Below are 245471 nucleotides of genomic sequence, written 5' to 3'. Positions count from 1 at the left end.
CTTCACCCTCCTCCAACGCTGCACCCCTATATTGAGAGGCAGAGGCCAAAGTAGACAGTAACACCCCAGTCTGGATAAGGTGTATAACAGTGGTTAGCTTTGCTATAAAAGACTAAAATGTTGCCACAAGCTTCTAATAGCAGATGGAAGGTTTTTTACAAGCCATTGGGTATTTACATTTGACCTTTGGATTTGTTCATGGCCTTTGTCAGAAATAAAATACACATGCCCAAAAGGCATCTAGGAGAACAAAGCCACACACCTGCATACAGAAACTCAGAACAGCCTCAAAGTGCAACAGGCAGAATAGTCACAACCCATTCACAAGATATATCCCCAATATTAGAAGGACCAAGGTAAGCACCTACCTTGCTTAAGTATCACAGTTGTTCAGAATGCCAGCCACCACCATTGCTGTTGAATTCCCTTTTGTGATTCAGAGTGTTCAGTGGGAGTATGACAACATACAGTTGCAAGAAAAAGTATGTGAATCCCTTGGGATTACGTGGAGTTTTGCATGAATTGGGCATAAAATGTGCTCTGAACGTCATCTAAGTCGCAACAATAGAAGAACACAGTCTGCTGAACATAATACTACACAAACATTAGATGTTGCCATGGTTTAATTGCACATAACATGTAAACATTCACAGTGCAGGGAGGAAAAAGTATGTGAACCTTTGGACTTAATAACTGGTTGACCCTCCTTTGGCAGCAATAACCTCAACCAAACGTTTCCTGTAGTTGCAGATCAGACCAGCACAACGATCTGGAGTCATTTTGGACCACTCCTCTTCACAAAACTGTTTCAGTGTAGCAATATTCTTGGGATGTCTGGTGTGAATCGCTCTCTTAAGGTCATGCCACAGCATTTCAATCGGGTTGCGGTCAGGACTCTGACTGGGCCACTCCAGAAGGTGTATTCTGTGCTGTTGCAGCCATTGTTTTGTTGAATTACTTGTATGCTTTGGGTCATTGTCCTGTTGCATCACCCATCCTCTGCAGAGCTTCAGTTGGCGGACAGATGGTCGTACGTTTTCCTGCAAAATGTCTTGATAAACTCCGGAATTCATTTTCCCATCAATGACAACAATCCGTCCAGGCCCTGAAGCAGCAAAGCAGCCCCAAACCATGATGCTCCCTCCGCCATGTTTTACAGTGGGGATGAGATTTTGAAGTTGGTGTGCTGTGCCTTTTTTTCTCCACACATAGTGTTGTGTGTTCTTCCCAAACAACTCAATCTTGGTTTCATCTGTCCACAGTATATTTTGCCAGTAGTGCTGTGGAACATCCAGGTGCTCTTTTGCAAACTTCAAACGTGCTGCAATATTCTTTTTGGACAGCAATGGCTTCCTCCGTGGTGGCTCCCATGTACTCCATTCTTGTTTAATGTTTTCCTTATTGTAGATGTGTCAACAAAAATGTTAGCATGTGCCAGAGATTTCTGTAGGTCTTTAGCTGACACTCTGGGATTCTTCTTTACCTCATGCAGCATTCTGCGCTGTGCTCTTGCAGTCATTTTTACAGGACGACCGTGCCTAGGGAGAGTAGCAACAGTGCTAAACTTTCTCCATTTGTAGACAGTCTGTCTTACTGTGGACACATCAACATCAAGGCTTTTGGAGATACTTTTGTAACCCTTTCCAGCTTCATGCAAGTCAACAATTCTTGATCGTAGGTCTTCTGAGAGCTCTTTTCTGCGAGGCATGGTTCACATCAGACAGTGCTTCTTGAAACTAGTAAACCCAAAACAGGTGTGTGTTTTTTAAGGGCAGGACAGCTGTCAGCAACACATCCAATATCATCACACTGATTGGAGTCAAGGTTGGCTCACTCCTGGCTCCAATTAGCTCTGGGAGAAGTCATTAAGCTAGGGCCTCACATACCTTTTCCTCCCTGCACTGTGAATGTTTACATGTTATGTGCAATTAAACCATGGCAACATCTAATGTTTGTGTGGTATTATTTTCAGCAGACTGTGTTCTTCTATTGTTGTGACTTAGATGACGTTCAGAGCACATTTTATGCCCAATTCATGCAAAACTCCACATAATCCCAAGGGGTTCACATACTTTTTCTTGCAACTGCATTAGGTTCTAGCCTTAAAACCCTTCTGGGTTATGTAACATTTAGAAGCATCAATGTGGCAACATCTCTTTCCACCAGCCAAAAATGCTCACCCTGAAGAAAGTGCTGCACCCCTAAAAGGTTCTAATTTTAGGGGACAAATGCTTCTCTTCTCCAACAGAATTGGAGACGCCCTTTTCACTTACCAAATGTAAAAGTCAATGTGATCCTCCAGTGCTGGGTCCTTTCTTTGGTTTACTTCCTGCTAGGGACCATCTTATGGGTGTCCATGTCATTGCCTGCATAATGTGGACAATTCCTATCGGCTGTTCAGTGGCAGGGTTTTCTCAGGTTCCGGACGAGGAGCAGTATTAAAATGAGGGCAGTGAAGGAGATTAGCCATTTCGGGGCACCTATAGCACTGGAGTTGTGGTTCTTGGCAAGGTGGAAATGGTGTCAGCAAGGGACCTGGATGGCGGGATTCAGGGGAGCATAAATTGCTTTATCAAGTAAAAAAAAGAAATACATGTAAGGACGAGATAATGGGGTGCAATAGATAGTTTTTTTCCTCACAGTTGAGGTTTAAGGGGGCTGAAAATATAAGCAGTACAGGTTCTCCACAAGTACAAAAGATGGAGAGGGCTCCAGTACCACCCCTGCATGAGAGAGGATGTCTGAGGGATCTTAAGCCACAAGACAAGTAAAAAACAAAGAGGGTGAAGGCTCCACAGGACACATGAGCAAGTGAAACTCCAACCCACAGTTCACAAAAATCAGCACTCCTATCTTGTTGCAGAGACAGATTAACTGAGGTAGTTGGGAGAGGATCAACCTTTTAATGATCTCTCATGTAGCATTTTCAGTATTTTGTGGCTGGATCTGCACTCTCTCATTTTCTGTCCTGAAAGTTGATTTGGAAAAAATAAACTCCATATTCTTATAGTCATGGTGTAAGTGGGAACAAAAATTAGCCCCTATCATGGTGTCAGTGGGAATAAGAATTAGCCCCCATCATTGGTGTCAGTGGGAGCAAAATAAGCCCCATATCATTAGTGTCAATGGGAAGAAAGAAGCACCAGTACTAGTGTCAGTGTGATTAAAATAAATCCTATTATTGGTGCCAGTGGAAAAATTAACCCCTTTCCGCAACACCTACAAACTAACCCCTACCTCACAAGACTCAGCAGTTATGTAGGGGTCAAAGGATGAACCTGCAGCATATAGCAGGGGATACAGGCTTCCGACATTTCCAGAATTATTAAAAGCTAAAAAGAGTCTGACAGAGCATGACATGCTAAAAGGAGGACATTTAAAGTACATGTACACTATTTAAAAAAAAATTACCCAAGTTCCCCTGTATTGCCTAATCTACACTTACCTGAGCTGACAGCTGCAGCCTCCTGTGCTTTCTGCAGCTTCTCTTTTAAGCTGGAAGAGATATATTGATGATTGACTATTTGAATGGGAAGAGATAGAAGGCTCATTGAATGTTTTAATAATCTACATTGTTAGGAATGAGTTTCGATCAGAGGACCCTGGGAGGTCAGCAATTAAGCTTTTTGCCACATTCAAATTTTCTGAGAATATTTGTATAAAAAGTTCCTAAGAATCAACGTATACATTTTTGTTCAAAATACTACTAGTATATACCCAGCATAACACTTTTTAAGCAGTTACAGCAACAGTTTTTTTCCCTTTTAAGGTAAAGGTTCTGCATAAATGAATAAAAGCTGGCCATTGTAAGCACCCCTGTCAGTGTTAAATGGTTTGTTACCATCATACACCATAACTGCACCCTGATCACCGCCATACCCCATACCAGCACCCTGATCACAGCCATATCCCAAACCAACATCCTGCTCACCCCCTATACATCATACCAGTGTCCTGACCACTGCCATACACTATACAAATATCCTGATCACTACCGTATACCATATCAGTGTCCTGATCACTGCCATACCTCATACTAGTGTCCTGATCACCACAATACACCATACAAATGTCTTGATCACCACCATACTCCATACCAGCATCCTGATCATTGCCATGCATCATACCAATGTCCTGATCACCACCATACACAATACCAGTGTCTTGATCACCACCATACCCCATACCAGTGTCCTGTTCACTGCCATGCATCATACCAATGTCCTGATCACCGCCAAACACAATACCACTGTCCTGATCACCGCCATACACAATACCTGTGTCCTGATCAACACCATACCCCATATCAGCGTCTAGATCACCACGATACCTCATACCAGCATCCTTATCACTGCCATACCCCATACCAGCATCTTGATCACTGCCATACACCATACCAGCATCCTGATCACAGCCATACTAGTGTCCTAATCACAGTCATACCCCATACCAGCACCCTGATCACCGCCATACACCATACCAGCACCCTAATGACCACCATACCAGCTTCCTGATCACCACTGTACCCCATACCAGCATCCTGATCACTGCCATACACCATACCAGCATCCTGACCACCGCCATACCAGCACCTTAATCACTGCCATACCCCATACCAGTGTCCTGATGACTACCATACATCATGCCAACATACTGATCACTGCCATACACCATACCAGTGTCCTGGTCACCACCATACACCATACCAGTGCCCTGGTCACCACCATACACCATACCAGTGCCCTGGTCACCACCATACCCCATACCAGTGCCCTGGTCACCACCATACCCCATACCAGTGTTCTGATCACCGCCATACACCATACCAACACCCTGATCACCACCAAACCAGATTCCAGATAACCACCATACACCCTACCAGTGTCCTGATCACAGCCATACACCATACCAATGTCCTGTTTACTGCCATACCCCATACAAAAGTGCTAAATCGCCAATATACACCATACCAGAACCCTAATCACTGCCATACCACATACCAGTGTCCTGATGACCACCATACATCATACCAGCATCTTGATCCCCACCATACCAGGTTCCTGACCACTCCTATACACTATACCAACATCCTAATCACCACCATACACCGTACCAGCACCCTGATCACCACCATAGCCCATAGCAGCATCCTGATCACCACCATACCAACACCCTGATCATTACCAAACCAGCTTACAGGTAACCACCATACACCATACTAGTGTTTTGATCACCACCATACACCATACCAATGTCCTGATCACTGTCATACACCATACCAATGTCCTGATCATCGCCATATCTCATACCAGTGTCCTGATCATCGCCATACACCATACCAGTGTCCTGATCAGCACCATAGCCCATACCAACATCCTGATCACTGCCATACCTCATATCAGCGTCCTGATCACTGCCATACACTAAACCAGCATCCTGATTATTGCCATACTAGCGTCCTGATCACCGCCATACCCCATATCAGCGTCCTGATCACTGCCATACACCATACCAGTGTCCTGATCAGCACCATACCAATGTCCCGATCACCGCCATACCCCATATCAGCATCCTGATCACCGCCATACACCATACCAGCATCCTGATCACCGCCATACACCATACCAGCATCCTGATCAGCACCATACCCCCATACCAATGTCCTGATCACTGCCATATATCTCATACCAGCATCCTGATCACGGCCATACACTATACCAGCGTTCTGACCACTGCCATAAACTATACCAACATCCTGATCCCCACCGTACACCATACCACTGTCCTTCTCACTGCCATACCCCATACAAGAGTCCTGATCATCACCATACTAGCACCCTAATCACTGCCATACCCCATACAAGAGTCCTGATCACCACCATACTAGCACCCTAATCACTGCCATACCCCATAACAGCGTCCTAATGACCACCATACAACATACCGGCGTCCTGATGACCGCCATATACCATACCAGTGCCCTGATCACCAGCATAACCCTTACCAGTGTCCTGATCACCACCATATCCCATACCAGCTCCCTGATCACTGCCATACACCATGCCAACACCCTGCTTACCACCAAACCTGCTTCCAGATATCCACCATACCCGTGTCCCGATCACTGCCATACCCCATACCAGCATCCTGATCACCGCCATACATCATGCCAACACCCTGACCACTGACATACACCATACCAGCGCCCTGATCACTGCTATACACCATACCAGCACCCTGATCACTGCTATACACCATACTAGCACCCTGATCACCACAGTACCAGCTTCCTGATCACCACCAAACATCATACCAGTATCCTGATCAGCACCATACACCATACCAATGTCCTGATCACCGCTACACCCCATATCAGCACCATACCCCAATATCAGTGTCCTGCTATACACCATACCAGCACCCTGATCACCACCGTACCAGCTTCCTGATCACCACCAAACATCATACCAGTATCCTGATCACCACCATACACCATACCAGCACTCTGATCACCACCATACCAGCTTCCTGATCACCACCAAACATCATGCCAGTGTCCTGATCACAGCCATACCAGCATCCTCATCACCTCCATACACCATACCAGCATCCTGATCACCGCCATACCCCTTTCAGCATCCTGATCACAGTCCTACTAGTGCCCTGATCATTGCCATACCAGTGTCCTGATCACTGCCATGCCAGTACCAGTGTCAGCAGAGCCAGTGTCCCCAATTGTTTCCATTGTCCTGGTGCTCCAGTGCCTCCAAAAATGGGATAAGTAGTCAGGAAATTAGATGTGTAATTTATGCCTTTAGAATACCTTAAAGTGCTTCTTGGATGTTGGGCTCTTATGTGTGGCAAGACTGTTAAAAAACTCTCATACATGTGGTATCCCCATACTCGAGAGGAGCATCAGAACGTGTTTTGTGGTGTTATTCTGAAAAAAATATTTTATTTCTTAATTTTCCAAAAAAATTGTGACACAAAATTACAACTTAAAAAAACTCCTCTCTCCTTATTAAAACCGTTCTCCTTATTGAATACCTTGGACTGTCAACTTTCCAAAGAGAGGTAATTTGGGAGGTATTTGTACTCTCCTGGCATTTTAGGGCCTCAAGAAAAGAGATAGGCAGTCAGTACATCAGGACTGATCAATTTTCAATTATACGTGTATACTGTACACTATGGTTTGAAGGTTCTATCACTTTTAGACAGACTAAATAATATACACTGATTTTGGTTATTGTTACCAAAGAATTGTAGAAGAACACATTTTGGCCTAAATTTATGAAGAAATATAATTTATTTGTGAAAATATTGTAACAGAAACTAAGAAAAATCGTTTTTTCCAAAAGTTTTTTTTGTTTATGTAGCAAAATATTTTTTTAAAAAACAGCTGTGACTAAATACCACCAAAAGAAAGCTGTCTATAAACAAAACAAAAAAAAAAAAGGATAAAAATGTAATTTGGGTACACTGTTGCATGTCTGAATAATTGTCATTTTAAAGTGTGCCAGTGGACTCGACTGGAAAGAGGGTACAAGTGTCTGGACTTGAGGTGGTTAATGTAAGTTTGTTCAAACAGCGATGAACTTGATATCTTGCTGACTAGTTGGTGAGTACACTGGGAAAATTCTGTATTGTGCTGATAGCAGTACATACTATTTCAAACATTTTTAAGGAGGCACAAGGGAATTTGTCAGGAACAGGTGAAATAAAATATTTAAGTTGTTAAAACACCTGAATAGTTCTTGCTGTGCAGCTCCTCTAATAGAGCAAGTGGAATCAGAGATCTTTTCAAAATTGAGGTTTTTTTTTTTTTTGATACACCAAATAAATTGGAATGATATTCTCAGCTAAATTCTGGGTTGCAAAAAAAAAGGCAGTGGAATAGAGCTGTTGATAGTCAATTCAAATACTGGTTTGCATTTGTTCCACAGTGCTAAAGAGATTTTGGTTATCTTACTTACCTCTTGCAATAGGGGTTTAGATTGAGAGCTCTAGAGCAAGAACTGTGGAATGATAGCACAGATTGAAGTTCAAAGAGAACCCCAGGTATGCTATATTGAATCACATGCCAAGTTTGCTTATTTTAGCAATATTGGCATATGTTCAGGTAATTCAGATCACCATTAGGGCGGTATCTGTGCGGTATCACTTGTTTTAATATAGGGCCCTTGTTATACTAATTTGATTTTGCGAGTTCTCTCTGGAGGCTCATTAGATTAGGCTTTGTTTTTCAGGCTGGCAGGGATTATAAAGAAATACAGTTTGGGAACAATCACTATTTATACTGCTGTTAGCTTACCGAACACCAAAATGTAGTTGTGGGAAGATTATTCTAAGAGTTTACAGATAGATGTAGATAATTTAGGGTCTCCTAACATTACTTTCATAAAATGCATCCTGTTTGTTTAGGGAGCCTTTTGTTTTATTAGGCTATTCTTTTTAAATAAAATTGTGTCTTTACATGTTATACTAGGTGTTGCGTACCTCATAGCCCTTGTGCGCTGATGGCCATTTCATGTAAGGGCACCCGAAGCTTTCATGCAAGGGCACATCCGGGATTTAGTACAGATGACTACCCAGCATGCACCTCCAGTTCTCGCATTTGTACAGTACTAAAACTGCGCAGCATACACAGTTGTTGACAAGTTGCCATAGCATGGGGGGGGGAAAATCACAAAGTGAGACTGCCGACAGCTCCTGGGATTGCAAACACCGATATTCCAGGAGTCTATGGGAACAGCAGATGATGTCAATTGCCTAGGTGATCTCAGCCGGAAACAGAGAACAGATTGAAAAAAGTCACTTACAAAGGAAAATAAAACAAGATTTAATATCTAAAGTTTACATTGGTGTGTCTGACAATGTAAATGGGCTTATGTTTACAAACAAGGTGAAGATCTGCTTTATTTCTATTTTCAGCTATAATTTTTTTTAACAGGTTTATATTTAAAACAAATTATTTACATAAAATGCAAAAAAAAGAAAAAATTGCAAGTAACTTTAGAATAAAATGTATTCTATTAACAGTAAAACTAATTTTTTTTTTACATGACCTACAAGATTTAAGATACAAGTTTAAAGATTTGCACTTCATTTTAGACTTCTTCACTTAAAGCTGAACTTCAGTTAGATATGTGAACACCTAATTAAATCCAGGTTTATAGTAAATATATCACTGTACAGTACAAAAAAAAAAAAAAGTCTGTCTTTCCTATAAAAGTACTCAGCAATCTGCAAAACAAACAGTCCAGATTGTCTCAGAGTGTGGTTGGTTTACCACTGTGATCATGCTTGGAGAAGAGAACAGTACAGAAATGACCTTTTTTTGCTATCCCTTCATATTCCAGTCACAAACTGGACTGGAGCCCGGATCAGGCTATTATCTATTCGTTTTTCATGTAATTTACTGTCAAGAACGTGCTTGGAAAATTAATCTAGATCACAAACCTGGATGCACCAGGAAAAATAGTTCACCTATATGTGTGTTTCAGATTAGCGGTTTACTTGAAATTTTAAATATTTAAAAGTCATACAGTATGAAAGTATCAAGTTAAACATATTTGGAAACTCTGAAAATTCACATTTTAATAGTCAATATACAAGTTATAGATAATCAAAAGGGAAGCTTGGCATCGGATTACTGTAGGTATATACAAGAATAGGTAACCATCTGTTTTAAAATTTTCATACAGAATGAGCAGGAACACCACAGTGCTTATGCCACAGATCTATAGCTTTATTTACAATTGGATCAGTGTTGTCTTCAGGAATCTAAAAGAAAAAAAAAAACAGAATGTTAAAAAGGAGAAGCATGTTTGTTTTTTTTTTTTTCGTTTCATTTTACCTAGGTGGATGCAGCACCAATCCCATGCTCCCAGCCCTGAGGGTGAGAACTGAGCAATCAGACACCACTGATCGCTCAGTTCTCAATGCCCCTCTGAGCAGAGAACAGTCTGCTCTGCCCCCCCTCCAAGCACTCACTGGAGCGCAGGGCTGAGGAGGGGGCGAGAGTAGCTGGCACCCTCTAGCAGAGAGGCTCAGCCAGCTGCCTCTCCAGACTCCTGGGTGGATCCTGACCATATGGTCACGATCTTTCCCCAGCCTGGAGCGGCTGAGTGACGTCAACTGACAGCAGGCTTTAACCCGCTGTCGGCTGAAAAGAGCTCACAGGACTGCAGAATGTACTGCACTCCTGTGATCCACAGACAAACGAATGTTTAAAGATGGCAAAGAACACTGAAAAGATATAGAGGCCTCCATTGTTCGGCTCCTCTTGAAAATGTGGATTTGCTGAAATACTTTTTCGGCCAGAGCACTGAAATATGATTGTTGCGTAATTTTTATAGGCTGCAGAATTTTACATTAAAGAGTATGTCAAGCCAAAAAAAAAAAAAAAAAAATTGTACTTTGCTGCAATGCAATACAAGCACATTCCACAATGTATTAAACATTTAAATCGAGCTTTGCAATAAAAAGGAGTAAAGTCTTCTTATGGTAAAAGGTATTCACATGTCAATTCATCACATATCCTAAAAATAGGAGGATTTTCCCTCATTTCAGGACAGTGGGCAGAGCCATGCAAATCATTGCTTTTTGCCTCTGTGGCCAGATGAACATCCTGAACTGCTGGTGTATAGTGCAAATATAGCCTAATATCATAGAACCGTTTATTACAAACTGTTTCGCCATCTTCAGTGCAGGGTTTTAAAATCCATGGCTTCTATAGTGTAAGGCCTTGGACCCAACGAGACAGTACAACCATTCAGGTTATGAAGAAGGGATAAAAATTCAAAAAGTCCTCACTCTAAAAACAGTGTGTAGCACAATAAAGCCTTCTTAAAAAAAAGTATTCTCATCTCTTTCCATTACATATCCCAAAAAGAAGTTTATTCTTCATTTCAGGACAGTGGGCGGAGCGATGTAAATCCTTATACAGTACTTAAATGCGAAGTTCAAACTTTTTCTTTCTAAATTTCAGCTTCCCTATGTACCAATATACAAATGTACCTACAGTGGGGATCGAAAGTTTGGGCACCCCAGCTAAAAATCTGTATTAATGTGCATAAAGAAGCCAAGGAAAGATGGAAAAATCTCCAAAAGGCATCAAATTACAGATTAGACATTCTTATAATATGTCAACAAAAGGTAGATTTTATTTCCATCATTTACACTTTCAAAATAACAGAAAACAAAAAAATTGCATCTGCAAAAGTTTGGGCACCCTGCAGAGTTAATATCTTGTACTGCCCCCTTTGGCAAGTATCACAGCTTGTAAACGCTTTTTGTAGCCAGCCAAGAGTCTTTCAATTCTTGTTTGAGGTATCTTTGCCCATTCTTCCTTACAAAAGTCTTCCAGTTCTTTGAGATTTCTGGGCTGTCTGTCACGCACTGCTCTTTTAAGGTCTATCCATAGATAGTCTGATGTGACAAACGCACTGCAGGTGCACCAAAAAGTGTGGTATCAAATGTGCCAAGCAAAAAAAAGAGCTTATTTCATTCAAGTGAATAGGCTGCCCAATGTGCAATGAGCAAAAAGGCTCCAAAAATAAAAATAAATAAAAAAAAAAAACACCACACACAGCATGCGTGAAAGGGAGTTCCCACTATGCAGAGATATGAATGGGGCCTGACAGCTGAGTGTCTGTCCACTCCTTTCTATGTACATGTAAAAAGATGACCATACACGATGCAATGATTGTACAATCTCTAGAATCTCTTTAGGATTTACCAAAACTATGGAATGGGAGGACCAACTGAACAATCCATTCAATTTGTATTCAATCAGACAGGCCCCTGCACTACATAGCTGATGGTAGCACTAAAATGAGATTGTACAATCAGATTGTAAGGCGTATGGTCACCTTAAGGGAAGGAGTAGGAACAGGGGTGGAAACAAAACAAGAGGTGGTGTAGTAATGAGGGAGGTGTGGTCCAGAGGGGTGATGCACACCCTATTCTGTGATGCACAAGACAGTGTATGATGAGATATGATCTACAAGATATGATGGAAGCAAAAAGCATTTTTTTTTAAATTTTATTTCAAATTAAGAGGTGAAAATTCAAGGTTTCTGTGGACGAGGTAAGTGTGAGGGCTGGGGCAGAAAAGTTATTGGAAAAGGATGAAAAGTAAGTCTGCCAGAAAGGTGAACTTAATCTTTAAAAGGAAAACACGTCAATCTGTTAACTCTAACCCCCTATCTGGCCAAGAGGTGAGGAATGGAAGCATAGCACAGCATGCCCAAGATTCTTGGAGAGACCAGTAATTATCCTGCTAACCTCCTCAAAGTTGATAATAGAAAGCAAGAAGTATTAAAAAGCATTTAATTACCAATGCTTTCCAGGCACCTTTGAACAAAAATAACAAATGCACATTTTTATACCTGCAGGTAAAAAAAAATGTGCATTTATTATTTTTGTCCAAAAGGTGAACGTATCCTTTAAGTGTCAAGTTTGAACTTTACATAAGTAGGCAATGCCTGCTCGCCTTAGTATGTGACCTAAAGTGATCGTTTATATGAGCTTTAGTGGATAAATCTGGCGGATCCACCTCCAACCGTTAACAGCCACTGCATGTTCGAGGTCATCTAGGTGAGCACAGAAGCCAAACACCACATGTGAAAGGAATCAGGTGTAGGAGAAGCACTGCAAAAAGAAGAGCTTTACTTGGAGTAAAGACACCGAGAATTGGTCTCTTAACCACTTGCCGTCTGCCTACTGTTTTTAAACGGCAGGACGGTGGCACTCCAGGGGGCGGGTTGCCGTTTATAAATGGCACCTGCTATTTCTAGTTGTGTGCGCTCCCTGGGAGCGTGCAGCACCGCGATCCGGTGCCCGCTGTGTCCTCCGGACACAGTGAAACACCGATCATCGGACAGGACCTCTGTGCGAGGTCCTGATCATGTGATAACTGATAGGCCAATCAGTGATCACATGCAAAGTAGTAAGCAAGATGTCACTTGTGACATCATTGCTTACTACGTGTGAAATCTGTGAATGATCACAGAGGTCACATGGTACAAAGCTATTCACAACAGCCTTGTACCATGTGACAAGCTCTGACCAATCACAGCTCACACAGTATTTCTCAATGGCTGCAAGAATGCAGACAGAGAGAAAGAGAAATGATTGCTTTTACATCCTATATGGGTGTAAAAGCAATCACTGTAAAAAAAAAAAAATCTTCATCACCCCTCACAAGTAGTACAGTGTCACCATGGTGACACTGTACTGCTAGGGTGACAGTATGTATAAAAAAAAAAAAAAAATAAAATAAAATAAAAATTAAAAAAAAAGTTTAAAAATTATAATTTTTGGTTATAAACTAATTTGGCATATTTTTTTTTTTTTACTAAAAAGGATAACGGAATAAATTTTGGCCAAGATTTATGATTAAATATTATTTATTTGCAAAATTTTATAAGAAAAACACTTTTTTCAAAATTTTTGGACTTTTTCATTTACATAGCAAAAAAAATAAAAATCCCAGCGGTGAATAAATAACACCAAAATAAAGCTTTATCTGTCTCAAAAAAATGGTAAAAAATTAATATGGGTACAGTGTTGCATGACCGCGCAATTGTCATTCAAAGTGTGATAGCGCTGAAAGCTGAAAATTGCCCTGGACAGGAAGGGGGTAAAAGTGTCCAGACAGGAAGTGGTTAAAAAGGGACCTCACACATGAAGTGGCTGCTAACCATTGGATGTGGATCTGCAGGATTTATCTACTAAAGCGAACTTTCCCTGACATTGACTACCAATGCGTGTTAATGTTAATAGTACCAAACTAGTGTTGGGTGTTATTATTGCAGCCACGGATACAAAATATTGGGGGTTATTATTGCAGCCACTGACATCAATGTGGGGGGTTATTTTTGCAGCCACTGGTACAAATATTGGGGGTTATTATTGCAGCCACTGACATCAATGTGGGGGAGTATTATTGCAACCACTGGTACAAATATTGGGGGTTATTGCAGCCATTGACATCAATGTGGAGGGTTATTATTGCAACCACTGGTACAAATATCGGGGGTTATTATTGCAGCCACTGACATCAATGTGGGGGGTTATTATTGCAGCCACTGGTACAAATATCGGGGGTTATTATTGCAGCCAATGACACCATTGTTAGGGATTATTATTGCGGTCACTTACACTAATGTTGGAGGTTATTATTGCGGTCACTGACACCAATGTTGGGGGTTCTTATTAAGGCCAATGACATCAATGTTGGGGGTTCTTATTGGGGCCAATGACCTCAATGTTGGGGGTTATGATTGCAACCATTGAAAGCATTGTTGGGGATTATGATTGTGGCAATTGACACCAATGCTGATTCTTACTGTACACCAGCTTCTTCAGTGTGCATTGCAATTCAGTGCCAAAAAAATGCAACAGGACTGAAATTTTTGAGAGCGGGAGGTGTGAAAATGTGCTCTTGTGTGGCCCTCTGGAAGTGTCGGGGGCTGCATCTAAGGCTCTCTATAAATTTCCAGTTCACCTCCACAGCTCTAAAGTCTATAGCAGCCATTAACCAGTTCAGCTTTCACACCTGTATACACCTTATGGACCACAGCAATTTTTTTTTATATTTACATTAGGCCTGCTAATTTGGTGATAACTTTGTCTTCACTTAAGGCAACAGATTATATATACACATACATATACACACACACACACACACACATTGCTCAGCATAAATGAGTACACCCCAACAGATTTGTCACATAAGATTTACTTTCCTTTCAGAATCAATATTTTCTATGGGACACTATACTACAAAATACTCCCACAAATGTGGGCCATCGATTACAAACAAAATTTGTTAATTTGCACACACAAATAAGTATTTTTCCTAAATTAATTCAAGATCATGTTGCAAAAATGAATACACCCCAATGAAAGTCTTAGGAGCAAAGCTAAATTTTAGCCAACAAAATCCTAATTAACAGGAATTCAACTACAGGTGAGTCAAATTATTCATTAAACAGGTGTCCAGCAGACAGTTGATTATAAAAGGGCGTTACTTAGCAAAGAAAACCCTTCCCATTTCATGCCGTTAGCAATGGTAACACATGGATGAGAAAGGTCACAAGGCCTGGGAAAGAAAATATTTTTTTTTTTTACACCAAAAAGATGAAGGCTACAAGAAGATCAGCAAAGCTTTACTTATCAGTCAGAATACTGTAGCAAAATTTGTAGTAAGAATAATGATACAAAAATTTAGCAAAGATGGAACTGCAACCATCTCACAGAGACGTCCAGGTCATCCACGTACGTTAACACCTCAACAGGAGCGTCTTCTGATGAGAAGGGTTGAAGAAAATTGCCATGGAAGTTTACTACAGTTAGCTAAAGAAGTAGAAAGCCATACTGGGGTGATTGTTTCACTGGAAACAATATGGCGCACACTGTACCGGATGGCATGCATAGGTGTCGCCTACAAAGGAAGCCTCTCCTAAAGCCCATGCATAAAAAAAACCCACCTAGGATTTGCCAGGGCCCATGCAGAAAAAGAAGAAGACTACTGGGACTCTGTACTCTGGAGTGATGATAACAAGACAAAATGTTTTTGGAACTGATGGCTTCCAAACTGTATGGCGTCGCAAAGGTGAGGAGTACAAACAAAATGCAAGGTGCCTACAGTGAAACATGGTGGTGGCAATGTCCTTCTATGAGGCTGTATGAGTGCTGCTGGTGTCTGGGAGCTGCACTTCATTGATGGTATCATGGTAATCACAGATGTACTGATCTATAATGAAATAGGAGATGCTACCATCACTCTGTGCCCTTCATCGTCGTTCACTTTTCCAGCATGGCAATGATCCAAAACACACATCTAAGGCCATTGTTGCATTTCTGAAGAAGAACAGAGTGAAAATTATTCAGTGGACAAGTATGTCTCCTGACCTGATCCCAATCGAACACCTATGAGGAATTCTGAAGAGAAACTAAGCATCTCTTCATCCAGCCTCTAAAAGAAGTAATTCTTGAAGCATGGAAAAAGATAGAATGTTGCAATGTGTTGCCAACTTTTTCATTCCATGCCTAGAAGACTTGGTGCTGTCCTTACAAATCATGGAGGTCATATAAAATACTAGATGTTGTAGTTTTTGTTGTGGGGTGTATTCATTTTTGCCTCAGCTAATTTGACGAAAACTGAAGACTTTGTAATACAAGTTAAATTATTATCTTACTTTCATAATGAGCTAAACAAACGTTCTATAAAAAACTCAGTTTTGTCAAAATTTTGAGAATTGTTCTTGTGTCCATTGAGATATTGATTAAAATCTTACTTTTCAAAAGGGGTGTACTCATTTATACTGAGCACTGTATGTGTGTGTGTGTGTGTGTGTGTGTGTGTGTGTGTATATATATATATATTTTTTTTTTTTGTTCCCAGTACAAACAAGGCTAGTATACTGTGAGTGCCCTTGAAGTATGACGTATGTTCTTTTGGAGTATATTGAAGACAAGGAAAAAATGAGCACCAAGACGCATGCTGAGATCTGCAGAGTGACAACACAGTGGCATCTCCTGGGGCAACCTCTGTTAGCACTAGTCGGTGTCTCCCTCCAAAGAAACAAAAACAGGAGTGCTGCAGTTCGATCACAATTACCGTATATAAAGCGAACTACACATTTTTTATTGAAACAAATAACAAGACCAGGGCAGACTGAGTATTCCACACTACTAAATTAATAGAGAGCAGCAAGACTAGCCCAATTTTCTTTACTTAATGTCATTAAATATACACCAGACTGTATTCTTTTTGGGACCCTAACAGGCGGATCATTCCCTATAGACCTAAAGTGGCTCACAGACCAGCGATATGGTCTCCAACGTTATCGTACTCACTGAATATCTGGGACTCCAAATGTAAACAATTTTTATTACATTCTATACATAGCCCCTCCTTTTAACCACTTGCCCTCCAGAGGATTTACCCCTCTTCCTGACCAGGCCATTTGTTGGGATACGGCACTGCATCACTTTAACTGACAATTGCACAGTCATGCACCGCTGTACATAAATTAAGTTTATGTCATTTTTTTCCCCACAAATGGAGCTTTATTTTGGTGGTATTTGATCACCTGTGCGGTTTTTATTTTTGCGCTATAAAAAAAAAAAAAAGGACCAATAATTTTGAAAAACTATATTTTTTACTTTTTGCTATAAAACATCCCAAAAAAAAAAAATAAAAAAATAATTTTGTAAAATTTAAGCCAAAATGTATTCTGCTACATGTCTTAGCTAAAAAAAAAAAAAAAATCCCAATACGTGTATGTTAATTGGTTTACGTGAATGTTCTAGCATCTACAAATGGTGGTAGATATACTGGAATTTTTATTTTGTTATATTAGTAGTGGCGGCGATCAGCGATTTATAGCGGGATAACATATAATGTGAATGAGTTGAACTGTCCTGGGAAAAGATTTAAGTTGTTTAAAGAGTTACATCATAGGGCAGCGTCAGTGGTATTTTTACAGGAAACACATTTTGAGATAGAGTCAAATGTGAAATTAAAATCCAAGTACTATCCAACATGGTATTACGCTGACTCTCCAATTAAAAGAGCAAAAGGGGTGGCAATAGGGTTGGCTAAGAATATGAGATTTGAGCTGGAGGATAGAAAGACCGATCCGGAGGGGAGATTCCTGTTCTTGAAAGGTAAATTACAGGGTATCGAGTGTACGTTAGCCAACATATATTGCCCCAACAAAAAGCCGGAGATCTATTTGAAGGGTCTGTTGAAAAAATTGATAGACTTCAAAAAAGGGCGTTTGATAGTAGCAGGAGATTTAAATCTCTGTATGGACCCACAAAAGGATGCAACCTCACTTGTGCAGAGAGAGGGGGGTAGGTCTCTGAGAGCTTTGAAGAAGGTGATCCACGAGTACCAACTGGTGGACACCTGGAGAATAATGCATATGAAAGACAGAGAAAACACCTTCTTCTCTAATGCACATGAGATATACTCGAGACTGGATTACATTTTAATAGATCATCAACTCATTGAGCTGCTGGTTAAAATAGAAATAGAGACAAGAACTTTCTCGGATCATGCCCCTGTCATAATGAAAATAGGATGGGGAGGAAGGTGGACGGGAGGTTTAGGATGGAGGTTAAATGAGGCTCTTCTCTTAGATGAGGATATTGCGCAGAAGATCAGGGAAGAGATTAAGGTATATTTCAAGGAGAATGAGACAGAGGAAGTATCGACAGCTACAGTATGGGAAAGCCATAAGGTATATATAAGAGGAATCTTGATTGCGATGGGAGCAAGGAAAAAGAAGAAAGAAGAGAGAGGGTTAGTGGACTCCTAAAGGAAATCCTGGACTTGGAGCAGATACATAAGAAGAAAACAATAGAAACAAGACAGAAGTTAACGGATAAAAAAGACGAGTTAGAGAGATTGATGGAAGAGGAGAGGAGAAGAGTATATAACAAAGTATTAAGTGAAAGATATAGATGGGGAGATAGACCAGGAAAATACTTAATGAGAGCCCTGAATAAAAAGAAAAACAGGAATTATATAGAAAAGATAAAAAAGTCCTAAGGGGGAGTTGGTCCACTCAACTAAAGAAATTATTAAAGTATTCAAGGAGTATTATAGAAAGTTGTACAACATTAGTCCCCAAGGTTCACCAAAAGAAATTAGAGAAGGTATTAATGAAAAAAGGATGATATATTTAAAAAATGCGGGATTACCAAAGCTTAGTGAAACACAATTGAACTCCTTGGACGCGGAAATCTCCCAGGAAGGAATAGAAGCAGCATTAAGAAGTACAGGGGGTGGGAAAAGCCCAGGCCCGGATGGTTATACTGTTAAGTACTATAAAAAATTTAGTGAATTACTGTTACCGAAGTTGAAGAAGTATATGAATGATTTGGGAGGGGGGATGGAGGGGAGGAGGGAATCCCTTCAGGCCCATGTCGTTATTCATAAGGAGGGAAAAGATCCTTCTCAGTGCTCTAGCTACAGACCAATTTCATTATTGAACACTGATACCAAGTTGTACGCAAAGGTTTTAGCAAACAGGCTGAAAGTTCTAATGCCTGATTGGATCCATGGAGATCAGGTGGGCTTTGTCCCAGGGAGAGAGGGTAGAGACAATGGGTTGAGAACTTTAATGCTTATTCAGAAAAGTAGAAAAGGAAAAGCCCCAGTGGTGCTCTTGTCAATTGATGCCGAAAAGGCGTTTGATAGAGTGGACTGGGGCTTTATAATGGACAACTTGGAAGTGCTGGGGATTGGAGAGAGAATGCGTGAGTGGATAGGTAAATTATATAGGGAGCCCACCGCAATCATCACGGTAAATGGGGAGAGGTCAGAATCCATTGGGATGTCCAATGGAACAAGACAGGGCTGCCCATTGTCCCCCTTGTTGTACGTTTTGACATTGGAACCCCTGTTGTCAATAATAAGGAATAGTGGAGCGGTAAAGGGAATCCAGATAGAAAATATAGAGCATAAAGTAGCGGCCTTTGCAGACGACCTATTGTTTTATGTAGGCAACCCCCGAATAACACTACCAAATATAATGAAGACCCTGAAGGAATATGGTGAATTATCAAATCTAAAAATTAACCCAATAAAAACAGATTCTGAACATCAATATACCAAAGAGCGAAAAAGAAAAGCTACAAAAAGAATTCCCCTTTATATGGAGAGAAAAAGATATTAAATACCTAGGAATAAAACTAGCCACCTCATATAAACAACTGTATAGATTAAACTATATTTCTCTGATAAATGAGACTAAGGAAGAATTAAAAAGATTAGAAGGAGGAAACCCATCATGGATAGGACGTATAAACCTAGTTAAAATGGTAATTATACCTAAAATACTCTATAGATTTCAAATGGTCCCAATCAAACTCCCAGAGGCGTTTTTTAAGATAATGAGAAGAATGTTAACAAGATATATATGGAGGAATAAAAAATCAAGAATATCATATGAAACACTAAGTAGGACTAAAGAGAAAGGGGGAATGGGACTACCTGATGTCAAGAGATATTATAAAGCAGTAATTTTAGCAAGAATCTATGATTGGACATTTAACCATAAGGGAAAAAGTTGGGTAAAAATAGAAAACGAACTGAGTGGAATTAGTTTGAGTAAGATGATATGGGCCCCAGCACATTATAGAAGAATTAAAGAAAACACAAGCACTTACACTTTAAATGTTTTAAGGACATGGGATAATTTACATAAACACATGAAATGGGAATTTAACTCTATATTAATGCCTCTTGCAAACACGGAGTATTTCCCTCCAGGAAAGGATGAGATATCAGGGAGATGGTTTAAAAAGGAAGATATCCAATTAAGAGATGTATTGGTAGAGGGGGAATTGAGAACATTTAAAGAATTAAAAGAGAGGGGGGGAGATATGTTTACTAGAATAGATGAGTGGAAATATCATCAATTAAAATGTTTCATTGGAAATCTCCCAAAACCCTTAAGATTAAAAAAGGAGTGGAATATGTTTGAAAGGCTATTAGAAACACGTAGAGATGGGAAACACGGTGTTACAAAAATTTATAGAATACTCACAGAATTAGACACAGACACAAAGTTAATTTTTATAACAAATTGGGAAAGAGATATGGAGGTGGTGATAGATGAGGATCAACAGAACAAGATATTCAGACTGGTACACGAGAGTGTTAGTATGAGAGACGTTGAGATTAACTATAAAATGTCTGACACAATGGCATATCACACCGAGCACTGAGCACAAGATGAGTGGGGAGAATTCAAAAATGTGTTGGAGAGGATGTGGGGAGGAGGGTACGGTGTTACACATATGGTGGCAATGTCCAAAAATTCAGGTTTTCTGGAAGACAATAGTTAAATTAATAGAAATAATAACTGGAAAGGATATAGGGTTAGACCCAAACATGTGTCTCTTACATAATGTTGAGACAACAGTAAATAAATATAAAGAATCAGGCGTATGGTACTACTTAAGTGCTGCAAAAGGGTTGATACCCAAGTTTTGGCGGAAGACAGAGGTGCCGATGGAGGAGGATTGGATCAATAGGGTAATCCAGATTAGTAGAATGGAAAAATCTTACTATATGCAGGAAGATAAGTTGGAAATATACTATTCGCGATGGGAAAAATGGGAAAAAAAACAGGATTGAAAGAAAAATATAGAAAATTTTAAACTAGGAAGTTATTTAAACTTATTGGGCCAGGAGAGATTGGAGATCTTGCAGAGGGGAGTGAGGGGGAAGGGGGGTAGAAATGGGTAGGGAGGGGAGGGACAGAAAAGAGGTAATTAGAAGGGGCAAAGAAGAAAATGTATTGATTATGTATATGTATTGTGTCTCTTCTTATGGAATTTTTGTAATATGAAAAACTAATAAATATTTAAATTAAAAAAAATATATATATATATATAGCGGGACTGCGGCAGGTATTTTGACACTGGGCGGGAACTGATTGCCACTGACATCCCCAGTGACACGAATACAGTGATCAGTGCTAATAAAAAGCAATGACACTGTACTAATGACACTGGGCAGGAAGGGGTTAACATCTGGGGCGATCAAAGGGTTAACTGTGTGCGTTTTACATTGTGTGCTGTTTTACTTGGTAGACATGCTGCTTTGCAGAGAAATTAAAAGCAACGTGTCCATGTTGACAGGTGAGAGACCTGTGTTGTTTACACACAGGTCTCTCCCCTGTCAGCTTTGCCGACAATCACCGAATCCTGGCCGGGACGCGGTGACTGGCATCCCCAGCAGCACGGATAGGGTGGCGCGTGCACCCCCTACCCAGAAATGCAAATCACGTATATGTACACACGGGATTTTTCGCAGCCATGCTGCCTTGTAGCAGTACATATGCTATAGGGCGGTGGGCAAATGGTTAATAATACAAAAATCCCACCTGAAATGGATAGGAGTGCATTTAAATAGTGGATAAAGGCTGGTTTAGAGTAGGCCATTTTTTTCAATCATAAAAGGGATTCTCACAAAGGACAACTGGAATAATACTTTTAAGATTTCTTCATGCGAGTTGATCTACTAAAGGTCACAGGCTTTCCACTGTAAGTCTGGGTTCACACTTATGCGGTGCAGAATTTGCACAGGTTTCTGTGGGAATTTCGCACCACATCATAATCACACCCTGTTCATGCGAATCACTGCCAGTGTGTATGTTAACAACATCCCTAATTTGGTTTGCAAAATGTGGTGCGATGTGCAGAATCGGATCGCATGGGTGTGAAGATTCTAGTGTGGACAAAAAAAAAAAAAAAAAGGAGGGGTCTTGAGCCTTTCTGGTGTGGATGAAGTGCGATTTGAGCCATACAAAATGTATGGCTCAAATTGCACCACACAGATATCGCATGTGATTTGCACAGGAATGCGTTGGGGTTCCTGTGCGAATCGCATGCGATATCCCGCTCTGCAAAAGTGTGAAACCAGGCTAAGGGAATTTTCCCTTAGCTTGGTGAATATGGTGAAAATTCACTTTGAAAAAAAAATACCAAATCAGATTGGAATAAAAACAGTATTTTTGCTTGCATGTGACAGGATGATGATAGTCAGCAGAGTTCCAGCTCACTCATTATGCATAGGGAAAATTCTCTTGCAATCAATCCCAAGATCTTTCTCAAGGAATACTACAATTTTGGTTTCCCACAACTTGGATCCCCCTTTCCCTTTTTTTTTCCCCCTTGATCTTTTCCCTTAACCAAATATTACTCTTATACTAGTTCTTATTGTTACTCTGTAATATTACAACATAGACATTGTAAAAGTAAACCTATTCTTTATTTAAAAATATCAATAAACATATTGAAAGAGATTATGTTATAGGTTGCTTGTGGACAGAATTAAAAAAAACAAAACAGTTTTTAACAGGTCTCAGTAGATACATAGCGGATTTGACTTGCTTACCTTTTCCAAAAACTCATTAATACTATCGGATTTATTCAAGGCCGTAACTTTCATTTTAAAAGTTAACATAACCTCCACAGCAACAAATACAAGAATCTTGCAAGATCCACTAACGAGTTTGTCCCACACCCTAAAGACAGTTGAGAAAAACAGCAGGTGTTAGAAAAAGTGTCCTGTATAAAAGCACAGTGTGCATACACACAGAGCTAACACAGAAGACTCCTGTTAAACATTCAGGGACAAATTTACTTTACGGCCTTGTTCACATGGGCTTCAGTTTGTATAAGAGAAGTGTGTAAAGCAAACATCTGCAAAACTTAGGAAGTTTTGATCAGCTTTTGTGAAGCCCTAAAAGGATAAGTGCATTTTAAACACAGAGCACCTACCTTGTTTGACCCAACTAACAGATCCCATCTCTCCTGAGATGCATACTTAAAAATCCCATTTCAGTCTTTGCAGATGACACCAAGCTGTGCAGTGGAATAACGTTCTTACAGGATGTCTCCAACTTACAAGCTGACCTCAATGCTGTGTTTCATTGGGCAACTATGTGGCAAATGAGGTTTAATATTGATAAATGTAAGGTTATGCCCTTGGGGGCTAAGAATATGTATGCATCATACATACTGGGGGGGGGGTACAACTGGGGGAATCAATGTGAAGGATCTGGGGGTTCTGGTAGATCACAAGCTTAATAATGGCATGCAATGCCAAGCTGCGGTTTCTAAAGCGCGCAAAATCCTCTCTTGTATTAAAAGAGGTATAGACTCCAGAGAGAGAGATATCATATTACTCCTGTACAAATCATTAGTAAGACCTCATCCGGAATATGCAGTTCAGTTTTGGGCACAAATTCACAAAAAGAACATTGGGGAACTGGAGAAAGTACAGAGAAGGGCAACCAAACTGATAAGAGGCATGGAGGAGGTCACCTATGAGGAAAGATTAGAGGAACTGAATTTATTCTCTCTTGAGAAGAGAAGGTTAAGGGGGGATATGATCAACATGTATAAATACATCAGTGGTTCATATAGTGAACTCGGTGTACAGCCATCCACCCTGAGGTCATCAGAGAGGACAAGGGGGCACTCTTTACGTCTGGATGGAAAAGAAATGTAATCTCCAAACACGGAAAGTTTTCTTCACAGTGAGAGCTGTGAAAATGTGGAATAGACTCCCTCAAGAGTTGGTTCTGGCCAGCTCAGTGGATTGCTTCAAAAAAGGCCTGGATTCTTTCTTGGATACACAGAATATAACTGGATACTAACATTTGTAGGTAAAGTTGATCCAGGGAATGTCCGATTGCCTTTCGGGGGATCAGGAAGGAATTTTTGTCCCAGCAGTAGCAAACTGGATCGTGCTTTGCTGGGGGGTATTTTTTTTGCCTTCCCCTGGATCAACTGTGGATATAGGATTATAACTTTTTTTTTCCTATGGTTGAACTGGATGGACTTTTGTCTTTTTTCAGCCAGACTAACTATGTAACTACGTAACCTTGATCAGATGACCTCAGGCTGCTTCCTGGCTGTGCTTGTGCAGTTAAATCCCATAAAAGTCTATGACCCTGTTTCCATGTGCTGTATATCACTGGCTGTGGATGGAGATAAGACTCTACTGCATAGACACGGACAGGAGGCTTCAGCGCCAGTCTGGGAATGCTAAACAGATCTTAAAAGGGAGTGCCAACTGTCACTTTAAAGAAGCTGCTAACAGGCTTTCGAGGGGTGTTGAAGCTTAAAGTGTTGTAAAGACTAAACGTTTTTTAACCTAATGCATTCTCTGCATTAACATAAAACCTGAGCCCTATCTTGTTCCAACGTTGTGCATGAGAACAGAACTGCTTTCACTCCTCACAGGACTCAGAGGCAGCAGCAGGGCCAGGGGCGGGACTGAACTGGCCAGTTTTCTATGGTGGCACTTGGGAGGGAGGAGGAGTCAGGAGCGGCGGCAGGGCACGCCAGAAAAGGAAGTTTGGGCAACTCTGTGCAAAACCATTGCACAGAGAAGGCAAGTATAAACATGTTTTTTTTTTTTGTTTTTTTTTAAATAAAAAAGAAGAATTTACAAATCACCTTAAGTCTTCTAGCAGCTATTTTAATGTGATATTGACAGAACCTGAAGAAAGCTCTGCCAATGCTCAAAGCTTGCTCTACACACTGCTGAAGCCAGTGCAATCAAGGTCAATTTGAGTAGCAAATAGAGGCTGCTACTAAGGGGGGGAAAAAAAAAAAGGATGTATGTAAAAGTATGTATGTAAATACGTATGTAAAAGTAATTTCACCAAAGATTATAAACACAGGTAATATCAGGACATTTCACCTGAAAGAAAATTTTGAGGTTCTAGAAAAAGGTGTCTAAAAGTAGAACACTCGAAATGGACATAAAATACTGATCCTCGATTAATAGTGGTACTTAAGTTAAACATCAACTTCACATTAAAAAAAACAACTCTTAAATCTTAAATAAATATAGTGGAGAATCTACTCCCCCATTAACTGGGACTTTAATGCAAAGTATTTTCTTTAAAAAGTTCACTTTATTGTAATCACATAAAAAGTTTTTGTTTGTACAAATTTTGTTGCATTAAAAACATCAAATTGGCATAATAAATCAAGGTACAATACATATACAGTGCAGAATCACACTCACATTAAAAATGCTCTATAGTGCACCAAACATTGGCAGCATTAGTATAAAATGTAATCACAATACATATATCGGCGTGCTTCAATGTATATTACTGATCTTCCACACACTTCCTGTATGTAATTTATGATATACTGTTTAAAGTGATGATGTGAAAGCGCTGCACTATATTTAAAGTGGTTGTAAAGGCTCAAGGTGTTTTTACCTTCACGCATTCTATGAATGAAGGTAAAAACCTGTGTGCAACATCCCCCCAGCCCCCCTAATATTCACCTAAGCCCCCTCCCATACTGCAATGTGCACTGGAGTCTTGGCAATCTCGGGACTCCCGCTCCTCATTGGCTGAGACAGAAACGGGAACCATTGGCTCCTGCTGCTGTTAACCAGAGCCATTGAGCCAATGAGAAGAGAGAGGGGGCAGGGCCAAGCCATAGCTCAATGTGTGAATGGACACATGGAACAGCGGGTGTCCCATAGCAAGCAAGACAGGAGGGAGGGGCCAGGAGCGCCGGCGGGAGACCTGAGAAGAGAAGGATCCGGGCTGCTCTGTGCAAACCCATTACAGAGAGCAGGTTAGTATGGGTTTGTTAATTTTTTTTTTTTTAAATGTAAGCCTTTAATATAACTTTAAAATTTAAGTTGTAATACACACGGGTATATGAGTGTGGGAGGTGACAGCTGCTTCAATATAGTAGAATTTCGGCTCACATTGGATTTGGATACACTATCATAGCAGCTCACAAGGTTGTGTTTTGTTTTTTTTTAAAATGATAACTATTGTGTGTGTATATATTTATTTATTTTTTAACGGGATGACAGCTTTATTTTTTGGATGGAATGGTGAAGAATTAGAACCTATGCCATATTTTTATTGATGTCAGTGTCCACCGTTGGGGTGATTTCACCTCACTTCCTGCTTCAGATACATACTCAGAAGGTTTCCTTTAAACCTCAACCTTAAAGTAACTTCATACAAATAAAGTGAATATATTTGTACCTTTGCAAGCTGGATGCAGGTAAACAACCGGCAAAGCAATTCCTGAACCATAAGTCATACGGGAGCTTTTCCAAAGCATTGCACGTCTTCAGATGAGCCACCAGTCTGCTGTCCTCTAAGTTTAAGTAATGCTCAAATCCTTTTTGCTGCAAAATAGATTGTACAGTGTTAGTAAGAAGACCTCAATGGTATTACCAGGAGGTGTTTAATATAACAATGTGTAAAGTGAATTATGTTAAACTGATAAAAGAAAAAGTGATGTGCTATGCGTTACTGTACTCTGAACATCATTGCTGCCTGAGTTTCATGTCATAAATGTGGCTGGACACTACTTAATAAAAAAACCCAGCTGATACCACTTACAGCCCTTCATTTACTTCAGCTTCTCCACTTTAGGGCCACACATTTCTTGGAAATAAATAATGAGTTTTTCTTTGTAAAAGTGCAATCCATAAAAAAGACATGTAGATTTTCCATCTTGCTGGAAGACCCTGAACTTTCTCTTCTCAATGGAGAAACAGCAGCACGTATTTCACCTTAAGTCTGCAGCATCCATCTGACTGCCAAATTGTGGACAAAAACTAGTTACCACTGACACTACATACTGGAGAAAAAAAGCAAATATCTCAAGACCAAATATGTTTTTATAAGGAAGGAAGGAAGGAAGGAAGGAAGGAAGGAAGGAAGGAAGGAAGGAAGGAAGGAAAGAAGCTAAATACACATTTGTATTTGCTTACCGTTTTACACTCCATTTGATCTAAAATTTTGTTCATCCACTTTTGTAATTAACAAGCTTCTACTACAATGCACTGATTATACTATACTTATTCCTGGTTTTACTGATTTCTAAATCATCTCTCCACTAACTGAACAGAGGTGAGGAGGCTCAATCACTGTTCACTGAACCAGGTATAGGCAGAAAAGTTAAGACAGGTGAAACAGAGCCACTACCTCTTTAATCATCCACAGCTTGCAGGCACAGGCTTCCAGCTAGAAAGGTCTTTGGTAACCTTCAATCTACAAGCTATGCATAAAGAAAGCTGGTGCTCCAGTGCAACCAATTTGATCAAATGATCTTCATTAAAGTTTCTGTGATACAGTCATGTAAAAAGCCAAGGTGTTTTGGCTGAAATGCATTGGCTTTTTACATGACTATCACATGAAAAGAGCATTTGATTATAGCCATTGCACTGGAGTGCCAGCTTTTCTTATGCATAGGCAGAGAGGTGACACAGCAAGTGATCTGCTGAATCAGGACAGGTAAAACAGTAAATATATTGTGTACTTAGCTGTTTGCTAATCAGGTCACAGCACACCATTGCTTCTATTAAATCGTAATTGCATATTCAAAGGGAGGCCAGAGTACTCTAACACATACGGCTACTCCCATATACTCAAGGCATAAAAACCCCCCCATCAAACTCTAGCTTTGCAAACTCCAGAATTGCTCATATTTATTAGAGTGTAGACTGGAAGTTTTTGTCTGGTTTGATGCCAGATTTAAACTTTCACTAGAAAACAACAATTGAAGAATACAAATTTGAACCGGTTTGGTTGCTAAGGAGTAATACAGATGATCTGGAACAGTTCAAAACACCTTAATAAATAAGGCATATTGTAGTGCATCATCTCCTATGTTTTCTAACAGCTGCAAGACTAAAGAATATATCACACATTCCATCATCTATGCTACAGCAATACAGTGATGGAAAACAAGATGGATCTTTGCCACAAAAATAGGAAACCATAAATGTGTTCCCTGAGGAATTATGATTGTAATTTATAGTTAGAATTGTCCCCTTTCATAGAAAATAGGCAGTCTCTGTCCTTGTTCACACTCAAGCATTGAAAAAAAAAAAAAATACTAAATATCTGAAAATCTTTTTGGATGAGCTTCTACAAAGGGGTGCAGCCACTTGTCATAGGATGCTGGGGTGTGCTACCTTTCCTTCTTGCTGTAGTGCAGGGTTTCTCAACCTTTTTCCAGTTGAAACACCCTTCTAAATTCTACACAATGTTTAAGCACCCCATTCTAAAATGTAAAAAGCTAATCTAATACTTTTACATAATGCAGAAACATCCATCCATATAGAACATTCAATGTTAGAGGCGATTTATTCATCCAAAGCAAATACATCTTTGCACATTGGTACAGATTAGCATTTCAATGTTTCTCTTCCACACCCCAGTGCTGATGGAGAAGGGGAGAGGCAAGGATGCTGTACAGGTGCCAGACGTCCTCCATATCAGCCAATTACATAATTCGTTGTTGGGAGGCTGTCGGCTGGAAGTTTGTAACAGTGCACAATGAAAACCTATGGCTTTGTGTGGTTAAAAGGCATGCTCCATCTACTCGCTGGCTTGTATACAATATTTAAGCATTGTGCCAAGGAACCCCTAAAGAAATCTGAAGGCAACCACGTTGAAAAAAGGATGCTCTAGTGTATGTGGAAGAGAAGAGATGAGATAGGGATTTAGCTAGCAGGACAGCCAGGTGGAGAAGATTACATCTATTCATCCGGTAGAATAGCAACGCAATCTGTGAAAATGCTTAATAATTGAGCGGTACCATATTCACAGTCATTTCAGGATACAGGAACACTGTATACATACCATCGCAGCTTGGGAATCTCTAAACTTAGTGTCCAAATGATGCACAAAATGTTTGGTGAGCCAGTAGCAATCTACCTCATCATCAACCATCTCCTCCATCATGTTAGCTATAGCCAGGAACAACTCATCCTCTGATTCCTGGAAAATAAAAAGTTTTTGTTACAATGACTTAAGGAAAGTATGTGTATAGTGCCTTGAAAAAAGTATTCATACCCCTTGAAATTTTCCACATTTTGTCACGTTACAACCAAAAACGTAAATGTATTTTTATTTGGATTTTGTGTCATAGACCATCACAAAGTGGCACATAATTGTGAAGTGGAAGGAAAATGAGAAATGGTTTTCAAATGTTTTTACAAATATATATCTGAAAAGTTTGGCATGCATTTGTATTCAGCCCCATTTACTCTGATACCCCTAACTAGTGGAAACAATTGCAACAATAGAGTCCAAATACAGCTGTTCTGTCAAGCCCTCGGAGGTTTGTTAGAGAACATTAATGAACAAACAGCATCATGAAGGCCAAGGAACACACCAGACAGGTCGGGGATAAAGTTGTGGAGAAGTTTAAAGCAGGGTAAACAGCAAAACTACCAAGACATGGCCATCCACCTAAAACAGATGAGCCAGGCAAGGAGAGCTTTAATCAGAGAAGCAGCCTAGAGGTCCATGGTAACTCTGGAGGAGCTGCAGAGATCTGCAGCTCAGGTGGGAGAATCTGGACAACTAGTTACAACTCCACTAATCTGGCCTGTATGGAAGAGTGGTAAGAAGAAAGCCATTGTTGAAAGAAAGCCATAAGTCGTCCCATTTGCTGTTGGAGAGAAGCCATATAGGGTACACAGCAAACATGTGGAAGAAGTTGCTCTGGTTAGATGAGACCAAAATTGAACTTTTTGTCCTAAAAGCAAAATGCTACATGTGGCGGAAAACGAATACTGCACATCACCCTGAACACACCGTCCCCACCGTGAAACATGGTGGTGGCAACATCATGCTGTGTAGATGCCTTTCTTCAGCAGGGACAGGGAAGCTGGTTAGAGTTGATGGGAAGATGGATGGAGCCAAATACAGGGCAACCTTAAAGAAAACCTGTAAGATTCTGCAAAAGACTTGAGAATGGGGCGGAGGTTCACCTTCCAGCAGGACAACAACCCTAAACATACAGCCAGAGCTACAATGGAGTGGTTTAGATCAAAGCATATTCATGTGTTAGAATGGCCCAGTCAAAGTCCAGACCTAAATCCAATTGAGAATCTGTGGCAAGACTTAAAAATTGCTGTTCATAGATGCCCTCCACCCAATCTGACAGCTTGAGCTAATTTTGCAAAGAAGAATGGGCACACATTTTACTCTCTAGATGTGCAAAGCTGGTAGAGACATCCCCAAACAGACTTGCAGCTGTAAATGCAGTGAAAGGAGGTTCTGAAAAGTATTGACTCAGGGGGTGCTGAACACAAATACACACCACACGTTTCAGATATTAATTTGTAAAACAATTCTGAAAACCATTTATCATTTTCCTTCCACTCCACAATTATGTGCCATTTTGTGTTGGTCTGTCACATAAATCCCCAATAAAATACATTTATGTTTTTAGTTGTAACATGACAAAATGCGGAAAATTTCAAGGGGTATGAATACTTTTTCTTTTTTTTATATTAACAATTTTTATTGATTTTCAAGAATATACAAACAGTATGTTTAAAAAAAAAAAAAAAAAAAAGGATAAGAAAAGAAAACAAGCAAAACAGAAAAGGTATATCGATGGCAAAACTGCGTAGGACAGGACCAACAAAAACATAAAATAACAGTGTGAAGGTTATCAGGACCCTACATTTTGGGCAGGCATAGAGGAAATGAAGGTATCCCATGGGAGCCAAATCATCTCAAACACAGCAAACGAACAATTATGTAGTGCAGTCAAGTATTCCATCTGTCTAACATCAGCAATAAGTTTGTACAGAATCGACATTGAAGGAGGGGTAGAAGACAACCAACACATAGGAATGCTTCTCCTAGCCGCGGTCAGAACATGTACAGCAAGTTTTCCGGATGGTTTAGGTAGACCCGGAAGTGGTAGACCTAGTAAAAAATGTAGTGGATCAAGTGGGAGAGAGGTACGCATTAGTGATTGTAACAGGGAGAGAACATCTTTCCAGAAAGGAGTAATGGAGCCGCATGTCCAAAAGATATGATAGAGAGAACCCTGGTCTCCACCACAGCGCCAGCAGGCAGGAGAAGCATTTGGATTATAGGCATGAAGAACTTCAGGTGTTTTGTACCATAACATCATGAGCTTGTATATATTTTCCTTAAAAACCACACAAACAGAAGATCTAGATGCATTTTCCCAAATTTTCTTCCACGTTAATAGATCAATATCACAATACTTTTTCAAAGCACTGTATATCCTATACATAGATCACCTGAAAATTCACTTGGTATATGGCACTGTTAAAACACATACAAGAAATTTCAAGATATTGTAGAATACATGCCTGCACACTACTGGGTTGCTGGTTCCCTTTTTCTGTAGGTTACTAATACATCTAGTTCTATGGGTCTTGTCACATGAGTGATTTGTTACTGCTAAACATTTAGCATTTTTGTCTCTAGGAATGTACTGCAGCCAATGAAAGGTCTGTAATGCAGCAATTCTAGTTATTTGTTGCTGAGCAATTAACATTTTACATGGACCTAACAGTTATAAATCGACAGAGAAAAATTAGCGTTTACTCACACAACCACAGATAAATGCAATAATACAGCACACATATTTTGTTATAATAAATGCACTGCAAACCATTAGCTGTACCAGAAGGTAAGTATGGCTTCGAGACAGTTTCCCTGTCTCCAGCTGATGCATACGGAGGAACACATCTGTCTGAGGAGTAGTGTCATTGATGATGCGCATAACCTGCAGAGCATGGTGAACATCATAAAACTGCTCCTTCCTGTGTACCATCACCATGAGATGAGTCTCCTGGTGAGGGGGCAGAATTCCTTAAATAAAAAAAAAAAAATGATTAAAGTAATACATAGACTGCTCATTATATGCAATATTAAACACGTGTTACTATTATGAATGCTCAAGACACAGTAATGTGAACAAGATGAAGACACAAGCACCAATCTCTTACATTGTCAACTATAAACAACTGTAGCATGAATCATTTATACATACATTTTGCTAAGTTTTGTTAACATTTATAAAGGGATTCGATATTAATGTCATTCTCCACCCATTCCTAAAATCTAGGGCTTACAAAGCTAGTAGTAATATAAAATTTATAGTGCTTGATGATATTCTAAAATTAACATTAATTTCAAAAGCCAAAGTGGTCTGTGTTTCAAATATCTAGCCAAAGAAACGACTGTGCTGGCAGCAAGAAGGTCACCATTTCCTATTCCAAAATAAGCATTATATGCCTCATGTCCTCAAAGCTCAACTCCGTGGCTATTGGGGAATACATTTAAAGTTTCTGTACCTAAAGTATTTAAATCCACTTTGTGTGCACAAAATGTTCCTTTGTAATTCCAGTTATTACCTTGTAAAAGTAACAGTGCTGTCATCACTCTGCTGCACATAGCCTGTGCAGAGAGAGTGAGCAGGGGTGACCGGATCTTATTACAGGAACACACTTGCCTCTTATATTTAGACAATATTTTCCTTACCCTAGAATTTAGCGTTAAGAACATCTCTATGTATCAATATACTGTCCATAAAGGTCTACAAAATGAATGGCATTACCTACATACCTACCTGGTCTACTCAACTCAGCAAAGTTCTGCCTGTAGACCATCATCCTCAGGATGAAAAGTGGGATGTATACTTAGAATGCCCATGGGAGGTGCATATACAGTAGCCTTAACAGTTATCAAAAATGATATACCCCTATGATGGAGTTATCTCTGAAGAAAGAAAATATCAAAATACACAAAATAAAACACGATAGCCAAATATCCATAAATAATAAACTTTTATATATCTATTTGTATGTATTTTTATTGTATCAAAAGTTATTTTTTTCTTTCATGTCTCCAAAGAACCTCCCTACAAAACATTTAAAAACACTTAGGGCCGGTTCACACCATGAATCGTAGAGGAACATGCAGTGTGCTCCTGTGTGATTCACATTCACGCGTGAAATTACACCCACACCAAAAAAGTAGTGCATGCACAATTTTATAAAATGCATAGAAACCAGATTGCATGGTACTACTGTACTACAGTGCAGGAAACCGCACTACATCTGTGACCTGCATTTGGGGTGTCGTTAGGTTAATACCAACACCTGTAGCAGATCACACTATGAGCAGGTTATTAAAATACTGTTTTGCCAAGCTCATATCTATTTTTTTTATTCTTTATTTATATACAGGTATATTATCACTTATCAAATTCAGCATCTATGACATAGCATCCAGACACTCATACAAATAGTGCACTGGGAGCTCCTACAATAAAAATGGACAGTCACAAAATCAATAATTATCAGTTATAGGCATACACATATTACAAAATATCCTGAAGGTACAAGGAAGGAAAAAAAAGGCAAGTTCAAATAACTGTATTGATATTCCAATCCCCGTACGTAAAAAAAAGCTGGTTGGCAATCCATCAAGCACAGCTCACATCCATTTAATTTGCACATATTAAATTATCAGACGTCGCCCAACATATAATAACTCTCAGTTCTCTGTTAGTACCCGTTTCACAAAAGCTTACTTATATGATACAAGGTAATAAATGTCAAACCCTAATAACAAATAGTGTTAGCAATAATGTCCCCAATTAGGACTCTATGTGGTGTGGATATGCTCTGCCGGTTACCAGGGACAACTGCCACTGAACATAAAAGAGGCAGCCAGTAACCAATAGCATTGCATAAAGTCTCTGATGTACCGCCACAGCCAGCATATAAAGAGGGTATGTGTATGAACTGTCATCATTTACTAGCTGCATTTTTTTAAATCTTTTTTTTCTTGTTCAGAGATATCTCCATTATAGGGGTTTCTAACAGGAAGACTGCTTTCTAAGAAAGAATTTTGATGACTCATAATTGTAAACTAATAATATTGGATTCCATGCCTTCTCCCCGTACTATCAGATTTGAAAACAGCGTGGCCATGCGGGGCTCCGTCTACACGGCTGTGTCACTCATCCACAGAGTTCTGTGAAGGAGTGCCTACAAGTCCTGGCAGCCTTAGTGGCTCTCAGCTTGTAGTTTTCAATTAACTACCACGGTGCTGTGGAGAGCCGTGTTAGTTCTTTGAAGCTTCCTGTCAGAATATCTACTGGTCCATACATCCCCTACAGTAAGCAGATATTCTGACAGGTCTGCAGGAGACCTGCATTGCATCAGCAATCTACTGATCGCTGGTGCAATGCTTTACAGGCTCCTTTGGATAAAAATAATAAATGTACTTTTTTTACCTGCAAAAAAATGTGCGTTTATTATTTTTATGCAAATGGTGAACTTATCTTTTAATTAAAATATTATCTGGTGATCCTGCAATAAAAGGATACAGGGAGACAATGCTCTGTGCCTGTCTCCCAACTACTCTCCTGAGTTTTTTGTCACACTCTTTACCAATGGAGACTAGAAGTGGTCATACTGGCACACATTTTACAGACTTTTTCCATGGGACATGCCATCAACAAGCTCACCCCAAGCAGCAGTTGCTGGAGAACATGCATTGAAACAGGGAGTGGCTGTAAAGGACAAATGTCCTGCAGGACACCTATCAGTTAGGGTTTACATCTACTTTAAATTCTAATACTGTATGTAACAAACTTATATATCCAAGTATATTCAACATAATAGCAGTTTGATCAATACATTATCCACTTGAAGACCAAGCCTTTTCTGACATTTTTTGTTTACATGAAAAAATCAGTATCTTTTGTTAGAAAACTACTTAGAACCCCCTTAAAATAACGGCTTTAATTTTTTACACTGTTGCCTTAAAATTTCTTTTTTTTTTTTAATCACTTTTATGGTTATTACAGGGAATAGAACTATCCCCTGTGATAGCAATAGGCAGTGACAGGTACTCTTTACTGAGAGATTTGTGGTCTATTAGGGTGTAAACGTCTCCTCCCACTGCTAGTAAAAGCAATCCAGTGGCTAATTTGCCACTAGGATTGCCTTTACAAGAAAGCCGACCGATGGCTCTAAAAAACAATACTGGGATTATGCCTGCAGGTGCAGGCATCTTCCCGGTATAACCACTTGAAGTCCAGGAACGTACAAGTGTTTGATTGTTAACCAGGGCCATGTGCATCAAAAGTGTCTGAAGGAAAATGTTTCTGTATTGCCCTTAACAATTCAGCTGTCAATGATGGTTCCAAAATAAAAGAACATGGCTGTTTACTTTATTTTTAAACCATTATTATACTCTTATCATAGTTATTGTTCACATGACCGATGTGTAATGCTGTGAAAGAAACTGAGAAGGTTATCCATACCAAGAAGTACTTTCCATACAAGAATTCGGTACATGGATGGAAGAGGAAATCTCTGACTGAAGGTACACAGCTTCTCAATATCTGTGGACAGAAAGGGTAATATCAATTATCCAACTAGTATTCATTCACATGACAGCAATTATTACCCCTCAAGAAGACCCACAAAGCCTCATTTACATCCTGGAAATATAAAATGTCTGTCCTGTACCATTTCAACAGATGAGCTCCTAGCAGATTCTTATAGGCCAAAAAAACGTTATTACACTGAACTATGCTATGACGATTAACAAGCCTTTAAAGTGTTACTAAACCCAGGACCCTGCATTCCCTATATCTGGTCTCCCACAGTACACACAACATAGAAATGCAATTATTTTAGTATACAAACTGCTAAATACAATTTCTCATTAGCAGTTAGAGCAGTCTTGTGACTTCTATCAGTGTCCAGCCGAACACTGCTTAAAGTATGTAGGAGGAGTTTTCATTTTAGTCCAGGAGGATGCAGAATGCCTGACTTCTGTCTGGACAGTGCTGATAGGCCCTGTGCTCATCACATGCACTCTCCCAAGAAAAAAAAAAAAACACACCTCTCTAGCAATACACATTAAACTGAGCATGTGCCGAGTGACTCCACACCATATGTCTTATCAGGAGATAAGAGGGGGACACTGGAAGAAGGGGAGAATCAGAGAAGTCATGATCAAACAGAGTTTTTACACAATGCAGAGGATTAACCCCTTTGGTTCCACAGGGAGATTAACAAGCATGCTTTACTATACAGACTAATTTTGCGGTTAGGTTTAGTAACACTTTAAAGGGTGTATCTGGTCCAAACTTATATTTACATCCCTGGTGGAAACTTGTGGACGGAGATACCTGCTGACATCTTAAAACTCTTCGGGAATTGGCCACAGTCTGATTCTGTTTCATACCACACTACAGTCGTCCCGCTGTCCCGAATTGTTTTATTTATTAAATTTATTTTCCATCATCACATTTCAATCATTTTGAATATTTCAAAATATCAAATATTTTATGTCCAATTTACAATTTTTTAAAGACTAAATATATATTTGAATTTAGAGCTGGGTACTGTAATTGATTGTGATGTGCATTTCCTAAAAAGTTATCACTTATATGTTTGTTCTACTCATTTTGCTTACAATTTTTAAAACTGGTATTTGATTATCACAGAGTAATGTCCAAGACACGATTGTGCTGCTGTAGCCGCTTGTGAAAGTATATTATCATTTTTATCAATTTTTGTTTCATCGTACCCACCTAACCGATCATCTTTCAACAATATCTCCAGGGATTTCTTCTCCTCCACACCACGAAATCCAACTTTCTCATAATACACAGATCGGAAATTTCTCTGGGAATCTTCTGACATATTTTATGCTGAAAACAAACATTTTTTTTCAATATGTAGTAATTTAGAGGTAATAGAGGTATGGAAAAGGTAGCATATTACAACTAGGCCTAGGAAAAAGTAGGATTTGGCATTTGAAGAGCATACTTGCACATCATGAAAAAAAAGAGCTTGGGGGGGGGGGGGCAACAAGTAAAGTTCTACTTTAAATACAGAAACATTCCTGGGAGGTAAAAGTACGTAATCAAGTACACCACTGGACGAGCGATTTCTGTAATCTTTTTTTTTTTTTTTTTTTTTTTTTTTTAATTATTCAATCCACCTTCAATTAACCAAATCGAAAAATTGACTGCTACTGCTTTCTTTATTGATGAATTACAAGCAACCAGAGAGTTGGTTTACAAGTGGTTTCTTCAGTATATTAATGGTACATATTTTGATGTGATATTTTATTAGAACATTGGATCATTTTCACAAGAGCTGAATCTTACCCTGAAGGGTAGTAACATTCCTCTTACAAGTGAGTTTTTTGCCATCAGGATAATGATGCAATAATTAAACAGATATTTTTGTCTTCTATGAATAAACCCTTCTGGGTGAAACATGTTAGAGAGGAGCTGCTTTAGGCAGGGCTATGCTGCATGTCAACTGCCTTCAATAAACAGACATACCAGTGAGGCTGCTGGAGTGCGACCCTCCTTTATCTGTTTGTGGGGTTTGTCTTGTGTTATAGCGGACCTCCAGCCAGAAAAAATTCCTTATTATGAAGATGCTGCCTTCCCTTGTTTAAAAATTCTTCCCAGTTGTTTTAACAGTGCATTTTCTACTCTCTTATCTTGCAAACATGCCCCTAATGCCTCATGTATCTTATCCCTTCCAGTTTGTGTGACCTGACACCATAGTTGTGAATGTGTCCCAAGGGCTCATGTACACGGGGAGTATGGAAAACTCTTCTGAACAATGGAAACTGACTGCTGGAGAACGTAGGTTAAAAAAAAGTCTGTTTAGACGCATCTGCATACCGTTTATGTGCGTTTGCATTTAGAAGCGTTTTTAAAAGATAACCTCAAGAGACCTTCCCAAATGCCCAGAATGCACTGAAAAATTGTAAAAAAATTAACTATTTCAGACATTTTGAGAGGAATAGAGAGAGCAGAAGCAGAGAGAGCAGTATGTGTTGAGATGACCTGTCTTTTCTGGTTGTATTCACTATGGATCCCATCATGAGCATAATGCAGAATGTTCTACCATTTGTTCCTTCACGCAAAACCTGGAACTGACTGCGCTGGTGTACTAGGTCCATTTGAACACATGTAAAATGCTTTGCATGCATTTCTGATGATGAAAAAATGCTCTGTATAGCATCTGGACATGGAACAGTCAAAAAATGTTTCTAAATGCAAAAGCTTATAAACGTGGTTAACCGCACTTACTAGCGTTTGAAACGCCGGTAAAATCTACTCCTGAACACAAGTTTGGTGCGTTCAAAAAATGACCGTAAACTCAACTGCCTGTAAACGACGATGTGTACATGGACACATAGGAAAACATTAAGTTCATGGGCTGCTGAAAAAACCGCTGAACAGATCCTGAACATCAGTTTAGCAGCTGCAGTGTACATGAGCCTTAAGGAGAAATGGCTCCTGGTTCTGTATCCTCACCTGTGTATGGTACAGAAGAATAGTGGTGTATCACTATGGGTGGGTATGACTGCACGCAGTCAGGACACGCCTACATCGATGTGACTGGCTGTATGGGTGTTCACCAGTCAGCAGGGAACAGCCCATGCTGACCCACCACATGAGAGCACATGTATGATGCAGCACATACTTAGATCCCCCCTTCCCCCAGCTCCTGGGAAATGTAGATATTTAGCAAGAAGCCACCAATATCACAAGGGCTAAAAATATAAAATTATACAAAATAAAATAATTGTAAATTTGTACATTTTACAGCAGTTTTAGTTTTTGTGCATGGGGAAAAGGAGCTAGGACTCCAAAGTGGACAGGATCCTGGAGTTCAGCTTTAGAGAATGTGTTAACCCAACATTTCATATTCCTGAATATTTACCAAAGTCTGTTGTACCATGTAGTTGTGTTGAAAAGTATACTGGGGTCAATTCACTAAAGGTTATCGCATGCGATATGAAGGTCACGTGACTAATCTTTCCAAAAATATCACGAGATAATAAAAGAGTCAATTCATCAAAATAAAACATTGAATGTGAGGTACATATTGCACATTTGTTAAAATAGTGAGATAAAAAAAAAAGAATGAAATCAATCAGGAAAGTCAATTCATTAACCACTTTCCTGTCGCCCTAAAGCAGAAATACTGCTACAGGACAACAGGGGTTGTGCAAAATCATGTATATAAATGTGATTTCGCATTTCCAGGTAGGGAGTGCGCATGAGTGCCCTACCCGCCCTGCCATTGGCGGCCTCACTTTTCAATCATCGGGTCCCGGCCGGCGTTTACCCGCCGGCACCCAGCGATCGCCGTGTGTCACCGACGAGGGAATAGACCTGTATGTAAACAATACAAATCTCTTCCATCAGCTCTGCACACTGCTTTGTATGGCTCTGCATAGCAGAGCCTTACAAAGCAGTGTGCTTACAGTGCAAAGCACACACACAGCACACAGTTAATCCTTTGATTGCCTAAGATGTTAACACCTTCCTGCCCAGTGTCATTAACCACTTGCCGCCCGGCCTACGGTCAAATGACAGCCGAGTGACCACTTCGTCCCTCCGGGAGGGCGTCATATGACGTCCTTCCCAAATCGCGTTTTGCACGGCTGATGACATATCTGTGCACTGGCCCCGTTGCCAGTACCATGTGGCCTGTTGTGACCAATCACAGCAGATTACATGACAGTTGTATACAGTGGATGGCTTCCTTTCATGCCATCCATTGTATACAACTGTGTCTAGCTGTGAATGGTCACAGCGATCACATGCACAGGCTGGGCCAATCACAGCCCATCTGTGTCATGTGATTAACCGTGGTCAATCACAGCTAATCACAACAAAAAAAACCTGATTTCATTCAGTTAAATGCTTGCTTATAGCAAAAAATTATTTGCTACAAGCAATCAAATTGTGTAAAAAAAAAAAAAAAAAAATACTGATCACTTCCGCAAAGTAGTACAATATTACTATGGTATCATTATACTACTCTGGTCATAGTGCAATATGAAAAAAAAATAAATCTTAAAAACAAGAGAACAAAATTGTAATAAAAAAAAAATCTTTTTTTTTTTTTTTTTCGTTCTGTCACCAGTCAGTGTCCCTGATCACCGCCACACCAGTTATATGCTGAAACTGTACTGCACTGAAGACAGAATGTAAAAAGAAAAAAAAAAATAAAGTGAAAATAATTTTTTTAATTTATGTAAAAAAAAAAAAAGATTTTCGCGCCGCTACTAGAAATGGGACTAATGGGACAGCAGCGCACACCTGGCTGTACCACTAGCAAAAAAAAAAAAAACCAAGCAGAAAATTTATGTTGTCCTAATTACAATAATGCCACAGACATTCCAAAACAAATAAGATGAGAAGACAATAGATAACACACCATAACATAATCAGTGAATGGAAGGAATATGGGAGTGAAGGGAAAGGTGAAATAATAAAAGGTCCAAAATGAGGACCAAAAGGTGTAACAGACAATAAATCGTGACCGTGGGCAAAATCAGGGAAAAATAAAATAATAACTAAATCACAGTAATAGTGGGACATATGCGTCCGTCTTAACATAAATGAAATAACGTGAATACAACTGATGAGAAAGTAGAGCAAAATGTGAAAAATACAAAATGAAGTGCTTAAATATTAAAAGTGGACAAACCACTTATCACAGAAGAATGACAATAACAAAGCACAGTGAGGCCAAAAAACGTGACCTGGCCTTTTGATGCACATTGTGTTATGACCCTTTTGTCGCATGGTCACTTTTTTTGGCCTCACTGTGCGTTGTTGTCATTCTTCTGTGATAAGTGGTTTGTCCACTTTTAATATTTAAGCACTTCATTTTGTATTTTTCACATTTTGCTCCACTTTCTCATTAGTTGCATTCATGTTATTTCATTTATGTTATGACGGACTCATATGTCCCACTATTACTGTGATTTAGTTATCTTATTTTTCCCTGATCATTTCCGTGCGTTTAGCCCACGGTTTATTGTCGGTTACACCTTTTGGTGCTCATTTTGGACCTTTATTATTTTACCTTTCCCTTCACTCCCATATTACTTCCATTCACTGGATTATGTTATGGTGTATTATCTATATTCTTCTCATCTTATTATTTGTTTTGGAATGTCTGTGGCATTACTGTGATTAGCGTAACATCAATTTTTTTAACTTCATTTTCTGAAAAAAAAAAAAAATTTAAAAAAAACTTGCCATGGCTCTTATAAAATACGTCGGACTGTCTACTTTGCAAAAAGGGGTCATTTGGGGGATATCTGTACTGTTCTGACATTTTTGGGCCTCAAGAAATTAGATTGGCTGTCAGTACTTCAGGATTGATCAATTTTCAGATATATCCCATAGTTTGTGAACTCTAAAACTTTCCTAGAGACTAAATAATAAATACCGATTTGGGTTATTTCACCAAAGAAATGTAGCAGAATCAGGGGTGGACTGACAACTCATGGGGCCCCCGGGCAATAGGGGATCATGGGGCCCCTGTGTCCTCGCCCACACCCAAAAAAGCTTATGAAATAGCCAATGAAAAGTACCAGGGGCATCTCATGGGGCCCCCTACTGACCCAGGGCCCTCGGGCAGTGCCCGAGTGCTCGAATGGTCAGTCCGCCCCTGAGCAGAATACATCTTGGCCTAACTTTATGAAGAACAATTATTTATTTACAAACTTTTATAACAGAAACAAAGAAAAATTTTTTTTTTTTTCTAAATTTTCTTTTTTTTTTTTAAATTTAGCAAAAAATAAAAACCCCAGTGGTGATTAAATACCACCAAAAGAAAGCTCTAGTTGTGTGAACAAAATTATAAAATATTAGTTTGGGTACAGTGTTGCATGACCATGCAATTGTCATTCAAAGTGTGAGAGCGCTGAAACCTGAAAATTGGCCTGGGCAGGAAGGGGGTAAAAGTGCCCAGTATTGAAGTGGTTAATAGTGTCACTGCTTTTTATTAGCACTGATCACTGCATTGGTGTCACTGGGGATGTCAGTGGCAGTTAGTCAGTTCCCCCGCTGTAGTCCACTATAAGTCGCTGAACACTGCCATTAGTATATATAAAAAAAAAAATTTCCAGTATCTATACCGCCATTTGTAGACACTATAAGGCTACGTTCACACTAGCCTTGTGTGCAGGCGGCAGAGAAGCGTTTGAGAAGCGTTTTTACCGCTTCCCAAACGCCTCTGCCAATTCTGCACATTACAGCACATGGTGCTGTTCTAACAGGAGCGTTTGCGTTGCGTCGCGGCAAAACGGACGCCTCTGGTCGAGTCAGGAGACTTTGAAGCCTCCTATTCTCGTCTATGGTGCCGCTCCGCAAACGCCCGGCCGGCGTTTGCGGTGCGGTTCCGACGCGGTTGCGGGGTGTTTGCGGAGCGGTAACACCACTCAAATGCATTATAGGCATTTGTGGGGCATTATTAACGCTCGGCAAACGCCTAGCAACCGCCGCTAAACCGTGCATGCGGCGTTTGCCGAGCGTTTGCCGAGCGTTAAAAACGCTCCGCAAACACCGGACCAACGCTTGCCAAACGCTATAGGGGCGTTTGGCAAGCGTTGGCAAAACAGCCTAGTGTGAATGAGCCCTAACTTTCACGTAAACCAATTAATTTATACATATTAGGATTTTTTTTTTTTTTTTAGCAAAGATATGTAGCAGAATACATTTTGGCCTAAATTTATGACGAAATTTGATTTCTATTTTTTTTACTGGACATGTTTACTAGCAAAAAGTCAAAAATATTGTTTTTTTTCTCAAAATTGGTGTCTTTTTTTTTTTTATAGAGCAAAAAATAAAAAAAGCAGGGGCAATCAAATACCATCGAAAGAAATCTCTATTTGTGTGGAAAAAAGGGACATACATTTTATTTGGGTGCAGCGTTGTATGACCGCGCAATTGTTAGTTAAAGCAACGCAGCGCCATATAGAAAAAAAAATGGCCTAGTCAGGAAGGGGGGCAAGTCCTCTGGAGGGCAAGTGGTTAAAAAACACACACATTCGTTATTTATCACCTGTTGTTTGCTGGCGATATTTAGAATTGTACAAAATAACAATTAGAGGAACACTGCACTGGCCAGAAACTGAAAAGTATACAATGTATCAATGTGAAAATGTTCTCCTCTGAGCTCAGGTATGAAAATAAATTGTAACATTTTATCAGAGGGAGTGAAAAACAAACACCAAAAATAGCGCAAAATGTAAGTGTTAAATATCGCAAAACAACGCATTTAGTAAATAAGGCATGTTTTTAAGTGAATTGACTACTTTTTAAATAAATACTGCATGAGTTAATTTAGCTATAAAATGTATGCAGTATTTATCTTTTAGTGAATTGAGCCACTATTCTCTTTGTATTTGTTCCCTTGCATGAAAAACCTGGTGATCTTGCCAGTCCCTCTGCTTTCCTGTTTCAAACTGACCACACGGCATAGAAGCACATCCATCACAGTGAGGTTGCTCAGCTTTCTGGCTGTACCGGGAGAACAGCCTGCTTGACCTCCAATGGCCAGGATTGACATGCCCCCCTGCACAACCCTTCACTGGGAAGATCGCTATACTCCAACTCTCTAAGCCCTTCATACAGCTGAGAACATACTGTAGATTATGTAATCACAAAAGATTTTCAAAAGAAAAAAGGATTTATATACACTCACCGGCCACTTTATTATTAGGTACACTTTACGATTACCAGGTTGGACCCCCTTTTGCCTTCAGAACTGCCTTAATTCTTCATGGCATAGATTCAACAAGGTGTTGGAAACATTCTTCTGAGATCTTAGTCCATATTGACATGAGTTACTGTTGCCTTTCTACCATCTCAGTCTGCTCATTCTCCTTTGACCTCTGACATCAACAAGGCATTTTTGCCCACACAACTGCCACTCACTGGATATTTTCTCTTTTTCGGACCAGTCTCTGTAAACCCGAGATGGTTGTGTGTGAAAATCCTTGTAGATCAGCAGTTTTTTTAAATACTCAGACCAGTCCATCTGGCATCAACAACCATTCCATGTTCAACGTCACCTAAAGCGGAATTCCAGCTGAAAAAAAAAAAAAAAAAAGTCAGCAGCTACAAAAACTGTAGCTGCTGACTTTTAAAATACAGCCAATTACCTGTCCCTTGGTCCAGCGGTGTCCTCACCACTGCTGGTTTCACCATCCATCTTCTCTCCCTGGAGCTGGTATCTTCAGTGAGGGCACCTGGCTGTAAAAGCTTGCAGCTTCACAGCCGGGTGCCCACTGTGCATGCGGGAGAAGCGCTGTGCTTTGTGAATAGCCCCGTAGTCTTCTGGTACCTGTCATGTATCCCAGATGACTACGGGGAGGGAGGACAACTTCTGCTTCTGATTGCCTAGACAATCGCAGCGGGAGTGGGTACCTGTCAAACTCGGGTACCCACTCCCCAAAGGCGCCAATCCCTAATGGGGAGCCGGGGACAAAAGTATTAAAGCTGAAGTTCCCCTTTTGGGTGGAACTCCACTTTAAATCCCTTTTCTTCCCCATTCTGATGCTCAGTTTGAACATCAGCATGTCATCTTCACCACATCTAGATGCCTAAATGCACTGAGCTGCTGCCATGTGATTGGCTGATAAGCAATATGTGTTACCAAGCAATTGAACAGGTGTACAAAATAAAGTGGCCGGTGAGCGTATATATGTATATTTTTTATATGTATACACAAATGTTTTGCCTATCATTTCTTAATGATTTGTTTTACAAGTTGAGGGTTCACATACACTTTTGCTGATTTTTTTTTTCTTACTTACGCATAATAAACTTGACATTTGTTTTTCTAAAGTCTGAGCTGGCTGAATCTATGCCAATTTTCTAATAAAAGCAAACCTTCACCAATTACATGAACCTATTCTCTTTTGTACCTCCTTACTCCCTATTACAAAACTGCAAATTGCTGTTTTTTTTTTGTTTTTTCTTACAGTTCCTGAGCTGCAAGGCACAGCTTCCTGCTTTCTCACAAAAATTACATACGCACCCCTACTGCATCCTGGTATTGCCACATCACACATTCCCATTGGGCAATCTTATGCCCTGTACACACAATAAGAAAATCGTATGAAAAATTTTGCGGAACCACTGATCAAAAGATTTTCTCTTGGTTGATGAGCAGGATGTTTTAACCGATAACGATATTGTGAACGAAAATATCCGGTTGAACAACAGTGAAAAATGTTGTTTCGCATACGAACGACCGATTTTCTATGCGGTGGCATGACGGTCGTAAGAAAAAAATACTATCAAGCGCTATCACTCATGAGCGGAAACAGAAGATGACCCGGATGTTTATGTCCACGGAATCTTCGTAAACACGAACGGAAAATCCAAAATGTTAAAAGTAGATTGGCCTAATGAGATAATGAAACCAGAATTATGCATATTTTATGTATCACTGTTTATGTATATAAACTATATTATACTCATTACTGTTAATTGTTGTGTATATCGCTCGTTCTGGCCGGAAGGGCGTGGCTACAAGGTCACATGCACACTGCATCACTTCCACTTGTACGGAAGATGTCAACACTACGTATTGCCCAACAAACAATTTTTTTAGATTGGTTATTGTGGGCCACGATTTCAACCAACGAACGAACGCCTCTCGATCGTCGGATGACCAATCGGTCCCACCTTTACTGAGGGCACATGCACACCACAAGATTCTATGCATGCGCAGACATGGCTCTGCCAGGTATTCACGGCTTGGCAGGGACCCACCACATTGCTGCACACGCACCGAATTTACAGAATTTGCACGCATGCTGCAGTTGTCTGCCTTGTCCCTGATACCAGAACCTAGCTATATGTGTACCCCCTGCATGCACAGGCATGTCGCAGGTCTCAGCGAGGTCCCAAATACCTAGAAGAGATCTTTGCACACATTGGATTTGAAAAAAAAACAGCAGCAAGGGGGAGAGTAAATAACAAGGATGCAGTTCCACTTTAACAAAGGCAGCCCTATGCATTGAAATGTAGTGACAATAAAACATGCATCTCAGCACAAACATAGTGCAAAGGCTGACCTGTACTGCCTACAATGTGAACAGATCCCTGTAGGACCTTGTAAATGTGAATTTTGTTACAGGCTGGGAAAGCAGAAGCCTCATGTAAACAACATCTCTAGATATAATGGCTGCACAGCACAATGTAAGGCAGACAATGGAGACAGACATACAATCATTACAGCAAACCTGTTCTGGGTATCAAACTGGAGAAGACAAAGAATGAGAACAGCTTGTAATCACTGACAGCTGCTATTAACCACCCTGGTTTACTTCCGGTGGAAGATTACTTCCTGCTCGTGACATCATAAACATGTGCCGAACAACGGCCTGGAAGGGTCAAAATTAGTGCAACACACGTGCTTTTACATATTCTACTGTGTTTAGTGAGCTGTGTGCAGTGAGTGCTGTGCATAGCGCTGGGGGACATACTAAATATTGTAAAAAATGAATATGAAATGCAGCAAATTACCTTTTTTAATCACTTGCCCTCCAAAGGATTTACCCCCCTTCCTGACCAGGCTTTTTGTGATACGGTGCTGCGTTAATTTAGCTGACAATTGCACAGCCATGCAACGCTGTACATAAATTTATGTCCTATTTTCCCCACAAATAGAGCTTTCTTTTGGTGGTATTTGATCACCTGTGTGGTTGTAATTTTTTGCACCATAAACAAAAAAAGACTGACAATTTTGAAAAAAAAATATTTTTTACTTTTTGCTATAAAACATCCAGTAAAAAAAAAAACAAACATCTGGGGCGATCAAAGGGTTAACTATGCGCTGTGTGTGTTTACTAGGGAAACATGCTGCTGTGTATTTCTGTGTTGTACACAGCATCATGTTACTGCTGGCAGGAGAGAGACCTGTGTTGTTTACACAGGTCCAGGGGCGGACTGACCATTTGGAAACTCGGGCACTGCCCGAGGGCCTGGGGTCAGTAGGGGGCCCCATGAGATGCCCCTGGTACCGTTTTCATAGGCTTTTTTGAGTTTGGGCAAGGACACAGGGGCCCCATGATCCCCTATTGCCCGGGGGCCCCATGAGTTGTCAGTCCGCCCCTGCACAGGTCTCTCCCCTGTCACTGGGACCCAGTGATCGACATCTGTAGCAGCCAATGATGCGCGGGTAGGGTGTCGTGCGTCCCCTACCTGGGAGTGCAAAATCACACACACATATATATGTATGTATATATATGTGTGTGTGATTTTGTGCAACCTTGCCATCCTGTAGCAGTATTTCTGCTATAGGGTGGCGGGGAAGAGGTTATATTTTGGATAGAGTAATGGAGAGTTATAAACCTTGTCAGATTGTTTGCCATCTGTGGGGGAGATTTACTTACCCTTGGTTCACATATCTGCAGCCGTGCGGGCCGCGCTTTGCGTGGGCACTAGAGCCCGTTCATTATAATGGACTCCCGTGCCCTGGGACACACAGGAAAGAAGTCCTTGCACTTCTTCGGAAAATGCAGCCCGCACGGGAACCGAGGTTCTCAGTATGATTGCAATTTCCAGTGCAGGTGGTATGCCATTAGAATTAATGGCACCCGCCCGTGGGTCCCGCATTGCTCTGTGCGGGTGGTGCGGCTGCAGGTATTTTTGTGCAGGTTCCGCAGCCGCGCCACATACACATATGTGAACCTAGCCTAAAGCTGGTTCTTGCACCTGTACATGGTAACCAATAAGCTTCTAGCCTCAGTTGTTCAATTAAGCTTTAGCAATAAAATCTGGAAGCTGATTGGTTTCTATGCAAAAGTGCACAAGATTCTGAGTGAACCAGCTTTAGTAAATAAACCCCTGTGTCTCGTAGGGGAGATTTCCCTTCACTTCCTGTCCCATAGCCTAAACAGGAAGTGAGAGAAAATCCCCGCAAAATGAGGGTTGTCACCTGGGTCACCAGAACCCCCACTGAAATATTTTCCTTCTATTGCTAATCTGAGGACAACAAAAAAAAATTGGGATTTTCTTCACTTTTGGTGAAAACGGTAAACATGACAAATAGGCAAGATGAATCCTCATAATAGGGATACAGACAGCAATAAAAATATGCCAAGTGTTCTATCCCTCAACAAAAAAAAATCGTTTTGCCTTTAGGTATTCTTTAAACTCTCCTATTTCTTTAAGGCAAGGAAGATGTTATCTCAGCCTCTGTTTGATCTGCAACTGCCATGGTGCTGCACATGTGATCAGTTATGACATCAACCATTTGATGGTTTGACAGTTTGGTTGAGAACACCAGCAAATGTGACAGCGGAATGTAGCTGTTTTTTTTAAACTGTTAAACTGATGGCTTTGGTCCTTCTTTAACCACTTGCTGACCGCCCCATAGCAGATGTACTTCTACAGGGCAACCACACTGTTCCAAATCACGTATATATATGTGATTTACATTTCCCTGATAGGGGGAGCACGTACGCGCGTGCCATCCTACCCGCACTGTCGTTGGCTCCTGGAGATGTCAATCACTGCCTCCCAGCCAGCGAGTCATGACCAGGACTCATGATCAGCAGAGCAGCTGACAGGGGAAAGATCTGTGGGTAAACAACACAGATCTCTTTCCTGTCAGTGGGAAACATGCTGCTTTCTATCTCTCTGCAAAGTGAAGAGATAGAAAGAAGCACATTCCCTAGTAAAACACTACACAGTAAGCACAAAACAGCACACAATTAACCCTTTGATCGCCCCAGATGTTAACCCCTTCCTGCCCAGTGTCATTAGTACAGTGATCAGTGCTTGCTTTTTATTAGCACTGATCACTGTATTAGTGTCACTGGAGATGTCAGTGGCAGTTAGTGTCAGAATGCCCGCCGCAGTTCCGCTATAAGTCATAAATTACTGGTATAAAAGTAAATAACTAAAAATTCCAGTATATATACTGATATTTGCAGACGCTATAACTTTCATGTAAGTCAATTAATATACACTTATTAGGACTTTTTTTTTACCTGTAGCAGAATACATTTTGGCCTAAATTTACTAAGAAATATTATTTTTTTATTGGATATGTTATATAGCAATAGCAAAGTCAAAAATTATTATTATTATTACACAGGAAAAATATTGTTTTTTTTTCAAAATTGTTGGTCTTTTTTTGTTCAAAAATAAAAAACACATAGGTGATCAAATGCCACCAAAAAATGTTCTATTTGTGGGGACAAATTACATTTATTTTATTTATGTACAGTGTTGCACAACCACACAATTTCACAACTTTCAGTTAAAGCGACGCAGTGTTGCATCGCAAAAAATGGCCTGGTCATGAAGGGGGGTAAATATTCTGGAGGGCAAGTGGTTAACATCAGTTTAAGGCAGAATATTTTATTTCCAGGGTTATTTTTGTTTTTCAACTGGAGATTACTGTATTTAAAGCATATACTGTATAAACCCAAGACTAAAGTGTAATATATTGCAGTTTACCAATCCTCCAGTTGTGGTGGCTGCATTAGTTTTCTTTGGCTTTGGATATGCTCATTGCCAACCTATGGAGATGGTAGTATCATCATACACTGCCTCCACAATTTCTCTCTCTGAGCTGCTGCAGAGCCAGATTGGCAGTTGTGGAGAGAGAGACAGAACACTAACCATTTTTAGAGTTGTGCGCAGCCTGAGGAAACCCCACCCACTCCCCAGGGGACACAGAGGAAGGGGAATGTGGACAGCTGGGCATCCTGGGAGTGACAACACCTACTGGGAGGAGCTGGGGCTCATGGGAGATGTAGTCTCTACACCGTGACATAAAGCTGTGGAAAGGAGGAGCAGGAAATGGGGAACTACAATTCCCAGGATGCCAAGGGAGAGCAGGCAGAGAAGGAAATAAGGACATAAGGAGAAACAGACAGTGGGGAGCCAGTAGCTAGAGGCACATTGCTGCTGTTTGCTGCAGCTGAGAGATAGATGATCCCTTTCCAGTTCCTGTAAGGGAGAGTGTTGCCTATGCACTTGGTTCCAGGCTCTGTGGTTGCCAAACAGTACTTGGGCAATCTGACCAGAACTGTTCTGTGCTATCTAAAGGAAGAGAGCTACCTGGAGACCGCTACCTGTGAGGACTGACCTGCTGGGGCCGTGGTCACTGCTTCAGTGATCTAGTGAGAGACTGACCCTGGTCTGCTGCGTATGGACTCTGCCAGTGCTGTGGCCATTGCTGTGGATTCTGGTGGGAGATAGTTCCTTGCATTCCTGTCTGTGTGGGATACTTGCTGAAGCTGCTGTGATATGAACTGTGCTACTTTTGGACTACCAAGCTCAGCATGACCACTTAAAGTGTTACTAAACCCACAACAGTAAAATCAAAATCAGTCTGTATATGCAGTAAAGCATGCTTGTTATGCTCACTGTGGAATGTAAGGGGTTAATCATCTACATTGTGTAAAAAGTGTGTTTGATCCTGTCTTCTCTGATCCTCCACTTCTTCCATAGTCCCCAATCTATCAGCTGACAGAACAGAGCCTTGGGGGCAAGCTGCACATATTTAGTTTGGTGTGTATTCCTAGAGATTTTTTTTCCTAGGAGAGTGCATGTGATCAGCAAAGGGTCAATCAGCGCTGTCCAGACAAAAGGTCAGGGGTCCTGCAGCCTCATAGGACAATCAGGGGAGAATGAAAACTCCTCCTACAAGCTTTAACCAGTGCTCTGTTGGACACTGATAGACGTCACAAGACTGCTCTAACTGCTCATGAGAAAAGGTATTTATCAGTTTATAAAATACTGGCATTTCCATGTTATATGTACTGTGGGAGACCAGACATGGTAAATGCAGGGTCCTGGGTTCAGTAACACTTTAAACGTGGACAGTGCAGACTGTAGTTCTAGATCTGTGGTTCCAGGTTTGCTGATCCCAGGTAGAAGCTTCAGTTCACAGTGCTGCTGAAAAGACCACCTGTACAGGTGTGAGGTGTCTGTGCATTAGTACCCTGTGAGACACATAGACCTGCTGCTCTCCTGAGAAGCATCTGCCATTTGTTGTTGAAGTAACTGACTTTATGTCATTCCAAGTACCCCTATCCAACAAGAAGGGGTGAGAGCTCCAAGTCAGGACTTCACCTCCAATGCCGGTCAATGAAAATTATGAGACCACTGGCCAGTGGGCTAGGGAAAGACATCACCCGTGTCAGACTTTGAAGCGTGTTTCCTATCATTTAGGGCCCTTCTTAGTCCAGAGATACTGGGGTGTGAGGTCTGTCCCACAATTTAAGATGTTGTAACTTTTTGTTATGCTGTTTGCTAATTGTACTGTAATGTTTTGTACTGTTTCACATTCAGAGTTGCTCATTATTACTGCTTTTAATTCTTGCCTTTCTTGGGATTGTCACCCAAATAAAATATCCACTCTTCAGCCCGGGTATGTCAGAGAGTATGGTGCTGCTTGCAGAGTTGTGGGCACTGGGAGCAGGGGATCAGAGAAAACAGCAGCTCCTTCATAGGTGTTCTCGTCAGGGATTTCCCTCTTCTATGTAACGGAGACAACGAGCCAGAGTGTCAGCATGGATGCAGTGGTCACCACCAGTGGTGTAAGAAGCAAAAGAGCCAGTTGTAGTTGTGTGTAGTGGCCGCCATTCTCAGAGACGACTGATTGGAGGAGCAGAACCGCCAAGCAGTGATGACATTATCTCTCGACCAGCAAGTGTTTATATTAGACATGTAGATGGATTGAGCCACCTTTCACAACTACGAGCTAATAGAGTGGAGGAAACAAATTCCGGCCTACTTTGAGGATGAGAGTGTGCACCTTACAGGTGATGTTGAGGCATGGCTAATACACCTGAACCCTTCAACAAGCAAATAGGAGAGTTCCAGAAAGACAGCATCAGAGCCTGAGGTAGTTGTCACAGCCTCTATGTCGGCCTCAGGATTCCCTCCTGCTTCTTTCTTCACAAGCTGATGGAAAGCTTTATGAAGAACCTTTCCATTCCTGTTAACAAATGGTATTGGAAACTGTGTTTTTTTCCAGGAAGAGTATCTGTTACATCATCCTTCATAGCTCTGAGTGTATGTAACCTTAACAACAACTTCTCTCATCTGTTCCCTTTTGGGAGCAAGACATAAAAAACTCACTACCTTTTTTACAGGGGACTCACCTCCATTGGGGCGTGAACAAGAAAAAAAGGAAAAGAACCAGAAGAGGGGAGAGGGCAGAAGAGAGAATTCAAAAATGGAAGAATTTAGTTAATGGCCACTCTACTATCAAGATTTTTAACCTGTCCAGTTCAGTGTTCATGGAGGTAGAATTAAGCCTTTCACACAATGGCCTAAATTATGCTCCCTCTTGTCCTCCACATCAGTATGGAGTATTTGTATATTTAAATAAATTAACAAGGAATCTTACTGTACAGAGATATCATACCATGAAACATGATAGCGACATCATAGAAAGTTGTAGGGGAAGGACACAGAGATGGATGATATGTTCGTTCTGGATATTTTGGAAAATCTTTGGGAAGAAGATTATCAAGAAGGAATGGAACTGCCTGAGGAACTCCATGGAGGTGGATTTAGGGGTGCAGTTAGTTACACCACGTTTAGTCCAAGTCCCAGCATCCATGTAGAACAGTCTGTACTCACAAGGATCTTGCTGCAGATCACCGTGATACCAGACAGGATCTGTAGACATCCCCCCTCAGTCAGCTCTCAGAAGGACCCTTGGTTTCAGCATACTGGCCCTCAGGTCGCCCACCTGAGGTCACCTGGCAGCACATGCCAGGAAGGCAGCTGCTTCCTTGGCTGGATTTCCCTTCTCAGAGGAGGAGGAGGAAGAAAAACCCAAATTACATGTGCTCACTGAATATAAATACTAGTACCCAGCATGCTCAGGGGCACCACTCCCTATAATTGGCTGGAACAGCATCCATATTCATGCTGCTGATTTGCATGGGTCACTCCTCGTCACCCAGAACCTTTCAAGGTGTCCTGGATATAGAGGAGCCAATCTCAGCAGCAGCACTGTGAACCACACAGACTATTCTCAGTAAACAATTGTAGCTTTTTGTTAAGCAGAAAGTTGATATGTTTTACATATCAGTCTCCTGTAAAGCAGGAGACCACACTATACTAAACTAGACTATATACATCCTAGCATCCTACCTAGGAAGGTGCTATACACACCTGTAAGATTTATTTTTTCCATCTTTGTCCCTATTGGGAAATTATCTTCCTGACCCATAGCCAATCAGTAAGTGAGAGGAAATCCCTGCAAGTTAAGGGAATTCCTTGGGGCCACCCAAGTTACCAGAACCAGTGTCCCCATTGGATGATTTCCCCTCTGTTACTTTTCTAGGGACAACCCAACATTTGGGATTTTCTTTTACTTTCACTTTCAATGATAATGGTAAATAGGACAAATAAGGAAGGTGAATCTCCCTAACGGAGATACAGACATCAATAAAAACTAACAGGTGTTCTAGCCCTTCTCCACTCTATCCAAAACGATAGAAAAAAGTTTTGCCTTTAGTTATACTTTAAGTCCCTCTTATGCAGGCCATAGACGGGTCGTTTATTGGCCGAATTTTCATCCGCACGAAAAATCGGCCGATATTTACTCCGTTAGTGGGGCCATCCCATCGGCCGTTTTTCACGGATCTTCTCATTTATTTTTATCGGTCATGCTGGAAAATCCATGAAAAACGGGCATTTTTCATGGACATTGGTGGCAGCATCGGCAATGAGGCTGACCGATTTTTCGTTTATCGGCCGAAGATTCGGATGATCTATGGCCTGCATTAGATCTAGCACATCAAACTTAGCTGATAAATAAACAAAAGTTTAAGACCCTTTCCCAGACTCCTTATGTTTAGCACATTCCTAAACTGTGAGAATCCCTCAGGAAGGCCCATAACAGTAGGTATAGACAGTCCAACAAACAATGTAGGGTATAAAAGCTTATGCTTCAAGATCTTGTCCAACTGCACATAGAAGCTGGAATACAAATGAGTGACTCATTCCTATATACAGTACTTCTCTGGCTACTCCCGTTGTCACAGGAAGGGGGTGATCAGGGGAAGAGGAGGCAGTAGCTGATACTGTACATGTTACATGTTCCACCCCAAATACAGATGGAACATGTGACATGTTCCAAAGGTGAACATATTCTTTAAGCATGAATTTGGATTACAGGCTGTTCAGTATTTCCTGGCTAGAAATTTCAATATCCATTATACACAGGCAATGTTAGTTTTGAACAGTATTGAGTTCATCCTGACACATAACTATTTTTCCTTTTTGAGTGAATACTGTAAGCAGATAAGAACAATTTTACATCTGGAACAGTCCCTTTGGACTCACCTGGTTGTTTAAAATGTAATAATTTTAAAACTTTAGCTTTTTAACAACACTTAGTGATACTGAAATGAAGATCCTTCCTGTCATAAAGTGACATAGGCCTCCCAATTGCACGCCTTTATTGTTACCCTGTTATACAGGTTTCTGAAGGAGACTACAGGTTGATGTTTCAGCATAAATGTTCTCAGGGTGCCCATGCTGACCCGTGTCCACAGCCAAAAGCACCTGCAATGGACACGTGATGATCAGAACTGGGGCACGAAGCAATGGAAGAAGATGGACTGCTCTGATGAATTCAAGAGTGGTTTGAGGAATACAATGATGAGTTTGAGGTGCTGACTTTGCCTCCAAATTCTTCAGATCTCAATCCAATCAAGCATCTGTGGAATGTTTTGGAAAACCAATTTTGACCCACGGAGGCCCCTCCTCACAGCTTACAGTACTTAAAGGAGATGGTACTGATGGCTTGGTGCCATATACCACAACATACCTTTAGAGATCTACTGGAGTCCGTGCTTCAATAACCAAACCAGAAAGTTAAACAAAATCACTCCAAAATAAGGGAATCCCTGGTTGTAACCATAAATAGTGTTCCCATTGGAAGATACCAGTTATACTTGTTCTGGTGAAAACCCGAAATTTGAAGTTTGTTTTCACTTTTGCTGAAAATGACCACCATTGCCAATAGAGAGAGTGTATCACCCCAATGGGGACACAGACAACAATGATAATCCAACAGGTGTTCTAATTCCTCTACATTTTATCCAAAACTAAAAATAAAGTTTTGCTTTTAGTTATACTCTAACACTATCTTACCACACTGTATGCTACCTTGGTCTTTTATGTTATTTTGCATTGGCATTTTTTAGTATTCTGTTGGTAAAGCCAACCTGTTTGCTAAGGACTATATGATCAGTAAGAGCAGAATTAAATATGGTAATATAAACATCTTGCAAATGACATCATTAAATGCCACACATCTTGGGTGACCAAAAGAAACTGAAAATCTAGTCTTCTTACACTAGAGGGAGCTTATTGTACATACTTATATACTGTTATATACTGTAAGAGCTAGATGAAAACATAAATTAGAGATGCGGCAGATTCAAGGTTCTTTCTGCTCCAGGGACAATCTCAAACTGTGTAAACTTCATCCTGGAAGACTTTATTAATTAAATAATTTAGCTAAATATAAAATAAACCTATTCACTAAAGTCCCATATACACTTCAAAGGTTTGGACCATGTTTTGCAAAAAAGTTGTAAATTAAGCAACATTTATCTCATGGTAAATGTGTATTTAGCTTTTTTACACAACTCTGCATTCACAATCAGTGCATTGTGGGTGCAATGCACAGGCTCCTGCAATGTTACCCTTCATCCATACAAAATATGCGATGATGCAGACCTAGTAATTAGGAGGCTGGAGGGAGTATGGCTTAACAACACCTTGAAGAGGGAGGAGGGATTCCTGGTACATTCTGTAATAGTCCCTCTTCCACAGTGGCATATGGGGCTGTAGCAGGGGCAGACTGACAACTCATGAGGCCCCGGGCAATAGGGGATCATGGGGCCCCTGTGTCCTTGCCCAAACTCAAAAAAGCCTATGAAAAAGGTACCAGGGGCATCTCAGGGGGCCCCCTACTGACCCTGGGCCCTTGGGCAGTGCCCGAGTTTCCAAATGGTCAGTCCGCCCCTGGACTGTAGTATTTTCCATTGACCATTCCCAGACCTTAATGATGTGACTGTGCAGGTGGATCTATGAATAGCCATGCTAAATTCAGGAGCGTACCAGCCCCATGCTTCAGGGGGCCCATATGGCCCACTGTACACCTGGGTAGGAGGCGGCATGGAGAGGAACTGTTCCTTTCCATTTCCTCCTGCAGCCTTTCAGTGACTGCAGGAGGAAAATGGAGGGGATTGGTTCCTCTACATATGACAACCCCCCATCTCTCCTTTCCACTTCCTGCTATGATTGGGCTCATGTGTACTCCCCCAGCCCACCTCATCCCCTGCAGCACTGCCAGGTCCCCCCCCCCCACTCTGTCAGGATGGAGAGCATAGAAGGGGCCAGTAAATCTGTAATATACCGGCCCCTTCCTTTTCTTGAAGAATAGAGTCAGTGATCCCTACCAATCAGTGACTTTCTAAATTCGTAACAGAGGCATAGTAAACTGTGTTTACTATGCTTCAGTTTGTGAATAAACGGGAAGCTCTGTACAGAGCTATTCCTGTCCATTCATTCTGTGCTGCTGAGGCTGCAGAAGGCTATGTCCTTAATCTCCTTTGTCTGTCTCAAAGATGAAACATTAGAGGTCTGTTTAGACCCCCAATGCTGCTCCTAAAAAATTGTAAAAAATCAAACTCTAAAAAAATAAATAAATAAAAATGTAAACAAAAAAAAAATAATAATAAAAAACTACTGACTCCAGTGATGCAGCTACCAGGGTCACAAATGTCGCACCTGCGTTGGGGCCCTGGCGTTCCACCACCGTGTGTGGGCCCTGGCCGAGGGTCAGGGAGGCCCTTTATGTTTTCTTGTACCGGTGCATTGAAGGTTAGTTATGGGCTAGTTACAGTGCTAGTTAGTCATAGCTAGCCAATGGCTATGACTAAGGCTTATTGCCGAAACCCGTAAGCCATTTATATGCATATTTTACTCGTTCAATAAAGTTTACTATTCAGGAAGATGAGTGCCGGCTATACCAATCCTCATTATTCTAGGATAAGGGAGTCAAAAAGAAAACTGATATAAAATATATGGTGTGCGTGTAGCACTACTGGTGTGCGTAATGACATCTCCAAATGCCCCAGTACTTACTCTCCTGGGGGATTCCATTCTCAAAGCAAGTCCTTGGGATAAGGCAAGGGACTGAACCTGAGGGCTGAAACCATGAAAATTTTTTTATGACGCAACAGAGCAGTAGGGGCTCCAGGTAATAGAACTAACTTCCTTAATAGGGAGAAATATTAACCAGGGATCTATTTGCAGTGACTGCACCCTGGCTGTCTCAAAGGCAGAGAGAAAAAATCAGAGGAGGAGCAGATGAATAGCACCTGCAGAAACCATAAAATTCTATAACATGGTGAAGAAAGGTGTTACCAATGTACCATGACACCTGAGTAAGAGTGGATAGCGGGAAAAAAATCAGAAGGGGATAGACTCTGCTGTAGGGGGCGTATGAAGAACAGTAGCTGTCAAGCCACAGATGCAGAAGGCCAATGGACAAGGTTTCTGAGGTTTTTTCCTCATTTTCAGGGGTTTAGATAAAAAATAAAAAACAAAAAACTGAAATTTCATCACTTCAATTGACAAGGTGAAAGGAAAATTATGATTTTACGATTGACATGGATATGAGAACAGGGGAGAAGTATACCCCACTACACCTACTTCATAGGAAACACAAGAGAAAGAATCGTAGGCCTGGAAGGCAAGGACTGATTATAGAGATATCAAGGGTTAGGTCAAAGGTGGCCTCCTGTGAGACAAAATTCTGAGGTACAACATGATTACCTAGGTTTGGTATGTGCATCTTTCAAGAGAAAGGTTTTTTATGTAGGAGGCAAAACCCTTGAACTCTTTTCAAGAAGAAAGGAGACAAATACCCCTTGTGCCTATGAGGTCAAGTGGGGTTAGGGAAATATTTTTCTTATCTAGAAGCGAGTAGTAAAAGTATAAGAGAGATAAGGCAAAGAAAGAGCAGAGGGGACAGCAATGTAATTTTATTGTGCATCTCCTTTAGTTAAAGAAAAAGGTTAAGACTAATGGAAGTAAGGCTTTTTGGTTGCTCTGAGTTTAAAGCCGGCTATACAAAGATTGAAATTTTGGCCAGTTTAGCAGGGACTGGACAAATTTTAATTCATTTATGAGCACCCTGCAGGCTGCCCTTCCGGCAGAACACAATAGCAGCATGGTAGAAGAAAAGAAAATTGCATAATCTATGGCCTGCCAAAACGTAGTAAGGGACTAAGGGTTGCTACAACCAGGAGGACCTACAGTAGCCAATGGTGCCTAAGGAGGGGTGGCTAACAAATCTTTCTGTCCATTTTTCTCGAACCAGATCAGTTTCCAAGGCTTTGGGCTATACAATTGTTTGCATATGCACAGAAAGTAAAGATAATCTGCATATCTGACAGATACTATTTTCCATGGCATCTATACAGTATAGTAGAGCTGAGGGCAAGATGTGTATGTTTGAAGAAAGATGAGAATCATCTATAAAAAAGAAGTTCAGTATAGATTTTTTCAGCCCATTTAGCCATAGTTTTGCTAAAAGCTAAGGTGGCTATGGTTGGTTGTAGGGTAGGGCCTGCTAGTGCAAAGGAAGTTTTCAAAAGTGTTTCCAAGCCCCTTTCTACTGAATCTTTAAAAGATAGCCCATCTTTTGATTCATTTTGGTTACGTAGGATACAAGGCTTTAAAGTTGTCAGGAGGGGAAAAAAACTTCTCTTAGTATCGCCAACTATCATATAAGGCCCAATTCGCCTGATCCAGGATAGGAAGGGATTTTCTACAAAAGGTCCACTTTTTCATACATATTTGAGTACGAGGGTGCTGAGGCATATCTGGCCATCCTCAGAATATTACATACTGCCTCAATGATTGCGTCCACAGTAACTAATTCTGTGTAAGGTAGTTCCAAAAATGACAGTGGTGAACAATTTTGACTTGCCTCTGCCAGAATGTTCTCTTCCCCTTTAGTTCCTGCCCCAGCCAATCAATGTGCCCAGGAATTATGGTTTTACCCTATGAATGTAGTTTGGGAGGAAGAAGCAGAACAGAATTTGCGTCTGGTAGCCCCCTCAGATTCCAGAAGTGGTGAAAGCTTCTGAAAAAGGAAACATGTAGTGGCATTAAATTCAGCCATAGTCAGACAGGTTTTGTGAAACAAGGAGCTTATTTCAGGGTGCTAGAGCAGTGTTGGTGGAAGAATTTGTTCCAGAACAAGGGAACAATACGAGAGGAACTGTGAGTTTCCTCATGGGCTGCAATGGACTGCCATTGTCTGTGCCCTGTATTCCCAATCCCAAGTCCTGCAATCTTCCATTGCAAGAGGCAAGTTTTCCCTGAGGGGTACTCACAGAATGGATGTGGATCAGGGGGGTTCAGCATGTTCTGCATAATGGAATCTTGGCAACCCAGGCATTGTCTGAGTTCTTATGACTTTGTTTTTGATGAATCCAGCCACAGATAGTATGGCAAACAATGAGCTTACGTTGTCATAAAAAGTGTTCAGCTATGAGTATTTCAAGCACTACATCAGTACCTGAAAAAGGAGGTAGAAAAACACCATCAAATTGAATAGGTAAACGCTATAACATTTTCTATATGGCCAAAACTGAAACAATAAAATTAGGTAAAACATAAAGAGTGTCTTATTACTGCTTCCTTGTCTGATTGAGGTATATCTGCTGACTTACTGTTTATTCTATGTCATCAGAAAATGTTAACAAAGATTGATTATAAAAAATAAAAAAACAAAAAGAGTGTCAACCTGTACCTTGTAAACCACTTGTGTCTATGGCACTGCAGTATGTCTTGAAAGATAAGGAAGTAGTGTACACTAACGTGCCCTCAAGACTTGTTTAGCCAGGAACCGTTACGCATAAAGGTACAGGGACATCCTGGGTTACCTTGTCCACATTGCTTGTCCCACATATTGTCCAGGCTTAGCCTGCCAGAGCCTAAGAGGGGTCTTCAGGGTCTTGCTGCCATAGAAGTGGACCAGGCCCCTAAACTTGTAAAGCACCCTATGGCTAACACACTCATTGCACTATGTGCCAAAGTGAATGTCAAATGCAAGATCCAGTGCACAAAGCAAACATAAGCCAGTTGCTGCAGGTTTCTGGTACAAAGGTGTATGTGAGGATTACTGATCAGGAAACTGCTAATGAACCTGAAAGGCAATAAGCTTTCAGATATTGATAGTAGTATCAGGTAAAGAGTTTTCTTGAAACAAGTAAGAAAATCTTCTCTTCCATCCCCATCATTCCATCCAAGGACACAAGAAAAAAACTAAAGGCTAAATTTTTTTTGCAGACCTGTGTTAGCTGGGCTAGATAAATATTCATATTCAAATATTGTTTCTTCCCATTCTGTCTGATGAAACCTTCTTAACATTGGCAGGCAGAAGCAATCAAAACATAGAGCTAGGAAAAACCTGCAGAGGACAGAAAAATAAATGCTACAGGAGAGGGCAAAAGGAGAGTTCAGCAATGGCAGCCTCCATGATGCTCTCAAGACAAAGTCCCTTTAATTTTCACTATCTGCAGAGAAAGCTGTGATCTCTGTGATAGGCAATACATACCTGCCAATATTACACTTGCACATTACTTAGGCAGAATGTATAAGATGAGAAAATATATGTGATGCTAATTCTGTTTTACATTCTGTATCTAGGGCCCAAATGGCAAAATTATCCAGGGTCCTATAAATCTATAATCCCAGGTCCCAACTAAGCTTTAGAGGGTCAGTCTATTGATACATTGTCACACAGCAATTTTGGATTACTAAATCCCCACAATGTTATTACGGTAATTTATATATAAACACTTTGGATGTGTCCCTTTTCAGACTACTAAAATAACTTGCATCTGTGTGGAAACTGAAAGCTGAGCCTCTGCAAGGTGGGAGAATAGGACCCTAGTAAGTCTCTCTGGCAGTACCTCCACCTCACTGGGCCTCATGTAGTGCAAGTGGGACACACAATTGAGAATACTTTGTTCCAAGGCATACTTATATTTCCTGCAGGAATGGCAGTCCAAAGTCCTTGAATATCACTTTAAAGGTTTATTGTAGACACAAAGGGGGTAGGGTTAGAAAACAGCAATAGTACATTCTTCTCACAGCTAGCAGTCTGTTCATGGAGCCCAAGCTTCATCTGCATTACAACAGAGTTTGTTGTGTTTCCATTGTACTAGGTATGACTGCAGCCAGAGACTGGTGGAAGTTCACTTGTCATTCCATTTACCCCAGTGATATCTATTTAAACTACTGTGATAAGGAAGCAGGACAGTGGAGGTTCATGTGGTGATCCAGTGTCCCCAGTGAACTCCTTTTAGTAGCCAGATCAATATGGGTGAGGTCCATTCTTCAACAGTGCCTACATAACCAGTAACACATGGTAGGCCCAGGGGGCTGAGGCCTTTAAGTCTTGTCCCAGCACTTCAAACCCAGGTAACAACCTGCAGGCAGTATTTATCTGAGATTGTTGAAGAGTCTACTTTGATTTATATTTGGCAAGCTGAGATTTTATCTAGCATAGCCAATAAAGAAGCCCTGTCAGTAACTCAGCACAGAAAATCTAGCGTATTAAATAGCTATTTGCAGTATTCCTGTAAATGTTTTTTATTCACACCTAATGTGCCTCTGAACTTGCAGAAATATGACTATTTCAGAAAAGTCAATTCCCAAGCACAGGGCCCTGCCTTGAATGTCATTTTATGTAGCATTTAGGAAAGGATTTAAGGGGAATAGTATAGCACAGCCTTTCTCAACCTCTTCAACAGAGGAAACCTTGAAAGAGAGGAACCCAGTGTCCTGCTAAAAATTACTATACCTACAACGCATGATACATTGTGTGATGGTCAGTGGGAATAATGCTCCTTACACTTGTGGTCACCCCCTTTTAGATAGCTAAAAAGATCAATGGTGGGGACTTACCTGAGAGGCAGGAATTGCTCATTGCTCAATGAACCCCTAGCAACCTCTCGAGGAACCCTAAGGTTCAATGGAAACCTGGTTGAGAAAGTCTGGTATAGAATATCAGTTTAGTGACAGCTCTGAGTTCGTAAGGCTGTTGACATTATATCTAAAACTGTGGCATCCTGCTGCAGTCTCTGGACTTTTTGGATTTCTACACAAGAAGGTTTTTACAGATAAATAACAAATAAAATATGGTAAATTCACATATAATTCAGATCTGTTGCCATAGTCTCTTTAGCTTCATAGTGAACAGGTTTTGTGCATGTATGGTTTTAAGCAAACTGTCTTTGCACACTGATTCTCAGAGCAAAGTGTTTTCAATGATTCATATTAATACTTTCTAAAAGCATTGCCAGGGTATGTCTTGCCAAGTTAAAAATATCTGAGTGACACTGCCACCCAATATAATCTGTTCAGCTCTTTCTTTCTGTATCTGTTTTTGGACTCTGTTTTCTCCTTACATGGAAAAGTAATTGTAAAATAATATAATCTATTGAAAAAAAAACCCTGCTTGGAAGTCTCCTGCTTGTAACCCACATTGAAATCAGCCTCTAAAACTATGCTGGGTTGTATCTACATTAGGCCAAGCAGCTTCTAGTGATAAAATATCCTTAGGGTGGCTTTTTAGATGGTGGCAAAAAGCTACATGGTGGAAGCTACGAGTGGGTAACTTTGGATATGTGTATTTCCTTACAACTTTTAGTGCTCCACCGTTACGCGGTCTGATCCGTATCCTTGGTCCTGTGGGCTCTTTATTTCTGGGGATGTTACAGAACAGTGGAGGACCGGTAAGGTAAGTTGAGCATTTGCATCTGGGGAGGGCAGCAAGTGATCCTGCCACCAAATTAAACATGGAAATAGATACCCGCTAATTCGCTCGCGCTCTACAGCTATTTAAGAAGTACAGGACGTCAATTGGCTATGGCAACACCCCTTTTGAAAATGTATTGGTATACGAAACGCATTAAGGAAGAGCTTAGCCACGCTGTGACGTCACGCCGCCGGATCACGGAGGTCCGGCGGTCATCTTTCTTTCTCACTGGTCAGTGCATTAAGCAGCTTCCTAGCTGCTTTCTTTTTTACCTGGATACCCTACAGTTTTACTGGTTGAAAATTCTGCATTATTGCACGTGTGTACTTAGCAGTCAGTGCATTAAGTAGCTTCCTGGATACTCTGCAGTTTACTGTTTTGGATACTCTGCATTATTGCACATGTGTGTATTTATTATATTATTTTTCTGGATAATTTCCAAATTAAAATTTCAAAACATACTACACTATGAGTTCCTATATTTTTTGCTCCACGATGAGTGCTTAAACCCCCAGGACCCCAGGTGTGGTTTTCCCAGTCCAGAGGAGGGATCCTATATGTGACCAGACCCTTATACAGCACACGCCTTGAGGGACCTCCTATTGACATCTTAAGTGCCCAGACCAACAGAGGATGTGATTTCTACACCAGGCTGTACCTCTTTAGATGGGAGAACCTCTGGCTAATTGATATGATTAATGTGCATTAAGTTTGCGCTTCTGCTGAGTTTGCAATCTTACTATTTTACCGCATACCACCGGAGTATTATTATTGTCACACCGGGGCCACACAGATTTATTGCTGAACTGTCCAATCTATCTAATGTTGGGAATCTATATCTCTACACCCTATATGGGACAGATATACTATTCACGTTATTAATAATTATATTTTATGTGGACTGCTAGTTAATGAGCTATCCTCTATTAGCATCACAGTCTATATTTTATGCATACACATTTCACCATGTTTTAGCGCTGCACTATTTTTATTTTATATATTAATTGAGAAGGTTTGTGGTTCCTTTTTTTGTGCATTTGCTGCTATTTAGTAAGCGCTCGCTAAGCCTTCACGTTTCCAAATAAATACCCTGCTGAATCAGAGCAAAACAGAACACTTTTGGATATGTGTCCGTTCAAGTTTTTTCCTCCAGCTTCAATAAATGGCCTGTATTGTTTCTTAGATACACAGAATATAACCGGATACTAACATTTATAGGTAAAGTTGATCCAGGGAATATCCGATTGAGTCTCGGGGGATCACAAAGGAATTTTCCCAGCAGGAGCAAATTGGATCGTGCTTTGCTGGGGTTTTTTTTTTCCTTCCCCTGGATCAACTGTTGGTATAGGATTATAATTTTTTTTTCTGTGGTTGAACTGGATGGACTTTTGTCTTTTTTCAGCCAGGCTAACTATGTAACTATGTAAGATACCGGAACCACGTTAGTTTTATGGGCAGCTGGATGTAAACAGATGTCAGTTTGTTTACATCTTTTACATCCTATTCCTCATGTTTAGATCTAATAGAATATAAAATAACTCTAACCTTTTCCATTTTTTCTTTTGGACCTAGACAGACTTTCAGGCAATCAGATGTGAATGGACGCACATCCGTTTACATCTGCCCTTCCATAGACTATAATTGAGCTTTTGTTTGATCTGCCTGAATGGCTGAACTATGTAAAAGGACCTTTACAGGGCTGTTGATTTTGTTTTACCTGGAGTTCTATTTTTAATCTAGCACAGAGTCGCATTAAAGCAGTATTAAACCCAAAAGCAAAAATGTATTGAACTGCAGCTCATCAATTCTTAGATGTGATGGCTGCACTGGTTTTCCTTTTTTAGCCTTGTTTTCCTTTATTTTCACCTGTTGATCAAGCCAGTAAATATGTTGTTTTTCAACTTAGTTTAACAGACCAAGTTGTCCAGAAAAAGTAGCAGTTAGAGGGTTGAGACAAACCATTTAACACTGACCGAGATGCTTACAATGGTCAGCTTTTATTCATGTAAAATATTTATCCCAAAAGGGAAAAAAAACTGTTTGTGGTAATTGCCTATATAATGTTAGCTGGAGTTCATCTTCAATTTGTTACTTGAGTCCTGCTAAATCTGCTAACAATACCCTCTCACCAGACTGACAATGCTGTTGTCCGAAGGTGTCTGCTTTACTATTTCATCCAGAATGCAGACACCCTAAGAGAGGAAGTGTGTTACTTTCAGGACCACAAGGAGAAATAAAGGGAAAAAAAGCCTAAAAAAAATAAAACAAATGCAGCCACCATTGGTAAGCTGCAATACATTGCATTTTTGTTTTTTGGGGGGTTTAATACAGCTCTAGGTGAACCTATTGCTTTGCCCTGTATGGAAAGTGAAGGAGAAAGACAGATGGATCGCTTCAACATCCTACCTTGAAATCAACATGGTATAAATGGAAACTTCTCTAATATTATACTTGCAAATGAAGTTTGGCTCACATTGATACATTGCTGTTAGTCCTAAGGAATCAGATGAACCTGTGGTATACATTTATAAATCGTCACCTTGCATGGCAAAATTGGGGGAGGTTTACTAAAACTGGTGCACACAGAATCTGATGCAGCTGTGCACGGTAGCCAATCAGTTTCTAAGGCTGGCCATACACTATACAATTTTCTGTCCAAATTCTGCCCAATTTCCTATAGATTTACCTTCAACTATGTAGTGCAAGGGCCTGTCTAATTGGATACAAATGAAAGTGTTGTTAGGTTTGACCTCATAGTATATGTTTTTTGGTAAATCTGAACCAAAAATCTCAAGAAAATTGTATAATGTATAGCCAGCCTTACTTCAGCTTGTCCAGTTAAGCTTTGACAATAAAAAATCTGGAAGCTGATTTGTTTCTATGCAAAGCTGCACCAGTTGTATTATTATTTATTATTACTTAAATAGTGCAATCAATTTATGCGGCAGTTTACATATACAGTATATTGAACATTCACATCAGTCCTCAACCCTCAAGGAGCGTACAATCTAAGGTCCCTGACTCACATTCATACATACATATACTAGAGTCAATTTAGACATGAGCCAATTAGTCTACCAGCATGTCTTTGGAGCTTTGAAAGAAACCGGAGTATCTGGAGGAAACCCACACAGGCACAGTGAGAACGTTCAAACTCTGTACAGGAAGTGCCGTGGTTAGGATTCGAACCAATGACCCTAGTGCTGCCAGGTGGAAGTGCTAACCACTTAGCCAATGTGCTGCCTAGTTTTAGTAAATAACCCCCAAAATCTACGAGCCATTTCTGACTACTAATTTTCAAATATTATATTTATACACACAATAGTTTCAGAGCAGCAGTGATATAATACCTTTATTGTATTAATCATCTTTTATTATCTTTTTACCTTTATCCTGCTTCCTTATTTCAGATAGTTGTGTAAAACCATTCACAATGGATCTCTAAAGTAGCTCCTTTATGAAATATAAACAACCAGAAGCCTTGGACTTCAACACCAGATAAGCACAGAATTTATTGTGTCCATTCAATGAATTATCAACCACACACATGGCCTTAAACAGACACTCACAGAACAATCATTCGAAATATACCTGTGTAAGGTCACTGACACCTTCCAGCAATATGTTACAAGCAGAACAAAATTACAATTGGTAGATAAGTGGTGTAAATATTCTTTTCTGTTTGTTCTGCAAAGGCTTGATTGCCATCACAAAATAATATTACATTTGGTTTGACCTGTCCAAGACACACATTTTTTTAAGAGAACTTAGAGCAAAGGTGTAATTTCCTTTGCAAGTAGAATTATTTGTCTACACGTGGAACATGTACATCTCTTTTCCCTTGAAAAGAGTAGGTTTTTGTAACAATTGAATGTATTTGTTTAAGGTTCAGTTTTTAAAGTTACAAATGATACTTCTATTTTATATGACCGTTTTAAGCACATCTGCTTGCAAATATTTAAAGCGGTATTCATCCCAAAACCAAAAATGTAATATATTATAGCTTACAAATCATTAGATGTGTGACTGCATTTTGTCTTGTTTTGTTTTTTAAGTCTTTTTTCCCTCTTTTTTCACCTGGTGGTCTGACCAGTAGCAGACCTCCTGTATTAGAGTGCCTACACTCTGGTTGAAGGAGCACAGGGGCACCTTTGGACAGCAACATTGTCAATCTGGGATGTGGGGAGTGTTAAATAGACTAGGCTGGTACATATGGGTTGAATATTGGCTGATATCGGCCGGTTCAAAAGAAACCGGCTGACATTCAGCCTGTGTATACAGCTCCAGAAGCCGTTCTCACTTGCTGGCTTTTGTCGAAGAAGCATACTGGAAAACGAGCATCTGATTGACTCTCGCAGCCAACTGCTGCGTGCTCTGATCAGTTGGTTCTGCCAGGAATGGGGAGGGACAGTCCTGTTGTGAGAACACAATAGCACAGTGGGAGAGATTGCAGCATGAACCTTGGATGTTTTTGTACAGCGAGGTTTTTTTTCATTCAGCCCAATGGGTTGAACGAACTAAACTTCCGGTGTGTAGCTAGCTTTAGATGCACTAACAAATTGAAGCGAAACTCCAGTTAACGCTTTTTAAGCAGTTACAACAAACAGTTTGTTCCTTTTAGATAATGATATTACATAAATAAACAAAAATGATCCCTGCTACTGTTAACTGGTTTGTCTCAACCTTCTAACTGCTACACCTGAACGACAGCTTGTTCTGTTGAAAAACAACAGACTTACTAGTCAGATCACCAAATGAAAATAAGTGAAAGAAAGACTGAAAAATGGAAGCTAACTAAAGCAGGTACCACATCCAGGAATCCAAGATGTTGCAACATAATAAAAGTTTGCTTTTGGATTTAAGACAGCTTTATGTAATATACAGAGACTTATTTAAATAGGAAAAGCAAAGAGCGCCTTCTACATGCAAAGCAAATTAACCCACAGCAACCAATCGCATTTCAAATTACTGAAATTAAAATAGCTAAAAGAATCAGGCTGATTGGTTGTTATGTTTTAATGCACATTGCACTACCATATTAAATGTTTGCAAATGTATACTTTTGTATAATATATAAAAAACATCAAATGTCTGCTTTTGATTTACCCAAGGTTGCTACAGGGGTTCCCTCACACCAGGCCTCATTCGGTTTTGAATGCTTGGGAATATATGCCATTTCCACATCTTCAGCTCACCCCTATATTACCGAGCTGCAGTAGGCGAAGCAAGGCACATATGAAGACACTGGTCACCAGTATTTGTTTCCTCATATTAAGATGTCCTTCCTTATATTTCATTCATTTAATATGAGAATGACCAATAGCCATTTCAAGTTCCCTAAAAAATCATACTGAAATTGTATTCTCTAATACCTGTAATGATACAGATATACCTCAAAGGAATGGCATACAGAACTGTTATATGTCCCACAAATCACAGTAAATTGGTTGGGAACAATGCCATGGTGCAAGTCAAAAGATAAGTAACCCTTTTTACCCCATCATTATTCTAGTTCCTCTACATGGGCACTAGTTGCATAAAAGATCTCCTTAATCTGTCGTTTGCAGACTATATCAGATTTTCTTCCATGTGGATTTAATTCCCTAGTATAACTACGATTATATTTTTAGCGAATTACATCATCTAGACATTAAAAGAATCAATTCCATGCTCATGCAATTTTCCTATGAACAGCTGTACACTACAAGAATCTGATAATTGGTCACTAATGCTTGGTCTGAAACTAGGATCTCACAACATTTAAATAAATAAAATTTGCATGTTCGGCACTCACTACATACTGTATATGTGCAATGAACCCCCCCCCCCCAATGACCTCACATTGGGCACAATTCACTAAGTGGTATGTTACCGCATCTGAGTATGCGGTACTATATCACATAGCATTTTTTTAAAAAATGTTTGAATTCACACAAAAACGCTACTAAAATACCACATGAGTTATTTTATCAAGTCATGAGGTATTTTAGTAGTGAAAACCATACGTTAACGTTTCAGCTGTCAGCGGAGTTCCCCACTGACAGCTAGTAACAGTAAAAGAAAGAATTGCAGGCAATTAAAAAAATAATTAAAAAGACAGCATGGGGTCCCCCCGTCCATCCAAACCAAGTCCTTTGGGTCTGGTTTGGATTTTGAGGGGAACTCCCACACCAAAATGTAAAAAAAAATTGCATGGGGGTCCCCCCCAGAATCCATACCAGACCCTTATCCGAGCATGCAACCCAGCAGGTCAGGAAAGGGGGGGGACAAGCGAGTGCCCCCCCCCTGAACCATACCAGGCCGCATGCCCTCAATATGGGGGTGGTGCTTTGGGGCAGGGGGCTCCCTTCCTTAAAGCACCTTGTCCCCATGTTGATGGGGACAAGGGCCTCTTCCCCACAACCCTGGGCTGTGGTTGTGGGGGTCTGCGGGCGGGGGGCTTATCAGAATCTGAAAGCCCCCTTTGGCAAGAGGCCCCCGGATCCCACCCCCCCCCCATGTGAATAAGTATGGGTACATGGTACTGCTACCCATTCACAAAAAAAAAGAGTAGTGTGAAAAAAGACAGGCGACAGTCTTTGACAAGTCCTTAAGTCATTAAAAGAAGGAAAATAAAAGAAAGTCCCCCAAAGTAGATCCAACGTCAATCACGATGCCCGCTGAAAAAAGAAAAATAAATGGCTCCACTCCCGAAGTTGTCTCCCGATGTCTGACTGCTCCGCTGGCTTGACAGTTCTTAAATATGTAAGGGGTGGGGCCACCCAGTGACATCACCCATATGACCCTGCCCCGTGTGACATCATCGACCGGGGCATGCTGGGTCAATGATGCCACACGGGGGCAGGGTCACATACATGATGTCACTAGGTGGCCCCACCCCTTACATATTTAAGAACTGTCAAGCCAGCAGAGCAGTCTGACGGCCCGGGAGACAGTGTCCGGAGCGGAACCTTCTTTTTTTTTCTTGGGGAGGCGGGCATTGTGATTGACGTTGGATCTACTTCGGGGGACATTCTTTTATTTTCCTTCTTTTAATAAAGGACTTGTCAAAGACTGTCTCCTGTCTTTTTTCACACTACAGTTTTTTTTTTGTCAATGGGTAGCGGTACCATGTACCCCATACTCATTCATATAGGAGGCGGGATATGGGGGCTCCCTTGCTAAAGGGGGCTTCCAGATTCCGATAAGCCCCCCGCCCGCAGACCCCCACAACCACAGCTCAGGGTTGTGGGGAAGAGTCTCTTGTCCCCATCAACACGGGGGAAGGGGCTTTGCCCCAAAGCATCCCCCCATGTTGAGGGCATGTGGCCTGGTATGGTTGGGGGGGTGTTCGCTCTCTGCAGGGCTGCATGTTTGGATAAGGGTCTGGTATGGATTTTGGGGGGGACTCCCAAGCCATTTTTAAAAAAATGTGGGTGTGAGGGGTTCCCCTCAAAATCCAAACCAGACCCGAAGGGTTTGGTATGGATGGAGGGGGGACCCCACATCAATTTTTTATTATGTTTTAATTGCCAGCATTTTTTTTTTTACATTCAGCTATCAGTGGGGAACCCCGCTGACAGCTGATGACTCATAGGTTATTAAGGACTCCGCAGCCACCCATTCCTTAACAACCTAGGACAGTACTGACAGATACAGTACATACCGCATGCCTGGACTAGTACTCAATTACCGCATGCATTTAATTATTTATTTCCTTTTGTGAATTGACTTTAAGGTCTTTTTATGTGGCATTTACTGAGTGTTTTTGCTATTTTCGGTAAATACCGCATACTAGCAATAGTGAATTGACATTTTCAGTATCGCATGCGATATGTGGTCATGTGCCTGACATAACCCATGCAATAAGCTTTAGTGAATTGTGCCCAGTGTTCAAAATAAAAAAAGGCATTAAATTCCACCCTAGTGCCAAGTTTCTATATGGAATTTGACCATCTTTGTGTGTATCACTATTAGGCTTGACAAACCCAGCCCTTTTCTAGATCATAAAATCTTGAAACTATACAAACTGTAAGACAGTGGGAAGTTATGCTCAAACAAGCAGCATTGTTGATTTAGGAGATACAGTCGATCAGAAAATGTTGGTCAGTATGGTTAGTAGTCGTCTGCTAAATTAAATGAAAAAAAATGGCTTCTCAATCATTTCCCCATTTTGTTTGATGAAAGAATGTCCAAATGAACTAGTTTTTGGCAAACCCACAATCAGATTTCTCATACATGACCACTCTTGGAGCATAAACTGCAGCAGGCAGTTTACTTTAAACAAAAAAAATAATAAAATATCTCTACAGAGAATAAATGATTACAGTAACATACTAAATGTAATTTTAGGCACTGTATCAATTTAATTAATTTCTAGTCCACTTGTTATCTGAAAGCTTTGTCTACAGGTTCCCCATACAAAAGTCAATCATAAAGAGCAAATACATTTAAAAAGCTGAGCAAATAACTCACATGTCCCAAATTAATTGGTGTCTGCTTATGCAAATCATATTTGAATTAAAATAAAGAAAAGGAATTAAGAAGGGCAGGCCCTCATGTACTATTAGGCACTGTGAGCACATGCCTATAGGAGGCACAGGCAAAGTATCGTTATTGGCTGGACATTTTTTTCAGTCCTTACAATGAAAAGTCATCTCATATGATGTTATTTACACAAGATCATAATGTTCTATGCCAAGACCAAAAAACAGGGTAATGTCTTCTATTAAAGAGGTGATCCTAATATAGCAGTGTTATTTAGTGTACAAAAGGTTACTGTATGTACCTACAGGCTCAGAAGATAAAAGTCAATACGAGAAGAAAAATCTGCTTATCTCCAAGACCTTGCCAAATTGTTTAACCAAGTAAAAAATAAATTCAGATAAACTGATATGAACACATTTACCACATTGTTTTCTGCTATGTGCATGCTTTATGGAAGCAGCACTGTAAACATGACTTAGAATGCAGTTTGATGTAATAGCAGGATAGCCAAGACAGATAAGAGTTCTTACCAAGTGCAAGCAGCACATTTCCTTCCATATTCTCGGTGACCATGTTGCATAGTTGCCACTTTTCTCCTTGTGAAAACCTTCATGACTTAAAGCAGAGCTCCACCCAAAAGGGGAGCCTTTGTCCCCTGCTCCCCATTAAGGATTGGCACCTTTGGGGAGCAGGGGGGGAGTGGGTACCCTAATTTGACAGATACCCACTCCCACTTCGATCGCCTAGGCAATTGGAAGCGGAAGTTGCCCTCCCCCCCTCCCTCCCTGTAGTGTTCTGGGACACATGACAGGTCCCAGAACACTACAGGGCCATGTGCTTCTCGCACATGCGCAGTGGGCACCAGGCTGTGAAGCCACAGCCGGGTGCCCACACTGAAGATGCCAGCGCCAGGGAGAGAAGACGGCAAGTGAAACCAGCCATGGTGAGGACACCGCTGGACCGAGGGATAGGTAAGTGGCTGTATTTTAAAATATAACAGCTACAGTTTTTGTAGCTGCTTTTATTTTTTTTTAGGTGGAACTCCACTTTAAGACTTGCATAAGGACCATAAGTTAGTACTAGGTCAGGCCACCATAAGACAGTTTCCATTAGTTGTTGCAGTCACCCTTGTTTAGTATTACTACACCCTCTTCCCATAGACCTGTGCAGGTTGGTTGCTACAAAATCCCATAAATCAGACACCTTTTAAGATTTTTAGATGGCTATGCCAAGGGGATCCCAGAGCTCACACAGTCTTGGAATTAAGTGGAAACTATATTATTTTCAGTTTCTTTAGCTATATATTTAATGAATTTAATTAACCAAACTGAAATTGAAGCACCATAAAAAAGAAAATTCATAATACTTCTATGTCCGGGTGGCAGTGATTCCAATATTTACTCTTTTGCAAAGTTACAACCATTTCTGCTATCAAACACTTCCTGGTGCATTGGATAACGTGCTTGTCCCCTGTGCCCTGTTATAGGTAAGTATTAATAATCTTCTTAATTTGATTCCAAGTTGTTTACGCTAGCAACAGGGTCTCTTTAATCCCTAGACGGCGAGCGCACACAAATATGCAGCCTCTCGGCATCTGGGCCTTGACACCGAGCGGCCGCATATTTGCGTGCACTTAGAAAATAAGTATGTGCTGACAGGGCGCACCCTGCGCACTCCCAGCACATATGTCCGTGACTCACGGACAGGTCCCGATCTCCCCTTGCGATCGGGACTTTTTACGATCATGTGCCCGCTGTGACAATGACTCATGGTGGTCACATGACCCTAAAATCCCCCTCGCGGCTTCTGAAACTCTTAAAAGGCCAAGAAGAGCCGGCGCAAAGGGGTTAAAGAGTCAAATGCCCACCCCGTGACAGGGTAACAACTAAAATCTTCATGAGATGGAACTACATATGATTATAGCCAAATCTGAAAGAAAATCGAAACGTTCAGTGTCTCAAATGATATGACCAAGACTTACAGCAGAGCTCCACCCAAAAGGGGAAGTTCCGCTTTAAAGACTGGTCCCCCACTCCCCATTAAGGATTGGCACCTTTTGGGGAGTGGGTACCGGAAATTGACAAGTACCCGCTCCCACTTCCACTGTGAATTTGTCCTCCTACCCTCCCTGTAGTCTTCTGGGACGCGTGACAGGTCCCAGAAGACTACGGGGCCATTCAGGAAGCGCAGCGCTACTCGCGCATGCGTAGTGGGCACCCGGCTGTGAAGCCGCAAGCTGTCACAGCTGGGTGCGCACACTGAAGATGCCGGTGCTTGGAACACAGGACGGCTGGTGAAGCGGGCTGTAGGGAGGACACCGCGGGATCGTGGGACAGGTGAGTTGCTATTTTTTAAACGTCAGCAGCTAGTTTTTGTAGCTGCTGACTTTTATTTTTTTCCAGTGTAAGTGGAACTCTGCTTTAAGTTCTTATATATAGACATAATGTCATCATAACTCATCCATCATCCTATTTTCCTAATATCTGGTCAAAGTCATCATGTCATTTCACACACTACATGAGACAGTAGTCAACAAATAGGGGTTGAACCTGCCTGGTTAATCTAATTGCATTCATGTCTTTATGCCTATAAGCATACTTTCCTTTTTCGAATGTGCTATTTAAAGAAATGTTTGACACACATTTTTTACAAGCTAAAGTGTAAGCATTCCCTAGATGCATGGCCTTCAACCACTCAGTCTCATTTAAGTATCTCATGCTCAAACCTCATTTTTGTATTTTTCCACTCAATCAGGCTAATTACTGCAGCTAATTCCTTCTCAGAACACTTTAATCTTCCTTGCTTTAGGAAAGCAAAACCTTCAATGGCCTTGTGGCCATCTTGGAACACTATAATTGATCCAATGCAATATTTATCCCAAACAATGAAACATTCTGTGCATTCATATGTATTTTGTAACTATTCTTTTATAGCGGCAGTAAAGTTAGTAAGAAAGAAAAAAAATTTCCCCCTGCAAGTCACTGTTAAAATGTGCTAGTATGCATTGCATACCAGCACATTATGAAAGACTTTCCTTAAAACTAAGCCCTCCAGCCACGAGCTGGGCCATGATGACGTCACTCCCACGTATGCACACAGGAGTCATGGTTTACAGCACAGAGCTCTGAAGAAGCGGCATGGGTATGCATGCGCCAGTGACATCTCTGGCTATTGCTCAATGATATATTGAGATATTCATTTTACTTACAGGTGAGTTTTATTGTAAGCTTACCTGTAGGTAAAACTGTAAGACACACGTTTACTACCACTTTAAGGTTTTGTCCTGAATGTTCTTAAGAACCTTTTGTTAGTTTTAGCTACATAAGTTAAATAATTATTGATTGTGACCTTAAAGCTACAGGCAGACATAAAAGACACAAATTAATGCAGCTAGGTATTCATTATTAAATCATGTAATGTACTATATATATATATTTTTTTTAAAGAAACCAGTGTAAGAATGTTCTGATTAGGAATATGTTGATAGAAGGATATAAAGTCATTAGGGGGATGACATAATTGGTCTACTGCTGCTCCTTCACTGTCCAATCAGGCTGAGGTATAGGAAGAAGTTATTACCACAACCCCAATTCCAAAAAATGGTAGGACACTGTGTGAAATCTACATATAAACAGAATGCAATGATCTGCAAATCTCATAAACCCATATTTTGTTCACAATAGAAAACATCAAATTTTTAAACTGAAAAAAATGTACCATTTAAGGTAATTTTGAAATTAATGGCAGCAACACGTCTCAAAAAAGTTGGGAAGGCCATGTTTGCCACAGTGTAGCATCCTCTTTTCTTTAACTACTTTCGGGCCGCCTGTAATGTACTGCGGATAGGTGGAAGCTACAGGACCAGCGACGTTCTTTTGTCAACACAGGGTGGCACTACCGCCTATCTGTTGTGTCCACTGGACACAACAGAATGAGAATCCCGGTAATCGGGACCCGGAGATCATGTAACCGCTATGCAATCACATGATCACAATGACAACAAACCTTTTATGAATCCATCTGATTCATAAAAGCTTTGCTTCTGTTCCTGGAGAGCTGTGATTGGTCCACAGCTCTCACATGACACATGGGGCCAATTACAGCACCCTGTACCATGTGACCAGCTGGAGCCAATCACAGATCACTATTATATTGCACTGTCATGAACTTAACACATTCATGACAGTTCAAAACACGCTTTGCATTGATCTTCATTTCTCATGCAATGCAAAGTGTAAACAAACAACAACAAAAAAATCCCTGATCGCCCCCCAAGAGTAGTACAATGTTACTATGGTTAAATGTAACATTGTACTACTCTGATGAAAGTATTTTTTTTTTGAATTGTAAAAGAAAAGAAAAATGTTAAAAAAAAAGTTTTAAAAAAATCGATTTTTAAAAAAAAAAAACTTTTTGCCTGCCCACCAACAATGTGCGGGCGAGTGGCGGCTCTTGGCAAAGTGGCTTTCAATTTCTGGGTGTGCTTGCGACCCCCCACTGCCCCCTATGTCATCCAAGGAAATAAGAAGGAACACTGCACTGAGTAAAAACACTAAATTTTACACGCACACGTTAGATTAGCACATATAACTCTTATTAACCCTTTGATCACCCAGCCATTTCCATTAGTACAGTGTCAGTATATAGAATATTTCACTGATCACTGTATTACTGCCACTAGTGACATCAGATAGCGTCAGGCTCAGTTAGCGCCCCTCCCAGCCACGGTCAGCTACCATTAGATTGCTATCATTACTACTGTAGTATAGTGTTTGTACAGATCAATATATTGATCATGAACAGAACTATACTAGTGCCTCCTTTGTATAGTGTCCCCAAAAACGCAGTGTTGGCAGGATAAGCCCCATTCGCAGCCAGCACTAGTGTTTAGCCCCTCCACTGTTTTTCACATAAGATTTGTATCAATTGATTGTGGGCCAAAGCAATTTATATGCACAATACATCGCCACCCACCCAAATTCAGTTCTTGCTAGACAATTCATATGGAAACCTATCACTGATTCTGAATTTAATGCCCAAAATGGACCAGCAACGTACTGGTACATCACTGGACTTTGAGTGGTTATACCGGGATGATGCCTGCAGCTACAGACATTATCCTGGTTCTGGTTTTTTCAGCTGGTGGTCGACTTTCATTTAAAAACAATCCTAGCCACTAATTAGCTGCTGGATTGCTTTTACAAGCAGCGGGAAAGGACTCCCCCACCCCTCCCGTTGCCTTCCAAGATTTTCTTGGGCTCTCCTATCCCACCAGGGAACCCAAAAATGCAGCCAGCAGTTCCGCTGTCTGACAATAGAGCTGATGGGAGACTGGAATGCCTCCAAACATCTCTAAGAGACCAGAAGCTACGTGCATTGCATCATTTCCGTTTCGCCGGATATTAAAATTGGGAAAGCATCTGATCACACCAATCTTGCTGTGATCAGATGCTTTAAGGGCAGAGGAGAGATCTAGAGTATAATAGACCCCAGATTTCTCAAAAAAGAATACCCGTCACTGCGTATTGCCATCACAGGATATTTTCATTCCCTGTGATACCAATAAAAATTATCGGAGAAAAATAAAAGAAAGGCACAGTGTAACAATAATTAAAAAAATCAAAATAAATAATAATAAAAAAAAAATTCACCCCCACCCCTGTTCTCACGCGCAAAGGCAAACTCAAGCACCGGTCCCATGGGGGTATGTAAACAGAGATTGCACCATGCATGTGAGGTATCACTGTGAACATCAGATCGAAGGCAGTAACTCTAGCACTAGGCCTTCTGTGTAAATCTAAATTGGTAACCTGTAAAGGCTTTTAAATCATTGCCTTTGGATATTACATTACGTAATTTGTCGCCAATGCACGGGCGTGCGCAATTTTAAAGCATGTCATGCTTGGTATCCATTTACTCAGTGTAACATCATCTTTTATAATGCAGCAAACAATTTGGCAATATATTGTGTTTTTGTGCATTAAAATCCTAAAAAGTGTATTTTTTCCAAAAAAGTTTCATTTGAAAAACCGCTGTGCAAATACTGTGACATAAAAAATTTAAACATCCACCGTTTTATTCTCTAGGGGCTCTGCTTTAAAAATAAATATAATGTTTGGGGGTTCAAAATAATTTTCTAGCAAAAAAAACTGTTTTTTCAAGTAAACAAAAAGTGTCACAAAAGGCTTGTTCTTCAAGTGGTTAGAAAAGTGGGTGATGTCTAGCATAAGCTTCTAATGTTGGCCCTGAAATGCCAGGATAGTAGAAGCTTCCCCCCCCAAAGACCCCTTTTTGTAAAGTAGACACTCCAAGGTATTTTCTAAGAGGCATGGTGAGTATTTTGCAGATTTCATTTGTTTCCACAAGTTTCTGGAAAATGAAGAAAGAAAACAAGGATGTACTTTTTCTTTTCTTTTATTCTTTTTCAAAACCCTGCAACAAAAATTATATCTGCAAAATACTCACCATACCTCTTATAAAATTCATTGGGGTGTCTACTTTCCAAAAAGGGGTCATTTGAGGGGGGGAGTTGTACTATTCTGGCATTTTAGGACCTTCGAAACTGTGTTAAAAAGTGATATGAGGAAATATGCCCTTTGAAAGCCTGGAGGTGGTTATTGGATTTTGGTGGAGTGTATGTGGCTAGGCTGCCAAAACGTCTCTCACATATGGTATCCCCATACTCAGGAGAAGTAGCAGAATGTGTTTTGGGGTGTTATTCCACATATACCCAAGGCATGCGTGAGAAATATATAATTTAATTGACAACTTTGTGTAAAAAAAATTTTTTTTTTGTCATTTTCCAAAGATTTGTGGCAAAAAATAAAATGTTCCATGGCCTCTCAGCACATTTCTTGGGGTGTCTACTTTTTGTACTGCCCTGGAATTTTAGCAGCTCAAGAAATGTTATAGGCTGTCAGAAAGTAAAAGCTGCATAAATTCCAATATATATACCATAGTTTGTAGAAGCTATAACTTTCACACAAACCAATTAATATACAGGTATTGGGATTTTTTTTTTTTTTTACCAAAGACATGTAGCAGAATACAATTTGGCATAAAGTTATGATTAACTTTTAGTTTAGTATAAATTTTATATAACTGAAAGTTAAAAATATAGGGTTTTCGAGGTTTTTTTAGTTTATATCACAAAAAATGAAAAACCCATTCGTGATCAAATACCACCAAAAGAAAGCTCTATTTATGTGAAAAAAAGGACATAAATTTTGTTTGGGTACAGCACTGCATGACACCAAGTTTAAATAACGCAGTGCCAATAAGCAAAAAATGGCCTGGTCATTAAGGGGAATAAATCTTCCGGAGGTCAAGTGGTTATACAACACTCTGTAGGCATCTTGGAACTGAGAAGGGTTTTGGGAGACAGGTGTTGTCCCATTCTTGCCTGATTTAGGATTCTAACTGCTCAACAGTCCTGGGGCTTCTTTTTTGTATTTGTTTCAAAATCTGCCAAATATTTTCAATTAGTGAAAGGTCTGGACTGCAGACAGGCCAGTTAAGCACCCAGACTCTTCTACTATGAAGCCACGCTGTTGTCATAGATGCAGTATGCGGTTTAGCATTGTCCTGCTGAAATATGCAAGGCCTTCCTTGAAAAAGACATTATCTGGATGGGAGCATATGCTTCTCTAAAATCTTGCAGCATTGATGATGCCTTTCCAGATGTGTAAGCTGCCCATTCCATACACACTAATTCACCCCAATACCATCAGAGATACTGGCTTTTGGCCTGAGCACTGATAACAAGCCAGAAGGTCCCTCTCCTCTTTAGTCTGAAGGACATGGCACCCAAGACGAATGTCAAATTTCGATCCGTCTGACTGCAGAACAGTTTTCCACTTTGCAACAGACCATTTTAAATGAATTTTGGCCCAGAGACAATGGCGGCATTTTTTAATCATGTTCAGATATGGCTTCTTCTTTGCATGATAGAGCTTTATCTTGCATTTTTGGATGGCACAGTAAACAGTGTTCACAGACAATGATTTTTGGAAATATTCCTGAGTTCATGTAGTGATGTCCATCACAGACTCATGCCTGTTTTTAACCAGTGCCTTTTGATGGAAGAAGATCACAGGCATCCCATATTGTGTTTTGGCCTTGTCCCTTGCACACAGAGATTTTACCAGATTCTCATAATCTTTTGATGATATTAAGCACAATAGATGATGATATATTTAAAGTCTTTGCAATTTTACATTGAGGAACATTATTCTGAAATTGTGTGATAATTGGTGAACCTCTGCCCTTTTTATACCTAATTATGTTACTGACCTGTTGCCAATTAACGTAATTAGTTGCAAAATGTTCTTCCAGCTCTTCCTTGTTAGTACCACTTACTTTGCCAGCTTTTTGTTGCCCTGTCCCAACTTTTATGACATGTGTTCACGCCATAAGTTTCAAAATTACATTATTTTTTTCTGAAAATGGTACATTTTCTCAGTTTAAACATTAGATATGTTTTCTGTTTTCTATTGTGAGATTTACAAGATTTGCGAATCATTGCATTCTGTATTTATGTAGATTTTGCACAGCACCCCAAGTTTTTGGAATTGAGATTGTATATTCCTTCTGCAGTCTATAGCTGTAACAGAAAAAGTGGCATTGTCTGCCTGATGTGCTGTATTGTTGCTGTGTAAATCTTATCACTGGAAAAAATACAAATAGTTTGACAGGTATTTCGATGTGTGCTTGGTATTCATCCTAAAAATAAAAGATGATAAATATAAAAGAGCAATTAAAGCCCATATCTTGCTAAAATGTCTTTTACACTTCAGCTACACTAGGCCAACCTTTCTCAACCAGGGTTCCTCCTGAGCTTTCCAGGGGTTCTTTAAAGTGTATTTTCAAATTGGGATAAGACCTGCTTTATATATGCCATGTGGTCTTATTAATATAGTATAGCCACTTCACCCAAGTAGACATCCTGTGACGTCATGGGAAGGGGTTATACTGGGATGCACCTGCATAGCAGAAGTAATTTGCGTGACTGAACAGCCACTCAATCGCTTCTGCAGGCAGTGGAAGGGGATCTCCTCCCCCACTCTTCTGTCCGATTGGGGAGTCCAAGACTGCTCTGACTGGCGAAATCAGCTGCACTATACAGAGAGGAAGGAACTGATGCTATTCCTCTCTTTGTATGGCAGCAGAAACTGGAAGCAATGAGGATTTAATCACTTCTGGTTTTGGCTCCTTCTTTACCTGGCCGTTAACAGCCAGGGAAGAAGTCAATCAGACCTATCTGTGTCTGATTGGCTACACTGGAGGCCAGAGGAGAGATCTGGGGTCTAAAAGACCCCTGGTCTCTCCATAGATAGGACCTGTGAAGGACCATGCTATCACAAGGGATATTGTTAATCCCTTTTGATAGCATAAAGTTGATAAAAAAAGTTAAAAGACAGTGTAAAAAAAGATTTAAATAAAATGAATATAATTTAAAAAATGTAAAGCGTCTCGTCCTCCCGTGCAAGTGCGAACGCATACGTAAGTCCCACACGCTTATGTAAACAGTGATCTCACCACACATGTGAGGTCATCATGAACGTCATAGAGCAATCATTTTAGCTCCAGACCTCCTGTGTAATTGTAAACTGGTAACTTGTAAAGAAATTTAAAGAATTGCTCTAGGAGATTTTTAGGTATGGTAGTTTAGCACCATTTCACAGATGTACACATGACATGTTAGATATCTATTTACTCGGCTTAACATAATCCTTTATATTTTATCAAACAAGTGGGTATTATATAGGGTTTGTGTGCAATAAAAATCATTAAAGTGTATTTTTTCCCCAAAAATTGTATTTGATAAACGACTGTGCACATACTGTGTGACATAAAAAGTTGCAACATCCACCATTTTATTCTTTAGGGTCTCTGAAGAAGCAAATTAAGGTCCTGGAGTGGCCTAGCTAATCTCCGACCTTAATCCGATTGAAAATCTGTGGAGGGAGCTGAAAGTTCGAGTTCCCAAATGTCAGCCACCAAATCTTAATGACTTGGAGAGGATCTGCCAAGAGGAGTGGGCCAAGATCCCTCCTGAGATGTGTGCAAACCTGGTGGCCAACTACAGGAAACATCTGACCTCTGTGATTGCCAACAAGGGATTTGTCAGCGCATAACTTGTTAGACATGCATTTCTTTTGAATTTTTTGTTGCTATTCTCTCTCTCAGAGTTACAATACACCTACCATTTAATTTGTAGACTGATCATTTCTTTGTGAGTGGGCAAACATGCAAAATCAGCAGAGGATCAAATACTTATTTCCTTCACTGTATATATATAATGTTTGGGGGTTCTAAGTCATTTTCTAGCAAAAAAAATTGATTTTTACATATATCTGAGAAGTGAAGAATTGGCCAGGGGTCAAAGTGGTTAACGTAAAAAAAAGTAAATTGCTGGTTACCTTTTTAATTTCTATTTACTTAAAATTCTTAACAAGTTCTCCCTGCTTTGTAACGTTTAGGAGGGGGGCTGTAAAGTCATGTTTAAATCTGAAGTTTAGGTAGATATTTTTGCATAGTTACATTGGCCCAGCTTGAACCAATGTGAGTATGCATGTCCCATACCTGGCCTATCCTCGTGGAAATTGAAAATCACTGCTACTGCAATGATCCTTTCTAGCTTCTGGGTCCTGTGCTAAGCAGTTGCCCAACGCACTGAGAAAATGCAAAGCATTCTCGAAATGGTGCCAGTGTCAAGCAACCCCCTGAAGATCCAGAAGTTAGTAGCGATCACTGTCTGTTGCAGGGATTTCTAGCTTCAATCGGAAATCCAAACTTAAACTTTATTAACCATATCTGTACTGTGCTGGAAGTTCTTCATTATCAGTTCTAAACAAGATTTTAACACTGTCCTAACAAAGGATTAGAAATGTAGAAATTTCCCTCCCACTTTGTATGTAAATGAGGGATCGCTCAGTGCATCTCCCGTCTGTGTAGGGACAAAGACACTGTCCAGAACTCTTCTTATAATCTGTCATGATACCTTCCTTAGAAACATCTAAAAAGTAAGAAACATTTCTGAACATTTTTTAGGCCCGCTGTATGGAAACAAACAAACATGTAGTGAGGATTTCTCAAATTTGACTGCAATAGTGCAAACAAAACACTTTAAGCAGTGGGTAATGATGAATTTATCACCTACCTACACTGCTCACCAATGTAAAAGGGCATGTTGACACTGATCATTGACCTGCTGTTATTATTATTTATGTAATTTCAACAACTGCAATTGCTGCATAGGGTACGAGGGTGTAAACAAATTATGTCTAATATGTTAGCTATGCAATATTATTTATTCTTATAATTAAAGTGCTCTACAATTTAGGTATCATGCTAATGTACAGCAAACTGTAGGTACAGTCAGGTCCATAAATATTGGGACATCGACACAATTCTAACATTTTTGGCTTTATACACCACCACAATGGATTTGAAATGAAATGAACAAGATGTGCTTTATCTGCAGACTGTTAGCTTTAATTTGAGGGTATTTTCATCCAAATCAGGTGAACGGTGTAGGAATTACAACAGTTTGCATATGTGCCTCCCACTTGTTAAGGGACCAAAAGTAATGGGACAATTGGCTTCTCAGCTGTTCCATGGCCAGGTTTGTGTTATTCCCTCATTATCCCAATTACAATGAGCAGATAAAAGGTCCAGAGTTAATTTCAAGTGTGCTATTTGCATTTGGAATCTGTTGCTGTCAACTCTCAAGATGATATCCAAAGAGCTGTCACTATCAGTGAAGCACGCCATCATTAGGCTGAAAAAACAAAACAAGCCCATCAGAGAGATAGCAAAAACATTAGGCGTGGCCAAAACAACTGTTTGGAACATTCTTAAAAAGAAGGAACGCACCGGTGAGCTCAGCAACACCAAAAGACCCGGAAGACCACGGAAAACAACTGTGGTGGATGACCGAAGGATTCTTTCCCTGGTAAAGAGATGTAAACCATTGGTGAGCCTCAAAAACAGGAAGGCCAGATTAGAGTTTGCCAAACGACATCTAAAAAAGCCTTCACAGTTCTGGAACAACATCCTATGGACAGATGAGACCAAGATCAACTTGTACCAGAGTGATGGGAAGAGAAGAGTATGGAGAAGGAAAGGAACTGCTCATGATCCTAAGCATACCACCTCATCAGTGAAGCATGGTGGTGGTAGTGTCATGGCGTGGGCATTTATGGCTGCCAATGGAACTGGTTCTCTTGTATTTATTGATGATGTGACTGCTGACAAAAGCAGCAGGATGAATTCTGAAGTGTTTCGGGCAATATTATCTGCTCATATTCAGCCAAATGCTTCAGAACTCATTGGACGCCGCTTCACAGTGCAGATGGACAATGACCCAAAGCATACTGCGAAAGCAACCAAAGAGTTTTTTAAGGGAAAGAAGTGGAATGTTATGCAATGGCCAAGTTAATCACCTGACCTGAATCTGATTGAGCATGCATTTCACTTGCTGAACACAAAACTGAAGGGAAAATGCCCCAAGAACAAGCAGGAACTGAAGACAGTTGCAGTAGAGGCCTGGCAGAGCATCACCAGGGATGAAACCCAGCGCCTGGTGATGTCTATGCGTTCCAGACTTCAGGCTGTAATTGACTGCAAAGGATTTGCAACCAAGTATTAAAAAGTGAGTTTGATTTATGATTATTATTCTGTCCCATTACTTTTGGTCCCTTAACAAGTGGGAGGCACATATGCAAACTGTTGTAATTCCTACACCGTTCACCTGATTTGGATGAAAATACCCTCAAATTAAAGCTGACAGTCTGCAATTAAAGCACATCTTGTTCATTTCATTTCAAATCCATTGTGGTGGTGTATAGAGCCAATAATTTTAGAATTGTGTTGATCTCCCAATATTTATTGACCTGACTGTATATTATTTTTAGCGGGGGTTCCCTGAGACCTGTAAACTAGAGTTCCTGTAGAGTTAAGAAAGGCTGGATTAAGGAATGGTTGAATTTTCTGTCAGATTTGGCTGTCTGTGTCTACTGTGTCCTAACATTCTAAGACCCATTCTCCTGCCACAGTGATAGTGAGAAGCGGACTTCCCATCACATTCTGTCCATGTGATAATTCACTGCAACAGCAGATAAGGGGAAAGCTTCCCAATGAGGAAGCAGATAGCAGCAAGAACCTTCAAAGGTACTAACCCTCCCCTAGTCTATCCAAAACCGAAAACAATGTTTACATGGGATTGAACTTGTTGGAAAATCTTCTTGTGGGCAGGTCCAATCCCTCAGTCTTTGAGCATCTTCAGTTCTTAACACTAATTGCAATTATCAGGCTAAAAGAACACAATGAACACCTTAGATGGTAGGAGGCACAATTTATTGCACATGGAAATGTTCTAACTTGCAACCAGGTCCAATCCTTCTATCTTCTGTGTAGAAAAGTGAAGGATCCAAAGTGATTGTGCATGCACCACAGACAGTATAAGTGAGTTCCTGGTTATGAGCAGTGTGATGAATGCTGACAAAAATCACCCTGTTATTAGTTCTTGGCAACAAACTTGCATCTATGGCCGACCTATATATATATGTTTCATGATTTTGTCAGAGATGAGGAAAGTTCTTCAGGGGTTCTCACATCCTTTCAGTAGTTTTATCAAATGATCCTGCAAACAGCTGTTTAATATATCCATGTGTATGTTTAAATACATGCAGTATTTGTCAACTGTATTAGCAGAGCTCACACATAAGGAGACCCTTTTTTTTCAATATGTACAAATCCGTACCCTTCAGGGACAAAAAAGCTCCAGAACTTGCTTGAGCTTCAGGCGTTTGGCTTCAGGAGACTTGGAGTGGAGATGTGAACCATCTCCCCAAGCGTTTTAGAACTTCAAGCTACAAATCACTGAGGTGTGAATGGGGCCTAAATGTATCCATAGCCAAAGTATTTTTTGTTTTGGATAACATGGGGAAAGGTTTGAACCTCTATCAATTTATCACGGTCTGTTTTCTTTCTGGAATATTCACCCTATCTATTTGTCTTGGAGACCATCCATACCGGGACAATATATGATTGGAAATGCAAGGTTTTATGGTTGTCACCAGAATAGGAGGTGAGGGGAGAAAAGAAATAATCTCCCATTTTCTATTAGGTCTTTGGGGCAGAGAGTGAAGGCAAATATCTCCAAAGGGACACAGACAGCTAAACAAAAAGATCTGAAAGTGGTGTTATGGTTGGTTTATATGTAGATGCACTTTAATTGATGTGCCTTTAACATTATTTTTCATCTCAGCTTTTACAATATTGTTCGGCAGCCAGCATTCTTAACATATAAAGCACTGAATCTTGAGTCCAATTTGGCTGTATTTACGACACCTCAATCAAATTTTGGTGATTCTAAAACCACAGTCAAGAGTGAAGAACACTTCATTGATATCAGCACCTCAATTCATTGACTTCGTTGATGACAGCATAACACTGTCCTGTCTCAAGCCCATTTTATTTGCAGGACAAATCTCCCTGTGTCATATCACTACATCACATTACCACGTGACCCTCTACATCCCTTCTCCTAGGCTGTTATGAAATAGGAAAGAGACCAGCAGGATTACGTGAACTGTTTTAGATCTTTTGGTACTTTCACAATTTATTATTATTTCTGAATGTTTTCAATGCACATATAGAAGGGGAATCTCTACTGAAATATGTCCTTATTCTGTGTCTAGATTTTCATGTTAACTTGTGTCTTAGTTTATTGGTACCCCTTCCAACCCTTCTCAAGACACACTGCTAGGTCCCTGCCCATGCATATCCATTCTTACAAATTCTGATGCCTTCAGCTTTAATGTCTATTCCCTGGCCAATAAAAATCTAAAGGAGAACTGCCCACACCTGGGCACAGATATCCCCTAGACTTCAATAGGACATTGCTCGTGCCATACTTGTTTGTCCCATTCAGGTCATTAAGGTGTTAGTAGGTAGTCCCAGGAGGCTTCGCACCAGACTTTTGTGTGTGTGTTAAGAGAGGCTAGGGGCATTTTTGTTCTATTATGGACATTTACTTGAAATAAAATCAGCAACATTTATGAGAGCTTCTTAAAGACATTTTTGTTGTCAGTAATGTTTATAAAAGACAAACAAATCCATGTATCTGTTCTAAGGCATCCTTTTAGCATTGGTACATTGCTTTTTAAAGTCATGCTACTTTGTAATGATAAAAACAAACTTTTATAAGATGGGACCAACTTTGAAGATGCTGATTCTTACTTCAGATTGTTCCTTTTTGTCTACCAAATCAGTCCTAAAGGTTTAGGGTCAATGAAGCATATAAACTGTATGTTCTTAAGAGGGAAAAAAAAATATTAGAAATCTTTACACAAATGTAGCTACATGGCTGGTATTTTAATAGACTGACAAATAAAAAAGTGAATTTATGTCAATGGTACTAATAGGATGCCAATGCTCCAGTAGGATTGTCATGGTTTCTAGTGAAGTTGACAATCATATACAGTATATGGCTGAAGGGTAGAGAAATTAAAGAGAACCCATGCTAAGCTTTTCAAAGACAAACACAATGAAAGTGTATAGCAGGCACACTAAGGTGCCCTTACCTTAAGTTTTATGTTCACCCAATCACTACAATCTCATAAAAGATTTAATATGATAGTGCAAATCCAAAAGTTATTTTCTTTCTTTATTTTATATTTTTTTATTAAAGGCATTATAAACCTTCATACCTGCAGCTTTTAGTTTTAACCTGCATAAGATGTGTCTTGGTGTTGATTTTTCATTGTGCCATTTGTTGGCCTGTACAAACAGCCTGTAGTAGTGTAAATCTTCATATTCCGGTGTCAGAATTTCAGTTTGTGTTCAAACATGAGGCATGCAGCATGGAACTGCACAGGTTAATGCATGATCTCTGTCTGTAGTTCAAAAACTGACACTTCTGGTTAAGAAACTACATAATCCACAACCACTGCATCCCTTTTTCTAGTGCCCTGCAGGTTAAGGTTAGAATTAATCTGACAGAGCCAGAGGAACACAGAGGAAATGGCAAGCCATGCACTAAATACTATGTGACCAGAACGAGAGGGTGTTTGTTCTTTTGGTGAATAGGTTTGTAGCAAACTGTGAACATAGGAAGATCGTTCAGCCAAGACACTACAAACTGCAGCCACAACATGCAAGCCCATCATTACAAGATAAGGCATAGAGAATATAACTACAGTTATAAAACAACAAAAACATTTAAAAGTGTACAATGCCTTTAAACTAATACTATGTTATCCTGCCATGAAGGTCCTGGTTCAGGCACTTCCGGTTATGAGGTGATACTGTCTCCCTATCATGCTCCTCTGTTGTCACGCTGTCACATGCGACCCTGATGGAGGCAACAGGGGAGATTTACTAAATCTGGTGCACACAGAATCTGGTGCAGCTGTGCATAGTAACCAATCAGCTTCTTACTGCAGCTTGTTCAGTTAAGTTTTGACAATAAAACCTAGAAGTTGATTGGGCATGGTCCATTGTTATTACTATCAGTAAGAAGATCCGGAGAAATGATGCTGGAGAATGTGCATGTAGACAGGAGATGCAAAAATGATTAAAAAAGAAAAGAAAAACACAATTTTATAAAGACTATTATAAATACAATATTTTATGGAAAAGAAAAAAAAATGGTTTCATATATGCAGTGTTTTTGCAAACTAACTGTCTTCCACTTACGCTCTAATTTAGTAGTGCCAGCCTGAATGGCAAAATGCTAAACACTATCACTATGAGTTTGTCCTTAAAATACTTAGCCCGGGTGTATTTTAAGCTTTTGGCTTGAATTTAACATCCATTATTACACAATAACAGTAATGCATATTATGGGACATTTCAGATTGAAGTATACATCCTAAACAGCATACTACTTACAAGGAACTTCAAGTGAGATGTGTGTGCATTGTGCTTTGTAGGTATAGCAGTCTATGTGTTTAGGACATACGCACCACTCATGCTGCAAACAAGAGTCAAGAAATTTTGAATACAGGACACAAGGGATGATTGAGCAGTTTGGAAAAGACTGACATTCAAATGTTCTAAGAGAAAAACTATCTTATTAAAAATGAACACATCTGCAGTGGTGAGCCATTTCTGAAGCTCAAAGGCAAATAAAGTTATGCATTTGTGGCTAAATACCCCATGGTAAAATACATTCTCATAAATGTTCACAGCTTGTCTGCAATGGAAAGTTCAGTTCCTTTCCAACTACAGCAGTTATACAGAGATGCATAAGTTATAACACGAACTTGTACCATAGGCCTGGTACATGTACGCCTGTCAATCAGCAGTCATCTACAAATGGTTCCAGATTTGGTCACCTATGGCTGCTAACAGTACAAAGACATACGACTTCGGCGCATAGCTTCACTTATTAAGTAAGCGGGGCTTAACTCAGGCTCCTCTGTCATTATTACTATATTTTGCCATTCACCAGTCTGGTTCGATTTTTTTATAGTGTCCACTACACACAGAGCATACAGACAGTCATCAAAAGTGGCTGCCATTGTAAGCGGCCTGCCATCCCATGTTCTCCTGTCTTCCTGGTCTTCAAACGCTTGCCGCACAGCCTGTACCATTTTAATAGTCCCTCTCAGGTAAGGGGAAGGTATATCGCTAAAGGCCTTTTCAGGCAAGAGGGAGTTGCTGACAGGTGTAGAATCTTTTAACAGTAATTCTCTCTCCAATGAGGTGTTCCTTTGGCCGTAGAGGTCGGTCCCCAATACCATTAGTCTACCAGCTGATCCAACAACTATAATGTCTTGTTTAAATTCCCCAGGGACATTGAAGTTTAGAGTAACTGTACAGCAAACACCGCCTTCCAGAACCATCTGAAATGTACAAAAGTCATCACTTGTTATCTGGCGTATTCCTTTTATATGGTCTGTTTGCTTCACAAATGTTTTCAGAAGCCCATGGACCTTCACTGCTTTCTGGCTGGTCAAGAAAGTCAGCAGATCAATTATGTAGCTACCCACTGAATGCAGTCCACCTCCACCCATGAGGTCGTCACAGCTCCAGTTATACTTCTTTCCCAAGAGGCTTCCGCTGTGAACCTGTACTTCACATACTTGAAGTTCCCCCACATATCCCTCTTGAATCAGCTGTTTCATCTTTACAAAAGCAGGCAGAAATCGTAACACATTTCCCATAATGCTCATCAACTTCGGGTAATAATGGGCTGCCGACATCATGCGGAAAGCATCAAGAGGTGTTGCTGTTCTGTCACAAATGACATTCTTTCCAATCCCTATAAGACATAAACAAACATAATTACATTGATATATTGACATGTTGTTTCCAATGTACATAAACAATGTGTATGGATTTAATGAATGCAACTGTAGTAAACAGCTATAAAATATTTGCAACAGTGATCGCAATGTACAGCAAATGAGACATTTGTCAGCTGGGATTGTGAAAAGGCACTTTTTGGCCAAATAGCAAAAGTATGTGACAATGCCTAGGGTCCCATTGAAGTTAGCAATCACCAGATCCCGACATTATTAAACAACATCTGTCCTCAAGACAGAAAAGAGGGTTTATGGGATTTTTAAGGTGCATCATCTCTCAAAGAATCAACATACATAAAATGTGTTAAAATCCAAAAAGTTTATTAACACAACTCAACCAAGCATAGCAATCACAAAAAGCAAAAGTAGCTAAGGGTTATATCTTTAATGGCTAACTGCAGTGGACATCATAGCAAGTTTCAAGTTGTCTGCTGGGGTTAATCTCATTTCAAAGAGCAATTAAAATATTATTCAAAGTGTGGTTTATGCATCATACATACTAGGGGAAGTACAACGGTGAAATCAATAGTGGAGAAGGATCTGAGTGTTCTGGTATATCATAAGCTTAATAATGGCATGCAATGCCACAATGCGGTTTCTAAAGCGAGCAAAATCCTCTCTTGTATTATTAGAGGTATAGACTCCAGAGAGAGAGATCATATTACCCCGGTACAAATCATTAGTAAGATCTCATCTGGAATATGCAGTTCAGTTTTGGGCACCAATTCACAAAAAGAACATTGGGGAACTGGAGAAAGTACAGAGAAGGGCAAACAAACTGATAAGAGGCATGGAGGAGCTCAGCTATGAGGAAAGATTATTGGAACTAAATGTATTCTCTCTTGAGAAGAGGAGATTAAGGGGGGATATGATCAACATGTATAAATACAGTGGGGATCAAAAGTTTGGGCACCCCAGCTAAAAATTTGTATTAATGTGCATAAAGAAGCCAAGGAAAGATGGAAAAATCTCCAAAAGGCATCAAATTACAGATTGGACATTCTTATAATATGTCAACAAAAGTTAGATTTTATTTCCATCATTTACACTTTCAAAATAACAGAAAACAAAAAAATGGCGTCTGCAAAAGTTTGGGCACCCTGCAGAGTTAATATCTTGTACTGCCCCCTTTGGCAAGTATCACACCTTGTAAACTCTTTTTGTAGCCAGCCAAGAGTCTTTCAATTCTTGTTTGAGGTATCTTTGCCCATTCTTCCTTACAAAAGTCTTCCAGTTCTTTGAGATTTCTGGGCTGTCTGTCATGCACTGCTCTTTTAAGGTCTATCCAGAGATTTTCAATTATGTTGAGGTCAGGAGATTGTGAAGGCCATGGCAAAACCTTCAGTTTACGCCTCTTGATGTAATCCCCCGTGGATATTGAGGTGTGTTTAGGATCATTATCCATTTGTAGAAGCCATCCTCTCTTTAACTTCAGCTTTTTCACAGATGGCATCAAGTTACCATCCAAAATTTGCTGACATTTTAATGAATCCATTTTTCCTTCTACTCGTGAGATGTTCCCTGTGCCACTGGCTGCAACACAACCTCAATGCATGATTTATCCAACCCCATGTTTAACAGTTGGACAGAGGTTCTTTTCATTAAATTCTGTGCCCCTTCTTCTCCAAACGTACCTTTGCTCATTCCGGCCAAAAAGTTAAATTTTAACCTCATCGGTCCACAGAACTTGTTTCCAAAATGCATCAGGTTTGTCTATATGTTCATTTGCAAAGTTGAAACGATGATTTTTGTGGTGAGGACGTAGAAGAGGTTTTTTTCTGATGACTCTTCCATGAAGACCATATTTGTACAAGTATCTCTTTATAGTGGAATAGTGTACCACAACTCCAGTGTCTGCCAGATCTTTCTGGAGGGATCGTGCAGTCAAACGTGGGTTTTGAATTGTTTTTCTCACAGTCCTGCGAGCTGTTCTGTCTGATATTTTTCTTGGTCTTCCAGATCTTGCTTTAACTTCCACTGTTCCTGATGACTGCCATTTCTTAATTACATTCCGAACAGAGGATATTGACATCTGAAAACGCTTTGCTGTCTTCTTATAGCCTTCTCCAGCTTTGTGAGCGTCAACTATTTTCAGTTTCAGTTTTCTAGACAACTGCTTAGAAGAACCCATGGTGCTGATTGTTGGGGCAAGGTCAGATGAGTCTGGGCATTTGAAACCTTTGAGATTGACATAACCTGGTCTTCCCAGATGATGATTGAGAACAATCCATGACACTGGCAGGTCTCAGCTTTGCAAAGGGGGCAGTGCATGGTATAAATTCTGCAGGGTGCCCAAACTTTTGCAGACGCCAATTTTTTTGTTTTCTGTTATTTTGAAAGTGTAAATGATGGAAATAAAATCTAACTTTTGTTGACATATTATAAGAATGTCTAATCTGTAATTTGATGCCTTTTGGAGATTTTTCCATCTTTCCTTGGCTTCTTTATGCACATTAATACAAATTTTTAGCTGGGGTGCCCAAACTTTCGATCCCCACTGTACATCAGTGGTTCATATAGTGAACTTGGTGTTATTCAGTTTAAGGTAATCACAGAGGACAAGGGGGCACTCTTTACGTCTGCAGGAATAGAGATTTAACCTCCCTAGCGGTCTGATTATGTCCATATTTCTGTGCTCAAAGCGGTACTTTTTTTGCATGGAAATATGTATTTTTTTTATTGTAGGCCTGTAATTTTTAGGAATAACTCACTGAAATCTGTCCGAACAAGAGTCTAGTAAACATCCCAGGTATGATAAAACTTGAAACACAAAATCATAAAGTATAATTTAATAAATAATCATAAAAAATAATAATATAATAATAATAAATTTAATTCAATAATATAATCAAACCAAAAACACTGAAATGTGAAATATAGCGCCAAGTTCGCACATCGCTGAGCAAAGTCACAAAATCGTTTTCAGTGTCTGATGATGAATTTCCCCACAAATCATTATCACTCAATTCTGCAAGTGGCTCTGATTTAATATCGCTGTTCTCTAGCTGGTCTAAAATCGCTTTTGACCTAAAGGGACGCTTTTTGGACGCCATGGACATTTCTCATTTTCCAGGAAAGAACAGTAAAAATGCAGGCAGGGCACAGGACAAAGCACTCGGGACAAAATGTATGTGAAATGGTTTGATACAGTAATGTTTTACTATGTTATTTTAGTGATTTTAGTGAATGTCACTTTTTTTCATTTTCAAATTTCCCGCTGTTCCATCCCCCGTACGTCCCGACGCTTGCAGGGGATGGAACCCAGGTGGCAGATGCCAGAATCCGCCGGATTACATTGCCAGGGACACTGCAGAAGGGACATCGCTGGAGCGCAGGACAAGGTAAGTGATCGAGGGATCGCGGAGCAGCGCCGCATGGTATGCCCGAGTGTAGCTCGGGGTTACCACTTGTGGTACTGAAACTTTACCCCGAGCTACACTCAGGAATACCGCCAGGGAGGTTAATCTCCAAATACGGGTAGGCTTTTTCACAGTACAAACTGTAAAAATGTGGAGTAGACTTCCTCAAGAGCTGGTTCTGGCCAGTTCAGTAGAATGCATTAACCACTTGCCGACCGCAGATAGCCGAATGACAGCTACACTGCGGCCAGCCAGTTCTGGGAGGACGTCATATGACGTCCTCCCAGAATACGCCCTCCTGCACGCCCCCTGGGACGCTCACCCAGCGATCCCCATGATCGCTGTGTCCTAAGGACACAGCTGATCACGTGATGTGGTAAAAGGCCAATCACAGCGCCCTTTTACCACGTGATCAGCCGTGTCCAATGACACAGCAGATCACCGAAAATGCACTTGCCAGTTATCGGCTGCACTTTCCTCACGCTGTCACAGTGTGAGGAAAGTACTGCCGATAACCGGCAATTGTCAGAAGATGGATCGGCACCGATCATCAGGGCACTGATGATCAGTGCCCAGCAGTGCCACCCACCAGTGGCGCCCATCTGTGCCCAGCAGTGCTGCCCACAAATGCCCAGCAGTGCCACCCACCAGAGCCCAGCAGTGCCATCCATCAGTGCCGCCAGTATGTGCCCAGCAGTGCCACCAGTCAGTGACCAGCAGTGCCACCACTCAATGCCACCCATCAGTGCCACCTATCAGTGCCCATCATTGTTACATATCAGTGCCAGCTCATCAGTGCCGCCTATCAGTACCACCTCATCAGTGCCGCCTATCAGTGCCCATCAGTGCTGCCTATCAGTGCCCATCAGTGCTGTCTCATCAAAGCACATCCGTGAAGGAGAAAAATTACCTGTTTGCAAAATTTTATAATAGAAACAAAGAAAAAATTTTTTTTCTTCTAAATTTTTGCTCTTTTTTTGTTTATAGCGCAAAAAATAAAACACCCAGCAGCGAGTAATTACCACCAAAAGAAAGCTCTATTTGTGTGGAAAAAATCATAAAAATGTCATAAGGGTACAGTGTTGCATGATCGTGCAGTTGTCATTCAAAGTGCAACAGCACTGAAAGCTGAAAATTGGCCTGGGCAGGAAGGGGGTATAAGTGCCCGGTAGGCAACTGGATTCTTTTTTAACCACTTGCCACCTGCCTACTGTTTTTAAACGGCTGGACGGTGTCACTCTAGGGGCAGATTGCTGTTCATAAACGGCACCCACATTTTCTAGTTGTGCGCACTCCCTCGGAGCGTGCAGCACTGCGATCCGGTGCCCGCTGTGTCCTCCGGACACAGTGGAACATCGATGGATGGACGGGACCTCTGTGTGAGGTCTCGATCATGTGATCACTGATTGGCCAATCAGTGATCATATGCAGAGTAGTAAGCAAGATGTCACTTGTGACATCATTGCTTACTATGTGTGAAATCTGTGAATGATCACAGAGGTCACATGGTACAAGGCTATTCACAACAGCCTTGTACCATGTGACAAGCTGTGACCAATCACAGCTCACTCAGTAGTTCTCAATGGTTGTAAGAATGCAGCTAGAGAGAAGGAGAAATGATTGCCTTTACAGCTTTCATGGGTGTAAAAGCAATCAGTGTAAAAAAAAAAATAAATCTTCATCACCCCCCACAAGTAGTACAGTGTAAAGTGAATTGTTACTGACAGTCAGCAACATGATGTGTGATGCCCTTGCCAACCTGACTAGGTATGCAGAAAACTGGCCCTCTTTCTGCACTACCTCTGTTCACTAGGCCTTACATTCATATTATACAGGGTTTATATAGTGCAACAGTTTGCACAGTTCTTTACAAAATGAAGGTAGACATTCCAGTTACAATACAATTTGGTACAAGAGGAAACAGAGGGCCCTGCTCCTTAGAGCTTACAATCTAATAGATACAGTGATGTATAAGGCCTCAGAACTATCGTCATGCTGGTATTTAAAAGGGGGACCATTATTTTTGTAATTTTGGGTGCTCCAGAGGATCCCCGCTCATCAGGGCTACGGAAAAAATTTCTGTACATGGAAGGCAATAAGTGGAGTAAAAGTAGACTCAAACATAATGAAATGCTTAGGAATACTTTGTATGAGAGTTAAAGCAAGCTTCAGCAACTGGTTCAAGCTCTTATTGTACACTTGCCACTTTACAAATGGTTTGCCCTTCAGCCATTGGGTGATACATCAAGTTCATGTAATACAAGATACAGATAGACGTAAAGTTTACTAACTATATATCAACAGCGGAACGTGTTTTCTACCTTAGAACTGCTTACAAATACACAGGAAAGCAATGTAAAATTTTTAATAGTATTAATCTGTGCCTCTGAAAGAACATTAGTCAATGGAGCGTCTATGTTTTAAATATGCCGTTCTTCGAGGAACAATTCTACAGAAAAGTAATAGAGTCATTAGAGACGCTTCAAGTCTTCTAACTCCTCTGCACGGCTTGTTGATGCACAATGCTGGAAACAGCATAAGAAATATTTTGCCACTTAAAGTAGATTTAAAGGGAGATAGAGATCTTGCATCTGATTAGATGCCATACACATACAAGAGATTTGCATTTACCTCCAGTATAACACTGAGACACTGGCTGTCAGCAATAAATACATTCATTGTGCCCTGTATCTTGCTGGAAATCAAATGCCGATTTACATTTACCAGGCACAGAAGCTATCATTTGGATTTCAACTCGAACAACTCCTGGTGAGATCTGAACTGTGGTACAAGTCCACAAAACTCATTATTGGTCACCAATGGTCAGAATTCTGTATTCCAAACAATACAAAAATAACAATAGACTCTTCTAATATTTACAAGAAAAAGACTGTGCTACGGTCAGAAATTTCACTTTGTCTACTGCACCCCTCCTGCAGCAGTCCACGCTGAGTGTGAAAGAACAATGCAACATGTTAGGTGCTACTACCCTTAACCACTTCATGTCCGGACACTTTCACCCCCTTCCTGTCCCGTCCAATTTTCAGCTTTCAGCGCTATCACACTTTGAATGAATTTTTTAGCATTTTGTTGAGACAGATAAAGCTTTATTTTTATGAAGTATGCTTAGTATCCCAAGTATATAAATACAAATAAACCCCCCTAGTGCAAAATAATGACAATCAAATACAGTGTACCCTTCCCTTATTAACAAACTTCCCCAAAACGCATATAAACTTAAACCCCAAAATGTATCACACTTTTTGGGGTTTAAAGTGTTTATATGCGTTTTGGGGAAGTTTGTGAATAAAGGAAGGGAACACCGTATTTAATTGTCAAAGCTTTATTTTGGTGGTATTTAATCACCACTGGGATTTTATTTTTTTTGCTATGTAAATGAAAAAGTCCAAACATTTTGAAAAAAGTGTTTTTCTTATAAAATTTTGCAAATAAATAATATTTCATCATAAATCTTGGCCAAAATTTATTCCGTTATCTTTTTAGTAAAAAAAAATAACCCAAATTAGTTTATAACCAAAAATTATAATTTTTAAATTTTTTTTACATTTTTATTTTTTATATTATTATTTATGTTTTTTTTTTTTAACATACTGTAACCCTAGCACTGTACTACTTGTGGGGGGTGATAAAGATTTTTTTTACACTGATTGCTTTTATACCCATAAAGGCTGTAAAAGCAATCATTTCTCATTCTCTCTGGCTGCATTCTTGCAGCCATTGAAAACTACTGTGTGAGCTGTTATTGGTCACAGCTTGTCACATGGTACAAGGCTGTTGTGAATAGCCTTGTACCATGTGACCTCTATGATCATTCACAGATTTCACACGTAGTAAGCAATGATGTCAGAAGTGACATCTTGCTTACTACTTTGCATGTGATCACTGATTGGCCAATCAGTGATCACATGATGGGGACCTCGTACAGAGGTCCCGTCCGACGATCAGTGTTCCACTGTGCCCGGAGTGTGCACAAGCAGGGGGCAGGGAGGCCATTTATAAACAGCCACCCGACCCTGCACTGCCACCCTCCGGCCGTTTATATACAACGGCCGGACGGGAGGTGGTTAAAGAGATTGTAAACCCTTAGCTTGTAAAATAGCCCATTCAGTTTAAAATAGAAATTAAATAAAATACATTATTTGTATATAATAAAAAAAACATTATAAACACCTTTTTTTTTTATAAATTATCAGATAATCTCTGTTCTAAGCTCACTGACACACTGACCTTCCCAATTAAAGGTTGTAAGGGGGGGGGGGGTGTCTGGACAAATCTGATCATTGAAGGAGAGCACAATGAGTTCCCACCACAGCTAGACAACTGACTACGGTGTGTTCTTATGCTTATTGTGATCAGTTTTTAATAGGAAGACTGGCAGGAAAGGAAACAATATAAAGAGAAAAGGATACTTTTATATACAAGCACATATCAGGAATATGAAATACTGGGTTTACATATTTTTTAAGTCAAACACCAAAGAGGTAAACATATATCCAGTGCCCCACTTCAGCCTCCACAAGCTGCTTATAGGTACCATTAAAGTGAACGGTTAGTCAGCAATCCGGTGTACAAACAGCATAAGTATCATTTGCTGGGAGTGGAAGGGACTATCAGCACACTTTGACACTTTGCTCTAAAAGGACAAAGGGACGGTGTCTCATAATTGCTCATTAAATTGGAACACAACACACTAATTTAACCATTTCCCAAAAATAAAGCTCAAGTTATAATTTTAAAAAAAAAAATTAAATCCCTAAAAGAGAAGTATGGCATTTTTTCCCCTTTTTTTCAAAATCATACTTACCTAGGTGGATGCAGCATTGGTCCGATGCTGCATCTGTCCCTCGCCGGCTCAAAGGGTAAGAACTCAGTGATCACATGACCACTGAGTTCCCACAGCCGCTGTGAGCACAGAGCAGAGACTGTCAGTCACCAATGTCTATAAAAGAGGGGGTGCAGCACTAGTAAAATACACAATATCAAATAAATACAGATATAAATATAAAGTGACAAGGTGCAAATACATAAGCCACTGGATGGTGGCCAAAGGTGCTAGAAGGTGTTGACTCAGTTAAAAGTCCACAAAGAAAAAGTGTTGATAAGATCTCAAATGATCTCAGGATATCCAGTGATACGGACCGTGGATCAGGTGATAAATGATGATGAGATTGCGCACTCACCAGATACGCAAATCAAATGTGCATAAATAGTAGTAAGCCACTGGTCTTCAGGATGTCATCAAAATGGGTCTGGTCAGGTTATCCTTCACTCCCTGGCGGTGCTATCACTCATAGGGGTCACCACACAATGGATACAGCCTGCTCACATGGGGGTCTCCTCACAAAGGATGCAGCTGGTTCTGCGGGTGTGATTGGCTCCCAGGAGAGCTCAAAAAAACAAAGGAGCCCACATAGTGCAGTATCTTTAAGATAGTTTATTCCATATATGGAGTGTGAATACAGTGAGGAATGAAAACAAAAGTACTGACCATGAAGGTGAATCAGATGGCCGCCGGGGCCCCTCGTGGCGCCGGCGGCATGGCGTCACACCTGCTGCAGCTCTGCAGAGCTGTAGCACCGTCAGGGGACCTCAGAGGAAGAAGATCGAGGCTGCTTTGTGCGAGCAAATAATTATGACTATTATAATTATGTTTATTATTTTATTTTTAAAAAAAGGATCCTTTATATTGCTTTAGCTTTTGTATTTATTAAAACTTGCAATCTACTTTTCACTTTGCATGTACCAAAGTTCAGTAATAACTTGCCAAATTATTGCTAAATCTCAAGTTCACATCTTCATGAAACAGGCCTAAATGCAATGGGGTTAATTAACAAAAAGCAAATAGCCTGTTCACTTTGCAAGGGCATTTGCCCCAGAGCTACCCAATGGCAATGGAATTTCACTTTGCAAAGAATGACCCAATCAGGTGCAAGGAAAATAAAAAAAACAGCATGTCTGCTTACACATGATTGGATGATGGAAGGCACCAGGGCTTTACTTCATTCACCTAAGCTCTGGGGACAATTCCCTTGAAAAGTGAAAAGCCTATTTGCCTTTAGAAGCTAACCCCAATAGCTGTAATGAATGATATAGCACTTTATGCTTTAGGGTTCAATATTTCTATTTCTGCACGTCTCATTTTAGAATGTGTTCCTTGTGCATATCAAACAGTTCTATTTTTACACTGATTATAGATAGTCTCAGTCCCCAACTTCCACCAGACCTCTGCAGCTAGAAAGTGTAAATGCGGCTTCATTACCCATTACCCCGCTCTTAGCAACAATGTATAAACACTTCAATTACACCCAGTCATGCTTGTGAAAAACAGAAAGCATGCTGTGCCATCCTGCTGATGTTTTTTAATGTGTAATTTATTATTTTATCACTACAAAATAGCTTTTTAGTTATCATATAATTTCAGAAACAGAAAAGGCAAACCAGCCTGTCAACTGTTTAACACTGAAATTAAACACTGGGAGTGTACTACATGTACCTTGGTTTAGCTTTCACCGCTTGAAAACATATGCCCCCACTTTTACCCCCACCCCAATCCCTAAATACAATGCTCTTTTGTAACCAATAGAAATACTTGCATTGCATGGTCTGAGCCAGAGCTCTGACTTTGGGACAAAAGTCACTACTTGCATAGTGTGAAGAGCCAGTCACTATTTCATCTCAAGAAATGCAGATTTCATTACAGTATTATATGTCTTTTTTTTTTTTTATTAAAGTGCCATTTACATATCACTAGAACTGACAAATAGATTTGATCATCTTTACCATTTCTTCTATTTGCAGTAGTAAGCGTAGCCATCTCCATTGTATATTAAAGTGCCACTAAACCCACAATAGTAAAATCAGTCTGTAGATGCAGTAAAGCATGCTTGTTATACTCACTGTGGAACCTAAGGGGTTAATCCTCTGCATTGTATAAAAAGGATGTTTGATCCTTTTTTCTCTGTTCCTCCCCTTTTTCAAGTGACCACCACTTATCTCCAGACTGAACCGTAGGCATGCACATGCCCAGTTTGGTGTGTTTTGCTAGAAAGTTTATTTTTTCTTGGAAGAGTGCATGTGATCAGCACAGGGCCAATCAGCACTGTCCAGACAGAGGTCAGGGGTTTTGTATCCTCCTAAAGCAGAAAGAAAACTCCTCCTACAAGCTTTAGCTAGTGCTGCGCTGGACACTGATAGAAGTCACAAGAATGCTATAACTGCTGATGAGAAAAGGTATTTAGCAGTTTATATTTACTAAAATAATTGTATTTCCATGTTCTGTGTACTGTGGGAGACCAGATAAGAGTGGATACATGGTGCTGGGTTTAATAACACTTTAAATGATACTGCAGTTCCTCACAAATGAAGTTTAGAGGAGAAGAAGCAACAGGAAACATCTATCAACGGTAATGCAAATTACAAACAGCTGTACTCATAGCCTTATGGTCTTTTATTATCAGTACGCAAAACATTTACATGCCCATTGTCTGATGACAAGCAGGTTTTCTAAAGGGTACAGGTGTTTACATTAGAAACATTGTATCACTTCTGTTAGGCAGGCCAAAGACAATTTGAAAAACTAAAGTTCTGTCGATCGAAAAACGAAAATAGCTAATATAATTGTGCCATCAATTGTGCTGATTTTCTGAAATAAAAACCCAAATTAGATAATATCACCAGCACTAAGTTGCTAAATATCAACACCCATTAGGATGTATGTACATACACATACTATATAGCGCTTAACTGTTGAGTTTAAACCAATAAAAACAAATGAAATAACCATTCCACAATTTAGTGCTTATATGATCTAAAAGTCCAATAAAGTGCCCATTTGCAAATGAAGTGATCCTTAGTGGGTTGCACTATGCAAAAAAATGCTATTTAAGTGTCGATTCACATATACAGTGAAGGAAATAAGTATTTGATCCCCTGCTGATTTTGAATGTTTGCCCACTAACAAAGAAATGATCAGTTTAAAAATCGAATGGTAGGTGTATTGTAACACTGAGAGACAGAATATTAACAAAACATTCAAAAGAAATGATGCACTTTTTTGCATGTTCATGAGGGAAATAAGTATTTGATCCCCTATCATTCAGCAGGATTTCTGGCTACCAGGTGTCTTTCATACAGGTAACAAGCTGAGATGAGAAGCAGTCTCTTAAAGGGAGTGCTGCTAATCTAATCATTTTGTTGCCTGTATAAAAGACACTTGTCCAGAGGAGCAATCAAACAATCAGATTCCAAACTCTCCACCATGGCAAAGACCAAAGAGCTGTCCAAGGATGTCAGGGACAAGATTGTAGACCTACACAAGGCTGGACTGGGCTACAAAACTATCACCAAGCTTCTTGGTAAGTAGGTGACAACAGTTGGTGTAATCATTTGATGTCTCTCAGTGTTACAATACATCTACCATTCAATGTTTAGACTGATAATTTCTTTGCGAGTGGGCAAACATTCAAAATCAGCAGGGGATCAAATACATATTTCCTTCACTGTACGCAAGCTGGATGTTGTTTGAACCGCATCCAATCCGCATGACATGGGAAATAACATTGCTTCCTATGGTGCCTGTTCACATATGTCCGGTGCACTGGTGGTGCGGTTTCAGTGCGGTTTGAAAAAGAGTCATGTACGATTTCTAAGCAGTGCTTTCAGGTTCAGGTGCGGATTACAGGCTATTGACTTCAATGGGAATCATTTCTAAACCACATATGTCTGAACAGGATAAAATTCTGAACTAATCCTGTCCTGAACCTGATATAAACCTGACATGAACCGCCGAACAACCTGAGCTTCAATCCGCACCGCATATTTGTGTGAATCAGCTCTAAACTGTGCTCTTCAACAAAGTGTTGTTTAACCCCTTGATGCTGAGCGCACGCAAATATGCGGCCTCTCGGCGTCTGGGCCTTGACGCCGAGTGGCCGCATATTTGTGTGCAATTAGAAAATACATATGTGCTGAGAGCGCGCGCCCTGCGCCCTCCCAGGACATGTGTCCATGACTCACATAAAGGTCCCGATCTCCCCTTTCGATCGGGACCTTTTCCAATCATGTGACGGTGAATCATGGCAATCACATGACCCTAAAACCCTGCCTGCCTCCCGGCTTCTGAAACTCTTAAAGTGCCGGGAGGCACCGGCATAAAGTGGCTAAGCTACGCTCTTCAACAAAGTGCTATAGTGCTCCACCACCACCACACCAGAGTACTCACCTACTGAATAGGACCACCTGCCACAGGTAAGTTATATAGTGCTTGGTATCAAAACAGAGGGATCACCGTCCACAGTAAGCCTGGAGCATTCACCTTTTGACTCATCAGTGTTGGGATACATTCACAGGTAAAACCATCACCTCCAACTGCATCCCGAGGAAGTGAATGCACGGTCTCCAAAACGCATCATTAAAGTTCCTCCCACCGCTCACTTATTCTATCTATACAGCATAATATCAATGACATGGGTAATTAGGAAGCCCAAAAGTCACATGATTTTCTGAGGAGCATTCAGATATCAGTTTGCTTGGCAAGTGTCCAAGAAAATACCTATTTGTGTCCAGGCTGACAAGTGTCTCAGCCTGGACAAAGAAGAAGAGGGCAAGGCCCGTAAAACGCATCAGCTAGCAAGTCTGAAGGATGTCAAGGAACATGCCCACTTCTTTGTTCTGAAGAAGAGGGCACTTCCCTTAAAAAAAAAGTCAGCTAGAAAGTCTGAGTGACAGGATCACCCTGTCACTTGAATTGTGCTTTTACCAATGTTTTTGCCTTAGGCTATAGTGAGTATGCACTCATTGGTTTTATTATCAGTAAATATTTGGTAATGCACTAGGCCTTTTTTGCCTTTTGCTTATGGTGCAGGATTCCCCATTTTGAAAAAGGCAGCATTGGTGTAGCTTACCAATCGCAGATGTTCGTTAACACCTGAATGGTTCCCTATTCAATCATATTGAGATCTCATTGGATCCTTAACGTTACAGAGATATATGCATATATTCTAGCCTCCCTAGCGGTCTGATTATGTCAGTATTTCTGTGCTCAAAGCGGTACATTGTTTTTAATGGAAATATGTTGTTTTTTTATTGTAGGCCTGTAATTCTTAGGAATAACTCACTGAAATCTGTCCGAACAAGAGTCTAGTAAACATTCCGGGTATGATAAAATCATAAATTATAATATAATAAATAATCATAAAAAATAATATAATAATAATAAAAAATGTAATTTAATAATGTAATCAAACCAAAAACACTGAAATTTGAAATATAGCGCCAAGTTCGCACATCACTGAGCAAAGTTGCAAAATCGTTTTCAGTGTCTGATGATGAATTTCCCCACGAATCATTGTCACTCAATTCTGCAAGTGGTTCTAATTTACTATCGCTGTTATCTAGCTGGTCTAAAACCGCTTTTGACCTAAAGGGACACTTTTTGGATGCCATGGATGTTTCTCAGTTTCCAGGCAGAAAGAACGGTAAAAATGCAGGCAGGGCACAGGACAAAGCACTAGGGACAAAATGTATGTGAAATGCTTTGATACAATAATGTAATACTATCAGATTTTAGTGTATTAAGTGAATGTCAAATTTTAACATTTTTGAATTTCCCGCCGGTTCCGTCCCCCCGTACGTCCCGACGCTCGCAGGGAACGGAACCCGGAAGACGGACGCCGGCATCAGGCGGAGGACATGGCCGGGGACGCTGTAGGGGGGACATCGTGGGAGCGCAGGACAAGGTAAGTGCTGGAGGGATCCCAGAGCAACGCCGCAGGGTAATTCCAAGTGTAGCTCGGGGTTACTGCTTTTGGTACTGAAAGTTAACCCCGAGCTACACTCGGGAATACCGCAGGGGGGTTAATCTGTACAAACATATATATATATATATATATATATATATATATATATATATATGAAAATCTCAATGGTTACATGCCTACTGGACTTATACATTGCCCAGAAGGCAGAGGCCTATGTTTGGGTCACTACATAAGTTCCGACACATATGTAAACAATGGGATCTGTATATATACTTGTCATTGATTTGTATACAATCTATCTGCCACTCCCAGGCAGAGAAATACTTCTCAACGTATGCTGTATGGCCCCTTTGCTGACGTGAGCAAGAGGCCTTTGTAAATCAGTTTCAGTTTTCTTCTGTGCTGGGTCAGAGTGGCATGAAGGACCTAAAAAAGGTACATTTACAACTCTTTCACTATAGAGATCCCTCCCTCTATAGAGTACAGCAACTCTGACCAAAATTTAATAAAGCCCTTGCTATAGATGTAGGCCATTTCTGTACCTCATGAAGGCTGACCGGATAACTCCCAAGACGTTGCTAGGACGTTGGTAAGAGAGGCCAAGATATTACTGTTCAACTTCACCATTGCAGGAGCAAGGTCTCAAGCTCTGAGCTACTGCATTAGGTGAGAGAACATGCATATGAGGAGGTTTGATCAGAGACAGAGTTTTTAGGTCAGGCTAAATGAGGTATGTAAATGGCCTACACCCATACCCAAGTTATTTCACATGATCTGCTTTGCTGCCAAGAGCTTTGAGATTTGTGCTAAACGTTTGTATTCCCACGCTGTGCTGTATTTGCCTACTTTTTTAAAGTATATTTAAATCTTAAATTCAAATAAAAAGTTTAAAATGATTCAGTTCATAATCAATAGCAATTCATAACAACATACATAATAATAACATAATAAAACATAACTGTTCAAAGGAATCATTAGGCATTTCATAGTCAGTAACAGTTTTACTGTGAAGTTGGTCATAAGTAGGCAGATGCAAAACTTAAGGACATGAATAAAAAAGTAGTGCAGCACTAAATGTATAAATTATGTGCAAAACAATCCATGTATCAAGCAATATAACATATATACCAATGCACTAATAATAAATTAATCAATATAATGCAGAAAGTCCAAATAATAAAGTGCGGGTCTAATACTGAATGGTGGCCCAATCGTGCAAAGGAAAAGAAATGGCCATCTTCTTCCCAGTAACACCAACGATGTGCATTCTTCCACCTATATGCACTCACCAGAGGCTAAATGGTAACCGCATAGAACATATTCTCCATGATCATCTCTGCATCTCAATTCCTGGTCATCATTTACAAAGTCCTAGATGAAAAGAGCTCACACCACAGAGCCGAGACAGAGGTATATAGTGTAGTATGTTTATTTATGAAAAACAATGGAGAACCACCTGCACTACCCTGAATGCACTATTATTCTAGGAATGGGTTGCCGCTGACACCTGGCTATACGCCTGGATAGAATGGGATCAAAATTATAACAAAATTGGTGCTGCGCTCCCACACTTATACATATATAAATAATTTAATCAAAAATGAGGTTTCAGTTACACCCCTAGTGAATCCTCCTGTGTGTAATTATCCCAAACTCAATTCTTCATATTATTATACAATCTTATACACTGATGTTTGATAAACCATATGAAATAAAATATAAATGTGCATAAAAACAAAATACATAAACCCACGTATGTCCCTAAACAGGGTGAAATTACAAACATGTATTAAACCACACGTGTTAAAACACTTGGCATAAATAAATGCCCAAAGGTGCAGTGGAAATAGACTAACAAATGGCACTATTGTTCCTATAAAACAAACAATAGGACAGTCAGGATAAATAGACCCTGACTATAAGACAATCTACAAGGACTATAACAAATCCTTCAACATAAATGTGCGACCACCACTCAACAAGTGCCCACATGTACCAAAGTATAAATTACCATGCTAAACTTGGAACTATACTGCTTTATAAATAGCGAAAGAAAGAAAGAAAGAAAGAAAGAAAGAAAGAAAGAAAGAAAGAAAGAAAGAAAGAAAGATTAAATAAATAAAAATAATTAAATAAAATATTGAGTGAATTCACAAATGAAAATCCAGTGACACTCTATGATAAACACATAACTTAAATTTATAACAAAGTCCATAAAAACACGTGCCACCAATTATTAGTAAACAATAAACAAATCGTCCATGTGTGTAATCTTCAATATGGCTGGATACATAGAAACCTCCAGCGATCAATATAAATCTGGCAGGTGAACCAAAAGTGTAATCCTTCACCAGTAAGATTGCCCCCTCACCTTCATGAAGTGACCCCAAAACCTCATTTTTTATTTATTTATATAAGTGTGGCAGCACCAATTTTGTTATAATTATGTTTATTTATAACGACATAAAACGACCATGTGGATGCATGAAACTGTCCGGACTTACAAATATGCCCGCCGCTCCAAATACCGGAACCAGCGGAGTGACATCAGCACGTAAGGTCCCACCCAACGCGTTTCGTGCGCCTGCACGCCATCATGGGATACGCCTACTTAAGGACAGCTTCATGCTGCCCCACTTTGCTTTGGCTAAAGCCCAGCTGACCTGTAGTTTTAGTGAGGGTTAGCTGCACTTTGTCATGGACTTTTATTATGTTCTACGGTTCTGCATGCAGGAGATTTGGTGTGCTTTCTAAAAGTGGAAATCTATGGGAAAGTGCAGCTAACCGACATGAAAACCATGGGTTAGCTGCACTTTGCCCTAAGCAAAGCGGGGCAGCATGAAGCTGTCCTTATGTTTTGCTTCTACCTACTGTTGACCAACTTCACAGTGAAACTGTTACTGATTATGAAATGCCCATTGATACCTTTGAATGGTTATGTTTTATTATTTATGCATGCTGTTATGAGTTGATTGATAACAAAAAGAATCATTTTAAACTTTGTATTTGAATTTTAGATTGAAATAAACTTTCAAAAATTAGGCAAATACAGCACAGCGTGGGAATACAAATGTTTAGCACAAATCTCAAAGCTCTTGGCAGCAAAGCAGATCATGTGAATGAAGTTTAATCTTCCAGCGAAAGGACGCAAAGTACTTCTCTATCACAGTCAATAACTAAAATTCCTTCTAAAGACCTTCTTACAGATCGCTATTTGTTTATTCTTATTTTAATGCCATCCTGGGAATTTCATAAATTAGCTATAAAAGCTTCCCTTTCTCAATACTAAATAGAGCGAGTGCAAAGATCGCTGACTATGAGAACAGATCTAAGTCTAAGATGATTCTAAAAGGATAACTAGCATCAGAGGGAACATAAAGTTATTTTTGCCAAATCCCAGCGCACAATCTTAGAGTATAAGTGGATTGTAGAAGTCAGTACATCCTGGATAACTGAGATGAACCTGACACATCCGGAGAATCCCGCAACCCCACATCATATGTATATAAATGAACTAATCTTTATATAACCGCTCTGCTATATAAGGGCAATGTATGTCTCTCTAGATACTGTTGATATTATAGAGAGAATAATAGGTTTTTATATCATTTATCAATGCAGCTAAGACGAAATAACATTTCCATACCAAAATTTGCCTTAATTTTCTTTTAGACTACAGTACTAGTTAGCAAGTGTTGAGTAATGCACAACGTAAATGTTAAGTAATTTAAAGGTACACTCCAGTCAAAATGAAAATTAAGCATTGAGATACAAACAGAAAATACAGCCTACCAGCTCAATTACTGAACATCCTTACTATTCTGTAATCATCAAAAAGTTGAACGACCGTACCCTTGTTACCATTTGTGGTCTGTTCTGGTCTGTCCAGACAGAGCGTAATCCAAGACTCCAATGTACTTTTGTTACCATTTGTGGTCTGTTCTGGTCTGTCCAGACAGAGCATAATCCAGGACTCCAATGTACCCTTGTTACCATTTGTGGTCTGTTATGGTCTGTCAAGACAGAGTGTAATCCAAGAGTCCAATGTACCCTTGTTACCATTTGTGGTCTGCCAAGACAGAGCGTAATCCAAGACTCCAATGTACCCTTGTTACCATTTGTGGTCTGTTATGGTCTGTCCAGACAGAGTGTAATCCAGGACTCCAAACTCCATGGCCACAATAAAATGAAGGTTTATTGAGCTCCACTGAAAACCATGAGAAACATTTGCAGATGCATTGTGAAAAAAAAAATGTTTAGGGGAATTTATAAATAGCGTCTATGACACTCTTTAGAGTTCTATCTTGCCACCACCCCACAAATGTTGGTGCAGGCAACATATTTATGTACCTGTTGGAAACAGGTACATGAATTTGGGGTAAGTACCATTTGCAAAGGTGCACATGGACCATAGTGTCAATATTTGCCCTTTATCCTAAGCTTTCTCTCCACTTCTACTTTCTTCACACAAAAAGCACAGTAGCCAAAGAGTTCTGTAGGTGGGTTGACGGAGCCCGATGGAGATTCAGAGATACTAGTTCTCCATCACGTACGCTCACCCTGGGACTGACAGCAGGCAGTAGATGGATCTATAGAAAACAGTCTGCTTTTGGCTAAGGAATCTGCCAATTGCCTGCTGTTAATCACAAGTAGAGAGAGGACCTGATGGGGAACTAGTGTCTCAGCTTCCCCATCAGGTTCCATCCACTGTCAACATCACTGGTTTTATTAGGGTAGAGCTGTTGTGTTAATGTTATATTTCTCTTAGCTGCTACCAGAAAGCAGTTCTGAACCTGCTGGTGTTTATGGAGCTGCTCACCTTTTTTTTTTTAAACTCTGAAGCAATGGGTTCTGGAATCAGCAAACAACAGATCTTTAACAGCCCATGCTAGGCTTCGTTCACACCGGCACTATGGCACTATTAAACCTGCATTTATATGCTGTTAGAAGATATTTTTACATGCAAGCAATAGCGCTAATGATTTTTCAGAGGAGCCATTGGGAACATTTACCTGCATTTATGTATAGTCAGTTTAGCTGCAATTAAGAGAAAATGGATTTCTGTGAGTCCAGGATCTAATTAGAAACTCTAAACATGGCTAAACACATGTAAACGTGTAAAAACAGCTAACTCCTAGTTTGCAAATGGGGAAGGGGTTGGGAAAAACAGGCAGTTGAGCTGTGATTTTACAGTTTTCCCCTAAAGCAGCCCAGCAGGTTGAATGAAAAAAAAAATGCATCCATCCACACATTCGATGTGTACAGGGTAATCTTCCCCACTGAGGCTTTGTAATCTGACGGTGGGGAGACTTACCTGCTATCTGAGTACACTGATCAGCGCTGCTGGCTAATGGAGGCACTGACTGAGTGGCAAAAACTTGCCAGGGTGGTTGTACCGAAGTTGATTGGTAGATCGACTTATGTACAACTACCATGCCCATGCATGGAACAAAATGTGTCCAGCCCCTACTTAAAAGGCTGAATATCAGTCCATGTATGGCCGACGTAAACTGCAAAGGCAAGGCTGTCCAGGAGTATACACATGCCCCAACCGCAAATCACATTGCAGCAAAAATGATCCCCCAGTCACATTCATCAGACAGTTCCAAGACCCAATTAAGTAACCACAGTTACGGGGCAGTGGTGCAGGCTCAGGCCCGTTTTACACGGGGTGGACCCATTAGTGGATCCGATTGCCCAGCGGGGGGAATCTGCCTGCTGAGCAAGAAGATGACAGGTTCATGTACACTCCACTTATGCAGAGCGGATACAGACACAGCCCGCTGTCCTCTATGGGCTGTCAGATAGAAACGGACCGCCTGTTTCCATTTGACTGTCATCTGATCTGCCATTGAAATACACATAGCTTGTTTGTACTTTGTGACCCTAAGCAATATGCTACAAGAGGTAGATCCTCTGTCAGGTTTTTACTGCTATCCAAGAGCTTTGTTGAAGAGTTTTGCCCTCACCTACCCTGTACAAATATATTAATGATATTTACAAATCAAATGATTTTACTATCTTGCTTTACCACTTCAGAGTTTGCTGTCTGCTTTACAGCAATCCAAAATATCCTTCAGTTCTTAGTGTGTCATATAAACTCTGACTGCTGCTGTCATAATACACTTCATACAACACTTGTGAGTGTTATAATAAACATTCCTAGCATTTCTACTCAGCTCACAGACACCATAAACTAGTAACTAGCATAGCTAAACAAATGTCAGGTCAGGAAGATATACTTTGCAGAAGCAGATCTGCAGAATGTGAACATTCACTGGGGTGGGTTTACTAATACTGGAGCACTCAGAATCTGATGTAGCTGTGCATGGTAGCCAATCAGCTTCTAACTTCTAACTTCAGCTTGTTCGATTAAGCTTTGACAATAAAACCTGGAAGCTGATTGGTTTCCAGGCAGAGCTGCACCAGATTTTGCACTCTCCAGTTTTAGTAAATAACCCCCACAGTCTCTGCCTCTTCAGAATATCAATCAAAAAAACCTGTGCCAAAAAAATCCAACTCCTAAACCAATGCTGCTGCTCTTTGTTGACAATCCATCAAACAAAATAAATAAAAATAAAAAACAGCGCAAAAAAATATACATATACATAAATAAAATCAAAACACTCATTAACCACTTCCCGTCCGGCCGTTGTATATAAACGGCTGGACGGTGGCAGTGCAGAGTCGGGTGGGCATTTATAAATGGCTCCCCGCACCCTGCTTGTGCGCACTCCCGACACAGTGGAACACCAATCGTCGGACGGGACCTCTGTATGAGGTCCCGATCATGTGATGACTGATTGGCCAATCAGTGATCATATGCAGAGTAGTAAGCAAGATGTCATTTCTGACATCATTGCTTACTACGTGTGAAATCTGTGAATGATCACAGAGGTCACATGGTACAGGGCTATTCACAACTGCCTTGTACCATGTGACAAGCTGTGACCAATCACAGCACACACAGTAGTTCTCAATGGCTACAAGAATGCAGCTAGAGAGGAGAAATGATTGCTTTTACAGCTTTTATGGGTGTAAAAGCAATCAGTGTAAAAAAAAAAAAAATCTTCATCACCCCCCACAAGTAGCACAGTGTCACTATGGTGACACTGTACTGCTAGGGTGACAGTATGTTAAAAAAAAAAAAAAAAACATAAATAATAATATAAAAAAATAAATTAAAAATGTAAAATAAATGTTTAAAAATTACAATTTTTGGTTATAAACTAATTTGGGTTATTATTTTTTTTTTACTAAAAATCTAACGGAATAAATTTTGGCCAAGATTTAAGATGAAATACTATTTATTTGCAAAATTTTATAAGAAAAACAAAAAATTTTCAAAATTACTGGACTTTTTCATTTACATAGCAAAAAAAATAAAAATCCCAGTGGTGAATAAATACCACCAAAATAAAGCTTTATCTGTCTCAAACAAATGCTAAAAAATTCATATGGGTACAGTGTTGCATGACCACGCAATTGTCATTCAAACTGTGATAGCACTGAAAGCTGAAAATTGGCCTGGACAGGAAGGGGGTAAAAGTGTCCGGACTTGTATGTTATTGTTCTGCTCTGCCCCTGCGTGGGAGTATCTTGAGCTTGTTGTATTATTAAAACAAAAACTTCCTTAATAAAAATATTGAAATAGAAATAAATAAAGAGAGGTGAGGACCCCTGTTGAATTTTTTTGCAATCTGTTTATCATTAGGGATATTCACCCTATTTGTTGTTTTGATTGTTTTCACTGAAACTACGAGAAAATCCCAAATTTGGAGTAGTCATCAGAACAGGAATAGCGGCAAAACTTACAACCATGACACAAGTTCTGGTGACCACCAGGGTTCCTACTTATGCCGACCATACATGGGTCGAAATTCGACCGATTTTTCGGATGAAAATTGGATCTAAGAATAATCGGCCGATTTTCGCTCTGTTAGTGGGCCAATGGCACCAGCCGATTTTGGTGGTTCCTCCTCTTTTCAGTGATCGGACATGTTGGAACATTTGTGAAAAACGACCAATTTTTGACTCAGTGATGGTCAAACTGTACAAAAAGAATATGCGCATGAGCTGTGACCCGGAAGGAACAGGAGTTTCGCCTGTTATATGGGGTGAACTTTATGACTTGGTCGACCGATTTTTGAAATCATTGATGGCACCATTGGATTACCAAGCAAACGACGTTTTTGATTTTCGGACGACAAATTGTTTGGAATTCGACCTATGTATGGCCTGCATTACTTTGGAGGGGCTTCATCTTACTTCCTGTTGTGTCTATGGGACATGAAGTAAAGGGAAATCTCTCCAGTGGGACACAGGAAGCAAATTGCTTTGCCTTATGGGGATAATTATTCTCCTGTTTCCTGTCCTGGTGAGTGATATTGTGAGGAGAGTGAGGGGAAATCTCTCGCATGGGGAGAAGTCTCCAGCAGAGATACACACACGATGACGGGTAGCACAGTGGCTAAATGGTTAGCACTTCAGCCTGGCAGTACTAGGGTCATTAGTTCAAATCCCAACCACGACACCACCCGCCCAGAGTTTCCATGTTCTCCCTGTGCCTGTGTGGGTTTCCTTCGGGTACTCCGATTTCCTCCCACACTCCAAAGACATGCTGGTAGGTTAATTGGATCCTGTCTAAATTGGCCCTAGTATGTGTATGTATGAATGTGAGTTAGGGACTTTAGATTGTACACCCCTTGAGGGTTAGGGGCTGATGTGAATGTACAATATATATGTAAAGCGTAAATTGACGGCGCTATATAAGTACCTGAAATAAATAAATGACACACCGTCTCTATTTTAAAATGTATACCGGTAGGTTCCAATATGATCTGTCAAAATTCCAACCTGAAACGCAATAAAGAGTTAACTTCTTATAACATAAAACTAATCAATTTTCAGAATGTGTGTTTTTTTTATTCTTAGTTCCTATGGATTAGGTTAGGGGGTTATGGATCTATTGCCGCCTCTGCATGAAAATGAGTCAAAGTACTGTGCAAGATGGTCTGCAGAAAATGGTAAGCAGATACAAATGTGACAAAAACATGTAAACATCCCCACTGGTAATGTATTGTTTTACACAAACGTAAGAACAGCTAGGTCTGATTAATGTACGAGGTCTAATGCATTAGCCTGAAATAGCTTGCTGGGTTACAGACAGAAAGCCTTGCTTGTATCACACATTTCAGTGTGACCTGCCTTTCCCATGATTTAGTCTGACTCTTGTCTCTCCAGGCAGACAAATGCCATTAAAGCACCTCATTATCTGCAGATGATTTTGATGGGAGTGAATACATTGAAAGCAGTGTGACAACGTGTCATGTGCTACATTCTATCCAGCACGGCTAACAATTGTTATTTAAGTGTTACTAAACCCACAACAGTAAAATCAGCCTGTATGTGCAGTAAAGCATGCTTGTTATACTCACTGTGGAACTTAAGGTGTTAATCCTCTGCATTGTGTAAAAAGGCTGTTTGATCCTGTCTTCTCTGATCCTCCCCTTCTTTTGCTTTCCCCAACCCATCTGCCATAGTTAGAGCAGCAGTGGTAAGTCTGCACATGCTGTGTGGTGCGTATTGCATTGGGTAAAAAGGATTTTTGAACCTGTCTTCTCTGATCCTCCCTTTGTTCCACATTCCCAAGTTCATCTCCTGATAGAACAGAGCCTTGGGGGCACTCTGCACATGCTCAGTTTGGTGTGTATTGCTAGAAAATTATTTTTTGGGAGGGTGCATGTGATCAAGAAAGGGCCAATCAGTGTTGTCCAGACAGAGGGTCAGGGGTTATGCAGCCTCACAGGACAGTCAGAGGAAAATGAAAACTCCTCATACAATATTAACCAGTGCTCACCTGGACACTGATAGAAGTTACACATCCTCCTAGAGCAGAAAGAAAACTCCTCCTGCAAGCTTTAACCAGTGCACTGCTGGAGTCACAAGACTGCTCTAACTGCTGATGAGAAAAGCTATTTTGCAGTTTATATTTACTAAAATAATTGCATTTCCATGCTGTGTGTACTGTGAGACACCAGATATAGTGAATGCAGGGTCCTGGGTTTAGTAACACTTTAAGGGAGAAGCCCATTTTTTGATACATCAGCTGATTCAGCTTCGTGGATTGATAAGAATGAAATATTGAACCTGATAGTTACGGAAGGTGCTGAATTTTTCCTTTTTTCCTCATTTCTTTTTCTTCTGGGACCTGGGAGTTCGGGTCGTGTAGGGTAGACAGAGTGGGGTTGATTTACTAAAACTAGAGAGTGCAAAATCTGGTGAAGCTGTGCATAGAAACCAATCAGCTTCCAGGTTTTATTGTCAAAGCTTAACTGAAAAAACTGATATTAGAAACTGATTGGCTACCATGCACAGCTGCACCAGATTTTGCACTCTCCAGTTTTACTAAATCAACCCTATTGTTTCTTAAAGGACTCAAGTTGCTAATCAGGGTCCATCTTTCTCCTTATGATTTAAATGTTATTTTTTTCTCTCTCCTGATCCTTTTAATACCTAGCTAAAGCATCTACTAAGCTGGCCATACACTGATCAATTTGGCCAGTTCAGCAGGAACCGGACACATTTTAATCCGTGTGTGGCCATCCGTGCTTGACAGAAGTCAATCATTTGATACACTACTGTCAAAGGGACATGCTAGAATACTTCTCTCAATCAGCTGCTGCAGCCACTAATCCAGGTATTCTGTCAAAGGCAGAAGCAGAGGGATTCCTCCATCCACCTCATTTGTGTGGATGGAGGAACCAGTTAGTTTTTTTTTTTCTTGTTCAGGCAGCTGGCTGAATAAAAAAAAATAGTTTATGGTCAGCTTTATTGTCAATTGGGAAAGAAGTTATGGTTTACGTATGTTGTGTGATATCAATTGTGGTATTCACATAGTGTTAGTATATTTATACATGGGCTGGTATGATTCACTTGCAGTCATAAAGAAATGGATTCTAAAGTTAAATATATGTGTGTGTGTGTGTATACATATATATATATCTATATATCTATATATATATATATATATATATATATATATATATCTCTATATATATATACATATATATCTATCTATATATATATATATATATATATATATATATGGTTCACTGCATTGCAATAAGTGTATCATTGGAAATATTTACATTTCTGGTGAAATGATGAAATCCCTTTTCAAATTTCTTTTTCAGATAAGTGATATAAAATTTTTATTGTAAAAGGGAAATTTCAACAATATAATCCCTGAAATGAGTAGACATCCTCTTCCTGGGGTGCAGTCTTCTAGCTGTCTTCCTTCTTTTGGTAAATTACTACAACACCTGGGATTAATACGTATATGGTGTACAGGTCACTCCAGAAAAAATATTCTTGTTTCTCTAGAACACGTATAATTTGTCCAGAATCGATATAGTATTTGGTTCTCCTAACATTATACGATTAATTCAAAAGATGAATATATGGCTATAGGATTTCTGATAATTATATATTGGTAATACAATTTAAAAGTGACAACACAGATACCGTACTTCTCTAAATTGGATATATTATCTTTATTGTTCAAAAATGTTCCCAGTCTTCCTCTATTCATTTTGATGCTAATGATTTTTTTGGGATGGAATAATTATATTGCTACTCCATTGGTAGTCTGGCATGCCTTGACATCATATCTCAGAGTGTTGCTTGTGAAACAAATTTTATTTGTCAAAGCAACCATGAATGGATGGAGAAGAATTTCATGGTAAAAGTTAATTGAGCAGAAGAGATATATATTACTTATCCCTCTACTATTTGTTTGGAAAATTGGGTATAGGATCTAGCAAATGGTGGCACATTTATCAGCAACTACAGCACAGGCTCAGAAACAGAAAAAGAAATAGGCATACTAGTCTCTTCTACCCCAGATATAGTACATACAGTCTACAGTTTTATAACTTATATGCCTCCAAAATGGCATATTCAGAAGAAACAACTAGGTAATTATTTAGAAGAAATGATCATAAAAGTAAGTGCAGCGCTGTTAAATGAATGTGCAGAAGATGCTAATATATAAAGATAATATACCTTACTTCATATAAATCTCATGAAATGTAAATCATGCAAACAATATCACAACATTACACCATAGATGCAATAAATATAAAGTGCAAAAGAACATATAAGACCACAAATGGGTGGTTAAAGTGGTAAGTATGTGAAAGTCCAAACAATGAACTTGAGGATCATAGCAGATCTCAGCAAAGGTGTTCAATTTCTCTAGATCAGGAATGATAGATGGTGTGACTAGTAATAAGCGAATCGCGCACTCACCAGATGTGCGCTATAAACACGCATTTGAGATCACTTTAGTCTCATCAGGTCAGCCAGATCATCCAGTCCAAGGTATGGTCAGGTTCCTGTTCCCTTCAAGGTCCCTCGATTGGTATCACTGCATCAGGTCACCTCTAAAATGGGCTCTGTGAATAATGAGACTCACAGAGAGCCCAAGAATTATGCCACATAGCGTGATACTGAGTTTTAACAAGGAGTTTTATTCCAGATAAGGTGCATACAACAGAGGAGAAAAAGAAAATGACTGACCATGTATTCAGGATGGCCGCCAGCGGCAGCGTGACGTCAGGATGCTGTAGCCCCTACCCTGACACGTTTCGTGCGAAGCACTTAGTCATAGGGTGCACATTCATTTAACAGCACTGCACTTACTTTTATGATCATTTGTTTTTAGGGGGTATATGGTACCTTTTTGTGTCCTAGCAGCTGGAATTTTTTTAATTTTTAAAAATAGCGCTCGCATAACTCTGCCTTATATAATTATTTAGAACAGACTTGAAGTTAGGGGAAATAGATTACTTAGATTCTCCTTTTATTTTTGAAGAGTTGGAATGAGCATAGGACATACTTCCAGATAATAAGGCCCCTGGGGAGAGTCTCTCAGTAGAGGTATATGAGACTTAGGGTTCATGTACACTGCAGCTGATAAACTCACATTCAGGAGCTTTCCTGTGTTTTTTTAGCAGCCCCTGAACTCTCCCTAATGTTTTCCTATGTGTCCATGTACACATCATCATTTACAGTCGTTTACAGGCAGTGAAGTTTACAGTTGTTTTTTTTGAATGCACCAAACTCGCGTTCAGGAGTAGATTTTATCAGCGTTTCAAGCGCCAAACGCTTGTAAATGCGTCTAACCGTGTTTATAAGCGTTTGCGTTTAGAAGCATTTTTTAACTGTTCCATATCCAGATGCTTTTCAGAGCCTTTTTCATCATCAGAAATGCATGCAAAGTGTTTCCCATACACCAGCGCAGTCAGTTCCAATTTTTGCGTGAAGGAAAAAATGGAAGAACGTGCTGCATTATGCTCATGATGGGATCCATAGTGAATACAACCAGAAAAGACAGGTCATCTCAACAAATACTGCTCTCTCTGCTTCTGCTCTCTCTATTTCTCTCAAAAAGTCTGAAATAGTTAATTTTTTACTGTTTTGCAGTGCATTCTGGGCATTTTGGAGGGTCTCCTGAGGTTATCTTTTAAAAACGCTTCTAAACGCAAATGCTCATAAACGCGGTATGCAAATTTGGCTAAACAGATGTTTTTTTAACCTACGTTTTCCAGCAGTCACTTTCCATCGTTCAGAAGTGTTTTCCAAACGTCCCGTGTACATGGAGCCTTATAAAGAAATTGATTTGCCATACTATTGGTTAATATTAATGCATCTTTTTAGCTCAATTTCTTTCCATCTCCTACGTACGAGGCTGGTGGTTTTGATAATACTGAATGGTCTAATTTGTGGACCGTGATGGAAAAATTTAGTTTAGTCCCCAAATGTATTAAATGAGTTCAAATATTATAACCGGATCCCTGTATATACAGTCATGGCCGAAATTGTTGGCACCCTTGATATTTTTCCTGAAAATCAAGTATTTCACACAAAAAAGGTATTGCATTAACACATGTTTTGCTATACACATGTTTATTCCCTTTGTATGTATTGGAACAAATATAAAACAGAGGCAGAAAAGCAAATATGACATAATGTCACACAAAACCCCAAAAATGGGCTGGACAAAAGTATTGGCACCCTTAACTTAATATTTGGTTGCACACCCTTTGGAAAACATAACTGAAATCAGTCGCTTCCTATAACCATCAATAAGCTTCTGACACCTCTCACCCGGAATTTTGGACCACTCTTCCTTTGCAAACAGCTCCAGGTCTCTCTTATTGGAAGGACACCTTTTCCCAACAGCAATTTTAAGATCTCTCCACAGGTGTTCAATGGGATTTAGATCTGGGCTCATTGCTGGCCACTTCAGAACTCTCCAGCGCTTCTTTGCCATCCATTTCTGAGTGCTTTTTGACGTATGTTTGGGGTCATTGTCCTGCTGGAAGACCCAGGATCTTGGACGCAAACCCAGCTTTCTGACACTGGGCCCTACAGTGCGACCCAAAATCCTTTGGTAATCCTCAGATTTCATGATGCCTTGCACACAGTCAAGGCACCCAGTGCCAGAGGCAGCAAAACAACCCCAAAACATCATTGAACCTCCACCATATTTTACCGTAGGTACTGTGTTTTGTTCTTTGTAGGCCTCATTCCGTTTTCGGTAAACAGTAGAATGATGTGCTTTACCGAAAAGCTCTATCTTGGTCTCATCTGTCCACAAGACGTTTTCCCAGAAGGCTTTTGGCTTACTCAAGTACATTTTGGCAAACTGTAGTCTTGCTTTTTTATGTCTCTGTGTCAGCAGTGGGGTCCTCCTGGGTCTCCTGCCATAGCGTTTCATTTCATTTAAATGTCGACGGATAGTTCGCGCTGACACTGATGCTCCCTGAGCCTGCAGGACAGCTTGAATGTCTTTGGAACATGTTTGGGGCTGCTTATCCACCATCCGGACTATTCTGCGTTGCAATCTTTCATCAATTTTCCTCATCCGTCCACGACCAGGGAGATTAGCTACAGTGCCATGGGTTGCAAACTTCTTGATAATGTTGCGCACTGTGGACAAAGGCAAATCTAGTTCTCTGGAGATGGACTTGTAACCTTGAGATTGTTGATATTTTGCCACAATTTTGGTTCTCAGGTCCTCAGACAGTTCTCGTCTCCTCTTTCTGTTGTCCATGCTTAGTGTGGCACAGACAGACACACAATGCAAAGGTTAAGTGAACGTCTCTCCTTTTTATCTGCTTTCAGGTGTGATTTCTATATTGCCCACACCTGTTACTTGCCCCAGGTGAGTTTACAGGAGCATCACATGCTTGTAACATTCTTATTTATCCGCAGTTGTGAAAGGGTGCCAATACTTTTGTCCAGCCCATTTTTGGAGGTTTGTGTGACATTATGTCGAATTTGCTTTCTTTCCTCCCTTTTTTTGTTTTGTCCCAATACACACAAAGGGAATAAACATGTGTATAGCAAAACATGTGTTAATGCAATACGTTTCGTGAGAAATACATGATTTCCTGGAGAAATATCAAGGGTGCCAACAATTTCGGCCATGACTGTAAACTAGATTACATAATTGCTCATTTAAACTACAAGAGAGTCTTGGTCAAGACACTATCTGTGTTTTTGCATGTTCTCCCGGTGCTTGAGAGGGTTTCCTCCAGGCACTCTGGTTTTCCACATGTCAAAGACATGCTGAAAATATTAAATATAGTCTATATATTGTATACAGTTGCAAGAAAAAGTATGTGAACCCCTTGGGATTACGTGGAGCTTTGCATGAATTGGGCATAAAATGTGCTCTGAATGTCATCTAAGTCACAACAATAGAATAACACAGTCTGCTGAACATAATACTACACAAACATTAGATGTTGCCATGGTTTAATTGCACATAACATGTAAACATTCACAGTGCAGGGAGGAAAAAGTATGTGAGGCCCTAGCTTAATGACTTCTCCCAGAGCTAATTGGAGCCAGGAGTGAGCCAACCTTGACTCCAATCAGTGTGATGATATTGGATGTGTTGCTGACAGCTGTCCTGCCCTTAAAAAACACACACCTGTTTTGGGTTTACTGGTTTCAAGAAGCACTGTCTGATGTGAACCATGCCTCGCAGAAAAGAGCTCTCAGAAGACCTATGATCAAGAATTGTTGACTTGCATGAAGCTGGAAAGGGTTACAAAAGTATCTCCAAAAGCCTTGATGTTCATGTGTCCATGGTAAGACAGACTGTCTACAAATGCAGAAAGTTTAGCACTGTTGCTACTCTCCCTAGGCGTGGTCGTCCTGTAAAAATGACTGCAAGAGCACAGCGCAGAATGCTGCATGAGATAAAGAAGAATCCCAGAGTGTCAGCTAAAGACCTACAGAAATCTCTGGCACATGCTAACATTTTTGTTGACACATCTACAATAAGGAAAACATTAAACAAGAATGGAGTATATGGGAGGACACCACGGAGGAAGCCATTGCTGTCCAAAAAGAATATTGCAGCACGTTTGAAGTTTGCAAAAGAGCACCTGGATGTTCCACAGCACTACTGGCAAAATATACTGTGGACAGATGAAACCAAGATTGAGTTGTTTGGGAAGAACACACAACACTATGTGTGGAGAAAAAAAGGCACAGCACACCAACATCAAAACCTCATCCCCACTGTAAAACATGGCGGAGGGAGCATCATGGTTTGGGGCTGCTTTGCTGCCTCAGGGCCTAGACGGATTGTTGTCATTGATGGGAAAATGAATTCCAGAGTTTATCAAGACATTTTGCAGGAAAACGTACGACCATCTGTCCGCCAACTGAAGCTCCGCAGAGGATGGGTGATGCAACAGGACAATGACCCAAAGCATACAAGTAATTCAACAAAACAATGGCTGCAACAGCACAGAATACGCCTTCTGGAGTGACCCAGTCAGAGTCCTGACCTCAACCCGATTGAAATGCTGTGGCATGACCTTAAGAGAGCGATTCACAGCAGACATCCCAAGAATATTGCTACACTGAAACAGTTTTGTGAAGAGGAGTGGTCCAAAATTATTCCAGATCATTGTGCAGGTCTGATCTGCAACTACAGGAAACGTTTGGTTGAGGTTATTGCTGCCAAAGGAGGGTCAACCAGTTATTAAGTCCAAAGGTTCACATACTTTTTCCTCCCTGCACTGTGAATGTTTACATGTTATGTGCAATTAAACCATGGCAACATCTAATGTTTGTGTAGTATTATGTTCAGCAGACTGTGTTCTTCTATTGTTGTGACTTAGATGACGTTCAGAGCACATTTTATGCCCAATTCATGCAAAACTCCACGTAATCCCAAGGGTTCACATACTTTTTCTTGCAACTGTATGTATACGACAACACATATAAACTGTGGGCATACCTCACCCTTCCTGTCTTTGTGTACCATCATATCATCTCATCAGAGCGGCACCTGGAACAGAGTGAGAGGAAGTTCTCTAAGGATTCCTCCCTGCTTCGGTCATATGGCCACAGAGTAGAGGGGACGCCTGAGGACAGGACATCCCTTCACTATGCACTAGTCACAATTCTGATTTTGGCTAGGTCTTCCTTTAGCAGACATTGCCAATATAAGACCGTCCTGCATGGGTGCAGGAAGCTTGACCCGAGGTTCTATATGGATACCGAATTAGTTATAATGCCTGCGCAATGAACACCAATGTTGAGCAATGGAAACCCAGGGTACCTGGGTAGTCTAGGTAGTGAAGTGTAATTTACACATGGGGCCCAGATTAAGAAAAAAAAAAACAGAGGTGCTAATCTTTCCTTACTCTATCCCAATCTATAACAACTGTAAAATTGTAACGCATTTTTTATTAAGTTGATCCTTAAAAATGATTAGAATGGTATTCTGGTTATGCAGAATAGATGCAGTATACTAAGATGTCTAGCGTGCAGAAACTCAACTACATAACACAAGAGTTATTGGTTCAACCATTTCACTGATGCACTACCTCAAAATACAAAAATGAATTGAAAAGACAAATGTTTGGGTAAACACTTGTATTTAAGACTGTTACAAGGTTTGAGTGCTGTTTTATAAAAATACCATCCGTGCTGCTACACAGAACTATGAATAGTTACTTGGAAGTTAACTGCTGCTTAGGGACCTGCTAAAAAGAATCCAGCAACGGCAGTAAATTCTTCTGCATTCAATTAGTATGATCGTTTAGCAGAATCTGATGAATGAGGTTCCGTTTGTGTTTGCGTTCCAAGAGAACTTCAGCATCATAATCTCTCCAAACTGCCTAAAGGCACTCACTGCATATTTAATATGACGTCTTCTATTTACATCCTGCTTCTATCGATAAACCAGACTATTTATGAAGACGAGATTTAGGCACAATGACTGTCTATATTTTTGTCTGAATGCACTCCTTTCTATTATCTATGAAAACATCTGATACAAATACAAAGTACTCATTGTACCCTAAGAACACATAGCCATTTCCAAATTACTGGAACCAATACTTGTTCAACACCTTACTGGATCTATTGCTGTTTCACTAGATCATTTTACAGCAGCTCTGTCAATTTACAGTTCCTTTTTATATATGCTGTGTAGTAAGAGACATTATTCTGAAATATATGAAGACCAAGAAAAAATTATAATATTCCATTCTAATGTTTATTCACCTAAAAAAAATCTAAATATCATGTTCCTTTTTCCAAAATTACGGTAGTATATTTCAGAGTGATACAAAAATGAAGAAAATGGTAAAATGTCCCACCGTTTGAACTGTTTTTGCCAACATCCCAATATATAAAGATCAAGAAAAAATTGCAATATTCCCCTGGGACTTTGTATGGCAAAAAACACAGTGAGTATACAAGAGTATAAAACAGTAATGTTTATTATAAAAAAATTATTGCAATAAAATGAACCAATAGATTTGATAAAGTGAATTACAATACAATAGTTCATGGTTAACATACAAAACCAAAGTACAAATGTTGTGTATATGTTTTGTATTCAACCACAGCAATCTGGCACCCACTATTTCATATAGTTCCCAGTTTCTAACAAACAATATCAAAATGAACGTGGAAATCAATTAACAACCTGCAGCGCCAGCTGCAAGGTAATTATGAATACATTTCTGGATTTTGGATTATTTAGTCATTCTAAACGGTAGATGGTGGCTTGCTGAGATTGAAAGGCCTAAAACTTGCCAGCAAAATTAGCAAACATGGCTAGCATAAGACTTCAATATATGGCAAGGGACAATGGTTTCCGTTTATGAACCAGCGGTAAAAGATCTCTGCTCAGTTCTCCGGCATTCTCGGAGAACACAGTTCTCCTGTGAATGCAGTTTATGAAGCAGTGTAGATCAGTTCTCCAAACGAAGGGAGAACGGTCTACCAACGCTGGAGAACGGTCTACAAACACTGGAAAACGGCTGATTTTACTATAATCTCACGAGATTACAGTAAAAGACCAGTTTACTAAGCAGAGGTAAATTATCGCTGCTTAGTTTGCGGTCCCACCGATTCTCCAGCTTGGGCTGCAGAATCTGGAGGAAGAACACAGATCTCCAGTGAAAGGCTGAACATGTTCTCCTCTGATCTCCTGAGTGTCATAAACTGTGAATGAGCAGAGAATAGCTGCGATCCTCTGAATCGCAGCTATTCTCTGTGTCATAAACGGACACCAATATATCTATCTTGTTTTAAACAGATGTAATTTAAACCCAGTAATCTCCCTGTTCCTCATCTTGAAGACACAGGCTGTTGCAAGTGATTTTCCTTTAGCTATTGTTAGCAAAGCCAGTGGGTTATGTTGTTTTGTATGGGATGCTGATAATGCATGCTAATCTCGTAAAATATTAAATAGTTTATTAACATGACACATTAAATAAATACATTGAAAATATAAATATCAGAGATCAAAGCTTTGGTATATAATAAAAAGTATAGTGTAGGCGGCATAAGAACAATAACATGGAATGTTGTAAGGTTATCAGTGGTTACAAACCTGTTCTGAGCTTCCTTGTAAGATCTTGTCTGGTCTGGTAACAAGTCTACTTAGAATATGAACCTCCTGACAACATATTCCAGTTCACACTGAACATCAGTCCCCTCATATGTTGGCATTAATCTCCCTAGCGGTCTGATTATGTCTGTATTTCTGTGCTCAAAGTGGTACATTTTTTTGCATGGAAATATGTTGTTTTTTTATTGTAGGCTATAATTCTTAGGAATAACTCACTGAAATCTGTCTGAACAAGAGTCTAGTAAACATTCTGGCTATGATCAAATTTGAAACACGAAATCATAAATTATAATATAATAAATAATCATAAAAATAATAATAGAATAATAATAAATTTAATTCAATAATGTAATCAAACCGAAAACACTGAAATTTGAAATAGAGCGCCAAGTTTGCACATGACTGAGCTTAGTTGCAAAATCATTTTCAGTGTCTGATGACGAATTTCCCCACGAATCATTATCACTCAATTCTGCAAGTGGTTCTAATTCACTATCACTGTTCTCTAGCCGGTCTAAAACCGCTTTTGACCTAAAGGGACGCTTTTTGGACGCTATGGACGTTTCTCAGTTTCCAGGCAGAAAGAACAGTAAAAATGCAGGCAGGGCACAGGACAAAGCACTAGGGGCAAAATGTATGTGAAATGGTTTGATACAATAATGTAATACTAACAGATTTTAGTGTATTGAGTGAATGTAAAATTTGTCAAATTTTAATATTTTTGAAATTCCTGCCGGTTCTGTCCCCTGTACGTCCCGACGCTCACAGGGAACGGAACCCGGAAAACTGATGCCGGCATCGGTTAGAGGACATGGCCGGGGATGCTGCAGGAGGGACATTGCGGGAGCCCAGGACAAGGTAAGTGCTGGAGGGATCACAGAGCAACGCTGCAGGGTAATCCCAAGTGCAGCTCGCGGTTACCGCTTCTGGTACTGAAAGTTAACCCCGAGCTACACTTGGGAATACCGCCAGGGAGGTTAAACTAATTGCACTGGACCACAACTTCATAAATCGCCCAGCATTTTTATATGCCGGACTCCTGATTTCCCTGGTCTTCACATCTCCCATTAGTTCATATTAGGCCATTATAAAGGTCACACAAAAACATAAAGGTCGCACAAAAACATAAACCCACTCATATTGCACACAATGAGATCCTGAGTGCACAGGCTCAAATAACCATACCACCTTCATCCAAATGGAGTAGGGATTAACCGATCTTAAGGAGAAGAGCCTCTCCATTGGAAGCTCAAGAGAAGAATGCCTCCAGTGTACAGTCACAAGATCGGCTTTCAACCCAGGGGACAAGCACAACTGTAAGAGCCTATTTGCTTACCTTGCCCTTGTAAAAATGTACACTGCAACAAACGCCATTATGAGGGTTATTATTCCTCTCTTTCCACTGGTTTTTATTTTTTTATTTATGTTCAAGTCAAACCAGGACTTTTGAGTTTATATAATAAAGTAACAAATTTCTAGGGGTAGAAACTGCATTTCTTTTAAATTTATACACTTCTCCCAGCATTTAAATAATGTCTGGAAAGCTTCGGCATAGAAAGATTTGTCATTACACCTGAAGCATCCTAGGACAACCTGCTTCTCTTTGTCATCACTGTGTTCACCGTTCCCACAGAACGATCTCTTAAGCAATTTCACGACAGGTTATGCGTCAATTATCCAGGAACAGGTGATCCACGCACTGAATGTTCACAGGAAGGGCTGTTGTGGGCTGGGAACCACCACGACCTGGATCATCACTAACAGATGTACAGCAATCTTTGCAATGTTTCCACCATTCAAATGTCTTACTGTGGCTGAGCATCTCACCACCGTTCTGTGCTTGAAGTCTTCTGTACATATCTGTGGGTATTTATGCCTTCATTCACAAGAAATCATCACATGCTGTTCCATGCACACACTAAGGCTCCATGTACACGGGACACTTCTGAATGATGGAAACTGACTGCTGGAAAACGTAGGTTAAAAAACGTCTGTTTAGCCGCGTTAGCATACCGCGTTTATGAGCGTTTGCATTTAGACATTTTTTTAAAAATAACCTTTCAAAATGCCCAGAATGCACTGAAAAATAGTAAAAAATGTACTATTTCAGACATTTTGAGAGAAATAGAGAGAGCAGAAGCAGAGAGAGCAGTATTTGTTGAGATTAGCTGTCTTTTTTTTGTGGTGTTTGGATGTGTTCCAGCTCATTTCTGTGCAGAAATTATTGCAAGAGTGTCTAACATATTTTCTTTCATGTTGAACCTCAAATTATGATGTACCAGGTCCATTTGAGTACCGGGAAAACGCGTTGGATGCATTTTTCATGATGACAGAAGGCTCTGGACAGCATCTGGAAATGGAAGTTAAAATTTTTTTTTAAAACGCTTATGAACGCGGTTAGCCGCATTTACAAGCGTTTGGCATTTGAAACGCTGATAAAATCTACTCCTGAACGCAAGTTTGGTGCGTTCAAAAAACGACTGTAAACTCAACTGCCTGTAAACGACTGTAAACGAAGATGTGTACATGGACACATAGGAAAACATTAGGATGAGTTCAGGGGCTACTGAAAAAAACGCTGAACAGCTCCTAAACGTGAGTTTATCAGCTGCAGTGTACATGAACCCTAACACTGTTGTCTGCCATCTTGATTAACGGTCTGTGGACTGGCGCACGATATGGGCACCATCTATCAGTAATAGGACACATTTGCCACTTACGACTGTGTGTAGTACCACCACGCTAGCATCTTTTTCATATCTGTAAAATTAAAAGTCCAGCTTTGGCTTGAACACCCCTCACATTTTTTTTTACCATTTTCCACAATGAGTAGTAGGCACATCTGCGAGAATGAACAACAGCAAGGAACGGAACTATGAAAGGGAGATGTATGGAGCTAGAGGGTGACTCAGGCCACCACAATCCATATGTTAAAAAGTTTTGGATCAGAATGGGCCCCTAAATATTGACACATGTAGACAGGACATATGAACCAATGCAGTGATTCCAGCGTATATGCTAAAGAAAACAGGACCTTGAAATGGTGTAAAATGACAGTCCCTGTTGGCATCCCAGGCTATACAATAGCAAGCTGCTGCTATACTTTATACTGGCGGGTATCATTTTTCAACCCAACAAATTAATCAGGCTTGGTAATTGGGATTTTGCACAAAAAAGGTGTGGAAGGCAGTGAGCTGGCAACTAAATGCTGATTATTACGAAGATAAGATCTATTGATATGGGTGAGTTGTTCCTAAGACTTTAACCACAATGCAGACTACTAGGAAAACCAGTTAGCCGATCAGAATGCTGCTAGTGTTTACATGACTGCAAGCATGCAACATTCGCATTTTTTTTTCAGTTTTTGAAAATCACATATGATGGTTACAGATTTGGTAATAATTACAACAGGCACAAATTCACCAAGTTATAATTATCATTAATTGAGAGATAATTGTACTTTCTGCAATGTCAGCCAGGGATATCTGAAAAAAAAATGATTACAAGGCTAAAATTAATGTATTGCAAACAACTTTTGTTGTTTCCGTTAGGCACCTTTCACACAGGGCGGCCTCCGTTTAGATCAGCAGAGCATCTGTCCCTGCTGATTGGAGCAGAGCAGGCAGATATCACATGAATGTCCGCTCAGTTTATGCAAAGCGGACACGGACAGAGCCCACTCTGCTCTATGGATGGCTGGGTGTACACGGACTCCGCTGTCCATCAAGGCCCTATGTGCATGGGACACTTCTGAACGGTGGAAACTGACTGCTGGAAAACGTAGATTAAAAAACGTCTGTTTAGCCGCGTTTGCATACCGTGTTTATGAGCGTTTGCGTTTAGAAGCATTTTTTTAAAAATAACCTCAGGAGACCTTCCAAAATACCCAGATTGCACTGAAAAACAGTAAAAAATTAACTATTTCAGACATTTTGAGAGTAGTTGCTCTGTTTTAGGCCCCATGTACACGGGACACTTCTGAACGATGGAAACTGACTGCTGGAAAACGTAGATTAACAAACGTGTGTTTAGCCGCGTTTGCATACCGTGTTTTTGCCACCATTACTAGTATAAAATAAAATAGATAGAAATTACAGCGTTTGCGTTTAGGAGCATTTTTTAAAGATAAGCTCAGGAGACCTTCCAAAATGCCCAGAATGCACTGAAAACTGTAAAAAATTAACTATTTCAGACATTTTGAGAGAAATAGAGAGAGCAGAAGCAGAGAGAGCAGTATTTGTTGAGATTAGCTCTCTTTTTTTTGTGGTGTTTGGATGTGTTCCAGCTCATTTCTGTGCAGAAATTATTGCAGCAGTGTCTAACATATTTTCTTTCATGCAAAACCTCAAAGTATGGTGTACCGGGTCCATTTGAGTACCGGGAAAACGGTTTGCATGCATTTTTCATGATGAAAAAAGGCTCTGGACAGCATCTGGAAATGGAAGAGTTAAAAAAAAATTCAAATGCTTATAAACGCGGTTGGCCGCGTTTACAAGCGTTTGAAACGCTGATAAAATTTTCTGCGTTAAAAACGCGACTGTAAACTCAACTACCTGTAAATGACGATGTGTACATGGACACCTAGGAAGACATTGGGGTGAGTTCAGGGGCTGCTGAAAAAAACGCAGAAAAGCTCCTAAACGTGAGTTTATCAGTTGCAGTGTACATGGAGCCTTACTCTGAAAAGTTCTATTAATTTTCAAATCAAACTGTTAATTTTCTTTTGTTTCCTGTTTGTAAGACCTGTGGCTGCTATGCCTCCTATTTCCCCAGCCACTGGTCTTGGGATATCCCTTCTGTAGTTCTCCAGAAAGCAGTTATATAATTCAGCCCCACGATGAACAGCTCCAGGTCTGAGGTGTGAATTGGTCATTACAATGTGTGACAAGCTTGGTAGGAACATCCTGTATTAAGTGTTTTGTCCATCTGAGCACCTTGAAAACTCATTGCATGCATTTTTCATGATGAAAAAAGGCTCTGGACAGCATTGGGAACTGGAAGAGTTAAAAAAAAAAAAATTCAAACACAAACGCTTATAAGCGCGATTTGACACGTTTAGCCGCATTTACAAGCGTTTTGCGTTTGAAACGCTGATAAATTCGACGTCTGAACGCAAGTTTGTTGTGTTCAAAAAAACGACTGTAAACTCAACTGCCTGTAAACTACTGTAAACGAAGATGTGTAGATGGACACGTAGGAAAACATTAGGGAGAGTTCAGGGGCTGCTGAAAAAAATGCAGAAAAGCTCCTAAACGTGAGTTTATCAGCTGCAGTGTACATGAGCCCTTACACCTAACTGCCTTCGGATCCAATCCGCCTAGACGTTGGGTACCTGAGCCCCATTTGGACTGGATCAGACTTGAGGTAGGCTGGTGTAAATGGACACAAGTCTGTTTAAACCTGCCGGTCCATAGGGATGAATGGAAGGTCCGATCAGGTCCACCTGAAAAACTGCCAGGCAGACCTGACGGGATCCTTTGTGTGAAAGGAGCCTTTGTGAATTGTGCTGAATGTGGCATGTGCACCATGGCAGAGTTTTTCTTTAATATAATACATTCCTTTTAATCAGAACAGGGTCATGTAGAAAAAATGTATGAGCTGTAAACCCATTATTCTTGGGAAACAAAGCATAAAGGCACATTCTTCCTGCCTTGATTACTTTCAGGATGTTGCTTTGTTCAGGCCCAAACTGTTTCCACTTTCTTCTGGTTACTTTCCATCAATTTGTTCTTATTTTGCAGCAAAAATAAAATATCAGTAGAAAGCTCTGCTGGCCTCTCCAAATCCCTGTCAAGATTATAGAACACTAAGAACAAGTGGCAGTTAAACAAATAAAAATGCCCCAGTCTCTATCAATGAATATAATCTTCAAGTCTTTCCTAACATTATGCTTGCTAACCAGTGTAGGTCAGAAGGCAAAGTCAAATGAGATTGCTATAAATTCCCATGGCTCTAACAGCATAAATGCGATAGTAAAGCAAGGTAGAGACTAATTAAAAAACCTACACGAGTGCACTCTAAGAAACAACTGGGACAACATATTTACAGCAAACAAAAATAGGCACAGGGCATGTTTTAGAAATATTACTGATATGCTAAAAAATGTTTTTGCTCCACCATAGTAAAGTAAGGACAATTCAACCAGACAGCACAATAGCTAAGTGGGCAGCACAGTGGTTAAAGTGTTAATAAACCCAGGACCCTGCATTCACTATATCTGGTCTCCCACAGTACACACAACATGGAAATGCAATTATTTTTAGTAAATATAAACTGCTAAATACCTTTTCTCATCAGCAGTTAGAGCAGTCTTGTGACTTCAGCAGAGCACTGGTTAAAGCTTGTAGGAGTTTTCTTTCTGATCTAGGAGGATGTGAAACCTCTGACCCTCTGTCTGGACAGTGCTGATTGACCCTGTGCTGATTTTATGCACCCTCCCAAGAAAAAAAAAAAACCTCTCTAGCAATACACACCAAACTGAGCATGTGCATGTGACCACGGGTTCAGTCTCATCAGAAGTTAGAGCAGTCTTCTGACTTCTATCTGTGTCCAGCCCAGCACTAGCTAAAGCTTGTAGGAGGAGTTTTCTTTCTGCTCTAGGAGGATGCTAAACCCCTGACCTCTGTCTGACCAGTGCTCATTGGCCCTGTGCAGATCACATGCACTCTCCCAAGCAAAAAAGAAAAACCTCTCTAGCAATACACACCAAACTGAGCATGTGCATGTGACCACGGGTTCAGTCTCATCAGAAGTTAGAGCAGTCTTCTGACTTCTATCTGTGTCCAGCCCAGCACTAGCTAAAGCTTGTAGGAGGAGTTTTCTTTCTGCTCTAGGAGGATGCTAAACCCCTGACCTCTGTCTGACCAGTGCTCATTGGCCCTGTGCAGATCACATGCACTCTCCCAAGCAAAAAAGAAAAACCTCTCTAGCAATACACATCAAACTGAGCAATGTGCAAAATGCCTACGGTTCAGTCTGTCTTATCAGGAGATAAGAGGCGGTCGCTGTCACGATCGCGGCGTCAGACCCCAGACCTTCTCACCAAACTCGTGATCGAAGGACTAGCCAATCTAAAACCGTGATGTGATGTGCGTAACAATGCCACACAGAGCTGCACCCTGCACAACGATTTTCCAGCTAATGGACCACAGATCGATGTACCGGCAGCCTGAGTGATTGTTACTGGGTCAGGTTAATTATACATTTAACCCTTCACACTGCCACCACCTCCTTTTTATGCAGAGAAAGAGGAAACTCGGCAATATCATCTATAACACTATGATGAGGTGGTCACTTGAAAAAGGGGAGGAACAGAGAAGAAAGGATCAAAAAGGCCTTTTTACACAATGCAGAGGATTAACCCCTTAGGTTCCACAGTGAGTATAACAAGCAAGCTTTACTGCTATACAGACTGATTTTACTGTTGTGGGTTTAGTAACACTTTAAGTGGGCAGCACTTTCTATGTTGAGCACTAAGCCTGTTCTCCAATGATCAGGCTTGTCCTGACACCGCCCCCCCCCCCCTGCACAGCGCTTCACTGGGAAGACCGGTGTACTGCTATTTCTCCTCCACCAGCTCCCTAAGTTAATTATGCAGCTGAGAACAGAGGGTATGTGAATACTTATAAAAAGCAGAAAATGTATTTATAATGTTTTTTTTATATCTATACACAAGTACTTTGCCTTCATTTCTATTTTAAACTGAATGGGTTGTTTTACAAGGTGAGGGTTCACATATACTTTATAACTGGTACAAATGTCACTCATTGTCACTAGTACATATTAGAGAACCAAGCCAATGTCATTGCTTGCTGTGGGCAGCACCACGATAATTGCTCTGTTTCTATAAATATGTCTCACTGTAGATAGTAAGCACATTATAGCTCAGGGAGTCGGCATCAGCATTGTGACTTTATTTGGTCTTGAAACTGCATAGTAAACAAACGCTGTTATGACCATTTACAATGGTAGTTTGCATTGTTCTATGTATACATAAAGCTCCTAAGGTAAAATTCTAGGAAATGTGTGGACAAAACCTGTTCTTTTGCACTTTTGTCAATTAAACCAAACTAAAATAGCTAAAATATTAGAGATTGTTAATGGGTTTTAAATAAGAAATGACACAGCTGAAATTATTATACTACTTGTATTCGAATTATACAACATTTTTTAAATGTAACCTGCACTGACACAAAGCCTATAGGGCTTGCTATTCCAGAAATTCTTGTTCCACGATGCTATGGGGTACACACCCTTTTGTGTGGGGATTGCAAAATGCTCATCGTGAATTAAAATCAAATTCTTGTCCTGCCCCTTTAATAATATCAATGGTTGTTTGGGATGTGAGTTTGCTTCCAATTTCCCCTTATAATCCTGTACTAATACAGTGCACACCAATATTATTTCTTTATGTCATTTGTTTTAAAGAGGGTGTGATAGGTCCACACTTCAGCTTGAGCTTCTTAAAGCATTTTTGAAGCAGTTTTTATGCACGTTTGTACACATGTTCTTCAGGCATGTTTCAGATTTAACCACTTGCCCTCCGGAAGATTAACCCCCACTCATGACCAGGTCATTTTTTTGCTATACGGCGCTGAGCTATTTTAACTTACAATTGCGTGGTCATGCAACACTGTACACAAATTAAATAGATTTTTTTTTATCACAAATATAGAGCTTTCTTTTTGTTGTATTTGATCAATGCTGGGTTTTTTATTTTTTTGCGCTATAAAATGAAAAACAAAACAAAAAAACAATATTTTTTACATTTTGCTATAAAACATACCCCTATAGAAAAAGTTCATAAATTTAGGCCAAAATGTATTCTGCTACATGTCTTTGGTACAAAAAAAAAAACAAAACAAATCCCAGTAAGTGTATATTAAATGGTTTGCAAGTTATAGCGAATACAAATGTTGGTTTATATACAGTAATTTCTATTTATTTATTTATTTTATTTTATACTACTAATGGCCGTGATCGGCGACTTATAGCAGGACTGCGAAGGGCATTCTGACATTAACTGACACTGGGTGGGAATTAACTGCCACTGACATTTCCAGTGACATTAATACAGTGATCAGTGCTAATAAAAAGCACTGACACTGTACTAATGACACTGGGCAGGAAGGGGTTAACATTTGGGGCGATCAAAGGGTTAACTGTGTGCTGTTTTACTAGGGGATGTGCTGCTTGCTATCTGTCTGCTTTGGTCAGTAGTTGCTCTGTTTTGGGCTCCAAATACACGGGACACTTCTGAACAATGGAAACTGGCTGCTGGAAAATGTAGGTTAAAAAATGTCTGTTTAGCCGCGTTTGCATACTGCGTTTTTGCCACCATTACTAGTATAAAATAAAATAGATAGAAATTACAGTGTTTTTTAAAGATAACCTCAGGAGACCTTCCAAAATGCCCAGAATGCACTGAAAAACAGTAAAAAATTTACTATTTCAGACATTTTGAGAGAAATAGAGAGAGCAGAAGCAGAGAGAGCAGTATTTGTTGAGATTAGCTCTCATTTTTTTGTGGTGTTTGGATGTGTTCCAGCTCATTTCTGTGCAGAAATTTCTGCCGCAGTGTCTAACATATTTTCCTTCATGCAAAACCTCAAAGTATGGTGTACCAGGTCCATTTGAGTACCGGGAAACACTTTGCATGCATTTTTAATGATGAAAAAAGGCTCTGGACAGCATCTGGAAATGGAAGAGTTAAAAAAATGTTCCAAATGCAAACGCTTATAAACGTGGTTAACTGCGTTTACAAGCGTTTGACATTTGAAACGCTGATACTATTCCTGAACGCAAGTTTGGTGCATTAAAAAAAAGACTGTAAACTCAACTGCCTGTAAACGAAGATGTGTACATGGACACATAGGAAACCATTAGGGAGAGTTCAGGGGCTGCTGAAAAAAATGCAGAAAAGCTCCTGAACCTGAGTTTATCAGCTGAAGTGTACATGGAGCCTTACTCTGAAATAGTCTATTCATTTTCAAATCAAACTGTTAATTCTCTTTGGTTTACTGTTTGTAGGACTGGTGGCTGCTATGCCTCCTATTCCCACAGTCACTGGTCTTAGCACATCCCTTCTGTAGTTCTTTCTCCAGAAAGCCGTTATATAATTCAGCCCCACTTGCAGTGGTGGGTGGACTGGGACTCTCAGACACATTCAACGTGTACAGGCCTAGTGTACCCACCCACATTCATTACAATTCCTTGACTGATGGGAACTGTAGTTTCCTTTTACTGCAGAGAGAGGAGAGGATATGATGTACTCCTTGTTGTTACACCTCCTCCTTGACAGAGCAGATGCTGTTATCTTTTACAGAGATAAGGTCATTAAAATTCAATTAGACTTTCTCCTAAATGGAGGGACTGTAAGGATTTTCCAAATTTTCAAAATTGTATTAACTGTTTAGTGTTTTGTGTAGGGGGTGTACTAATGGGTGATTTCAGTTGCCTATCCTGGAGTTCTTCTTTAACAAATTTCAATATATTTAAAAAAAAAATAAGCAAGCAAATTAGCAAAATAAAATATTGCAAAATAAAAATGATTGATGTTGTTTTTATGAATGATTTGGGTTGTTTGAATGCCATCTACAATCCCCTGTAGTATTATTAGTAATATCAAAGCAATATCTTAATTACAACACAAATTCATCGCTACCTAACAATCGGGAAAATGCTCTGGAGGTTCTAAGTGTTAGTGACCCACTTAATCCACTCTCTGTATTTACTTCTGTGACTGCCTTACTGCTTAATGTGTAATAAATCTGACATATGACCCTTTTAGAAAGGTTTGGGTAAACCTCTGGATATAAATAGAGCTAGGCGAGCAACAAACTGCAGTAGGGAGCTGTATGATTCTGTTTAATGTAATCCTTAAGGTGGCTGAAGAGGCCATTATAGAGGTCATGTAAAGGTGGCTACAAACAGGTCATACGGAGAGCCAACCAATACACTGGGTTGATTTACTAAAGGCAAACAGACTGTGCACTTTGCACATGCAATTACACTCTCCAAGCACATTTTCTCCAGAGTTTAGTAAATGAGGGGAAGCTCTGCTGATTTTATTTTTCATCCAATCATGTACAGGCAAAGATGCAGTTTTTATTTTTTAATAATCTTTGCATGTGATTGGGTATTCTTTGCAAAGTGAAGCGTCACCGCATTCACTAAGCTCTGGAGCAAATGCACTTGCAAAGTGCACAGTCTATTCGCCTTTAGTAAATCAACCCCATTGACTATGATAAAAATCATTTGAAGGACATACAAATACTTTCCTGTATGAAGCAAGTTTCTTCTATAGAAAGCCAGAATGCCTATAATATAGTAAAATTCAGGGTGAAATAACTCTCAAACATCCAATCAGAAACCATCATTTGGCTGACTATTTCATGTCTACTTGTTTTAAGGCAGGTGAACATGAACATTTTTTTTTAAAGGGCTTGTTCACACTTGACTTTATTTCTAACTCTTGCCAAACGCCCCTATAGCGTTTGACAAGCGTTAGACAGGCGTTTGGGAAGCGTTTTTAATGCTCCTCAAACGCCCTATGCGCGGTTTTGAGGTGGTTGATAGGTGTTTGCCAAGTGTTAAAACCGCACCACAAACACCTATAATGAAGTTAAATGGTATTAACACTCCGCAACCGAGTCGCAAACGCCTGTCAGGCGTTTGGGGAGCGGCATCATAGACTTTAATGGGAGGCTTCAACTACTCACTGGACAAGAGGCGTCAGTTTTGCCACGACGCAACGCTAACGCTTCAGTGTGAACAGCACTGTGTGCTACCATGTGCAGAATTTTCATAGGTGTTTGAGAAGTGTTAAAAACCTGCTAACAAAGCTAGTGTGAACTGAGCCAAAGTGTTACTAAACCCACAACTGTAAAATCAGTCTGTGTATGCAGTAAACCCTCTGCATTATGTAAAAAAGGCTGTTTGATCCTTTCTTCTCTGTTCCTCCCTTTTTTCAAGTGACCACCTCTTATCTCCTGATAAGACAAACTGAACCGTAGGCATTTTGCACATTGCTTAATTTGGTGTGTATTGCTAGAGAGGTTTTTTTTTTTGCTTGGGAGAGTGCATGTGATCAGCACAGGGCCAATCAGCACTGGTCAGACAGAGGTCACGGGTTTTGCATCCTCCTAGAGCAGAAAGAAAACTCCTCCTACAAGCTTTAGCTAGGGCTGGGCTGGACACTGATAGAAAGTCAGAAGACTGCTCTAATTTCTGATGAGAAAAGGTATTTAGCAGTTTATATTTACTAAAATAATTGCACTTCCATGTTCAGTTTACTGTGGGAGACCAGATATAGTGAATGCAGGGTCCTGGGTTTAGTAACACTTTAAGTCTTGTATCATTTTCAGGCTTCTTTTTGTCCTGCGCTCGCTCCCTACCGTCCACTGATGCAGCTCACCACTACTAGTGTACAGTGAGCAATACCATTATTTCTGGCAACATGCCCTGCACTTAGCACACTACATTTCCACAGAGCTGCATGCGCATGCACGGACATGTGCAGTCCAAATCGGAGGCAAGCAGGAAAGGGTGGCTATGTTCACATACACATGGGGGGAATGGAGAACAAACGTAGCCACCATAGGACAGGTCTAGTCTGAGAATAGCAGAAAAAATAATTGCTTTTGATAAATGAAAGCAAGGAAGAGAGACATAAAAGGTACATATTTTATTATATTAGATTTATTTTATTTTATACAACAATGGGAATTTATTGTCGTTTTGAAAAGCTGATTTGTAATTGCTAAGATAATTGCAATTTTACCGCACAAAAATTCTAGAACATTAAAATTTTTATCCTGCAGCTGTTCTGTTATTATTGTCTCCAACATGTACACTGTGGCCCATTTCAGACGGGTCAGACTCTGTCAAGAGGATCCACCTGCTCAGCAGGGGATCTCCCTGCAGATTCCTGCTGAGCAGGCGGATGACAGATCTGTGTCCGCTCCGCTATGCAGAGCGGACACAGACACAGCACAGCCCACTGTTTTATATGGGGTGGTCGGATGGAAACGGACCGCCTGTCCATTTCTATTCGACTGTCATCTGATCCTATCGGATCCCTATGTGTCTGTTTTACCGTATAGGATCAGATTGGGTGCCGGCGGCTGTCAACAGTCGCTCCATAGAAAGCTATGGATGGTCCGATCTGACAACCGGACCCGATTGAACCGTCAGTGCGAAAGGGGCCTATGGGGTTGATTTACTAAAACTGCTGCTCTCATAATCTAGTGCAGCTGTGCATGGTAGCCTATCAGCTTCCAAGTTCAGGTTGTTCAATTAAGCTTTGACAATAAAACCTGGAAGCTGATTGGTTTCTAGGCAGAGCTGCACCAGATTTTGAACTTGGAAGTTTTAGTAAATAAACCCAAACAAATTAATAAAACACATTTCCCTGTCAATATTACCTATACTATTCTCTGCTGCTTCCAGTGATTGATATACTTTGAATGACAGGTACTCTTAGATAACTGATGCCGGTTTTTAAATAATCTTTGTGCTGAAAAAACAACAAAAAGAGTTTTAGCTTTGCATGCAGTGTCGTCTTACAAAGACTCAAATACTATAAAATATTTTCCAGTTACAGTCATATCTGTTAATAAACCCTATCACTTGTAATGGGTGGATTTGTGTTTGCCTTTGAAGACAGTGAGGGTGCATTACTCTGATTAAACTATCCAAAGAGCACTGCTGGGTCTGCATAGGCAATTACACAAGTCATTTCAGGCACTTGCTCTTGATAAACTACGGCATACAACACATTGCCTTCAGGCTATTTAAAATACAACCAAGGCAAAAAAAAGTCCTAGTGTATTTCTTCCAGTACAGTCTTGTTGTACTGGTCTGATCATTTTTAAGCGACAATGCTGATTTTTTGTTCTCATTAACATATACGTAAATTAAAACAGGGTCACCTATCACCTATTTTATTTTTCTTAATAATTCTCAAAAATGTAATTTGAATGTAGCATTGCAATCAAGATTACAATCTGTTATGTCTGATACACCAAGCCAATGCATGAGATCCAAGAAAATGGGTACTCCATCAATGAAAGAATGCAAAATATAATAATATTTGACTAATGGCAGTAACTGGATACATAAGCATGCTGTCTATTATTTCTTCTCTATATAGGTTCTTGCACCTATCACTAAGTGAAATCCGTGCAGCCGCACCACTTGCACAAAGAAATGCGGACCTGCGGGCGGGTGCCATTAGCTCTAATGGCACACCGCCCGCACTGGATGCAACTGTACTGGGAACTGAGGTTCCCGTGCGGGCTGCGTTTTCCAAAGAAGTGCAGGTGCTTCTTCCCTGCGTGTCACGGGGCACGGGAGTCTATTCAAATGAATGGGCTCTCGTGCACACGCAAAACGCGGCCCGCATGGCCACATATATGTGAACCAGGGGTAATAGAGCAGGATCACCTACCGTATTTTTCGCTCCATAAGACGCACTTTTCCCCCCCAAAAAAAGGGGGGAAAATGTCAGTGCGTCTTATGGAGCGAATGTAAAGCGGCCGGTCCGGTATTTCTGCCGCCACCATGTCAGAATATCGGGCTGGCCACTCAGCTCTTCTCTCCTGCAGGACCTTACCTGTTCCTCGCTCCAGCGCTGCAGTCTACCCGCGGCGGCTTCTGTGACAGCCGGGTGCCCACTATGCATGCGCGAGAAGCGCTGCATTTTGTGAATGGTCCGGTATCTTCTGGGACACATGACAGGTTCCAGAAGGCTCCGGGCCATTCACAAAGCGCAGCGCTTCTCGGGCATGCGCAGTGGGCACCCGGCTGTCACAGAAGCCGCCGCGGGAAGAAGGAAAGACAACTCCGCGGAAGTGGGAGCGGGCACCTGTCAAATTCAGGTCCCTGCTCCCCCTCCCTCCCCAAAGGTCCGCAGTCTCTGGTAATCTCTTTTACTGTCTGCAGTCTCTGGTCATCCCCTGTACTGTGTCCGCAGTCTCTGGTCATCTCCTGTACTGTGTCTGCAGTCTCTGGTCATCTCCTGTACTGTGTCCACAGTCTCTGGTCATCCCCTGTACTGTGTCCGCAGTCTCTGGTCATCCCCTGTACTATGTCCACAGTCTCTGGTCATCCCCTGTACTAAGTCCACAGTCTCTGGTCATCTCCTGTACTATGTCCGCAGTCTCTGGTCATCTCCTCTACTGTGTCCGCAGTCTCTGGTCATTCCCTGTACTGTGTCTGCAGTCTCTGGTTATCCCCTGTACTATGTCCACAGTCTCTGGTCATCTCCTGTACTGTGTCCACAGTCTCTGGTCATCTCCTGTACTGTGTCCGCAGTCTCTGGTCATCTCCTATACTGTGTCCGCAGTCTCTGGTTATCTCCTGTACGGTGTCCGCAGTGTCTGGTCATCTCCTGTACTACGTCTGCAGTCTCTGGTCATCTCCTGTACTGTGTCCGCAGTCTCTGGTCATCTCCTGTACTGTGTCCGCAGTCTCTGATCATCTCCTGTACTGTGTCCGCAGTCCATTGGTTCAGAATATTTTTTTTATTGTTTTTCTCCTCTAAAACCTAGGTGCGTCTTATGGTCAGGTGCGTCTTATGGAGCGAAAAATATGGTATTTAGTACGTATTTCAAAAATCTGTTAAATTAGTTTTTTGGGCAACTGAATGTAAGCCAACTTGGGACCTACATCCAATTACCGGTGCTTCCTAGTCAGTGCAGGCCCAAAAAATAAGAATGGAAAGGAGTCTGCGTTCTTTTTCCTTTTTCCAGACCTAAACAGATCAGAGGTAGTCTAATGCAATGGACAGTTTCATCCAGCCATCCATAAATCCAACATCGGTCCGAAAAGCTCCAGTTTGTAAATGCAGAAAAAGTGAACAGGCACAGATGTCACAAATGTGTCATCCATCACATTCTGCTCCGATTCAGCAAAGGATCTGTTTATGGATCTTCTGCTAATTGACCAGATGACACCCATGTGAAAGTGGCATAAGCCAATCTAGGCCTGCAAGCCAGCACCTGAAAAGCATCTCTAGAGCCTTGTATGTACAGTGGGGCAAAAAAGTATTTAGTCAGCCACCAATTGTGCAAGTTCTCCCACTTACAAAGATGAGAGAGGCCTGTAATTGGCATCATAGGTAGACCTCAACTATGAGAGACAAAATGAGAAAAAAAAATCCAGACAATCACATTGGCTGATTTGGAAAGAATTTATTTGCAAATTATGGTGGAAAATAAGTATTTGGTCAATATCAAAAGTTCATGTCAATACTTTGTTATATATCCTTTGTTGGCAATGACAGAGGTCAAACGTTTCCTGTAAGTCTTCACAAGGTTGGCACACACTGTTGCTGGTATGTTGGCCCATTCCTCCATGCAGATCTCCTCTAGAGCAGTGATGTTTTGGGGCTGTCCCTGGGCAACACAGACTTTCAACTCCCTCCAAAGGTTTCCTATGGGGTTGAGATCTGGAGACTGGCTAGGCCACTCCAGGACCTTGAAATGCTTCTTTCCAAGCCACTCCTTTGTTGCCCGGGCGGTATGTTTGGGATCATTGTAATGTTGGAAGACCCAGTCACGTTTCATCTTCAATGCCCTTGCTGATGGAAGGAGGTTTGCACTCAAAATCTCACGATACATGGCCCCATTCATTCTGTCCTGTACATGGATCAGTCGTCCTGGTCCTTTTGCAGAGAAACAGCCCCAAAGAGTGATGTTGCCACCCCCATGCTTCACAGTAGGTATGGTGTTCTTTGGATGCAACTCAGCATTCTCTCTCCTCCAAACATGACGAGTTGTGTTTCTACCAAACAGTTCTATTTTGGTTTCATCTGAACTTATGACATTCTCCCAATCCTCTTCTGGATCATCCAAATGCTCTCTAGCAAACTTCAGACGGGCCCGGACATGTACAGGCTTAAGCAGGGGGACATGTCTAGCACTGCAGGATCTGAGTCCCTGGCAGCGTAGTGTGCTACTGATGGTAGCCTTTGTTACATTGGTCCCAGCTCTCTGCAGGTCATTCACTAGGTCCCCCCTTGTGGTCCTGCGATTTTTGCTCACCTTTCTTGTGATTATTTTGACCCCACGGGGTGAGATCTCGCGTGGAGCCCCAGATTGAGGGAGATTATCAGTGGTCTTGTATGTATTCCATTTTCTAATTATTGCTCCCACAGTTGATTTGTTCACACCAAGCTGCTTGCCTATTGCAGATTCAGTCTTCCCAGCCTGGTGCAGGTCTACAATTTTGTTTCTGGTGTCCTTTGACAGCTCTTTGATCTTCACCATAGTGGAGTTTGGAGTTTGACTGTTTGAACTTGTTATCAGTATAAAAGACACCTGTCCACAACCTCAAACAGGTGCCATTGATACAGGTAATAAGTGCAGGACAGAGTAGCCTCTTAAAGAAGAAGGTACAGGTCTGTGAGAGCAAGAAATCTTGCTTGTTTGTAGGTGACCAAATACTTATTTTCCACCATAATTTGCAAATAAATTCTTTCCAAATCAGCCAATGTGATTGTCTGGATTTTTTTTCTCATTTTGTCTCTCATAGTTGAGGTCTACCTATCTTGCCAATTACAGGCCTCTCTCATCTTTTTAAGTGGGAGAACTTGCACAATTGGTGGCTGACTAAATACTTTTTTGCCCCACTGTAAGTAGGCAAGCAGCACATCCTGTAACACTTCTGAATCCACACAACACTCATTTGTCAAGGTTTGGTTGTGTTCAAAATGGACTTGTGTTTACATTAACCTTCTTATACTGCAAGAAGCCATTCATAGTAAGCACTTAAAAATGTCAGATACCTTGTAGACCACCTCAGCAACACATAAGCCCTGAGACATCTACAATTTAAATACTTTTACACTAGACTAGTGGTGTGATGTGCACCCTCAATCTCGTTCATTGTTTCTCAACCAGTGTGTCATGGCCACCAGCACCGTAACAACCAATGGCTCCTCAATGGGGTACTATGTGATTGGGGGGGCTCTGTGGTGGAGGGAACTCTAATGTAATGGACTCATGCATAAGGGCCTTTAATGTATAGGTTTGACTCTGATGTGATGTGGGGCTCTCATGTGATGAGGGCCTCTTATGTTAAGGAGGCATCTGATGTGATGGTGGGGGGACCTCTGACGTGGTGGGGGAACCTCTGCTGTGAAGGGGAGCTTCTGATGTGAAGATCACTTCATCAAGGCAGTTATATGCATAGTCCCTGGCTTATGTTTTTTACATTTTAAATTGTGGTGCTTGAGATTTTGCATGTTTTTAAAGCGTGCTACAACTGGAAGAAAAGTTAGAAATTGCTCCTCTAGTTCTCTGGCTGTGTCTGGCTTAAACCCTCACCTTGTGAAACAACCCAATTCAGTTTTAAATAGAAATTAAGTGAATAACATTTGTGTATCAATATAAAAAAAATACAAACACTTTTTCCCCAATTTTTATAAGTGATCACATTCCCTCTGTTCTCAACTGCATAGGAGCTGGGGGAGGAGAAACAACATGCACTGACTTTCCCATTGAAATGCTGTGCAGGGGAGGGGGGTGTCAGGACAAGACTGATCATTGGAGGAGAGCAGGCTGAGTTCCCAGCAAAGCTAGAGAACTGACCACTGTGTGTTCTCCTGCTTAGTGTGGTCAGTTTTTAATAGGAAGCGGAGAGACTGGCAGGAACGCCAGGGATTCCACACACAAAAGGAGCAACACAAAGAAAAACAGGATGCTTTTTCAAACAAATACATAGTACAGCAGGCACATATCAGGAATTTGAAATGTTAGGTTTACATATCCTTTAAATACTTTTAAAATTGCAGATCCAGAATACTCATGGTGTAAAAAAGTGACCGATATTTAGTTCCAAGTCAGAGACACAGAAAGCATTAAAGTCAAAGGATCAGAATGGCAGCCAGGAAAATAACATTCTCAAAGGAGAGGCCAGCCATGGCAGCCTCCATACGTTTCTCATGACAGGGTCACTTTAAAGGAGCTTCTCTGACATAAAGGAAAATCAGCTCAGTAATCTAAAGAATTGTGACTCATTCCCACTATACATGTATGCACATGCAGTCACTGCAGCTAATAAAAAAGAACAACCTTTTGGTATCTGCAAAAGAAAACAGGAGGCCTGAATAGGCAGCTTGCAATGAATATTAATGTGACTGTGCTTTTACTCTTCAAAAGAGTGTGAGAACTAATGACGCAAATCCTAATATACACTTGTCTGTCCTACCCAGAAATCACAGTAACCAGGGGACAATAAAATATGGACATGTGCGTTTAGTATCACTAAAACAAATCTAAAATATGTCATATATAATACATCCACAAGAGGTTTTCAAAAATAATGTAACATTTAATCGAACTAGGGCCGCTGACAGTCATTAGGGTTTAAGGTACGATAGCATGTAATACATTGTATGCACATTTCTATAAAGAACAGTTAGTTGTACAGTATAAAAATATTGTAGGCATAGCACTGTAGATTCTACTTCCATTAGCTTACAAATGTATATTACAAATGTTATTTTTTGTAAATGGCAAACTTCTAAAAAAATACAGTGGAGTGCACAATGTTCACACTTAGCTGGGTGATATTGTCATCATTTTATTCTGCAATCGAAATCAAGCTTTTTTTTTTTTTTTACATTTCCCTGCGCAGTATGAGGTGTGCAATGTGAACACAGGTACACTTGTGTTCCCATGATCTTAGGAGCTCATTTGCACTACTACAAACTCATGCATTTAATCACTTGGTTTTTATCACCTTATTTTTAAAGCCTAAGGCAGGCCATAGATGATGATTTTCTTTTCTGCAAACTCTGAAAATCGCTCAATTCCCCTATCAACATCGTCAGTGTTGATTGTGTTCTCTTGGCGGGGGGAGCTGTCCCTGCCGGGAGAACACAGTGATTACTGCTGACGGCTATAGCCGCTGGCAATAATCACATAATAAAAATCCGACATGCTTGTTGTATCCAAGTCGATCGATGGATTGATTTGGGTACAATCAGCCTGCCCATGAATCTCGGCCGGTTCAGCAGAGATTCTAACCATCTATGGCTGGCCTAAGTTTAGAGGGATGGCAGGCCCACCCTTTCAGCTTCCTCTCCTATTTATAGAAGCTGTACTATAGTTTTTATCTATGAATGAAGGACAGGTGAATGAATGAAAGGTCCACCTCCTTCATTCATAGTGCACTTTTCATTGATAGCAGCTATAGTACAGCTTCTATAAATGAAGGAGGGCCGCAGGAAGGGTGGGCATAGTAGGTACTCTTGACAAGTGCCTATGATAGGTACAGTGTCTATAGTAACCCCCGCAGCAATGGCAGGTTACTGTTGAGGGAGGAAGATTTCAGTTAAGAGACTGGCCAACAGCATAAGGGACACTTCTCATTGAATGTAAGCACCTTCCCTGGTGTTGATTAAAAAAAAAAAATTTAGGCTTTAACCCTTTTGCCATCACAGGCGTACAAACTACGCTGGTGGCAGCAGGGGGTTTTACACACACTCCCAGCAGCTTCAGGAACTGACAAGCCAACTGCCAGCTGTCAGGTGGAAGCTACTGGGGGCTCTGCAGCTGCATGATCGCTTCCACATAGGGACTTATTCTCCCCTATGTGATGAAAAAGTAAAACAAACTTTTTTTTGAAATTGTAAAAAAAAAAATTTAAGTTCCACCCAACCACCTAAAATCCCTCCCCAAAGAAATTTTAGACCCTCCACCCCACATACATGCATATTTCAATGTAAATGCATGCGTTGGGGGCACCTATGCATGAAAATGTTGATTGCGCTACACGTTACATGTCGCAGCACATATTAGCTCAGATAATCGCATGATGCTGAAATACAGTGTAATTGCGTATCCAAAAAGCAGTTCTGTTCTGCTCTACAGACTTTATTAGGAGCAGGAAATTAATCACTTAGCAATCACTCATTTATTCTTGGGCTGTTTTTTTTCCATTCAAGTATCCCCAATGACATTAAATAGGATCTTCAGCCTATTTGAAAAAAAATAAAAGTCAACAGATGCAAATACCGTAGCTGCTGACTTTTAATAAAAGGATACCTGTCCAAAGATCCAGCACCGTCCTCACCCAGGCCAGTTCTTTGCCAGTCTTCAGATCCCCAGCACCCGCATGTTTAGTGTGGGAAGCCAGCTGTGACTCCTTGCGGTTCCACAGCCTGCTTCACACTGTTCATGTGCGAGCCACACTGCACTATGTGAATGGCCCTGCAGCCTCCTGGACCTGGACATGTCCCGTCCCAAGAGGTTGTGGGCAGGGAGGGGGAGACTGAACTTCTAGTGGAGTTGCCTAGACCAGAAGAGGGAGGGGGTACCTTCCAAATTTCCCCCCCACCTCACACACACACCAAAAAAAATATCCACAAGTGTTAAAGATGGGAGAAGGAGGACTTAAAGCGGAACTTCCTTTTTAGTTTGAAGTTCCACTTTAATTTCCTAACAGTCCCCCAACAAATTTCTACGGTAACACTAAAGACTTATTTTAGAACTGGGATATTTTTTTTTCACTCCCTGAGATTAAAAAATATTGCACGTCAATGAAGATTCTCCTGTAGTTTGAAGGACAAAAGGCTATAGCTAAAACGGTCTTTCAGCCCCTGACAATTGTGACACATCCTAAATTAGCCAAGTGATTGCCAAATGAATCCTTCCAGGATTTGGGAACTATAGGATGGGCTGTATTTAGGTTGTTCTTTCCCCAGGCATTATAGTTTAACACACCCAAATAAATGGACTCCAGACAAGCAATTACCAATATGTATCACACACCCTTTTCAATGACTTTTAACAGGATTATAAAGAAAGAAATTAGTTTGAGATACCATTTATTTTATTCCATTTTGCACGTTCCATTCTTTTCAAAAGTCCTTCTGAGAATGTAAACTATTTGTCTCTTGTTTTAATTGTTTCTGAGTCGCTGGAGTTGATTTACTAAACTTAGGAGTTGACTCACTGAGCTTAGTAAATGATGTGAAGTTCTGCTCACCTCCATCATCCAATCATTTGCAAGAAAAAATACCTTTTTCTTCTTGCTTATGATTGTGTATTGTTCCACTAACATACTTCCATCATGGTTAATCCCTATTAATATAATCTGGTATAATGATCTGGGAAACACTATATTGCAAAAAGTATTGGGACGCCTGCCTTTACACACACATGAACTTTAATGACATCCCAGTCTTAGTCTGTAGGGTTCAATATTGAGTTGGCCCACCCTTTGCAGCTATAACAGCTTCAACTCTTCTGGGAAGGCTGTCCACAAGGTTTAGGAGTGTGTCTATGGGAATGTTTGACCATTCTTCCAGAAGCGCATTTGTGAGGTCAGGCAATGATGTCAGACGAGAAAGCCTGGCTCACAGTCTCTACTCTTAATTCATCCCAAAGGTGTTCTCTTGGGTTGAGGTCAGAACTCTGTGCAGGTCAGTCAAGTTCCTCCACCCCAAACTCGCTCATCCATGTCTTTATGGACCTTGCTTTGTACACTGATGCGCAGTCATGTTGGAACAGGGAGGGGCCATCCCCAAACTGTTCCCACAAAGTTGGGAGCATGAAATTGTCCAAAATGTCTTGTTATGCTGACGCCTAAAGAGTTCCCTTCATTGAAACTAAGGGACCAAGCCCAACCCCTGAAAGAAAACCCCACACCATAATCCCCCCTCCACCAAACTTTACACTTGGAAAAATGCAGTCAGGCAAGTACCGTTCACCTGGCAACCGCCAAATCCAGACACGTCCATCAAATTGCCAGACAGAGAAGTGTGATTCGGCACTCCAAAGAACATGTCTCCATTACTCTAGTGTCCAGTGGTGGCGTGCTTTACACCAATGCATCCAAAGCTTTGCATTGCACTTGGTGATGTAAGGCCTGGATGCAGCTGCTTGGCCATGGAAACCCATTCCATGAAGCTCTCTACACACCATTGTGCTAATCTGAATGCCACATGGAGTTTGGAGGTCTTTAGATACTGACTATGCAGACTGTTGGCGACTTCTGCGCACTGTAGCTTCAGCATGCACTGACATTTTATTGTCATTTTACGTGGCTTACTCCTTCATGGCTGAGTTGCTGTTTTTCCCAGTTGCTTCCATTTTGTTATAATACCACTAACAGTTCACTGTGGACTCTTTAGTAGCAAGGAAATTTCAGGGGTGGACTTATTGCACAGGAGGCAACCTATCACGGTACCACGCTTGAATTCACTGAGCTCCTGAGAGTGACCCTTTCTTTCACAAATGTTTATAGAAGCCGTCTGCATGCCCAGGTGCTTGATTGTATACACCTGTGATCATGGAGGTGATTGGAACACCTGAATCCAATGATTTGGAGGGGTGTCCCAATACTTTTGGCAATATAGTGTATGAGTGAAAAATATGCGGTGTAAAATGTGATATAAAAAAGTATAACTCAGAAATATCAAGAAAATGTTAAAAGCTATAATTGTATGGATTTATTTGAACAACCTAGTATAACTTCTATTTAAAGCTTAGCTCCAGGAAAAAAAAAAGTAGCCCCCCCCCAACACCCCTTCCTCCCACCCCATCCTATGTAATTGCTGAGTTAATGTGGAATTTCAAAATAACCCTCACTGCTCTTAAAACTGTTCCCTTTCCTCCTCCTAACACCTATGCTTACTAACCTGTGTAAGAAAGATCTGTATGCTTAACTATTTTCAGGTCCAGTTATGTGATCTCCACTGTGTAAGCCAGCGCTGGCTGCAGGGGAGAGGAGAGAGCACTTTGACAAGGGCTGGTAATACCTAGAAGCTTGATTTCACTCATAAGCTTCAATGGCCTATCAGTTGTCCGTGCTCCCTCCTCTCCCCGGCAGCGGCGCTGGCTGACACAGGGAGCAGGATTGAGTGACCCGACTGCAGCAGCATAGATAAGTATTTACATCTTTCTTTCACAGGTTACAAGCATATGTGTTAGGAGGGGGTGGTTTTAAGAGTAGATAGGGTTATCTCTAAATTCCACTTTAAGAAGCAAAAAATATAAAAACAAAATCCCCATTTTCACTTACCTCAAAGCGGAGTTCCACTCAACCTATCAATAAATAAAAGTCAGCAGCTACAATTGTAGCTGCTGACTTTTAAAAAAACAGCCACTTCCCTGTCCCTCGGTCCCGTGGTGTGTCCTCCGCAGCCCGTTTTACCGGCCATCCTGGATTCTAGGAGGCTGGCATCTTCAGTGTGGGCACCCAGCTGTGATAGCTTGCGGCTTCACAGCCGGGCACCCACTGAGCATGCGCGAGTAGCACTGCGCTTCATGAATGGTCCTGTAGTCTTCTGGGACCTGTCACGTGTCCCAAAAGACTACAGGGAGGGAGGGAGGACACCTAGGCGATTGGACCGGAAGTGGGAGCGGGTACCTGTCAAATTCAGGTACCCGCTCCTCAAAGGTGCCAATCCTTAATGGGGAGCGGGGAGCAGTCCTTAAAGCGGAACTTCCCCTTTTGGGTGGAGCTCCGCTTTAAGCAGCAGTCATGTGATTATGCAGTGGGGACCTTCTGCCAGGTGTCTTCATCACTCCCTATGTGATGTGGACAGTTCCCACTGGCCGGCAAGCAAAGGAGTCCTCTTAGGATCCTGAAGAGAGATGCCGTCGGGAGTGAAGGGAAATGGATGGCAAGGGTTACAAAGCAGTGCTGGATTAGCAGTGCCTTCAGCAGGAAACATCATCCATGAGGGACCTGGATGGGGGGACTCAGGTGAGTCTAAGGAGCGAAGGAAACCAACTAAGGAAAACTTTACATCTGACAGGATGTGTCATCTATGAAGGCAATTATCAATCACACTCATATCCTTTGCAGATCACTGCCTAACAAACTAGTTGTTGTAACAAAACATTTCTCTGCTTGTTTCAGGTACAAGAACATCATGAAATGTAACCCATGCACAATTAGATACCATTTTTATGTCTCTCATGCTATGAAAAAAAGATTAATTTCCTTTACTAAGGTCCAAGAGAAATTTAATTTCCTGAGAAAAGTCTGGCTTTATTAAAAATAAATGGAGCTTTTACAACCTTGCAGCAAAACTTGTTTTATCTAAAAAAAAAAAAAAATACACCTTTTTTAATGCGTAATATTTTGGTAGTGAGAATAAAAATCACCAAAATGTCCCTCTCCTGAAGGTCACGTAGCTGCTCAGGCTAGGCAATGCTCTGTGGAGCTGGCACTAAATATGTCTCAGAGAGATCGCCAACAATCCATGAATAGGCATAGAAAATTGGTTTTCTCGGAAAGTTTGTGAGAGAAACAATTTACATTTTATATCATGACTACATTTTAGTTATGATTCCTTATTGTGGGAACTAAACAACAATCTTCTACTCAGTTTTTGGGATATCCAGGTATATTTCCACATTGACAAATTTGAGAAACCCCCTTGATGTGTTTGTTATGTGTTCCCATTTACAAAGCATACCGAAAAATATTAAAGAAGGCTAAACTCTGCACCTTGTGTGTAGCAACCCCCTGAATTCTTAAAAGCCGGTTCACATATATGCGGATTAGATGTGCTTTGAACCACATCCAATCCCTGTGACATGTGAAATAACATTGCTTCCAGTATCGTCAATGTGGATGTGAGATCCAGGATAACAAAGCACATAATGCTAAAGCCAGATAAACAAATACACTATATTGCCATTGCCAAAAGAAATGGGACAACTGCTTTTACACGCACATGAACTTTAATGGCATCCCAGTCTTAGGGTTCAATAGTAACACAACAAACACTTTACACCTGAGCTAGGAAAGGACTCAGCAGACCCAATAGGAATGTTCTGGAATTTTCTGGAATATGCACTGCTTGGTGCCCTCAACAGACCGGGGTGGTCCGAGTACACTGGTAACAAATGGAGAAACAGAAAAAGGGCGCACCGACCTAGTGCATTATCATTTAAAATAATTTATTAAAGAAACAAAAGTAGGTATCATACTCACAATGGACATAATAACACAGGCATGTCAAACTGAGCAAGGTGTATGATCCAAACAACATCTGAGTCCATACGATGGAACCCTGGATGACCAATTGGCTAACGCGTTTCGAGGACACAACCTTTTCCTCAGAGCCAACTTAGGGTTCAATAGTCCATAGGGTTCAATATTGAGTTGGCCCACCGTTGGCAGCTATAACAGCTTCAACTCTTCTGGGAAGGCTGTCCACAAGGCTTAGCAGTGTCTATGGGAATAATTAACCATTCTTCTAGAAGTGGATTTGTGAGGTCAGGCACTGATGTCGAACGAGAAGGCCTGGCTTGCAGTCTCCGCTCTAATTTATCCCAAAGGTGTTCTATCGGGTTGAGGTCAGGACTCTGTGCAGGCCAAGTTCCTCCACCCCAAACTCGCTCATCCATGTCTTTATGGACCTTGCTTTGTGCACTGGTGTGCAGTCATGTTGGAACAGGAAGGGGCCATCCCCAAACTGTTCCCACAAAGTTGGGAGCATGAAATTGTCCAAAATGTCTTGGTATGCTGACACCTTAACAGTTTCCTTCACTGGAACTAAGGGGCCAAGCCCAACCCCTGAGAAACAACCCCACTCCTCTAGAAACCCACTAGTTCTGGGGTTATTTCCAGCCAAAAAACGCCCCTGCCAAAAAAGTGTTGATTACAGTCTGTGTGTACATGGACACATAGGATAACATGATGGGGTGTTTACTGGCTGTATCCAAAAAACGTCAAAAGCCAAAAACAGCAGCTGTAAAAACATCAAGTGTGCATGGGGGCTTAAACAGGCCCTTATAATGAAAGCATTCCTTAAAACCAAATCGTCCTTGACTTGAAAAAGTCTGAGGTTTATAGCTCATCTCTTAAGTTCATAAAAATAACACATCTAATTACATAAAATACAGCACACAATTACCATTTCACAGGCAACTAATGTGTACATTGAGCACTTGTAATGCATTTTGTACAACTTGATTTTACTCTTGTTTTACTACAGACTTTTATATGATGCTGCTTAACTAACTACTCATATTTTACTGTGATATACTTTATATCTGAAAGATGAAGGAAACACTTAAACCTCATTAAAAAGATTGAGTCCGGCTACAATTTTGATGATGAGGATTTCTCATCATGTAGATGGCTCCTGCCTGTTGTAAGTGAAGCGATGTTTGACACACCCTTCTGTGCCTGTGGTTTTGGTTCTATTGCAAAAAGAGGAAGAAGCAACCAAGAGGTCACTGAAAGTACACATTATTAGTACTAATGTAGAAGTAAGAATAAAGTCATGTGTAATCACGTATCCAACACCCATCTTGTGGCACACACAAAAATAAAAGTGAAACTGCGGCCAGACTTTTCTTTTTAAATTTTGATAAGACCATGGAAGGCTTAGAACCTCTGGGACTGAAGGTTTTGCTCAATGTAGGCCCAGCACAATGACAGGCTAAAATCTACTGTTTCCCATGAGCCCAGTTCACACCAGCATACTGCACTCCTGTGTAGTGGGTGAAAATGGAACATGCTGTACGTGCTATGGGAAAAAAAGTGGTAATCAACGGAAGAGGTCTAAGAAAGAGCGTGTCAACTCTAGCACATCAAACAGAACGAGGGAGATTTACTAAAACTGGTGCACCCAGAATCTGGTGTAGCTGTGCATAGTGACCAATCAGCTTCTAACTTCAGCTTGTTCAGTTACAGTTGTTGTAAAGCTCTACATTTTATTAAAATAATAAACATGTCATACTTACCTGCTCTGTGCATTGGTGTCGCACAGAGCAGCCCCAATCCTCCCCTTCTTGGGTCCCCCGCAAGTGCTCCTGGCTCCTCCACTTCAGTGAGTGTCCCCATAGGAAACCGAAGAGGAGGAGCCAGAAGTGCCAGCGGGGGACTCGAGAAGAGGAGGATCGGGGCTGCTCTGTGCGATACCAGTGCACAGAGCATTGGTCAATCAAATTCTGTGACAAGGGAGTGGGAGACGGAACTGAGCCAAACTGTCTTTGTCAATAAAGGTGGCCAAGGCAGCTCGAGAGCGAGCCTGCAGAAGTACCCCCCACTTGTGCAGGCTGGCTCACAAACGGCCCTGTCTGCATCTATTGACACAGATCGACTCAGTCCCCCCCCCCCCCCAACATCACAGAATTTGATTGACCAGTGCTCTGTGCACTGGTATCGCACAGAGCAGCCCTGATCCTCCTCTTCTCGGGTCCCCAGCCAGTGCTCCTGGCTTTTCCTCTTCAGTGAGTGTCCCCATAGGAAGCTGAAGAGGAGGAGCCAGAAGTGCCAGCGGGGGACTTGAGAAGAGGAGGATCGGGGCTGCTCTGTGTGATAGCAGTGCACAGAGCATTGGTCAATCAAGTTCTGTGACAAGGGTGCGGGAGGTGGAACTGAGCCAAACTGTCTTTTTCAATAAACGCAGCCAAGGCAGCTCGAGAGCGAGCCTGCACAAGTGCCCCCCACTTGTGCAGGCTGGCTCCCAAGCGGCCCTGTCTACATCTAATGACACAGTTTGGCTTAGTCCCGCCCCCCCCACATCACAGAATTTGCCTAAAGAGGAGGGAGAGAGCGGTGGAGAACCTCTGCTCTCATGCACATCGCTGAATCCAGATCGGGCTCAGGTGAGTATAAGGGATGCTGGGGGGAATCTGATGCACAGAAGGTTTTTTACCTTAATGCATAGAATGCATTAAGGTAAAAAAACTTACGGCTTTAGAATCAGTTTAACCACTTCCATTCCGGACACTTTTACCCCCTTCCTGTCCAGGCCAATTTTCAGGTTTCAGCGCTATCACACTTTGAATGACAATTGCGCGGTCATGCAACACTGTACCCATATGAATTTTTTAGCATTTTTTTGAGACAGATAAAGCTTTATTTTGGTGGTATTTATTCACCACTGGGATTTTTATTTTTTTTGTTATATAAATGAAAATGTCCAAAAATTTTGAAAAAAAGTGTTTTTCTTATACAATTTTGCAAATAAATAATATTTCATCATAAATCTTGGCCAAAATGTATTCAGTTATCTTTTCAGTGAACAAAAAATAACCCAAATTAGTTTATAACCAAAAATTATAATTTTTAAACATTTTTTTTACAGTTTTATTTTAATTTTTTATATTATTAATTTTTTTTTTTTTTTACATACGGTCACCCTTGAAGCCATTGAGAAATACTGTGTGAGCGGTGATTGGTCACAGCTTGTCACATGGTACAAGGCTGATGTGAAAAGCCCTGTCCCATGTGACCTCTGTGATCATTCACAGATTTCACACGTAGTAATGATATCAGAAGTGACATCTTGCTTACTACTCTGCATGTGATCACTGATTGGCTAATCAATGATCACATGATCGGGACCTCGCACAGAGGTCCCATACGCCGATCGGTGTTCCATTGTGTCTCCGGGGGACACAGCGGGCACCGGATCGTGGTGCTGCAAGCTCCCAGGGAATGCGCACAAGCAGGGGGCGCTGAGGCCATTTATAAATGGCCACCCGACCCTGCAGTGCCACTGTCTGGCCGTTTATATACAACGGCCGGACGGGAGGTGGTTAAGCTTTGACAATAAAACCTAGAAACTGAATGGTTACTATGCACAGCTGCACCAGATTCTGTGTGCACCACTTTTAGTAAGTCATCCTCAATGCCTTATTTATTGCAGCCTTAATCATTTCTGGGACCCAGTAACCACTACCACTGGGACAGGAAGGTAGGTGAACTCTCCAAACGGGGATGCAGAGTGCCCTAAAAACTAAAAGAGGAACTAAGCATTATAACTAAAAAAAATTAAAATATTTTCCTAGAAATCAGCCTTATCTGCTCATCCAGACTCTACAATGCCCTCTTCCAGGAACAGGGGAGGACAAGGTCACACTTTGTATACTTAAGGCTATCAGAGAACTGAAAGGTTCTCTTTAAAGTACAGGTGTCCTTTTACTAAAGATGAATGATACTGTCCCTAATCCTGCTTTCAAATCTACACTAAACCCACCCAGGCTGCTAATTTTTCTCAGTTGGATAGTCACGGCCTTCTGCGATATGGCTCTGTTTTCATCCTCTCCCCTTCACCGCTGGTTGCATCTATGCGATGTGCCCCCATAGATTAGAGATGCTCTCTACAAATCTATGGGGGCTCACTGCATAGGTGCAGCTAGCAGTAAGGAGGATTTTGGCCAAAGATGGTAAAAACAAGGAGAAGGCCATGGCTGTCCTCCTGAGCTACAATAGGAGGGTTTATTGTAGCTTAGGTCAGGAATATAGGTTTTAGTAAAAGCACACTTGTACTTCAAATTAAGACATTTCAGATATGGGTGGACACCAGCTCATTAAGTCCTCATGCACACTTGCAGCTGTTTTTGGCTTTTGATGTTTTTTCTACAGCTAGTAAACCCCCCATGTTATCCTATGTGTCCATGCACACATAGACTGTAATCAAGGTTTTTTGGCTGGCACGTTTTTGCCTGGAAAAAAAACTCAGGACTAGTGGGTTTCTAGAGGAGTTTTTTAGCTGTAAAAATGCTCTAATGCTGAAAAATATGGTAAAACTCCTCAAATGTTTTTGGATATTTTTTTGACCCCAAAAAATATTTTTTTTTGTAAAAAAAAACGCTAAAAACCACAAACGCAGAAAAATGTCACAAAACGCTAATGCAAAATCGCTTAAAAAAAGCTGAAAACCTCATGTTTTAAACATGACTTTACACAGCTAACATTACCAGCATTATCAAAATATCCAGTGTGCATGAGGACTTGATCATAGCCAACATTTTTATATCTCTTGTGAATTTACACCATTTCCTGGTTCTGTCCTCCTCCCACAGCTTTAGGAGGCAGTTATTCCTCTCCATGCCGAATTTATTTCATTTGAATATGTTTAACCTTTTGGAGAGTAAACAGAGAAGGGTTCGTAGCATTTCCCTTGTAGACTTGCATCTCAATCAGTGGCAGTGACAAGTACATTCCTTTTGGCCGCTCATTCTGCACAGATAATCAAAAAATCTACTTTGTTGTATTGACTTTTTTAGGGAGGAACACTCAAATGCCCCAAGGGGAAAATTGGAACAGGTCTGTCAAGTGTGTTATTTTTATGCATCAGGTATCCCATTCTGTCAGTGTAAAGTATAGGGACTAATGACAATGAGCAAACAGCTGTACTATGGACTTGAGTATATGGGTATTTATTTGCCTCTGATATGTGATTTCTTCTCCATACAAGCTTATGCAACTTTGAAGCAGTTCAAAGCCACCAAGAAGCAGCCTAAACTTTTTAGCCAGTCCCCCTGATGACATAATTTCCTGACGAAACGCATTAGATGTGGCTTAGTAGTGACATCATCATGCTGTCCGCTGCTGGGAGTTCGGCTTTTGGAGACCGCCTGGTTTGAATTGTATCTTATATTGGCAGTGGGACTTTAATTTTGTAAGTGTACATGTTTATTGAAAAAAAAAAAAGATACGTTTGGAACATACTATGGTATGTGTTTATTGCTTTACTTCCTGGTGCTGTTAAATACTGCCGTGGATGGCTGGATGAGCTGCGGTTTGGGGAGCTAAAGCGCTTATGACCATTTAACCCTTAGAGTGTTACTAAACCCAGGACTGGTCTCTCACATTGCACACTACATGGAAATGCAATGATTTCAGAAATATAAACTGCTAAATACCTTCTCTCATCAGCAGTTAGAGCAGTCTTGTGACTTCTATCAGTGTCCAGCAGAGCACTGGTTAAAGCTTGTAGGAGGAGTTTTCTCTAGGAGGATGTAGAACCCCTGACATCTGTCTGGATAGCGCTGATTGGATCTGTGCTGATCACATGCACTCTCCCAAGCAAAAAAAAAAAACCTCTCTAGCAATGCACACCAAACTGAGCATGTGCAGAGTGTCTCCACACAATATGTCTTATCAGGAGATAAGAGGGAGGCACTGGAAGAAGTGGAGAAACAGAGAAGTCAGGATCAAACAGTATTTTTAAACATACATTGCAGAGGATTAACCTCTTAGGTACAACAAGCATGCTTTACTGTATATACAGATTGATTTTACTGTTGTGGGTTTAGTAACACTGTAATAGTCCACTGCCATGGATGGTTGGATGAGCTCCGGTTTGCAGAGCTAAAGAGCTTATGACCATGTAACCCTTAGTAGTCCATATTGTGTGGTAAGAGGATGATAGTCTTACTTGGTATGAGGTGTTAACACGTTGGAGATGCACTGGATGGTGAAGACACTCTTGTATGTTAAATGCATTTAACAAGCGCTGTTGACCTTTGTGTTTTTGCACATGGACTACGCTACTTGCACAGAGGCTAATATTTCACATATCAAAGCACAAAATCTTATGTTTATTGGCATTGGATGGTGATTTTTACATTTTTGAAGACTCTCTGGGAATTCTTACAATATTTTTTTAGTTATGAAATGGGACTTTTTCCATTTTTTAATAGGACTTTATGAATTATTGCACTTATCAATTTTTTGAAGATATGAATTGTATGATTGTTCTTCATATATTATTATTATATTGTTTTTATTTACATTCATAGTTTTACTTTTTTTTTTTTGGTCAGCATAATTTAGTTGTGAGGAATTTTGCGCTGCACTGTATGTTTAATTGTTCTGGTAATGTGGTTTCACAAATTGTGTGTTAGCAGGTTTTACCCTGGGATACCCCTAGCACTGAATTATTTTTGTTTTTTTCGCTACTTTGGTGTGACCTATGGTGCAACCCAGCCCATAGAATATGCAAAGTCGCATCAAAGTCACACCGCATAAAAGCGCTGTAAATCACATAATAGTCGCATCGCAATAGTGTGAACTGTTCCTAAAGCAATTTTTTTAGTAACTCCGTGGCAAATCAAATCAACCCAGCAGCAAGTCTTAAAGTAGTAATAAACTCGTTTTTGTGATTTTTTTTTCCTACAGGTGAGCTTATAAAAAAGCTTACCTGTAAGTAAAATGAATATCTCCAAAACGTGCATATATTCCAACGAGCAGCAGCCCTGAAGAAGCGACATACCCGTGCCAGTCCTTCAGAGCTCTGTGCCATGTCCAGCGCTCCCACACGCATGTGCGGGAGTGACGTCATCAAGCTCGGCCAGTCAGACGGCTGAAAGCCCTGTAAGCAGTGACAGCACTCTGCTGGAGGGCTTAGATTTACGTTAGGTTATTCATATTGTGCTAGTATGTAACGTATACTGGCACATTATGATATTGTCTTGCAGGGGGAAATTTTTTTCTTAAGTTTTACTACCACTTTAAGCTGGAGTGAATTACAGCTGATTTCTGATAAAATGTTGGCATCCTCCCACCTGACATCCTACAATATGAAGATGGAAGGAGAGAGGTGGTAAACTGATGGCGGAACAGCGGCTGCATCTAATCAGCCCACTGGCGCTGGCTGTGAGAATACAATAGCCAGCAGTGGAGATTCCTCCATCACTGCTGTTTAGAGTTTCTCATTTAGCCTGCAGGGCTGAACCAGAGAGATCTTACAGTGTATGGCAAGCTTAAGCCCTGGTTCACATATATGCGGCAGTGCGGGCTGCGTTTTTCACGGCATGAGAGCCCATTCATTTGAATGTCTCCCGTGACCTGTGACACGCAGATAAGAAGTCCCTGAACTTTTTCTGAAAACACAGCCCACATGGGAACCTTAGTTCCCAGTATGGTTACGTTTTCCAGTTCCGGCGGCGTGCCATTAGAACTAACAGCACCCGCCTGCAAATCCGCATTCCTCTGTGCGGGTGGTGCAGCTGCATGGATTTTCGTGCGGATCCGCAGCGGCACCACCCGCACATGTGTGAACTAAGCCTTAGTCCTCATGCACACTTGACGTTTTTACAGCTGCTGTTTTTGGCTTTTGACTTTTCTACAGCAAGAAAATCCTCAGCATGTTATCCTATGTGTCCATGCACACATAGACTGTAATCAACGTTTTTTTGGCTGGGAAAAAAACCCAGGACTAGTGGATTTCTAGAGGAGTTTTTTAGCTGTAAAAATGCTTTAACGCTGAAAAATGCGGTAAAAAAACTGCAAAGCGCACCACACCGCAAAGCGGTGTTTTTGGATTTCTTTTGACCCCCCAAAAAATAATTTTTTGGTAAAAAAAAATGCTAAAAATGCAAACGCAGAAAAACACAGGAAAACGCCGCTAAACACGGCAAAACGCTAATGCAAAAACGCTAAAAAAAGTTGAAAAACTCACATTTTTAACATGACTTTACACAGCTAACCTTACCAGCGTTATCAAAACGTCCAGGGTGCATGAGGACTAAAAAGCTCAGGAGTACCTGAAAGTATACTGCATTTGACTTGTATACATGAGCCCTAATACATTCTGATGCAGACAATGGGCTTTGTTGTGCTTTCCATACCCCGGCCATTTTACTCCCAGTACATCTCAGTACTGAATACTTAGAGAAAACAAAAATCTTAGGACCTGGAGGGTCAGCCTGTTTTCCTGAAAGAAAAATAAAAAGATAAGGCTTTATGCAGAGCATTTAGGTATCAAATCAAACACAGCAAGGCCACAGTTCTAGGCTCCTGTTTTCTTCTCTGCTTCAACATACGGAAGCCATTAGATGAGGTTGGTTTCCGTTAAACTAATTATTACACAGAATGTAAAGAAAAAATGTCACCAGTGATCCGAAAGAGATTTTCTTAAAGTAACCTTTCCTGACAGAAACATGAGTGCTGCCATTGCTGACCTTTCTTCTGGAAAGGCTAGTTGTCTGACTATTATAATGGCCCTCTAGCTTCAATCCTTTCTGTGTCACTCTCCTGAAACATAGAAACACAGAAAGGAGTGCCACACCAAACTCAGAAAAAAAAGAATCCAAGATCATTTTACTTGTTGATAAAGAAAGTGATATAAAAGCAATCTTTCATGGTCTACCTGACCTTGGTTTGGTATCAAGAAGTCCCTGAATTTTCTGCTTCTTAGTGGAAGTGATGACTGGCATATTCAAGGCTTTGGACATCTTTTTATGTCCTTTTCCATCTTTATAAAGTTCCATTACCTTGTTACGCAGGACTTTTGACAGTTCTTATCTGATCCCCATGGCTCAGTATCTAGCCTAGTCAGTGCCTCCACGTAAGAGCTAACAAAGTAATTGACTATTTATATACTGACACTAATTACAATTTAAAAAGCCACAGATGTGGGACATTAACATCTGATTGGCATTTTAACCCGTGTGTGTCACCTTGTGTGTCTGTACCAATCCAAACATTCCAGGGTATGTAAACATTTGATCATGGCCATTTAGGTGATTTCTGTTATCATTATGATTTAAAAAGGAGCCAAACAACTATTTGATAATAAATGGCTTTATATGATCATCATCCGTCAATAAAAGAGCATTTTTTTGCATATTCAGACATATTTTCAATATTAATGCCAAAATTTCACAATTTCTGCCAGGGTATGTAAACTTTTCTGCACAACTGTATTTAAAGCAGAGCTCCACCCAAAAGGGGAAGTTCTGCTTTAAGGACTGCTCCCCCGCTCCCCATTAAGGATTGGCACCTTTGGGGGACGGGAGAGCGGGTACCAGAATTTGACAGGTACCCACACCCTAGGCGATCGGAAATGGAAGGTGTCCTCCCTCCCTCCCTCCCTGTAGTCTTTTGGAACATGTGACAGGTCCCAAAAGACTACAGGACCATTCATGAAGCGCATGCGCAGTGGGTACCCGGCTGTGAAGCCGCAAGCTATCACAGCTGGGTGTCCACACTGAAGATGCCAGCCTCCTGGAACCCAGGACAGCCAGTGAAACGGGCTGCGGGGGACACACCGCAGGACCGAGGGACAGTTAAGTGGCTGTTTTTTGAAAAGTTTTTGTAGCTGCTGACTTTTATTTTTTGACAGGTGAGTGGAACTCCGCTTTAACATGCTCCAGGTCTGTAGTCTTTATTGGAAAGCCTGGTTTTAAGGGCACCAGTTTACATTTTTGGACAAATACCACTCACTCGTTATGGAGTGAGTTGATAGTACTCACCCTATCAATCCTCTCAACTGATAACTATGACTTGACACATTCCTCACAATTGCTCAAGAACTCTGTTGGGTGTTCTGGCTTTGGGGTCCCCCTGCAATGCTCCTCCAAATCTCAAAATACCCCTTTACTCCTCCCCTTTTCCCATGCCACCTTTCTCTTCTCCCCAGTGCACGACTATGTCTCTTAAGATTTCTGGTGTCGTCAGTCTGCCACGGTTGTAATGGTCAGGGCCTGATACTTTGTGTAGTTAGAGGAGCAAGTGAGTCTAGTGTGGATGAAAGTGAACTGTTGTAGACAGCAGTGGCCAGATCAGGGTAGGACAAGGGAGAGATTCTGTCATAGAGGTGGTTAGTTGCAGAGTGGAAAGGGTTAAAGTTGTGAAGGTTTCTGCGGGTAATTGTTTGCTGCTTGGAGGGATAACTGTTTGAAGACAAGGACACTGTGAAGGTGAGGAGATTGTGATCAAATGATACTCTATGAAACATATCCTGCAGTACCACAATTAAGAACCTACCACCAGGTGGGTGGTAGATCCATAGGTGATGTACGGAGGAAATGGAAGTAGTGCCAGAGTCATAGAAAAAGAATTCTAGCAAAAGGCCTGTCATACGTGCTGCTCGCTAGGGTTCTTTTTCTACGACTCTGGTGCTACTTCTATCTCCTAGTAATCCTAGACTCCCATCTGTCCTCTCAGCCCCACATCCAATCACCGTCCAAATCATGTAGACTTCACCTCCGCAACATCTCCAAGATACGCCCGTTCTTAGCCTCTGAAACCACTAAACAACTTATTCACTCCCTGGTTATCTCTCACCTTGACTATTGTAACTCCCCCCTCATTGGCCTACCTAATTGTAGGCTATCCCCTCTTCAGTCTATCATGAATGCTGCTGCCAGACTCATCCACCTTACTAACCGTTCTGTATCTGCCACCCCTCTCTGCCAATCCCTCCACTGGCTTCCCATTGCCCAACGAATAAAATTCAAAACATTAACAATAACATATAAAGCCATTTATAACTCTGCCCCAAATTACATCACCAATCTTGACTCCAAATATCACCCAAACCGTCCTCTCTGCTCCTCTCACGACCTCCTGCTCTCTAGCTCCCTTGTCTCCTCCTCCCATGCTCGTCTCCAGGACTTCTCCAGAGCCTCCCCCATCCTGTGGAACTCTCTACCCCAACCTATCAGACTATCGCCTACTCTGCCCAATTTTAGGCGATCTCTGAAAACCTATCTCTTCAGGGAAGTCTATCCTGCCTTCAGCTAATAATGGAATCTTCTATTCCTCCCACCAGTCCATCCCCCACAGTTATTACCTTTTGTACCACCAGCCCCTTCCTCTTAGATTGTAAGCTCCAAGGAGCAGGGCCCTCCTTGGAACTGTATTGTTGCTCTATTGTCTGCCCTTGTATTGTAAAACGATGAGCAAACTGTTGGCCCTATATAAATCCTGTATAATAATAATATCTCCTCCATGCATCACCTATGGACCGGCCATCCAGAATTTGTTTTCATTACATACAGTGGGGATCGAAAGTTTGGGCACCCCAGCTAAAAATTTGTATTAATGTGCATAAAGAAGCCAAGGAAAGATGGAAAAATCTCCAAAAGGCATCAAATTACAGATTAGACATTCTTATAATATGGCAACAAAAGTTAGATTTTATTTCCATCATTTACACTTTCAAAATAACAGAAAACAAAAAAATGGCATCTGCAAAAGTTTGGGCACCCTGCAGAATTTATAGCATGCACTGCCCCCTTTGCAAAGCTGAGACCTGCCAGTGTCATGGATTGTTCTCAATCATCATCTGGGAAGACCAGGTGATGTCAATCTCAAAGGTTTTAAATGCCCAGACTCATCTGACCTTGCCCCAACAATCAGCACCATGGGTTCTTCTAAGCAGTTGTCTAGAAAACTGAAACTGAAACTAGTTGACGCTCACAAAGCTGGAGAAGGCTATAAGAAGATAGCAAAGCGTTTTCAGATGTCAATATCCTCTGTTCGGAATGTAATTAAGAAATGGCAGTCATCAGGAACAGTGGAAGTTAAAGCAAGATCTGGAAGACCAAGAAAAATATCAGACAGAACAGCTCGCAGGATTGTGAGAAAAACAATTCAAAACCCACGTTTGACTGCACGATCCTCCACAAAGATCTGGCAGACACTGGAGTTGTGGTACACTATTCCACTATAAAGAGATACTTGTACAAATATGGTCTTCATGGAAGAGTCATCAGAAGAAAACCTCTTCTACGTCCTCACCACAAAAATCATCGTTTGAACTTTGCAAATGAACATATAGACAAGCCTGATGCATTTTGGAAACAAGTTCTGTGGACCGATGAGGTTAAAATTGAACTTTTTGGCCGGAATGAGCAAAGGTACGTTTGGAGAAGAAGGGGCACAGAATTTAATGAAAAGAACCTCTGTCCAACTGTTAAGCATGGGGTTGGATCAATCATGCTTTGGGGTTGTGTTGCAGCCAGTGGCACAGGGAACATCTCACGAGTAGAAGGAAAAATGGATTCAATAAAATTTCAGCAAATTTTGGATGGTAACTTGATGCCATCTGTGAAAAATCTGAAGTTAAAGAGAGGATGGCTTCTACAAATGGATAATGAGCCTAAACACACCTCGAAATCCACGAGGGATTACATCAAGAGGCGTAAACTGAAGGTTTTGCCATGGCCTTCACAATCTCCTGACCTCAACATAATTGAAAATCTATGGATAGACCTTAAAAGAGCAGTGCGTGACAGACAGCCCAGAAATCTCAAAGTACTGGAAGACTTTTGTAAGGAAGAATGGGCAAAGATACCTCAAACAAGAATTGAAAGACTCTTGGCTGGCTACAAAAAGCGTTTACAAGCTGTGATACTTGCCAAAGGGGGCAGTACAAGATATTAACTCTGCAGGGTGCCCAAACTTTTGCAGACGCCATTTTTTAGTTTTCTGTTATTTTGAAAGTGTAAATGATGGAAATAAAATCTAACTTTTGTTGCCATATTATAAGAATGTCTAATCTGTAATTTGATGCCTTTTGGAGATTTTTCCATCTTTCCTTGGCTTCTTTATGCACATTAATACAAATTTTTAGCTGGGGTGCCCAAACTTTCGATCCCCACTGTATGTTTGTATTTGCTTGCATTGTTACCACTTTGTCTGCATTGTTGTAATCACTAAATAAAGAATTTAGAAAAATAAAGTCAGACAATATGTACTAAAATCGATGTGCGGAAATTGTGTTCCAACGATTTTGGACTTGATGCCATGGTTATAATTTATAATTCAATAATGAATAAGAATAATAATTTACAACTCAAATATAATTGTGATATAAACTTACATTCCTCTGCTAATAAAATAAAATTAGTACTGTGTTGCATATATATTACAATATGCAAGACAATTCACCTGGTCACAAATATATGCTATAATTATGTTGTGGCATAGTGTTTAATTCCACTTATCGTAATAAGAATTGTTATGTATAGACTGGCGTGTGTTTTCCCGGTCGTAGAGGGGTTATTGGGAACAAGAACAAAAGACTAGGCCAGGATTCAAAATGGTTAATAAGAAAAGAGCTGCTGTCCCATTAAAATACACTACGAGGGAACCCCAAAGGACTTCTGGCTTCTATAATCCATTTTCTGTAACCACCCTGGAGGCAAACAGTCTACAGTGCAGCTGAGGTAAACTAGTAAGCAGCTTCAATTTATAGGAACAATTAGGCCGACTTTCCAGCAGCTATGTTCATGTATACAAACACATCACAGGTTTTTATGTTTATCGACATAACTTTTTTTTTTTTTTTGTTTGCTCAAAATTTCCGTCTGAAAAACAAAAATATCCAAATATCCCAGAAAACTGTAGTAACAGGCATGAGCTGTATGCAGGAGAACAAAGCCTTTCCTTAATTATATATATAAAACTCCAGGCAAACTGCCAAAGCATTAGTAACTGTGCTCAGCAGGTCTTGTGATGCAGGCACCTCTGCCAAACAGTGCAGCCAAATCTGTGTCCCCACTTTCCCCTACTGCAGTTAAAGTGGTTAATGCGTTCTCTGCATTTAGGTTCAAAAACACTCCACTACCTGTCCTACCCACCTCGAACCCTACACACTTACCTGGCTCCATGTCGCCATTCCAGCGCTGTCTCTGGCTCCAGCACTGCTCCCCTCACTTTCTGCTTTCCCAGGAGAAATGGAGTGCATTGGAGCCATATGATCCTGCTTCTCTGGGGGGGGGGGGGAGCAGTGCGTGGCTTACCGGTGCTCTGTGTGTCTACGGTTGCACACCGCCTGGCTTGGATGCACGCACGCACAGATGCCTCCTTAGCGCCTGACTTACTACAGGAGGCACCCAGAGCAGGGAGAAGCGGACAGCACTGGCGGCGGACCACCAGAAGAGGAGGTAAACATCTTTGAAATATCAAGGAGGGAGAAGCAGACAGTACTGGTGGCAAACCACGAGAAGAGAAGGTAAATATCTTTGAAATATTGGGGAGGGAGAAGCGGACAGCACTGGTGGCAGACTTCCAGAAGAGGAGGTAAACATCTTTGAAATATCGAGGAGGGAGAAGCGGACAGCACTGGCAGCAGACTACCAGAAGAGGAGGTAAACATCTTTGAAATATCGAGGAGGGAGAAGCAGACAGTACTGGCGGCGGACTACCAGAAGAGGAGGTAAACATCTTTAAAATATTGAGGAAGGAGAAGCAGACAGTACTGGCGGAGGACCACCAGAAGAGGAGGTAAACATCTTTGAAATATTGGGGAGGGAGAAGCGGACAGCACTGGCGGAGGACCACGAGAAGAGGAGGTAAACATCTTTGAAAAATTGAGGAAGGAGAAGCGGACAGTACTGGCGGAGGACTACCAGAAGAGGAGGTAAACATCTTTGAAATATTGAGGAAGGAGAAGCGGACAGTACTGGAGGCGGACCACCAGAAGAGGAGGTAAACATCTTTGAAATATTGGGGAGGGAGAAGCGGACAGCACTGGCGGAGGACCACGAGAAGAGGAGGTAAACATCTTTGAAAAATTGAGGAAGGAGAAGCGGACAGTACTGGCGGAGGACTACCAGAAGAGGAGGTAAACATCTTTGAAATATTGAGGAAGGAGAAGCGGACAGCACTGGCAGCGGACTACCAGAAGAGGAGGTAAACATCTTTGAAATATCGAGGAGGGAGAAGTGGACAGCACTGGCGGAGGACTACCAGAAGAGGAGGTAAACATCTTTGAAATATCGAGGAGGGAGAAGTGGACAGCACTGGCGGAGGACTACCAGAAGAGGAGGTAAACATCTTTGAAATATCGAGGAGGGAGAAGTGGACAGCACTGGCGGAGGACTACCAGAAGAGGAGGTAAACATCTTTGAAATATCGAGGAGGGAGAAGTGGACAGCACTGGCGGAGGACTACCAGAAGAGGAGGTAAACATCTTTGAAATATCGAGGAAGGAGAAGTGGACAGCACTGGCGGAGGACTACCAGAAGAGGAGGTAAACATCTTTGAAATATTGAGGAAGGAGAAGTGGACAGTACTGGTGGCAGACCACCAGAAGAGGAGGTAAATATCTTTGAAATATTGAGGAAGAAGAAGAGGACAGCACTGGCAGCGGACCACCAGAAGAGGAGGTAAACATCTTTGAAATATCGTTGGACAGAACAAGTAAGCATTACCTCTTTTTTATTTAAAAAAAAAAGTAATACAGCTTGTTTATCAGTCTCTTCCTATTAAATGAACAGTGAAAATGGAAGCAGCTCCAATCAACTGCTTCCTGCAACAGTACATATATTGCAGGCGGGCGGCAGGAGCAGGCTGGTTCACGAGCATGCACCCCCTAACCTGTTCCAGGTTAGGGTCACATGCTCGCGCCTGCTGCTAACCTCTTGCTGCCACTGGCTACAGCAGGATTTTTCCAGCAATTCCTAGCAAATGATTTATGGCTGAGACCTGCTGATCGGCTGTACCCAATCACAACACAAAGCCCTGTGTTTACAAACACTCAAAGCTCTGTACACAGATCAGTGATCTGGCTGTTTCTTCTCCCTGCAAAACAGGAAGAAAAAACAGCCAGATCTGTAAATAAAAGCAGCACATATTACACTTGTTAGGCACACAGTTAACCCTCTGATTGCAATTTGATATTAACCACTTCCCAGCCAGTGTCATTAGTACAGTGTACAGTATTAGCACTGATGACTGCATAAGTGTCACTATTTATGTCAGTGTCAGTTAGTGTATTTCCCGGCCAGCATCAGCTAGTGGCAAACTACCCAACACACTACAAGTTGCTGATCAACACCATTACCAGTTTAGCGTCATAGCTATGTAAATACCATCTTTTGTAGACACTATAACTTTACACAAATCAATTAACATACACGTATTGGGCTTTTTTTTCCCAAAGGCATGTAGCAGAATAAATTTTGGTCTAAATTTATGAAGGAAATTGATTTTTTTTTTTTTCTAATGGATATGTTTTATAACAGAAAGTAGAAAAAAAAATTTTTTCAGACTCTTCTGTCTTTTTTCATTTAAATAAGAAATAAAACCGAGTGGTCATCAAATACCACCAAGAGAAAGCTCTATTTGTGTGAAAAGCATAATATAAATTTGATTTGGGTACAGTGTTGCATGACTGAGCATTTACCAGTTAAAGCAGCACAGTGCCGCTTAGATGTTAGATGTGTTTTAATGCGTTGCTACTGACTTCTATGGACCATCCAACTTTCTACAGCGCAGAAAAAAGGGCCTCTTTACACTGTTGTGTTATTTTCTATTATATAAATAAAAAAAATGAAAATTTTGAAAAACAAAAAAACATCCAATAAAAAAAAATCTACTCTCTTCATAAATTTAGGCCAAAATGTATTCTACTACATGTCTTTGGTTAAAAAAGTCTCAATAAGTCTATATTAATTGATTTGTGTAAAGTTATAGCATTTACAAAAGATGGTATGTATACTGGAATTTATACATCTATGAAGGTATACTGGTAATGGTGTTGATAAGCAACTTATAGTGGAACTGTGATAGCGTCTACAAGTGATGGTATATATACTGGAATTCTTATTTATTTTATGCTAGTAATGGCGGCGATCAGAGGCTTACAGTGGGACTGAGATAGTGTGGCAATCTGACACTAACTTACACTTTGTGGGAACCAGGGCGGATTTGATTTAAATCACTAGTGAAAAGGCACTATTTAAATCATCATTTTTAAAGAGCAACTGTCATCTCTGCCCCGCAGGGGCTCCTCCTGTGACCCGCTGTTGACTCACCGACATCGCCATTCACTTTAATGGGACGGCTGGTGATGCGGCAGTGACACCGCAAAGTGAGGGATGTGTCGGCAGCAGGTATGTGGATGCCCGCTAACAGACGCTGCCATGATGGATCTAAAATGACAGGTGCTCTTTAAATGTAAGGAATCCGACTCATTCTTGCTGGTAGGTAGAATCTCTAATCTTTGCAAATCAAACGAAGGTTTCCTTTTTAGAATAATAAGCTGTCAGGTTAGTAAAACAGCGATATCAGAACCGATTTTAGGTTAATCACACATAGCTGGAGAACTACTCAAATTCTTTTATTTCATGTTTTTTCTCATGGTAATTGTGTGAATGCATCAATGCAGTGCATGTTATCTCAGCTTGCAGAGCTTGGATTCATTGAATGAGTTTACCAAAAATGTAAATCTTGGAGAATATACAGCCTCATGCTACATAACTAAGCTCCATTTCATGCTGAATAAACTACATTATTAATGTATCTTAAACAGAAAGCTATCTTTAGATAGATTTTTACCCCAAAAGCATGTTATTAAAATAAATTTGATAAAAATAAAAAAAAATCCAATTTAAATAAAAATGTTGTTTAAAAAAAAATCATCAATTTTTATCAACCCTGGTGGAAACTGACTAACTGCCCCTGACATCACCAGTGACACTAATACAGTGATCATAATAATATCCACTGTCACTATACTAATGACACTGGTTGGGAAGGGGTTAACATCTAGGGGCCATCAAAGGGTTAACTGTGTGTCTAACAATGTTTACTGTGTTCTGCTTTTAGAAATATGTGCGAAATATGTGCGGGTGGTGCCACTGCGGATCAACACAAACCACCACCCACACAGAGGAATATGGACCCGCGGGTGGGTGCCATTAATTCTAATGGCACGACGCCCGCACTGGAAATCGCAACTGTACTGGGAACCGAGGTTCCTGTGCGAAGTGCGTTTTCAGAAGAAGTGCAGGGACTTCTTTCCTGCGTGTCCCAGGGCACAGGAGACCATTCAAATGAATGGGCTCTCGTGCCAATGCAAAACGCGGACCGCAGATATGTGAACCAGGGGTTACTGAGCGATGTGTCTGTTTTTACTCCCTGCTTTGCAGGGAGCCTTCCTTGCCATTAGATTGTAATGATCAGTGTTGTTGGCTATAAACAGGCGGCGCTGATCGCTTAGGAAAAAACAAACAGGCCGGTTGTACACAAGTCGATCAATAGATTGACTTGTGTACGACTAGCCTTCCCATACATGGATTGAAATTCGGCCTGTCCCTGCTGGACTGGCCAGATTTCAATCCATGTATGGCCGGTTTTACACTCTAGGCACAATGGGATTCTTGCGCCAGTAAACACAAATGTAAAAATGCATCTTTACAAAAGCATCTTCTCTCCTAAGCACACCAACCAAGGCAACATGCAGTTACACAACAGCCCCGCAATAAAAAAAACAGCACTTTACAATTCAGCAATGCAGGATAACACCGATCAGTTAATGTACAGCACTGCCATAATACATCTCTAAAGAGGACGGAGCCCAAAAAGCAGATGGAGCAGGGACAGAAAAATTATATTATGGTGTACTAGTAATCAAATCACTGCCAGTTACATAAATACTAAGGTACCTAGAGATATGTGAAAATAACCCATCACCCTTTTTAATAATCTATGTATTTATTATATTTTCTAATTATTATTATATTTTTTATCATTTGATTTGTTCATTTTAACTACTGTGACAAAAATACACAATCTGTACTCACAGCAGCTGGCGTTCATGTGTCTGCAGTGAACAGGCACTCCTGGCACCAGCCTTATCACAGGGGAACACCAGTGAACAGCAGCCAAGCTTCATCGTTGATGTTCAACTTTCACCCCGAGGCTAGGTAGCCGGTGGCTGTAAGGGTCACAGTCTGTCCACAGCCAAGCACTTGTTTCCTGCTTTGACTGTCAGGGCTCGTTCACACCAGTAGGCGTGTGTTATGGTGCACATAAGGCGAGTATGCTGGTGTCCCCTGTGCACACATATTTAGATGCGTGATTTTTTTTTTCTCTTTTTTTAAAGTGATTATAAAGTCCTACATTTAATTTTTTTTTAATAATAAAGAGATTTATACTGACCTTCTCGGCGTGATGAAATTGCACACAGTGGCCCCGAACCTCTTCTTCTCTGGTCTCTTGCCGGCGCTCCTGGCTCCTCCTCCTCTTGGTGTGCCACCATAGGAAGCCGCTTTCTATTGTAGCACACCTGTATGCTCAATCCTGAGCCACTCTGCCTGTGTCCATAGGCACAGACAGCGTGGCTCGGCCCTGTCCCCTGTTCATCGTCACATGGTTTGATTGACAGCAGCGGGAACCAATGGCTCCTGCTGCTCTCAGCCAAGCCTATGAGAGTGAGGAGAAAGCCATTGCAGACTGGCAGAGCAATGGACTGAGTGACGTAAGTATTGGGGGGGGGGGGGGGGGTGAAACTTTAACCTAAACATTTTTTACCCTAATGCAAGGAATGCGTTAGGGTAAAAAATGTTTAACCTTTATAATCACTTTTTATTTATTACAGGTACTTATATAGTGCTGTCAATTTACGCAGTGCTTTACATATATATTGTACATTCACATCAGTCCCTAACCCTCAAGGGGAGTACAATCTAAGGTCCCTAACTCACATTCATACATACACATATTAGGGCCAATTTAGACAGAAGCCAATTAACCTACCAGCATGTCATTGGAGTGTGGGAGGAAACCAGAGTACCTGGAGGAAACCCACACAGGCACAGGGATAACATGCAAACTCCAGGCAGGAGGTGCCGTGGTTGGGACTCAAACCAACGACCCTAGTCTCATCACCTCCTGTCCTTCTAGCCTGGGTTCATACTTCTGCGGTGCGGCATATCGCATGTGATTTTCAAAGGAACCGCACTGCATTCCTGTGCAAATCGCATGCGAATTTTGCGATTTGAGCCTTACATTTTGTATGGCTCAAATCGCAACGCATCCGCACTAGAATTAAACCGCATGGGCATTCACATCCATGCGATCCAATTCTGCACATCGCACCATGATTTTGGGGTGTTGTTAACTTAGCATACGCACCCGCAGCGGTTCGCATGAACGGGGTGGGACTTTGATTCGGTGAGGAATTCACACGGAAACCGGTGCAAATTCTGCACCGCATCAGTATAAACCTGGGCTTTAGGGCTCACTCACACTTGCCTGTATTTCTAACTCCTGCCAAATGCCCCTATAGCGTTTGACAAGTGTTAGACAGGCGTTTGTGAAGCATTTTTAATCCGCCTCAAACGCTCCCAAAACGCCCTATACGTGGTTTTGAGGCAGTTGATAGGCGTTTGCCAAGCGTTAAAACCGCACCACAAACTCCTATAATGAAGTTTAAATGGTATCGATGCTCCGCAAATGCCTCGCAACTGCACATCAAACGCCAGCCAGGCATCTGCAGAGCAGCACCATAGACTTGAATGGGAGGCTTCAACTTCTCCTGACTCAACCAGAGGCGTCAGTTTTGCCGCGACGCGACGCTAACACTTCCCTGTGAACAGCACTGTGTGCTGCCATCTGCAAAACTTTCAGAGGTGTTTGAGAAACGTTAATAACGCTTCCCAAATGCCTGTATAACGCCTGCTGACAAAGCTAGTGTGAACGTAGCCTAACACGTACTCGCCAAAACAGGAAGTGCTGGGCAACTAGAGATGCGGTCAACAATAAAAACTTAGCTGAGGCTCTAACCCTTTCACATTCTATCCAGTATATAAAAAAACATTTTTTCTGGAGTTGGGCTTTATGCTAGGTTCACATATGTGCAGGTGGTGCTGCTGTGGATCCGCATGAAAATCCGTGCAGCCGCACAGAGAAATGCGGACCCAGATTCCCGAGGGCCGAGGTTCCCGTGTGGGCTGCATTTTCAGAAGAAGTGCAGAAACTTCTTCCCTGCGTGTCACGGGGCATGGGAGTCCATTGAAATGAATGGGTTCTCGTGCCTGCGCAAAACGCGGCCCGCACGGCCCCATATATGTGAACCAGGGCTTAATGTGACTGCAGTCAGCTTCTTAGAAATAACCCTGAAGTGACTTATCTCAGCAGTAGTTCATTAAGGACCTGATTACCTACACAGCGGGGGGAGGGAAATTCCAAATCTGTACATATAATACATTCATGAAAATAAAAACAGAAATGAATAATGTTGGCGAGACATCAATATAGCTTTACAGCAGTAGCTGCATTTGTATATTCTCTGCAAACGTCCTGAACAAGTCGGCAGCCTGAGGTGAGAGATCTGCAGGATGTCCACATAGAATGGCTTGTATGTACAATATTTATCTTCTATCCCATAGTAAAACGCCATTATTGACCAGCCATCCAAGCAAGCCCTGATTGATCGGCCTGTACTGAAGGTCGCACAGTGGAATCAATGGCCACTTACTGAGAACCTGCACTTTGTGCATTCCTACCACTCCTGTTATTTATAGGGATGCAAGGCCAAGGCTTTAGTGCTCACAGCAAACGCTGATGAATGTTGCGTCATATCCCGCAAGGGGCACACATTGCAGTCAGGGGACTAACAAGCAGCATACAAAAAGACCACCTGATCTTGCAGTATGGCTGAATAATATGTTACCTAACAATACAAAGTCATGAATTCAGATAGTAACAGAGTAGCTTTTTTTTTGCAGTCTATCTGAAAGCCAAAAACACACAAATAAATACAGCTTCGTATTGACTAATGCAGTGCTTCTTCATTTCATCATGGCACCCTTTGAAAGTATGCAACAATTTGAGGTGCCCCAGTTTAAAATGGGGTCCCCTATGACATCAGTGTCCCAAGTCCACCACCACTTTGCATTAGAGTCCTCAGTCTCCCCCCCCTTTCATATCAGAGTCCTCACTCCTTCCCCCCTCCCTTGCACGTAAGGGTCCTCAGTCCCAGCCCCCCCCCCCTCCCACATCAGAGTCCTTAAGGATCCTCAGCCCCCCCCCCCCCCACACACAAACACACACATCAGAGTCCTCGGGTCCTGTCTCCCTTTCCCATATCAGAGTCCCCAGTCCACACACCCCCGTTGCATTAGATTCCTCAGTCCCCCACCCTTACCCTGCTTTCATATCAGGGTCCTCACTCCCTTCCCCCTCCCTTGAACTTAAGAGTCCTCAGTTGTCATCGTCCCCCCCCTCACATCAGAATCTTCAGGTCTCCTCTCCCTTTCCCACAGAGTCCCCAGTCAACCCCATCCCCTTTTGCATTAGAGTCCTCAGTATCTCTCCCCCCCCCAACTTTCATATCAAGGTCCTCACTCCCTTCCCCCTTTCTTGCACTTAAGGGTACTCAGTCCCCCCCACTCCTTCACATCTGAGTTCTCAGGTCCCCTCTTTCTTTCCCACATCAGAGACTCCAGTCCACTCCCCCCTTTGCATTGGATTCCCCATCCCCCATACAACCACCATTTTGCATTAGAGCTCTCAGTCCCCCCTCTCTATTTTCATATCAGGGTCATGACTCCCTTCCCCTCTCCCTTGCACTTAAGGGTCCTCAGTCCTGTTCCCCCCCCCCCACACACACACATCAGAGTCCTCGGGTCCCCTCTCCCCTTCCCACATCAGAGTCCCCAGTCCACCCCTTCCCCCTTTGTATTAGAGTCCTCAGCCTCCCCTCTCATATCAGAGTCCTCACTCCCTTCTCCCCTTCCTTGCACTTAAGGGTCCTCAGTCCCCCCCTACATCAGAGTCCTCGGGTCCCCTCTCCCCTTCCCACATCACATCAGAGTCCCCAGTCCACACCCTCCCCCTTTCCATTAGAGTCTTCAGTATCTCTCCCCCCTTCACTCCTTTTATGTCAGGGTCCTCACTCCCCCCCCCCCCGTCTTGCACTTAAGGGTCCTCATTCCCACCCCCCCCTTCACATCTGAGTCCTCAGGTCCCCTCTCCCTTTCCCACATCAGAGACCCCCCCCCCCCGCCTTTGCATTGGAGTCCTCAGTCCCCCTTCCTTCCCTTTCATATCAGGGTCCTCACTTTATTCCCCCCTCCCTTGCACTTAAGAGTCCTCAGTCACATCCTCCCCTTCACATCTGAGTCCTCAGGTCCCCTCTCAATTTCCCACATCACAGTTCTCTGTAAAGCCCCCTTCTATCATCAGAATTCTTAAGCTGGCTATACACGTGTAGATTTTTGGACAAGAATATTCATAAGAAAAGTTGTATGAAAATTCTTTGCACATTCGATGAATGGATGAATGCCATTTGAAAAAAGTCTTTTGCTTTTAACTTTCGATTTTAAAATGAATGTAATTTCTGAACGATAACCACAGAAACTGGCTAAAAATTTGTTTGATCGAGAAATGTTTTCCTTCCAGCCCCTTCGAATTTTCCCATCAAAAACGAACATCGATTTGAACCCACGAGCAATTAGAAAATCAAAGGAATATTTTTGAAATGAAACTTCTTGAAGGAAAATCTATACATGTATGGTCAGTTTTGGTCCCCACCCCCTTTACTGTGTGAAAGGGAAGAGAGGGGAGAATAGATCCAGCACTGCACAGCTGCATCTCTCCTCCCCTCTCTTCCTCAGCACATAGCACTGTCAATCAAATGCAGTGAGGAGGAAGTGGAGGGCGGGGCTAAGCCCCGTTGTGTGTGTCTCCACAGACACACAGCTCGGGAGCATGCAGACACTGTGTGCCTCCATAGCAAGTGGCTTGCTGTGGGGATACACAAAGAAAAGGATGAGCCAAGATCACTGGTAGAGGATCGGGGATGCTCTCTGCAATACCACTGCACAGAGCAGGCGAGGATAACATGTTTGTTATTTTAATTTAAAACATTTTTGAGTTTAGTAACACTTTAAAAGAAACAGAAGAAAGCAAACTATGTAATGTTTTGTGTCTTGATGATCAAAGAAAATAGGAGTTTGTGTATAATAGCCAGGTATACTGCGGATGTAAGAGAACAGGGTTCAAAACATCTAAATCATTTCGTTAAAGCCACACAGCCACTCATCCATTCACAGGGATCCATCAATGGCAGATACTACAGGTCCCATCCGCCACTGTGGCAGAAAACTCAGGCCCCATGCACACTGCAGCTGTGAAATGCCCATCTGACATTTTTTTTTTGACCCTAAATATCCCCCTATGTTAACCTATGTGTCCATGCACACATACGTGTTTAGAGGAGTGTAGAGGCAGAGGCGTTTAGGGGCAGAAAAACATCCAATGCACCTAAACGCACGCAAATGTGCCTAAACACGTGTTGACACTAGAGTGCTTGAGGGTTTATTCATTGCAATGGCCAGAATATATTTGACAGATACCTGCTCCCACTTCCTGCTGGATTGCCAGGGCAATCCACTGGAAGTTCCCCTCCCAAGGATGCAGCCTTCTGGGAGCTGTCACAGGTCCCGGAAGGCTGCAAGACCATTCACAAAGCACAACGTGGCTCTGTGTAGCCACAAGGAATCACAGCTGGCTGCCCACAGTAAATATGTTGGTGCCAGGGACCTGAAGACTGGTGAAGAACAGGTTCGGGTGAGGACAGCGCCGGACCACCGGACAGGTAAGTGTCTCTTCATTAAAAGTCAGTAGCTACAGTATTTGTAGTTGCTGACTTTTAATTTTTCCCAAACGGGGTGAAGAACCGCTTTAAGGTGGAAGGATCTGCCTAAGTCTAGGTTCACACCTATGTGTTTTTCACTGTGTTTTGCGGTTTGCAGAAACATAGAGCAGTCCATTAACATGATTTCCTAAGGGACAGGTTCACATCTCCGCGTTTTCACCCAGTGCGTTTTTAGGAAAGGGTCAGGGACTTTTTTAAACACAAAATGTTGCGTTTTCGGTTCTATAGACTTCAATGGAGACGTTGCAGAAAAGTATTTAGTGTGTTTTTTATGCATTTTTTGATGTGCTTTGCGTTTTATTCTGCCTAGCAACAAGTTGAAAAAAAAAAAAGAAAAATTAATCAGAAATGCATGTGCAAAAACACAAAAAGCAAAGAAGAAACAGATCAAAAGCAAACTGCATAGGTGTGAACCTAGCCTTAGGGATGCACTGATACCGGTTTACGGTGAGTATGAATACAGATACTTTTGGTCAAGTACTCACCGATACCGAGTCCTGATACTTTGCGGTGCAATTTTCATTAATGGACGCAAATTGCACCGCAAAGAATAGCATGCAATTTGAACAGGCCTGGGTTCACACAGGAGCAGTGGGGAAATCGCATGCGATTTGGACAGGAATCGCATTCCTGTTAAAATCGCATGGTAATCTTTGCGGTGCAATTTGCGTCCATTAACGCAAAGTATCAGTTAAGGTATCGGGAGTATTTTCACGAGTACTCATGAAAATACTCCATATCAGCACTGATACCGATATCAGTATCGGTGCATCCCTAATCAAGCCTGCTGCATTCCAGTTGACATTAATGAGACTGCCTGCATAGGATGCACAGAACACCTTTGCATCCCCATATGGGTAAACACAGTCCTACATGGGTGTACAGTTTAGTACGCCCTAAGACCCCGGTCACGCTGGATGCGAATTGGCAATGCCATTTGCATGCCATGTGACTTGCAAATCGCATGCCAAATCGCAGCCTATTGTCCACAATTAGAGCACTACTCTTGGTGAGATTTGCATAGACATCTGTATCAGATGTCTTGCAAATCGCACCTGAAATTGTCATGTCATCCGACTTTGAAATCGTGCGGCTTCACTGTAAGTCGCACGTTTTCAAAGTAGGGTTTAATGTGACCAGGGTGTAATAGAGGGAGGCCTAAACGTGACACAAAGTGATTTATTATCATTATCTACAAGAGCTTCATTAGGTTTTATGTGCTGGCTAGCCAGAGAGCAAGCAGGAGTATTCTTACACTGCTTTAAATCAAAAAAATGCAGCGCAATACTATAAACTCAAATATGGTGATACTAATATCCAACGTGTATAAACGAATAGTGAAACCAAAATTGTGCTAAGTGACAATAATGTGTGCTGCATCAAATATATCTCAACACATACATATGAATGCCCATAAAACTGCATATAACAGTGCAAAATCAATAGTGTACACAAATATCAAATGAACTGTTCTAACTAGTGAACTGTCCCTTTAATACTCCAATATCTTCACATGTGCTTGTGCAGTATATGTCTTGTGCATCGTATACCAAATATACCATCAATAAGTGTCCAACAATTATAATTTCAAAATAATGGTGAACTGTCCCTTTAAATCCACTGTACTCCAGGTGAGTCTGTGTGATCACGCTATTGTGTACACATGTACAGTGCTCCTCTGTCACCCTTTAGTGCTCATCCACCTCTGACACACTAATGCATTCACCTTCAGGTTTGATACGAAATACCAGGTCAAACTACGCTTTTCCCTTTAACCCGGGAGGGTATAATGGTACCAAGATCTTCACCACCGTCAGCACTTAAAATATCCAGAACGCTCCACAGACATATGAAAAAAACGCTCCATATAGTGAAGTATTGCCAAATAAAAGTGACTTTAATAATCCAATACACTCACATTTAAGTGTCCACCTGGGACACCACAGAGTAAAAACTCACTATACTGTGTTAACTGTAGGGTAAAGTGCAGGATTCCCCTATCCAAAATGGCAGCACGTGCACTTCTGGTTTGCGGCTTGACGTCATTGGCGTACCCTACGCGTTACGTCACGTGACTTCATCAGGAGTACTTGGGGTCAAACCTGAAGGTGAGCACAATAGTGTGTATTGAATTATTTTAATAAACTCAGTTTTATTTGGCCATACTTCACTATATGGAGCGTTTTTTTTTCATATGTCTGTAGAGCGTTCTGGAGATTTTAACTGCTGACGGTGGTGAAGACCTCGGTACCATTATACCCTCTGGGTTAAAGGGAAAAGCGTAGTTTGACCTGGTATTTCGGGTCAAACCTGAAGGTGAGCGCAATAGTGTGTCAGAGGTGGATGAGCACTAAAGGGTGACACAGGAGCACTGTACATGTGTACACAATAGCGTGATCACACAGACTCACCTGGAGTACAGTGGATTTAAAGGGACAGCTCACCATTATTTTAAAATTATAATTGTGGGACACTAATTGATGGTATATTTGATATATGATGCACAAGAGATATACCTCACAAGCACATGTGAAGATATTGGAGTATTAAAGGGACAGTTCACTAGTTAGAACAGTTCATTTGATATTTGTGTACACTATTCATTTTGCACTGTTATATGCAGTTTTTTATGGGTATTCATATGTATGTGTTGATATATATTTGATGCAGCACACATTATTGTCACTTAGCACAATTTTGGTTTCACTGTTCATTTATACACGTTGGATATTGGTATCCCTGTATTTGAGTTTATAGTACTGCGCTGCTTTTTTTTGATTTATGGTTTACATGTGGGAACACATTACATGCTAGCTGCAATATTTGTCTCGTAGGAGGTCCATTGCGCTGAGGGTTTTTTTCATACACATTCTTGCACTGCTGTCCACGAAGGCTTCTAGACTGTGGGTAAATCAGAGATAAAACAGGAATGCAGTTTGTAATATAAAACAATATTAAAAAAACATATCCTCAACACAAAATGTTCCCTGCAGAGTTAATCATAGCAGATTTTTTTTTTTTTCAAGAAATGTCATTATGTGAAGAGGCCGTTCCATTCTCTTATAACAGCTTAAAAGTCCTGAGAAAGGATGTCAATAAATCCATCCTTACTATTGTCCTACTTCCCATGCACTGCTTTGTTGATCGGCGCTGAGAATGAGCAGGAAGCTTTTGACAAATGAAGCTCTAGAAGAGAGAATGCACAGTAAGACTTGCCATGCAGCTGCAGAACTAGGACAGTCACACAGCGTCCTGTACAGTCTGGCACAAATTTATATGGATTTCTGCCCATTTCATCTGACACAGCAATGTTTTCACATTCACTGTACAGCTAAGCAAATTGGAATTATGTGGCCGTTCTCTTCTTTTACAGCACCTACACAGCAAAAAAAGATACACATAGCTCAATTTATCAATGTCTCAAATGCAAACTGTACCTGCCCAATAGCAACAAGGCAAATTCAAACCTCTGCTGAACAATGACTGTTGGTATCTCAGAGTTTATAGTGAAACTAAACCATTGATTGAACAGTTTCCCAAAACAGCAACATTCAAGGCATGCTACGACTGAGAGCTGTCAGAGTTAGCTTCTGCTCTCAACTGAACTGTCATACCATCAAATGGCTGGTGTAAGCAGGGCTGCTGTCAGAAACCACGGGGCCCAGTGCAGCCAACATGACAGGGCCCCCAAATCAACAAAGTTTACTATGCTTCAGTTATGAATAAACACAGTAATTGATTGGTATCAATCACTCATTGTGTTCATTCAGGAAAGGAAGGGGCTGGTAAATGTGACATATTTACGGACTCTTCCCCCACTCTTCATCCTAAGGATCCTATAGTGTGTTTGCAGCTGGGAAGGAGAGAAGAGAAAGGAGGGGGGGAGAGGGGGGCTTAGGCAGCATGGGGAAATGTATGGCGTATTGGGAGGTGCGGCAGAGGGAGCCATACAGGGGATCAGTTCCAGTAATTGCCCCCCAATGCGATCACACTGTGTTTGTGATTCCCTGCGGTTTTCAATACAATGTTAATGATAGCCAGAAGGCATCACTATCGCAGTATGGATCTGCCTGCACTGGATCAAATGGTACAAAACCATGCAGTTGCGTTGCGGCTCCAAAAAAAGGTGTTTGCACTTCTTTGGTGCGATTTGAGCCCAAACAAAATGAATGGGCTCAAATTGTACCGCACCGAATCGCTTGTGAATTGCAGAGGAATGTGGTGCAATTCCTGTGTGAGTCACATGCGGTTCATAATGTGATTTGAGTCTTAATAGGGAAACATGCAAATGAATCAGTAAAAACTGTTCTCCTGTTCTCGATTGCTGAATGCTGAAATCGAATGAAAACAAAATATACTTTGCCATCGGGGTTGCATTTTTCTTCTCATAGCTACCATCAGGGCCGTGGATAAGGGGGTACCACCAGTCCTCCTGTACAGGGCCCAGGCCAGCAGGGGGGCCCAGGCAGCTGGGTGAAGCAGATGAGGGCAGGGAGGGTGATTGGCCTGGCGGGGGGGAATTACTGGACCCAATCCCCTGTATGGCTCTTTCTGCAGCAGCTGAAAGCTGTCATCTTCTCCCCTCCCTCCCACTGGCTTTCGACTGCTGCAGAGGGAGCCATACAGAGGATCAGTTCAAGTAATTGCCCCTCCGCCACACCCATTACCCTCCCTGTGCACTATATGTTTCCCTCTGCTGCCCAGGCCCCCCCCGTGTGCCCCAACCTCCGCAGTGCTCCCCTCCTCTCCTTCCCACCGGCAGCTACAAACACACAATATTATCCTTCAGGATGGCGAGTAGAGGAAGGGTCCAGTACGTACGTCACATTTACCAGCCCCTTTCCTTCCTGAATGAACACAATGAATGATTGGTACTGATCACTCACTGTGTTTATTCATAACTGTAGCATAGTAAACTTTTTCTCTTGGGGGCTGTAGGATTGGCTGTATGGGGCCCCATGGTTTCTAACAGCAGTCCTGGCTACCATAGCCAGAATATTTGGAAAATATTAATTTCCGAACTGTCTTGTTGATCCAGTAGCTTCTGTCTTTACTCTAAACAAGTATTAGGAGCTCTGACTTTACTACTACTTGTTACAGGTCACCAATTGAAAGGACACCTGCAGTGAAAAAATACAGTGGATGGCATTTTCTGCCCTTTTGCCTGTTTACACCAGGATGCACTATGCCACAATGCATGCATTTGCATTAGGCAGCCAATTCAAAATGAATAAATGTAGCATACTTTTCGAATAAAGACATTGGGGTTGCAAAATCTAGGAAACATAAGAATGCAAAATCTGGAGTAACTCTGAAAAGAAACCAATCAGCTTCCAGGTTCGTTTGTCAAAACCTGATTGAATAAATTAAAGTTAGAAGCTGATTGGCTACCAAGCACAGCTGCACCAGATTTTGCAACACACTACTACTCTCAATATAGATATCCTTTAAAAAATTAAAGATACAGATAGCCAAGAAACTAGATCAGGTGTGACAACCTCAGCATTTAAAATACATATAAATGAACGATCGCAAAGAGATACAGGTCCAACCTTATACAGTGTTACAACCCAGATATGATGTTGCGAAGCTGCTAGCATAAAAGGTATACCTCATCACCTCAGTAGTAAATATAAATCGAAAGAAATGCAGCGCTAGATTCCAAAATTATAATAAAAAACCATAGATAATATGTCCATTTCATATGTCAGTTCTCATTATAGACTGGTATAACGAAAAGTCCTGTAAACATAGAAGGTTCCAAATTGTAAGATACACAATGTTGCAGACTCCTAGCTGTTCCGTGAGATAACTGTATAGTGATGCACTTACCAGAAGTACATACAAACTGAGCGTTGTATGTAAATACTCCACACAGACATCCAGATCTGGTCATTAGAATGGCGTCATCTAGGGCCGCGATCGACTCTCAGGGATGGTGTCACTCACTCATGGGGGTCATCATAGGCTCACCAGAAAAGTCCAACGCCGTCTAGAGTCCAGGGATTCCTCCACCTTAAATGGCTCAGAACAAAGCGAACCAGGAAGGCAAAAAATGGTACTAATAGTGTGATACCGTTTATTAGATCAAAAAATATATTTGGTAAACTGCAGAGCACTCACATGAAATACAGCATAGCAAAAGAGGCTATACGACCATAACCTCAATAATCAATATTCCGGATAAAAATAGCGTCAAATAGAGGGATTCCCCTAACATGTTTCGTGCAAAACGCACTTTCTCAAAGGGGTAAGAAAGTGCGTTTTGCACGAAACATGTTAGGGGAATCCCTCTATTTGACTCTATTTTTATCCGGAATATTGATTATTGAGGTTATAGTCGTATAGCCTCTTTTGCTATGCTGTATTTCATGTGAGTGCTCTGCAGTTTACCAAATATATTTTTTGATCTAATAAACGGTATCACACTATTAGTACCATTTTTTGCCTTCCTGGTTCGCTTTGTTCTGAGCCATTTAAGGTGGAGGAATCCCTGGACTCTAGACGGCATTGGACTTTTCTGGTGAGCCTATGATGACCCCCATGAGTGAGTGACACCATCCCTGAGAGTCGATCGCGGCCCTAGATGACACCATTCTAATGACCAGATCTGGATGTCTGTGTGGAGTATTTACATACAACGCTCAGTTTGTATGTACTTCTGGTAAGTGCATCACTATACAGTTATCTCACGGAACAGCTAGGAGTCTGCAACATTGTGTATCTTACAATTTGGAACCTTCTATGTTTACAGGACTTTTCGTTATACCAGTCTATAATGAGAACTGACATATGAAATGGACATATTATCTATGGTTTTTTATTATAATTTTGGAATCTAGCGCTGCATTTCTTTCGATTTATATAACCTCAGCATTTATCTCAGTACAGGTTCATTTCAATTACATTTTTAAAAAAATATTTTTCTGTTTCACTCTGTAGAAGCTGTAATTTTCTAAAACTGTCAAAAAATGTTGTGTCACTTTCTTGCAATATGTCAACTTGGAGGTATTGCAGAATGCCTTTAGAAATGTTGCTTCCTGCTTGTGTGATTGGCTCTTGTGTTTTCTGCAATGTCGGCAATGAAACACATTTCAGGTATCTGCTGCAATCGCAGCTATATTTTTGGTGAAATACTCTGTCATCCTTTTCTAAAAGGAAGCAGACACTGAAGCTTTTTTCATTTAAAACATTTTGGGAAACATGGAAAGGATGTTTGCAAGGCTCTTCTTCACAAGCAACCAGGTAGAAGAATTGGCCAGCAGCTTCATAAAAAGCAAGGTTCTGCCTGGCAGAATATTCTTGTTCATCACGAAGGGGAGGAGAGGTGGAAGAGCTGAATGGTGGCATTAGCACCTCTCTATCACAAGGGAAGCAATGGCAATCAATGGTTCCAGCAACGGCACCATTGAATATAACTGGTTGAATATCATCTTATGGGTACCCTAATGCTGGCCACACACTGCTGGAATTTTGTCAGATTTCTGCTGAATCAGACACATTCGATCCATAGTTGGCCCTGTCACCTGCTCAACAAACTTCAATATGCAAATCAGTCAGGCAGAAAATTCTTGGTGACAGCAGCCAATCACGTGCAGTCATTTTCCAATTATTCTTACATCTGAGGAAGCAGAGATTGTCAGAATACAATGGGTGGCATCAGGGGCGGACTGACAACTCATGGGGCCCCCGGGCAATAGGGGATCATGGGGCCCTTGTGTCCTTGCCCAAACTCAAAAAAGCCTATGAAAAAGGTACAAAGGGCATCTCATGGGGCCCCCTACTGACCCCGGGCCCTCGGGCAGTGCCCGAGTTTCCAAATGGTCAGTCCGCCCCTGGGTGGCATGGGATATACAACTTCATTCTCAATGTTAGGTATGGATGTGGAAATCAAGTGAGTTGTCTTGTTCAGTCCATGGAACGTAACAAGAAAAATCTTAAAATCTATATCTAGCCTAAGACTGAAAGCCAGCTGTATAGACAATATCACACCCAGGATCAAAATGTTACCCCAAAATAATTTGAGATCTGAAAACCCCATCAAATCCAGGGTTATCCTCTAAAAAAACAACTAACAAATTGCAATGTAAGTGAACAGGTCATTTAAAGTATATGTGAACCCTCACCTTGTAAAACAACCCATTAAGTTTAAAATAGAAATGAAAGGCATATAACCTCTGTTCTCAGATGCATAAGGAGCTTAGAGAGCTGGGGGAAAAGAAACAGCACCACACTGGTCTTCCCAGTGAATGGCTATGCAAGGGGGTGTGTCAGGACAAGTCTGATCACTGGAGGAAAGCAGGCTGAGTTCTTAGTACAGCTAGAGAACAGACCACACTGTGCTCTCCTACCTAGCGTGGTAGGGACTACCTAGCAGGGGGACTAACAGGAAAACCAGATTTCACGCAAAGGAAGCAATACAAAGAGAACAGGTTACTTTTTAGCACAAATACATGTTACAACAGACACATATCAGGAATATGAAATGTTGGTTTTACATATTATTTAAGTAACAGTTACCGCCCTTGTGTAACAATCCAGAACAATCGTTGGCCTGCAAACATCCTTTTGCTCCTATCAATTTTACTAATAGGTGGAAGAACTCAAGGGCCCACTCATAACATCAACATCATTTGAATGCAAAGAATCAATAAAGCAAACTGAACTTTGTCCAAAATAGATTTTTCCATTTTTTGTGCTAGTCAGACAGTGCGTCTATTTAGAAAATGAATATGAAGTGTTTAACGGCATTGGTTAATTTTTAATGCAAATTTAAAGGGACAGGTTCAGGAAAGTAAAGGGATCATCCTTGAATCTTATTCTGAAAAATAGTTCATGGGACTCCCGAAACTTACTGGACTACAGAGCTAAGATATAGAAGAAGTCTCTCTAGCTCCCTTGTCTCCTCCTCCCATGCTCGTCTTCAGGACTTCTCCGGAGCTCCCCCCATCCTCTGGAACTCTCTACCCCAATTTATCAGACTATCGCCTACTCTGCTCACTTTTAGGCAATCTCTGAAAACCTATCTCTTCAGGGAAGCCTATCCTGCCCTCAGCTAATAATGGAATCTTCTACCCTTCCTACCAGTCCATCCCCCACAGTTACTACCTTTTGTACCACTAGCCCCTCCCTCCTAGATTGTAAGCTCCAAGGAGCAGGGCCCTCCTGACCCTCTTGTATTGAACTGTATTGTTGCTGTATTGTCTCCCGTTATATTGTAAAGCGCTGAGCAAACTGTTGGCGCTATAGAAATCCTGTATAATAATAATAAGTCAGTAAGGGTCGCTTATTACAATTATAAAGGGGCCACAATAACATGAGGTCCCATCAAGGGTTGCAGACAGGGCGTTGCTATTTGGCTGTGGCTGCCACTAAGGACTTCACTAGAAATACTAACTTTTTGCAGGACTTTCCATACAAAATCTAGGAATGTGTATACATCTAAGGGTTGTTTTCAGATGAAATAAATTTATTATAGTGAACGTGCCAGTCTGGTGACCACAGATACTGGAAGGTTGCATTCTAGTTAGAAGACTTCTCAGTAGTTACCAAGAAGCAAGGTGATGCACATTTACAACTGTGAATGTCCACCTCAAGGCACAGCTGCTGAACTTTATGTATACCTTATTTCTCAGAATGTGGCCTTTTGTTCACATGTACTTTCACAATAAAAAGGGCATTTTAGTAAATCCACCTCTGAAGCAGACTATACACTTTGCAAATGTTGACTGGTTCCTAATGAACCGGCTGGGATTTGTTCCATGGGCTTTCTTTCCCGTCGTCACCTTCTGACCCAACATCTTTTGACTGAAAAATCAAAGGAGCTGAACTGAAAATTGTCTCCTGAACAGACAGGATATTCTGAGAGACCCTGGGAGATCAGAATACAATGCCTACAGTGGGAGTTTCATCTATCCACATTGTGGATGGAAGATTTAAAACTCTGCGTATAGTCGGCTTCAGTCTGCCAATAATAACATCCTGGAAGCTGTCTCCGGCTGGCAAGATCTGAGCAGCTTTGCTCCAGCACCCTCTAAGTCAGGGGTGTCAAACGCCATTTAATCGTGGGCTGTATCAGCATTATGATTGCCGGTTGTATCTGTAGGACTAGATGTCCAGAACCTCCATTACATCAGATGTCAAGAATCCCACTTGCTCCCTAACATCACCGTGCATCCCCTTTGGGGGCAGAGCTGGGAAACAGAAAGTGCATGGTCTGGAGGAGGACCAGAGGAGGAGTGGAGTCAGTTACCAGAGTCTGCTGAATTCTGAGCCCAGGGTAGGCAGAGATGACGGGGTGCTGAAGATGCACTGAGAGGTGCAGGATTTGGCAGAGGAGTTCCATTCTCCTCTCTGCTGCCAACTGCTGAGAAAAGGTAGATGCGGAGACAAGGTGGTACCTGCAGGAGAGGTGCAAGGGCCACATGAAATGGCCTTGAGGGCCAGATTCGGCCAGCGGGTCTTGTGTTTGACACATGTGCTCTAAGCCATGGGTGTCAAACTGGCGGACCTCCAGCTGTTGCCAAACTACAACTCCCATGAGGCATTGCAAGACTGACAGTTACAAGCATGACTTCCAAAGTCAGAGGCATGATGGGACCTGTAGTTTCACAACAGCTGGAGGGCCACCAGTTTGACACCCCTGCTCTAAGCTGTTCAATATATCATTGAAACAACTAATCAGTTGAGTAACCCCCAACTGTTCCTTATAAACCCCACAACAGAAAGCTGTCCTAGTTTGGCAAAAAAATATCCTTAAATGTTAGGGGAAAAAGAATAAAAAAAAACACACAAATCTCTGCAATACGTTCACCTCTCCTTCTATCCTGCTCCCTGGTCTCCTCCTCCCATGCACGACTGCAAGACATCTCCAGGTCCTCCCCCATCCTCTGGAACTCACTGCCTTAATCCATCAAACTGTCGCCTTCCCTCCTCACATTCAGGCGCTCCCTCAAAACCCATTTCTTCAGGGAAGCCTACCCCACCATCACCTAAAGGCCATTCTCCCTCATTCCTCCCACCACTTCATTCCCTTCAGCCACTTCCTATTGTTCCACTGCCCCCTCCCTCCTATATTGTAAGCTCGAAAGAGTAGGGCCCTCTTACCCCTCGTACGTTGCTTGTTATTGTGGTACTGTGCCATGTATTGTCCTCCCTATATTGTACAGCGCTGAGCAAACCCTTTGGCGTTATGTAAACTCGATGTAATAATAATAATAATAATAATGTGTTTGCCCTTTAAAGAACCTACAAGTACAAAAAAACCAATGCTGTGTGCTGACAGTGTACAAGAGTGTTATCAGCCCTTCACATTTGTCTTTTGCTAATTTACTTAAGCCCAACCATTCCCCATGCCCAACAACACTAAAGCAGCCCATAGATTCCTCATTTTTCTTTCTTTCCACTATGGGTGTGGGGAGCCTTCCCAGTGGGCACAACACAATGGTTACAGCTAGCAGCTATAGCCACTGGCAATAATCAAATGTCAAAAATCCGTCAGGCTGGTTGCACCAGCCTGCCCATACATGGATTGAATCTTGGCCAGTCCCTACTGAACCAGCCAAATTTTGATCCATGCATGGCTGGCTAAATCATTCTGTAGTCCCAAGATAAGAATGAAGAGGGCTATTTAGACTTCATAAGATAACACAGGAAGTGTGCTCAGGATAAATGACAACTCCGAATTCCTTGTTTTTGGGGTTTTTTTTCACTTAACAAACAGATATAACAAAACCTTCAATAGTATATTTAACAGACCAAACGTTAGCAAATAAGAAAAGTTCACACATTCTTTAACGAGGTATACATAAAACTGACTAAAAGCTAGAGAGAAAGCTACCCATGGTTTGAAGATGACTTACTTACGTTGGAGCTCAACAAATGCTCCATAAGTACTGAAAAGCACATTTCTTCTCTTTTACGTGTTCTTTTCTCCTTTTAAGGAAATGCAGCTAATGACTCAAAAAGTGCTGCAGAAATCTATTAAAGTATTTTACAACAGCTTTACATAGACAGTTATACACTATGGCAGTGTATAGAAAAGTTGAGCAAGCTGTGATAATATATTCTAAACAGTGAAATTTAAAATCTACAGAAAGTTATATATTATATAACACAATAACGAACATGTACCCATAGTACACATTAAAGTGGAACGTTATCTTTTTTGATTACAGCAATACAGCCTTCTTAACCACTTGCCCTCCTGAGGATTTACCCCCCTTCATGACAAGGCCATTTTTTGATATACGGCACTGTTAACTGACAACTGTGCGGTCATGCAACGGTGTACAGAAATTAAATTTATGTCATTTCTTTTCACACAAATAGAGCTTTCTATGGTGGTATTTGATCACCACTGGAATTTTAATTTTTTGGGGCTATGAACAAAAAAAGACCAACAATTTAAAAAAAAAAAAAAAAAAGAAAAACAATATTTTTTACTTTCTGCTATAGAACATTTCCAATAAAAATGTAAAAAATCAAACTTCTTCATAAATTTAGGTCAATATGTATTCTGCTACATATTTTTGGGGAAAAAAAATCACAATTGACATATATTGATGGGTTAGCGCAAATGTTATAGAGTCTACAAACTATCATATACCTGTATATACTGGAATTATTTTTTTTTAATACTAGTAATGGTGGTGATCTTCGACATATAGCGGGACTGCAATAATGCTGCGGACAGTCTGACACTAACTGACACTTTGTGGGAGCCAGTGACACTAATACAGTGATCAGTGCTAAAAATATAAACTGTCACTGTATTAATGACACTGGCTGTGTGCCTAACCAGTGTTTTCGTGTATACTATGTGCTGTTTTTACAAGGCAATGTGCTCGATTGTATTCCCTGCTTTGCAGGGAAAGATAATCCAGCAGATCACTGCTGCCAGGACACAGCTCTGCTTTGTTCACATAGGCAGAGCTGTGTCCTGTCACTCTCCTCACCGATCAGTGTTTCCCAATGCTCATCCATTGGCCGGCACACGCTGATTGGCTTTTGCTGTGACGAATCACAGCAGAAGAGGCACACCCCCAAAACTAGGAAGTGCAAAATCACGTATATTTACGTGACTTTGCACAAAACGGCCGCCCTGTAGCAGTACATCTGCTATAGAGTGGTCTTACAGTGGTTAAAGTAGAATTTCACCCTAAAGGGATAGTTCCACTTTATGCACCTCCCCTTCTCTATTTTGAGCAGGACTTCCACCTTGGCTTACTTTTTATCCATATGCATCTGTATATGGTTCCAAGTCTGTAGTCTATTGTTAAAACTTGAATTATAAAGTACAGAAACTGAGCAAAGTCAAAGGTAATGTTTACGTAGAATATGGCCAGCAAACATGTAAGATACGAAGTACTTTGAGATAGCACCGCTTTATGTCATTAGTCCAAGCCTTTATTGATGAACAATGGAAACCTGCTTTGTGTGTATGCTTGAAACGCATCACACATGATACTTATCTTTATATATTGTAGGAACACCTATCTAGATAGCCATAGAGAGTTAAACATTTACAGCAGAGACAGCAGCAAGTAAATCGGGGAAAAAATACTGTGTACTGATGGCATACGAAGATAGCAAAACATGGCAAATCTAGGACAACCTGTCATTGCAATGCTACAGTACATAATCTGTTGACATTCGTTACCCACACACACACTTGAAAACTGACAAATTAACAAGTAGGAAACTATATAATAACAAATAGATACATTTAAAAGAGGTGTAAGTACATATAGTAAGGATATGCAGTAATAGCTTTTTTTTCTCACCTTCATCTATGGGCTAAACAACATCAGTTGTCTTCATAAGTATTGAAGTACTGAAATTCCAACATTTTAGTTATAAGTGAAGCTTGTATTGATGCTGCAATTGTTTCGCTATTACATAGATGTGAAAATTTGATAGATGTTATGTTCTTATGATAATAGAAGATGCTGGTCCCAGGCATGAATTGGCCATAAACTGGACTCACCTGTCCAGTTGTGGTTTGTAGCTAGCAAAACAATCCAACTACGCCATTATTTGCCTGACATATGCATAGAGAGAATAGGTAGAATGGTAGAGTAGTAGGGATGACAGGATAGGTAAAAAGGTAGAATAGCAGGGGAGAGAGTAGGTAGAATGGTAGAGTAGTAGGGACTGGAGAGTAGGAAGACAGCTAGAGTAGTAGGGATGAGAGAGTAGGTAGGATTATATAGTAGTAGAGGCGAGAGAGTAAGTAGGATGGTAGAGTAGTAGGGGCGAGAGATTAAGTAGAATGGTAGAGTAGTAGGGACTAGAGAGTAGGTAGAATGGTAGAGTAGTAGAGACTAGAGAGTAGGAAGAATGGTAGAGCAGTAGAGAGGAGAGAGTAGGTAGGATGGTAGAATACAATTGACAAGAAAGTAGATAAAATGGTAGAGCAGTAGAGACGAGAGATTAGGTAGGGTAGTAGGGATGACAGAGTAGGTAGAAAGGTAGAGTAATAGGGATGAATGAGTAGGTAGATAGTAGAGCGGTAAGGACAAGAGAGTAGGTAGAATAGTAGAGTGGTAGGGATGAGAGAATAGGCAGAATGGTAGAGTAGTAGAGACGAGAGTAAGTAGAATGGTAGATTGGTAGAGACAAGAGAGTGGGTAGAGTGGTAGAGTGGTAGGGGCGAGAGAGTAGGTAGAATGGTAGAGTAGTAGGGAGCAAAGTATCTCTTGATACTAATAAAGTCCTGAATGGGTTGATTTGTGATGTTGTTTTCACAGGCTGCTCTGAGAACAGGAGCCATATCCGGGTTCTTGCATTAACGTGATTGAGGCAAGAAGGAAGACTGAGCCAGATCAGTTTTCTTTGTTGTTTGCATACAATAAAAGACTAACACGTTTCAGGGATTACAAAAGGACTGCCTCCATCAGGGCATGAAAATGCAGAAAAAGGTACAATCTGGCTGGTGATAGATGTTATTCACAGGGAAACTTTCTTTGTGTATTCAGGGCCCGATCACACTGAAATGTGATGCGGAAAAGGAGCATATTGTGTGCATTTCCTACACCGCACGTGAACGTACTGCCTTTGCGAAATACATGCAATTACCAATAATTGGTAATAGCACCCCAAACACATCTTGTAAATGCAGTTTGATGTGGCTCAGTCTTAAATAGTAGTGCTTGCACTACTTTTTCTGCATTTGGGGACATTTGGCAGCCCTGAAATGAATGGGCTGTCAAAACTGGAACGCTCGAGAATGTGTGTGACGCATGTTAACGTGCACGTTCTAGTGTGAACCAGTCCTCATAGGTCTGCTTCCAGTTACTGGGTTTACTAATAGGTTATTGAACTAGTCAAAGTAAAAGTTCAGAAAAATGGTTACAAAAGCAGCTTGCCACTCAATAAGGAAATCAATTATATTAATCTTTATAGCCCCCTATGGTAACATGTATCATTTGTATTATATATTTTATGTATTCATGATGGTGAGGAAATGGAAACAGCATCAAAAGTTATAAAGGTAGTAAGATAAGAGTAAATAAGCTGAAACAGCATGAAATATTATTCTTTCAAACTGGAATTCAGAAGAGCCTAAATGAGCATAACTATGTTTCATATTATGTCATGTAACTCCATCAAATTGACTGCTTAGATCTGGGTGCAGCTACCTTCGAAATATTTCACTTATGAATGACTGGCTAAATCAACCTTTAGTAGGCATTACTAGCCCATAATAGGTCATATGTAAGGGTAAATAGTTATTTTACCTAGAGAATGTCTGAGCTAGGTCATAAGTCATAGTTACCTTGAAGCAATGTGGAAAAGCTGGAATTACTGGTGGTAACTGCACACTAAACTGAAGGGAATTTACACTTTAGATCAGTCAGGGAACCTACCACAAGTTTAGGTTTAATCCCAGATTCTTGCCTGCTAAAACACTTACCTCTATTCACTGCCTTTAAAAAAAATTATGTACATTTTTGACATTTACCATTTCAGATTGTTACTGGTGTGCAGGAAATATCCGGACAACAATATAAACATAGTCGATAAGAAACACTCACTAGATCTATCTTTAGGTAACTCATCTATTTAATAAAAGTGGTCTTCCTAAATAACCTAAAGCTCAACTCCAGGTGTTAAAAAAAATAAAAATGCACCCTTTTAGTGGGGCCCCCGCACTGCAAGGGTTAAATGCACTGTTACTTACCATATACCCTGCTCCCCGCAGCACCTCTCCCCTATGCTACAGAGGTCTACAGTCTGGACATCATCAAGACTTATACAGGCTGATACAGGCTATTGCATTTGATGCGAGGACACCAAAGAACAGTACACCGCCAGAGCATCTGGGAGCGCCATCTGCCGGAGGAGTAAAGGCTCAGGTAAGTAAAAATGCTTCTACTACCCCCAGACCGAATCGACCACTTAACTCTTGCAGTGTGGATATGGCCCCACTGAAAAGGAAAATTTTTAGATTTCTTGGAGTTGGGCTTTAACATCAAACACAGAGTCTAAAGACAGATAATGCAGACATCTCGGGATTGATATTAAAGTTTCTAGCTACCCAGACAGGATTTTGCTACAATACCCACAAAGCCAAGAAAAAACATGGGACCATCGAAATGAGAGGAGAAGCAGAACACATGGAATAATATAGTCACCCCATATATGGCTAGAGCATATCCAAGTCCTTTGTATTTCAAGCCCAGCAATATAGAAGCTTGCACGTCCAGAAGACCCAACATCCAAACACCCTATGCGCCATCTTAGTTGGGGAGATGGCAGTTTCTTCCTGATTTTCCTGTGCATGTGCGCTGCGAGATCCTGTACCTCATGGGATACCATTAATGCGTATACATGCCGGTAGCTTTCTGTCAGATATTTGGAATCTTACAGAGACCTGTGGCATGTCTGTGTATGCTCAGATTCCCATGAGAAATCGGATTTTGTGGCCAAAAATCAAGAAGGATCATTACTCGCCCAAATCATTACTATATACAAGTTCTCATAATTTTCCTCATAAAGCAGACTATGATCTGAGAAATGCGTCAAAACAGTTACTGCCATGCCTCCTGTGACCATCTCTATATAATGGAAGCAGCATATTGTAAAAATCTTCAGTGGAAGGTTTAAGGGTAGTTGGTATGGGCATATAATATGAAGATTTCATGTACCATGTCTCTACACCATGGTTTCTCAACTAGGGTTCCTTGAGCAATGAGCAATTTCTGCCTCTCAGATAAGTTCCCATTGACACCATAGATCTTTTTAGGTATCTGTAAGGGGGTAATTCTTCCAAATGACTACAAGTGTAATGAGCATTCTTCCCACTAACCATCACACTAAAGTATGATGAGTTGTAGATATAGTCATTTTTGGCAGGGGTTCCTGAGACCAGATAGTCATTTTTGGCAGGGGTTCCTGAGACCAGAAAGTTGTTTCAAGGGTGCCTCTGTATTGGAAAGGTTGAGAAAGGCTGCTCTACACTTTGTTTGAGATACGTATTTTGGATGTGTTTTTACATTTTGTAAAATAAAAGGGATGTATTCTATATATAATTTGGAGTTTTTCTAATTATGATATTACAACACCTTAAGACGTTTTGTTTGTTCAGCCAATTGCTGTTAAGCCCATTATATAATTGTAATTATTATACTTTTAGTTCATCATTACAATGGCTTGGCCTTAGCAGGAGCGAAGCAGAAGCACCACTTTGGGAATTCCAAAAGCCTAGTACACGAGCCAAATGTCGGGTGGCATTGGCCCGTTCAATAGAAACCGGACAACATTTGGCCTGTGTGTACGGCAGCCGGTCTGACAGAAGCAAGCCGAATGGCCAGCTTCTATTGAAGGGACATGGCCAAAAAAGGCCTGGCGATCGGCTCACGATCAGCGCTATCAGCCCATGGCTGAGAGCACTGACCAAAGTGTTCTGGCGGGGGGGCTGTCTCCCCTGTCAGAACACAATAGCACAGCGAGAGAGATCGGTGTACTAACATGGAATAATAAGTACAGTGGCTCCTCCTGAGCTATCAGTTTTTTTTCCGTTCAGCCAGTTGCATTGAACGAAAAAAGTTGTAGTAGTACTAATGTGTATGAGATTTTACTTCCTGTCTCTGTACAACCATAGCAAGAAATTAAGACATTTGAGACAGATTATAATCTCCGATTCTGCTGAAAAAAGGTATTTTTTGGTTGCATGTGTCCTTGTTGGACAGACTTCTTATCACATCCAAATTTTAAACCCTTCCATGTCCATCTCTACCACCATAACTGCATTGTGATCTTTGGTGTGCCTTGGAATCTTACTTCTTCTGTGGCTCAATGTCTGAAATGTGTACCAAAAGCCACATTAGCTACTTGAGTGGGTGTTACCGGGGTCATCGGATTGGTATTTTTGGACCTGCTTACACATACTAAGACCAATTTAGATAACATCCTCCATGAACCTACCAGCATAACTTTGAAGGGTAGGAAGAAACTGGAGTACCCAGAAGAAACCCATGTAGATAATATCCCGTTTGGGATTCAGCTTGATGGCCCCAGTGTCATCATAAGGCATACATAAGTGCTAAATGCTAAGCCATGTACAGTCCCTGTACTACAGTATATCCAAAAAAAAAATAATTTTCTTTAGGTTGTTATAAGTTCTATATCTCTTTATATTTCTCTGCACAGTGGCTTGACCTAATTCAACTTCATATATGACCACTTAGAGCCAATATATGGTGCACAACGGGAAATATTTCAGTTTTATGTTCTCTGAAGCACAGTGAGCATGCTCTATACCACCAAAGTTCACATCTGACAAGATGACCACAACTTCATGCAGTAAAGTAAAAAAAGAAATGAATGTCAGGAAATGGAAATACTGTACCATGCAAGGTGTAAAACCTGAACCAAATGCGTTATGAGTTCACACACAGATCTACTTGTTGCTTTAATTGTTGTCTTCCTTTAATAGTTGAAAACACAAATGTTGTATTGACGGTTACTGAGCGCAAGGTTTCCTTCCTGCCTTTGCTCAACAATCTGAGGCATTCTGCCACTTCACTTTCATCACAGCTCATCTAGCAAAGGTAACACTAGCAAATGCAATAAAGTGGCTAACGACAATGTAAATGCTCCTGTGTATTTAGTGGTTCCTATACATTATATTTGTGATATGACGGCAGTATTGAAAATCAGGAATATTTATTAGATTGTTCAGCCAACTTCTGGTATGCTTATTTATTTAATTGTGCTTGATTCCCTTTTAGGCCCATGCACACTGGGTGTTTTGATAACGCTGGTAAAGTTAGCTGTGTAAAGTCACTTTTTTCAGCTTTTTGTTGTGTTTTGCTGCGTTTAGCGACATTTTCCCACGTTTTTCCGCATTTGGGTTTTTAGCGTTTTTTTAACCAACAAAAAAAAAATATTTTGTTGGTCCAAAAAAGCCGGTTTGCAGAATTTTACCGCGTATTGCCACGTTTTTCAGCGTTAAAACGTTTTTACAGCTAAAAAACTCCTCTAGAAACGCACTAGTCCTGGTTTTTTTTCCAGCCAAAAACCGTTGATTACAGTCTATGTGTGAATGGACACATAGGATAACATGCTGGGGGGTTTACTAGCTGTAGAAAAAAACGTCAAACGCCAAAAACAACCACTGTAAAAATGTCCAGTGTGCATGAGGACTTAAAGTGATAATAAACACACACTGCTTAATTTACATTATCGCTTCTCTTTCTGTATGTGAATGATGGCAGTGTAATTATTTTAATTAAAAAAAAAAAAATCTAAGTGCCGTTTTTCCTGTCACATGGCCCAGCTCTTTCCCAGCCTGTCTGCAGGGAAACAGTGGCAGGAAGAACTTCAAATGTGTATATATATATATATATATATATATATATATATATATATATATATATAAAAAACAGCCCTTGGGATACAGAGTAAAAAGAAATAGTTAATATTTATAAACTGTTTTAAATTGTCATACAAATATGTTTGATTAAATCTTTATTATTTTTTGGCATTAACATGGTGTGTGTGTGTGCATTTCTGTCAATCACAGGTTGTGTCAAGCCCCTCCAGCCTGTGTCTTAGAATAACAGTGAAGTGCAACCTCCATCAATCAGGATGTAATATTCCCCCCCCCCCCTTATTGGGTTTAGCTGGTTAGTGGGCATGGTGGAGGAAGGAGGGGATGGGCTGTCATTTACCACTGTGTATACACCCACATGTGTGATTCACATGGGCTGCTCACATGTGAAAGGGAGGAAATGCTTATGGTAGAAATACATTGAAAACTGAGCATGTGCACTAGCTGCCAACAATGATCTACAAAATCCTCAACTGCAGTGGGGACATGGACAGGAGGGGAAGATAGCAACAGAATCAACCATTTTTTTTGTAGACTACAGAAAACAAATCCTATAGTGATTGAGTGAGTATGAAAAGCATGGAATACAGCATTTATTGATAGTTTTTAATGTTGTGGATTCAATGACACTTTAAGTATAAATAGTACAATTAAAAAGAAGTATAAGAATAATTTATTTATATAGAAGCTACAAAAAGGAATAAGCACCACCCTATAATTCAGAATACTGATATGGGTTGGAAAGGAACTGAACTCTGGAAGCTGTACCCCAAAAAAGCAGGCAGAGAGCAAAGTACCAACATTGCCTGTGGTCTCCTTATAGCTAATCTTCCCCCATTACTGACTTGCCATGTCTTGTTCTGCACTGTCTCTGTGTGGAGGTGGCCATCTTGGTAAAGGCTGGGCATTGCTTCCTCAAGTCAGAGAAATGAACAGTGAGCAGAACAGTAGTGGCATCACCAAATCTCCTCCTAGGACTAGCAGTATCACACTGCAGAGATACAGCTATAAGGCTGCATGCACACCTACGTGTTTCCTAAAAATGTGTGTTTTGCCACACATTTCGGAAACGCATTGCAATCGCGTGTCGCGCTTGCCGTGCCATTTATTGTTAATGGCACTCCAAGCGTGGGTAGCAAACACATGTTTTGCTGCATTCCAAAACGTGGTACAAACGCACCAAAACACTCACTGAAAAAATGTCCGACACTCCACAACGAAAAGGTTCTAGAGCTACAGGAGTCCCTCGGTTTACGAACGCCTCGATTAACATAATTTTCGGTTTACGAATGAAAATCCATTGAAAATAATACCTCGGTTTACACATTTTTTTCACAATGCGAAGCAAGTTTTCCCAGGATGCATTGCGCCTGGGAGGTTTAAAGCGCCAGCCCTGTGCCTTTAAAGTGCACTTTATAAAGCGTTTTGAACAGATAAGACTTTTTTTTTACTTTTTTCTGACCTCCGGAACGGATTAATTGGTTTTTAATGCATTTACGAATTTTTTTCGCAATACGAAGCAAGTTTTCCCAGGATAAATTGCACCTGGGAAGTTTATAGCGCCAGCCCCGTGCCTTTAAAGTGCACTTTATAAAGAGTTTTAAACAGATAAGACTATTCTTGACTATTTTCTGACCTCTGGAACGGATTAATTGGTTTTCAATGCATTTACAAATTTTTTTTGCAATAGGAAGCAAGTTTCCCCAGGATCCATTGCATCTGGGAGGTTTATAGCGCCAGCCCCGTGCATGCTGGAGTCTGTGGGTAGCACCTGGCGTCGAGTGTGGAGGTGTTGGAGCGGTTTTTGCATCAAGTTTTGGAGCCATTCTGCAAATTTTTAATCATGTCCCTGTACAGTATTTATGCTGTTAAAGTGCACTTTATAAAGAGTTTTGAACAGATGAAAGATTTTCTTTTTACTTTTTTCTGACCTCCGGAACGGATTAATTGGTTTTCAATGCATTCCTATGGGAAACCGCATTTCGGTTTACGAATATTTCGCAATACGAAAAGTCCCGGAGAACGCATTAAATTCGTAAACCGAGGTATGCCTGTACTTTAAGGCATTTGTCACATGTATGGCAGCCCATTCAAGTGAATAGGCAGCCCTAGGCAGGACGAGCATTATCGCATACAAAATGTGCAAAACACCGTAAGCAGGAACGCGGCTATGCTCAGCTGTGAATGGGGCCTAAGGCTATAGCCACAGGAGTGCCTAGGCACACACGCATTACAGGAAGTGCACTGCTATTTCTTAGGAGGAAATCCAGATAAAACCTTTCAGGGAAATTCTTAGGCACAATTAACATAATGTATTTTGTGTTCCGGCATATGCCCCTGAACACAAAGGGCCCTAAACACGAGTACCACTTACAGATTTTAGTCCTGTCCAGCTGCCTGGTATTTTAGCCTGTCATAGCTGGACACTGCACCAGTGCTTGCTGGGTGCACTAAAAAGCTGGGATTGGACGCACAGGGACTAGACACCCAATTTGCAAGAAGATTTAAAGTGTATGGCCAGCCAAAACTTTTTTGTGGTAGAGCAGGAAAGAGATAAAATCCATATTTTGTACTTTGGGGCTCCATTACAGAGATTTCCCCTCATTTTTTGTCCTATTCAGAACATTTTACTAAGCAGGAAGTGAGGGGAACACTTCTCCAACAGCAACACCTGAGGGGAACTCTCCAACAGCAACACCTGAGGGGAACTCTCCGACAGCAACACCTGAGGGGAACTCTCCAACAGCAACACCTGAGGGGAACTCTCCAACAGCAACACCTGAGGGGAACTCTCCGACAGCAACACCTGAGGGGAACTCTCCAACAGCAACACCTGAGGGGAACTCTCTAACAGCAACACCTGAGGGGAACTCTCCAACAGCAACGCCTGAGGGGAACTCTCCGACAGCAACGCCTGAGGGGAACTCTCCGACAACAACGCCTAAAGGGGAACTCTCCGACAGCAACACTCGAGGGGAACTCTCCAACAGCAACGCCTGAGGGGAACTCTCCAACAGCAACGCCTGAGGGGAACTCTCCAACAGTAACACCTGTGGGAAACTCTCTCCGACAGCAACGCCTGAGGGGAACTCTCCAACAGCAATGCCTGAGGGGAACTCTCCAACAGCAACGCCTGAGGGGAACTCTCCAACAGCAACGCCTGAGGGGAACTCTCCAACAGCAACGCCTGAGGGGAACTCTCCGACAGCAACGCCTGAGGGGAACTCTCCAACAGCAACGCCTGAGGGGAACTCTCCGACAGCAACGCCTGTGGGGAACTCTCCGACAGCAACGCCTGAGGGGAACTCTCCGACAGCAACACCTGTGGGGAACTCTCCGACAGCAACGCCTGAGGGGAACTCTCCGACAGCAATGCCTGAGGGGAACTCTCCGACAGCAACGCCTGAGGGGAACTCTCCGACAGCAATGCCTGAGGGGAACTCTCCGACAGCAATGCCTGAGGGGAACTCTCCAACAGCAACGCCTGAGGGGAATTCTCCGACAGCAACGCCTGAGGGGAATTCTCCGACAGCAACGCCAGAGGGGAACTCTACGACAGCAACGCCTGAGGGGAACTCTCCCGATAGCAACACCTGAGGGGAACTCTCCAACAGCAATGCCTGAGGGGAACTCTCTGACAGCAACGCCTGAGGGGAACTCTCCAACAGCAACACCTGAGGGGAACTCTCCAACAGCAACACCGACAAAAATAGAAATGCTCTTTGGTGGAGTAGGAGATGCCCAAAAGCCCTGCCAGATTGTTATTTCTGTCTGTGTTCCTGTTGTAGATGTTCCCTTACATCTGGCAAAACCATTGTCAGCAGGAGTTCTAATCCTTCACAACTTTATCCAAAACCCAAAAAAGGATTTTGGCCTGACATACTGTATTATGCATACGTTTAATGCTACCAGTTTCTCTTTGTGTTACCCTAGATTTGACCTGGCCATTTTATTTTCAGTTTACACGGTCAGTTTCCCTGTGTCAGAATTATAAACAGCATTGATTACTCTCATTATTACATTATGTATGTACAGGCTCTTGAATTATTCACTGCACCCAGCGAAAAGTGTTTGCTTGGTGTCATTGAGATTGGTGTAAAACCTCTGTGGAATGCCTGTGTAAACTTAGTATTCCATTGGTCTGCCTCTGTAAGGCATATAAAAGAGAAAGGCAGGTTAAATGTTCTCACATATATACTAAAAAATTAACTAGAAGGACTGCTTCTTGTTTTGAAAGCAGAAAGCCTCCTCATTCATGTCGTACTGTAGTTTTCTACAATGGATCTTGCTGGCAGAAGCTGCCAGAATGATCCTGCTTTTCAGTGGTCTGTACGCATATATACAGCATAAATGGCCTCTACTGGCCACCACCAATGCTCAGCTAGATGATAAGACACAGGTGGCTCCTGGACCCTAGCAATGACGAAGGTCAATCCTGCCTAACACGCAGGCAGTTCCCCATCCGCTCTTGTGATTGGTGAAAACAGCCATTTCTGCTTGTGTTTAATTTGTTTGGCTTGGCCAATCAAATTCATCATAAGCATAATTTGCTCCACCCTCCATCAGTCAGGAGAAGGCCTCATTGGGAACGCAACACTGTGAAACTATTCTAGCTCTGCTACCAACATATCCCATCAAGTCCGCTCTAACAGCCAGTGGGAGTAGCCTTGTCTGCTTTTTTAGGATTTCCGTGGTTCCAAATTTGATTACAATACGGGATAGTTTAGTGTACATTCTCCAAAAGACTGACAGCAGGCAGGCAGATTTATTTTAATCTTTTAAAAGAGATATTGCATGTTTCTTCAACAATAGAGAGTCTTCCTGCTCCCAGTTTTTAACGAAGAACTTCACCCAAAAGCGGAAGATCCACTTTTCTGCCTCCTCCTCCTCCTCTATCATTTTTAAAAAATTTCCGCCTGGATTGATTAGGTGATCTGAGCATAAGGTCAACCCTCCGCCCCACTTTTTTGCCCGAAGCCTTCTGGGAGACATCACAGGTCCCAGATGACTGCAGGACCATTCAAAAAGCAACGTGGGGTTTATTTACTACAGTTGGAGAGTGCAAAATCAGGTGCGCTTCTGCATAAAAACCAATCAGCTTCCAGGTTTTATTTCCAAAGCTTAACTGAACAAGCTGAGGTTAGAATCTGATTGGCTACCATGAACAGGTGCACCAGCTTCTGTTTGAACCAGCTTTAGCAAATCTCCCCCAGTAAGGTTTGTGCATGCGCAGTGGGAACCCGACTATGAAGCCGGAAGACTTAACAGCCGGTTTAGTAAATATCCCAGTACCAGGGACCCCAAGACCAGTGAAGAACCGGCCCGGGTGAAGAGGGTGCTGGATCCCTGAACAGTTAAGTGTCAGTAATGGGGAAATTTCATATTTCCTTATTAACCTCCCTGGCGGTCTAACTAATCAATGTTTTTGAATGTCAAAGCAGTACATTGTTTTTCATGGAAATTTGTTGTTTTATATTGTAGGCCTGTAATTCTTAGGAATAACTCGCTTAAATCTGTCCAAACAAGACTCTAGTAAACATCCCGGGCATGATAAAGTTTGAAACACAAAATCATAAATTATAATATAATAAATAATTATAAAAAATAATAATAAATTGAATTCAATAAGGTAATGAAACCAAAAACACTGAAATTTGAAATATAGCGCCAAGTTCGCACATCACTGATCTTAGTCGCAGAATCGTTTTCAGTGTCTGATGAGGAATTTCCCCACGAATCATTATCACTCAATTCTGCAAGTGATTCTAATTCACTATCGCTGTTCTGTAGCTGGTCTAAAACCGCTTTTGACCTAAAGGGACACTTTTTCGATGCCATGGACATTTCTCAGTTTCCAGGCAGAATGAATGGAAAAAGTGCAGGCAGGGCACAGGACAAAGCACTAGGGATAAAATTTAAGGGAAATGGTTTGATACAGTAATGTAATACTAAGAGATTACAATGTATTGCGTGTATGTCAAATTTTTACTTTATTTTAATCTCCTGCCGGTTCCACCCCCCGTATGTCCCGACGCTCGCAGGAAACGGAACCTGGAAGATGGATGCCGGCATCAGCCGGCAGACATTGCTGGGGGACACGGCGGGAGGACCTCGCAGGATCGTGGGACAAGGTAAGGCTCGAGGGATCGCTGCAGTGTAATCCTGAGTGTTGCTCGGGGTTACCGCTTTTGGTACTGAAATTAACCCCGTCACACTCGGGATTACCGCCAGGAAGGTTAATACTGGCTCACAATATCTAAGAAAGAATTCTAAGCCTGGTTACCTTAGATGACTTCACACTAAAGGAATGTCAAGCCTTTTCAGGAACGTATGCTATCTCCTTAAAAGGCACCATTGGCCAAATACTACCCACTGCTCCTGTATATACCACAGCCAAAACCTGTAACAGGGAGCCTCGTCTCAGAACTGCTATTATGCAAGCATCTGATCTCAACATGTGTGCCACGCCGCATAAGATGGGGGACTCTGTGGCAAAAAAAGGCATTTATAGTTAAGTATTCTTGTTACATTCTCTAATATTATTACATTTGTTATCTTTATCTGGATCTGTCATTACTTCATTAAATGTTATACATATAAAAGTGTTTGTGTGATCTCTCTTTGCACATCTCAAATAAAATCTCAAAAACCTAAACTATCAGAGAACCGTGATAAACCAGTCCTTTTATTAAGTCAGCAAATACAGTAATGGTAGCTGCTGACTTTTACTTTTCTGGGGGGAGGCTGAAGCTCCTCTTTAAATATAAAGTTTAGTTCCACTCCATGTCCATGTAATCCATGTGTATGGATTATTTTTGGAGAGTAAAGATATTGTTTAGTGCCCTTTTCCACGTCTTTTGAATATGTGACATTTACTGAACTTATCGGCTTTAATTTTCACCACTATATATTTGTTACAATTTGCAAAGAAAAAAATGTTTTAACAGAAGGTACAAAAAATCATAACTAGCCATTGGTTGAGAATTGCAGAGGTCCTACTGCCCCAATAACAGATATCTAATCGATAGGCAGCCCTAGTTATATGGTTAAGAAGCAATAGACATTTAAAGGAGGACCTTTAAAGTTGACAATATCGTTGTGTATACTCCCTATTGTCTTTTTTCCTGTTTTTACAGATGACTAAAACTCTATTGTATAACGTTCTGCAAGTTCTTCAGAGGATGACCTAATTTCAACAGCCAGGACATTGCCAATTGTCTATTTTAGTCACGTCGGCAAGTGATCCTGCAGACTAAGGATGCTGTGTCAAAGTATTGCTTCTCAATAGTCATCACAACTGATGCAGGTCACAGCTGACCTTCACCATTTATGTTTGACATTTGTAGGTTCATTATCCAACTCAACTAGTAACTGTATATATGACTAGAAATAGCAACACAATAAATTGACAAGTACCCAAGTGTCATTCCTGTGGGTGCGTTGTTTATAATGGACTTGGTTCCATAATTGTACAGCATGAAAACTGCACCTCTACTACATTTCGGAATACCTATCTCATAACAATACATAATTGTTCTCTTTTTTTTGTGCTCTGCATAAAAAACATATTCAAACTATAGGTAACCGTTTTTGTATTACGGCCCCATTCACACAACGTTCATGCCTTATGCACATTGGATGTTGGCTGTTAGTGGCAACTGGCGTTTTTTTTTTGCCTCTAAATTCCCTTGTATGTTAGCCTATGAGGTTGATTTACTAACTGCAAAAAGAATGTGCACTTTGAAAAGTTGCATGCTGCAAGTGCAGTTGCTCCAGAACTAAAAGAGCATCATCCAATCATGTGCAAGCAAAAAGGCTGTTTTTTATTTTCCTTGCATGTGATTGGATATTCTTTGTATATCTTATTATCTATTATCTAATTATTTTATTATCTAATATCTTAATATTATTATATCTGTCCCCTATCACTTTAGCTACTAGTCCTACGGGAACTTTTTTTTTCTCTCTCAGGGGATAGAATATTTCTAGTTTCCATTGTGTCTCAAACATCTCAATGAACAGTGTAGGGCTAGTCTGATGTACTTGTATTCATTATCAGCAAAGGCAAGCCTACACAAATGTCAAGGGGATGTCCTTGTAAACTTGTATGAATGTCCTTGCTATGCATGAGCAGGTTTGGTATCATATCTAATCACTCTCCTGGGGAAATGTGGAAATGGATGGTGAGCACTTTTATAGGCTGAGCAATGGATTGCTTCAAGTAAACTTGTCACCAACATAGACAGTTCATACTGCTCCAAGGATGAAAGAATACATAAAAGTGCACTTGTCCTTTAACCGATTCCCCACTGCCCTATAGCATAAATACTGCAACAGGGTGGCAGGGCTGCGCAAAATCACATATATACAGTCATGTCCATAAATATTGGGACATGGACACAATTCTAACATTTCTGGCTCTATACACCACCACAATGGATTTGAAATGAAACAAACATGATGTGCTTTAACTGCAGACTGTCAGCTTTAATTTGAATGTAAATACCCTCAAATTAAAGCTGACAGTCTGCAGTTAAAGCACATCATGTTTGTTTCATTTCAAATCCATTGTGGTGGTGTATAGAGCCAGAAATGTTAGAATTGTGTCCATGTCCCAATATTTATGGACCTGACTGTATGTGATTTTGTATTTCCGGGTAGGGGGCCATTAGCAGCTACAGCTGTCGATCACTGGGTCCCGGCCAGAAATTCCCCGCCTGAACCCGGAGATTGCCAAGTATCACTGACAGGGGAGAGGTCTGTATCGTAAACAATACAGATCTCTCCCGTCAGCTAAGCGTATGCTTTGTATTGCTCTGCATAGCAGAGCAATACAAAGCAGTGTGCTTACACTGTAAAACACAGACATAGCACACAGTAAACAGCACACAGTTAACCCTTTGATCGCCCCACATGTTAACCCCTTCCTGCCCAGTGTCATTAGTACAGTGTGAGTTTTTTTATTAGCACTGATCACGGTCACCGACATCCCCAGTGACAATAATACAGTTAGTCCGTTTCCCACCAGTGCCAGAATGCCCGCCGCAGTCCTGCTATAAGTTGCTAATCGCTGCTATTACTAGTATATAAAAATTCCAGTATATATACCGCCATTCGTAGATGCTATAACTTTAACATAAACCAATTAATTTACACATATCTGGATTTTTTTTTTTTAGCAAAGACATGTAGCAGAATACATTTTGGCCTACATTTATGACGAAATTTGATTTTTTAATTTTTTTACTGGATATGTTTTATAGCAAAAAGTCAAAAATATTGTTTTTTTTTTTTTAATTGTCGGTCTTTTTTAGTTTATAGCACAAAAAATAAAAACACACAGGTGATCAAATACCACCAAAAGAAAGCTCTATTTGTGGGAAAAAAAGATGTAAACTTAATTTGGGTGCAGCGTTGCATGACCGCGCAATTGTCAGTTAAAGTAACGCAGCACCATATTGCAAGCAACGGTCTGGTCAGGAAGGGGGGGTAAATCCTCTGGAAGGCAAGTGGTTAAAGGTCTCATGTACACAGGCCTATTAGGTTGTAAAATAGAAAAAGCAGTGTGCCCAGGAGATATAACTGCAACATAAACTGTCCATAGTAATGAATGGCTGTACTTGTGTAAACTCACACATGGTCATAAACCCCTGCACGCATACTAGCGTCATTCAGGAATTTGTGCCCGTGTCCAAGTTTACGCAAGCACAGCATATACCCATCTACATCTAGCATACATTCATTACCATGAGCAGCTGTACGCTGCAGAGGTGTCTCCCGGACGTGAAAAGAGATCTGCAATTTAGCCTGTACAGCCCCATGTTCCCGTGTGCATGAGGCCTAGCTAAAATGGATGTTTTCTATTCTGGTGGAGCTGGGATGGCTGCAGGTATATCTTGTACTATGCAAACGCTCAGTGTAACCAAGCCTTCTTATCTAATAGAAAAACATAGCAAAGCCATTAGTTATTGTGTTCTTAGGTCACTTGATTCCCCATTCATCAAAGCATAGCGTATGTGTAGATGGCCTTTTGTTTGCGGCAGATCAGTTTTTTTTAATTCCCATACAAGTCTGTGAGAATGCTAACACAGCTTAAAAGCAAGTTAAATGCATGTCAGAAGGAGGTCAAATGCAGGTAAATACATCCGTCAATGATTATATTTTTTTACATACCGTAACCAAGGCGGCACAGTGTTACACCATAGTAACACTGTACTACTCTGGGGAGGTGATCAGGATTTTGCACTTGTGCACTCAGGTAGATGCTGCAAGTGCAGTTGCTCCAGAACTTAGTAAATGAGCAGAAGCTCTGCTGCCATCCATAATCCAATCATATGCAAGCAAAAAGGCAGTTTTTATTTTCCTTGCATGTGATTGAATATTCTTTGCCAAGCAAAGCTTTACCTCATTTACTAAGCCCTGAAGCAACTGCACTTGCAGAAAGTAACTGCACTTTTCAAAGTGCACAGCCTAACTGCCTTTAGTAAATCAACCCCTATGTATCCATGCACATACTGTAACCAAGGCAGTACAGTGTTACACCATAGTAACACTGTACTACTCTGGGGAGATGATGAGGATTTTTTGTTTTACAACATATGATCACTTATAACAGTAATAATCACTCTTATAAGCAACCATTTGTTGTGAATGAATCCATTCATCGAGTGTGTATTGTTGTGATTAGCTGTGATTGGTCACAGTGATCACATGGTATAGACAGGGTCAATGGCAGCTCACAACACAATAGTACACAAAGAATGGCTATGAATGGAAGCCATCCATTGTGTACAATTGCCATGTAATCTGCTGTGATTGGTCACAGTGATCACAAGGTCTCAGCTGCAGTCAGTACAGTAATCTGTCATCTGCTGTGTCTGTCTGTTGACACAGCGGATGACAGATTGCGCCACAGCGCGTCCCGTTCTTCGAGAACGTCATATGTTGTCCACCCAGAATGAGAGACCTATTGTAATATGACGGCCAGGGCGGGAACCAGTTAAATTCCCCATTCATAAAAGCATAGGGCATGTGTCGATGGCCTTTTTTTTTGTCCGCACCAGAATCCGATTCTGCACATTATTTTGTGAACCAATTTTGGGGTGTCGTTAACTTAACATACACACACCGCAGCAGTTCTCATGAATGGGGTGCGATCATGATGCGGAAACCAGTGCGAATTCCACACGGCATCAGTGTGAACTGGGGCTTACAGTGCACACCAGTAAAACAAAGCCACTGGTGTGAACAAGTCCTTAAGCCCAAATGTGTTGGATGGCACCCCACTGTTTCTCCCACCAAGTTTACTGGATTTATTTATTGCAGGATCAGCAAGTATAATGTATTTTAATATATATATACATACACACAGCATTGACCTATATATCTACAAGTACAGTGTATTATCTCAATGTTGTCACCACAACGGGGAGTGTAGGGAGATTCCCCAACTCAAGACAGCTGTAAAAACTGCCAGATGTTCTCACCCTTCTTCACTCTATCTAAAAAAAAAAAAAAAAAAAAAAAGATTAAGTGCCCGGTCACACCGATGCGATTTCAGGTGCGATTTGCGAATTGAAATCACACCGAATGAATGTGAATGTCAGTGTCTCAACATGTGCAATTTGCTGCAGCACGATTTCTAAAGTAGTTCTTGCATGACTTTTTCTGCAGTTTTGTTACAATTTTACATACATGGAATATAATGGAAATCGCACAGCAAATTTCAAGACATGGTTGAAAATCTTCACAAGTAGCAATAAAGTCTTCACAAATTGCACCTGAAATCGTGTGGAAATTGCACACAAATTGCGCGATTTTATATCACAGGGGTGCGATCGGTGACTTTTAAACATTAACTGAACAGCTTGCATTTCCTGTGTGTCAGACTGCAATGTCCAATGACTATAACATTACTCACTGCTGTCTGTGACATACTTGATTACACCCTCCATTCATAGAATGGATTAGCAGCATGTCTGTCTATTATTAATCCTGGAATTTCCTTTTCTATGTATAAAGCAGGCCATACATGGGTCAAATTCCGAACGATTTTTTGATTGAAAACATCCTTCGTTCTGTAATCCGATGGTGCCACCAATGACTTCGAAAATCAGTCGTTTTTCACTAATTTTCCAACATTCCTGATAAACGAAATGGGGAGGAACCATGATAATCGGCCGGTGCCATTGCCCCATTAACAGAGCGAAAATCAGCCGATCATTCTTAGGTCTGATTTTTTAGAAAAAAATAGTTCGAAAATCGACCAATGTACGGCCGGTCTAACACTTTAGTATGTGAACAGACTACCATTCCAAATTAAGCCGGCCATACATGGGTCGAAATTCGACTGTTTTTTGCCGGACCTAAGAATAATTGGCCGATTTTCGCTTTGTTAGTGGGTCAATGGCACCGGCCGATTTTCGTAGGTTGCTCCCGTGCTGAGCAAGCGGATCCGCTGACAGGTCCTCCCCATGTGAAAGGGGTCTTGCAGCATCTTTTGCCTTAGGCTTCATGCACACTAGCTTTGGAATGTTCTCATCATATCAACTAGTTGAAACAAAAACCTGTGAAAGAGTCCGCCGGAAGAAACCGTATTCAGTTCAAACACATTTGGGTTGATTTACTAAAACTGGAGAGTGCAAAATCTGGTGCAGCTGTGCATAGAAACCAATCAGCTTCCAGGTTTTATTGTCAAAGCTTAATTAAACAAGCTGAAGTTAGAAGCTGATTGGCTACCATGAACAGCTGCACCAGGTTTTGCACTCTCCAGTTTTAGTAAATCAACCCCAGTGTTTCATTTACATTCTATTAATCTTCAGTGTTGTGCATCAGTTAGGTTCGCACTTACACGTCTGCATTTTCCTGCGTTCTCACTGAAGTCTGTGGGGCCAAAAATGCGCCATATCACACCAAAAGATGACAGATCTCTCCTTTCATGGAAGTTTTTCCATGTTTCCATTTTTTAGAGGTTTTTTTGACCCAAAAAAAATATATTTCTTTGGTAAAAAAAAGGTCAATAGCGCTGATTTATCGCGTTTTTCAGCGTTAGAGCATTTTTACAGCTAAAAAACTCCTCTAGAAACCCACTCGTTTTGTTTTTTTTTTCCAGCCAAAAAACACCCCTGTCAAAAAACGCTGATTACAGTCTGTGTGTACATGGACACATAGGATAACATGCTGGGGGGTTTACTGGCTGTAGAAAAAAAATGTCAAAAGCCAAAAACAGCCGCTGTAAAAACGTCCAGTGTGCATAAGGCTAGGTTCACATCTGTGTGGGTGGTGCCGCTGCGGATCCGCACAAAAATCCATGCAGCTGCACCACCCACACAGAGGAATGCAGACCTGCGGGCCGGTGCCATTAATTCTAATGGCACGCTGCCCGCACTGGAAATTGCAAACGCACTGGGAACTGAAGTTCCCATGCGGGCTGCAGTTTCCAAAGAAGCGCAGGGACTTCTTCCCTGCGTGTCCCGGGGCAGGGGAGTCCATTCGAATGAATGGGCTCTCGTGCCCGAGCAAAACTTATTTTGATTTTACCAGTGAACCTCTATGGGTCACGAAGGCTTGGTTCACACTGCTGGGACCTCAAAGTTGTGTGACTTTGCATTGCGACTTCAATATGACTTTGATGTTTTGCTATTTTGGCCAATCATAACAAGAGGGTAATATATATTATTGAACTTATAAAACCCTCCGAAGTTGTAGCCAAAGTCACAAAGATAAGACATTGAAACAACTTCCTTGCAACTTTTGTGATTTTAAAATCACAGTCTATGGCTCTCATGTTGCAAGGAAGATGTGGAAAAGTAGCGCAGGAAATATTTTTTTAGTTGCTTGAGTTTCTGCGTTTTTAGTTGCTGCGTCTATTTTTTTAGTTGCTGCGTCGTGAGCATAAGGATAGGTTCACATATGTACCACCCGCACATATGTGAACCTATCCTTATGCAGGCCATACATGGGTCAAATTCCGAACAAATTTTCGTCCGAAAATTGTTCCTGCGTTCTCACTGAAGTCTGTGAGGCCAAAAATGCGCCATATCACACCAAAAGATAACAGATCTCTCCTTTCATGGAAGTGTGTTGCACAGTCATAAATGGGCTCTATAGACAATAATTAGATTCCCCTTATCATGCATTGTCACTCAGGTGTGAACAGAGACTAATGCAGGTCATACATGGTTCGAATTCTGAACAATTTTTCGTTCTGGTGCAGCTCTACAAAGAAACCAATCAGCTTCCAGGTTTTATTGTCAAAGCCTAATTGAACAAGCTGAAGTTAGAAGCTGATTGGCTACCATGCACAGCTGCACCAGATTTTGCACACTCCAGTTTTAGTAAATCAACCCCAGTGTTTCATTTACATTAATCTGCAGTGTTGTGCATCAGTTATGTTCACACTTACATGTCTGCATCTTCATGCGCTTCTATTTATGCATTTTTGATGCGTTTTTCATTAATTTTTCCTCCATTCTCACTGAAGTCTGTGGGGCCAAAAATGCACCATGTCACACCAAAAGATGACGAATCGCTCCTTTCATGGTTTGAGTTCCGAATGATTTTTCGTCCGAAAATCAAAAATGTTGTTCACTCCAATGGTAATCCGATGGTGCCATCAATGATTCCGAAAATCGGCCGACCAAGTCATAAAGTTCACCCCATATAACAGGTGAAACTTCTGTTCCTTCCAGGTCACGGCTCATGCGCATATTCTTTTAGGAAAAACGATCGTACGATTTGACCATCATTGAGTTGAAAATCAGTCGTTTTTCACAAATTTTCCAACATGCCCAATCAGCGAAAAGGGGAGGAACCATGAAAATCGTCCAGTGCCATTAACTCACTAACAGAGAAAAAATCAGCCTGAGCCATTGACTCACTAACAGAGCGAAAATCGACCTGAGCCATTGACTCACTAACAGAGCAAAAATCGGCCTGAGCCATTGACTCACTAACAGAGCAAAAATCGGCCTGAGCCATTGACTCACTAACAGAGCAGAAATCGGCCTGAGCCATTGACCCACTAACAGAGCAAAAATCGGCCTGAGCCATTGACTCACTAACAGAGCGAAAATCGACCTGAGCCATTGACTCACTAACAGAGCAAAAATCGGCCTGAGCCATTGACTCACTAACAGAGCAAAAATCGGCCTGAGCCATTGACTCACTAACAGATCGAAAATCGGCCTGAGCCATTGACTCACTAACAGAGCAAAAATCGGCCTGAGCCATTGACTCACTAACAGATCGAAAATCGGCCTGAGCCATTGACTCACTAACAGAGCCAAAATTGGCCAATTATTCTTAGGTCTGATTTTCGGATGCAAAATCGGCCGAATTTCGACCCATGTATGGCCAGCATTAGTCTCAGCCAGTTCACATCAGTCCAATCAGCTACATCCCTTATCCTATAACTAGCTGTCAGTGTTTTCCGAATCTGCCGTGATGCCAGTTCATACACAGTGCTATTTGTACCCACCCTGCGATTGTAAAGCCACATTACACTGTGCTAGACATATGCAGCATGGAGATCACCCATAAACCGGGATTACTATGAATATAAACTGCACTTGGCTCATATGATCACAGTTATTAATGCCCGGCACCTCTCATCATCTAATGGCTGTGCGTCTGTTTTGCAAATGGAAGAAGAGTAAATTATGCAGCAGCTAAATTGGAGCTATTAATTAATGCCAAGAAATGATGCTGCCGTAAACTGCAACCCCTCTGAACCGCAACGACAGTACGACAAAGTAAATGGCAGAAACATATGCTGACACATGCTGCTTACTGAAAACTTTTTATAGACTGCTGTAAGCCCCTTGATTAAAGCAGATCTAAACCAGAACTCAATGACACTTGCTAAGGCAGTTTGCATTTGATCCGTTTCTGCAGTGTGTTTTGTGTTTTTTTGCACATGCGTTTTTGCTGCATTTTTTATGCATTTTTCACTGTTTTTTCAACTTGTTGCTGGGAAGATTAAAACGCATCAAAAACACGTCAAAAATACATCAAAAACGCACTACATGCTTTTCTGCAGCACTTCCATTAAGGTCTATAGAACCAAAAACGCAACGTTTTGCATTTAAAAAAGTCCCTGCAGGCCAGTTCACACTACAAAAAATGCATTCTGGATGCGTTTTCCTTACAGTTCACACCACATGCAGTTCCGGTGCAGTTTTGATGCAGTTTGCTATGTTCCAGTATTGTTCTGTGCAGAAAAAATGCAGCACGTTCTACTTTTTCTTTTCTGCACCAGAAATTGACTGGAACTGACTGCACTGGTGTGAACTAGAGCCTTCGGAATACATAGAAAACACTGTGCCAGGGGCGGACTGACCATTTGGAAACTCGGGCACTGCCCGAGGGCCCGGGGTCAGTAGGGGGCCCCATGAGATGCCCCTGGTACCTTTTTCATAGGCTTTTTTGAGTTTGGGCAAGCACACAGGGGCCCCATGATCCCCTATTGCCCGGGGGCCCCATGAGCTGTCAGTCCGCCCCTGCACTGTGCATGCATTTTTGGTGCAGAAAAAAATGCACTGGACTGCATCTAGTGTGAACAAGCCCTAAGGGCCAGTTCACGCTACAAAAGTGAACTCCGGATGCATTCTGGATAAGTTTTCCCTTACAGTTCACACCACACGCAGTTCCGGTGCAGTTTTGATGCAGTTTGCTATGTTCCAGTTTGGTTCTGTGCAGAAAAAATGCAGCATATTCTACTTTTTTTTCTGCACCGGAAACTGACTGCACTGGTGTGAACCAGGGCCATTGGAATACATGGAAAACACTGTGCATGTATTTTTGATGCAGAAAACAAGCGCACTGAACTGCATTTAGTGTGAACTAGCCCTGACCCTGTCCAAAAAACGCATCGGGTGACAACGTGGAGATGTGAACCTGTCCCATAGGAAATCATGTTAAATGGACTGCTGTGCGTTTCCGCAAAACGCAACGGAAAACACATAGGTGTGAACCTAGACTAAAACACATAAAGGGGAATTTACTAAAACTGGAGCAGACGGAATCTGGAGCAGCTGTGCACGGCAACCAATCAGCTTCTTTCTTTTATTTTCATAGTTTAATTGAACAAGCGGAAGCTAGTAGCTAATTGGTTACTATGAACAGGTGCTCCAGTCTTAGTAAATTTCCCCCCTGTGTATTATAAACAAATGCCCTGCTTTTTATATAAAATACTGTTTTAATCTCTTCTTTCATTATTATTATTATGATCTTGGACTGCTGATCTTCTCCAGCCTTTTTCAGCCACTTCTTGTCTGTATGCACTGGCTCTGGTGTCGATGGCACATCTTTGATCTAGACTGGTTTCCTATGTGTTTGTTCACACCAGCCTGCAGCGTACAGGATGGGGAATAGTGTGTACAAAAGTTGAGCTTTTTTGGACAATTTTAGGCAATTTCTGCCTCTCAGATAAGTAATCACTGACACTAATGATCTTTGTAAGAAGAGCATTCAACCCACTGACCATCACACCAAGTTGTCACTGATAGACTTCCCCAGGGGTGCATGTGACAACGCAATAGGACAATTAGAAGACAGTTGCCACCCCTAACAGGAAGTGCCTAAACTAGAACATTCAAGGCAAGAGCATCAGGAACTGTATTATAAATACTACATATTTTTACAAAAATAAACACAGCTTTTGAAATGACATTAACATAACTAATGCAGGCATGGGTCAAATTCTGAACAAATTTTCTTTAGAAAATCAGAAATTTCGTGTTTTGTAATGCGATGGTGCCACAATTGATTTCGAAATTCAACCAAGCCTTCAATTTCTCCTCATGTTGCTACAGAAAATCATTTTCGTGGCCAAGAATTTTCTTTTCTTTCCAGGTCACAGCTTTATATTTCTTGCACTATTCTTCCATCATTGATTTGAAATTCGTTAGTTTTTCACAAAATTCCCAACATGTCTGATCACTTAAAATCGATGGTCACACGAAAATCGGCTGTTTCTGTGACCCACTAGTGGTGTGAAATTTGAACGACAATTCTTAGATTTTTTTTTTTTAATTATTTCGGAATTCGAGCCATGTATGGCCGGCTTTAGTTTCAATCTACTTTAATATGTATATAACTGCAGACTGGTTAGCATCCCCTTTCTCAACCAGGGTTCATTTAGAGCTTGCTAGGGGTTCCTTAAGTAAGGACCAATTTCTGACTTTCTGAGGAGTGAGCTCTGTTACCAATGATCTTTGTACCTATATGTAACAAGGGTACTCTGCCTACTGACCACCAGAAGAAGAAGCATTCTTCCCACTGATCATCACACTAATGTCCCCCTGTATAGTGATCATTATCAGGGGTTCCCTGAGACTTGAAAGTTATTTAAGGGTTTCTCCATATTGAGAAAGTTGGGAAAGGCAAGGTCAGCATGTAAACTGGTCACAAAAGACCTACGGTATATGTAGAGAGCAGGGAAGCCAGCATTCCTTATCTGACCCCAGATCAGATCCTACATCCTCGATCACACTGCACATCCTTCATTAGATCCTAGATCTCTGCTCAGATACCACATCTCCAATCACAAAGCACATCAAGGATCAGATCCCAGATCTCTGAACAGATACTAAATCTAAGATCAGATCTCTGATAAGCTATCACATCCATGATCATGTACCACATCCTTGATTAGATCCCAGATCTCTGATCAGCCACCACATTTATAATCAGATCCTGGATCTCTGATCAGACACCACATCCATGATCATATACCACATCCTTGATTAGATCCCAGATCTCTGATCAGACACCACATTTATATTCAGATCCTGGATCTCTGATCAGACACCACATCCATGATCATATACCACATCCTTGATTAGATCCCAGATCTCTGATCAGACACCACATTTATAATCAGATCCTGGATCTCTGATCAGACTCCACATCCATGATCATATACCACATCCTTGATTAGATCCCAGATCTCTGATCAGACACCACATTTATAATCAGATCCTGGATCTCTGATCAGACACCACATCCATGATCATATACCACATCCTTGATCAGATCCCAGATCTCTGATCAGATTCATTCATAAGATTCTGGATCTCTGATCAGATATCACATCCTTTATCAGATCCCTGATTTCTGACCAGATACCACATCCATGATCAGATCCTGGAGCTCTGATCAGATAGCACATCCCAGATCACATACCAAATCCATGATTGGATCTCTGATCAGCTATTAAATCCCTGATCATATACAACATCCTTGATCAGAGCCTGAATCTCTGATCAGATACCACATCCCAGATCACATACCAAATCCATGATTGGATCTCTGTTAAGATCCTTGATCTGATCCCCCATCAGATACCACATTCATGATCAGATCCTGGATCTCTGATCAGACACCACATCCCTGATTATATACCACCTCCACGATCAGTTCCCGAATCTCTGATCAGATACCACAGCTATAATCAGATCCTGGATCTTAGATCATATACCACATCCATTAGTTCCCAGATCTCTTATCAGAAACCATATTCCTGTTTACATACCGCATCCATGATCAGATCCTGGATCTCTGGTCACATACCGCATCCCTGATCATATCACTAATCAGATCCCGCATCCCTAACTTGATACAACATTCCCAATCACATACCGCATCCATGATCAGATCTTGTTTCTCTGCTCATATACTGCATCCCTGATTAGATCACTAATCAGATCCTGCATCCCTAACTTGATACCACATTCCCGATCACATAGCGCATCCGTGATCAGATCCTGGATCTCTGGTCACATACCGCATCCCTGATCAGATCACTAATCAGATCCCGCATCCCCAACTTAATACTACATTCCCAATCACATACTGCATCCATGATTAGATCCTGGATCTCTGGTCACATACCGCATCCCTGATCAGATCCCGCATCCCCGACTTAATACTACATTCCCGATCCCATACCGCATCCATGATCAGATCACTAATCAGATCCCGCATCCCCGACTTGATACCATATTCCTGATCACATACTGCATCCATGATCAGATCACTAATCAGATCCCATGTCCCTGACTTGACATCAACTTCCATGATTAGATCCCCAGATCTCTGCTCAGATCTCACAACCCTGATGAGATCCCAGATGGGATCCTGGGAGGAAGCATGTCTAGGAAGCCTCCCCCTCCCTGTCAGTAATACTCCAGTGAGAGCAGGGCAGGACAATCAGACCTGTTGATGGCGGTAAGTGGACCTAACAATGGACTCACCTAGGGTTTTGACAGCGATCTGTTTGGTGAGAGGAGGCGGTAGGTTGATGCACACCAGATCCACATCTTGATGCAACAAGACGTCGTCGATGCGGTTGGTATAGAAGGGGACACTCATTTCCTTGGCCAGCTCTTCAGCTTCCTCCTGGGTCCGACCCCATAGAGCCTTCACCGCGAAGCCCTCATCTTTCAGCAGAGGGATGATGACCCTGGAGGTGAGGCTGGTGCCGAACACCCCGACTCCGGGCAGCATGGTGGTGAGATCAGACGAGGCGGCCCTCCTCCTCCTCCCCCTCCAGCAGGCACAATGACAAGGTGCAGCAGCAGGAAGCGTGCATGCAGAATGACACACTGGAAGGCATGGGCTCTAGCCTCGGATGCCCCTCTCACCTCTCAGGCTGGAGGGGCCAAGCTCTTCCCTCCATGTCCAGCTCATGTCAGGATCTTCCAGGCAGCCTGCTTCCCCCGACTCTTCTGATCAAAGGACAATGCGATCCCAGGAGAGGGCATCAAGAGGCAGCTGGCTGCAGGCAGATCATCATCATAGAGATCAGTCCTGATGGCTTGGCCGCAATGTCCTGCAATCCAGAAGTGTGTAGATCTGGCAGCCTTAGTCTTCTTCTGCCATGATCACAGGCTTTCCCTCTTCATTGCTGTGATACAGAGGAGTGGGTGGAGGCAGCTGCTGTCACCTAGTGTGTGTGTCTTTTCCTGGAACGCCCTCTCCCAACACTCATCCCCTATTGGCTACTGCCAAGGGGAGATTTAACCATTGCTTCCCCCTGGAGGACCACACTTGGCATGTGCTGGATGCAGGATCCAGAACTGGTCCAAGAGGATGCTCATTGCAGGTGCTATGCAGATATTGTGTACACAGACAGGGAGCATCAGCACATCATACTTCTGGGAGCTACCATCACATCCAATGTTCACACATTTACATCACTGAGCATTTCACTTTGCATACAAAGACACCTCTGAAGACAAAGGGTCAGATCACTAAACAGACTTAGGCGTGTCTGTAAACAAATGATAAGGACAGAGTAAACAGAGCTTCCCCCACCCAACTGCTATTTACTGCTAGTAAAGGGAAAATTTACAAAGAACCAGTTACACCTGAAAACAAGAGAGGGATTGACATACGGATACTAATTAGATGTCAGCAAACGTAAAACTGCCTACGATTTTTTTTTTTGCTGTTTTATTCGGTTTCCAATGGTTATGCTGGCCATACACGGTTAGAAAATCGTTTGAAAAAGCGCTCAATCCACTTGATCATTTGACTTTGGAAACGTTAGTGGGCTAATTTCAATGATCGAAATGCAAAAAAATGAACCGTCATGTCGGATTTTTTAGCCTAATTGATATATTTTCAAACAATAGTGGAATCAATTGAAAACAGTTAAAAAAATCAACAGCACATGTTCTGATTTTAATCAGTTTCCAATGGTTATGCTGGACATACATCGTAAGAAAATCGTTAGAAAAAGCATTCAATCCGATTGATCATTTGACTTTGGAAACGTTAGTGGGCTAATTTCAATGATCAAAATGGAAAAAAATAAACCGTCATGTCGGATTATTTTAGCCTAATTCAGGGCTTGAAAAAGCCGCTCGTCCGCTCGCCAAATGCGAGGAGAAATTCTTGTGTGGCGAGCGGTGAGCACAGGTGATGGATGGAGCGGCTGCACCTGTGCTCCAAGCCTCATTGTGAAGCCGAGTTCCGGTTTCCAACTTCCGGTTTCCGGCTTCTTTGGCACCGCCATTACACTGGCAGCGACACTGAGGGGACAGGTGCAGGAGAGGTCCGCTCTCCTCCGCTGAGAGGAGACACCCTCTTCACCGCCTCAGGGAACTCGAGGAGAGGTCCGCTCTCCCCCGCCTCGGGGGACACGAGGAGAGGCCTGCTCTCCCCCGCCTCGGGGGATCACTGTAGAGAAACCACTGCACTGCACTCACACAGAGCTCAGTGGCCTTAGTATACTGCAGTATACCTCTGAGCCAGGGGCGGACTGACAACTCATGGGGCCCCCGGGCAATAGGGGATCATGGGGCCCCTGTGTCCTTGCCCAAACTCAAAAAAGCCTATGAAAAAGGTACCAGGGGCATCTCATGGGGCCCCCTACTGACCCCAGGCCCTCGGGCAGTGCCCGCATTTCCAAATGGTCAGTCCGCCCCTGCTCTGAGCATAGAGCTACAAAATAAACTGTAAGACACTTGTTTTTACTGTTCCAAAACGCATTGATTTTCTTTGTATAATTTTCTGCTAAAATACAACTGGACTTTAATAAATGAATAATAAAAATATAAAAGTATTATACAAAAATCAGTTTAAGGAAAAACTGCAATAATAACTGAAAATATGTGCTCACTAACAAAAATCATATCGTCATATTAAAAAGTCTCTTTTTAAAGACGCAGGAGATAAACAAAAAAAATACAAAATGTTCACTACAGGTTTAAAGCTGTAAACCTTGATATTTTGATGGCACCCTATTGCTATTAAGTTATTGCTGTTATGTTTAAATTGAGATAATAAAGCTGTGTTATAATTGCAGTTTTTTATATTGTGGACTCTTTATTCTAAAGAAAAATGTAATTTCATAAGCTTTAAGGGGGCGTAGTTGGGGGCAGGGCTGGGGCATAGTTGGGGGCAGGGCTGGGGCGGGGTTGGGGGACGGAACAGGACAGGGGTGGGGTTGGAGGCAGACCTGGGCAAGGTTGAGTGGGGCAACTGGTGGAGAGTAAGGTTTGTGCCTGGCTAGTAGGTCTAGACTCGAAATTTTAAGCCCTGGCCTAACTGATATATTTTCTAAATAATAGTGGAATCAATTGAAAACAGTTAAAAAAATCGACAACACGTGTTCTGATTTTATTCGGTTTCCAATGGTTATGCTGGCCATACACGGTTAGAAAATCGTTCGAAAAAGCACTCAATCCGCTTGATCATTTGACTTTGGAAACGTTAGTGGGCTAATTTCAATTATTGAAATGGAAAAAAAATGAACCGTCATGTCGGACTGTTTAACCTAATTGATATATTTTCTAAACAGTAGTGGAATCAATTGAAAACAGTTAAAAAAATCGGCAGCAAGTGCACATGTTAAGAATGTAACCCTGTAAGTGTAATCAATCTATGTAAAATGGACCGTTTAAGTTATTATCTATCCATAATATGTCAAAAATTGGGGAACAAATATTGATACAATGATGGCGTTATCACATGCAAAGATCTTTATACACTCACTGGCAACTTTATTAGGTACACCTTGCTAGTACCGGGTTGGACCCCTTTTGTCTTCAGAGCTGCCCTAATTCTTCTTGGCATAGATGCAACAAGGTATTGGAAACATTCCTCAGAGATTTTGGCCCATATTGACATGAGTTACTGTTGGCTTTCTATCATCTTGAACCAGTCTGTCCATTCTCTTGTGATCTCTGACATCAACAAGGCATTTTCATCCACACAACTGCTGCTCACTGGATATTTTCTCTTTTTCAGACTATTCTCTGTAAACCTTAGAGATGGTTGTGCGTGAAAATCTTAGTAGATCAGCAGTTTTTTAAATACTCAGACCAGCTCATCTGGCACCAACAACAATGCCATGTTCAAAGTCACTTAAATCCCCTTTTTCCCCCATTCTTCAGTAAGTCATCTTTACCATGTCTAGATGCCTAAATGCATTTAGCTCCTGCCATGTGATTGGCAGAAATTTGTGTTACCAAGCAATTGAAGAGGTGTACCTAATAAAGTGGCCGGTAAGTGTAAATCCAATCATTTTTTTTTATCAAACCGTGTATGGCCAGTATAAGATCAGATTTTCTCCGCCTTTTTACCCCAGAGGAAATTATTTTCAGTTCTCAGGGAACCCCTGCAAAAATTAAATCTCTGGGGGTCATTCAGTAGGAAAAAGGAGCCTTACATTGGTGGCTTGTGGGATTGATGTCCCCTTGCAGTAGTGATCAGAACTGACAATCTTATAGACCAGTAAAAAGATAACTTTCAGTACCCAATATAAAGAAAAGCCTGCTTTGTTTTTATTTTCTCGCAGCGACAGTGATCATTCCCAGACACAGGAAGTCAACAACTCCTTGTTGAGGAAGGAATGGATAGATAGACTTCATTCCCTGATGCACATGGAGGAACTCATGGTGCAATCATATTATAGATCTCTGTTACTTGGCTCCTATTGTCTTCCGAGATACACTATATTGCCAAAAGTATTGGGACGCCTGCCTTTACACGCACATGAACTTTAATGACATCCCAGTCTTATTCCGTAGGGTTCAATATTGAGTTGGCCCCGCCCTTTGCAGCTATAACAGCTTCAACTCTTCTGGGAAGGCTGTCCACAAGGTTTAGGAGTGTGTCTATGGAAATGTTTGACCATTCTTCCAGAAGCGCATTTGTGAGGTCAGGAACTGATGTCAGAGGAGAAGGCCTGGCTTGCAGTCTCCACTCTAATTCATCCCAAAGGTGTTCTATTGGGTTGAGGTCAGGACTCTGTGCAGGCCAGTCAAGTTCCTCCATCCAAAACTCGCTCATCCATGTCTTTATCGACCTTGCTTTGTGCACTGGTGCGCAGTCATGTTGGAACTGGAAGGGGCCATCCCCAAACTGTTCCCACAAAGTTGGGAGCATGAAATTGTCTAAAATGTCTTGGTATGCTGACGCCTTAAGAGTTCCCTTCACTGGAACTAAGGGGCCAAGCCCAACCCCTGAAAAACAACCCCACATCATATTCCCCCCTCCACCAAACTTTACACTTGGCACAATGCAGTCAGGCAAGTACTGTTCTCCTGGCAACCACCAAACCCAGACACATCCATGGGAGTGGCAGACAGAAAAGCGTGATTGGTAACTCCAGAGAACACATCTTCACAAATCTAGCGTTCAGTGCACCACTGCATCTGCCACTTTGCATTGCACTTGGTGATGTAAGGCTTGGATGCAGCTGCTCGGCCATGGAAACCCACTCCATGAAGCTCTCTACACATTGTTGTGCTGATTTGAAAGCCACATGATGTGTGAAGGTCTTTAGCTATTGACTCTGCAGACAGTTGGGTGACTTCTACGCACTGTACACTTCAGCATGTGCTGACCCTGCTCTGCCATTTTACTTGGCCTATGTGAAGTTGCTGTTGGTCCCAGTTGCCTCCACTTTGTTATAATCCCACTAACAGTTGACTGTGGAGTATTTAGTAGCAAGGAAATTTCACGGATGGATTTATTGCACAGGTGGCAACCTATCACGGTACCAAGCTTGAATTCACTGAGCTCCTGAGAGCAACCTATTCTTTCACAAATGTTTGTAGAAGCAGTCTGCATGCCTAGGTGCTTGATTTTATACACCTATGGCCATGGAGGTGATTGGAACACCTGAATCCAATGATTTGGAGGGGTGTCCCAATACTTTTGGCAATATAGTGTATAATGCATCTCCAAGCTCAATTGACGCCCTGAGGATTTCTCCCTTGTTTTCTGTTCTCTTAATATGCACCTCTTATAGCACCACCAGCACCTCTCCCTATTTCCCCCTCTCTTGTCTCTCACCATTTTTTCCTTTTCTCTTATCCCTTTTCTCCTGCTGTATTTTCTCTTCTTTCTTTCATTTTTATTTTCAGTGCTAGAATAAACTTTGTGGAGACTGTACTGTATATTACACTTGTATAGGTTGCATCAACATTTTTTACAAACTGACAGCTTTTAAGAGACGACCTGTAATGTGAACTTGCTGTGTATGGTTTATATACTTTAAGTTGTTATTGGATACATTACATTAATACAGTATTTTATACTCTATGGAGTCTTTAATGTAAAGTTTTCATTTCTTTGAGTTGATTTCTGTTTTCTATCTTTGGTTAAGGAAGCTTCATTGTTATTTTCTTTCAAGATCAAATCAATATTATTTTCACCTGTTGCCGCAGGGCCCTTAAACAGCATAGGGCCCATAGGCCAGTGCCTACTCTGTCTATCTGGTAGTCCAACAATGGTTTTTCTAGTGGTCTGTCTCATTCCCTATGAGTTGTTTCTTTGTTTGACCCTCATCAGTACCACTTGTAATCTTTACTCTCACATTATAGAAGTTACATTGTAGAAGGTCTCAATTGTCCTTCAGGATTGTTTGGGTTCTTACCTTGACTTAGCCTAATATCCTCAGCTTTTGCATTATGCTTACTCTATAAAAGCTCTGTAATCAATCCCCCCTGAACTGAATCTGGGCGCTTATTTCTTTTGTGACATCTCCTGTGTTTAACTAATGTCTTTTGTTTGTAACTTTCTCTTATAACACTCAATAAAAATTCTAATATTTAAAAAAAGATAATTGGTGTCATGTAGCTGGCTCTGACAAATGGCATTGACCCCAGCATTATACAGGCACTGTCAGATGGGAGGATAATCAACAACAATTTAAGGAACCCCTTGCAACTTCTGAAGGAACCCTGGTTGAGAATGGTTATGTTAGATTTTTCTGTATAGCACAGGCCTACATAGCAAATACAAGAGGAAAGACCATTCCTAAGTATTACAAAATTGTATGAGTCGAGGCTCATTCCTACAAGTATTTTCAGCTGTTCTCAAGGTAGGTTGAGATCGGTGTGATAGCATTCTCCGATTACATAATGTATAATTTTGAAGAAGTCAAGTACCTTGGACATTATTATAGTATATAGACCTTAATATGGTATTGAGTTTAGACAGCTGGGTTCCCCAGAGAAATCTTCTGTCTCCAAGAAGATGTGTTTGTAACCTGTAATAGGCTGCAAAAATCCCACAGGTTCCCAGGTGGCCTTGGCAACTACTGAAAATACCCATGAGTAGCATTTCATCTGCAGAAAAACATATTTAAGAGGAAGTGAGATTTCAATGCTTATTTCAATGGTACAAATGCAAGAAAATCAAACAAGCTCACTGGTGGGGAAGCCCTTAAACACACAGGCCTACCTCAATGGGTATCCAGAAGAAACTCAAAAACACTCAAATGGGCACAAAACCACAAAGTGAACATGATTTTAATTGTTGGTCAGATCTACTTATCTAAAAAGTGTATTTTTTCAAATCCCAACCAAATGATGCCCCTCTTCCCCCAGACCACCACCAAGATGCTATTACCAAGATTTTTTTTGTCACATTTTGCTAGCATGAATAATTTTTTTTTTCTTTTACAAATGGACAAGAAAGCCAACAAGAACCCACTATATTGCACATATGTTCACCAGCATTGGGTCAGGAAGTGGTAGTGGTTCAAATAAATGAGAACACAGGAAATGGACTGTTGTGCCTCTATTGTACTGAAACATGTTGAATTCAGCCGATAGGTGGTGGTGGACATTTAAGTGAACAGGAGCATTTGAAATCCTGGGGCCCTTTACAGATAAAAGTTGCCCTTGCCTGTAATGTGTTCCAGAATACCAGTGGGCAGATGATTACCAGGGTATGTTCAGGGAATGTAAGCACTCTGGTCAGGTTCTAGGGCTGTGCACAATAGCCAGAGTATATTAAATATTTGCTTTTGGGTTAAATACCACATAATGAGAGTTTGATAGAGACTGACGAGAGGCAGTGTAGTTTTGCATCAACAAAAACAGGGACAACCAGAGCGAACTACTGTCCAATTCTAAAGGGGTCTAGTTGAAAAAATAGCACTGCTTAAAGAGTAGCTCCACTTTTGTTGAGAAACAAACATTCCCCTCTGGGTGATCTATATACATTGCAGGGATTTTACCAACTTTGTTGCAGATTCTTACCTTTTGTAATTCTAAAGAAAGAGCTGTTTGTTTATCTGTGTCCATGTGCAGAGCGAATGTGAATGTGAATGGGAGTGTTTTTTTAATTATCAGTCAGCTGCTGCACTTTCAGGGCTCTAATGAGAAAAATCACATGGTCTGCATCCTTTTAAGTGTGATTGGGAGTATCTCACCAAGAATTACATTTTTGTTGCAGGGGATGTCTGAAATCTGACTTATATCTTAGTGCAGACTTCTGGGAAAATCAGTGAGCCAATCACACAGTCAGGAAATGATGTTTCTGGGGGACTTTCTGTACATATTCTGTGTATAGAACACCTCCAGGTAGCCATATTACATAGCACTTTACAGATGACTATAGAGCTGCAGATTGAAAAGGAAAGGTCATTTTAATAACATTCAATGACAGTATGACTTGTGTCGCAATTTTATATACTATCTTTTTTCATTTGCCATTTTTTTCCCCATGAAAGTGGAGTTACCCTTTAAGCTTCCTGAATAATATTTTTTCTCTTCAAACTGAAATGATTTAGTTTGCTGATGTATGTAAGCCAAGCTAATTGTAAAAAGGAAAAAACAATTTCACCGGTATATTCTGCCAGTGTACGCTATCACAAGTGAAAATTGTAGTGTTCCAAAACACCGCATACAGGTTTAAGGCATTCCCCAACCAGACTTGTCATTTATAGGATTTGCATATTTTCAGTGTTGCCCTTGAAGCTGCATGAAGAAAATCCCTTTCCACTGTGCCTGTTTGTTTTTATTTATTTATTAATTTGTTTCCGGTGCTTATATAGCGCCGCCAATTTACGCAGCGCTTTTACATATATATATTGTACATTCACATCAGTCCCTAACCCTCAAGGGGCGTACAATCTAAGGTCCCTAACTCACATTCATACGTACACATACTAGGACAATTTAGACAGGATCCAATTAACCTATCAGCATGTCTTTGGAGTGTGGGAGGAAACCGGAGTACCTGGAGGAAACCCACGCAGGCACAGGGAGAACATGCAAACTTCAATTTTTAACAACAGACTGCCTATTAGCCCTAAAAATGGCAAGAATTTACTAACAGGATTTGCCCCCATAGACTTTTTTTTTAAATATACCATTTACTGCTTTTTAAATATGTAATACAATATAATTGCAATAAAGAATAAAAAGATATTCTTATAAAACATAGAGGAATACAGTCTTATGTCCTTACGTATGTGTCAATGGTATACACCACAATTACAGCAATGACAGGACATCTAGATACATTCAAATATAAAATGCACATGAAGAGAAAACATTGAAAATTATCGTCTCCTGAGAACCATGTTGGGGTTAGATTGTGGCAGGGGAATGGGACCAAAGGCTCCAGACCTTGTCAAAACTCTTAGTAGTATGGGTGAGTTCGTAAAGGAGGAGAACAGAATGAATTACCTTTTTACACACTGATAAAGTTGAAGGAAGGGTCGCTTCCAGGTGATTGAAATTATTTTGTTGGCATAAAAGTTCAGCTCCCTTAATCATTTTTTGGTGTGAGAATTAGATCCGGGTCATACCGGTGCCACTTGTCATGCAAATTCAAATTGCATGACAAATCGCACCCTTTTCTTCGCAACTGAAGCAGTCATTGTCGGAGTCACACCGATTTTGGAAGTAGTACATGCACTATTTTATGCAAGTTCAGGTACAACTTGCATAGACACCTGTGCATGTAGTCGCACAGATGTCTTGCAAGTCGCACCTGAAGTCACACTGACATCCGACGTTGAAGTCGCATGATTACAAAGTCGGATTCGGTGTGACCGAAGACTACATGGGAAGATCCTCCACTAGCTCCTCCACTAAGATGCATGCCTTGGGACATTTTAAATTAGGTAGGCCAAAGACAGTTTCAACAAATCTGCATGCCTGCATCCAGAATAATTGTATTTTGGTGAAAGACCATATATCATGAAGAAAATCTGCAGAAACAGAGCCAAGAATGCCTAATTTTTTAATTATACAACTGCATGGGTACGTAGTATGTCTAATGGTAGAACTTGAGTTGGATGAGTTTATCTTTGGAGGAGATAATTGAAGACATATAGGTTTACTCAACATCTTCCCATTCTTCTGTCAACATTTGTGGTATAATATGTCATTTGAGGACTAAGAGATGTTTTGGTAGTGAGCAGTTCCTCCTTAGACTTTAATGAGATTGGCTGTAAATTTGGGTTCAAAACATTCTAAACAGGGTTCACCAAATTCTCAGTGAATCAAATCCTGGCAAATATTACATTGGAGTGTGAAGCATCAGTTGTTTTTAATGGCTGAGGCAGTTGGGCAGACATTTTATGAGGACATTTCACCACTGGAGTCTTATAGATTCAAAGTAAACAGGGCAATAATTATGTGTGATTCAGCAACAAAACAGCTAAAAGGGTCCTTTTGCCTCTTTAATCTCCACTTCATGGCAATTGATTGATATCAATTTCATGGAGGTTCCCAAACTGTATATGCACATTATTGTTCCCCAAACATATTTGCCAGATGTTATTGCCCACTGTACAAATCACAGTACTAGGCTAATTTTGCTTTGAGGCTGTAAAGCCCTGATGCCCAACCTGTGGTCCAAGGGCCACATGCGTTTGTTGCCCTCAGACCTCAGTGATCTATAGTGGGAACCAGAGCCTCTGTTAAGAGGGTACAGGAAGCCCTCTTGTACCGGGCCCCATAGGGGCAGCAGAGGGGCCTGGCAGGGAGACTGTACATGAGGGTTGGTGCTATCCCCTTTAATAGAAGATCATCCCGTGTTGTAATACACTTCCTTCTAGCCTGCCCAAATAGTACACTAGCAGGCTATGACACTTGAGTGATGTCAGGAGGGAGGGACTTATGAGGGAACTTGAGATACCCTTTGCTTCTTCCTCAGCCAATAATACCTGTCCATCACATTTATTAAATCTTCATCCGTAGTCTTCCTGTTTTGGTGCATGCAAAAGATGGAGCAGCACTGAATGGAGTTTCTGAGCAACCTGCAATGATTGAAGTGAGGAAGAGTTTTGCCCCATTAGTAATAAAGGCAAACTGGGGAGCTGCTAGATGTGCCTGTTATTGTGCAGCCTATGCTCTCCATCAATGATTTTGCCCCCTTTAATAGTAATTGTCAATTACTAATACAGGCGTACTTCGGTTTACAAACGACTCGGTTAACGTAATTTTCGGTTTACGAATGAAAATCCATTGAAAATAATGCCTCAGTTTACGAATTTTTGTTTGCAATACAAATGTCTTAATTGGTTTTCAATGCATTTATGAATTGTTTTTTAGTCATGTCCCTGTACAGTACTATGCCTTTAAAGTTCACTTCATAAAGAGTTTTGAACAGATAAGACTTTTTTTTACTTTTTTCTGGTCTCCAGAATGGATTAATTGGTTTCCAATGCATTTACGATTTTTTTTAATCATGTCCCTTTATGCCTTTAAAGTGCACTTTATAAAGAGTTTTGAACAGATAAAAGACTTTTTTTTACTTTTTCTGACCTCCGGAATGGATTAATTAGTTTTCAATGCATTCCTATGGGAAACCGCATTTCAAGTTTAGGAATTTTTCGGCATACGCCTGTTTATTACAATAGTCTGAAAATAGTTCTGAAAAGTCCACATAGTACACTAGCAGGCCAGGACTCCCGAGTGAGGTCAGGAGGGAGGGAGTAATGAGGGATAAGCCGCGATGGACTGTTCTGGAGAGAGCATCTAAGCAGCTGCTGTGAGGCGCCCAAGAGATGATCCTCAAACCTCCTGAATAACTTTTTTTTGACAATTGGCATGAGCCTCAACCGCTAGCCATGTGTTTGGCTCATGTTTGTGGTGTGGCTCCACTGATCTGAATGGACAAATTTGGCACAGCCGTGACACAAACCATTGCAACCATGGCATGTGAGCAGCCTCCAGTAGCTGTATTTTAGACTTTCCCTAGATTCTCACCTAAGAGTTTTCTGCAGTGTTTTGCAGAAATGCAAACTTTTGTGTTTAACACCTTCCCGCCCGGCCTATAGCAGATTGACGGCCAGGCGGGCCACTCGCCGTTGTGACTGGGTGTCATATGACGTCCTGTTAAAATGCGCCACTCACGCGGCTGTGCGGTGGTGCGATCTGTCACCGGCTGTGTCCACGGGACACAGTCGATGAGATATCACTACATAGGCCTGTTGCCAGTGTCATGTGACCACTGTGACCAGTCACAGCAGATCACATGTCAATTGTATACAATGGATAGCTTCTTGTCATGCCATCCATTGTATACAATCAGGGGCGGACTGACAACTCATGGGGCCCCCGGGTAATAGGGGATCATGGGGCCCCTGTGTCCTTGCCCAAACTCAAAAAAGCCTATTAAAAAGGTACCAGGGGCATCTCATGGGGCCCCCTACTGACCCCGGGCCCTCGGGCATTGCCCGAGTTTCCAAATGGTCAGTCCGCCCCTGTATACAATTATGTTGTTAACTGTGACTGGTTAAGGCAGTCACATGATACAAACAGGGCCAATCACAGTCCATCTGTATCATGTGATCAGCTTTGCCCAATCACAGCTAATCATAACAAATGATTGAATAAATCAGTTTCATTCAGTAACAATGATTGCAAATATCAATGAAATACATTGGTATTAGCAATCATAATGTGTTAAAGAAAAAAAAAAATCCTGATCTCTTGCCCAGAGTAGTTCAATGTTACTATGGTAACATTGTATTGTTTTGGTCACAGTGTGCTGAAAAAAAAAATTTTATAAAAAAAGAAAAAAATAGAAACATTTGAAAAAAAAAATACAAATTCAATTATTATTATTATTTTCACCAAAGAAATGCAGCATAATACATTTTGACCTTGAATTTATGAAGAAATGTTATTTATTTGCAAAATTGTTTAACAGAAATGAAGAAAAGTGTTTTTTTTTGTTTTATTTAGCAAAAAATAAAAAAAACCCTCAGTGGTGATTAAATACCACCAAAATAAAGCCCTATTTGTGTGAAAAAAATGATAAAAATTTAATATGGGTACAGTGTTGCATGACCGCACATTTGTCATTCAAAGTGAGAGAGTGCTGAAAGCTGAAAATTGGCCTGGGCAGAAAGGGGGTATAAGTGCCCGGTATTGAAGTAGTTAAAAAAGTCCCTGACCCTTAACAAAAAACACACTGGGTAAAAATGCAGAGATGTGAACCTGTCCCGTAGGAAATCATGTTAAATGGTCTGTAGTGCCTTTTCTGCAACACGCTGCGGAACATGCTTAGGGTACCTAGGGTAGGCTGCAGAACCTAGGGTAATAGGGAATAGGGATGGCAATAGAAACTGATGAACTGGTGTTCTAAGCCCTCTCCACTCTATCCAAAACTATAACACAAAATGTATACTTTAAATAAAGGAACCACTTTTTATCTTCTATTCCAGCTTACTCATCAGTGACTTTAAAGGTAAACTATAAGCAGCTATATAAAATATAGCACTGTTGTTTAATGCAATTATCCATCTATCAAAAGGAATTCAGTGCTTTTTAAATGCAACTAATATAAGTAACTTAGTCTATACTGATATCAGCCTTTTGTAACCCCTTGTAGATTAGAACATGTGCCTGACGAGTAACATGCTGAACGAAGGAGTGAGAAGAGAGATAACCTCATCAGTGTACTGCTACTCATTTGGGGAGGTGAATGATGACCAAGTTATAACACTTAACTGCAGTAAATGAAAATAAGGTCACCAACCTAGCTGTGCTGTCTAGCAGAACTGTTGGAGAAAATTACACATCATCTGGCAAGTAAAGCAAGTCCCATGAATGTATTTCAAAAGTATATTTAGCTGTTTGCCTGGAGTTCAGCAGCAAAGTAATGTACAATTTCAATGCTGTTTTACTCTTCCTTATAACAAGGTAATCTTGCTCCATGTATCGTACTTGACAGATTTGCTTTACCTGTTCTGGAAAGCAGGGATCCTGCCTGAACAAAGGTGCCAGTGTTATAGCCAATAAATAGTTAAAACCCTGCAAACCCAGTTTATTGTAAATACTGTACAATGCTTACTACACATTTAAAGAAAGAAGTAGTTAAAATTCAAATTATTTTATAGAGTGATTCTTAAAGTATGTTAATCACTAAACCGTGCCAATTGATGCTTTTAAATATTCAATATTATATCTAATCAGCTGCCACTTTAAATTACTACGTAAAATGTATTCCAAAAAATACCACTCCTAATATTAGTGATAATTAGCGGCGCATTATATATATTTGTCACACTAATTCCTTTTGATGGTCTCTATGTGCAAACTCATTTACACAAATATTAAGGGACATAAATTATACGTGACAAAAAAGAAACAAATTATATATGTTATAATAGTGCCCACAAAACACCGTAAAATATAAGTCCAGTGTAATCAATAATGAATTAATTGATTACACTGGACTTATATTTTACGGTGTTTTGTGGGCACTATTGTAACATATATAATTTGTTTATTTTTTGTCACATATAATTTTATGTCACATATAATTTATGTCCCTTAATATTTGTGTAAATGAGTTTGCACATAGAGACCATCAAAAGGAATTAGTGTGACACATATATATAATGCACCGCTAATTATCACTAATATTAGGAGTGGTATTTTTTGGAATAAGTTAAAATTCTAAGTACTCAGATTTATGCATAGCTTAACTTTATTCATCATTATACAGAATACACCATCAGAATTGGCAGAAAGAAGCTCTATAAATTGCTTCTCTTTACTTTGCAGTATCAAATGGGAGATATGTGGAGGACCATAAAATGCAGCATGCTAGATGATATCAACTTCAGCTATAGGCTGAGGATAAGAGAAGGGGCGCATAACACACATTCTTTACAATTATATTAACTGCCTGGATTTTTTAATTGAAAGCACCTTAAATAAAAATATATCCACAAATACATTTTCCAACTTGCAGATATGCTTTAGATTAAAAACAATGGCGGTAAGGTAACTGTTAAGAAATAGAAAAAGGAGTTCATTTTAGTTCACTAAAAGCAGAAGGGAAACAAATGGATTTGTATATCTGGATAAGGTTGGCCTCTAGTGGCAGAATAAAGTAACTTTCTCTGGAAAGGTAATTATAATTAAATAAAATTATTCCTAACTGTAAAGCACACTCTAATACTCACCCTCCCTACCAAAGTTAAGTACACTGCTCAAAAAAATTAAAGGAACACTTTGAAAACACATCAGATCTCAATGGGGAAAAATATCATGCTGGATATCTATACTGATATGGACTGGGCAATGTGTTAAGAATGTAAGGATGCCCCATCGTTTGATGGAAATGAAAATTATCAACCTACAGAGGACTGAATCAAAGACACTCCGAAAATCAGTGAAAAAATGATGCAGCAGGCTAGTCCATTTCGCTTAAATTTAATTGCAGCAACTCAAAATGGTACTCAGTAGTTTGTATGGCCCCCCCATTTGCTTGTATGCATGCCTGACAACATCAGAGCATACTCCTAATGACACAATGGATGGTGTCCTGGGGTATTTCCTCCCAGATCTGGACCAGGGCATCACTGAGCTCCTGGACAGTCTGAGGTGCAACCTGGCGGCGTTGGATGGACCAAAACATGATATCCCAGAGGTGTTCTATTGGATTTAGGTCAGGCGAGGTTGGGGGCCATTCATTGGTATCAATTCCTTCATCCTCCAAGAACTGCCTGTTTACTCTCGCTACATGAGGCCGGGCATTGTCAAGCACCAGAAGGAACCACTGCACCAGCGCACAGTCTGAGAATGGGTGAAAGGATTTCATCCCGATACCTAATGGCAGTCAGGGTGCCATTGTCTAGCTTGAAGAGCTGTGCGTCCCTCCATGGAGATGCCTCCCCAGACCATCACTGACCCATCACCAAAACGGTCATGCTGAACGATTTTACAGACAGCATAACGTTCTCCACAGCTTCTCCAGACCCTTTCATGTCTGTCACATGTGTTCAGGGTGAACCTGCTCTCATCTGTGAAAAATACAGGGTGCCAGTGGCGGACCTGCCAATTCTGGTGTTTAATGGCAAATGCCAAGCAAGCTCTATGGTGCCAGGCAGTGAGCACAGAGCCCACTAGAGGACGTCGGGCCCTCAGGCCACCCTCATGAAGTCTGCTTCTGATTGTTTAGTCAGAGACATTCGCACCAGTTGGCTGCTGGAGGTCATTTTGTAGGGCTCTGGCAGTGCTCATCCTGTTACCGGTCCTGCTGATGAGTTAAGGACCTTCTACGGCCCTGTCCAGCTCTCTTAGAGTAACTGCCTGACTCCTGGAATCTCCTCCATGCTCTTGAGATTGTGCTGGGAGACACAGCAAACCTTCTGGCAATGGCACGTAGTGATTTGCCATACTGGAGGAGTTGGACAGCCTGTGCAACCTCTGTAAGGTCCAGGTATTGCCTTATGCTACCAGTAGTAACACTGACCCTAGCCAAATGCAAAACTAGTGAAAAACAGTCAGAAAAGATGATTAGGGAAAAAAATGTCAGTGGCCTCCACCTGTAAAACCATTCCTGTTTTGGGGGTCGTCATGAGATCCAAGGAGGCGGTGCACTGCTGGAGGATGCGGGGATGGCCGGCTGCATCTTTTATTCTAGAGGTGAAGGTTGGTGCATGAATTGGGTGGTCATGACGAGGGGGGGTGGCGAGGTGGGGGACGTGTGTTGGTCAGCGGTGGCAGTGGGGGGATGGGGGAGGGATTGCTATGATGAAATGTGGTGGCAGAGGGTGGTGGTGGTGCTAGTGGGGGGCGCCCAATTTTAGTTTTGCGTAGGGCAGCACATTAACTAAATACATGACTAGTATAAACACCTTTCCAATAGCAATGTAGTTTTGGGCAACTCCATAACATGTGAATTAGATTGGCTGGGCCTCCATTGCATTTGGGACAAAGAGGAATATCTCAGTGGTGCCACATAAATAATTTATCGGGAATATGACAAGTCCTATGCAGAAGGAATTGTTGAGTTAGTTTGTGGGTGGGGGATAAGGAGACTAAGGGCTACCTCCCACTGGCCATCAGATATAGGACCCAAATCCTTCGTCCACTGAGCCCTGGTTGGTAAGAATATGGAGTCCTGAAAATTGTCTTAGTTATACTTTAAAACCTTGTATGAAATTTCAAAGTTTTCTTATGTTGCAGCCAATATACTCCCATTAGAATATAATTCAATGAAAGCTATAAAAAATAAAATCATTTGAGGAAAACTGTAAAAATATGTTTACCATACACCCCCAGCTTCTGGACGGTTTCGGCAGATGCTGGTGACATTACTGGCCCTCAGCACTTAGTTCCTGAAACTACTCAAGATCCTTTTATTCAGGGAAAATACTCTGGCACTTTAAAGGGATTTAGGGTCCTTTGCGTTCCCTGGTTCCCTCAAGAAACCCTCATCTAAGCAAGCGCTCTGAAAGTCACGGTGTGAGGAAAGTATTTTTATTACTTTTTTTTTCCGCTGAAGTATACCCAAAGGCAAAACGTATTCTGTTATTTTGGATAGAGTAGAGAGGGATTAGATCACCTGTCAGGTTTTTATTGCTACGTCTTTCTCTTTGTTGGGGAGATTCACCCTCTCTATTTGTCCTGTTTGCATTATCAGGGAAAGCAAAAGAAAATCCCAAATTTAAGGTTGTGCCAAGAGCAGTAATAGAGGGGACAACTTTCAATGGGGATGCTAGTTTTGGTGACCTAGGGGGCCCCAGGAGATTCCCCTAATTTGAAGGGGTTTCCTCTCACTTCACTTTGGCTATGGGAAAGAATATGAAAGGAAATCTCCCCACTGGGACACAGATGGCAAAAAAAAAAAAAAGTAACAGGTTATAACCATCCCCTTTTAAATAGCTTTCACCTCACATTTTTATTTGGGTGGCTGCACCATATGCAAACCTTGCATTTTTGTGTGTGATCCACTTTAATATAACCCCAAAATGAGCCCCAACTCTTAGCCTCTTCCTTTAGGCCCCTTTCACACGTGCGTTCCCTTTTTTTCATCAGTTCAAGAAAAAAACGGATCAGTTTACATCAGTTTTTCATCCATTTACATCTGTATTTCGTATGTTTACATCCATTTTTCATCAGTTTACATACATGCTGCTGCTAACTTTGAGGCTGCGGCTTAGCCTTGTCTCCCGCTGTTGTCAACCAAATTATGTGACGAGGAACTGGGGGGGGGGGGCAGGGCCGAGTTGCCCTGTCTGTGTCAATGGATGCAGACAAGGAGACAAGGTGGCTCAGGAGAAAGCCCGCTCAAGTGCCCCCATAGGAAGATGCTTCCGCTGAAAAGGAGGAGCCAAGAGCGTCAGCATGGGACCCCAAAAGAAGAGGAGGACTGGGCCTGCTCTGCGCAAAGCTTTTGCACAGAGCAGTTAAGCATGACATGTTTGCTATTTTAAATGAAAAGAAGCAAACCTTTAATGTCACTTTAAAGGAACCTAGTCACTAAAAATTTAACTCAAAGCAGTATTAAACCGAAAAGCAAACAACATTGATTATATTGCAACTTACCAACAAGTTTCCTTTTTTAGGCTCTCTTTCTTCTATTTCCATCTGGTGATCCAGCCAGTAAGTTTTTTTTCTGAAGCTCAAGCTCTCCAGCAGAATGTATCAGTGGGATCATGGGTAAGACAATCCATATACCACTGACAGGGGTGATTAAAATTACTGGCTTTTATTTATTCATTTAAAACTTTTATCCCAAAAGGAAAAAAAAAACCTGTTGTAACTGATTATAAAGTGTGAGCTGGAGTTTGGCTTCAGTTTGTTATGGTATTCAAATCTGCTAACACATTTAACACTCCACAGCCCCCCCCCCCTCCCCCCCAACTGACAATGCTGCTGTCTGCTGTGCCTCATGAACTCATTCATCCAGAGTGGTGTCTCACCAATACAGGAGGTATGATGCTGGACAGATCACCAGGTGAAATCAGAGGGGGAAAAAGAAAGAAAAGAAAAATTAGTGCAGCCATCACATTTAATGAATTGTAAACTGAAATGTAATACATTTGTGGTTTTGGGATTAATTCTGCTTTAAACAACAACCTTCCTATAAGGTTATATGTGCAATTAAAACTTTTTCTTGCATGTAACCTGCCTGTAGATGCCTCCCTTGTATAGGCATACAAAAGGCTCAAGACTGCTGCTGGTTGCCATCATCATTGTTGTGATATCAGCAGAGGCGTCCCTAGGGTTGGTGTCACCCGGTGCGGTAACACTTGGTGACACCCCCTCTGACGATCCCCGCAGAATGGATCGGATCCGCGGATTGAGCATAATGGATCGGACCTGCGGGCAACGTCGGCTTTCTTTACAACTTACCTTTTCTTGGAATGTGCTATCGGTCCGGGACAACTGTGCATTTACTGGTTTCAGGCACGATCAATCAATGATAGCAGTAGTTCTATCATCGATTGATCCTGCCTGAAACCGGGACATGCGCAGTTGCTTCAGGGGGACATATCTACATGGGAGACACATCTTGCCGATACACCGGTGTCACCCTGCAGGATCATCCGCATGCAACCTATATGGGGTTACACCAGACCCGCTCCAAGAAAAGGTAAGTTGTAAAGAAAGCCGACGATCCCCGCAGGATGGATTGTATCTATCCTGCGGGGATCATCGGCTTGCTTTACAACTTACCTTTTTGTGGAGCGGGTCCGGTGTCACCCCGTGCGGTCAGTGTCACCCGATGCGGACCGCACCCACCTCGGGACGCCACTGGATATCAGCCACCCTAGCAGACTTAGAGCAGTCATTTTATTAATGTTCTATTAAGTATTTCCCATCACCTCTCCCTCCTACTGCTACCTCAGCCTTTTTGCCATGAATGAATACCTGTAAAAGTAGATGCCAGTGTAAAATGTGCAGAGTGGAGGAGTGCTGTTATATACATTTTTATAGACGTGGATGGAGAAACGGAGAACGGCCAAATAAAAGCAGTGCATAGCGAAGATTGGTTTTGCTGTAAATCACTGCCCTCTTTAATGTCGTTGGCTCTACCATGTATGATCTTCAGAAGTCAGCCTCCGATTTTCTTACTACAGCACATAGGTGGACCCCTAAGAAAGCGGCCCAGGCCAAGGCAGATGAGACACTATCACTGATTGGGTTTAGCTCTACCAGGGGTGGACTGACAACTCATGGGGCCCCCGGGCAATAGGGGATCATGGGGCCCCTGTGTCCTTGCCCAGACTCAAAAAAGCCTATGAAAAAGGTACCAGGGGCATCTCATGGGGCCCCCTACTGACCCCAGGCCCTCAGGCAGTGCCCGAGTTTCCAAATGGTCAGTCCGCCCCTGAGCTCTACTATAAGCCATATTGTGAAATGCAAATGGTTTAAACATGATACTATCACAATTATCTGCTGCACTGTTTTCTGGTGAGGCTCATATTGCTTCCATTGTCTGTCACCCCTACAATAGGAGTATTCAACACCTAATCATAATGTCCACATCTTTTAGATTTTTTTTTTATCATTGTTACAAATAGCCTATTTTCTCCAGTTTATGCAACCTACAGCAAGGATAGAAAACTGTCCTGTGATCACAAAATCTCAGCTGGAGGGGCGTGGCTAGCCATGGTGGTGAGTGGATGCAGATAACTTCAGCTCCCGGTACAGGAGACCTTCTGACAGCAAACTTTACTTGTTCCACACCCGTTCCATCCCCTTCTCTGGATGTCAAAGCAGTGCAAATCCAAAAGCACCTCCAGGGACCGCTCGACATTGGGCTTGAAATGTTTTTTCATCCCCCAGGCTTTGGACCTTCTCGGCGCACAGGAGTTCAACATGGCGCCCCGGACCGCCAAGGCCCACCAGGAGGAGTGCTCCATTTCTCCCAGGCTAGGGAGCTGCACATCCAACGCACCTAGCTGCTCCTCTGAGGTGAGGACTGTCTCCCCGATTGCTACACCCTGACTCGGTACCCCATACTCCCCAGCGAGGTCGGAGGACTCGGGCTCCATTCATTTCGAGTCAGGTCACATGGATACCCTCAAGCACATACAGCTTAGTCTGGACTCCCTACCAAAACCGAGCTGGAACAATGGGCCCTACACCTATTGAATCCTCCCTGAAACAGGAAGTAGATGAGGTGAGAGCCCAGATCATTGGGACTGGAAATTACCCAATCCGCTCATGAGGCTCGCATTGCGGCCTTGGAGACTGCCCTCCTACAGCAACGTGCCCAGTTGCACCTGTGGGCAGATGACATAGAGAACCACAGTCGGAGGAACAAATATTAGAAAGGGATACTGGAGGCGACTGCGGTCCTGGCATCTACTGCGATGGCAATCTTTAACAGATATATGGATCAAGACCCTGCTTCAGTGATCGAACTAGACAGGGTACACAGGGTACCGGCCCCTAGAGTAGCGACCCGTGACCAACCCAGGGACGTGCTCTGCAGGGTCCATTTCTTCCGGGAGAAGGACCAGATTTTACAACGGGTCTGGAGTCAGGGCCCTATGGAGTTCAATGGTGCTACAATCCACCTCCCACCAGACTTGTCTAGGCCTACACTGGCAATGCGCCGGAAAGTGAAACCCTTTCTGGATGTCTTGCTAACTGCAGGGGGCCACGTACTAATGGGGATACCCCTTCCACATCATTGTCACGAAGGAGAATCACCAATTTGCCGTGCACTCCCCAGCCCACCTGTCAGCCTTGTTTCAGTTCCTGGGGATCGCTCCAATAACAGTTCCTGACTGGCTTGATAACTTTCCAGACTCCCTTCCACCGATCCCTACCTCGAACCCCTTACCTCAAAGGAGAAGAGGGCAGCGTTCCAGAAGTGCCAGCGTACGGAGGCCCCAGGACCATCCTGCGGACCCGAACCCTAATGGATAGCTCCAAGACCTGGGTTTGATCCCTCCATCTCCAAAGTCCTGCTGTTCAGGTGACAGTTGATCTCTAGTGCCTATTCCAGTGACTGGAGGATCCCCTGTATTTCTATGTCACCCTTGTGTCCTTATGCCACGAGCATGGACATTGGTATGGGGGGCTATACCTTGGAAGCAACCAACACTTTCTCCCACACCTTATATGAGGGTGAGGAAACTGCCCACATGGTCTGAACAAGTCCCACAGCACATTGCAGAAATACTGAGGATTGGCGAGAGACTCAGAGACTACACAGTATTTAGATCATTTATAAACTTAAGAACAGTGGTGTAGCGGAACGGAGCAGGAGGGTGGGCCTCATACCCCATTTATTCCACTGGATCACTATAGTTCTGACAAATGGGTGGCCTTTCGTTTTCTGTATACTAGTTAATGGTGGTGGGCTCTCCGGGGCACCGCCGGAACTGGATCGCAGGAGGGGACCCTTGCCTCTTTCTGGGGTTCGGTGAGGGTGCTGTGGGGAACCCAGCATCATGAGTCTTGTTGATAATTTTTCTTGATGTTCTCTGTTTATTGTTTATTTAGAGGGAGGGGAACATTGTTCCGAAAAATGGTGGTAAATGAGCAGTAATTATGTGTTGTTGCAGAAGAGGGGGAATTCACTGAGGTTGCACAGGGCAGGACTGGAACCTTTTCAGTTAAGAAGGTCTCGGTGTTGCTCCAGAATCACCATGGCCTCTACTAATCTTTCCCCCAAGTAGGCCTTGCTCTCACTCGAGAGGCAGTCAAGTAAGTGTTGATTCATTGTACAGTTGTGTTCAAAATAATAGCAGTCAGACATCACTAACCTGATCAATCACTGTTTCTGGTAGAAATTATATTTCTACATGGCAAATAATTTACTAGCAGGTGTAGTAGAATAATAGAAATCCAACAGATTCAACAGTCATGACATGCATGCTGCTGATTCTGTGTAATTGAATCACTAATTGAAAGGGGCATGTTCAAAATAATAGCAGTGTGGAGTTCTATTAGTGAGGTCATTCATTCTTTGAAAAACAGGTGTCAATTATTGCCCTTATTTAAGGAAGGAAGGCAGCAAATGTTGTACATGCTGGTTACAGTGCATTTCTCTCGGAAATTCTGAGGAAAATGGGTCGTTCCAGATATTGTTCAGAAGAACAGCGTACCTTGATTAAAAAGTTGATTGGAGAGGGGAAAACATATAAAGAAGTTCAGAAAATGATAGGCTGCTCAGCTAAAATGGTTGCAAATGCTTTAAAATGGCAACCAAAACCTGAAAGACGTGGAAGAAAGCGAAAAACTACCATTCGAATGGATAGAAGAATAGCCAAAATGGCAAGGACTCAGCCAACAATCAGCTCCAGGAAGATCAAAGAAGGTCTAAAGTTACCTGTGAGTACTAATTAAGTAAATACTTGTGAGCCACTAGAAGTTTTCTTACTCTTAAGGCAATTGATTGCGTGCATAAAAAGTGCTATAAATAATATGTGAAATACTAATTAATTCATTACGTGCTTAACTCAATTATATAAAATATTAGATCGCCAGGTACTTATTACACCCTCTCCAGGTGTATGGATGTTAGCTATATATATCAATATTGTACCGCGCTCCAATATATACAACTGTGAGTGATATTATAATTTTAAAGTGATATTATAAATAACTAAGTGTATCACCAATAATTCAGTAATAATCTAAATCTATTATATTTAAATCCATAATTAATATAAATATATAAATAAATTATAATGAATTGTAAAGGAATCGATTAATATTTTTGAATAAAAAATTTTGGTGCAGAGAATTAATAAAAAATTATGGTGAAATGTAAAGGAATCAATTAATATTTTTGAATAAAAAAATTATGGTGAAATGTAAAGGAATCAATTAATATTTTTGAATAAAAAATATGGTGCAAAAAATTAATAAAAAATGTAAATATATAAGTGGAAAAATAAAAATAAAATAAAAATGGGAATGACAGTTCAGTTCATACGAATTGAGATGGTGTTGTAGTTCAGTCTAATCTGCAATCAGCAAGCTACAACCATCTTCAAAAACCGCTCGTCACCGGCGTCCACATAGATGCGACTGTCACATGTAAACCCATCACTTCCGATAGCTAGGAGACTTCGGGAGGCGGAAGTGATGGGTTTACATGTGACAGTCGCATCTATATGGACGCCGGTGACGAGCGGTTTTTGAAGATGGTTGTAGCTTGCTGACTGCATTAGGAACGGCGAGTATATTCAGTGAAGACAAACACACCTGCAAGGCTGTTTGTAGTAGGATCTGGACACATTTTATACAAAGCGCTACTTTTAATTATACCATGTGAGTGGGAGATCAGAAGCTTAATAAACAACTGTTATCCCGGATAAGACACTATGTTTCTTTTCCCTTCTCTGTATGTATCGTATATGGAGGAATAAGCCAAGCAGCCAGTGGAGAAAGTCCTATTGAGAAGGCTGTGTTGAGGAGAGAAGAGAGGAGAAAGGAGAGAAAGGCTCACGCCGTGAACACTGATCTATCACACAGATTAGACTGAACTACAACAACATCTCAATTCGTATGAACTGAACTGTCATTCCCATTTTTATTTTATTTTTATTTTTCCACTTATATATTTACATTTTTTATTAATTTTTTGCACCATATTTTTTATTCAAAAATATTAATTGATTCCTTTACATTTCACCATAATTTTTTTATTCAAAAATATTAATTGATTCCTTTACATTTCACCATAATTTTTTATTAATTCTCTGCACCAAAATTTTTTATTCAAAAATATTAATCGATTCCTTTACAATTCATTATAATTTATTTATATATTTATATTAATTATGGATTTAAATATAATAGATTTAGATTATTACTGAATTATTGGTGATACACTTAGTTATTTATAATATCACTTTAAAATTATAATATCACTCACAGTTGTATATATTGGAGCGCGGTACAATATTGATATATATACCTGTGAGTACTGTTACAATTAGAAGACGCCTATGTGAAGCCAAGCTATCTGCAAGAAGCCCCCGCAAAGTCCCACTGTTGAAAAAAAGACGTGCTGAAGAGGTTACAATTTGCCAAAGAACGCATTGACTGGCCTAAAGAGAAATGGCGCAACATTTTGTGGACTGATGAAAGTAAGATTGTTCTTTTTGGGTCTAGTGGCCGGAGATAGTTTGTCAGACGACCCCCAAACACTGAATTCAAGCCACAGTACACTGTGAAGACAGTGAAGCATGGTTGTGCAAGCATCATGATATGGGGATGTTTCTCATACTACAGTGTTGGGCCTATTTATCGCATACCAGGGATCAGGGATCAGTTTGAATACATCAGAATACTGGAAGAGGTCATGCTGCCTTATGCTGAAGAGGAAATGCCCTTGAAATGGGTGTTCCAACAAGACAACGACCCCAAACACACCATTAAACGTGCAACATCTTGGTTCCAGACCAACAAGATTGACGTTATGGAGTGGCCAGCCCAATCCCCGGATTTTAATCCAATAAAAAACTTCTGGGGTGACATCAAAAATGCAGTTTCTGAGGCAAAACCAAGAAATAGAGAAGAACTGTGGAATGTAGTCCAATCATCCTGGCTGGAATACCTGTTCACAGGTGCCAGAAGTTGGTTGACTCCATGCAACACAGATGTATAGCAGTTCTCAGAAACAGTGCTTATACAACCAAATATTAATTGTTTCAAAGGAAAGCTAAATCTTCAAACAATTTTCAGTTTATATAGTGAATGTTTGAGTTCGTAAAGAATACAAAAACACTGCTATTTTTTTGAACAGCCTAATATTCACTTTTCTTCAATTTTTTTTAGAGGAACAACACAAATTTGATATATTTTTCTTCATGTTTTGATTTGGAATAGAATGTGTAGCGTTCCCAATGCATTTGTGTGTATGCAAATAAAAGCTATTAGAAGGATTTTGAGCTTTATTCACTTTTTTCAACACACTGCTATTATTTTGAACACAACTGTACATTGTTAGTGGGGTGGTCTGACACCTGCCCTGGTGTTTTTCTCTCTGGATCTTTGTCGAAAACCACACATACCCTCCTTTCCTACTTTACTTCTGGTTTCCCTTTTTCTTCCTTTATTCTTTTTTTTTTCTTCCTCGCTCTCTGTTCTTCCCTCCCCACCTCTCTCTTTTTTTTCTTTTTTTTTTTTCTAGTGGACATTTGGTTTCAACCCGTAGACACATCGAATGTTAAAGTCTGGGGGCCCAAATATCCCTGAGAAGAGATCTCAAATGTTGAGAGAGCTTTTATGGGCTTGTGCCAATGTGGCCTTTTTTCAAGAGACCCAAGGGCCTGAATATCCCTGAGAAGAGGTCTCAAATGTTGAGTGAGCTTTGGTGAGCTTGTGCCAATGTGGCCTTTTTTCAAAAGACCCACTTTAAGGAAACCAAGTTGCCCAAATTTGGGAATGCCCGGGATCCTTTTGCCTACCACAGCTGTTTTCCAGACTCCAAGTCAAGGGGGACAGTATATTGCTTTCCAAGACAGTGCCCTGGAATTGCACCAACTCGCTGCGGGACGACCGAGCTAGATACCTCTTCCTAACGGGCAATATTTATGGTCATCCAGTAGCTGTGGCAAATTTTTACGCACCCAAGGTGGATCAGGTGAACTTCCTTGAATCTTGTCTTGAGAAATTGTCAGCCTTTGCTGAGGAAGTTTGGATAGTGGGGGGGGGGCCTGAATGTAGCCTTGGACCCCCCTTTCAATGTGTCTAGAGGGTCATCCAATATCTCTTATACGTCTCTACAGAGAATTAAAAGTCCTTCTCAGGGGAATCCTTGGTGAATGTATGGAGTCTCCTGCATCCTGAATCACAGGATTATATGTTTTGTTCTGCCTTACATGATTCGTATTCACGCCTGGATTATTTCTTCTTATGCCAAGCTGCTGACAGCGGGGGGAGATTTGCCTCCAGCAGATTTCTGACCATGCACCAGTCATTCTGACCCTGATGGTGGAGGAGGACGTGAGACGTTCTAAACAGCGGAGACTGAATGAAAGCTTGCTTCAACAACCACATTATGAAGAGGACCTTGAGAAGGACATTCGAGAGTATTTCGCCACTAACGAGACCTAAGAGCTCTCCCCATGGGTGGTGTGGGAGGCACTGAAATGTGTCATGCGGGATTCCCTTATCAAGCTAGGAGCTAGAGTTAAGAGGGAACATCAGAAGGACATTGACTTTCTGCTGGATCGTATCAGGGTGCTGGAACAATCTCATAAATGTTCCCTAGCTTCAGATACGGCGGCTGATCTTAAACTCCTAAGATATAAAATAAACTCTATCCTTCTTATGAAGGCAAAACTAAATTGATGTATTCCCGGAGACACTGCTATGAATTTGGCAGTAAACCTAGGAGGCCATTAGCCTGAGCTCTTTGATATACCAAAAACAAATCTCATATACCAATGTTGAGATCCCCACAGGGTGACAAATTGCAAAATATCTCAAGATGTTGCAAACTGTTTTAGGGACTATTACCAGAATCTTTATAATCTACCTAGTAATGGTGTTCCAGCCGAGCCCGTCTCAGTTGTTAACTATAGATGCCTGTCTTCAACTATCTTTAGTGGAGAGGGAAGAACTGGAGAGTCCCATTACAGAACAAGAAGTTCTTAAGGCGATGCAGGGGATGGAGACAAACCATTCCCCCAGCCCAGATGGCTTTCCTTGTTCTACTATCAGGCCTTCATGTAACTCCCTGTTGGACGGGGAGGTTTTGCCCATATCCACTCTTGCCGCAAATATTGTCCTGATTCCTAAAGAGGGCAGGGATGGTTTGGACTGTGCCAATTATCGTCCCATCTCCTTGTTAAACGTAGGCCTCAAGATCATTACGAAGATCTTAGCCAACAGGCTCATTATGTACTTGCCAACCTTGGTCCATAATGACCAAGTGGGCTTTATTCCGAACAGAGAGGCGAGGGATGACACCACCAGACCCCCTAACCGGATTAATTTAGTCAGATCTAGGGACATCCCCACCCTATTGTTGTCAGCTGATGCAGAGAAGGCATTTGATTGGATCAACTGGCTTTTTCTTCTACGTACCTTGAGACATATCGGTTTGAGAGATTATATGTGCAAATGGGTGGACGCAATTTACTTGCACCCAACAGCGACTGTACGAGCGACTGTAAATCACCTCTCCCCTTAGAGGTTAAAATGCATCCCACCATAGGGACCACGGTTACGACCCTAGCCAAAACGGGCTATTTAAGCTCCGCTCCACATCCTTTCTCCCTAATGTCCCCGATCATAGGGGCTCAGGCGTTCATCCCAGGATTAGAGGACACAAGATTTCAGGCGTTTCTATCCACCAATCAATTCCACATTCGGGACTTTCTGACAGGCAACAGATGGCACTCCATTGCTGAGATCTAAGGGATGCTTTCTCCCCCTTTAGAGTCATGGAGTGTTATGCAAAAACGCAACTTTCTTTCTACCATTAAACTGAACAAGGTGCATTCGGGTAAGATCTCGCAATTTTTTAGCGACTCTGTACGGATACCTCTTTATGTCCCATGCTTGGATTTCCACACCTCCGTAGGACTACGTTCCCCCTTTTCTTCAGCGATGGGTAAGGGACATAGATAAATCCCTGTCTCCAGCTCAGAAGGCCCGGGTTCTCCATGTGTTGGCATTTCCAGCAAGAAACTGGAACACTGTTACACATCTTTTGGTCATGCCCAGCTTTACAGTTCTTTTAGAATGAAAGAACTGTACCAATTTCACTCTAGACATGCAACCAGAAATTTTCCTCCTGAACCTTACTCCTCTGTCCAGATGGAGACACAGAAAGTACCTCCTGAACCACTTACTCAATGGAGCAAGAGTGTGTATACAAACTGCCCCTTAGATGATCGGTCAATGGATAGCAGTTGTAAATGAGATCAATGATATGGAACATTTGAAGGCAGCCATTTAGTAAAATATGGTTTTATTGGCATGACTTGTAATGTACACAAGATTATGCTTCGCTTCTTTCTTCACAGGTTACATGAATTTAGACCCAGAGCAAGTGGCCTCAGTTGTCCTCAGCATGCTTTAAACAAGACTCCAGCTCCCTCCAACCTTCTTTCCCATTCCCCATCCTTCCCCTCCCTCCATATTCCCTTCACCCCCCCCCCCCCCTTCACTACCTTGCCTACCTATCTTTTATGGAAAAAGTTTTCTAGAGGCTTAAACCTGTATGGTTGGGATCCAGGATACTGTTTACCGTTTCAAAGAGATAGCAAGGTTATACAATCTCTCTTACTTGGTAACAGTCCTCTGGTCGTACTGACATTTTATCTGTCTACATGCTGCTTTGTGTGCGTTGCAGCACGGCACTGTTTTTTGTACAACATGGGTATAACTAATGTGCACATGTTGTGTTTATAAAGTATGTTGATGACCCAACATGTTGGGTGGATTTTTCTTTTATGTTGTAACATGTATTGTGCTAAAGGAGGGAAATAAAAAAAACCCTTTAAAATTAAAAAAAGAAAAAATATAGCTGGGAGAGGAGAAACAGCAGAACACTAATCTTCCCAGTGAAAGCCTGTGTGTATAGGGGGGGGTTAAGTTAGGTCATTGGAGGAGAGCACACTGAGTTTCCAGAACAGCTAAAGAACTGACTGGGCAGCACAGTGGCTAAATGGTTAACACTTCCGCCTGGCAGTACTAAAGTCATTGGTTAGGATCCAAACCACGGTACCACCTGGCTGGAGTTTGCATGTTCTCCCTTTGCCTGCGTGGGTTTCCTCCCACACTCCAAAGACATGCTGGCAGGTTAATTGGATCCTGTCTAAATTGGCCCTAGTATGTGTATGTATGAATGTAACTTAGGGACCTTAGATTGTATGCCCCTTGAGGGTTAAGAACTGGTGTGAATGTACAATATATATGTAAAGCGCTGTGTAAATTGACAGTGCTATATAAGTACCTGAAATAAATAAAAAATAAACTGACCATGGTGTGTTCTCCTGCTTAGTGTGGTTAGTTTTTAATCTGAAAGCAGATCGGCTGGCAGAAACACCAAGCATTTGTTGGGTTTACATATTCTTTAAAGAGCAAGTTGCTAAAGAGGACTGCTGAACAGCCAATTGTCATAAGACTCTGCATTGGCAGAGTTATGTTATACATCCATTTGATGTGATTTTAAAGTAAAACTCCACCTTTATACATGCTGCAAGCCATTTTGTAATGGCAACTTTTAGGTTTCAGCCTGTAGCCGATTATTTCTTTACCTTTCTGACAACCAAGCCAAGAGTACTCTGTATACAGAACACCCCACAATCTCTTCCCCTACTCATATAATTAGCTCACAATTTTCCCTCAAGCCTGTGGTAGAATTTATAGCAGTATGAAACCTAAAAGCAAACATTTACTGTATTGCAGCTTACCAATTCTTAGATGTGATGGTTGCATGAGATTTTTTTTTAAGATTTTTCTTCTAATTTCATCTGGTTATCCAGCCAGTAAGTCTGTTAGTCAAAAGAACAAGCTCTCTTGCTGTTACAGGGATGAGACAAATCATTTAACACTGACAGGGGTACTTACAACGGCCAGCTTTTATTTACTTATGTAAAACCTTTACCCCAAAAGGAAAAAAAAATTATTTGTTGTATCTACTTCTAAAGTACTAGCTGAAGTTCAGCTTCAATTTGTTAGTGTATTTAAATATGCTAGTACATCTAACACGCTCCTCCTCCCAGACTGACAAAGCTGCTGTCCAAACATGCCCTTTGTGCTCATTCATCCTAAACGGAGGCACTCCAGTACAGATGGTGTGTTACGGGCCAGATCAGGTGAAAACGGGGGGGGGGTTAAAAAAGAAAACTAATGCAGCCACCACATCTAATGGTTTGTAAGCT

At 41.2% G+C, this 245471-nt stretch overlaps 2 protein-coding genes across 6 annotated transcripts; both read right to left on the bottom strand.

Annotated features, from left to right (window-relative positions):
- Nucleotides 1-8815: 8815 nt before the first annotated feature.
- On the bottom strand, nucleotides 8816-46550 carry TBC1D7 (TBC1 domain family member 7). 5 transcript variants are annotated; one of them, XM_089682306.1, is made up of 8 exons: nucleotides 46443-46550; nucleotides 36943-37062; nucleotides 35662-35742; nucleotides 31993-32192; nucleotides 29187-29324; nucleotides 26574-26719; nucleotides 22931-23060; nucleotides 8816-9783 (listed from the first exon to the last, which is right to left on the bottom strand). In XM_089682306.1, the coding sequence occupies exons 2-8, from the start codon at nucleotides 37052-37054 to the stop codon at nucleotides 9697-9699; spliced, it is 894 nt and encodes a 297-aa protein (XP_089538432.1). In that variant the 5' UTR covers nucleotides 37055-37062; nucleotides 46443-46550; the 3' UTR covers nucleotides 8816-9696. The 5 variants fall into 5 exon arrangements, with proteins under 5 accessions (XP_089538432.1, XP_089538436.1, XP_089538435.1 ...); XM_089682310.1 differs by having other exon boundaries at nucleotides 32005-32192; XM_089682309.1 differs by having other exon boundaries at nucleotides 46427-46448.
- Nucleotides 46551-84845: 38295 nt separating this feature from the next.
- Nucleotides 84846-215590, bottom strand: GFOD1 (Gfo/Idh/MocA-like oxidoreductase domain containing 1). The gene is made up of 2 exons (XM_089682304.1): nucleotides 214906-215590; nucleotides 84846-89777 (listed from the first exon to the last, which is right to left on the bottom strand). The coding sequence occupies exons 1-2, from the start codon at nucleotides 215156-215158 to the stop codon at nucleotides 88858-88860; spliced, it is 1173 nt and encodes a 390-aa protein (XP_089538430.1). The 5' UTR covers nucleotides 215159-215590; the 3' UTR covers nucleotides 84846-88857.
- Between the last annotated feature and the right edge of the window lie 29881 nt (nucleotides 215591-245471).

This window comes from Staurois parvus, unplaced genomic scaffold (genome assembly GCF_062004578.1).
Source record: "Staurois parvus isolate SC_StPar_1 unplaced genomic scaffold, SC_StPar_1.0 ptg000287l, whole genome shotgun sequence".
NCBI lineage: Eukaryota > Metazoa > Chordata > Amphibia > Anura > Ranidae > Staurois > Staurois parvus.
The sequence above is the reverse complement of the archived record's forward strand: the minus strand, read 5'-3'. Positions and strand labels throughout refer to the sequence as shown.

Excerpts from the sequence above, each read along its gene's own strand:
- TBC1D7 (XM_089682305.1), bottom strand. The coding sequence starts at position 31,608 with ATGTATAGGATATACAGTGCTTTGAAAAAGTATTGTGATATTGATCTA. Across the intron at positions 29,325-31,023 it reads CCTCTATGCCTGCCCAAAAT|GAATCAGAGGATGAGTTGTT; the intron begins GTAGGGTCCTGA and ends TTTATTTTCCAG. Across the intron at positions 9,784-22,930 it reads TTAATGAGTTTTTGGAAAAG|ATTCCTGAAGACAACACTGA; the intron begins GTAAGCAAGTCA and ends TTTTTCTTTTAG.
- GFOD1 (XM_089682304.1), bottom strand. The coding sequence starts at position 215,158 with ATGCTGCCCGGAGTCGGGGTGTTCGGCACCAGCCTCACCTCCAGGGTC. Across the intron at positions 89,778-214,905 it reads GATCGCTGTCAAAACCCTAG|GGATTGGAAAGAATGTCATT; the intron begins GTGAGTCCATTG and ends TATGTCTTATAG.